At 41.6% G+C, this 243,793-nt stretch overlaps 6 protein-coding genes and 1 non-coding gene across 14 annotated transcripts; 5 read left to right on the top strand and 2 right to left on the bottom strand.

The window, feature by feature from the left end:
* Positions 1-255: 255 nt before the first annotated feature.
* Positions 256-25,764, top strand: PPWD1 (peptidylprolyl isomerase domain and WD repeat containing 1). 3 transcript variants are annotated; one of them, XM_056112637.1, is made up of 12 exons: positions 346-451; positions 6,149-6,218; positions 6,944-7,046; positions 9,101-9,201; positions 9,775-9,895; positions 11,402-11,849; positions 14,612-14,802; positions 15,617-15,806; positions 18,405-18,586; positions 19,846-19,927; positions 21,061-21,243; positions 25,454-25,758. In XM_056112637.1, the coding sequence occupies exons 3-12, from the start codon at positions 6,991-6,993 to the stop codon at positions 25,595-25,597; spliced, it is 1,698 nt and encodes a 565-aa protein (XP_055968612.1). In that variant the 5' UTR covers positions 346-451; positions 6,149-6,218; positions 6,944-6,990; the 3' UTR covers positions 25,598-25,758. The 3 variants fall into 3 exon arrangements, with proteins under 3 accessions (XP_055968611.1, XP_055968612.1, XP_055968613.1); XM_056112636.1 differs by lacking the exon at positions 6,149-6,218 and having other exon boundaries at positions 256-451; positions 25,454-25,764; XM_056112638.1 differs by lacking the exons at positions 346-451; positions 6,149-6,218 and having other exon boundaries at positions 6,995-7,046; positions 9,101-9,126; positions 9,873-9,895; positions 25,454-25,764.
* A 3,334-nt stretch (positions 25,765-29,098) lies between these two features.
* On the bottom strand, positions 29,099-51,442 carry TRIM23 (tripartite motif containing 23). Its single transcript, XM_056112639.1, has 11 exons — positions 51,335-51,442; positions 48,005-48,167; positions 43,926-44,047; positions 41,777-42,055; positions 41,059-41,241; positions 39,822-40,037; positions 38,071-38,205; positions 35,055-35,184; positions 34,426-34,536; positions 32,871-32,995; positions 29,099-31,201 (listed from the first exon to the last, which is right to left on the bottom strand). Exons 1-11 carry the CDS (start codon positions 51,413-51,415, stop codon positions 31,022-31,024), a joined length of 1,725 nt encoding a protein of 574 aa, XP_055968614.1. The 5' UTR covers positions 51,416-51,442; the 3' UTR covers positions 29,099-31,021.
* A 484-nt stretch (positions 51,443-51,926) lies between these two features.
* On the top strand, positions 51,927-96,447 carry TRAPPC13 (trafficking protein particle complex subunit 13). Of its 5 annotated transcripts, none has more exons than XM_056112645.1 (13): positions 51,927-52,117; positions 63,615-63,683; positions 64,174-64,273; positions 66,384-66,468; positions 71,599-71,726; positions 80,093-80,165; positions 81,574-81,618; positions 85,508-85,525; positions 87,992-88,125; positions 89,984-90,182; positions 92,125-92,225; positions 95,921-96,071; positions 96,189-96,447. In XM_056112645.1, the coding sequence occupies exons 1-13, from the start codon at positions 52,072-52,074 to the stop codon at positions 96,294-96,296; spliced, it is 1,257 nt and encodes a 418-aa protein (XP_055968620.1). In that variant the 5' UTR covers positions 51,927-52,071; the 3' UTR covers positions 96,297-96,447. The 5 variants fall into 5 exon arrangements, with proteins under 5 accessions (XP_055968620.1, XP_055968617.1, XP_055968615.1 ...); XM_056112642.1 differs by lacking the exon at positions 51,927-52,117 and adding an exon at positions 57,064-57,145 and having other exon boundaries at positions 95,924-96,071; XM_056112640.1 differs by lacking the exon at positions 51,927-52,117 and adding an exon at positions 57,064-57,145.
* Positions 55,785-56,835, top strand: SHLD3 (shieldin complex subunit 3). The gene has a single exon (XM_056112646.1). The coding sequence runs from the start codon at positions 55,902-55,904 to the stop codon at positions 56,655-56,657; it is 756 nt and encodes a 251-aa protein (XP_055968621.1). The 5' UTR covers positions 55,785-55,901; the 3' UTR covers positions 56,658-56,835.
* Positions 96,448-100,411: 3,964 nt separating the features above from the next.
* On the bottom strand, positions 100,412-136,607 carry SGTB (small glutamine rich tetratricopeptide repeat co-chaperone beta). Of its 2 annotated transcripts, none has more exons than XM_056112478.1 (11): positions 136,481-136,607; positions 135,193-135,314; positions 123,809-123,912; positions 120,604-120,673; positions 117,541-117,640; positions 108,882-108,986; positions 104,674-104,812; positions 104,531-104,593; positions 102,384-102,421; positions 102,127-102,210; positions 100,412-101,028 (listed from the first exon to the last, which is right to left on the bottom strand). In XM_056112478.1, the coding sequence occupies exons 2-11, from the start codon at positions 135,290-135,292 to the stop codon at positions 100,917-100,919; spliced, it is 915 nt and encodes a 304-aa protein (XP_055968453.1). In that variant the 5' UTR covers positions 135,293-135,314; positions 136,481-136,607; the 3' UTR covers positions 100,412-100,916. The 2 variants fall into 2 exon arrangements, with proteins under 2 accessions (XP_055968453.1, XP_055968454.1); XM_056112479.1 differs by having other exon boundaries at positions 104,686-104,812.
* A 282-nt stretch (positions 136,608-136,889) lies between these two features.
* Positions 136,890-241,412, top strand: NLN (neurolysin). Its single transcript, XM_056112473.1, has 13 exons — positions 136,890-137,087; positions 179,384-179,643; positions 183,572-183,720; positions 190,360-190,467; positions 195,259-195,361; positions 196,703-196,863; positions 200,063-200,198; positions 205,440-205,806; positions 211,315-211,516; positions 225,522-225,708; positions 226,204-226,332; positions 227,544-227,680; positions 239,513-241,412. Exons 1-13 carry the CDS (start codon positions 137,047-137,049, stop codon positions 239,645-239,647), a joined length of 2,115 nt encoding a protein of 704 aa, XP_055968448.1. The 5' UTR covers positions 136,890-137,046; the 3' UTR covers positions 239,648-241,412.
* TRNAS-GCU (transfer RNA serine (anticodon GCU)) lies at positions 207,058-207,139 on the top strand. Its single transcript has one exon. It is a non-coding gene; the product is annotated as a tRNA-Ser (tRNA).
* Positions 241,413-243,793: the final 2,381 nt, after the last annotated feature.

Raw genomic sequence — 243,793 nt, 5'->3', positions numbered from 1 at the left:
TCGGCGCCCCGGACTGGACGCCTGGACAGTGCTCGCCCCCGCCCACCTCTCACCAGCGCGGGCGGCGGGGTCCTCACCCAGAAGCAGGCCGAGCGTTCCCGCCGCCGGGCAGGCGCGCGCTGCGCTGATTGGACCGGCTCCCGCCCGGCCGGCCAATCGCGAAGCCCCCGGAGCGGTGACGCGCAGGCGGCGACGCCGCTTGGCGATTGGCCGCCGAGCCGCGGCCGTCGCGCCGGCTCTGACGTGTGCGGCAACATGGCGGCAGAAGCGGGGACCGATTCCCAGCAGAGGAGGCGGCGGCGGCGGGAGCCGGAGGAGCCGGAGGACGCGGAGCTGGACGGGAGCGACCTGACGGCGGCGGTGGCGATGGGCCGCGGGAACGAAGAGGAGAGTGAAGAGCGCTGGGTTGGGCCGCTGCCTGTGGAGGCCACCTTGGCCAAGAAGAGGAAAGGTAGCGAGCGGCAGAGCGAGGCGCCGGGCGCGCTGCGACGCGGGGTCGTCGGGCGGCCGCGGAGCCAGACCCCACAGCGGAGTGTGCGTCTGTGTCCGGGTCCGTGTGTGTGTTCTGTGCGCCCGGAGGGATGTCGTCTTTCCCCTGGCCGCGCTGTACTTGCACTCCCTCCCGGGAGAGTGGCTCGGGCTTAGGCCGCGTGTGTTCGCGAATGCCGAGTTTGTTGCGATGGACGCGCGGTTCACTGACGCCGAAGCGTTGTGCCTGGCGCCTCTGACTTTGGCCTTTGCAGAATTCAGAGGCGCCCGGGGGGTCTGACTTCGTCTAGGGGGCGTGGCGGGAAGCACTGATCCCTCGGCTCGGGCGCGGAGCGGTTGCGCGGGGGCGCGCGGGCGGGTCTCCGCGCCCGGGTCGCTGCAGCGCGGACGACGGCCTCGGGTCTGACTCCGCAACTGGGGTTCCGACCGGGGGAAAGTCACGTGCGTCGCGGACGTTTCCAGTTAGAGCCTGTGCTCGAGGGTTCTCAGCGTATCCTGACAAAAGTCGACTTGACCTGGAGCTTTTCTGCCGCTGAGCTGGAGTGGTGACAAAAATGCATCAAATTTAAGGGGGTTTATAGATGAAATATTTTTGTGTTTCAGATTTTTCTGTGAAGTGTTTTTCTGAATGTTTAAGGGTCCTAAAATGGGATCGCTCTAAGCTTCTATCTTCCTAGATTTTAGTACCTGTACTTAAAACTTGTAGATTTTTACTTTCAAGAGTTCAGACTCCCCGAAATTGGTATTCAGACCCCTTTTTGAATTTGGTCTCTCCTTGCTTCCCTAGCATACAGTTCCATTACCTCTCGCGCTGTTCGGGTTTTTTGTTCGTTTGTTTTCAAAAGCGGGGAGTTCGAGGTTGGGGGAACGATGGAACAGACCTGGCGGTCCTGGAAGCCTACTGGCTTTGGGGGGAAGTGGAGCAGCACTCCTCTGGTGCTGGGGACCATTGGTGGTGAGATCCGCCCCTGGCCTGGTGAGCTCAGCCCTTCGAGCTACCTCTTGGCGGGCTTACGTAGCTCAGCACCGGACCTCCCGCATTCTGCGGCGCCAGCCTTTGCCATTTGAAAAAGGGTCACGCTCGCGTTCTGCTCCGGGTTCCTTCCCCACGAATCATGGCCCAGGAACAGTTTCCCTCCTTCTGTTCACTTGGCTGATTTTTGTTCGACCATTAGCACTCAGCCATCCTTCCTTTGGAAGTCTGTGACTGTTCCTTCAAAGCTGCTTTCGAGAGAGTATTGCTTACACTCTGAGGTAAATTAACCCACGATTTCATAGGTGACCTGATTTTATGTGCCTGAATAATGAAGGCCAAAAAAAAAGGAGAAGTTTTACTTAGACACTCCTAAAATGCATTTTTTAACCGCCAGATCTTCCTTCTGGAGGAATATATGGGTAGGGGAAGTACCCCAGACAGTTCTTGGGAGCTGTTCCTGGTGAAGCGCCCACAAGGAAAGCTTTCTCCAGTGTTCCAGGATCCAGGACGAATTTAGGGATTGCTTCAGTCTTCTGAGTCATATGCTGGACCCTTCCCACCCCACTTCCTTTTAAATGTTCATATATAGCTTGTTACACTTTGTAACTATATGTGATTGTCTGTTGTTTCTCAACATTACTAAGAAAAAGCATATAAAAGCAAAAATTGGTGAAAAGAGATGTATCAGATAGGATAGAATTTACCTACATATTACACAAAAACACAAGTGACAATACTCTAGAAAAGAGTCATACATAATCATCTGTTATGTAACCAAATCCCCACATAGTTTACCACTATATGCATCAGTGGGATTCACACTCTTCCAGTTTTCTACTTTACATCACTACAGTGTGGTTCTTCATTGTCCTGAATGGTTACTAGAATTACAGCTTTCATATTACATTTTCAGACTTGGATTGAGGGAAGAAGGGCGCACTTTTTAAAGGAAACTTGACTGCACAGAACAATTACACTTTTCTCTCAATGGCACATGATTAGACCTCACTGCAGAAGTTGGGGAAGGTCACGCACAGATCTGGATGTCACTATGCATGTTTTTAAAAGGAAGACACATTTTTAAAATTTTTCCATCACTTAATCAATTAACTTCCCGTTAGTCGTCAATTTGCTCGAGCAGGCGCCAGTAACGTCTCCATTTGTCCCTGTCGTGTGCTAGTGTAGCCCAATGGCATCTGTTCGCTACGGAAACATGAAGAGCCTCAAACCGATCGTTCATGATCTTGACGAAGAAGTCTGACCATCTGGTAGGTGGGCGGCCACCCGGTCTTTTGACACCCCATGGAATCCAGTCGGTAACAGCTCTAGTCCAGCGGTCGTCTTTAAATCTCATTACGTGACCAGCCCATCTGATTTTCGACACCTTGGCAAATGAGACAGCGTCCCTGATTCTTGATCGTCGACGGATGTCAGAACCCCGGATTCTTTCTCTCATTTGAGTGAAACGTGATATTCCAAGCATAGCTCTTTCTATTCTTCTTTGGGAGACCTGAATAGCGTTCTCATCCTGTTTGCGTAGGGCCCGGGTCTCTGAGGCATATGTTAATGCAGGAAGAACAGTGGAATCAAAGAGATATGCCCGGAGCCGGAGGTTCTTCGTCCTCTTAGCTATTTCTTCGACGTTCTTGAAGGCGTTCCAAGCCGCTCTCTTCCTCCTGCGCAGCTCGGGTGCCAGGTCATTTGTCATGTTGACTTCTCGACCTAGGTACACATAGCTGTTGCATTCGGAGATGGTCGTTCCATTGAGAGAGAATGGGGCGTCAGGAACGAGGCTGTTTCTCATAAACATTGTCTTCGTAAGATTCAGCTGTAGTCCGACCTTTCCACACTCACGGTCAAAGTCGGCCAGCATTTGTGCCGCTTGGCTGACGTTTGGTGTTATTAAAACAATGTCATCAGCAAAGCGGAGGTGGTGTAGTTGCCGACCATCTATCTTCACTCCCATTCCTTCCCATTCCAGTCGTCGCATGATGTTCTCGAGGGTGGCACTGAAGAGTTTCGGTGAAATGGTATCACCCTGCCGCACCCCTCTCTTGACATCAACGATCACTTCTTTGTAGAATGGTGAGATCCTGGTAGTGAATCCGCAATACAGCTCATGGAAGATCCTGATGTATTGGGCTTGAATGCCCTGATTGGCTAGGGCTTCAATGACCGCTTCCGTCTCAACAGAATCAAAGGCCTTCTATAAATCAATGAATGTTAAACAGAGAGGCATCTTGAACTCCCGAGAAACCTCAGTGACCTTGGTTATTGTGTGGATATGGTCGATGGTGCTGAATCCTTTGCGGAACCCGGCTTGCTCGCATGCTTGTCCTTCATCTAGTGTTCTGCCAATTCTATTTAGGATGACTCAAGTGAACAACTTGTAGATGACAGACAATAGGCGGATCGGGCGATAGTTGCCAATGTCATGGATGTCTCCCTTCTTGAACAGTAGTACGGTCCTGCTGGTTTTCCATTGGGATGGAACCTTGCATTCAGACAGGTAGCGACATGGCAGCACTGAGAAGGATGAGAAAGAAGAGGCCGACAAAATCTCAAGGCCGACCTGGCTGCCACAACGAAGGAAGTTTAAAATGATCGTCTGTACTTTCAATGCACGTACGCTAGCATCAGATGCATCCATCGAGGACCTGATGGTACAAGCGCAAATGATCAAGTACGACATCATTGGTCTGACCGAGACAAGAAGGCACCAATCTCACCATGCCGTTTTCGACACTGGAGAAGAATTGTTCCTCGGAACATGCGATAAAAGAGGTGTCGGAGGCGTCGGTGTCCTTGTCAACACAAACTTGGCCAAGAGCATGGATTCATTCGAATGCCTAACAACCCGAACGTTTACATTTGAATAGATGTGGCTCACTGCCTGCAGTTTCTATCTTCATTGTCTACGCACCAACATCCAATTATGATGAAGGAGAAATTGAGAAGTTCTACATGGAGCTGGAGAAGTTCTATAAAGAAGACCACACCTTCTACAAGATCATTGTGGGTGATTTTAATGTCAAGATAGGACCGAGAAGATCAGCTGAAGAACTTCACATCGGGACCCATGGCCTAGAATGGAACGAACAGGGTGAGAGACTGTCTGAGTTCATCATGTCGACCAAGACCATTCATGGTAACTCACAGTTCCAGAAGGCAGAATCTAAACGATGGACATGGGAGTCTCCTGGTGGACGATTCCACAACGAAATAGACCACATCATATTCAATCGACGGTTTTGCCTGACCGATGTCGCTGTTGTCACAAAATTTCGAACAGGATCAGACCACCGTCCCCTTGGTGCAAAATTCTACTTCACAGAGCGGGGAGAAAGGGCTGCAAAGTTCAAAAAGAGAACTCCCAGAACGACCACCAACTGGGAACTCTTTGGCACTATTGCGGCAACATGGGAAGATGCCATTGTTGACAACATTGACGAGGAATACGATCGACTGGTTCAGCACCTCCATGATTGTGTGAGGAATGCCAAGAGAGAGATAGCCACAAAAAATCGCCTATCTTCGAAAACTCTTGAGCTAATTCGCCAGCGTGTTTTGGCGCATGCCTCAGGCAACCGCAAGCTAACGTCCGTGCTCGCAAAGCGGTGCAGAGATGCGATCAAGGAAGACCTCAAAGAGAGAAGAGCAGAAGTACTGGTAGATGCGGCAGAAGCCGGGAAAAGTATTCGTAACGCCCGCCTGTCCTTCGCCAACTACAAGACCAAGATGACTGCCCTCCGACGTCCTGATGGATCCATCATATCCTCCAGAACGGCAATGGAGAAGATTATCCATGACTTCTCAAATCTCTTCAATAGCCATGTCCACTTGCCAACATACCAAATTCCACAGGATGGATATGTCGTTCCCAACGTTCTCCCTTCTGAAATCTGACAGTTCATTTCGTTGGTGAGGAAACAAACAGCACCCGGCCCAGACAAGGTCAGACCTGAACACCTGAAGAACCTGCCATCAGTACTCATCAATACACTGGCTCGGCTCTTCACTTGCTACCTGTCTGAATGCGAGGTTCCGTCCCAAATTTTTTCCATACAGTCATTAATAAAGTGTTCAAAGAATTCAAACCTTGCAAGTACAAGGTCTTGTGATTCTCTCCCTGGAACCACGTCTCCCCCTACCAACAGTGACAGTTTGGTCCAGGAGGTCCCTGAGCATTGCCTAGTGATGCCTTCTTAAAAAAAATTGAAAATACTAAATTGGAGAATCTATAGCATTTTTTCCGACAGAGATTTTCTCTAAAAATTCTAAGCATTGGGGCCGGAGTAATGGTACAATGGGAAGCGCCTTTTTTCCTTGCATGCTGCTGACCCGGGTTCAATCCCCAGAAACCATGTGGTCTGAGCACCACCAGGGCCAATTCCTGAGTGTAGAAACAGGAGTAACACCTGAGCATCGCCAGATGTGACCTACAAAGCCTAAAAATAAAATTAAAATCTAAGTATTTTATCTTGTTTGCTAGTTTCAGACCCAGAATTGATGATTTCAGAGGATCAAAGCCTTAAACTGAGCTATACTGTAGTGTCCACCCTCTTACTATTTATCACTAATAACTGGTCTACATGGTTGGCAAGGTGGTTACAGTATTTTTGTGAAATTTTCAGGTCTCCCCAGACCAGATTTACATATGTCTGCATATGTGTGTTGTCCTAGGTCTGACTTTGCTCTGGTGCCAAGGGTCACAGTTGTGCCCTGATCAAACTCAGAACTTCATTCACTGAAGGCAAGTGTTTGCATTCTACTACTGAGTCACATGCAAGGCCCTCCGGTGTTTTAGGTTTTAGTTTTTGTACTACCCCAAGCTACACTCTGGGTTTACTCCAGACTCTGCACTCTGGGATCACTCGGGACCATATACATGAGCCCCCTCCCTTTTTATTATTTTAAGGCCAGTGACTTATCCCCTTTACTATCTTTCTGACCCAGGTGTTTTCTTTCTTTAATGGAATCTTGTTAGGCAACTTCTTAAGTTCTGGGGACAATTAAGCGTTTATATAACTTTCTGAAAACTCCTTAGGACTAAGTAATGGTGTCATTGGTGCCAGAGAAATAGGAGCAGGGTTAGGACACTTGCCTTTAAAAAAAATAAAAGGGCTGGAGTTACAGTACAGTGGGAAGGGCGTTTGCCTTGCATGTGGCCAACCTGGGTTCTTTTCCTGGCATCCCATATGGTCCCCCAAGCAATGCTATGAGCAATTCCTGAGTGCAAAGCCAGGAGTAACCCCACGCATCTCCGAGTGTGACCTAAAAAAGTGAAAAATAAAAAATTTTAAAAAAGAAAGAAATGAAAGAAAAGACTGCACATGGCAAGCCCCAGTTCAATCCCCACATATGATCCCCTCAGCACAGAGCCAGGAGTAGCTCCTAAGCACTACCAGGTGTGGCCCCAAATACCACCCCCCAAATGACAGTATCTAATTTGTTGTTGAAAATAATTATTTCTTCCAGTTTTAGAGTTTGAAAGAGTATATCTTGACAATCTTCCCAGTGCATCCATGTATGAGCGCAGTTACATGCATAGAGATGTTATTACCCATGTGGTATGCACCAAGTAAGTCCACATTATTTCTTTCTGATTTAATTATTTTTTAAAAAATATTGTTAATATCGGCAGAGCCTGGCAAGCTACCCGTGACGTATTGGATATGCCAAACACAGTAACAACAAGTCTCATGATGGAGACGTTACTGGGCCCGCTCGAGCAAATCGATGAACAACGGGAGGACTGTAACTGTGATTGTTAATATAGAGGTGGGATTTATAGAAGTAATTATAATGATATATATATATGTATAGGTTCTATAATAGTAATTCTTTAAGACAGAAATCTGTAGTTGCATTCTGTAATGCATTCTTAAAGACAGAACTCCATAGTCTGTATGTCTTTTTGGAAATAAAAGCCAAAAGAAATTGAAATGGGTATATAAGCTTCAGAAGAAAGCGCCTCAATTAAGATGGATTTAGGGGCCAGAGCAATAGTATCGGAGTTAAGGTGCTAGCCTTGCTTGCATGCACCCAATTCTGGGTTGTGTCCCCAAAACCCAAAAAGAAAAGGTGGTGGGAGTAATTGGTAGCTGCCCTCTTTGTGGCTAATGTGCAAATGAAGAGAACTAAAACATCTCAGAAATGTCACAGGAACTTCTAAATAGATATGTGGGTGAATTGGAGGAGAGGAACGAAAAGAGTTGTAGTAAAATTTTTTGTTTATTGAGTTCATGTTTTTTCCAAGTACTCAAAGGTAGTATAAAGCATGACACTTATAGGTAAGAAAACAGGTTTTTAAAAAATAAATGAAGATCAGACTGGTGGGAGGAAAAAGAAGGACTAAATCCCGAAGAATTTTTTTTCTCTTCTTTTTTCTTCTTCATTTTTTTTTTTTTGGGGGCAGTGTAAGGCAGGTGCTTTTCCACTTGAACCACGTCCTGTGCCCAAAATTTTCTACTGTGTACATGGAGCTTGAGCATGTGATTATGAGAGTAAAATCTTTTTTGTTGTTTGTTTTGAAAACCATTTTGGCTATGGGGAGATGAATGGATTGTTGCCCAAGTGAAAGATAAGACAAATGTAGGGAAAACAGTTTAGAAGCTAGTATAGAAACCTGAGTGAGATAAAATAGAGGCCTGGATGATATTGGTAATGAATATAGTAAAATATATGAATTATCTTGGATCAGGTTATTTTTCTCTTGGAGGCATTATAGACATCTAAATAAAATGCAGTAAATTTCACTTATATAAAAATTCTTGACAAATGTTAGTGCTTTTTGTAGTCAGAATTGTCAGTATATAAAATAGCATATAGCACTAGCATTGTTAATGCTCCTCTCAAATGTTTAGTTTTTGTTTTTAACTCAAAATGACAGAGTGCAATGGAAATACAGGTGGATTTTGTTGTCGTTGTTGTTGTTACTGAAGTTTTTTATGTCACACCTGGCATTGCTCAGGGATTACTCCTGGTATTGCTCAGGTTGAATCCTGGTCAGGCTCATGCAAAGTCTCGCTAGGCCTGGAAATGCAGGTTTTGAGATTAGGTCAAGCTATTAAATGCTGCTCTCCGCCTATAGATTTCAGACATACTTATTTACATAGGGGACTTGGGGATAACACCTCGCAATGCTCAGGGGCTGTTCCTGGTTCTGTGCCCAGGAGTGATGATGCCACTAGGGTGAGGTCACTATCAGTGGTGTTGGGGATCTTACCAGTTGGTCACATTTAAGGCAAGTGCCTTAACTTTCTGTACTGTATCTTTGGTTCCTGGGGAAAATTATTTTGCAACTTCTAGATAATGGAAGTACATTTTCCTCGAAAACAGAGACTGTAATTTTTTAAATAAAGGAACCCTAAAGTTTAGTAATTCCTGGTAAGTTTGTGTTTTTGTTGTTTTCCCGCCCCCCATAATGTTAAGCTCTAGTTCAGTTCAGCAACTGTTACCTCCAGGAGAGAGGTTCAAATTTTGTATATTTTGTTTTCCCTAATAAAATGGCATGCCTATAAGATATTTTTAAAAACTATATGAAAGAAAGATGCTCAGTAAATTATTCTTTTCAGGATGTTAATTCATTAATCTGTTTCAGAAATTAATTTGTATAATTTATTTTATATGCAGAACAGATTTCATTATTACTGCCAGTCATGATGGACATGTTAAGTTCTGGAAAAAAATAGAAGAGGGAATTGAATTTGTTAAACATTTTCGTAGTCATCTGGGTAAGAATTTCCCTTTTTTTTTTTTTTTTGTGGCTCTCTTAAAAAGCTGTACTAGGGGCTGGGGAGATAGCACAGTGGGTAGGGCGTTTGCCTTGCATGCAGCTGACCCGGGTTCGATTCCAAGCATCCCATATGGTCCCCTGAGCACCGCCAGGAGTAACTCCTGAGTGCAGAGCCAGGAGTAACCCCTGTGCATCGCCGGGTGTGACCCAAAAAAGCAAAATAAATAAATACGGTCACAGTCCTCCCGTTGTTCATCGATTTGCTCGAGCGGGCCCAGTAACATTGTGAGACTTGTTACTGTGTCTGGCATATCGAATACGTCATGGGGAGCTTGCCAGGTTCTGCCGTGCCGGCGAGATACTCTCGGTAGCTTGCCGGGCTCTCCGAGAGGGGCGGAGGAATCGAACTCGGGTAGGCCATGTTGGCTTCGTGTAAGGCAAACACCTTACCCACTGTGCTATCGCTCATAAAAAGCTGTATTAGTTGAAATTTAATATTTTTTTCTTTGAATTATGCACATTTATTTCATTGGTATTAACTAGAATGTTTTAATTTGATTGATTTAAATAGGTGTTATTGAGAGTATTGCAGTTAGCTCTGAGGGAGCATTGTTCTGTTCTGTGGGTGATGATAAAGCAATGAAGGTGTTTGATGTCGTGAACTTTGACATGATCAATATGCTGAAACTTGGGTGAGTCCTTTTTTAAAGCATGCATATATTTTTTAACCTAGTGAAATGTTTTTTTAATTAAACTTAACCATTTTATATATATTTTTAAATAGATTGTCATTTATTAAAAAAAAGTCTAATTCTGCTGGGGAAATTAGATATAAATTTTTGTTATCATGTTCATTGGAGACTTCTGTGATTTTTTTTCTCAAACAACATCAGAACAAAGATTTATGATATTTATTTAATACAGCTTAGTAAATTAACAAGGACTTATGATAACGAATTTTCTGGTGTTTATATTGACTTCCTATATGTTCTTTTGTAGAATTGAGGTTATTTGTTGGTGATTTTAAATTTGAAGTAGTTTTACCATGCGTTTAAACTATATAATAATGGAACAAATATTTTGTTTTAATAATGTCTTTTTAAAGATAAACGTACTCAAATTACATACATCTAAGTGTCAGTTTGAAAGTCATAGGCTTATTAGTAAGGTTTTGGTCTTTGTCGTTATCTGATGAGCCTACCAAAACAAAAGATTATAGACTGGGAAGCTTACACAACAGAAGTTCATTTTCTCATAAAATATTTGGAGACCAGAAGTTTAAGATCAAGCTGCCAATAGGGCTTGGTTTCTGATGAGAGTTCTCTTCTAGGTTTCACAGTGTCTGAATTGAGGAGAGGATAGGGGAAGTAGTAACACTCTCTTCTGCTGATTTAAGCCACAAGCCTGCAAGACCAGGGCCCTACCTTTTTGGCTTCATTTAACCTGTTACCTCCCAAAAATCCTGTCTCCAGGTACCATCCCATCAGGGCTGAGGACTTCAGTGTACAAAATGACGGTGTGTTGAGTAATTCACTATATAGCAGGACTTCATTTATTTATTTGCTACACTGAGTGGTGCTCAGGGGCTTCTCCCAGCTCAAAGCCTGGAGGTCACTCCCACAATTCCAGGGATTGATCCTGAGTTTCTGTTTGCAAAGCCAGTTGTCTTGTTTTCTTTGCTGTAGAAATATCTATTGATCACTTGTGCACTTGTTTCTACACTTTGTTTCCTTAGTCTTTTGCTAATTTTTTAAAATTAAAGTCTATTCATTACTCTTGAGTATTTGCCACCCTTAATTATGTTGGAGTATTTTTCAAGTTTTGATAGTTCTAAAAAAAGGAGTTTAAAAGTTTAGACATAAAGACAAATATTCAAAAAATAATGCCCCCAAAACATTTTAAGGTTTAAGTTTGACTAATTTTCTTTATCCACCCAAGAGAAATAAATGATCTGCTATCTAGAATTTTCCTCCTGTGGTTTTATAGATCCTCAAATTATCATTGCATTAATCAAATCAGAGAGAAAAATTAGTGACCATTCTTAGTTGTTTCTCCCCATCCAAATTTGTTTTCTGCTACTTTTCAGAAAGGAATCCATGATTAGCAGAATTACTAGCCAAGACAGTTTTTGATTGTGAGGATGGGTAGGAATGCTTATTTATATTGACTTTTCCTCCTTCAATTCTTCACTATTTTAGCTATTTTCCTGGACAGTGTGAGTGGATTTATTGCCCAGGGGATGCCATCTCATCAGTTGCTGCTTCTGAGAAGAGTACAGGAAAAATTTTCATTTATGATGGTCGAGGAGATAATCAGCCACTTCATATTTTTGACAAACTCCACACATCACCTCTTACTCAGATACGGCTAAATCCAGTTTACAAATCAATAGTATCCTCTGACAAATCTGGAATGATTGAGTATTGGACTGGGCCTCCTCATGAATATAAATTCCCAAGAAATGTGAATTGGGAATATAAAACTGACACAGATTTATATGAATTTGCCAAGTGTAAAGCATATCCAACAAGCATTTGTTTTTCACCTGATGGGAAAAAATTAGCTACTATTGGTTCTGATAGAAAAGTTAGAATTTTCAGGTTTTTAACTGGAAAACTCATGAGAGTCTTTGATGAATCACTAAGTGTAAGTGCAATTTAAATTTAATAATTTTTTAAAATTTATTTTGTTCAATTGTTAAAGTATATCTTTCCTGGACGTAAATATCTAGATTGATTGCTGTTTCTTATCGTGTTCAAATTATAATACTCTGCTGTCTTCTGCTTGCTTTAGTGCTGTTCAGAAACTCTCTTCCCTAGGCTTATGATATCTTTTTTGTTACCTTTTTCCTTTTAGTTTCGGCTTAGTGTTTATTTGCATACTACTTTTAAGATCCTCCAAATTCTTTATTCACTTTATTCACTATTTGTCAGTTTGAGTACATTTCCTTCCTCTCACATTTATGTTAAAGCATGCATACTGTGGCACAGTACAGTTCTAACTAGTTAAGAGTCCTAGTTTAACAGATAAGAAATTTAATTAAATACTTTAAAGTTGTTTTTGTTCTTGGGCCACACCCAGTGGTGCTCAGGACTTACTCCTGGCTCTGTGCTCAGGGATCACTTTGGCATGTTCAGAAAATCATATGTGAATCTGAGGATCTAACTGGATTCTAGCAAAGCACTTGAACCCCTGTCCTTTTTTATCTGGTCCAGATACTATAAAGTTGTTTTAGTATCTTAAGGATCATTGTTGTACAGTGTGTATCAGAGGGGCCCTGCTCTTAAGACTAGAATATGCTAAAAAGATTGTGATATGTGCACATCAGATAGGATTAATATTAATGAAATATTTAATGGGGACAGATGGCTATCTACAGATATTTTTGTGGGGTTTTTTTTTTTTTTTTTTTTTGCTTTTTGGGTCACAGCTGGCAATGCACAGGGGTTACTCCTGGCTCTGCACTCAGGAATTACTCCTGGCAGTGCTCAGGGGACCATATGGGATGCTGGGAATTGAACCCGTGTTGGCCGCTTGCAAGGCAAACGCACTACCTGTTGTGCTACCGCTCCAGCCCTGCTGTCTACAGATGTTAAGTCTTGAAATCAAATCTTCCCTCAAGCAACAATAGCACTACAAAAATGTATTCGTTTCGTTGGCGATTTCTGCACATGAATAAGCAATACATCAGTTTCAGAGACTGGAGATAAGAAATGCTGATGGTCAAGTTTTTTTTTTCTCTAAAACTTTTTTCTCATGCTTGTTTTTTAATTCATACCTCATTGATCTTTGGAGTGTTCATATCTAGAAAAACTGGAGATTTTAGGTTACTAGAAATATGAAAAAAGTATTATGGGGCATAAGCCTGGTTTATTTTTATCTGCAGTAGAGATCTGCTTGTGAATCCTCTAATTGATACCCTAAATCTCTGGAAAACTGAATATAAAGAACATTACAAGGGGCTAGGGGTGCTGGAGAGTTAGTACAGGACTTGCTTTGTATGCAGCCAACCCTTGTTTGATCCATGGCTCAGAAATAACTATGGAGAACCCTGGGTATTACTTCTAACCCCCATCCCCTCCCCCAAAAAAAGATGGTCAGGAAAATATGTAATGTGATATTATATAATAATTGAGAATATGACCCTGTTTTGCAAAGCGTATTAAATATGTCAAGACAAATATGTAACCAAACTTCCAAATTTAAATGGAAATCATAAAATCGTTCATCTGTCAAATCATATTTACCTAATGAGAATCTAACAGTAGTTGTGCCCATTGTCAAAAATAACTTGAATTTCTGAAGTGTCATAAAAGTTATGAGTAAGGGGGGCTGGAGTGATAGCACAGCGGGTAGGGCATTTGCCTTGTACGTGGGCATCCCGGGTTCGATTCCCAGCATCCCATATGGTCCCCTGAGCACCGCCAGGAGTAACTTCTGAGTGCAGGGCCAGGAGTAACCCCTGTGTATCGCCGGGTGTGACCCAAAAAGCCAAAAAAAAAAAAGTTATGAGTAACTAATGAATAATATGAGTTCATTAATTCAAGTGCTTGTTTGTGTCTGGCCAAGTTTCCTTGCACAAGAATCTCATAGAACTACATGTCCAGTGAAGCACTACCAGCCATTGGTATCCATTGAGCACTTGATGTGCTGCAAGCCCAAACTGAGATAGGTTGAAAGTAGAAAATACCCTCAGGATTTCAAAGACGTACTAGAAGAAAAAAATCATAATATATCTTAAAATTATATAAATAAAGGCAGAATCTCCGTCCCTCTCAGAGCCTGGCAAGCTACTGAGAGTATCCCACCCACACAGCAGAGCCTGGCAAACTACCTGTGGTGTATTCGATATGCCAAAACCAGTAACATAATGGGTCTCATTCCCCTGACCCTGAAAGAGCGCCCAATATGCCATTGGGCTACACTAGCACACGACAGGGATTAATGGAGATGTTACTGGCATCTGCTCGAGCAAATCAATAAAAAACAGGACAAGTGAAAAAAATATACATAAGATATTTGTGTACTTAATGTTTTAAGTAATATTTTGGTAATTTGAGTTGAGTAAGTGATTTATTTCAGTGTATTTGTTTAATGGAGCTTTTAGAAAATTTGAAATTACATGTGTGGTTTGCCTTATATTTTTATTCAAAAGTAGTATTTTGTGGTTTATTAAAGACAGCAGATCTATAAAGAAAGTGGTAGTTTCACTGTAATTTTTTAAATTAGAATGACTACTGTAGCATGCTAAATTTTATTATTGCACTCTTCATTTCCTCCTTATAATATTTAGAATCCTTATCTAAGTACACAGACTAATCTTAGTAGCTCTTAATGTATACTGCTTCTGTGTAAATTCTCGTTCCCTTTATTATTGAACTTTTTGTTAATAAATGGTTTGTTTCTAGATGTTTACTGAACTGCAGCAGATGAGGCAACAGCTACCAGACATGGAATTTGGCCGAAGAATGGCTGTAGAACGTGAATTAGAGAAGGTGGATGCAGTAAGATTAATTAATATAGTTTTTGATGAAACTGGACACTTCGTGTTATATGGAACAATGCTGGGCATTAAGGTTATAAATGTAGAAACAAACCGGTAAGCTTTAAAAATATGATGTATGCTTTTTCAAAAATGCTTTTATGGGGGGGACTATTTCCTCCTTTTGAGAAACAATGAGAGTTTTGTTTGTTCCAAGACAAGTGGAATGGTCCCAAATGTCTAAACTTAACCAAATGTTTTGACTGGATTTTTCTGTGGTCTTTTGGTTGTTTATAGTCTTATGTAAAAAGTTTCCACTCATGTTTGTAAAAGAAATAGAAAGAAGATATGCATAGTTTCAAGTTTTTTTTAACGAGTTTCAGTCTGTCTTTTGCTTATTGATTTAAATTAGACTGGTTCAAGTTAAATGTTGCCAAATATTTTAACCACAGAATTCAGCATTACATCCTGCTAGACATAAAATCAGAAGTTAAAATGCATGAAACCACAATAAGCCTTTTGTGCAAACAGTACTTTTGGTCTTAGAACAAAATAGCTACAATCAGATACTATCACTGAATGTAAATGAAAAAAATCTCAAGTATATTTTAGGAAGAAAAACCTTGTGCTATTAAGAATTCCCACATAGAGACAAATTTATATTGTACTTGGAAAAATAAAACCTAGAGGATTGCAGAAATAATAAATTAATCGGGATAGGTAAATTGTATGACTGAGTGATTGCATTTTTTAACCTGAAAATTATAGCTGCTTACCAGTTACAATTTACACTATGGGCGGAGGGGGATAGAGAAACACACTGAAAATCTTTCAGTAGTAATTCTGAAGAAACGTAAAGAAAGAAGGATTCTGCAGTGATGGTATGATTTAATTCTGCGAATTTTATTGTTTCATACATTGTACTTTTTAGGTGTGTGCGAATCTTAGGCAAGCAGGAAAATATTAGAGTGATGCAGCTGGCTTTGTTCCAGGGTATAGCCAAAAAACATCGTGCTGCAACTACTATTGAAATGAAAGCTTCTGAAAATCCTGTTCTTCAGAACATTCAACCTGATCCAACAATAGTCTGTACATCATTCAAAAAGAATAGATTTTATATGGTATGTGGAAGTACTGGGAAGTTGAGTTATAGTTTCAGTTTGGTTAGGCGTTTCGTTTTCTTAGCTTGTGCCTTCAGCAGAAGAAAATGTTGGCAGTAATAGCATACTTTTTAAGCAACTATAATACCATCTAACAACATTAATACTGTAGAATTTTAAGTAGGACATGATTTTCAATATGTACTGTTTCCATCCTCTGTGGAAACTTTTTTCAACCTGGTTTCTACACAACTGTTCATGTCATCTAAGATGATAGAAAATAAATGGTTATGGTCACAAATGCATCCAAAATAACTTTCCTGTAGGATCTTTTAATTTTCCTACTTTTTTGGTTTTGGTGCCACACCCAGCACTCAAGAGTTTTTCCTGGCTCTGTGCTAAGGGATCACTTCTGGCAGCTCAAAGATCACCCCTGGCAGTGCTCAGGGGTGCTGGGTATTGAACCCAGGTCAGCCATTTGCGAGGCAAGTGCCTTACCCACTGTACTATACCTCCTGCCACAGCCTTTCCTATGTTTTATTTTCAGCTTGTATTTTTGGAGCATAATTTAAATCCCACCTAAACTTGTATAATTTTCTTCTCTAAATGTATATTTTTACTTTTGAATCCATTATAATAGTGTTAGCTTGAAATTGTATATTCCTGGGGAAATTTTTTTAAAGTACTTTAATATTGGGTTCAAAATCATTCTACTAATAGTAGTGCCATCCTATTTGTTCAGCCCAGCAAAAAAAAAAAATCTAAAATGGAAATCTTTCTTTGGAATCTGCCTTTCATACTGACATCAGATCCTTTTTGTTTCTTTCTTTGGGCCACACCCCACACCCAGCAGTGCCCAGGGCTTACTCCTAGTTCTACATTCATACATAACTTCCACCGTTGCTCTAAAGACCATACAGTACTGGACATTAAACCCAGCCAACAGCATGCAAAACAAAGTGTCGTATTACTGAACTATCTCCCCAGCCCATCTGTCAGATCATTTTTGAAATTCAAAAGACATTCTTTTTTCTACCTAACATTCTCAGACTCCTCAACTACCTACTTAAGTGGACCTTCATAGTCTTTTATTTTTATTCATTTATTTATCTTTTGTTTCTTGGGTCATACCGGTGATGCTCAAGAGTTATTCCAGGCTGTACTCTGGAGTTACTCTTGGTGGTACTCAGGGAACCATATGGGATGCCAGGGATCGAACCTGGGTCGGCCACGTGCAAGGCAAAAGTCCTCTCTAATGTACTGCCACTCCAGTCCCTGCCTTTATTTTTATTTGCTACATTTTTAGTTAGCACAGCGGGTAGGGCGTTCGCCTTACAAGCGGCCAACATGGCCGACCCGAGTTCGATTCCTCCGCCCCTCTCGGAAAGCCCGGCAAGCTACCGAGAGTATTGAATATGCCAGACACAGTAACAACAAAGTCTCCAATGGAGACGTTACTGGGCCCGCTCGAGCAAATCGACGATCAACGGGAGGGCCTTTACTTTACTTACTTTACATTTTTAGTTTATTTGGTTTGACCATACTGAACAAACTTAATTGACTTGGTAATACTGGAGTGTTTTCTATTTCTAAGCCTTTGCACGGGTTGTTTCTCTCACCAGCTACACACTTCCCTCCCTCTCAATTCCTACTCACACTTCAGGTCTCAGTTCAGAAACTTTCTATAGACAGTTCTGAATTAGGCATACCTACTTGTTATCTGTCACATCTTTTAGGATAATTTGCTGGTTTGGGGAACAGTGCGGACTTTAGACCTTATTGTCTCCTCGAAATGAAATGAAACTTAGAAAGGGTCATCACTGTTAAACTCACAAAGTTTTATAGTTTTATTTTCAGGCCTTCCCCAGTGGTGCTCATGAGCTGCCCTCAGCAGTGCTCAGGGACCATGTAGTGCCAGGTATCCAACCTGTCTCACAGCATGCATAGCATACATGCTCAGCCTATTGAGCTATCTCCCCCACCCAAGAAATCCAAATTATAGCAAGGCAAATTCCCAGCCCACTATACTACTTCTCTGGTCCCAGTAATAAGAGTTTTTCACAAATTTATAGTACCTTATAGGTTCTCTAATTAGTCCTGTTCTCTAAGCACCTTATATCTTTTCATTTAATCAGTGGATAAATAGTACCATTTTGAGGTACTATCATCCCTTTTTATAAATGAGAAAACGGGGAAATTAATGTATTTCCTCAAAGTCTACATAGCCAGTAAATGGTAGAGCTGGAATTCAGACACAGGCAATCCAGTTAAAAGCAAAAGGTGACAGGGTTGACTGCTATAAACAGGCTAAAAGGAACACCACCTCAAAAAAAAGATGCTTGTTGAGTGTGCACTCTAAGATTTCCACTCAAAAGACAACTTTTTTACTTGAAGTCATAAATCTTCATTATATACAGAACAGTTTGCATCTCAAATGTAAAAGCAATTTAACTGCCATACACGGCCTATAACAGGATGTGGCTATTGAAGAATAAATTTGTGAATAAAACATAAATAATGTTGATTCTTACAGTCTTCAGATACCTTGTTAGAAGTGAAATTTCTAGATTTTAATAGCAGAAATGTTTAATTAATCCACTCGTTATTTCCATATTTAAGTTTACCAAAAGAGAACCAGAAGATACAAAAAGTGCAGATTCTGACCGAGATGTTTTTAACGAGAAACCTTCTAAAGAAGAAGTCATGGCAGCAACTCAAGCTGAAGGACCTAAGCGAGTTTCTGACAGTGCCATTATTCATACAAGCATGGGAGACATTCACACCAAGCTTTTCCCTGTTGAGTATGTGCTGGTTTTGCTGTCTAAAACAAACACTAAATGGAAATGTGTGCAACTGAAGAAAATGTGCAGCTTAAAATTTTGTTAATTACCACTTAAGGAATGTTAAGGAACTGAAATGTTTTTATTTATGAAAACTGGTTTGGTTTCTTTCCCCAATACCCGCTTTTTTTGGAGAGGGGTTGGGAAACAGACCGTCAGGCCAGGTTTAAAACCAAGCCCTCATGCATACAAAGTACGTGCTTTACCGCACTTACACATAGTATATAATGGGAAACTATAGACATGTATGCACATACTTCACATTATTATGAGAACTACATACTGGTTATGAAAATGCTAGAAATAAAAAATCTTTATAGAGGTTACAAATGTATTAGCAATTTATGTATTTACCACTAATTGTATATCCCAGCTAGAGGTTTTTTAATTTGAGGCCACACCTGATGGTTTTCAGGGGGGACCTTGGGGAACTCCTGGCAGTCCTTAGGGGACCATGCAGTACTGGAGATTGTGCCAGTTGCAGAAGTAACATCTGTTATAATATCTTAAAAGTAGTGCTGGAGTGATGTACAGCAGGCAAGCACTGGCTCTGTACATGACCAACACCAGTACTATCCCTGATACCACTATGCCCTGCACCCCTGAGCTTTGCCATTTCTGACTGCATTTTCAGAAATTTAGCGTGCTAGTACAATAAACTATAATTTTATTTTTTATTTTTATTTATTTTTGCTTTTTGGATCACACCCAGCAATGCACAGGGGTCACTCCTGTCTCTGCACTCAGGAATTAGCCCTAGTGGTGCTCAGGGCACCATATGGGATGCTGGGAATCAAACCTGGGTCAGCTGTGTGCAAGGCAAACACCGTACCTGCTGTGCTATCACTCCAACCCCTAAAATATTTTTTTAGGGGCTATGGTTCTATTTTTTAACCTGCTAAATGACTCTGAAATCAAAATATTGTCAAGCTCGAAGATACATTTGAATTGTTACATTCAACCATATGCATGTGTGAGCTACTGGTGGTACGTGTCAGTGTCAAACAGTTAAGAACATGCCCTTATTTACATGCACCGTCAGTTTTAGCTTGTCCTGAGACTAGGTCATAAAAATAGGTAGTTCATTTGAAGAATTCTTTAGCATGCTGAGGACACTAGCAGGAAGTAGAATCAAAAATCTTAGGCTCAGTGCTCCTACATTATAAAAAAAACATAGGCTGTTCTGAGTAGGTCCCATATTTTATTGTATGTTCTTCCAGGTGCCCCAAGACAGTGGAAAACTTCTGTGTTCATAGCAGAAATGGTTATTATAATGGACATACATTTCACCGAATAATCAAGGTAAGTTACACAATTTCTATGCAGTTAATATGTTCCTGCATAACAAAAGATTTAAACCTAAGGAATTTTATTCTCTCACGCTTATCAGTTTATTAGAAAGGAATAGGAAAAATGGATTACTGGAAGCCAAAAGAAGAATGGATGCATGAATATCAGATCTAGAATCCAGGACAGAAATAGTAGTGAAACACTGCCGCATTATTTTGTCAGCAGCTAAAGCAAAGGGTAAGATGATGAGTAAAGGGTCCTATGAGGTAAAATCAAGAGCCAAGGAAATATTGTGTCTAGATTTAGGACTAGATATTTTAAGTAATAAAAAGCGATGCTGCCACTTAAATCTGTGAGAACCACCTGAAGCACAGGAATGGCACCAGGATTCTGTTGAGCAGCATTCCGTAAGATGGACTGAGCCGTGATGTAGTTCTTGGTTATTGCAAAATCAAGAAATCAGAAGAAAAGTCAGGATTTTCAAGGTTCTGAAGGGATTAGGAAATTGTGAAGGGATTCTGAAATGACATCAGGAAACTGAGTTATTAGGGAAAGAGAGGAGAATAGCTGTAAGTCATGCAAGATATAACTTCCATATGCTAAGATCTGTACTGTATACACCCTAAACTTACTTTTATCACTGATTAGTTTTAAATTATTAGATACTACATCACTAAATGGGCTGGAGCAATAGCACAGCGGGTAGGGCATTTGCCTTGCACGCAGCCAACCTGGCTGAACAGAGTTCGATTCCTCCGCTCCTCTCGGAGAGCCCAGCAAGCTACCGAGAGTATCTCACCTGTACAGCAAAGCCTGGCAAGCTACCTGTGACATATTCAATATGCCAAACATAGTAACAAGTCTCACAATGTTACCGCTCGATCAAATCGATGAACAACGGGAGGACAGTGACATTGGTGTCACTAAATGAATGAGAAGAAATCTGTATTTTTGTTTCAGTCACAAAGGTGAACCAATGGAAAATACATCATCAAAATGGATGTATCATTAGGGCTTAATAAAATCCGCTTATAAATTGAGAATTAAAGAAGTTGAGATTTTACTAAATTGAGATTTTATACTTGACAGACAAGAATCCATAGGAGATTATGGTATAACATGCTTTTCATTTATTTTTTGTTCAGGGCTTCATGATTCAGACAGGAGATCCAACAGGTACTGGTATGGGAGGAGAAAGCATATGGGGAGGAGAATTCGAAGATGAATTTCACTCAACATTACGACATGACAGACCATATACACTTAGTATGGCCAACGCTGGATCAAATACTAATGGATCCCAGTTTTTTATCACCGTAGTACCGACAGTAAGTAGAGTATCACTGCATTGTTTGTAAGCTAGAGGTTCTTAAGGTTGTGATCTAACAGTGAACACAGTGGAAGAGATAGCTGAATTACCCTCTGTCGTTCTATACCTTCCAAGATATAAAAAAATTGACACAATTTAGAGTAAAATACAGGATTAAATATTTACAGATTTTACTTGGTAAAAATGACAGTTCTATAATTTAGGACACAAGTTTAAAATCAACCTTACCAAGAGCAAATTGTTTTGCTGCTGTTTCTACATCTTTAGAAGGGAGTATATGGATTCTCAGTTTAAGCATAGTTTTCCCTGTATTTTTACATCTAAAATCAAAATGCAGCCCTTGATAGCTTTTTTAAATACAGAATATTTTTGTTTTTAAAAAGGTAAAAGGTAAAGACCCTCCCGTTGATCGTCGATTTGCTCGAGCGGGCCCAGTAACGTCTCCATTGGAGACTTTGTTGTTACTGTGTCTGGCATATCGGATACTCTCGGTAGCTTGCCGGGCTCTCCGAGAGGGGCGGAGGAATCGAACTCGGGTCAGCCATGTTGGCTGCGTGCAAGGCAAACGCCCTACCCGCTGTGCTATCGCTCCACCCCATTTTTGTTTTTAAAATTTATAAAAATTACATTTGTAACTGTTGTCAGGCACAGTGCCATATATCCATAATCTCTAACATCACTATGCCCAGTTTTTTAGATAGATGAAGGAATGACTTCCAACTTCCAAACTGCTTCTTAATTGTGAAGGTAGGATTTCTGCAAAGATTTTTTTTTTAGTTTTCGCTATAATTTTCTAAGTCACGTAAAGATGTTTCTTTACGTTATGTTATTAGTTATTAGTTATGTTTAACTAATGGGGCCAGAGAAATAGTATAGGGGGTAAGGTGCTTGCCTTGCATGTTGTCGACCCAGATTCATTCCCTGGCATCCCGTTTGATTCTCTCAACCAACCAGGAGTAATTTCTGAATGCTGAATCAGGAGTAACCCCTGAGCACCTTTAGGCATGGCCCCAAAAAACAAACCAAAAAAAAAAAAAGGTAAAATAGCAACAAAAGAAACATATCTTAAGTATATACCTTCCCCTTTGGTATGAAGGAATTAGATATCTAACCATTATACTATACTCTTATTTGTTAATATCACAGTCCTCCCAAAATACTATACATCTTTTTTTTTTTAACCGGACCACCATGAGACAAAGTTACAAATTTTCATGATTACGTTTCACTTATACAATGATAGAGCACCCATCCTTCCACCAGTGCACATGTTCCACCACCATTGTCCCCAGTGTCCCTCCCGCCATCCCACCCCAACCCACCCCTGGTCTCTGTGGCAGGTACATTCCTTCTTTCTCTCTAATTTTGGGCATTATGATTTGCAATCCAGATACTAAGAAGTCATCATGTTTGGTCCCTAGTTTACTTTCAGCACACATCTCCCATCCAGAGTGTTCCCTCCAACCATCATTTTAGTGGTTCCCTTCTCCATCCCAACTGCATTTTCCCCCAGCACGTAAGGCCGGCTTGCAAGCCGTGGAATGATCCTCCCAGCCCTTATCTCTACTGTCGGTAGGTGTTAGTCTCATATTATGCTACTTTATATTCCATAAATGAATGTAGTCATTTTATGTCTGTCCCTCTCTAATTTCACTTAGCATGATATTCTTCGTGTCCATCATTTACATGCAAATTTCATGTAACAGCTGCATAGTGTTCCATTGTGTAGATGTACTAAAGTTTCTTTAACCAGTTGTGTTTTTGGACACTTGGGTTTTTTCCAGATTCTGGCTATTGTGAACAGTGATGCAATAGACATACTAGTGCATACGTTATTTCTACTGTTTTTTTTTTTTTTTTTGCCTCTCTGGATATATTCCCAGGAGTGGTATTTCTGAGTCATATTTTAGAAAGCTCAATTTCTAGTTTTTGGAGGAATGTCCATATTGTCCATATTGTTTTCCAAAAATGCTGTACCAGTCAGCATTCCCACCAGCAATCAATGAGTCCCTTTCTCCCTGCATCCACGCCAGCATTGTTTTTTTTGTTCTTGATGTGTGCCAGTTTCTGTAGTGTAAGATGATACTTCATTGTTGTTTTCATTGGCCTCTTCCTGATGATTAGTGATGTAGAGCATTTTTTCATGTGCCTTTTTGACATTTGAATTTTTTTGAGGAAGTTTCTGTTCATTTCTTCTTCCCATTTATTTTTTGATGGGGTTGTAGGTTTTTTTCTTGTAAAGTCTCCCAGTGTCTTCATCACTGTTTCTTTTGAGGTGCAGAAGCTTCTTAGTTTAATGTAGTCCCATTTGTTTATATTTATTTCCACTTGCTTGGTCAGTGGTGTTTCATCTTTGAAGACACCGTTAGCTTCAGTATCATGGAGGGTTCTACCCACATCTTCCTCCAGGTACCTTGTGGATTCAGGTCTGATACTGAGATCTTTAATCCATTTTGATCTGACTTTTGTGCTTGGCATTAGACAGAAGTCTGAGTTCATTCTTTTGCATGTAGCTGTCCAGTTTTTCAAGCATCACTTGTTGAAGAGGCTTTCCTTGTTCCACTTCCTATTTGTTGCTCCTTTATTAAAGATTAAAGTGATCATATACTTGAGAGGCTGTGTCAGAATATTCAACTCTGTTCCATTGGTCTGCAGGTCTGTTTCTATTCCAATACCATGCTGTTTTAATTACTACTGCTTTGTAAGTAGTTTGAGATTGGGAGAGGTGATGCCACCCATCTTCTTTTTCCCAGAATTGCTTTGACTATTTGTGGGGGTTTATTACTCCATCTGAATTTCAGGAGTGTTTTGTCTATTTCTTTGAAAAATGTATGGGTATTCTTATAGGGACTGCACTGAACCTATACAATGCTTTAAGCGGGGAGTATTAACATTTTGACGATATTAATCCTCCTGATCCATGAGCAGGGGATATCTCTCCATTTCCTAGTGTCCTCTTATTTCTTGAAGTAGTGTTTTGTAGTTTTCTTTGTATAGGTCCTTCACCTCTTTAGTTAAGCTGATTCCAAAATGATTTTCTGAGGCACTATTGTGAACGGGATTCTTCTTTTAATGTCTCTTTCTCATTATTTGTATATAGGAAGGCCATGGACTTTTGGGTATTGATTTTGTAACCTGCCACTCTACTATACAAACCTATTGTTTTTCTGTAGAGCCTTTAGGGTTCTCTAAGTATAGTATCATGTCATCTGTGAATAGTGATTAGCTTGACTTTTTCCTTTACATGCCCTTAATATTTTTTAATATTTTTTCTTGCCTAAGTGCAATGGCAAGTACTTCCAGTACTATATTGAATAGAAGTGGTGAGAGTGGGCAAGCTTGTCTTATTCCTGATCTTAGAAAAAGTCTCTTAAATTTTTTTCCCTGCTGAGAATAGTGCTTGCTGTGGGCTTGTGGCAGATGGCTTTGACTATATTGAGGAAAGTTCCTTCGACTCCCATTTTGCTGAATTTTTTTTCTTTTTGGGTCACACCTGGTGATGCTCAGGGGTTACTCCTGGCTCTGTACTCAGGAATTACTCCTGGTGGTGCTCCGGGGACCATATGGGATGCTGGGAATCAAACCCAGGTCGGCCACGTGCAAGGCAAATGCCCTACTTGCTGTGCTATCACTCCAGCCCCTGAGAATTTTTTTTTTAATCATAAATGGGTGCTGGCTCTTGTCAAATGCTTCTCTGCATCTGTTGATCTGACCACATGGTTTTTATCTTTCCTTCTGTTGATTATTATGTATTATGTTGATTGAATTGCGAATGTTAAACCATCCTTGCATCCCCAGGATGAATCCTACTTGGTTGTGGTGGATGATCTTTTTGATGATTTGTTAAATTCTATTTGCTACTACTTTGTTGAGGATCTTTGCGTCTGTATTCATCAGGAATATTGGCCTGGAATATTGGCCTGTAATTGTTTTTTTTTTTGTGGTATCTCTCTGATGTACATAATTTTAGCTATATAAAAAGGGAAGTATAAGGGTTGGACAGATAGTACAGAGTTTGCCATACATGTGGTGGACCACCAGTTTGCTCCCCAAACCCCTCAAGACAGAGCCATGAGTATCCCCCAGTACTGTTTGTTGTGACCCCAAACCTGAAGCATAAGCTTAAATTGTCTTTAATTTATTCACCAAATGAGTATAGTTTTAAGAAACCCAGACTTACTAAGATTTTCTGTTTATCCTTAAAACAGCCTTGGCTTGATAATAAGCATACAGTATTTGGGCGTGTAACTAAAGGAATGGAAGTTGTCCAGAGGATCTCCAATGTCAAAGTCAATCCCAAAACAGATAAGCCCTATGAGGATGTCAGCATCATAAATATTACTGTCAAGTAAAATGTTTCATTGTATGTGTAAATAAAAATACTTGTATTGAACATACTATTTACACTCATAAGTTTTACAACTTGAACATACAATTTGCAGAATATTTTGTATTTTTTTAATTTTTCATTAAAGTTCATTTTTAAAAACTGTCTTTGATTTTTCTTACCATGTTTTTATTCTAGCAGGTAATAAATCGAAAGACTAAACTTGGGTAAACTGCACTTATATAGAATTTCTCAAGACTAAAAGCCATTATTCCTTGATTAAAAAAAATAACTGCCAGATAATCTTGTTTTAGAACCATCAAAAATGCCAGGATCTGCTCATACATGCCATGTCCTTTGTTTTACTTTTTTCCCCTTTCTTTTGTATTTCTTGCCAAGTAAGTGTCTTGTGATCAGTTTAGTAAGTACACAATATATAGGAGGCCAAAAGTATAAAATAACAATAATAATGAAATGGTTTTTTTTAAATATAAGAATGTGAATTATAGGGCTAGGAAGAGAACTCTAGTTCTAAAAGGGCTAGTTTGCATGCTTTGCGGTGGAAGACGTAGTTTTGATCCCAGGGACTACGTGGTTTGCCAAGCACCAGCTGGGAATAGATCCTGAGCATTGCCACTGTGCCCCCAAAATGAAAACTTTCAATTAAGAAATGTTTAAATAAATAACCTGAGTTCTTGGTTATATATTCAAGTTCATTGGCTTTTTCCACATTTTTTCCTAACATAGCTAAACAGTTTTTCTGTCTTCGAGTAAAAAGTATGTTTTCTTAACTGTACCAAGAAAGCATGTACTGAGTATACTGAGTATTCTAGTGTTAGAATCAGGGCAATAATGATTCCAACACCTAGGGGCTTTTTTTTTTTTGGTTCTGGGGCCATAACCAGTGGAGCTCATAATCACTCCTGGCAGGCCTCAGGGGGACCATGTGGTGACAGGGATCAAAGTGGATTAGCTATATGCAAGGCAAGCTCCCTCCCTACCTGCTGCACTATCACTCCGGCCTCATGAGTCCAAATTTTTTTAGTGATTTCACTTCACTTTCCATCATGAGTGTGTAACTGTTGAAAGTTTACTGCTTCTAACTTCCATACTCAAGAATCTACAGATAATTATCTTGCACACATGAGACATACAATGTCAGTTATATCGCAACTTTTATAAAACTTAGAGAAAAATATTTGACTTGTTTGGGGAATTCATATTCTTTTAAACTTTTTTATTGATCATTTAATTTTGCATTACAAACTCTTATGAGGCAGAAAAATATGCCAAACGGTGCTATTTTAACATTGTATTCTTTTTAAAATCTGAACTTAAAGTTGGACATAAAGTGACTTTTCATGTGGCACATTCCTTTCCTTACTAATTTCAGGTATTTAGAATTAGCAATCTTTCTTTCCTAAAGTCCCAAGCTTAAATTTTTGGTAATACTGCCACCAAGTGGCCATAATGACACCTTCTCCCTTTTCCTCAAAAAAATTACTTTGAAAATCATTTTTTTCCATTGTTTCACAAATTTAATATATTGGTAGACTTAAAAACACATTGTAGGTGCCGTGGATAAATGTACAATGGGTAGTGTGTTAATCTGTGATAATCCGTGTAAGGATGTACACATGTGTGTATCAAATGTATAAATCAAACGTGTATGCTCTTAATGTACATACAATGAGTAAAGAACTTGCCTTGAACGCGGCTGACCCAGGGTTGATCCCCCACAAACAAAAAACAAAATCCATTCACGCACGTGTTCTTGGGGTTAGAGAGCACAACAACCCAGGGTGGTTCCCTAGCAACACATATGATCCTCAAAGTCTTAACCAGGAATGATCCCTGAGTTCAGAGCCAGGAGTAATCCTGAGCACTGCGAAGTGTGACCTTAAACAAATCAATAAAACACTGATTTCTTCTGCTAGTAAGTGGTCCAGCGGTAGAGCATCCATCCTACACTTGCTCTGGATTCAATCCCCAACACTTTAAAGAGCTAATTTTTGAGTTAAAAAAGCAAAGATTTCCTCAACATAAAATTTTAGCTCTCCTTTCAAAGTTATTTAAAATGGGATCGGCTGGATATGTAGCGTAGGTGGTAGAATACATGTCTTGCATATGTGAGGTCCTGGCTGCAGGCAATCCTCAATTGTGCATGACTCTTGAGTACCCCAGGGTGGGGGCTTACCCCTAAGCACTGCTGTATCACAACAGAAAGAACTGTGACATATTACATGTACAGAATAAGTTGTTTCTGGGGGCCATCAATAGAACAGATAAGGTGCTTGTGTTGCGGCCAACTGCAGCTCAATCCCCTGCACCCGTTTTGTCCCCAGAGCCCTGTGAAGTATGATCCCTGAGAACAGAGCCAGCAGTAAGCAATGACATCACTGGGTGTGGCCCAAAACAAAAACAAAACCTATAGTAAGTTTTTTCTAAATCTGTCAGTTCCGACTCCATCTTGGTTTAGTCTTTATCTTTGCCACCACAGAGATGACTTAACCTAGAATAAGTGATTTCTAAATCTAATGTCAATTCTGATCCCATCTGGCTTACTATTTATCTTAGCCACCACAAAGATGACTTAAAATCAAGAAACAATTTTTAGAAAGCTATTGTTTATGGGTTTTATACAACATATAAAACATTGTATGTTTTATACAATGTTCCAACTCCAATCCCACCACCAATATCAACTTCCCTCCACTATGTATGTCCTGAGGCTGACTCCTAACAGGCACATTTTTAAATTTGGTTGTTGTAGTTTGGATCTCAGGCTTTCCGTGCTGTTGGTTCTGTGGTTAAGATACATAGAAACGCCACACCTCTAGCCTTCCCATGTGTCTGGGGCTCTTGACCCTGCTACTCCCAAATGCCCTCGATTTCTTTTGTTCCCTGTCCGCTTGATACTCTGGAGTCAAGGGTGATCTAGATACCCCCTTTAATACTTTGCATTCCCTCTTCCCATTATTCAGTATACTAAAAGGTAACTGGGCTGGAGCGATAGCACAGCAGTTAGGGCGTCCGCCTTGCACAAGGCCAACCCGGGTTCGATTCTTCTGCCCCTCTCGGAGAGCCTGGCAAGCTACTGAGAGTATCTCACCCGCACGGCAAAGCTTTGGGTATTTGATATGCCAAAAGCAGTAACAAGTCTCACAATGGAGACGTTACTGGCGTCCGCTCAAGCAAATCGATGAACAACAGGACAGTGCTAACAGTGCTAACTAAAGATGAGGGAGATCATCCTGTGTTTGTCCTTCTCTCATCCTCCAGTTATTACATCCTCCAGTTCTGACCAAGTTGCAGAGAAGTTCATGATTTCATCATTCCATGCAGCTTTACTGTTTTCTATTATGTAGACCACACCTTCATAATCCACTCATTCATCACTGGATGCCTGAGTTAAAGTGCTTCATTCTTAAATCTGATACTTCTCAGGCAGATTAATACAATTTAAACTTATTAGTGAAAAAATACCACATATAGTATTAAGAACCTGAGTAAAACATTTCTTTAAAAAAAAAATCACACAGAAACACTATAATTATGTACATTATAATTAGGTTTAAGTAATAGTTTAATATTTAAATTGTGTTCAGTAATATGCTAAGGAATATAAAGTTTAGCAAAACTGATGAAACAATTTACAAGGAAAGCAAGTTTACATGTTAGTGTTAAAACTTTTTTCCCCAATTACCTAGTAAAGAAAACCGTTCAAGGGTTCACAGGCAAATGCAACACCTTTTTATTTTTCACAGTTATTGTCAAATACTAAATAATTTAGAAGTATTAATATACACACAAAGTACACTTGCAATAGCATGACCTTTTACTTGAAAAGTAAAGGATGAAATATATTTACTTATTTACACATTGTCTGTAACATTGGACTTTTTAAAAAATTCATTTCTAAAACTTAGTGTTTTTAAATTAAAAACAGTAAGTTTAAAGAGACTGAAACAAAACAGTGCCACCTAAAAGTCACATCATGTCACAAGATACCAATTTCTTCATAGCAGTTCAACTAGTAAGACTTAGGACTCAAAGTTCATCCTAAATTATAGAGTATTAGAAAAAAATCTAGCAATGTTTAAATATAATGAATCATACTGCCATAAGGGAGTACCCTTCAAAAATGAAACACATGACTGTAGAGGGCTCAAAGGGCTGAGTGCATGCATGCCTTGCATATGGGAGGCCCAGGTTCAAGCCTAACACTGCATGGTCCCTGACCACTGCCTGCAGCGACCCCATGACTCCAGAATGTGGGCTGTGCCAGGCTGAAACACAAACTTACCCCCACATATAAAAAATGAAACACAGTAAAGCGCACATTTTTTTAAACTAGCAAACTCCTGAACTGCTGTACAATAAACTTTGTTTCTTCTTTCCTTAGACACAGTCTTTTAACTTTTCAAGGCGCTTTCACTACATGCCTTGAATACATGTATCAAGATTAATACACTAATCTGGGAAAAGTTTTAAAGGAATTCATGTAACAAGTATCCCCCACTATTTAAATGACTTAAGAGTTTTCTTGGATCTGTATCTTTTATGTAAAGCCAACCTTGGTTTTATGTGTCACTTACTACACATTTTACCTAGTCATTCCCACTAAAGATAAAACACTATTATCTTTAAATATATTGAAAAATAGAAGGACCACTTTAGGGAACATAGCACTTCCATCACTGAAGCAGGTCTTTCAGAAGGGAAGGTAAACTAGAATAAAACTTGACTTTCACAGTTTTATTATTGTTTTTCAGTTTCATACTAATCTGACGATCAGGACTACTTAAATAACATTCCATTCTGACTCACGGGGTTTTTTACAAAATATTTTTGAGAAAGTTAATAAAACACTGTAAAAAATATAACCTATAGCTTATATCTTACCATTAAAGGATCTGTTACACTCCATGTAAAGTGACCCTGTGACTCAAAGATGCAGTTTGGGTTCCAACCCATTAAGTGACCACAATTTTTGCAATGTCTTGCAACTATTTAAATACTGCCAAACTTCAGTGAGGAGGCAAGTGGAAGCAGCAGCGATGGCTTACTTGCTAACACAGGTTCCATCGGGCACTCAAATGGCTGTTCTTTTGTTCACTGAAAGAATCAACCTTCACTTGTCCCTTCTCTGTGACTGCTGTTCCAATCTATAGTCACATATAATTTAAAAAAAAAGACTTAAGTAACAAATGTACATTTAAAAAAAAAGCATATTCAAGAATTCCCTACTTAATCCGACTTTTATCTACTTGAGGTACTTACATTTCACTACAGAATTACTTTTAAACAGGGTATCGTACTAAATCTCCAATCCAAAATGCCTTTCATACACACATTCTCAACCAACCGTTTTTTAGATGCAGAATTCCTTATAGCGTATGTGCAAAATGACTCTTAGCCATAAGACTTGAACAGTGCTACTTTAGAATCAAGCCACGTCCAGCACTCCAGCAGCCACAAGGTGCCGGGAGAGCCAGTCCAGCCCCTCATACAATCCCATGCCGCTCCGAGCATCACAGCCCTGAATGTACCAGCTACGGCCACAACACAGTTTGTGGAGACTAAGGAGTTCAGTGATTTCTTCTACTGAGAGAGCTCCAGCAACATCCTGAAACATAGTTAAAAACCAGGTTTTTATTACTGCCCATAAAAATGACCATTTATACAACAGTTGCTATTTATGTATAAACCTGCTTTATACATAAGACAGGAGCCTGAAGTTAAAACCTAGACTCGCTTTTCAGTAATCTCTGATTAATGACAATTTTTAAAAATGGAGACTTGATTAAAATCATTTATAAATGTAATTTGTAAGAAATCCATATAATGAAAGCTATGCAGCCTAAATGAAAGACAGTAGCTTTCATTCAGCTACATAAAAGAAAAATAAATTAACAGATATGTATTATAGGAAATGGCTTATTTATATACAGGACATAAGTAAGAAAGCAGTAAACTCCCTCCAACAAACCCAGTTCTCAGAAGCAACCACAAGTGACAATTTACTGTTTCTTCTAGAACATTCTACAAAGTGCATGTGCATGCAGTCACATCAAGAAACAGTCCAGTATTTTTGTTGTTTTTCTTTAATATATACCCTGACGATAGATATTATTACCAAGACAAGCATATTTTTCACATTTTTAATACCTGAACTGCATTTCTATGTGTATGCAATACTTATTTTTGGGTTTTGGGCACCTAGTAGAGGTTCTCAAGGCTTAGGTACTCCTGGCTCTTCACGCAGGGATCACTTGTGGTGTGGTTTAGGGGACAATATGGGATGCAGGGTTGCATCTATGTCAGTAACATGCAAAGCAAACACCTTATCTGCTGTACTACGACTCCAGTCCCTGCCACAGTTTCTTTGTTTGCTTTGTCTGGGGACTAAACCCAGTCATGCTCAGGGCTTACTCCTGGTGAGCTCAGTTGCCCATCTAGGATGCCAGGGATTGAAACCAGTTTGCACACAAAGTAAAAGCCCTACCAGCTACACAACCACTCCAGCTCCACAACAATTTCTTAAAAACAGTCCTACACTGACGTTGTATGCCTATCCAAATAGCACATATACAACCGTATTTTTACAAAAATACATTTACAAAATTATGTGTAGGCTAACCTTGGAATATCTGTCTACAGGACCTATCAGAAACAGACTAAAGGGTGAAAGAATATATGCGACTAAAACTCTGACATGTATTGCCAAATTGCCTTTGACGATAATATCTTTGCTAACCACACCAACATGTGAGTCTGAGGACTAGCAAATATTTTCAAAGTCTTCAACAAGTATGATAGGTGAAAAACAGTATTAAATTTATGGCACTTGCATGTCTACAACCAGAAGCAAAGCAAAATGTAGGAGAATTTTTAAGTTTGCTTTTTGGGGGGCCAGAGAGATAGAACACGGGGTGCTTGCCTTGCATGCATTCAACCCAGGTTCTATCCCTGGTATTCATTTGGTCCTATAAGCACCACCAGGAGTGATCCCTGAGTGCCTAGAGCCAAGAATATCCCCTGAGCATCTCCAGGTGTGATGCCCCCAAAACAAAACACTCTCTCTATTTATGTGTACACACACACACACACACACAAATATCCCCTTAGCATCTCCAGGTGTGACCCCCCAAAAAACAAAACACTCTATTTATGTGTACACACACACACACAGGGTTCAAAAATATCTACTGAATACTCCTTAAATCTTTCATGTGACCTTATGATATGGAATACAAAAAACAATTAACATAAGACTCTGATATACAATTATGTACCTGTTTGTTAGCAAAAATCAGGAGCAAAGCATCTCGAAGTTCTTTTTCTGTTAACAATTTTGCAAGTTCACTGTGTGCCTCACCAACTCTGTCTCTATGACTGCTGTCAACAACGAATACAACAGCTACGAAAACCAGAAAAGATTAAAATAAACACTCACTTGTGAAGTTTCAGAAAGAAGATATTTTAATGTCCTCATTATTACAGTTTGGTTATGATTTCTTTATAGTTTGGCTAGAATATCAACTCTTTTAGTTTTTCTTTTATTTTTCCCCTTAAATTTTTGGACCACATCCAGCAGTGTTCAGGGGTTACTCCTAGTTGTTCTTGGGGAACTGTGCAATGTCAGAAATCAAAGCCAGGGCCCCACATCTGCAAGGCAAATGCTCTATTACTGAGTCACATAGCCATCCAACCATCACTACTTCCATAAAGGCTACCTATTAATGGCTGAAGCATGCAGCAAGGACTAGTGGTACAGTAAAAATAACTAGTATCTTTTTAAAGCTTTCATTAATAGCTATATAATTGGGAGTTACAACACTTGTTCTACCAAACATAAACTGTTATATATTAATTAATAGTTTTCTCTTTATCTCATCATTTTCTACCTACTATACTACTTTCTTTACCAAAGATAATACTTTAAATGAATCCATTGCCTTTATTTCTTCCAAGTACTTTATCTATATAGTCCCATGTAGACTGTATGAAAACACAGACTCCACTTAGACTGGACTCAAAACACAGAGCAGAAACTTCTTATCTATTGAATTGATTCTCCTTTGTCATCTTCCTATCGAGTTACATATTTCCAAAGCTTCAGCCATTCTTATGTTCAAAGTTTCATTTTCTCCCCCAAAAATCATTTGCTTGTATTTTTAATATCAAAAATCCCAAAGCAAAATAATTAAGTCTCTCATCTACATGAAAACATCATAACATGCAGAACAACTGACATGAACATACACTTCATCTTTGTTAAAAAACAAAACTGTAAAATGAGGCCAGATGTGAAAAGGTAATTGGTGGAATACATATGACATTAATAGGCTGGTTAACAGCAAATTACTAAGAATCTTTTGCAGATAATTGTGGATGACATTAAAGATGTGAAGCTATTTAAGGTATTTAAGCTATTTTTTTTTTCTGCTTTTGTTTTGTGGCACTAAAGATCAAACGCACTGCAAGGTGATTATAATGGAATAAGTTTTATTATATGTAGCTGCACGTCCATCTGCCACAGATTCTGCTGTATGCTATATAGGCAGCATGCATCTATGATCACTCTTTTATATGTTAACTTTCTAGAGCAGCAGGAGGGTAAATATCCTTAAGTGACTATGTATCTAAGTATGATTTTATGTCCTAATTATGATTTTCCAGGAAATAAAATATACATATCCCATTCTTTCTACATTCTGTTTGAATTCTGTGGCGCTAACTAACAATATTTAAAGGTGCAGCCCAGACTAGGTTAAATAGTTAAAATAACATGCTGAAAACTGGTGACCTAAAGACCTGAAAAATTAAGATAGCATTTCTCACACTTACCTTGGGTATTAAGGTAATAATGTTTCCACAATGGCCTTAATTTGTGTTTTCCACCAACATCCCAAATAGTGAACTTTAGATTTTTATATTCTACAGTTTCCACATTAAAACCTGTTTTCAAAAACAGTTACTTCAATACTGAATTTATGCTTACAGTGAGCAATACATAAAACACTTTGTTCAGACCTGTGTCATGCAAGTCGCCTTTGTAACAGGCACTTCTGCTGCTGCACAGTCAGCTCTGCTGCTAATACACTTACACGGGTCTGTGTCTTTAACTGCTGTTGGCCTCCAAGCCTCTCTCAGAATCCCAAAGACCTCAAATACCCATCAGTGCTGCACAATACCACCCCAGATCCCTACGCCCGGCCTGGTTGAACAGACCTCTTGATTCCTTGCAAATGCCCTGCATTTGTGAGAAAAGCATTATTTCATTTTAATATCCCACCACCCACATTTCAATCCCATGACTACTGAATCTCGCAATTTTTTCTAAAAGGCTGATGTCTTAAAGCCAGGAACGTGTGCATATTCATACCTGACTGGCATGAAGACCATGAGAATTTGGAAGAAAGCTGGGTCTGCCAACAAAAATGTCCATTAAAGAAAAAAGCAATATTCCTACTTACCGATTGTTGGAATAGGCTGCATGAACTCATCCTGTTTTAACTTAAATAAAATTGTAGTTTTTCCAGCACCATCTAATCCTAATGTAACAACTCGAATTTCCATTTTTGGTCCAATATGAACTCTATTGTCCTGTAATTAAGGTATTTTTTTAAATTTCAATTTTAACATGGAATTAAAAGATATGACCACACTTTTGTTAAAAAAACAAAATACCTATTATTTCCTTGTCAACTCCACACCAGGCTGTTTTCACTTGGGGTACCCCAGAGGGGGGCGGGCAAGAGCCCTCCCCACCCCAAGGGACCCAGCCCCGGCAGCTGACTTCCACTACCCAACCATCACCACACTCCAGGCTGCTTTCCGGTCACATCATAAGACACTTCCTACCCATTTTCTATAATTACCACACATGTTTGATGGAGTTCAGACAATAGGCCACAAATCATAGACTATATATATATATATGCCTCTTGGAGACCCCGTCAAGCTACCAAGAGTATCCCGCCCACATAGGCAGAACCTGGCAAGCTCCCCGTGGCGTATGCCAAAACCAGTAGCGATAACAGGTCTCATTTCCCTGAGCCTGAAAGAGCCTCCAATTGTTGTTAAAGACGAGTAAAGAGAGGCTGCTAAAATCTCAGGGCTAGGACGAATGGAGATGTTACTGGCGCCCACTCGAGTAAATCAACAAACAACAGGATGACAGTGATACAGTAGTCTATTCATCCCTGAGCCCACTGAAATTTGAGTTGTATTCCCTAATATACTTGAATCTGATCTTGTCAGACATCAATCATTCCTCTCTAATAAATCTGTTTGTGGGGACAGAACAGTAATACAAGTGGGTAGGTCACTTGTCTTGCATGCGGCCAATCCAGATTCAATACCCAGCATCCTATATGGTCCTCCAAGCACTCCTAGGCGTAAGCCCTATGTATCACCCCTCCCCCCCCAAAAAAAAGCCTCTTAGTAAAACTTCTTATGTGTTTGGTGGTTGGAGCAATAGCACAGCTGGTAGGGCATTTGTCCTACATGCAGCCAACCTGGGTTTGATTCCCAGCATCCCATATGGTCCCCTGGAGCACTGCCAGGAGTAAGTCCTGAGTGCAGAGCCAGGAGTAACCCCTGAGCATCGCCAGGTGTGACCCAAAAAAGCCAAAAAAAAAAAAAGAAAAAAAAAACTTACCTTTTTATGTGTTTTCTGCTTACTTTGTTTTGAGGGACACACCCAATGGTGTTGATAGTTTATTCCTGGCTCTGAGCTCAGGGATCACTTCTGGTGGGGCTCAAAAGGCCATACTGTGTGCCAGGGATAGAATGTGCCTATCAATTAATTATTTTATCTGTCTGGCCCGAATGTGCACTGGTGGAAGGAGGGGCGTTTGATCATTGTGTGATTGTAACCCAAACATGAAAGCTTGTAGCTTTCTCACGCTGATTTAATAAAATTTAAAGAAAAAAGAAAAATTATAAAAATTCTTTTAAAAAGTATATCCACTTACTTTTCAGATTTTCTAGTTTAAACTGAGTCTTTAAATAAGACTTTTTGTAGGCGAGAGAGAGAACAAAAGGGAATGTCCTGCCACAGAGGCAGGGTGGGATGGGGGGTATGGGGGGTGGGAGGGATACTGGGACCCGTGGTGGTGGGAAATGGGCTCTAGTGGAGGGATGGGTACTTGATCATTATAACTGAAACCCAAGCACAAAAATTTGTAAGTCTATAACTGTACCTCATGGTGTTTCACTAATTAAAAAAAAATAAGACTTTTTGTGTTGTTTTAAAATAAGATACAAATTAAAAGGGAGGCCCAGGTTTGATTCCTGACACTGTATGGTTTCTGAGCAGAGCCAGGAATAGCCCCTGAAGGCCAGGTGAAGCCACCATCCCCTAAAAAAAATTGTAAGAAATAAAATTGCTATTAACTTGCCAGAAATATTCTGTTAAAAAATTCATATATATATGCTCTAGAAATTTAGCCCTGTAATGCATCAGTAGACATAAAAAAGTTTTTTTTTAAATAGAGTTGGATAGTACAGTACAAGGATACAGTACAGTATAAGGATAGGGCACTTTCCTTGCACACAGCTGACCCTAATTTGATCCCTGGCACCCCACATGGTCCCTGTAATACCGTCAGGGGTAATTCCTGAGTGCAGAGCCCGGAGTAACCACTGAGCTCTGCTGGGTTGGCCCAAAAACAAAACAAATGTAAATAAAAATAAAACGTAAACGATACATACTGCAACCAATTTCTGCACTCAACAGAATATTGTGGAACCCTCTAACTTTCAAAATTATACAGATCTACTTCTTCATTCCAATTGCTTCATTAGATTCAGTGAGTCACGATTTAACCAAACCTCAATTGATGTTTGGTCACCTCTAATTTTGCATGTTTCAAAAATACTGCAATAAATATCCACACCTAAAGGTGTAGCCCAAAAAACCAAATAAATAAATATATGAATTAAAAAATTCTTAAACACTGGAAAATTGAAAACTGGGAAAATGTTAGAGATTTATTTACGTAACTTGGGGACGACACCTAGCTGTCCTCAGAGCTTACTCCTGGCTCTACACTCAGGGATCACTCCTCAAAGGGCTCAGGGAACATACAAGATGCCGGAATCAAAACTGGTTGGCCATGTACAAGGCAAGCATCCTATTCACTGTACCATTGCTTCAGCCCCTTACTAAGTTTTTAAGTGTGACAGCAATATTTTGTTATACATTTTAAGAGTCCTTACCCTTTTTATACAACAGGAGTACATTCATAACTAAGTCATATGATGCTAGAATGAAACAAAATGTTGGATTTTTTTTCAAAATAACCAGGAGAAACTGAAGGTAGGAAAGGAAGTAGGGAAGGTAATATTGAAAAAATTTAACTACTAAAAGAGGGGAATGGGTATAAGGAGATTCATTATATAGCCTTTTCAAGCTAATTTATCACAGCATGTAAAACAAGTGAGATTTGTCAAAGACATAACCCAAAATTAAGTATGATGCATTACCTTTGTGAAAGTAACAGGTATGCTAGCATCTAATTGAATATGATCTGCAACCTCTGTGAACTGCTGCTGCTGTTTCTGCAGTGTTTCTAGTAACCTTGTAATTTCTTGTTTTGCCAAGACAACTCTGCAGTCATCCTAGGAAAGAGAAGGCAGCATTTCTGAAAACTTGTTAAGAAAGATTCATCACTAAAACTCAAGTTCCTTAAACGGTACAATATTCAAAGATAACTTAATACATTTGACTAGCATAAGAAAGCTGGGCATTAGTAAATGATTTAGCAAATAAGATGAATAAATCAGAGTCTATCAACAGGAGCTGGAGAGAGAGTGCAGGAAGGAGCTAAAGAGCTTGTTTTGCATGCAACCAACCCCAGTTTGAATCACCAGCACCAAATATATCCTCAGCTCAGGAGTGACCACTGGTATAGACCAAAATCAAATAAAATATTATACAGGTATAAAAAAGACTGGTGGGGGATGTGGGGGGATGCAGGGGGTGTCGCCAGCGAATCTGTTTAAATCTCACCTTTTCTCAAGGATTATTAACCTATTTAATAATTGAATCCTTTGTATCCATCCATTTTTCCTTAGCTCTGATCACTTCTTAATCTATTCATAATATAATTATTTAGATATGATTATGGGCAGTTTTCTTTCTAGAATGCTAATTTGAGACTATGGATTTTTTGTTTTGTTTACAGATATATACTATATACACAGAAGGTTCACGGTACATAGTAGGCCTTCAATACACATCTGCTAAAAAGCCTCATCCTTCCCTACTATTCCTTGAAACTTAAAAAATGTTTTCTTCTCATAACTAGTAAAATTGTATGGTGTTCAATTACCTTTGCGGTAATTGAGCATTTAAAAGTATAATTAGGTCTAAAATGTTAAGATCATAAATCAGAACAAACCTAATAGGTCCACATTAAGAATTCAAAATCCCAATTTCATCTGCATTACCACAGAGGCAGTACCATAACATTAACAACTACCAGTAACTTTAACACAATGCTTTAGAAATTTTAAAAGACTTCTAAGTATCTTAGCAACTATAACCATATTTTTGGCTTTTTTTTTTTCTCATCATACCCAACAGGGCTCAGGGATTACTCCTGGCTATGCACTCAGGAATTGCTTCTGGAAATGCTCAGGGGACCATACAGAGTGCTGGGGATCTAACCCAGTCAACCACATACAAGTCAAGAACCCTACCCACTGTACTGTCACACCAGCCCTATTTTTGTACAATATAAAAATACTTTCAAATACTAAGTAAATGTGATCTAGGGCAAAATAATTTCTAGTATTTCTGTTATAGTTTTATTACTATCATGAGCAAAAACAATATCTGATAAGTTCTAAACTACAAATAACTTAGAATTAGAAAAATGAACAAGATATATTATTCACTCACATGCAGGTAAAAAAGTACAATATATGCACATGTGGTAACATTTTCTTTATACTTGAAACATCAAAATCATAACTGTCATGATACTGACATCAAAGTTAAGATTCACTAAATTAGAGCAGAGGTTAAGCAGTACGTGCTGGAGAGACAAAGGCCACAAAACATACCTGGCCATGTAGCAGAAACCATTAACTAAGCATAAAGGTACTATATGCAGTAGACACAAAGCGTTTATTAAATTAACAAAAGCCTAGTATGTACATCAGCTCTTACCTACTAAGCCTCAGAAATCTTCCTGCAGAGGCTATGTGATGGCCATTTTTAAATTGCCTACCTGCTGCAGAGTCTTTTCACAATGGAGACACGCTGTTGAAACCTGGGACAACAGAATAGTCATATCTTCCTGTTGCTGCCTAAGCCAGATCAGTTTTTCTCGAACATGAGCATCCACAACACTTAGAGCCATTTCTTCTTGACGACAGAGTGTTTCATGCAGATCAGAAAAATAAGCTCGGACACATGACCTGGCATTCTCTGCAGTACCTGGTACCTAAGAAAATAAGTTTAAACATTTTAACCATAAATGTTTTTCCATGAAACAATTAAAATTTATCATCTATATATGTACATCCTTATGAGTTCCCCCAAAAAAAATTTTTTTTTGGGGGGGGGGGTCACACCTGGCAGTTCTCAGGACTTAATCCTTGACTCTGCACTCAGGGATCCCTCCTGGTGATGCTCAAGGGACCATATAGGGTGCCAGAGATCGAACCCAGGCTGGCCATGTACAAAGTGCCTGCCACTTATTTTATTCACTGGAGTGTATTCTCAATTTTAATACACAGAAATTCAACATCCAGATTAAACTTATCTTTTGTTTGTTTGGTGGCCACATCTAGGAGTTCTCAGTGCACCCCCCTGGTTCTGTACTCAAGGATCATTCCTGGCAGTGCAGGGGATCAAACTCAGGTTGCCTACATGCATGGCAAGCACCTTACCCACAGAAAAGAGACACAGGGGAGAGATAGATTTTATAGAAAGGGAGGGGGTGAAACAGAGAGAAAGAGAGAGAGAGAGAGAGGGGAGAGAGACGAGAGAGAGAGAGAGAGAGAGAGAGAGAGAGAGAGAGAGAGAGAGAGAGAGAGAGAAAATACATATAGGTCCAGAACATGTGCGATGGGAGCAACTCTGCCATGTTGAGATCCTTGGCACTGAATGTGATTTCTAACTACATCACATCTAGGAGTGTGTGAGTATAACAAAAAGGGCTGTAAACCATGTGAGGCCCATAACTAAAGAGTCGTAGTCAGGAAGTATGATCTCTAGTGAGCATATGAGCACCACAGTAACCTCTGATGAGCAAAACTGTAACTTGTGCACCTCAACTCAAGTGCAAACCCCAAAGACCACACATGTAAGTACTGCTGGCAACTAAAGGAGTGCAAATCTCTGTGAGCACCACCACTGAAAATGTGTGAGCACTACAACCAGGTGTGTGTGCAACCCCTACTCATCACATCAGCAGCAACCAAGGGAAGGTGGAAAGGAAATAAGTTTTAAAAAATCCATACATGTTCTGTGTGAGCCATTCCAATTCCATCTTCCACTATCTGTTCACCTCCTTCAATGTGCTGAACGATTCCAACTAATTTTCTAGAATAATCGGAGATTTCCTCAGTGAAGGTTCGTATGCAGTGAGCCATATCTAAAATTGATGCTCGGATCTGGTTAGCTTCCGGTTCCAGTACCGAATGCTATAAAATGAAAGATTACATAGAAATAACTCAGTACTAGTCCATGACATAAAGAACTACTTGAATCTCTCCTATAATTTTTAAACAGAAGTAATCATAAGTGACTTTTATAATACATTTACAAAGAGTATTGACTAAAATGGCAAAAAAATTAATTCCAGTCTTTAAAAAAAAAACCTATCTTGCAAAAAAATAATCTGAAATTTGAAAGTCCATTATCACTAACACCCCCAGAGACACCTCTAAAATAAACATAAGCAGTCTGTCAATGGACATAAATAGTCAAACCAACCTGTGCACTATGAAAAAGGGTACAAACAAAAAAGTTTTACTTCCTATCACTTTATTTTTAATTAAAGAATCTAAAAACCACTTGAAATTTTTATTATGACATTCAGAAATTAAATCTTTTGTCTTTTCTTGCTACAAGATTCATTCATTACTTAACTCTTCCTCAATTGTCATAAAAAGCCAGTCCAATAAAAACAAAAAGTAAAATAATAAGCCTGGGAGAATTATTCACTTATATTCATACCTTGTGACCTTGGTGTTTTCCATATTCTTTGCATACACAGCACATAAGTGGGCCAGACTGACAGCCTTCTTCCAAGCAAACAAACTCAATGGCATGCACCTGATGCTGAGAGCACATGGTCTTCTCATGAGGCTTATCGGCTAGTGGCACTCGCCTGTGCTTTGCTAATGTCTTTGTAGAGTGAGTAACCTGAGAACACTCTGAGCACAGGTGAGTGGCACACACAGTGCAATATACAGATGCAACATGAGATTCATCTTCATCACAACGGATGATGCTCTAAAGAACGAAAAATTCGGGTCTTATGTAAAATCAACTGTGACATAATTTATTTTTTCAACAGGAAAGTTCATAATGTTTTTTCTTTCTTTTTTTTTCTTTAACTGACCAGCCTTTACGTCTGAAAACACTGTCAATTAAGTACAAAATTTAAGTTTATTTCATAACTCATCTTAAAAAGCATTCACTTTTACCAGCTATTTCCAATGCTGCATCCCAGTATCTGACATGAACTTGAGAATAAATCTATACTCATAGGTTTCATCAAAGATAACACAAAAGAAGTTGTCTTTTAGTAAAACCGAATATATACATTAAATACACCCCTACCTCTCTAAATTACTGTCATGATGATGTACAGAAGCCTCACAAATACAGATGAAGCACAAAACTTGCATAACCAGGATAACATGAACATCAGAATAAACTATCAAGTTTATCGGTGAAATGAACACTGTATGACTGAAGCCCAATGATGAACAACTTTGTCACTCTGCATCTCATAGTAATTCAATAAAACAAAAAACTACTTTAAAAAAAAAAAAAAAGCAAACACAGATGCCCTGTAACAGTGATGTGGCTCAATCTGATTAAAGGTCCTGGCTGGATTCTATCACTAGCACAATCAAAAGAAATAAAGGGGGAAAAAAACCCCAAACACACACAAAACACAAAATTCTCAAATTACATCAGATTACAACCTGGGAAGTACTTTTATTTAATTAGATCCCAGGTGAAGCCCAGGGTTGTTTGTTTTTTTCCCTTAAGCTTCACAAGTGAGTTTGGTAGAAAGCCACTGATTTTATAAAAATTTTAAGAAAGGTTTCTATGTTCCATTAAGCTTCTAAATATTATTTCTAATTCTTAATTATTGTGTGGTTCTGTTTTCTGAGTCATGCACCTAGTAGTGCGGGGTCTCAGGGAACCATATAGTGCTTGGAGACTGAACTCAGGCCAGTCATGAAAAGTATGTGTTGAACCTAATTTTTTCTTTTCTTGTTTTTGGGCTGCACCTAGTGGTAATCAGGGCTTTCCCTCGGCTCGGTGCTCATGCACCTACCTTATGTACTCTCTCTTCATCCACCCTAATTTTTATTATTTATTGAAAGTAGGAAAAGTTTACATTTCATAGAATCAAGAATGTTTGCAGAGGCTGGAGCTAGTACACTGGGCAAGGCACTTCCCTTGCACACAGTACACTCAGAGGTCCTCGGGGGACCATCTGCAGTGTCAGGATTCAAACCACTGTGCAGCCAAAGCCTCATGCAAGGCAGTGCCTTACACAACCTCTGAACCATCCGTCCAGCTTTATTCCTGCTCTCTTTAGAAGGCAATTTGCTTCTGCACTCATTGGTCTCTTTTACAAAGCTCCTCTTTGTGCTGTAAGTTAACTGATTCAATTTTGCATCCTCTGCCTTAATAGTTTATACAATCTTCTTATTTGGGGGGAAAGGGTGTTTTGGGCTCGAAGTGTTAGTGGGCTATTGTTGGCTTTGAGCTCACAAGACCATAAGGGATCAATTTAAGGTTGGCTATGTATAAGACAAATATCTTAAATCCTGTATTCTCTCTCTACCCCTATAGTCTTCTTAATCTTCCTTCATTTAATGCCATGATAAAATTGAATTCTAATAAGAAAAAACATTTACACATAAAACAAAGTCTTGACCAACATTTTTCAGAAAATTCAAGTTTCAATTAATTTCTGTTCTCTTGAGAATAATTTGTCTTCAGAACTGCAGGCAGTGAAAAAATCTTTCTGGGTTCATAGTTAATGTAGCAAGTGAGGTAATTCTGTGCTTTTAATAGCAAGCAATTTTAAAGAAGAACTTATGTTCATAGCCATTTTATTTCAGCAAACTATCAATACCTCTCCAGATATTCCAATGGCTTCCTCTGCAGGCCCATACTGACCAATATGTCCATTCTGCAGTCGTTCTAAAAGCTCCAGTAAAGCAAAATTCTTTTTCAATCCCCAGACACCCGAATCTCCTAGAATATAAAAATTAAAGGTCTAGTAAAAAATACTGATTTTACCATAGTTTAATCACTAATAATGTCTAGAGTTAAAAATTCAACCCTTCAATTTTCTTTTTTATGCCTAAACAACTATCTTATTAACAGTATTTATAAAAAGCCATCATTCTACATAACACATACTTTAAACTTCTTACTTTCTGTCATTTATCCTAATGTTATTTTACTGCTTTTATCACATTTACTAAAACAAGTGTTTTCAAATATTCATATAGTATATGAATGCAAATATTTTATAGCACCCTATTTTAGATTGCAACCCAAGACAACATACATGTATACAAAATTTATACTCAGCATTACAGCACACTACTCTGCTGCATTCTACTTTTATAAAAAAGTTGTTCATAACCAGTTAATTTATTTTATAACCACAAATAAGTAATGACCCATTGAACTGAAAAAAAAAAAAAAACACAACAAAAACTCCCTAAGTAAACAGAACTAGAACAGGTAAAGCTCTAACCCTTTTCTAATCCAGAATTCTGCAGCAGTCAATAAATACATAAATTTCATCACACAAATAGTCTCTCCTAATGAAAGTGAGAAAAGGATATGGCTCAGTAGTTCAGCACATGCTCGCATACTAAGGTCTAGATTCCAACACTAACACTGTAAATGATAAAAATATTTTTTATAAAGGGAAATTTGGATCCAGAGAGATACTGTAAGGGTTAAGGCACTTACCTTGCAATGCAACCGGCAACAGTTTTAGCCCTGAGCATTGCCAGGTACAACCTAACTCTACTCTCACTTTCCCCCCCACCCCCCCATCCCCCATGAACCAAAAAGGGGGAAACTCCCTATGAGCCAGCAATGCTACCCCCCTGGATCTTTATCTGAATATCAAACACTTATCTGAAAGAATATTTGCATTTCTATGTCCATAAGAGCATGATTAACTCTACCTACACTAAAAATAGAATCAATCTGAACGAATTAAACGGCCCCTCAAGCATGACCAAGTGCAATGCTGTAGCCCCCAAACATCACCGGGGTTTGCCCTGGTGGTCCTCAGCACCACTAAGTGGAGGACTTCAAACCATCAACTCCACTTGGCAAGTATCTGAAATACACACTTCTCCAAAAATCAAGTACAGCTGACCAACTGGCGTATGAGGGATGCCCATCATCTATTAGGAAATGCAAATCAAAACAACTGAGACATTACCTCACATCTTTGAGAAAGGGTTGATACCCAAAAAACAAGGGGAAAAAAACATACTAAAGAGGACATGGGGCTTAGAAACCCCTGTAACACTGCTGATAGGAACGGAAATTGGCGGATCCATCAAAGAAAGTACTATGAAGAGTCCTAAAATAACTAAAACTATAAATTCTATACCACAGACTCATGTTCCTGCTGAGCATTATACCCAAAATATAAAAACATTAATCTTAAGAGATATATGCACATCCATGTTTACTGCAGCATTATTATAACAGCCAAAAAAACAATAGACAAGAATGAGAAACAATCTAAGAATCAGGATAAAGAAGTGGTATATAGATACACTGAAATACTATATAGCTATTTTTAAAAAAGATAAATTCCAGTCATCCAGAGCATCCTCCACCCAGATCCTCCAAATTCCAGTAGGCAGGGGTCACACCCACCAACTGGTCCCCCCCAAGTGCCGTGTAATCCCATCAATGGCCAAGACTCAGAGACTATAAAACCCAGCTCCCAGAAGCAACATCTTATCATCTCATTCCTACTTTGGACAAACTGGCAGGCTACCGAAGGTAACCTGCCCACACGGCAGAGTCTGGCAAACTCCCCGTGGCGTACCCAATATGCCAAATACCAGTAACAATGAAGGGCCTCATTCTCCTAACTCTGAGAGAGTCTTGAATATGGCACTTTTGTAAAAAATCTCAGGGCTAGGACGAAGGAGACGTTACTGGGGCCTGCTCGAGGCAATCGACGAATATAACAGGATGGTTGTGATTATGATTGTGATTGCAAAAATTAAATGACCAAGAGGCTAAAGAGAAATACAGTGAATAGAATGTTTTCCATGCATGCGCTAACCTGGGTTTGATTGCAATGGTCCCCTGAGCACATCCAGGAGTGATTCCTAAGTAAAGAGCTTGGAGTAAGCCCTTAGCATCAGTGTGTGCTCAAAACCAAAAACATTTAAAAGTTAATAAATAAACTACATAAAACAAAAACAAACTTTTAGACTACAAGACCAATTAGAGTTGCCGGAAGGTAAGGGTAGACATGTAGGTAACAGAGGAGACAACCGTAATATTAACTGCACTTTTATTGGTTAATTTAATGTACATATACATATAATGCACAGCTAAAGCTTATAATGTATTTCAACAATTTTAAAATGGCAGATTAAAACAAAGACTCTTCCACTGGCAAACATTATCTATTTTTGGCTTTTTGGGTCACACCTGATGATGCACAGGGGTTACTCCTGGCTCTGCACTCAAGAATAACTCCTGGTGGTGCTTGGGGACCATATGGGATGCTGAGGATCGGACCCAGATTAGCCATGAGCAAGGCAAATGCCCTACCCATTGTCCTATAGCTCCAGCCCCTAACATTAACATTTCTATATAAATGCTTATAAAGAACATAGTATACATTATGTACACTTTACAGAATAAAAAGCTAAATAAAAGATTATTAGAATAGAGATATCTCAACCTTACTTTTATTATTTGTTAGCTATGATTAAAATAATGCTATTTAGAATGCTAATAACACTGTGCTGTATCCGTTCTCTGTCATATGGGCATACCAGTTTTTCAATTAAGGATCACCAAAATCTTAAGAAACCAGTATTTCCCCTGTAAGGAAATATTCTGAGACAAGGTTTCTTAGCATTTTGAAGTTTTCAATCTAAAATGTGTTTTGTTTTTCTTGGGGGTGGAGGGCTAATCTGAACATGTTCTACTTGACATATAATATGAATAAATTAAAGTCTTAATTCAGTAACTATAGGAGGTGAAGGAACAACTTTTTAAAAACTTATATTACAGAAATATCTATTATCAGAAGGAGTATAAACTAGAGAGCCTAAGTTAGTCAAACAGCTATTCAAATATTTTAAAAATGTAATTATTTTCAAATCTGAAACTCCCCGTGGCGTATTCAATATGCCAAAACCCAGTAACAATGATGGTTTTCATTCTCCTGACCCTGATAGAGCCTTGAATGTGGCACTTTTTAAATCTCAGGGTTAGGACGAAGGAGACGTTACTGGGGCCTGCTTGAGGCAATCGATGAACAACAGGATGACAGTGATACAGTGAGTGATCCCAAGGTGATAATTCTTTTGAAAATTTTAAAGGTAGTCAGGAAACTAAAAAACCCACATGTCCTTTAAATTTATTTTAACAGAAAATAAGTAGCAGTTAGGAGAAACTACAAGCAATTACCTCTGATATCAAAAAAAAAGAAATAAAGCTAAGACAAGCTTTTTGTATCTATTTGTATTATCTATTTGTATTATTATTATTATTATTATTGGTATTTATAAAGAAACATAAAGAAAACACTTCATTGCATTAATGACTTCAGGCAAATGAATCTTCTTTATTCTCTGAATCAAATTAGCAATGTTACTCAGATGTCTTAAAGCTCTTCATACTGTATTAAATCTTAGAAAACCCCCAACCTAAACTTCTGAGCTGTAGCCTTGGAGGGCCCCAAGCATCACTGGGTACCCCTGGTAGCTTGTAAGCACTACAAACCAAATACACCATTAGCCCACACCACCACAAGTCCTAACAATGACTGGAGTAGCCCCAGAACTATGACGCTTTGCACCAGTACTACAGTGTGTGGCCTTAAGTACATATAAAAACAAAGCAGACATGTTTTCCACTGATACAACATTGCTAAGCCTTAAACACATACATATACATATATATATATATTTTTCCCCCTACCTAAATCTGTTACTTGTCGGTCAAAAGGGCAACGAATTGCTCTTCCATGAAGAGGCAGACGAGTGAGACAATCATGACAAACTGTGTGGCCACAAAGCAGAAGGCGAGGGACTTTGTCTCCTTGTAAAGAAAAGACGTCTTCACAAACTCCACACTCCAGCACCTACATTTTGGAAACGGAACACAGGCTCTTTAAATTACTTAAAAGTATAAACATATTTAGTTTTAAAAAGTGATCTAACATACTGAATCAATCTTGTTAAGCTCCTTTATTCCCCCACAAGGGAAAAAAAAAGTGGACTATAAAGACTTAAATCATCCTCTATCATTTCATCTAATAGATCTACCAAAATTATCACAGTAGAACAGTGCAATGTCCCTGAAATGCTGTGATGTTTAATTAACATCGTCATGCTCTTTTGGAGAAAAAAAAATCCATATAACTGGGGGCCTTAATTCCCGTGCAATAATCAAATACCCAATAACTTAATAGGACAGTTTTCCAAACTGGGCTACACTTTCTTCAGAGGGGCACTGGAACAATCAATTGGAAGGGAAGCTTCCAATTGATATTTGTTATTTTTCACTTACAGAGGGAAATCACTAGTGCCAACGATAATTTACCCCTATAAATGAAAAAGAACAAAGATACTGTATTTCTCAAGTACTGTTCAGTAGTCACTTTTTTCATTTAAGACAGAGCAAAAAAGCCATCACTTAGATTTAAATATCAACTTCTGGTTCTCAATTAATATGCCCCTAGGATAGAAAATATTTTGTAGATCTAATTCTAATTGCAATGTATGGCTTAGTCAAGGCCATATATTTGATCAAAAGAGAGAGAATAATATTAATTGGCAAGTCTGATATTTGAGCCCATGAACTTCTATGTGAAAAAAGTGTCCACATATGTCACTGAAGCACTTTTCAGCACTCCCTAATACAATTATGTGTTATACAGTTTTAATTTTAAAATACCCAACTATTTATTCTACCTTCAGTCTTTGTCATTAAAACAAAATACAGGGCTGGAGAGATAGCACAGGGCTAACGAACTTGCCTTGCCTCCTGGCTCAACCCCCAACACAGTTCATCCCCTGAGCACCACCAGGAGTGAGTCCTGAGCACAGAGCCAGGTCCAGTCCCTGAGTCGAATCTTGTCAAATCAGGTCCAAAAACCCAAAAATAAATTTAAAAATAAAACAAAGCACAGAAATCATCTCAATATACCACATTCCCTGTGAATAGCATTGTTAATCAAATCTGGAATAGCAAATGTATTAAATGTCTTTAAACGACAAATGGTATTCACTCAAAATTTGCACAAAGGTGCTTAAAGTAACAAATTGCTATTTTCATGTTACTTAAAAGCATGAAATAACAGGGTTATAATGAACGATATAGTTATGTAACAGAAGAACCATTTAATGTATTAGCTATCCTACCTTGTCACTAAGACGCCATTTTATATATTAGCATATGTATTTCAACTTTTACCTTTCATCTATAAAAATTACAGATTTTAAAAATTTCAATTTGTACCTCTTATACGTTATACTTCTTAGAAATTAGGGCATGACTATATTGCTAAAAGGACTATCTTAATGCACAACCCAGGCACATTTACACATAAGATAAAAATTTAAAAGAAAAAAAAAATTTTAAAGAGCCCCTAGTATATCAAATGGTGCTTTAACAAACAGGCATACTTTTGAAATTTTTAAGGCAAACATACTAACAAAGTAGAAAAGCAGTAATACCCACTCCAATGACAATTTTTTAAATTTCAATTTAGTCTTAAGTCTCTACTTAGAAAATCACAATTCAATAAATAAAAGATCATAGAGCGACTCTAATCATTAAAAAAGGCTCCCTCACGTCATATATGCTGTGTTTTTAGAGAATAACCTTATTAATATGTAATATGAATCAATACCAAATACAGCTGTGTAAGCAGAAATGTATTATTAGTTATCATAAAAACTAAACATTGAGTGAAAAATCACACGGGTCTAATATTCAAGATCTTAAAAGGACTCAGGCATTATTTGGTACAGGGATTTTTTTCATCCTTGATGCTCATGAAATTCTCTTGTGCATTGTTCACCTGCACAAACCCTATCACAAACAGTATTGCAAATCACGTTGCCCAGAACAATTTTTTTTTACTATTTTTTAAAAAGTCACCATATAATCCCAGCAATCAAATTCCTAGGAATATGCACACAAAAAAATAAAATACATGTGCACACAAACTCAGCTGTACACAAATGCTCATAGCAGCATCGTCAAAAACAGCCCAAATATCCATCCCAAACTAAATAAAAAATCACTTGTGGAAATGTAGAACACAGACTGATGCCAACTTCATGAGAACCAGTGGGAGGAAGAATTCACCAGTAGCTTTTGTTCCCTTTTGTTTTTGCTTTTTTTTTTTTTGCAACTCAGACACTCTATTATGTAGTCAGGAATGAGAATGACCAACATTCTGGAATGCAGTTTCTTCTGCAAATCACTGAGATCAGTTCCCTCTTCCAAATCCTTCCATACATAAATGACTTTAGGAAAAGGAAAAGGAAAACGAATTTAACCTATTTCAATGACGTTATTTTGTCCTTAGTAAATACGTATTGGAGAACTTAACACGTGGCGCCGCGCAAACTCCACGCACAGGACACGAGAGACAGACCAGCCTTTGTGCCTGCCCCGTCTACGGTGCAGACTTGTTCACGAAAGCGTGGGCGGATTCCAGGAACCGTCCCATCCAGCCGCTATCGCTGTCCGGTTCCCGAAGTCGAGCATCCGCGAAACGCCGACCTTCCGGCGCTCACCTACCCCTCGGCTTCTTCCCCGGTAAAACAGGCGGCAACAACCCCCTCCCGCAGCGGTACCAACGAGCCGAAAGACCTGACAACGCCTGCAAGGAAGAGCGGCCCATTTGATCTTATCATGTTTTCTTTTTTTTTGGGGGGGGGGGGGTCGTGCACGCCTGCTGAGCGTTTGGCTGCAAGCGAAGGGCCCGGGGACCGGCCAGCCCAGGCCGCCGTCACAGGCCCACTCTCTCCTCCGCACCGCGACCCGCGCGCGCGGCCAAGCAGGGGGGGCTGCCGGGAGCGGCCGGCCACGCCACCAGGAGCCCGCGGGCACAAACGTCGCCGAAAGGGGCGGCCAAGGCGGGCGGAGCGGCACGCGGCCGGGCCGAAGCCGCCGGGCCCGCAGCACGGCCGCCCCCCTCCGCGCCGGAAACGCGGGCGGCCGCGCCGGAGAACGGAACGCGCAGACGGCCCGATGCAGGCGTCCCTCTCTACCTGCCTGCGCCAGGTCCCTCACCTTCACCACCGCCGTAGCCCGGCTGCCCTGCCGGGCGCAGTCCAGGCCCGCTCCGGGCTTGTTTACCACCAGGGCCGCCATCCCCGGAGGACCGCGCCGCCCCCGGGCCGTCACGGCCGTCTCCGAGGGGGCGGGGCAGCGGCGCCGGCCCAGAAGCCTCCGCGCTCCGGCCGCCGCGCCGGCGCAGTGCGACCCTGCGCGCCCTGGGGGCGGGCCCCCCGCTCTGTCGCGCCGCACGGCCTCGTACGCGCAAGCGCTTTGCCTGAGCCGCTCTGGAAATTCATGGAGGACGTGGAGGCCTAGTCCCGGAGGGCCGGGAGAGGAATAAAACAGTTTCGGAGACGGGACTCCCGCCGAGTTACCCCGAGTGCGTGGGCGGCCGGACGAGAGGGGGACCACGTGTCCCGGCACCAAACCGGGCCCTGCCTGGGGACTACGACTCCCAGGGTGCGCCTCGCCCGCGCCGCGGTCCCGGCCGGGAAGCCTCGCGCGCTCAACGTCCGGGGGCGGCTTCCGCTGCGCGACGGGGCGTCTAGGAGGCCCGGACGTTCGGTCTCGGGACGGCGAGAGATGGCCTTGGCGGGAGGAGGCCGCTGGGTCCGCGAGGGACGAGAGAGGAGAAGCTGAGGCGCTGACGGGCAGAACTGCTGAGGGAGGTCGAGCGCCTGATCTTCCCGCAGAGCGCGTTTCTGTTTCCCTTCGGACGGGGTCAGGCCGCGCCGGCCTCCGTGGGCGACATGGAGGTGAACCCCCCTAAACAGGAGCACCTGCTGGCCCTGAAAGGTAAGTCGTAGCGGTCGGCTTGTTCCGTGGTTTGGGGTTTCTCCTGCCGGCGCTAGTTCTTGAGCCCGTCGCCACACACCCCTGTCCCTGGAACGTCCCTCTGGAGCACTGTCGCCTGGCCCGCTCCTTCCCGGTCCGGGCGCCGAGGGGGCGGAGTCCTGCGGCTTCTCCTCTGCTCTGCAGATCTGAGGAGAAGAGCTCGCCGGCAGATCTCTTGACTCGGACGACTCCTGCTCCTGCGACCACCAGATCGCTTTTTGGCGGCAGCGGCCGGCGTCGCCGTACTCTGTTCTCAGGGGGCACTGTGCGCCGAGATGATTGACCGAGGGCGTCTCGGAGGGTTTCTTGTGGCAGTTTCCCCTCGGCCGTCGTTTCAGGCAGCACTGGTGAGGTCGCCAGGCTTCGGCTTCAGCTGTGCAAGCGGCTTGTCGTTGCACACCGGTGCCAGGGACCTCGAAACCCGTAGTGCCATAATACTGAGCTGGGTTTGCTGAATTGACTCGCTTGCCTCAACGGTATTGAAACATGGCCAGGACGTCTTCAGGCGAGAATTGTCGAGCCGCAGCAATTCTTGTGTCGGGCTGATGATTCTGTTAAATTATTGCCTGGGGAAAAAGCAGCAGGGTAGAATTTTTCTGGAGCTCCTCTTTTTTAAAAACTTCTGTTTGAGGTGTTTTCAGTTTCATTTCATCTGTTTTCTGCGGCTGCAGATGCTTCTTTTGTATCTCTCGGACGCTCCGCTCGGGTCCCCAGGTCCTTCTTAGATGGAGCTGAGAAAGTGTGTAGCAGTCTTTAGAGTTCCATTTAATCGCGCCTACCTTGTGACGTCCATCGTGAGGGACCTTTATCCCCTACGCCTGATGTCGGCATCTCGCGTTCCATGTAGCGTAGCACCATCCCATCATATCCTGACACCCAGGGTTAACAGGATTGTCTCTGATAAACAGCATCAAGTAATGCAGTCACAGGCCCAGGATGCTCCCCCAGCCTGAGCAAGTGGGCTTGGCGGAAATGAGTTATCGAAGGAGGAAAAGAAGAAAAGGGGGCCTGGAGCGATAGCACAGCGGGTAGGGCGTTTGCCTTGCAGCGGCTGACCAAGGTTCGATTCCCAGCTCCCATATGGTCCCCTGAGTGCAGAGCCAGGAGTAACTCCTGAGTGCAGAGCCAGGAGTGACCCCTGTGCATTGCCGGCTGTGACCCAAAAAGGAAAAAAGAAAAACAAGCAAAAAAAAGAGAAAAGTGACTGTGTATCTCTCAATCTCATATGTACAAAGGATTTAAGAACTTCCAAGAACATAAAGCTAGGACCAGGCAGGCAGTATTTCCCTTCCTGCCTTTGTCTTTCCAAGACTGTTGCCTCCTAGTGAACAAAACAGTCATTTCAGGGATGGTTCTATTACTGGAAGCTTTAATGGGGATTTGGAAGAGTCCCCTTCCTTTGGGATAGCTGCTTCTTGTGATTTCATATAAATTAAAAACAATTAGACACAGTTAAATTCCAGTGATGTGGAAGCTAGTAGCTATTGGAGATTTCAAAACATTTCAAAATACCTAGGAGAGTGTTTTTAGGATAAAAGGACGATGCTTTGAAAATGCTGGGAATTTCAGCTACTTAAAGCTCTGATACTACAGCAAGGGGAATGTTTGCCTTGCATTAGCCATCCCAGGTTTGATTCCTGGCATCCCATATGGTTCCCTGAACACCACCAGGAGTAACTCTTGAGTGCAGAGCCAGGAATAACCCCTGAGCATCGACAGATATGATTAAAGAGAAAAAGAAAAGAAAAAAAAGGCCCTATTCTCCATTATCCAAGCTGATTGTGAACTTTCACAAATTTTCATTTTCATGATGTTGGGTGAATATATGACTTCCTTTTTCTATGTATAAACCCGTAAAGAACCCTGAGTACATAAGTGTCCTTGGAGTAAAACCATGAATGATTTCAGACAGTAATAGACAATAATGAAGGAATATTAAGGGCCCCATCTCATAGTATCAAGTACTAGAAGAAGCAAGGAAAAAAATACAAACACATTATTAATCTTGAAAGAATATGCTTTTCTTTATATCCACACTAAAATTACAGATTTTAAGGGGCCATTAATTTAAGAGTAGGAAAATCTCTTAGTTGACATTAGCAATAGGTGAAAAGAGATTGATGGTGCAGGAGCAATAGTACAAAGGGTAGGGCACTTGCCTTGCATGCAGCTGACATGGGGTTCAGTCCCCTGAAACCCATATGATTCGTCAAGAACTGCCAGGAGTAATCCCTGAGGGCAGAGCCAGGAGTCAGCCCTGAGCACTGCTGAACGTGGCTCTCCCTCTCACCACCCTGCCAAAATAATAATAATAATGAGATTATTTATTTGTTCTTACTCTTCGGAATCCTTGGTCAGATTAATACAGTGATAGCATTACAGAATTTCCCACTCACTATTTTAGCCTACAAAAGGAAGATCATTCATGGAATAATTCTGCAATGACTTTTGGGGAGAAGGGAGTCGATCTCATTTTTGCCCCCAACAGTAGATGAGCTTACAAAAGAACCTGCACTGATTGTTCTTTGGAGCTGTAGGCTTGTGAGGAAAATAAAGTTAAAGATCTTGGAAAGCTCTTTTCTTGAGTCCTGTGTATTAAAACTGAATATCAGTGATTTAATTTGGAGCATCTTGGTGACTTGTCATTTAAGAGAAAGAAAAGGTTGGAACCCTGTTACTAAGTTCCTGTTACTCCTTTAAGCAGTTACCCCCAGTTGTTCAGATGTCATTAGTCATAAAACCACTTTCAAGGCTTATTAAAATGTGAAGAAACTATATTTATGACTTTAGTGCTTACTACCGGAATAGAATTGTTATTCTGCCTACCAATTTGATAGAATTGTCATTTTAAAATTTTATTTAATTTTGCATTTTGAGTCATACCCAGGTATGCTCAGGGCTTACTCCTGGCTCTATGCTCAGGGATCAGTACTGGCAGACTTGAGGAACCATATGTGGTGCTGGGAATCAAAACATGGGTGGACTACATGCAAGGAAAGTACCCTTTTCATTGTACTATCTCTCTGGCCCAAAATTTTTGTGAGTTTACATTCCAAAATGTAAAGTGATCTATTTTCTTTCAGATTAAAAATTGCAGTAATTTTCAATTTTTAAGTGTAAATATATTTCTGTTATTATGAATTTAGTATTTTAAGAATGCTAGCTTACTGTTGTCCATGTTAAGATTATTGCTTAGTATGTTAATATCAATACTTTTAAATCCTTTACATCTGTTGGGTTAAACATGAAAACTGCTAACATTTTTATATTAAACATAATAGCTTTTTCCTGTCAGAGGCCATGTGAATATTTATACTGGTTGGTGTTAGGCTGTACCGTATTGACAGATGGGCTGTGGGCAGCCACTGACAACAGAGCCCCATAATTTCATGGGTCTTATGCAGTTGGTGAGCTGGACCTTCCCCACCTTTGTTTAAAGGCATCTAATTTAGATAACTTATTTTGATACGAGAAAGGATTTCCAATTTTGTGGATCACATTCACATTTATCATTAGTGCTTTGGTAAAATACCTACTGGAACTGTGTTTTGTTTTTCCTTACCTACCTGCCTGTTTGTATGTAGGCTTTGCCTTCCATATCTTATTTTTTGCAATACTTCTACTTCAGGTCCTGGTCCCCTCTGCTTTGGAGAGACAGTCTGTAATTATAAATTACATTCTAGCTATGAGGAAGAGACAGCTAAGAAATTTTTCTCTTCATAAAAACTAACTGGATCACTGCAAAATGACTGCAGAAGTAATATTACATTATCGGCCATATGAGAGTGATCCCACACAACTGCCCAAAATTATAGAGAAAGCAATTCAGGACTTTCCTACTCGTCAACCATCAAGATTTATTCCTTGGTTTCCGCATGATGGGTCCAAACTTCCACTCAAACCTGAAAGATCACCACCTGTGATTTCTGAAGAGTCAGTTGAAGATGTGAAACACTACTTAACCATGTCAGAGCATGGTATTAAGCCACATAGTTATGACTGTACTATAGATCTATTGGAGTTTCAGCCTGTTTTGAAAAAAAGGAAGCACTTAATTCGGTCACACACACTGAATGAGCAGACTAATTCCGGAAATCTGGAAAAACAATCAGAAAAAGGAATACGACTGAAGGCAAGATCTTGGAGTGTTTCACTTCCCCGAAGCACTGGTACAGAAAATGCATTTCCTTTGTCTAAAAAATTGCAAGACAGTTTAAGGACACTGAATTTGCACTCCCTTCATAGAGCAAGATGGACAATAGAGCACACTGTATGTGATAACCAGACTCTGGAAGAAGTTTGGGCAAAACTTAATCGAATTATCAGGCATAATGAACTTCCATCTTGTAATGCTACAATTCAGAGACATGTAGACCAAATATGGGTGTTCTGTGATGTTATGTACTGTGAATATGTGGGAAATCTTCTTAAAGAAAGATTAGCTCTTAATGGGAAAATACATTTATTTGTGCACAGATATGGTGCCATTTTTAGTATGTGATGAATTCCACTGACTGAAAAAATTTTGGATGAATGATGAATTGAAATAGTAGAGGAATAAATTTTTTAATGACAATGCTTTATCTCTGCCTTCACTAATAAACCTATTTGTTCTTAACATGATGAAAAATAATTACGATAGCATATGTGCACTTTAAATCCCAGAAATAAAGGTGAATTCCTGGACTTATTGATTAAAATAGGAGCTCTTTGGTTCTGTTTTTAGCAGCTTTCTTTTAAAATAATAATGAGCAATTATTGGAGGTAAAATGTTCTTTTTTTTTTTTAATAATAATCAGATAGTCCTGTGAGTTACAGTGAATAGTATGAATTTTGGAAAATTTTCACAATTTAATTTTATTTGTAAACCTAATATATTTTTTCTCTGCTCACCTAGAGTGTAATGACTTTAAATAAAATTTATGGACCAAATAAATGTAGTTAAATTGGGAGACCAGCCCAGAATTCTGCTTATGTTTCAAAAATTTGGTAAGAGAAAATATTTTTGGGTTGTAGAATGTGTTGTTTTGAAAAGGAGGTTTAAAAAAACCTGTAATTTGGTTAAGACTACAGTGTATCTTGAAGGGAATATATGGAATATAGATGAGAAATCAAGTGACTTGTTAGGCCATTCAGTGTTAAAGATGTTAATTCAGGATATTAGATGACTGACTTTCTTTTTTTTTTTGTATTTAAAAAATCTTTTTTTTTTTTATTGAATCACTGTGAGATACAGTTAGAAAGCTTTCATGTTTGAGTTTCAGTTCTGCAATGATCGAACACCCATTCCTCCACCAGTGCACATTTTCTACCACCAATGTCCCCAGTATCCTTACCTACCTCCCCCATCCCATCCCTCCCCTTGCCTTTGTGGCAGACAGTTTACCCCATATTCTCTACTTTTGGACATTATGATTTGCAATGCAGATACTGAGAGGCTATCGTGTTTGGTTCTTTATCTACTTTCAGCACTCACCTCCCATGCTTAGTTATCCCTCCAACCATCATTGATTTAGTGATCCCTTCTCTATTCCAGCTGCCTTCTCCCCCTGCTCATGAGGCAGGCTACCAACCATGTCACAATATTCTTGGCCCTGTCTCTACTGTCCTTGGGTGTCAGTCTCATATTATGTTATTTTATAGTCCACAAATGAGTGCAGAGATGACTGACTCTTGAAGTCATTTTGGGTTTCTCACGAGCAAAGTGTTTTCGATTTAGCATATATATCACCTCATGAAAATACTCGGTGATTTTAGAAAAATAATTAAAAGTATGTTAACTTATATTTATTTGACAAATGTGAGTGGCTCCTATGAACTAGATGTTAGGGTATATTAGAGGAGTGTACATGAAGTTACTGCCATTTCATAGTTCTTACCAGTCCTCAGAAAAACTGCTAAGACTGCACTTAATGGGAAGGCTGAGACATGGCGGCTTTTTGGCACAGTGCTTTGCTTTGGGTTCTTTATAGCCGAATGTGGCTGAGGAGTCTACTGATTCATGACTAAAAAAATCATCTTTTCCAGTTAGATTTAGACTATCCCAACATTACGTTATTAATGACTTCCATTACTTTTTTTTTTCAACTGTTTCATGCAACTTTTGTCTAGAAAGTCATCGTAATTTGCATGAATGCTTCTAAAAGACTTCAAATGAAAAGTTACTGTGGGTAGAGGGAGTTTCCAAGGTAGCTATTTTAGTAATTTCTTCCTCTTTGCATCATTAGGCGTCTTTCTCTTTATTCAAAACTGCTTAAGAAATTTCAAGAATTTCAGTGTTGCCAGTAAGCTCGCAAATCATAAATGGTAGATTTGGTTTTATGCAAACTTACTTACCAGAAGGTTGCTAATCAAGATTAGGGGCTGTATCTGAGGCACGGTGGTTAAGTATAATCCTCAGTGTATGAGACCCTGGGTCTAAGTGATTGTACATGAGACTGAAAATCAAAGGTAAGTCAGGGATCATGGAATCCATATGAGCAGCTTTTAAATCCAAGAATGAAATTTAAAATTAGAACTTCATTGATTATATGTGCTAGATTTAAATTTTTCTAATTTAATTTTATATAAATTTCTACTCCTTAAGAAATAATGAAGGGACTGGGACAATAGCACAGCAGGTAGGGTGTTTCCTTGCACAAGGCAGACACGGATTCGATTCCCAGCATCCCATATGGTCCCCTGAGCACCGCCAGGGGTAATTCCTGAGTGCAGAGCCAGGAGTAACCCCTGTGCCTCGTCAGGTGTGACCCAAAAAGCAAAAAATAAATAAGTAAAAAATAATAAAAGAAATAATGAAAAGGTAATTCAGAACTGGGAAACATTGAATTTTACTGAAAAATGGTGTTATAATCATAAAAGGATTAATTTTTCTTTTATGTAGGCAGTACTTAGGTAATCAAGGTCCAAGAATTTAGAATGCTCCAACAACCATTTTGAGACCTTGTTAAGGTATTTAGAGCCTCAGGAATGATGGTTCTGCCACAAACAAATAAATAGTAGGATTCAGCTGTATTTCTGTGTTTTAGTATTAAGTCTTAGATGTGAAAATAAATTACGGAAAGTGAACCTGTAAAGCCCTATAATAAAACTCATTCAGCATTATATCAGCTTTTAGAGGCAGCAGTACCATATCTTTATTTTTCCCTAACATGCTCTCTGCCTTTAAATGTTTAGTCATATTCCATGTAAAAAGATTTCAAAAGGTACCAGGGATAGATAGTGCTGCAGGTAAAGCATTTGCCTCGCACATGGTTAACCCAGGTTTGATCGTGGGCACCCCATATAGTCCCCTGAGCATCACCAGAAGTGATTGTTGATCACAGAGCCAGGAGTAAGCCCTGAGCACAGCCAGTTGTGACCCCCAAATCAAAAATAAATTAAAATATGCAGCTGTAAAAAAAAAAAATGCAGCTGTTAGAAAAGATGAAGTCATGAAATTTACATATAAGTGGTACTACGTAGAAAGTATCATGATAAGTGAAATGAGTCAGAAAGAGAGGGACAGACATAGATTGCATTCAGCTGGGGAATATAAAGTAACAAAATGGGAGACTAACACCCAAGAATGGCTGAGATAAGTACCAGAAGGTTCACTCCATGGCTTAGAGGCCAGCCGCACATGCTGGGGGAGAAGGCAGCTCAGATAGAGAGGGGAGCACCAAGTAAAGGGTGTTGGGAGGATCCTCCCAGGATGAGAGATGCATTCTGAAAGTAGACGATAGGTCAAACATGATTGCCACTCAATGCCTCTTTTGCAAACCACAGCACCCAAAAGGAGAGAGTGAACAAAAGAGTATGCCCTGCCACAGGGGTGGGGGTGGGGGGGTGGGAGAGATGCTGGGAACATCGGAGGTAGGAAATGAGCACTGGTGGAGGGATTGGTACTCAATCATTGTATAACTGAAACCCAAGCACAAAACTTTGTAAGTCTACAACTGTACCTCATGGTGTTTCACTAATAAAAATTTTAAAAAAATTTAAAAGACCTGAAGATATCACATGCTTTTATTTTAGTTTGTCATATTTTCAAATAATTTAGATGTTTTAAAATTTTCCAAGATGGGTCACTGCGTAGTTACTTACTTTAAATATTTTTTGTATTTAGTTTTGGGGCCATAGCCAGCTTACCCCTGACTCAGGGATCTCTTCTGATGGGGCTGGGGGGACCACGTGGGGTACCAGAGATCAAATCCAGGTCAACTGCGTGCAAGGCAAATACCTTGCCCATTACATTTCAGTCCAGCTCCCATAATTACTCATTTTAAGTTAATCTGCTCAAAATGCCAGAATTCAGCCATGGTTCACAACTTGGATGACTTCAGGGACCAAGCAGCATGTAAAATTTGGTAAGGACTTTGAACCTGAGATACAATCTACTGAACATTGCGGCCGTGGATGGAGGGGGGTGGGGGTGGGGGCCAAGGCTTGGGACACACTCAGCAAGAGCTCAGAGCTTACTCCTGGCTCTGTGTTCAGGAACCATATGGGTGCTGGGATTGAATCTTACATGTAAGGCAAGTAAGTGACTTACCGTTATATTATCTCTCAAGGCCTCTTTTTTTTTTTTTAACATTTTGGAAAGTAAAATATATATGCAAATTGGACTTCAACCAGTTGATTAGTTTGTAACTCTGACTTTTTTTCTTCAATTGGAAATAAAAATATGAAGAAGCAGATTTGTAAGATTCAAATTTTTATTGAATAAATTTGACACGTAACATTGTATAACTTGAATGCATACTCCATGTTACACTGAGAGAGTGGGTGTATAATTTTTGGGTTTGAACCACACTGGGCTGTGTTGCTCCCAGCTTGGTGCTATTCGGTTTCTCCAGGCAATTCTCAGGGAAATATGCAGTGATAGGGATAAAACCCAGACCTCCCCTATCTAAAGCATGCACTATAGGGGCCAGAGAAATAGTAGAGCAGGTAGGGTGCTTGCCTTGCGTGTGTTTAATTCCCAGCACCACATATGGATGTTGTCCCCAGAATCACACTAGGAGTAAGCCCTGAGCACCACTGGGTGTGGCCCAAAACAAAAACAAAGCAGTCACTCCAGCCCCAACCCACAGAGCTGTCTTGGTACTTGACAACCAATCTGAACTTTTTTAAAAATCTATTTGATGGTGGTGGTGGTGTGTGTGTAAGGGGGGTGGGGGGGATGCGGTGAGGCTATACCTGGTGGTGGTCAGGGGTTACTATTGGCTCTGCACTTAGGGTTGATTGGCTCAGGGAACTATATGGGATCCAGGGATCAAACCCTGGTCACCTGTGTGCAAGACAAGTGCTCTACGCATTGTACTATTGCTCTGTCCCTGAGATCTTTCTGCTTTTAATGAAGGACTTATCTTTATCTACCCCCTCCCATATGACCTCTAGAAAAACCATAGAACTTGTGAGTATCGTAATTTATAAGACTGGTAGATAGTGGAGAGTTTGAGTCTATAATAAATAAGTTGGTTGCATATTTGGGTGAACTTATGGTAACTTTTAAAACACTGTTTCAGGATTCCCTGAATGGAATCTTTTTGAGAGTGGAGAGTGCTGGCGCTTGAACCCAGGGCCTTACATATTCAGAGCATGCACCATGCACTCTATCTCTGACTAACAGCCACAGTCTCTTTTTTTTTTTATAATTTTTTTTTTTATTAGTGAAACACCATGAGGTACAGTTGTAGATTTACAATTTTTTGTGCTTGGGTTTGATTATACAATGATCAGATACCCATCCCTCCACCAGTGCCCATTTTCCACCACCATGGATAATATCCCCCCCACCCCCATCCCCCCATCCCCCCCTGCCTCTGTGGCAGGGCAATCCCCTGTGTTCTCTCTCTCCTTTTGGGTGTTGTGCAGCCACAGTCTCTTAATGATACACAAACACACACTCTGTGTGTGTGTGTGTGTGTGTGTGTGTGTGTGTGTGTGTGTGTGTACATATAGATGGCTGTGCGCAAAGCAGTGCTCTGTGTCCTTACTGGTGGAGTTCAAGGGACCAAATGCAATGCCTGGGATCAAACCCAGGTCAGCTGCATGGAAAGCAAGTACCTTATTCTCTGTACTATCTCTCTGATTCCAGTGATACAGTTTTTAAGTATCATAGGTAGTATGTGAGTTGGGTTTTCATTGACATGCCACCTAGTTTACTATGGACTTAAATGTTAATATATGCTATGTCCAGTTCTTCCTGGGTTTTATTTCCCCATTAATTTTCTCAGCTTCCTTTCTAGAAAATGCCTAGACATGTTTCATCATTTTCCAATAACAATTAGCAATTTGGGTTGGAGTTATATAAACTTACAGATTAACTCATATTTTCACTGTCTGCACTGTCCTCCCGTTGTTCATCAGTTTTGCTTGAGCGGGCACCAGTAACGCCTCCATTGTGAGACTTGCTGTTCCTGTTCATGGCATATCGAATATGCCACGGGGAGCTTGCAGGCTCTGCCGTGTGGGCGGGATACTCTTGCTAGCTTCCCGGGCTCTCCGAGAGGGATGGAGAAATCAAACCCGGGTCGGCTGCATGCAAGAAAAACACCCTACCCGCTGTACTATCGCTCCAGCCCAACTGATTTAATTTATTTAATTTTAGTGTTTGGACCACACCTGCTAGTGCCCAGAGCTTATTCCCGGCTCTGCATTCAGGGCTTTACTTCAGGCAGGGCTCAGGGGATCAGATGGGTTGCTGGGGATCAAACCCAAGCCAGCTCCATGCAAGGCAAGGACCCTACCCACTGTACTGTGCCTGTGGCCCTGTATATTTTTTATAATTTTGACACAAAGTTAATATTAAAGAACCACTTGGTATTAACCAGATGTTATAACTGGAGATAGAATTTAGTAAACTCCTTTGGCATGAAATGATTGTTTTCTTTTCAAAATAGCCTATTTAACCTTTTCTCCTTCTAAGGCTAGTATTTGTCAATAATCTCGGGTAACTTTTGGCTCTGTATTTATAATATTTATGTATGTTACTCAGGAGTTTGCTGCTATTTTGAGGGACCCAGGGGTCACATACTCGGTTGCAGGATGAGACACTTAGTTCTGCTGCTTCAGGAGTAGCACCAGGGACCACAAGTGTAGTGCCAGGAATCACGCATGAGACCTCATGCAGGCAAGACAGATGCTCTACCACTAAGCCACACCTTGGGGCCCACTCAGGAGTTCTTATGCCTTGTCTTCCTAACATAAGATTTAAAATTTCTTTGTTTTTCAAGATAGGTAGATTATTGAATTTGCATGTAAATTTTACAGTTCACTAGGTTAAAGATAAAAGTGTGTTCTTTTTCCCATAAAGATCTTTATACTGATTGACATGTGTAATAAGTCATCGGTATATAACTATTAAGAAATTAGAAATTAGAATATATTTATAGTAGTATAAGATTGATGAATACATATACTTGGAATGTTGTCTAATATTGATATTTTTCCTTTTTTGCTTTCTAATTCACAGTGATGCGGTTGACTAAGCCTACTCTATTTACCAATATCCCAGTAACATGTGAAGAGAAAGACTTGCCAGGTATGGCACATATTTCACTCTGTTTGCATCTAAGGAATAGTTGGAATGTGGACTTAACATATTAGAATGAAATAATCCTAGCTGAAGTAAAATTTGTTTTAACTCCTTGCTTCATTCTTTGTTTTTGTACCTGCTTATATAATATGTAAATGATGGATAATTGAGAAAGAGGCCTTCCTCAGAGTAATGATTTAATCTCATACATCCCTTTAATGTACCCTTTAATGTATGTTTTAGTACTCCTTTTACTAAAAATTACTGGGGCTGCTACAATAAATTTTACATATCATATTATATGTTTTCCTTTCTTTTTGAAATTCCTGTGACATGTGAACTTTTTATCTTGCAGTTGTCATATTTAAGATTAGGGGGAAATGTAATGTAATTTTTGTTCTCCCAGATACTTTTTGTGATAAAGCAGAATATACAAGGTATATGCTATCTAATATACAAGGCAGGTATTAGATTATTATATTTTTCTCTTGTATAGGCGATCTCTTTAACCAACTCATGAGAGATGATCCTTCAACTGTAACTGGTGCAGAAATTTTAATGTTGGGAGAAATGTTGACCTTACCACAGAATTTTGGGTAAGACGGATATATTCGTGCTTAGAAATGCAACAATATTTCAAAGCCATTAAAAATCATGTTTTAAAAAAATAACTATGGGATGAAAGAATGCTCACTATAGATGTAAATGATAAGGAAATGTTTCCCCAAAGTTATTTGATTCTGTTTTTATGTTTTATTTAAGAAAATTATCCTTGTACATTGAGTCTTTGAATAACATTTTTTTTTTTGCTTTGTTTTGGGGCCACATTCAGTGGTGCTCAGGAGCCTTACTTGGTTGCTCTCCAGGGACTTTATGCAGTGCAAGCGATTCAAACTAGGGTTGTGACAGCATGCTAAACAAGCAGCCTTTTTTACTGTTTCTCTTGCCCACCGTGTTTTTTTTCCCTTCCTTTCCTTCCCTTTTCCTTTTCTGAAGCTCTGTGATTTACTGTCATGTAGGTGTCATACATACATCATTCCAACACCATACGCTCCCCCAGAGTATATTCCCTAACATCCACCATTGTCTCAGGATCCCCTCTCATCTACCCTTCTCTGCCCTCTCCTTTTAGTAAGCACAGTTCTGTAGACCAGTTCATAGGCCACATTGGTTTGTTTATTTCTCCTTTTATTTATTTTGTTTTTGTTCTTTGACCCACACCTGACTGTGCTCACGCCTTATTCCTGGCTCTGTGCTCAAGGATCATTCCTGGCAGTTCTCTGGGAACCATATGTGTTGTCAGCTATTGAACTGGCAATGCAAGGCAAATGCAGGGCAAGCACCCTTGCTTCGCCCTATGTCTTTGGCCTGTGGTGTTTCTCTTAATGTCATTTTGTTGTAAAGTTGATGAGGGAAAAAAAATTATTTGTTGACATTGACCACATGACCTATTGAAGCCCTGCTTTCTATTAGTTAAATGTTGCCATTTCATGTCTATTTCAACACTATTGAGGATTTACTGTATTTTTAATGCATTGTATTCCTTTTATTGTCATTGGTTTACTCTGTTAGCTTTATTGTCTTTCCATAGCAGCTCTTTTATTCAACTTCATAGTCTGTTCCCAACAGAGATTATTTGTCGGCAAATTAGGACAACCCTAAAACATTTTAGACATTCTTTTGCTCTTAGTTATTCTCTTAATCTATATTATTTAGGTAGAACCCCCCATGATTTGTTGCCTACTGTCTGAACTCCATCAAACATGGTGTGGTAATTATGAAAAATGGGTAGGAAGTGTCTTATGATGTGTTTGAAAAGTGGCCTGGAGCATGACGGCGGTTAGGTAGTGGAGGTTGGCTGCCAGGGCTGGGTCCCTTGGGGCAGGAAGGGCTCTCGTCCGCCCCCTTCTGGGGCTCTCTGAGTGAAAACAGCCTGGCGCAGAGTCAAGGCATTCCCTAATATATGATAAAAAATACTCAGGAGCCAAAGAAATAGTACAATAAGTCAGTCAACTTGCCTTATATGTAGCCAACCTGGTTCACCTTCCTAGCATTGCATATAGTTTCCTGAGCACCCTGAGGAGTGAAGCACCATGAGTACAGCACAAAAAAAAAAAAGAAGAAGAAGAAGAAAGAAAATTACTCTGAGGTCAATAAGTTTTGATTTTCTTCTTAAGATTCAGGACGTAGTTATTTCAAACTGGAAAAGTGTCTCTAACCTCTTTCGATAAAAATTGTAAGATTCTTAGTGTGGCTCTGACTAAGTAACAACTATTGCATTTGGTGCAGTAGTTGAGAAACAAGACATATATTTCATGGTTCATGGTATTTTTGTTTTTCATTTCAGCTTTGGTTTGGGGGCTACCCCTGCTGGTGCTCAGGCAATATTCAGGCAATATTCCCAGGAGTAGTTCTGTTCTGACATATCACTTTCAGCAGTGCTTAGGAGACCACACAGTGTTGGGAATCAAATGGCCTTCTGCTTGCAAAGCATCACTCAATCCATTGCATTAGCTCTCTGGCCCCGAATCGATATTTTGAATTGTGATGAATGGGTAGGCTTGTATGAATGAAGATACTAAAGCAATAGCTTTCCTGGTATCTTTTTAGTAAATTTTTCTCCACAAAGCTTCTCCACAGTGCTCAAATAGATTTGGAATAAGACCTGCATGAATTACTATCTAAAATTCTCTTTTTTCTCCACAGAAACATATTTTTGGGAGAAACTTTTTCCAGTTATATCAGTGTACATAATGATAGCAATCAAGTTGTAAAAGACATACTGGTAAAAGTAAGTGATATGCCTACATAGAATGTATGTTCTTTCAAGTTTTATATTTCTTATGTTTTGAAAATTAAAATGCTCGCTTTATGTCAGTTGGAATTTTTATGTTTGTTTTTGTACCACACTCGGCAGTGCTCAGGTCTTATTTCTGGTTTTGTGCACAGTGGTCACTCCTGGTGGGCTTAGAGGACCATATGGGATGCTGGGGGTTGAACTCAGGTTAGTTGCAAGTAAGGCAAGAACCTCACATGCTGAACTATCGCTCCGGCTCTCAACTGGAATTTTGAATAATCATTAGTAACTAGCATCCACGGCAGAGCCTGGCAAGCTCCCCGTGACGTATTCGATATGCCAGACACAGTAACAACAAAGTCTCCAATGGAGACGTTACTGGGCCCGCTCGAGCAAATCGATGATCAACGGGAGGGCCTTTACCTTTACCTCGAGCAAACTAGCATCAGTTGAACTCCTACTAAAGATTTAAGATATTTTACTAAGAAATATTTTTCATGTCCTTAAAGTTTATAATAAGTTGTTTGAAAAAATGTCCTAACTGGACAAAGGTAAATAGTATTTTTATTTATCTGTATGATTGTCACTGTCACTGTCCTCCCGTTGTTCATCGATTTTTGTTTGAGCGGGCCCAGTAACGTCTCCATTTTTTTGAGACCTGTTGTTACTGTGTTTGGCATATTGAATACGGCACGGGGAGCTTGCCAGGCTTTGCCATACGGGTGAGATACTCTCAGTAGCTTGCCGGGCTCTCCAAGAAGGGCAGAGGACTCGAACCCAGCTCAGCCGGGCTGGCTGCACACGAGGCAAACGCCCTACCACTGTGCTATCGCTCTAGCCCATCTGTATGATTAATGTAATAAAATTTAAGAGAAAAGATCTTGGGATTTTCATTGGTAAGGACTTCTTATAGGAGTAGGAGCACTTTCACTTTCAAAGAGATAGTATGACACCTTACGTAAGGATTGTAGGCATTCCGAGAACAGATGACTGGTCAAAGAAACTTTGGTACGTCTACACAATGGAATACTCTGCAGCAGTTAGAAAGGATGAAGTCATGCAATTTGCAAACAAGTGATTCTACTTGGAAAGTATCATGCTAAGTAAAATGAGTAAGAAAGAGAGGGACAAACATAGAAAGACTGTGCTCGTCTGGGGAATATAAAGTAACAGAATGGGAGATGAACACCGAAGAATAGTTGAGGTAAGTGCCAGGAGGTCTGCTCCATGGCTTGGAAGCCAGCAGCACATGCTGGGAGGAAATGCAGCTCAAATAGAGAAGGGAACACCAAGTAAATGGTGTTTGGAGGACTCACTTGAGATGCAAGATGTGCGCTGAAAGTAGACTATAGACCGAACACAATGGCCACTCAATACCTCTATTGCAAACCACAACACCCTAAAAGAAAGAGAGAGCAAAAGGGAATGCCCTGCCATAGAGGTGGGGCGGGGGGCGGTGAGCGGACTACCAGGTTCATTGGTGGTGGAGAATGGGCACTGATGGGGGGGATGGGATGGGTACTTGATCATTGTATAACTGAAACCCAAACACAAAAATATTTAAGTCTACAACTGTACATCATGGTGTTTCACTAATTAAAAAAACAAAGGATTGTGGGCATTGAATAAAGCTTAGAACACGTCCTTGTTATAATTACATGCCAACATATATGACCAATTTTGTTAATGATTATGATAAAATAATTGGTACTAAGAAGTTTCCCACTTCAGAGTACTTAGCATTAAAAATATTAGATTAAATTTAACTGAATAGTTTCCAAAAAATTCTGTTACATAAGTTTTCTTTAATCCCTATGACTCAGTGTTCTCTCCACCTTGTCTGAATTTTTCTTGACCTTTGTCTTGAATTTCTGTCCTACCTTTATTCAGAAAGTGCTCAACAAATATTTGTTAATTGCCTGCTATGTGCCAGGCACAATGATAGAGTAGTGAGAGTACCGATGAGGTACCTGCCTTCCTGCACCTTACATTTCTGGTTGGGAGAAAGAAACAGGTAAACAAAACCATAAATCAAGTAATTATCAATTGTGGTAAATATTACAGAGGAAGTTATAGTTGATTATAATAGGAAAGACATTATGGAGAAACACCCTTTAAGACAATGATAGGTGTTTAAGGGCAATAAAAAGAGGAATACTTGGCAGGAGGAGGGCACTCCTTTAAACAACATAGTTGGGTTTTAGTCACTAACTTTAGGGTCAATAGTTCTCTGACACATCTCTCTGTAAGTGTGATATACTAACACATACATTTCTCTTTTTTTAAATTTTTTAAATTTTTATTGCACAGCGGTAGGGCATTCGCCTTACAAGCGGCCAACATGGCCAACCCGAGTTCGATTCCTCCGCCCCTCTCGGAGAGCCCGGCAAGCTACTGAGAGTATTCGATATGCCAGACACAGTAACAACAAAGTCTCCAATGGAGACGTTACTGGGCCCGCTCGAGCAAATTGACGATCAACGGGAGGGCCTTTACCTTTTACCTTTATTTATTTATTTATTTATTTATTTATTTATTTTGCTTTTTGGGTCACACTCGGCGATGCTCAGGGGTTACTCCTGGCTCATGCACTCAGGAATTGCTCCTGGCGGTGCTCAGGGGACCATATGGGCTGCTGGGAATCGAACCTGTGTTGGCCATGATGGCTGCGTGCAAGGCAAACGCCCTACCCACCGTGCTATTGCTCCAGCCCCAAATTTTTTAAATTTTTTAAAAAAAATTTTTATTAGTGAAACACCATGAGGTACAGTTACAGACTTACAAATTTTTGTGCTTGGGTTTCAGTTATACAATGATCAAGTACCCCTCCCTCCACCAGTGCCCATCCTCCACCACCACGGGTCCCAGCATCCCCCCCAACCCCCCATCCACCCCGTCCCACCCTGCCTCTGTGGCAGGGCATGCCCCCTTGTTCTCTCTCTCTTCTTTTGGGTACTGTGTTTTGCAAGAGAGGCATTGAGTGGCAATCATGTTTGGTCTATAGTCTACTTTCAGCATGCTTCTGCCACCTTGGGAGGATCCTCACAACACCCTTTATTTGGTGCTCTCTTCTCTATCTGAGCTTCCTTTTCCCCTAGCACGTGTGGCTGGTGTCCAAGTCATGGAGCAAAATACCTGGTACTAATCTCAGCCATTCCTGGGTGTTAGTCTTCCATTTTGTTGCTTTATGTTCCCCAGACGAATGCAATCTTTCAGTGTCTATCCCGCTCTTTCTGACTCATTTCGCTTAACATGATACTTTCCATGTAATGCCACTTGTATGTAAATTTCATGACTTCATCTTTTCTAAGAGCTACATAGTACTCCATTGTGTAAATGTACCAGAGTTTCTTTAACCAGTCCTCTGTTCTCGGGCACTCAGGTTTTTTCCAGATTCTGGATATTGTAAAGAATGCTGCAGTGAACAAACAAGTGCAGGTGTCACTTCGACTATACTTTTTTGCCCTTTTTTTTTAAATTTTTTTACATTAAAAAAATTTCTTTTTTTTAATTTTTTAATGAAACAGCGTGAGATACAGTTACAAACTTACACACTTTCGTGACTACCTTTCAGTCATACAATGGTCAAGTACCCCTCCCTCCACCAGTGCCCATTCTCCACCACCAATGTTCCCAGTTTCCCTCCTGCCATCCCCACTCCATCCTCCACCGCCTGTCTTTGCGGCAGGCACATTCCCTTTTACTCTCTCTCTCCTTTTGGGTATTATGGTTTGCAATACAGGTATTAAGAGGCCATCATGTTCTGTCTATAGTCTACTTTCAGCACCCATCTCCCATCCCGAGCAAGCCCTCCACGCATCCTTTGCTTGGTGGTCCCTCCTCTATCTCAGTTGCCCTTTCCCCCAGCATGTGAGGCTGGCTTTCAAGCCATGGAGGAATCCTGATCCTTACCTCTACTATCCTTGGGTGTTAGTCTCCCATTATGTTGCTTTATATGCTACAAATGAGTAGTCTGTTCCATTCTATGTCTGTTCCTCTCTTTCTGTCTCATTTCACTTAACTTATATGCATATTTCATGACTTCATCTTTTCTAACAGCTGCATAGTATTCCATTGTGTAGATGTACAAGAGTTTCTTTAACCAGTCATCTGTTCTCGGGCACTTGGGTTTTTTCCAGATTCTGGCTGTTGTAAATAGTGCTGCAATAAACATACAAGTGCAGTTATCATTTCTATTATACTTTTTTGCATCTCCGGGATATATTTCCAGAAGTGATATTGCTGGGTCAAATGGGAGCTCCGTAGCACAATCTTCCCATTGTTTATCAATTTGCTCGAGCGGGTACCAGTAACGTCTCACAACAAATTGTGAGACTTGTTATTGTTTTTGGCATATCGAACATGTCACGGGTAGCTTGCCAGGCTTTGCCGTGCGGGCGAGATACTGTTGGTAGCTTGCCAGGCTCTCCAAGAGGGGCGGAGGAATTGAACCCAGGTTGGCCTCGTACAAGGAAAACACCCTACTTGCTGTGCTATCGCTCTGCCCAAATGGGAGCTCAATTTCTGAGTTTTTGAAAAACATCTATACTGTTTTCCCAAGGGCCTTGAGCAGGCCCCAGTAACGTCTCCTTCATCCTAGCCCTGAGATTATATTCAAGGCTCTTTAGGAGAATGAGACCCATCATTGTTACTGGTATTTGGCATATTGGGTACGCCGCAGGGAGTTTGCCAGACTCTGCCGTGTGGGCAGGCTACATTCGGTAGCCGGCCAGTTTGTCCAAAGTAGGAATCTCCCTGATGATTAGTGATAAAGAGCATTTTTTCATGTGCCTTTTGGTTTCTGATTTCTGATTTCTTCTTTGAGAACATTTCTGTTCATTACATTGCCCCATTTTCTAATGGGATTGGGCTAACACATATATTTCTATTTCTACTTCATAGCTGAATTTTACTTTGAGCTGTCTATGGTGTGTTTGTAATGTGTTGCCATTGCCGTGTTTGTGAGCCTCAGTGCTATACAGAAAGATTTAGAGTTACTCCCCTTTTGTTTCTACTGTATTTTACCTTATGCTGTTCCTTTCACCCTGTGCTTTCCAGTCAAATATATTCACACGTTGTAGGCAAACAATTTCATTTGGATTTTCTTTTTCACTCTTTTTCAAGGCTGATCTTCAGACAAGCTCACAGCGTTTAAATCTTTCGGCCTCCAATGCTGCAGTAGCTGAACTAAAACCCGATTGCTGTATTGATGATGTCATACATCATGAAGTAAAGGAAATAGGAACACACATGTAAGGATTAATTTTCCTAATTCTTACAGGCTTTTTACATATATATGCTTTTATTTGTTGCCACTTACTAAGCCTCGAATCTACTTCAGATGCAATTTTATATTCCATGTTTATATGGTTGCCAGACAGAACTGTATCACTGTCATCCCACTGTTCATCAGTTTACTTAAGCGGGCGCCAGTGGCTTCTCCGTTCATCCCAGCCCTGGGATTTTAGCAGCCTCTCCCTAACTCGTCTTTCCCAACACTGCTGTATTGGAGGCTCTTTCAGGGTCAGGGCCAAGGAAATGAGACTCGTTTTTGTTACTGATTTTGGCAGATCAAATACATCACGGTAGCTTGCCAGGCTCTGCCATGCAAAACAGAAAGAACATTAAACAAAATGTTTGTTTTTTAATTATGAAAACATCTTACTTTGGTTCCAGGGAAGTAGCTTAGTGGTAGAGCACTTATCTTACATGTGTAACTTTTTAGGTTAGATTTTTGGCATCACACGGTCTTCCAGCACTGCCAGGGGTGGCACAAAAACAAAGGAAAAATGTTGGGGGGGGTCTCCTCCTGGCCTGAGCCGATCTATACTTCCTGTAAAGAGAGGGGTCTGGGGAAAAGAGCATATCTCTCTGTCACCGCCTCCACCGAGGAATGAGCACATGAGCATGGCGGGGGTCCTGTCAAGCAGTTCCAATTTATTTAGCAAACAGCAAAGCTTTATAAAGGATTGAGTAAACAGGGGAGATATTCAGATGGTCACGTCCTCAAGGAGGTCAGAACAGACATGTTTCCTATAGGTAGGGTTACACCTCTCCTATGTGATTACAATGGTTAAACTGTCATCACACATCTGCCAGAAACGCCCTGTCCCATGGTCGCAGTGACCCATGATAACAGGCTTCACTTCAAAGGAGACCAAAAGGGGCTTTTCTTCGAACAGAAAAAAACTTATTTATCTTGTTTTATTTTTGCATCTGTATGCAATCTTACCTAAAAAAAAATAGAAAACCGCGCAAACCTTGAAAATTGAGGCTGCAAGTGTAGTAATAGTACTATGCTTGCCTTGCACACAGCCAAGTTTGATTCCATCTCTGACATCCCAGATGGTTCCCCGGGAATGACACCCAAGTGCAGAGCTATGAGTAACCTCTGAGCACTGGCAGATGTGGCCCACAAACCAAAAATAAAATTAAATAAAACTGAGATTACATACTATCTAAAAGTGTGTTTATATACATTACACACATACACACACACATGTGCATATGTACACACGCACATATATCCATACATTAGACTAGTCACTGTCACGGACTGTCCTCCCATTGTTCATGGATTTGCTCGAGCGGGCCCAGTAACGTCTCCATCGTGAGACTTGTTACTGTGTTTGGCATATCGAATACATCACGGGTGGCTTGCCAGGCTTTGCCGTGCAGGTGAGATACTCTAACTAGCTTGCTGGGCTCTCCAAGAGGGGCGGAAGAATCGAATTCGGGTCAGCCATGTTGGCTGCGTGCAAGGCAGATGCCCTACCCGCTGTGCAATTGCTCCAGCCTTCATTATGCTAGTAATTAAACTTAAAATTTTTCAGTTCTGTGTTCTTTGTGAGTATACGTTCTATCCACAGAACCAAGAAAGGGATAGGTAAATATAGAGGGAGAGAGATAGGTTTTTAGATCACCTTCCGCTGTGCTCAGGGCTAACTCCTGGCTCTGTCCTCAAGGATCACTCCTGGCAGGACTCAGAGGACCATATTTCATGCTGGTGATCAAACCCAGGTCAGCTGCATGCTAACCTCTGTACTGTCACGCTAGCCCCAGAACCCAGAAATATAAAAACTGTATAAGACAAGCTTATAGGAAAAAAACTCTAATTATATATATTCCAAGTTTCTGAATGTATATATGAATACTACTTTTCTTTCAGTGTGAAAGGCAAATAGGAAATTTTCAACCATCTAAATAATTTAAAACTTTTCCATCTGCTTTAATATCCTCATGTCCACTCAATTACTGAGTTCTATTAGTTCTTATTAAATATCTCTCACCCTTTTTTCTTCTCCACTTATATTACCATCTTTTTTTTTTCCTGAGTCAGCGGCTTTGCTGAGCAATTATGTGCTTTGATTGGGTTTTTATTAAGTTGTTCATGGTGGTTTGTTATAGACATTCAGTATTGCAACACCAATCCCACCACCGTTACACCTTCCCTCCATCACTATCTCCAGTTTTCCCAACCAGGACCCCTTAAGCCTGCCCCCATAGCAGGCCCTCAGTGATTTGTTTTATATTGCCTGTTATCGATAATTTGCTAAAAGAATGATCAAAACATGTTTCCGTAGAAGAAAGTGAAACTTGTTCTGTCTCACCATGGAGCCATTGAGTACATGTATAAGAGATCACTAAGATGTTACAGGTGAAGCCTTCTGTGTTTATGTTTTTGTTAATGAGTTTGGTTGCCTTCTACATTACATTCCTTCTGATCTGGTGTGCTACTGCTGATTTATCAGTGTTGTAGAGTTTGAGGTGTTGCTTCAGGAAATCTGGAATTTTTAAAGGTGTGATAAAGCTGGAGATAAAATTTTAACTGGGTGGCAGCTTTGGCGTATATGCATGACTGCCAGGAACATCTGGAAGTACTGGGAGGTGGTGGTAGGTAACCCATCCCGACTCCATTAAAGCCTGAAAATTTCAGTCACAAAATCCGCAGAATTTTTCAGCACATTAATTTCTGGGTGAGGCTTGACCCTAAGTAGTGGAGTCCAGCCAGAGGCTTGGTGGCAATGGTGGAATGTGGAGGCTTTTTGCTGCCAGGACTCTGAACAGACCTGACCTGGGCTGACCTGTCCCGCGCCAGGGTGCCCCAAATGACTCAGTCATGCACGGGAGTTCGGAAGAATCTCTACAACTGTTAATCTCTTTTGAGATTTTTTTTTTTTTTTTTGCTTTTTGGTCACACCTGACGATGCACAGGGGTTACTCCTGGCTCTGCACTCAGGAGTTACTCCTGGCGGTGCTCAGGGGACCATATGGGATGCTGGGAATCGAACCCTGGTCAGCCGCATGCAAGGCAAACACCCTACCCGCTGTGCTATTTCTCCAGCCCCTTTTTGAGATTTATTGATGATTCTCTGGATCATGGCCAGTAAATGAGCTTAGTTAGCGCTGAAGGTGGTTCCTGGGCATCCAGTAGTACAGGGAGATGAGGGGAGCAACCCATCCCCACACCATGAGAGCCTGGAGATTTCAGTCACAAAACCCACGTGCCTAAATTTTTCAGAAGAGTCACATCTTTACCTCTAATCTTGAAGTATTTGTTATTAAAGTATGTAATATCTATTATTTAATCAGTTTATTTTGGTGACAAACCTTTTTTTAAAATTTGAATTGCAAAGTCATTCATAGCTGTATTTTTGACACACAGTGAGTGTTTCATCACCAAGCCCATCACCAGTGTCCACATACCTCTTTCTGATGAGCTCTTATAGGCATTTTTTTGTTTGGGAGGGGATGACCATTGGCACATCTGGTGTATCAGGGACTACTCTTAGCTCTGTGCTCAGGGGTCACTCCTGGTAGTGTTCTAACACCATATAGAGCACTGGGATAAAACTAGGCTCAGATGCATGGAAGCCCAGCACCTTAGTCCCGGTGCTCTCTCTTTCTAGCCCTTGCTGGCATTTAAAAGTAGCTGTTTTCCTGGTTGATAAGAACTTTGAATTTAGGCGTCAGATGTTTTTGAGTTTATACTTGAGCTTGTACTTGAGTTTATAATTTACTGCATGATCCTGGATTAACCCCTTAATTCCTCAAAGGCCTCCACTTTTCTTAGGGAATTCTGACTTTGTATATAAGACTTTCCTTATTAATCGCTCTAGTTCTCACTTTCAGTCGTCCTTTCATGTTTCCCTCACTACACCTTAGTGCACAGCATTAGGCTGTTTTCTTCCCTGATAAAGGAATGCTGTGTCATTTTGTTTCTCTTGCTTCTCCCTCTGCATTTTATATTCAACATGACTTGCTCCCAGCAGCTTTCTTGACATCCTAGACTAGAATAAATCTCCCTTTTTGAGTATTCTGTAGCACCCACATCTTATCACTTTTAATGTCTTTCGCACTTATTACTCCACGAATGCCTCCTCCCCCCTTCCAAGTCTGAATTGCATGAAGTCTCCTCTGTCTCCAGGACTGAGCAAACAGCAATAGTCAGTATTTCTTTAAATTGGGTTTTTAAAATAGGGTCAGGGCTATGACAGTGGGGCATGGAGCCTGGCATGGCATGCCCCCATATTTGATCTTCACACCACTTGACCCTTGAGGGTTTAGCCCTGTAGCTTCCAGCACTGACCCACTAGGCTGAGTATTACCTGGAGAGGTCCCCAACCTCACTCCCCAGTACTGCTAGATTATGGCCCCTATAAAAATGTAAGATTTAATAAAACTTAAGCAGAATTTGTAAAATCCCTATTTTGCAGAAAATGAGAGCACTGTACTGTAGCACCGCCCTCCCATTATTCATCGATTAGCTCGAGCGGGCCCAGTAACGTCTCCATTGTGAAACTTGTTACTGTGTTTGGGATATCGAATATGTCATGGGTAGCTTGCCAGGCTTTGCCTTGCGGGCGAGACACTCTCGGTAGCTTGCCGGGCTCTCCGAGAGGGGCAGAGGAATCAAACCCGGGTCGGCTGGGCCGGCCGTGTGCAAGGCAAATGCCCTACTGCTGTGCTGTCGATAGCTAGTAAATAATGGTAGATATTAGCAAAATGATGAAATGATTTTCAGATGGAAATCTAGCTTCAAAACTTAGACTCGTAGGGATGGAGTGATAGCACAGCGGGTAGGACTTTTGCCTTGCACGCTGCCAACGCAAGTTTGATTCCCAGCATCCCATATGGTCCCCTGAGTACTGTCAGGAGTAATTCCTGCGTGCATGAGCCAGGAATAACCCCTGTGTATCACCGGGTGTGACCCAAAGAAAAAAAAAACTTGGACCGCTTCCTACTGATAGCACTTAAAGAGTAGATGTTTTATTTTGATCTTCTTTATCTTTAGTATTTGACTTAAATGTAAAGAAGAAATTAAGTTACCTATAATAGTACTAACAAATTTTTAGATATATTTCTTTGAAAGATATATTTCTTTACAAGTTTTTATATGCTTTCAGATTACATAAATAATTGCATATTTCACAAAATTTTTGTCTTTTTTTTTAATTTTATTTTATTTATATTTGCTTTTTGCTTTTGTGCCACAGCCAGTGTTGCTTCGGGGCTGCTCTCCCCTTTGTGCTTGGAATTCACTCCTGGCAATGCTCAGGGAAATATTTGGTACCAGGTCTGAACCCAGCAAAGCAGGCACTGGGGCTATTGAGCAGTCTCTCTGGCTCTCTTCTTTCCTATTTTTAAAGATCACTGAGAACATTTTCTCACTTGAATTCTTTCTCTCCCCCTCTCATTGCCACCGTCATCCCACCCCCACCGCAGGCCCTAAGTCTTAGGCCAGTGCATGATGCAAGGCATATGTTTTCTCTCTGAGCCACATTTTCAGCCCTAAATGATTTATCTTACAAACCACTGAATCATATACCATTATCTTTTTTCTTTTTAATTAAAAAATATTTCCTATTCCTTCCCTTTGTTCCCTTTGTTGCAGTGACCAGGGGAATCGAATACATTTGGTTCTGTTGTTTGCTGGGAGTCATACACCGCAGTTGCAGTGCTTCTACACATCTGCTTGCAGTGCACCCAGATGTTATGTCCCGAGATCACAGGCAGCAGTGTGGCAGAGAAGGCACCTGGCATGTGGCGTGGACGATAGTTTTAGATTCAAGAGCTGCCTGCAGGGTAGTGCTCTGCCACTGAGCTACATCCTTGGACCCCAGACCATGGATTTTATTAATTTTGTTGCTTGACTTTAGGTTATTTCTATTTTTTTACTGTTACAAATAAGCGAAGAGCTTAATATTTCCTTAAAGTGTGTTTACTGAAGAATCATGAAACACTTAGGTTTTTTCAGTGTTGGATATCACACCCACAGTCTCACATACCTGAGGCATGCACTGTACCACTAAGCCACATCCCCAGATAAACACTTTTCTGGGTTTGAAGCATCATGGTTCATGAAAAGGTTTTATGCATACAACACTCCAATAACATACCCTTGACCAGAGCTTCTACTGCTCTCCATGGGGTCTTCAGGGGCACCTTTTCACCCATTACTCGTAAGCTTAGTTTTCTAGACAAATTTACGTGTTCTGTTGCCTTTGACCATTTGTTACACCCATGCTATGTATATTGCACATAGGAGAGATCATTCTGTATCTTCGCCTCTTCTGACTAACTTCACTCAGCCTAATATCTTCTAGTTGCATGCACATAACAGCAAACTGCGTGGTTTTTATCCTTTTTTATAGCCAAGTAGTACTCCATTGTATATGTCTACCAGTTTTTTTATCCACTTACCTCTTCTTGGATACTCACACTATTTCCGGATTTTAGCTATTAGAACTACTTCTTCAAATATTTTTAAGATATTTATTATTATATATATTATATAAAATATGCTGGTTATATATAATTATATAATATTTAAATTTTTAAATCATTAAAAAAATTAATGAAAAAATTTTTTTAATTTCTGTTAACTGCTAGAAATGTAAAAAGTATCAGTTTCTCTGTACTCTAACCCATCCTGGTTAACACTTAACAAAAAAAATATTTGCTAATGGGAGGCTTGAGATAGCTAAGTGATGGAGTGCCTGGCTTGCAGATGTGAGACCACAAATCCAGTCCTCAGCACCTGTCCCACAGACCAACTACTACTAGGGTGGCACTGGCTCTCCCAAGATATTTTGTGATCTCTGGCATACCATAGCCAAGTGTTGAGCCTCAGCAATCTATCTCTCTACCAGAAGTGTGACCGCCTTTTGTCACAGCAGCAAGTAAACGAAAAGGGGAAGAGGAAAACATAGAAATAAATCAATGAGTGTTTATAAGGAAATAAGCTTTTGACAAAATTCATAAGACAGAGAAATCTTTTCTCACCTTAATTAAATTGCCTGTAAGACTGAACTTTTTCATATTTTTGTTAGCCAGTTATGATACTATGATTTGTCTGTATAGTCCTTTCAATTTTGAATCAGGTGCTAGTGTTATATATATTGAACTTACAAGTATCTTTAAGAATCTAATCAGTTTTTCTTTATATTTTACAAGTATTTTATCCCAGTTTGTCATCAACATTTTAATTTAGCTTTACTGTTTTTGATGTATCGAGTTTATAACTTACTATTTTTTTTATTTTTGCACTATTATTTTTAATAATATGTCTTATTATGACATCTTATTATCCCATTCCTACTTTGGACAAACTGGCAGGCTACCGAATGTAACCTGCCCACACGGCAGAGTCTGGCAAACTCCCCGTGGGCGTACCCAATATGCCAAATACCAGTAACAATGATGGGTCTCATTCTCCTAACTCTGAAAGAGCCTTGAATATGGCACTTTTTTAAAAATCTCAGGGCTAGGATGAAGATGTTACTTGGGCCTGCTCGAGGCAATCGACGAATAACAGGATGGTCGTGATCGTGATCGTCGTGATTATTTTTAAAAGCCTTCTCCCAGAGCTTAAGAGATTGTCTAGAGGGCTGGAACATCTGCCTTTGTGCACTCTGGGTACAGTGCATGGCCTCTAAGAAGCCATGAAAATAGACAAACAAAAAAGAACCCACTTCCTTTCTGGACTGGAGAGATACTACAGGGTTTAAGGCACTTGCATCTCACTAACGTTGCTTTGGTCTTTTTGGCAGCATATATGGTCTCTGAGTTCCTCTCCCCAACAAGTCAACATTCTGAATTTTCTTCCCTCTAATTTATATGAACCTGTTTCTTTTTTTTTATTAAAAAAATTTTTAATAGTGAGACATCGTGAGGTACAGTTGCAGACTTACACATTTTGAACCTGTTTCTTACATGAAATTATGTATCAAGGGCATTATTTATTAATATATTTTGCTTGTTGAAAGAAAAGTTTCCTGGTTTCCTGCTCTCAAATATTTATCTCACTTTACTAGTTCGAGTTTTTGACTATTTGGGAGAGAGCAGTGCTTGGAAGGTGCTCCCAGCTATGTGTTGGGGTTCAGCCAAATGCGAGGCAAGCTCCTTAAACCCTGCATTATCTCTTTGACTCTTATTTTTGTAATTATATTGTGTATATACTGGAACTTTCTTCTCTGATTCAGGTTCATTCGGCCACATTTTCACATCAGTGGCATAAATATTTTCCAGATTTGTTTGTAGGATTGAGATGTATTGGATTACTATTAAGAAACAATTTTAAATGATCCAAAATCATTAAGACATCTTTCTATTTCAGCTTGGTGTGTGCAGTGAGTTATACAACTCAGGGTGGAGAAAAAATGTACTTTAGAAAATTCTTCAAATTTCAGGTAATGAATATGATAGGGATTTTGTTTTTGGATGTCTCCTGTGCCACACCCCGCCGAAAACTGTACAGCTTTTGTGGTTTATCTGCATGGAAATCAGGCTACAGATAAAGCAAATATAGTGTTATTTTTGTTTTGTCATGTAATTAACAACAAATTATCATTGCCAACATAATGTTTCTGTATTGAAATTTGATGCTTTTTAGCAGAAAATGTTTCATGTTTCTTTTTTATTGTTGACAAATAACCTAAAAGAAATGAATATAAAGTTTAGATTAAAATAAGGTTAATTACTATTATCAGATTTCTAAACAAATGTTTATAAATTATTTGTTTGGTCCAGACTTCCTGAGTCACAGGGATTGTAGTGAGAATTATGTTTAGGTCACGGTTTTCAAAGTACATTGTCTAAAATAGCTAAAAAGTTACTGGTTTAACATGTATGTATGCAGGTGGGGAGATGAGACGATCACATATTTAAATATAGTTCTGTATATGATGATATATTGGTGGGAGTGGGGTGGCACCTGTGTATGATGGTATATTGGCTGGGAGGTGGCACACCCCACTGTGCCCACAGTTTATCCTGGCTCTGTGCTCAGGGATCACTTCTGGCAGTATTCAGGGGATTGTAGGGGATGCCAGGGATTAAAGCCAAGTTGGCCACATACTCAAAGCAAAGCCCTCTACTCACTGTATTATTGCTTCACATATATATGTATATAATATAATATATATATATATATAGTGTGTGTGTATGTGTTTGTATTCTTTTTTTATTCCTCTTTAAGTGGAAGATATAGCACTATCAACAGGGAAAGAAAAAAAATTATTTTTGCTTTGCTACATCTCTTGTTTAAGATTTTGCAAACCTTTTGTTTTGTTTTGGAGCCACCCCCAGTGGTGGTCAGGGCTTACTGGCTTACTCAGGACTTAATCCTGGCTCTGTGTTCAGGGGTCATTCCTGGTAAGATTGTGGAGACCATATGGAGGGCTGGAGAGCAAACCCAGGTCAGCGGTGTGCAAGATAAGCACCCTGTCATCTGCTGTACTGTCTCTCCAGCCTCTACCAACCCTTTAAAAGAAAAAGTAAAAGATTATTCAATTACATTGATAAGCCATTTTTTGTGAAATGCAGATATTGAAAAATACAGAAAACTTGTATATTCAGTTTAGCCATATTCACTTAATCCATTCACTTAATCCATCAAGACATTAAGGTTGCCTTTTTTTAATTAATACATTTTTCTCTCTCTGATTTTGCAATAGTAACAAACACACAATGGGAAAGTCTTTCATAATTAAAATTGTGGAAATGCCATTGGCAAGTTTAAGCTTATGAGTTGAAAGAATAAAAATAATTGGTCAAATGATAAGACTCTTCTCTGATCGATAAACTTTATTCAACTAGGTTCTCAAACCACTGGATGTGAAAACCAAATTTTACAATGCAGAGGTAAGTCTTGAACACTTAATGGGATTTCAGATAAGATCTTATTTGACTAAAATTCTGGTGCACTATATTTCTTTTCCATACTGAAATAAGTTGCTGATAGAGCTTTGAATTGCATTTTTAAAAATGAACGTAAAGTCTAATCAAAGTGAATAGTTTCATTGTAGCTCTCTTTTAATCAGCTGTTCTCAATTTATGTGGAGTCAGTATACTTTAATTTTTTATTCTGTGTTAATTTTGTGAGTCATTCACTCCCTTTCATTAAATGATTGTCCTGTAAACACATGTAATTGTTTTACTATCTAAAAAAATCTGGTGAATATTTAGTGTGGTCTTATCACAAAAATGCCGAATTGCTAACCCAACCCCACAAATATATTCGATATTCACATAGGAAAATATTGACAAATAAAGCTCAGCACATGAAACTCTTTTTTGTCAGAAATCAGTGTACTGGCTGGAATTTGGATCACTGAGTTTAGTGAATAACTTGAAATGTTTCTTGGAACAAACAAGTTTGGCAAGAATTTGCAGAAAAATAATTTTTTAGAATACTGGACTAACTGTTTTCTTTGCTAACAAGAGATAAAATAAATTTTTTTGTATGAGGAATATTCTATTTCTGTAATTTTTGTTTTACAAAATTTTACTTTATCCTAACTTCTGCATTTTAAATATAACAGATTTCATGCTGAGTTTGATAACCCCCTAAGTCTTTTGTTTTATAGTGATATTTAAATACAAAAATACTCAAATGTATCTTTCATAATGAAAATTACATCTTTATTATTCTAATACCAAACAGTATTCAGAAATTATCAATCACGTGTTAAATTTGACGTATTTTACTGTCAGGATCTGAGTTCTTTTACTTTGTACAACAAACTTTGTACTACATCTGGAATTAGTATGATGTTTAAAATGAGGCACATGAAGAAGCCAAAGGTCTATTGGAAGAAAAGGAAAAAGTTTTTAAAAATAACAAAATTACATACTATATGGTGAGTCTAAAAAGAATGCTATGAAAAGATGTGTTATAGATACCTTGAGGATGAGATTTTAGTGTGAAAAAAGTTCTTGTAAGAGAAGAACTGGAGCTGCATCTCCAAGGAGTGGATATTGAAAATAGGCAAATGTCGGAGAATAAAAGTATTCCAAGCAGAGTTGCAGGGCACATGGAATACTGAGTGCATGTGAGAAGCATATGTCTTTGTTGGAAGGCTATAATCTCAGCAAGATAATTTCTGGATGTTTAAAGAACTGATGTTTATTTGAGGAGTAGTAAGGGTCTTGGAATACCACATTGACCACTCTTCTTGTACTTGTCGGGCTGGAGCCATAGCACAGCGGGTAGGGCGACTGCCTTGCCCGAGGCCAACCCAGCTTCGATTCCTTTGCCCTTCTGGGAGAGCCCAGCAGCTACCAAGAGCATCTCGCCTGCACAGCAAAGACTGGCAAGCTCCCCGTGACGTATTCGATATGCCAAAAACAGTAACAAGTCTCACAATTGTTGTGAGACGTTACTGGTGCCCGCTCAAGCAAATTGATGAACTATGAGAGGACAGTGCTATAGTGCTTGTATTTGTTACTGCATATGTTACAGTTATTCAGCTTGGTAAATTTCAAATTGTTTTAATTTAGTGTTTGATTAGAAAAGACTTTGTTCACAGTATGAGGGGAGACTGTAACTTAGTCTGTGAAATAAGTCACAAAATTAAAAATAAACGGGGCTGTAAGTAGATCTTTTTCTCCCCTATAATTGGCTTCTAAGAAGACATATGTTAATGTGGTAGTTCAAGTAGATACTTTTCAAGTTTTATGACACTAATATCTATAAATACTTGCAAATAGTTTTTTTAATTGCTAGCAATTTTATGACATACTCCCCCAAAGGGGGGAAAATCCCACAATTCTACCTCACCAAAAAGTAATTAATTTTTCATTAATCCACATTCATTCTCAAGCTTTACTTTTGTATATAAATTCTGTTTTTAAGAATAACATTTTTGTTTACTTAAGCCTTTGAGGCATAATTTTTAATCTGAACTTTGCCAACAAACCTCAGCTTAAAAAAAACTCAATAAAATTCTGAACTCTTAAAAAATATAGCTTTCAAAGCAGGAGAGAAAAAATAGAGTTTAGAGTCTTTAAGATATTTATATTAATCTGTTGGGTAAATAAATACTGTTCAGTCTGTAGAATGAGACAGTCTACTGTTGTTCTCAACCAGGAAACTCAAGGAGATTGTAGGTGTTAGTAAACCATTCTAATAGTAGGTCTGCTCTGTGCCTTAGTCCTTACCCAGAGGCTATTATTGGTCTCACTTTGCCTCAAACATGTATTATTGTACTGTTTCTAATAGTTAGAGCAATGTATAAATGACAGAATACAAATTTAACAAAGAATTTAGTATAGTCTTCTTAAATAAGAAATCCTTACCTGAAGATTGGTCACATTAGAAGTTAGGGTTTAAACATTTTTCCTTTTCTTTTGGGGCCATACCTGGTGGTACTTGGAAGTTTCTCTCAGCTCTGTATTGAGGATGGGGAGGAAGACATTGCTCCTTCCTGTGCTCAGGGGTCTATGTGCTGGGATTGAACCCAGACCTTGAACCTGAGCTCCTACATGCAAGGCGTGCACTCAGCCCGCTAAACTATCTCACCAACCCAGAATTCAAAAGTTTAGTCAGCTGGGTAGAGTTCCATGCCAGATACTGAAGAATAAGAACTGGTGGAGGAGACTGTTACCACATATTTAAGCATCTCCCCCACTGGTATACTTACATTCTAGGGATGTACACTGAGTACTTCTCTGGAAACGTTTGTGGAAAATTACTTCCACCCATGTTTCATAAAATAGGTAGCTTGGCTAGGAGAGAGTTTAAGGGGTAGGGCACATGCTAGTTTGTGCAAGCCCTGAAGTTTGCACTGTGTAACTCCAAGACACCACTATGTATAGTCCTGGTAACGTCCAACCACTGCTGGATGTGACTAGTGGCCCCCAAGTACCACCAGCCATGCAAGTTGGGTTGTGTCAGGAGTGACCCCAGGTGCAGACACTACCTTAATACGGTCCCTGTTTAAAAAAGAAAAAAAAAAAAGACGGAATGAGTGAAGTGGCCCGTGATGAGTAGTTTTAGAAATATAGACAGGAAAAGACTATAAAATCTATTAACAAGAAGAGCAAATTCTCAGTTGTTTCAAATATTTTTTTATCTAGCCTAGAATTCCAGTCTACTGTTGATCTCAACTAGAAAACTCAAGGAGATTTTAGGTGTGGGGTGCGGAACTTATTTTCTGTTAAGGGCCATTTGGGTACTTGTTACATTTGCAGCCATACAACACAGGCAGGCAGGCTGCGGGCAGCCAGGAAACCTATGTGCTTGTTCCTTTATGTTCCAGGGCCAGACTACATTGAAGGTCCTATATGGTCCACAGGCTGGACATTCAACACCCCTGTCCTAGAGAATGATCCAACTCTGATCACCATTGAAAAAGGGGCTCCATTCAGTAAATTTAAGAGAAGTCTATTCCGAAGCCATAGTATAAAGAATCTGTATGGAATGACAGTGTAGGTAGAAAGCTTACAGAGCTAGAAAGGCATGAGCTAGACCTCTCTCCCTTCAGATGTAACCTTTGAATATTTGCTCCTGTTTAAGTATCTATAATGTTCTTCTCTGTTCATTTAACCTTAGCAGTTTCACCTTCTTAGAAAAAATTATTTATCATATTTTTCATGTTGCTTTCTGTTTACCTTCTTGTTTTACTAAAAATGCTGTCTTGTTTAGTTAATTAAAAATGCAGAAATGCATTTTATTTTAAAGTTAGTTGTTCTTTTTCTTTAACATTTAATTCTGATTTTTCTAATTTTTCTTTTTTTATTTTTCCATTAGAGTGACCTCAGTTCTGTGGTAATTTGATTTTTTATTATAAATTTATATGCTTTCCTTACCACTTTTTTACTGTCTGCCTAATTAAACTCTCTATTAAACATAGTGGAAAAAAAAGTTAGTTGTGAATACCAGCTATTTGGCTTTAAAAGGAGGTATATAATTTGTACATTTTATATTCTCTGGTTTTTGTGAGAAAAATCAATGGCTAAAGTGTCAAATTGAAATTATTTATTTTAGTGTTCTTTTCACATTATCATTCTTTAGATTTTTCTAGAGAGATCTGTTAGAATTTCAACATTGTGCAATAAAGTGTCCAACTGGACTTCAGTTCTTTGAATAAACTAACTCATTGAAATTTATCAGCAGTTTTAGTTTCAAGTCCAGGTCAAGTGTAAAGATTGCACTTCGGGGGCTGGAGAGAGAGCACAGCGGGTAGGGCATTTGCCTTGCACGCGGCCCACCTGGGTTCGATTCCCAGCATCCCATATGGTCCCCTGAGCACCGCCAGGAGTAACTCCTGAGTGCAGAGCCAGGAGTAATCCCTTGTATCGCCAGGTGTGACCGCACTGAAAAAGATAAGCAAAAAAAAAAAAAAAAAAAAGGATTTTCAGAAGAAAATCAATTTTTCCCAAGTTGGGTCAAATCATATTTTCAAATATCTCTTAGCACTTATTATAGTCGCATTGCCTTAGCACTGAACCCCTTAATATTTCAGATGTCAAATTACTTCGTACTAACTGTTCCAACTAACTTAATTTTCCATTATGTTGCTTGTTTTTCTTCCATTTTATCTGTCTAAGCTCTTTCTGAATTTATGCAGAAAATTAATTTTTTTAATTGCAATGTGGGTGTATTTTTTTTTTTATTTTTATAGCAATGGATTGATGGGATATACTTCTTTTGAGAAAAAAAGGAACAAAGTAATGCCCTTATGTTGTTATAAACTGATAAATAATTGCATTTCTATTTTCATTTGAGCACATGCTTAGGGCTATCTATTTTAGCTTATTCTATGTTAAATTATATTTTTACAAAGTATGTCCTTTTACTTGGATTTGGCATTTATTTAAAAAGCTTATCAATGCCAGTATTTGGTCAGTTTATTTTGTTTGATTTTGTATATTACTTTGAAACTTTTGAACAGACTAAATCTTGCATACCCTCAGCATATAATGTTTCATATAGATTTGTATTAAAATCAAAGTGCCCCTTTATATGAGATACGTTACCCTCAGTGCATGCCTGCAACTTTAGGTGGTAGTGAACCCCAAATACTATTTTTCCCACACATACATGACAAAGCTTATTTTTAAATTTGGTACAGTAAGAGAATAACAATCATAGCTAATAATATGGAGAAAAATTAGGGCTAAGTAAAGCTCCAGTGATAGAACACATGCCTGTCAATCATGCTGATTGATCATGATCTCCGGCACTACATGGTACCCATTAGCACTACTAGGTATGATCCCAATGGATCCCGAGCACAGAACGGCCCATGTTTGATCAATAGAACAGTTTTGAGAATAAAGGTTATGTAAATGTGCTTTGTTTCTCTCAAAATGCCTCGATGTACATAATACTTCTGGACTGCAGTACACTGCAGGTAACTTGAACAAAGTAAAACTGGGTAAAGGGGGACTGCTATTCTCACACAAAAATCATGAAAAATTCTATCAAAAGGATGTTTAGCATAGTCAAGAAATAAACTTGTCGGTAAAAGTACAGATGTACAGACACCACAGTGATAGTACAGCTTGCTTGTATGTGGCTGACTCGGATTTGGTCTGCAGCACATACGGACCTTCAAGCCCACCGGGAGTGGTCCTTTAGTGCAGATCCAGGAGCAAGCTGGGCATCGGCACGTGTGGCCCCAAAAGCAGACGAACCCCAAAAAGCTAAATCCTGGGGCCAGAGTCAGAGCACTTGACTTGCAAGCAGCCAACTCCGCTTCAGTTTGCCAGAAGTGACAAGTGATCCTTGAACACTGTGAGGTGTGGCCCAACTTTCTCCCCCTCAAAAAATTAAGTTACTCATAATAATAGCAGCCCCAAAATATTTAAATTGAAATAATGTGACAGTGTGGAATAATGTAATGTTGATAACGAAGGCAAATAACAGGGAACTGATTGGTGCATAGATATCGTCATCACACAGGATCCCATTTTAACATTTTTATGACTTACTAGAAGATTTGGGGTATTTCTGAGTGGATTACAGTTAGAAAATATTCTTGTGTATTCATACAAAAACTATTATCATTATTCCCCCATCCATTGTTTGACAAGTTGACTAACACTTGACTTTGCCCCATTAAATTATGTTAGGGTGAAGATTTCTTATATTAATTATGGTAACTTTGATTTGCAGGCATGAACTAATCACATTTGTGGTTAATAATATTTTTTCATGTAGCTATTTTTCTTAAGGTAAATATTGGTAAATACCACCACTCTTTGGTGGATATTTTCTTCATATCTTTAGACTGATGAAGTGTTTCTGGAAGCCCAGATTCAGAATATTACAACCTCGCCGATGTTCATGGAGAAAGTTTCGTTGGAACCATCAATAATGTACAATGTGGCAGAATTAAATTCAGTCAACCAAGCTGGAAAATGGTAAATATGAATTATAAAGTGTTTGTTCATATTTTGAAAGGTACAATACATTCAATTCTAGAGTTGTATTATCAGAAAACATTTTATCTTTGGGGCCAGAGAGAGAGGTTAATGGGCTAGAGCACAGAGCTTTGCATGTAGGTGGTCCCCTGGGTACTGCTAGGAGTAACCCTGAGCACCTCCAAGTGTGACCTTCAAATCAAAAAGCAAACCAGTTTTCTCAGCATGAGTTCCCATGCACACTGTCCTTTATTATTTACATCTTGTTTTTAATGTTTCATTTGTACAACTGATGAATCAACATTTATACTTTTTAAGTAAAATCAATAGTTTACATGAAGGCTTGTTCTGTATTGTGCATATATCTGTCTGACATGCATCTATCTCGCATTACTGAATTACACAAAATCATTTAATTGCCCTGAATGACTCTTGTGCTGACCTCTTTATATGGTCCTCCACATAAAAATAAAAGTACTAGCCATTTACATTTTGTTCAGTTGCTTGAAGCATTTGTTCTTTTAATTTTCAAAATGCTTCAGCAAGGTAAATATGGACTCTTTCACCCCTGTCCTGCAAATGGTAACACTAAAGTATCAAAGGAATGACCAAGATGTTAGAATGAGGATGAGTTTTAAAAGAAATAATTCTCTCATGCAGTAGTCTCTCATCTGGACATAGAAATACACACACACACACACATACACATGTATATACATATATATATATATGTGTATGTATATATATATATGTAGTGAAAACCATCTCTTTCTGTAGGTAAAAGAGGAAGAATAAGGAAATCCAAGGTTGAATTAATGTGAATGTCACATTAATGTGAAAAAAGAATCTAATTTACTTTTTATCTTATTATGATGGTTAGATACCAAAAAGTTCATGACCTCCCATACACTCCATGACTGAGGGAAACATTGAGGAAAATATGTCATTCATTTTCATTCTTAGTTCATTTTAAAAATGACTTTAGATAGATATTTCTTTTTATTTTAAACTTTTGGAGGAGGAGGTAATTTTAGACAAATGGGACAGGGTTATTGGGGCCCTAGTTATTTTTCAGAGTTTAACATAGATTTAAAATCAGTATATAGGTGTCAGATGCATTTTATAGCATTACAGTTTGACATTTGTATAATGAAAGCACCACTAAAAACTTCAAGGGCTAAGAATCTGAGTCCGGGATGGAGTGTATGGCTTGTATATTTGATTTTGTTCGTTTGTTTTGTTTTGGGCCACACTTTAGCGATGCCCAGTGTTTACTCCTGCCTCTAAGCTCAGGGATTACTCCTGCTGGGCTCAGTAATGTGGTGGCACCGTGTGTGGTGCCAGGAATTGAACCCTAGTCAGCTGTACATAAGGCAGGTGCCCCACACACTCCAGCCCCTACCTTGTATATTTGAGACCCTGGGTTTGATTTCTAGTACTGCAGATTGAAAGCTTACTTTCCAATCACCATCATGCAATTGATTCCCTTTATCAACTCACCCTCCACTTTAAGGTTCTAATCTTTTCTGATGATTGGATACCAAAAGGTTCATAACCTCCCATATACTCCATGACTTAGGAAAACATTGAAGAAAATATGTCATTTCTCAGGTGATTGATGGATATACAGTTTATTGTTTTTTGTCATAAAGAACCTAAAGATTTTTCTTAGCAACTGAAAAAAAATTTTTTGAAGTATGCTTAGTTCTTTTCCTTTATTTTGGAACCACCAACATGTTCTGAACTAGATTTTAGATAATATAGCATTCAGTTTCCATCCAGATAAACCATTTATAGCCATGGTGTTTCCTTTACAAGATGCTAGAGGACTTTCCCTTTTTCTCTCCACCCCTCTCAGCATAACTACATTTGGATCCAGAACATATCTGCAGCCAATGGATACACGCCAGTACTTGTACTGCCTAAAGCCCAAGAAGGAGTTTGCAGAAAAAGCAGGCATCATTAAGGGAGTGACAGTAATTGGAAAATTGGACATCGTATGGAAAACAAATTTAGGTGAAAGGGGGAGATTACAGACCAGCCAACTTCAAAGAATGGTAAGTCTGGAGAAAACTTCATCTGCAGTTTTAGCATGAAAGAGTATGATAGAATAACTTGAATTTACCAGTTTAATCACTGAAAATCAGAGCATGTAAAATGAATTAGTGTTACTGGAGGATAAGAGATAAAAGAGTAATAATCAAACTGACCTGTAGGTATAAAAATTGATATTTCTACCTAGAAGTAAATGAAAACTGTTTAACTCTTAACTTATCCTTAATACACAGGTTTTTTTTTTACTATACAGAGATATTAAAACAAGTTTATCCTTTGTTTCCTCGTATATAATTCATGCTCACTGCTCCTTCCAGTTTTCAGTGTATTAAAGTTTGCTTTCTGCAGTGTTGTAAAACCCCAACTTTCTCATTCTTCATTCAAGTTTTTCCCTTTTAAGGATGTTTAAAGTTTGAGTTATCTGAAACTCAGAAAGTGAATCCCACTAAACTTTTCAGGTAATAATTGGTTGTATAGATTTTAAAATACAGCAGTTAGCTATCATTCTACCATGACTTATTCTAAAACTTGATGTTTCTATGGCCCATCCCTGTCCATATTTCTTTTATTTTATTTTTTTATTTTTTATTTTTTGGTGGTGAGCTGGGCTGGAGTGATAGCAGAGCAGCTAAGACATTTGCTTTGCACATGGCTGGCCTAGCTAACCCAAGTTCAATTCCTCCACCCCTCTCGGAAAGCCTGGCAAGCTGCCAAGAGTATCTCGCCTGCATGGCAAAATCTGGCAAGCTATCTGTTACGTAGTCGATATGCCAAACATCGTAACAAGTCTCACAATAGAGACGTTACTGGGCCACTTGAATAAATCGATGAACAACAGGAGGACAGTGCTACAGTGCTTTTTGGTGGTGGGGGAAAGATAAGAGAGAACCTTACATGGTAATGCTCAGGGGTTACTCCTGGGTCTGCATTTAGGAATCACTCCTGGTGGGTGCCTTACCTGCTATAGTATCTCTTTAGCCCCTATCCATATTTCTTGTGAACAAACAAAATTTTCTTTTTTTTTTTTCAAACTTTTTTGGAACCACATCCAGCAGTGCTCAAGGGCTAGTCCTGGTTCTGTGTCCAGGAGTTGCTCCCAGTGATGCTTGGGGTATCAAACACGTGATGTCAGGGATTGAACCCTGGCCTCCTGCATGCAAACCATATGCTCATGCAGCTGTTAGCTTTCTGTCTTATTTAAGACAGAACTATCACTCCTGGTGGGGCACTGGGTACCAAATGTGTGCAACATAAACACCTTACCTGCTGGACTGTCACTCCAGCTCCTGAAATCTGTTTCTTACTTACCTATAAGATTCATCTTAACTTCACTGAACATGGAGACATGGAGTTAAAAAAAAGTAAAAATAAAAATAAAGCAGCATCTGTAGTATTATTCTGAAGGCAGTAGCATTAACAGAAGTTAGCATCAAGAATGGCAGAAGGTGGAGCCAGAAAGAATACAGCAGGTAAGGTGCCTGCCTTGCATGTAGCTGAGCCAGGTTCAGTCCCTAGTATTACATGTACCCCAGTGCCCCAAGTCCCTCCAGGAGTGATTCCTGAGCACCAAAGGGTATGGCCCTAAAAGCCAAATAAGAAAGAATGACAGGGACCAGAGGGATAGTACAGGAGTTAAAGTATTGACCTTGCATGTCCCTACCCAGGTTCAGTCCCCAACACTACATATGACCCAACACTACATATGATCTTCTGAGAACTGCCAGTAGTGACCCCTGAGCACAAAGCTGTGTGTGGCCCAAAACACAAACAAACAAGAAACACACAGAACAAAAAAGAGAAAGAATGGCACAAAAATAAGCATCTTCTCAGAACATTAGCTTGGATACTTAACAGTTGTTGAGAGGATGTATTGGTATGGTACCTTCACTAAAATGGAAAAATTTTGTAAGAGATGCATGTTAATTGTGTTGCTTTTTCTCATAGGCTCCAGGTTATGGCGATGTCAGACTGTCTCTGGAGGCAATTCCAGATACCGTAAACCTAGAAGAACCTTTTCATATAACCTGTAAGATAACAAACTGCAGGTAATGTCAGTGTTATGGATTTTCTCCTCACCTGCCTACAAGAGAATTTTCAATTCTTTTAAAGATGCTGTCTCCTTTTAAGTTTCCCTATGACATACAGCCCTTCCTGATGTTGAAGTTGACTGCTATAAAGATCCTCATCTTGTTGATGTGTATTACATTATACTATATGTCCTGGTTTTATTTCATGCAGCATGCCCTATGAGGCTGTTAATAATTGCCTATGTTCTGTGAGAAAAAAAAAAGAAAAAGTCAACTCAGGGACCTTTTCAGGCTCAGAAAACTAGAAAGATAGGGCCAGAATTTGAAACCATGTGTATTTGACTTCAGAGTTCATGTTCTTTTCCTTGTTTACATTTCCTCTACATTTCAGATAGTGAAGAATGTTCTCAGGTGAAGAACAAAATTTAGATCCCATGGAATAACACATTTAATATGCTAAGATTTTTCTGAGACATACCTGAACATACCTAAAAGCCAAATGAAAAAGAATGACAGGGACCAGAGTGAGAGTACAGGAGTTAAAGTTTTAAGAGATCGCAATTGGCTAGAGATAGGATGGTGGGAAAGTCTTGCATGTGGCCAAATCAGGCTTGATCCCCAGCACTGCATTTGGTCACTTGAGCACTGCCAGAAGAAAGCCCAGTTGTGCCTCACAAACAAACAAAAGGTTAAGTTGACTATTAATATGCAGAACAATATAGATTGGAAAACAATGCTTTGAGAATAGAGTATAATCTAGCTAGTGGAGATTAAAGAGCACGAGGCTTTCAAGGCTTAAACGAACTATAAAGCCATTCCTGTTACTTTATTTCTACTTGTATTACCCCTGAATATTTATGATCTAGGCCATTTTGATACTGTTGTAGTGACGAATCCCAGCCCTCATACTCTGAATGTAAAATATTTTAAAACTGCATACCCAGTCTAACTTTATCATTAGGAAAACACAGGAAATACATTCATCATTAAAAAACTTTTTTAAACTTCCCTAAAAAGCTACCTAAACTGTCCCATGTACATTTATTCGCTATCACAAATACATTTGTGATAACAAATAAATGTATTGTATTTTAGTTATTAAATAAAAATTTATCACACATCACTTATTTGTGATAACAAATTTCAGTATAGTTTCTTTTTCTTTGGGTGGTGGAAGGAGGTTGGGATTAATAACTGGCTGTGTTCAGGAGTTATGCTGGTGGTTTTCAGCTCAGGGATCAAACCAAGTTCAGCCATATCCAAACCAAGTGCCTTACCTCACTGACCCCACCTTCTCCATACTATCTCTCTGGCCCCAAATAATATAAATGTCGTCTGCAACATCATAGGCACCAGGGAAATAATATGCCCAGGGAAGAAATATTGAGCATGGAGAGTGTGCATTTAGACTTTTTGATTGTAATTTAGGTCACATAATTACTGCTGTAACATGTTATACATGCATTAATGTATATGTTTTGATGTACCAAGTTACTGCACTGTCACCACCACTGTCTTTGAGTCTAGTCCACTCCTCCATCCCACCTCCAGACTTAGTAATCTTGATTTTGCAAAGGCCAAGGGTTTTATCTTCCACTCCCTTGATTTGTTTTTCTATATACCACAGAGGAGTGAGATCATCCAGTATTTGTCCTTCTCCCTCTAACTTATTTCACTTAAAATGATGCCCTCCATTTCCATCTCACACTGAACTGCGAGGTTTCACCTTTTCTTATGGTGCACGTAGTCCATTGTGTACGCGTACTACAGCTTCTTGATCCGTTCATGTGCTGTGGACCTTTGGGTTGGTGCAATAGTGTGCACAGGTGCATGTATCTCTCTGAAGTAATTTTTGTGTTCTTGGGATAGAGACTAAGAAGTGGGATCACTGGTTATATGGAAACTTTATTTTAGTTTGGGTTTGTTGTTTTTTGTTTATTTGTTTAAATTTAGTCTCCTGGGGGCCAGAGTGATAGTACAATTGTTTATCAGTACAGTGCCAGAAGTAACCTGTGAGCATCGCTGAGTGTGACCCAAAAAGCAAATAAATAAAAATAAATAAGTCTCCTTACTGTTTTCTTAATTTTTTGTTTTTTGTTTTGTTTTACGCCAAAGCAGTGCTCAAGGCTTATTCCTGGCCCTGCACTCATGGATCACTCCTGGTGGGCTCAGGGACACCAGGGATCAAACCTGGGTCAGCCACATGCCGCTTTTCTATCACTCTGGCCCCCATTTTCTTGATTTTTAAAGAAGTTTCCTTACAGTCTGAACCACATGACATTCCCACCAAGTGAAGGAATGTTCCTTACATTTTTAAATTTTTGAGATATGGATTTATTCCTTTTTTCTGATTCCTCTAGCAGTATGTAGTTAATGTCCATATACTGAAGTGCTATCTTAAAAAGAAAAAACTTTCTTTTGTTTTTTAATTTGGTTGATTAAGAAAGATTTTCTATAAAGAACTTACTTCTTAGATTTTTAAGCTTACTCAGTTATGGAATTCCCTTTCCACACATACTCAGACATATAAACATGTAAAATTAACTTACTGTGTTTATTCCTAATGTAGGCACAATATTCCAGCTAGCTTCAAATATATTAAAGTTTTCTTGTTTGCAAGTCCTGAATGCTAGGACTACTACATTAAAATCAGAACTGTGCCAAGTGCATCTGAAGGGTCAAAAGTAATCATTAATAGTGGTAAAGCAGGAAACTTTCATTATGAGTCTTTGGGGTAATTTTTATTTTTAATGTTCACACTGTCACTAAAAATTTTACTAACATGTTTAAGTGAAGGTGGTAATAATTAGTTACCTTCTAATAATAATTAGAAGGTGGTAATAATTAGTTAAAAAAAAAAAAAGCAGAAGTGGCTCCATATTATCACTGAACAAACCTGCACAGTGTTTCCTCTTTTTTTTTTCCATTTTGGATCACACCTGGTGATGCTCAGGGGTGACTCCCAGCTTTGCACTTAGGAATTACCTCTGTTGGTGCTCGGGGGACCAGATGGGATGCCAATCTGGGTTAGCAGCATGCAAGGCAAACACCCTACCCACTGTACTATCGCTTTAGCCCCCACTGTTTACATTTTAGAAATTGTGTCAGTCATTTTCTACATTTTTCTGCATTACAGAATGATAGTTTAAATAGTGAAAGAACTGAGCCAGATTTAGTTTATCTCTCCTGAGGACAACCTAACTGGAGTAGGAAGAATTCACCATAACAAGATAGACATCCTGGTTACAAATCAACACGAGAGTGCAAGTGTTTGAACCGAGAGGCCTGTATCCAGAAGGACAAATTAGGCACCTCTACATTTTATTTTTCTGTTTTCGGGGGGCATACCCAGTGATATTTAGGGGTTACTCCTGGCTCTGCACCCGGGAATTAATCCTAGCAGTTCACTGGGGATCATATGGGATATCAGGGATTGAACCCAGGTTGGCCTTATGCAAGGCACGTTCCCTTCTCACTATACAATTACTCCGGCCCAGGAGTCTCTACATTTTAAACCCTAGAATATGCCCTTTCCTTCTATTTCCCCAATTTCTCTCTTCACTAAAAAATTTTTTTTAATTCCTTTGCCTTGCATTTGTTCCTGTTTTTTAATTTTTGGATTCCTAGAGAAAAAGTCACTGGTAATCTCAGAAGAAGTTCATAGCATGTCTATGAAAGGAACAAGATTTATTCCTTTTTTCTGATTCCTCTAGCAGTGAACGGACCATGGATCTGGTTTTGGAAATGTGCAATACCAACTCTATCCACTGGTGTGGCATTTCGGGAAGACAACTCGGAAAGCTACATCCAAGTTCCTCTCTCTGCCTTGCCCTTACTCTGCTATCTTCAGTGCAAGGACTGCAAGTATGCTTTCTTTTTTCAATAATTCCAGTATTCATTAATCCATAGTATATTATACCATATTCTCTGTGGTAATAAGCAGTGAGTGAAAATTTGGACCTATTTTCTTTCTCACAATAGAGTGTTTCCGGCTTAAGACTAACAGACACGTTCTTAAAGAGAACATACGAATACGACGACATTGCGCAAGTCTGTGTGGTCTCTTCAGCTGTGAAAGTGGAAAACTGAAGAAAAATTCCCAATGTTACTCTTTTCCTTGAGCTTCACAGGACTTTTGGTATTCTGTCACCTTTGTAAAAAAGACCAAGTCAATAGCAAAAATATATATTATGTAAGTTTCTTTTCTGTAAAACAGGATATTAAAATTTTTTTTTGAAAAGACAAATCTGTGGATTTTACCTCATGTAAAGGTAAAGGTAAAGGCCCTCCCGTTGATCGTCGATTTGCTTGAGCGGGCCCAGTAACGTCTCCATTGGAGACTTTGTTGTTACTGTGTCTGGCATATCCAATACTCTCGGTAGCTTGCCGGGCTCTCCGAGAGGGGCGGAGGAATCAAACTCGGGTCGGCCATGTTGGCCGCTTGTAAGGCGAACGCCCTACCCGCTGTGCTATCGCTCCTTACCTCATGTGTTCTATGTAAAAGACGTTTGTACAATTTCTGCATATATTATTTTGGTAAGGCCCCTGCAAGGATTTAGAACATCGGGATCAGCAAACTCCATGAAAAGGACCAAATAGGAAGCATTTTAGATTTTGCACATCACATGGTTTCTGTCAAAAACACTCAACTCTGCTATTGTAAGGAGGAAGAAGCCAGTAGTAAAAGGCATAATAGTGTTTATAGAAATGGGGATTTGACCTGCACACTGGTTTGCTGACCTCAGTCTGAGCGAGCTGTTTCCTAGATTTTTATGTTCTTGTAACATTTTATTTAAAACTATTTCAGTTAAACACCAGTTTTTTTCTAGCTCCTTAGTCAACAACAACAAAACTTGGTTAGTCCTTGTATGACTAACAGTATAAATTTTTATAATTTTCACAATTACTACATATTTGTGTACACATGTCTTAAACTTCAATTACTGAGCAACATAACAGAATTGAATTTATTTCTTAGGTTATTTATTTCTCTGTTGACAACAAACTCTTACAGTTTACCAATTCTCAGCCAAAATATCTTGTTTTTTTCATTGGAAAGTAGACTTTTAGACATATTGAAAGGATTTCTATCTCCTAATGATTAATTTGAACTCTAAACCATTCATTAATATCATAAAATTTTCTCTGTGTGTAATCACTTATTTACTTAAGTCAGGAACCAAGTTAAAATGAGAAAATTAAGTTTGTAAGCACTTTGCAAGACGAATGTAATAAAAACTTCAATATTTTGTCAAGAAAACTAAAACTCAATCTGTTAAACTTACTTTGATTATTTGAAATTTAAAAAAATACATATGTATAGATATATACATAATCCTATAAGTATATGAGTGCATTAAGTCAAATACAAAAAGTTTTTTTCTCAAATACATGATTATTTATTGCCATGACAAATTATTTGACCCAGAATAAAAGCTATAACCCAAATGAGATTTGCCCCTTAATTTGGAGTAATAATGAAACGCCTATGAAAAATAAAGTGCAAACTCTAAAACTGAAATCTGCCTTTCTTCCCATAGTTATTAAGATCGATTGGTGAAGATATTGTCACTGCACTATATTGTGATTATTTTTCAAGTATATTCTCATGACTGAACCTTCTGTTTCACTGTTTGAAATTTGTTTGTTTTTGGGCCACACACTGCCAGGTTCTTTGTACTCAGGGACACTCTGGATAAGACTTGGGGGACCATATGTGGTGCTCGGGATTTAATCTGGGTCAGCCACCTGCAAGGCAAGCGCCCTGTCCATGTACTATCTCTTTGGCCCAAATTTAAACATAACTTATATATAATAATCACTTAGAATCTGCTAATTACATGTTATCTAAGTTATAACCTAGACACATATTCATACTTTCAAAAGTAAGGTTAGATATGCCATCTTAGAAATGATATTAGAAATAAACCATATTATATAAATCATATGAACAATCTGGTACATTAAATGAATGTCATTAGCATAAAGAGGGCATTTTAAATTTTACAAGCACAACAGCTATAGCTATACAATGAAATGTTCTTGGAAGTCAGTCATTGCTAAATGGAATATATATGTATTTACTTTGATGCCTTCTTATTTCTCTACTTAGACTGAGACTTTTTCAGACAATGTTTCATGTCAGTGTTTGGAGCATACCTTATAATTTTATAATGTTACTAGCAAAATCCAACCAAACAAATCTTTAAGAAAATATTTTACAAAGCAGTGATTCCAAGTGGCAGAGATTCTTAAAAGGATTTGACAAGAATGGAAATTCAGCTAAGTGAACAGAAATCACATAAATTGGTTATGGATGGCATATTAGCAGAGAAACAAAGGTGAAACAGAAGAAATTTTCAACTGTAAAATCAAGACATTGTAATTCACACATCATTTCTCATAACTCTTGGATTTTGGCTACATAGAAAGGGCTAACGGAGTTGGGAAGTGCTTCCTCTTCTGTTTCCTAGAAGAGATTGTATTGAGTTGCTAGTATTTCTCACATTTAAGAGTATGCTCAAATTCAGCATTAAAAGTTCTCTAAACCTAGTTCTCTGGAGGATATCTAGTTCTTCCTGAGCCTTGGTAATTTTGTATCTGAAGGAATGTGTCTCTTTTTGTTTGGAGGCCTCACCCAGTGATGCTCAGGCCCTAACTCCTGGCTCTGTGCTCAGGATTCACTCCTGGTGGGGCCCCTCCAGGACGGATTCCAGGCTGGTTGTATGAAAGGCAAGCGCCCTACTCACTGTACTATCTCTATGGTCCCAAGGAATGTGTCTCTTCTAAGATGTTAAATATACAGATCTGGAGTTGGTCTTAATGCTTAATTATTATTCCCTTAATGTCTATAAGGGATACCGTGATCATCCCCGGGGCATTTCTGTTTGCCTAGTCAGTGTACTAGAGTGCTTTGTTGTTGTTGATCCAAAGTGGTGTTAATGCTCTCAGGATAATTAGCCTAGAAACTTACTCTGATTCAACCATGGGTAAGAGTGACTATTTTTAATTAAGGATCAACTTCGCTATTTTTTTTTCCTTTTCTTCACAGCCATCATTCTCTACAACACTTATATACTAGCAACTAACTTAACTTAATGAAAACGTTGGTGAGTTTAAAGATAATGTAGGAAATTTAATGAAGAGGGCCTAAGATTTAAGTCTCATGTATCTCTGACCATAACTACTGCAGGTTCATATATATCTAACAGGCTGAGCCTAGGTTGTTTTTCAGATCTGAGGACAAATGTAACTAGTATTCTAAATTAGTCACTGAACCTACATCAAATTCACCTTTAGTGCTCTATAAAATGGTGATTTCTAGGCCTAGTTATAAGTCCTACTAAATAAAAATTGTAGGTCTTTGTATTTTGTAACAAATTCCCCAAAGAACTGCTATTATAATCTCATAAAGGAGAAACTGGTCTTTAAACTTGAAGATACCAAGTAATTCATCTTTTGAGAACAGTTATAGCAAGACCCTGATCATCAGTATTACTAATTTAACTTTATGTAACCTTTTTTCCGTTTTCCCACAGAGTAGTTGTAAAATCTGATTGTCCAACTTAACCAATTTCATAATTAAGAAAGAAATTGAATTTGGAATTAAAATGGTCTCATCTACACTATAGTTAGAACCATCTATTATTATCTAATGCCACCTCTCTCCACATTCAAATTTCAAAATATTTTAAATTCCATGTTATAAATTGCATCAAATTAAGAGTTAAGCATAAAAGTGACAAGCCAAGCCAAGTAGTGCAGTTTACATGAACAAGCAATGTTAGTGATAGAGGCTTTATGTAATTCACCAAATAAGGACTGCAGTTTAAAAAAATCAGAATTTATGGGAGCATAATTAAATGCCACTTAGGAAATCCTTAATTAGGGCCTCGCACTGGTTTATTTAAATGTAGGCATATTTGCAAGTCTCCATAGTAAGATCACCACTGGGAAAATTGTATTCGCTAAATTGAACAGTTACTCAACTGACTAACCAATACCATTAAGGATTTCTAAATGTATTTTATTATGTACTTAGCATAATTAGCCATGCTAATGTTATCAATAACCAAACTGCAGGCAAGATTAGTAAAGAACTATGCAAAAAGCCTGAGCATACTACCTACTTCATTTCTATACATTCACAGCATCTATTTCTTCTTTTCGAAACATCCCTTGCACCAAATCCTGCTCTCCATCGGCTCTGAGATTCCCAAAACCATCATAACAAGTATCACTAAAGATGGTATTAGCCCCTCATAGATACTCCTGACTGATAATCCTATCACAGCTAACCAAAACCTAAATGACATTTCTTCTCTCTGAACTTGCTGCTCAAGGCAAGTAAATTTGTCCTATGCCTGTATCTTTCTTCCTAGCCATATCCACATTTCAAAGAAGTTTGCTTATGGAAATCTGGAGCTAAGAACACTCACTTTACCTTTCAATAAATATACTCTGCTATTAGTCTAATGTACAAATATGATGACCAAAGTTTGGAAATGGAAGCCTGTTTGGTGCTATCTGGGCACTTAATAAGGCTACTGGTCATTTACAAAGGAATCATGTTATGTTGAGTCTGTTTGTGATAAACCTATTATCTAAACAGATTTTCTCTTTAGTTTTTGTTTGTTTTGGCCACTATCTACAGCAAATACTTCAGTGCCATAAACCATCTGTATTGTGTGTAGGGTGCCCAGACCCGAATCAGGAATGTTCTTCAGTGCTGCTGCTGAAGGTTCTGCTTCGGATATGATTTCTTAGTTGCTCAATAAGTTCTGGATTCTGCTGTTGTATCTGCTGAGCAAACTGCTGTCCCCTGTGATTAAGAGCCAATGATATGAATTAAGGAATTTTCATTAACACAGTACCCTGCCAAAAATAAGAATAACTACAAAGTATATGAATACTTCCTTTAGGAAGTTGGAATCTTATTCATGATAAACATTTTAGAATGACTTTAGTTTCTGCAAGTTTACTAATGTATCCATATAGCATTACTAGAATACACTAGTCTTTATACAAAAATGAAACACCGAACTAGAGAGTGAAATTCTATTGAAATTCCCTTGATGAAATTGTTTGGTTTAACTCCCCTCTCCCCACAATGCTTAACTACCAATAACAATAACCAAAAAAAAAAAAAAGTGCATGCCTTTCATTTTTTTATTTGCTTTTACAATCAATTTTTAATAGTTTCATATGACATGGATCACCTTCATTTCAGGTATTTGTAGAAGCTGACTCTTGGTTGTTTTTATTTTTGTTTTGTTTTATTTAGATGGTACACCTTGCAGTGCTCAGGGATTACTCCTGGCTCTGTACTTAGGGACCACTCCTAGAAGTGCTCAGGGGACCACATGTGGTGTCCAGGGGGTCAGGCCCAAGTAGACAGCATGCAAGGCTTTACCTTCTATACTATCTCTGGCCCTGGAACTTTTTTTTTTCAAGTGAAAGAAATTTAATTCAAATTTCTAAGTGTGTTGCCAGGATTGATGTGACTATAATCATGTCACTGACTGATCACTCTAAAAATCATATATTGCCACTGGGATTACACAATCATGACCACAAACAAACCAAAGAGATAGTACACCAAGCTGGCTTGGGTTTGATTCCTAGCACCACTTATGTCCCCGAATCCCTCTAGGGGTAATTTCTGACTGCAGAGCTAGGACTGAGCCCTGAGCACTGCCGGACGTGACACAAAATATTAAAAAGAAAATGAAAAAAAAATTATCTTAAGCAAATAAAGATGGGAAGTAAAATTGATGTGCTCAGGTAGTGAGATATAATCATTTACTCCCAGAAAAAAAAATATTTGAGTAAATGTCTCACCTTGAAGATTCTGTGTGTGTGTGTGTGTGTGTATCTGTGTGTGTGTTTTCCATTATCTACAGGTTAAATGAATACTCACGCTTGGATAAGACTGGACAGGTCAGTTAGACCCCCGACTCCAGCCGCAGGCCCCCCAATGGCATTTGTCATCATTCCAGACATTCTAGAGGAAGCAAGAGATGGGTCACAGGGATTGGCATAAACTGTTACAAGTAAAGTAGCAGCCAAGGAAAAGTCAGTTAATTATGCCCACATTATGTAGGATAATTGTTTGAATGTGTCTGACTTTTAAGTGCAATTTGAGTGACACTCAACGACCTCTTACTGTTTACTTACAGTTGCTGAACTTGAGGATTCTGCATTAAACTTGCTGCCTGGAATTAAAAAAAAATGGCAACTATCATTAGAAGAGAGTTGATATTTAGACATTTTTAACAAAGTTACTTTTTTTTCCATAGAAGAGGAATGATCTATACAAAGTAAACTGGAATGTGAAAAAGAAGAGATACTAGAAAAGTTGCATTAAAATTACATTGTAAGTATAGAGATATTGCAGACCATATAAGGACCACTAACAGCAATAGCTTATACCACACAAAATGTCAGATCAATAAAGCCGTAAGGAAAAACAAAAACTCAGTTGGGTGTTCAGTTCGACAATCTTCATTTGTGAGGATCCAGTTTGAGAGTACTCCAACACAGTGGTCTGCAATCTTCTTCCCCCTGCAGAATGGCACTGGTCTGTGGGCCAGTACTGCTTACAAGACCCAGTGGTCCTGGAGATAAACCCAGACCTCCTGCATGCAAAGTTTGTGCTATCTAACTGAGCTTTCTCCCCATACAACAATTTTTTCAAAGGTCATAAAGATATATGTTTGGTTGGTTTGTATCTAGAGAACCACGTAAAATTTGATTAGCCCAGTGGTACAAATCCTGAGATGCAAAGAGATTATTTGATTAAATTTACAAATAATCATCTTTCTGGTAATAAAAAGCAAATGGAGGCTTTTTCCGGTACTCATTTTTGACCAGGGATTCAAAAATTAACTGTTTTCTACAAAATTAATTGTAGAAAACATTGTTTCTGGACCTTTCTCTGATCCTGGTTCCCTTCATTCCTTGTTTCCTTTCTGTGGCCCCCTTCTCCAACTGTTTGGCTCCATGTTCTCATTCCAAGGTCCCCCATTTACAAGATTTTCAACTGAAACACTTCCCCAATACTTTCCAGTAGCCTAAGATAAGAAATGCTGATTTGGACTACCAAATTGAAACTGCCAATTGCTACACACCTGCCAATGGTTCAAACACTTCTTTCTTTCACTGGGAACAAGTTGTCTCTGTATTTCAAGTAAATTGGAGATTTTTCTTCTCTTTTTTTTGTTTTTGTTTTTGGGTTACACCAGTGATGCTTAGGGACCACACCTGGCAGGCTCAGGTGACTGTATGGGGTGCCAGGGATAGAGCCTGAGTCAGCCCACATGCAAAGCAAGTGTGCACTTCCATTGTACTATCCTCCAGTGCCCTAAGGGCATGGCATGCTTTTTACGTGGGAAACCTGAGTTTGATTCCAGTCCCATATACAGTGCCTAAATAAACCAAGGAGAAATTCCTGATTACAGAGCCAGGAATAGCCCCTGAACACCATCGGGTATGGCCCCAAAAAACAAAAAGCAGCTCAGAATTCCAAGAGAGTAGCCATTGGTGTAATGGTTCTCAGCCAGAAGTATAAAGTCACCCAAGCACCCAAGGGATCTTTATAAGCCCGGGAGACTTCCTGACCTACAACACTAGAGTTTCAGCATATGGGAGCAAGGCATGAGTGTTTTCAAAAAGGTCCAAAGAGTTTTCTATAGGTCTGAAAGGATGGAATACATGTATTTAAGGAGGATTATAAAAGGTCAAATAAGAGAAAGGAAGCAGATAGTGTGAAGAGGTGAGCTTGGGGAACCACAGATAACCAAAATCCTCACACCTCAGTTATTAGGTATCTTCCTAGGATCTCATGGATGGAAGAGAGTAGTTTTTAATCATTTGTAAATTTTCTGATCCTTTTGCCAGTTCTGATGAAAAAGACAGTTCTCTCCTAGAAAAAGACACGTGCATACAAAATTTTATATAGAATTTTGGGTTCATGGGCTTCCTGATGTCCCATCAATGGCCTTTCACAAAATTAGGAACCTCAGCCTTAGGTGGCAGAGAGAGAGACAGAGAGTACAGGGTTTAAGGCGCATGCCTTGTAGTCACTGACCCCAGCAATGCCCTTGCTAGGAGGAAACCCAGGTCTCCTGAGCACAGCTTGAGAGACTCTCTCCCCAATAAGAAATGCCTTAGCTCTGAGCTAATGCCTTAGCTCTAATAATAATATAATTATTCCTATGCTATTCGTACCACCACCAGACAAGCTCCTGTATCATCTCTAAAGTTCTGCTGTGATATAGTTCTGTAGAAAAAGATCTGTAGAAGAGAAAAGGAAATATACTCACCATACTAATGAAAGCTGGATTATTTATTAAACTAGCCATGTCAAAGCTTAATCCAGTTCCTGTCTGCAAAAAAAAAAAAATTAACTATTAACAGTTCCATTACCATGGATTGCGGCTTAACTTAAATGGCACTAATAACTTACAGGACTGGATACCTCTCTTAACTTTTGTTCTGCTATTTTCAAATTCGATTTATAGGAATCATTTTCAGGATCAAGATCTAATGCTTTCTGATAACTTGTAACTGCTTCTTCGAATTTATTCATGGCTGTGAGGGCCAACCTGCAGAGAATTAAGAGTGAAAAAGAGACATGATTAAAGAACAAGAGATCATGGACAAGAGATCACAAGCACAGTAAAACATCAATGCTGGCATTCCGTTCTAATTCACATTGCATACAACTGCTTTGTCGTATCACAGCTTCAGACTCCAAATTGCTTTAAATCCAGACACCCGCCTTGGCATGATGACAGCCGCTGTTCAATACGCATCCTGGGGAGCTGAAGCCTGTACAGAGGGCACTTGCCTTGCATGCAGTCCCAGGGCTGGGTCCTGGCACCCCATAGAGTCCTCTGAGCCCTTCAGAAGTGATCCCTGAGCACAAAGCCAGGAAAAAGCCCTGAACACAGCTGGGTGTAGCCTAAAAACTATAATAATACAAATATAATATAAATATTATAATAATATAAATATATGGTATTTATATTTACCACGTGTAGGACAAATGCCCTCCCCAACAATCTGCCTGTTGTTCAACTTAATTTTAATGCTTTGGTTTTTGGGCCATACCTGGGTGTGCTCAGGGATTATTCCTGACTCTACACTCAGAAATCTTTCCTGGTGGGCTTGGAGGACCATGTGGGATAGTAGGAATCCACCCAGGTTGCTGCATGTCAGGCAAGCACCGCCCTAACATGTGATTAGTCAATAATCACTATTTACTGCTGCCATACTGTGTACTCAGCACTATTTTATATTCCATGGTGAAAAGGTAAAAGTATTCAGTTTGTAAGAGAAGACAATAAACATGCAAATAACAAAAAGAGGAATGCATATGATCAACCCAGGTTGAATCCTTTGCACCCCATATAGACTCCCAGGCACCATCAGGAATGATCCTTAAGCACAGAGCCAAGAGTAAACTTTGAACACCACCAGGTGTGGCTAAAAATAGAAATAAATTAAGAAAAAAAAAAGACGCCTCCTAAACTTTTGACCTAGGCACTTAGAAAGTAAATAATGATATCATTCAAGGAGATAAGAAAGATTTAGCACTGTAACACTGTCCTCCTGTTCATCGATTTGCTTGAGCAGACACCAGTAATGTCTCCATTGTGAGACTTGTTATTACTATTTTTGGCATATCGAATATGCCACGGGGAGCTTGCCAGGCTCTGCCGTGAGGGTGGGATACTCTCGGTAGCTTGCCAGGCTCTCTGAGAGGGACGGAGGAATCGAACCCGGGTCAGCCACGTGCAAGGCAAACACCCTACCCGCTCTGCTTTCACTCCATTTAAGGGTCAGAACAATAGTACAGTGGGGAGAGCATTTGTCCTACACGTGGTAAATCCAGGTTCAATTCCGCCATCACATATGGTCCACCTTACACTGCCAGGAGCGATCCCTGAGCACTGAGTCAGGAGTAATCCCTGAGTACTGCTGGGTGTGACCCAAAACCATAAAAAAAAGTCATCCTGTCCCCTGAATGCAGAGCCAAGAGCTAGATGCATACCCAAGCTGGATATGATACTAAAACCAAAAATAAAGTCATTCAGCGTAAACAAATGCAGGTAGACTGACAGATTTGCAAAGTCAGATGGTATGTTACTTTTCTGCAAAATGCATTTTTTTCTCGCCCCCACCCCCAACTTTTATTTTATTAAAGCACCAAGAGTTACAAAATTATTCATAGTTGGTCTTTCAACTATGAATACAACGTTCCATCACTGATCCTGCCACAGTGTAAGCTCAAAAAAAGACAACAGCGGCTGCGGTCTATCTCTCCCGCCACCAGCACCAGCGTTCGGTGTCTCACGCCGGTTCCCCCACACCAGGGAGGTCGATGGCGATGGGCAGGCAAAGGAAGGAACGAGGGCCAGGCTGGTTGGTCTTAGTTGCAGTTTATTCCATTCTCATCTCCATTCTCTGATTCTCCTCCTGCTTCTTCCTCCCCCATGCCACTTCATTCTCTTTCTCTATCCCCCTTCATCCTCCTCTGGAGTCTCAATTCTGATCCCCCAGCCCACTCTTGCAGTACAGTTAAATCCCAAAGCATGAGGGGTTGGGGTAACAATTACACGTAGGTGTGGTCACAATCAATAGGAGCAGAATTCTTTCCCTCAGGGAAAGCTGCTCCTAGGACAGATCCTCTCTCAGCAGGATGACCCACACTAGAATGGAATCCCATGGGTGTGTTCTCCTCTCCTTGTCCAACAAACATATAAGCATACATAATATAAATCATTTTGTATGGATACAGTAAGAAATACCTTAAACTTGTAGGATTGCTCTCCTAGGGCCATCTCTATCTCAGACTACGGTGCTCAGGCCAGATAGTCTTTCCTATCTCTAGCAGGGTCCTAGTCTCGTTGTTACCTTTGGACCATGACAGCATTTGTCTATGATCAAACTCTTAACTTACAGTTAAGAATCGTGGAACTCTGGCCTGGCCCATTTTGATGCCAGGGTAGCTCACCGCTTGCCCTGGGTCCATTCAGTCCCTCATTGGGACCCTGCTTTTGGGATGTTAGGAACCAAGGACAACTGAGGCTTAAGTCGAGAAAGCAGATGCCCAGGAGTGAATAATATTCAGAGCCAATTAAATCCTAAGTTACAAAGCATTATGTTAACAGTCTTCCTGTATCTATACAAAAAGGGCATTGCTTTAAACTATTCAGAAGACATAAGGAGAGGAGAAAGGCAATATTAACTTACAATACAATTTCAGTGTCCTAGAAGGATCTGACCTTACAAAGGAATAGATACTGATTAGGGGGGAAAAGCTGATTAACTGGTTAGGGAAGAGAGCACAGAGAAGTGGTTACAGATAAAGGAAGGAATGGGAGTGATTTGGGAGCACTGTGATGTGTGTAACCTGATAAACCTAAGCTCCTTGTGGAGAAAGGGAGAAAGTACAAAGCAATGTCATCCTACATGCCACCTTGTCAACTTCCCTCCAACAGTGCTCTCAGGTTCTCTCTCCACCCACCCACCGCAACCCCAGCTTGCCATCTTGACAGGTACCTTTTAAGTTTGGTTATTAAAATTTGGGTCTTGTTATCTCAGTGTTGTTGAGTCTATGTGGTATTTTGAGTAACTGAACGAGGAAATGCAGTGGTTTAAAGGGAGGAGCCTAGATTATCCTTGGCCACAAAAGTAGAGGGAGGAGGAGGAAAGAAGTAAGAATGAATGGGGGGGGGGGGACTGGAGTGATAGCACAGCGGAAAAGGCATTTGCCTTGCATGCAACCAACCTGGGTTCGATTCCCAGCATCCCATATGGTCCCCTGAGCACCGACAGGAGTAATTCCTGAGTGCAGAGCCAAGAGTAACCCCTGAGCATCGCCAGGTGTGACCCAAAAAGAAATAAAATAAAAAAAGAAAAAAGAAGAGTGAAGGGGAAAGGGAGAGAAGATGGATGAGAAGCAACAGGAACAGGGGTCAAGAGGATTCATGAATGTACATCAGTAGTGTTAAGGAATCCCTGTCACTGTCCTTTTGTTGTTCATCGATTTGCTCGAGCGGGCTCAGTAACATTGTGAGACTCGTTACTGTGTTTGGCATAACGAATATATCATGGGTAGCTTGCCAGGCTTTGCCGTGCAGGTGAGATACTCTAACTAGCTTGCTGGGCTCTCCGAGAGGGGCGGAGGATTCAAATTCGGGTCAGCCCAGTTGGTCACATGCAAGGCAAACGCCGTACCCACTGTAAATGATAGAGCTAAATATTAGAACTGTATCTTCTCAACAAAGACTGAGAATCTCTATGGGGGCTGTTGTAGAAATCGAAGAAGAGTGTGTGTGTGTGAGACAGTCACCACAGAGAATGGTGGGATGAACTTAGAAAAAGTACAGTAAGATCATCTGCCAGAGTACTGAGTGTTCACTGGCCAATAATGGCCCGGGACATGGAGTCTCCTCAGTATGGCTGTGTAATATTCGCTAAGAACCACCCATACAACTAATCGTCTCTCTCCCGAGTCAAAAACTAGACCTTTCTTCCCGAAATATTACATTTGTCTCCCGATTACTCCAGAGAGCGCGATATCATGCAGTCGATTCAAAGCCAAGACATAAGAGCAGTGTACTTGATGCTGCTTGGTACAGTGCTGAATGTTCTTCGAGAACTTACCCCATTCGCCCATAGGCCTTGCTGTATTTTGAATCAATCGCTATTGCTTTTTCACAGTCCTTTATTGCATCTGTGTAGTGACCTAATTTACTCTGAGCAGCAGCCCTACGAGAAAGAGAAAACCTTTTTCATTATGAGCAGTCTTCAAGGCAAACTGATTCAGATCTTCAGGTACTCAAAAGACTATATTTTCCTGGTCCTAATTTGCTCATCACTGTCACTGTCACTGTCCTGTTGTTCATAGATTTGCTCGAGTGAGCCCCAGTAATGTCTCACAACAAACTGTGAGACTTGTTGTTACTGTTTTTGGCAATTGAATATGTGACGGGTAGCTTGCCAGGCTTTGCCGTGTGGGCAAGACACTCTCAGTAGCTTGCCGGGCTCTCCGAGAAGGGTGGAGGAATCGAACCCGAGTCGACCGCGTGCAAGGCAGACACCCTACCTGCTGTGCTATCGCTCCATCCCAATTTGCTTATCCTTCCTATTCAATACCCAAATCAGACTAAAACAATAAATTTTACAATCAAATATATTGAGCTTGGTGGGCTTCCATGCTACTTTCCCATCTAATTTGCTGTACTCGTATTGGGAAGTCAGTGCTGTGTAATTTGGAAGCGTTGTATGGCTGTATATGTGGCTAGAGCTGGGACACTTTAGAGCCCACCCTCTCCCAATCCATGGAATCCCATATGGCCCCCAAGCCTACCAGGAGTGATCCCTGTGCAAAGAGGCAGGAGTAAACCCTAAGCATGACCATGTATGGCCCCCAAATAAAAACAAAAACTGAAAGAGACGAGAACAAAAAAAGCAGAAAAATTGGAGGGAAGGGCAACATTAGGTGAGAAGTCAAAAAGCAAACAATTAAAATATCTGAGTAATCACAAAACTGCTTAAGACAAAAATGAGAGCCTTGAATGAGTTACATCAGATTTCATTTAAAATATAATCACACAAGGAACACTAGCACAGCAGGTAGGGCGTTTGACTTGCACAAAGACAACCCAGATTTGATTCCCTGCATCACATATGGGCCCCCCCTGCCTCACCAGGTGTGAACGCCAAACACAGAGCCAGAAGTAAGCCCTGAGCACCACTGGGTGTGGTTCCCAAAACAAAAATTAATTGATTGATTAAAAACGACAACTGAAAACCAGTCAAAAGGAAGTTGGAGAGAAACCTTGATGTCAGGTGCAAAGCAATGCATTCAGGACAAGGTCACTATTTATTTATTAATTGTCTTTCTCTGAGGGGTTGTCACACCTGGTGGTGTTCAGGGGCTGCTCCCAGCCTGGTGCTCCAGGGCTGCACCTGGCAATGCTCGGGGAACCATATAGGGAATCAAACTCAGGCAAAGCATGCTCTCCAGCCTGTTTTGTGGAAGACATTTACCTGGCTCAGAAATTAAATCCATAGTGAACGTCTTATAGGCCCAGAGTAGAAATGGAATATGTGAGATAGGAATGGGAACCAAAATTTGAAAAGGATGAAAACACAAACCTCAAACTGAATAAAACAGAAAACAAGTGATCCTGTGCATACTAAAAAATAAGGAAGGAAGGAAAGAAGTATGAGAAACAAAGTAAATGTTTTGCCAGGCTTTAGAGCAAAATGTTCACTGCTTTTGACACTAGGGACAGCCTATACATGTTTATTGTATTATTATTTCAGTAAGTTCCTGATAAGTAAGTAAATGGGTTTTAAGTTGGCTTAGAAGGGCTGGAGCGATAGCACAGCGGTAGGGCGTTCGCCTTGCACGCAGCCGACATGGCCGACCCGAGTTCGATTCCTCCGCCCCTCTCGGAGAGCCCGGCAAGCTACCGAGAGTATTCGATAAGCCAGACACAGTAACAACAAAGTCTCCAATGGAGACGTTGCTGGGCCCGCTCGAGCAAATCGACGATCAACGGGAGGGCCTTTACCTTTACCTTAAATTTTTTTTTAATTTATAAACACATGTACATGCATGCAAATAAGAACATGCTCCCATGTGCATGCATTACTGTAAGTCTTCAAATAGAGATTTTCTCATCTGAAATTCACTGAACCAACTCAACTCCAATTTCTGTTTAGTATTTGTTAAACATGCTAAACTCAAACCCAAGTATACAGAGATGAAGAGAATAATATCTCTACCCTCCAAACTTTCACAGTTCAAAAGGGAAACAGTGGTGTTTGCAAATGATAACAAAAGTACAACAGTCAAGTGTAATTGAGAACAAAAGAAGAGGCAACACAGAGACATGTCTGATTAAGCTCGCGAGAGCTGTTCAACAGAAAACTGTATGACAGGAAAGTTCCTAGCTGTGCTCTCTAACATAGAAGTCCTAAGCCAAAAGTGACTGACGATTTAAAATAGACCAGAGAGATAGTACAGTGGGGATCAGACCCAGGTCAGCCCTGCATATGGCTGACCTGGGTGTGATCCCCGGCATTGCATATGGTCCCCAGCACCGCCAGGAGTAGTCCTGAATGCAGAGCCACGAGTAACCCATGAGTATTTCCAGGTGTGGCCCAAACACCGAAAAGAAAAGAGAAAAATAAAAAGAGACTTGAAATACAATAGGCAACTGAATTTTTTAGATGTGATTAATCCTAATCGATTTACATCTCACCAGCCACATGTGGCTAACAGCTCCCATGTTGAGCATCATCATCCCAAGGGATACTGCAGAGTCGTGCTGGAGAGTGGGTAAGAAGTTGGGTGCAAAAGAAACGAAGAAAAATTGTTCTCAAAGGAGGGGCTCCTGGATCCAAAGACAAGGCCGGGTGGGAGAGCACACTGCAGCCTCGGGCTGACAGCGGAAGCAGAGAGGCCTGGGCAGGACAAGTCAGGCTCTGCTAGAATCTTCTGTGAGATGAAGCAAAAACAAGCCTGTGTCTGAGTTAGCAGCGTGGTTGGCTTTCTCTGCCCTGCTGTCTGGTCATCAGGGCATAACTAATGCAATTTCAGCAGAGCACACTGCCAGTCGCCATGCTTTCTAGACACCCTGGCTTCATTCACCTTCCTGAAACAGGAGCATGAATATAACCTGTGTTTTGTTTGGATGGGAAATAAGGCGGGACGAAAAAACCATCTCACCATCCCATACTATATACTAAACATAAATAAACTAGAGCAAAAAACCTATTCTTACAACTAAAGATATCTTACACTTCACTGGGAAAGAAACAAAATTTCAGGGGCCAGAGAGGTAGTGTAGAAGTTACAGCACTGGCCTTGCATCCGGACAGACCAGATAAAATCCTTGGCAATACATATGGTTCCCCAAGAAATACCAGGGGGTCTCTCCTGAGCACAAAGTCAAGAATAGCCTGTGAGAACTAGCCAGTGGGCCTGAACTGGGAGAGAAGAAGGAAGGGAAAGAGAGAGGGAGGGAGGGAGGGAGGGAGGGAGGGAGGGAGGATGAAAGGAAGGGAGGAAGGAGGAAAAGAAGGAAGGAGGAAAAGAAGGAAGGAGGAAAAGAAGGAAGGGAGGGAGGGAGGGAGGGAGGGAAGGAGGATGAAAGGAAGGGAGGAAGGGAGGGAGGGAGGGAGGGAAGGAGGATGAAAGGAAGGGAGGGAGGGAGGGAGGGAGGGAAGGAGGATGAAAGGAAGGGAGGGAGGGAGGGAGGGAGGGAGGGAAGGAGGATGAAAGGAAGGGAGGAAGGAGGAAAAGAAGGAAGGGAGGGAGGGAGGGAGGGAGGGAGGGAGGGAGGGAGGATGAAAGGAAGGGAGGGAGGGAGGGAGGGAAGGAGGATGAAAGGAAGGGAGGGAGGGAGGGAGGGAGGGAAGGAGGATGAAAGGAAGGGAGGGAGGGAGGGAAGGAGGGAGGAGGGAGGGAGGGGGGAGGGAGGGAGGAAGGGAAGGAGGGGGGAAAGAGAAAAAGAAAGGGAAAGAAAAGAAAGAACAAAAAGGGAAGGAAGGAAGGAAGGAAGGAAGGAAGGAAGGAAGGGAAAAGAAAGAAAGAAAGAAAGAAAGAAAGAAAGAAAGAAAGAAAGAAAGGAAGAAAGAAAGAAGGAAGGAGAGAGAAGAAAGAAAGAAAGAAAGAAAGAAAGAAAGAAAGAAAGAAAGAAAGAAAGAAAGAAAGAAAGAAAAGAAAGGGAAATAAAGAGAGAGAGAGAAAGAAAGAAAGATGTTAAAAGCCTAGAACTGTGATGGGCTCTGCTCTCGCTTCTCTCATCTGCCCTGTGAAGTGCCTAGTGTAAGTCTGTTTTACATTTGCAACCATTGTAGCCAAGTGTCCATGGTCACAGAGCTTGTAAGAGCTGAAGCTAGACTCAACCCCAGGACACCCCAGCTGAAACTGCGGTGAACGTAGTGACCACATACTGCTTACAGAGGTAACAAAAAAGAAATGTAAAACAGTCAGGCCTCTGTTCTCCTATTTCTCGGGTCACAGGCTATCACTAGTCTTCCTGGGTACAATGAATGATGTCCCACTTCTGCCTTTCAAACTCCATCCTCCAATCTCAACACTCCCCTTTGTTGTCTCTCCAAGGTCTGACTGTCCTTCTCATCTGGCTCCAGTAAAAATTCTCCATCATCTGAGAAGTATCCAGATAAATTCTCTCCATCACCCTCTCTTTCTTGTACATCTTTCTTTCATTACCCCTGTCAATCAAACCATCCACTGCAAAACTATGAAAACAGAAATGTACTTGGGTAAAGAAATGCATTCTGGGCCAAGAAATAAATTAGTAGGGGCTGGACAGATAGTCCAGCAGGTAAGATGCTTATCCTGCATGCAACCCACATTACTTCAGTCACAGCACCCCAGATGGTCTCCTGAGCCCACCAGGAGTCATCTCTGAGCTCAGAGCCATGAGTAAGCCTTGAGCATCTCTGGGCGTTGCCTCCAAACCAAAAAGTATTTAAAAAATTAAAAGAAAAGAGAGTGGGGCAGAGGGCTAGGATAGAGGTCAAGGCGTGTGCACGTGGCACCAAAAAGTTCCTCCAGCACAGAGCTATGAGTAGCCCCTACGTACCGCCAGTGTGACCTAAAACTTAAACAAGAAAAAAGGAAAGAAATTAAAAGGGCCAGAAAGATGCTACAAGGAAAAAAGCGCATACAGCCAATCCTGCTTTGATGCCCAGTACTGTTTAGTGCCTTGAGAATCTCCGGAAGCAATCCTGGAGTCCACCCTGACCAGAGCACAGCTTCCTTGGACCCTCACATTATCTACTGGGCCAAGAATCCCTGAGCAAACCACACAGGGTGGGAGAAGAGGGGAGAGAAGAGTAGAGGGAGGAAGGAAGGAAGGAAAGAAGGAAAGAAGGGAGGAAGGGGAGAAAATGGAAGGGAGGGAGGGCAAGACGGAGGGGAAAGGAGGGAAGGATGGAGGGAGGATTCAAAGTTTAATTAACTATTTCTATTTAATCTACAAAGAAAGTTTTCTCATCTAATATTAAGTTACATGCTCTATTACTTAATGTATCAGGGAAAAGGGATACTTATTTACATGCAAATGAGCATAACTGATTTCAATTAGATAAAAATTTCAATTAAATAAAAAGCATAGCAGTGCCAAGAATTTCTTCTAACAGAGTAGTAGTGGACATTAGGCAATACATGTACCCAAATCTCATTAAAAATAAAGCACATTTTAAGTCTCAGATCATAGTGAAAAGAAATGGCTTACTGCACTATATATACATATGCAATTTTCTGATAACATTTTGTAATAGCATTTAATGTGTTATTTCAGAATTTCATATGCTAAGTTAAAACATATTCATCTTCTTATACATAATAATCATATTACAGTTTGTTCTGATACATTATCCATCCATTATTTGAATTTTTTGTTTTACTGAATTAACTAGAACAGATAATAAAGGAAAAGGATCGTTTTTAATTTTAGGAAAACAAAACGTCCAGTAATGCCAAATAAGTTTCAATGAACCCAAACCTTCTACAGTAACAAATCTAAGCTCTGAAACTCTCAAAACACAAAAGAAAACGCCAAATAAAAAAGCAGATCGAAACTAAAGCAGCCCAGGTTACCCTGAGCAGAAAAATCGGCGAGCAAACTGTGATACATTTTTCCAACAGTGGGACGGAGAGCTGGGGGGTAGAACAGGAGGCAAGGTGGTGGCCGCACATGAGGCTGATGGTGACATAAACAGAGAGAGAGACACACCCTGAATTCCCCCTTCTTTCTGCACTGTAACCTCTGGCTAGCTGGTGCAGCCATAGCTGAACCCACACACACAAAACAAAGAATCTGAAAATGTAGTTTCGACGGGGGTCAAACCCCTGTGAAAAGGGAGGGAGCGAAAATAGAAAGAGAATTGAGTGTGGGCCAAAGAGACAGTTCAAAGAGTTGAGTTCGTGCTTTGCAAGTAGGGGATTCATACTCCATCCATCACTGTATGGCCCAGTAGGTACTGGGGGCAACCACTGCGCAAAAAGTCGACAGTAAGTCCAAAAAATGGTTGTGGCCCCAAAACCAAAATATAATTTTCTTTAATTAAAAAAAAAATGAAGGACTGGCGAGATAGCACAAGGGTTAGAATGTTTGTCTTATATACAGTCAACTTTGGTTCAATCCCTGGTACCACGTAAGAGTCCCAGAGCGCCAACTAGAGTGATGCCTGCGCACAGAACCTGGAGTAAGTCCTGAGCATAATTGGGTGTGGTCCAAAACAGTTTTCCATACCCCAACCCCATGCCTCAGAAAAAGAGAATAAAGTGTGAGATCAAACAGGCTAAATCCTGGCATTGGTAGACATGTAGATAATCTGGGACTAAAAAAAGAAAACAGACACACACACATACACACACACACACACACACACACACACATACACACACACACAAAGAGCTATTTCAGCAGTAATTATAAATTAGATCAACTGATTTCAAAATGACAATACTAAATCAACAATAATAAAAAAATTTAAGTACTTAAGGCTGATAATAATGTGGTTAAGAATGATACACTCATATACTCCTAGGAGAGATTTATTAACTTTACTATGTTTAAATTTATTAAATTTATTAAATCTTTCAAAAAATTTAACAATTTGCATCAACTGCTTTGGTACTCAGGGGCGACTCCTAGTTTTGTGCTTAAGGGTCAACCCTGACAATGCTTAGGGGACCAACTCTATGTGGTACCAGGGACTGAACTAGGGTGCCACATACAAGGTAAGAGCCTTAAACACCTGTACTACGTCTCTGACAATGTATTTGGCAATGTATTCTTACTTTTGAAAGAATCATCATTTATTATGAAATGATGATTTTATTATAAAATGATGATTTATTATCTTAAAATTATAAAATCAGAGGGGCAGCAGGCGCCATGTCCGGCCACGAAGGTGGCAAGAAGCCCCTGAAGCAGCCCAAGAAACAGGCTCAGGAAACGGATGAGGACGATAAGGCATCCAAGCAAAAACAGAAGGAGCAGAAGAAACTCGAGGAACAAAAAGCCAAGGCGCAGGGAAGGGCCCCCTGGCCACTGGTGGAATTAAGAAATCTGGCAAAAAGTAAGCTGTTCTTTGTGCTGGAGAGAATGGTGATCTTTAATGCTATTACTGGTTAAACATCTGGATTCCCTGCGTAACCTCTGTTGCCAGCAGCACCTAGAATGAAGTGTTTTGGGACCTATTGTACACTTAAGAATAAACTTCTATAAAAAACAAAAATTTAAGAAGAAGAAAAAGGATTCATAAGGTTGCTCATTCTCTGGTTCTCAGCTATTTTTATGGTAGCTGTGAAGTCAGTAAACCTAGCCCAGAACCCTGAAAAAGTGTACTTTTCTCAAGTGTCTGGTCTATCCCTTATTCTGCACCATCTTAACTTAAACCAACTCATTTGAAAAAAAATTATAAAATCATAATTTTTAAAATATGGTTACAATAGTGTTTAGTTCTACAGTATAGTCACTGTGCCTCCACTTTCTGCAAGGGTCTTTCCATGACCCTGCACCTTGTCCTGCCATCACCTCTAATCCTTGTTGATTGACAAATACAGTTTGGGTCCATAACGTGACCTCACTTTGCTACCACCACTATGTCCCAGATCCTCTGTCCACGCTTACGTTACCTCCGGCCCACCTCGTCATTCCCCCTACCTCCTCCCAATTGAATGTTACACTGAGACCTCCTCGATGCATTCCCAAGAATCAAATCCAGGGGCTGGAAAGAGAGTACAATGGCTAATGTGCATGCCTTGCACGCAGCTGACTTGGGTTCAATCCCCAACACCCCACAGCCAGGCATGGCACGACCCCTTTACCCCCAAAATGTCAAAAAAGAAAACTAGAACTCAATTACAGCATGGCTAGTGAATGAAAAGAAAACTAAAAGGGTTACACTCACATCAAAACAAACATATAACTGCTGTTAATCAAAGGGCTTGTGTCTAAGCAATACGTTTTCCTTTTTGTTTATTTCATTTTTGCTTTTTGGGTCACACCTGGCGATGCTCAGGGGTTACTCCTGGCTCTGCACTCAGGAATACTCCTGGCAGTGCTCAGGGGCCATATGGGATGCTGGGAATCGAATCCAGGTCGGCCACATGCAAGGCAAACACCCTATCCGCTGTACTATCACTCCAGCCCCACATTTTACTTTTTAAACTTGTCTGAACTTTCACATTTTTCTACATAGATAAATGTTTAGAGTTCCTCTGAGCTCTGCAAATGTTTTAAGACCTGTAAAGCCTGCCAGTTACCTGTTACAGAAGTAAACCGCATTATTGGGATCCAGTTCTATGGCCTGTGTGTAACAATCCACTGCGGCCGAGTAATTTTCTTCTTTCATGTGGTTGTTGCCTAAAGCAAAGGAACAAGTAGGTACAATAAGCACAAATACACATAAAAATAAAAATTATAAAGGAATATTTTTCTATTTTAAATTTTGTTTTATTTTTATAAAGTTGTTCACAATGATTTGTTACATTTAATTTTCCAACACCAATTCCACCATCATTGCTCCTACCTACCACCATATCTCGGAATGTTTCCACACCAACCCCCAAACCCTGGCCTCAAAGCAGGACCTAAATAATTCCTTTTGTACTGGTTGTTATGAATAATCCACTAAAAACAACCAAAAAAAATTCCTTAGAGGAAAGTGTGTGAAGATTGTTGTACTTCACCCTGGAGCCATTAAGCTCTTGTATAAGAGATTACTAACATGCTGTTAGAGGTTGAGCCTTGTTTGTATACAGCCGCGTGCAAGGTGAGTGCCCTACCCGCAGCTCTCTCTCTAGCACCCCCCTTTGCCCTCTTTTGACAGCAGAGTAGTACTCCCTTGATTCTCGCAGTACTCTCTGCAGCACCCCTTCTGCCCTCTTTATGATGGCAGACTAATACTCCCTTGATTCTCGCAGTACTCTGCAGCACCCCTTCTGCCCTCTTTATGACGGCAGAGTAATACTCCCTTGATTCTCACAGTACTCTCTGCAGCACCCCTTCTGCCCTCTTTATGATGGCAGAGTAATACTCCCTTGACTCTGCTTGCAGCTTCCCATCTCTTCTCCTGTCTGCGCGTTTAGGTTTGTTCCCTTCTTGGCTGTTGTGAAGATGCTGTGAACTAGAATCAGGGCTGTACAGAGCCTCTGGGATATGTGTTTCTGAGTCAGATCACTACCTCAGAGCGGAGTCTGCGCGGCCAGACGCATCGTCAGGATCCGCCCCTGTTCTCCACAGAGAAGGTGGCGCTTGCCTCCCCGCTCAGTCTCTCTTCCCACCCAGTGCTCAGCTCCTGACATCCGTGGCCTCTTCCACTCGTGGCCGTGCCTGGCCATCTCCCTGTGCACATCCCTGCCCAAAACCGTCCTGAATTTTTACTCACAATGGAAATAAACTTCATATTGTGATATGGAGTTCTTCCTCTTTAGCTGTCAGTGTGTCTGAATGAAAGGAATGGATCTGTCCAAGTGGTCCTCAGGAGGCTGGGCTCTCCTGGCTACTTTTGTTGGCTTTTTTGTTTGGGGAGGGGGGCACATCCCCCTGTACTCAGGGTCCTCTCAGAAATTCCTGACCAACTGGGCCCAAGGTTCAATGAGGGTCCAAGGTGCTACCTGGGCTCTGGGGAGCCAGGAATTGATCAGGCCAACCCGCAGTGTTCATCTGGGTGCAGGGTCTCCATCACTGCACCCAGAGACACTCAAGGACCAAGCAGTGCCAGGAACCAAATCAGAATCAGCAGTGTGTAAGGCACGTGCCTTAACTCCTGTACTAGCTCTGAGGCTTTGTTGAAATGATTTCAGCAGTACAGACACATTCATGTTAAAAAGAAATTAATGTTTAGGAGCTGGAGAGATAAAACAGTGGGTAGGACACTTGCCTTGCATGTGGCCTACCAGGGTTCAATCCCTAACATGCCATGTGGTCCCTGAAATATTGCCAGGAGTAATTCCTGAGCACAGAGCCAGGAGTAACCTCTGAGCATCACCAATATGACTCTGACCCCACCCCCAAATTAATGTTTGTACACCTTATAAAATGGAGGCTTTAATAAGTGAGAAAATGCAATAATTTTCTTGTGACAAAATCTAATTTCTTCTCACCTATCTTATCTTCGCTTCTTTTCTTCCTTGGAAAGCCAACCCTCCCCATTCCCCGTACAGCCTCCCCTCAACCCTTGTCTCCTTCTCCACCTACCCTTGCATTCCTCCCTTGCACAGATCTATTAAATAAACACGCTTTCAGTGTGCTGCCGTGGGGGTAAGCTGGTAAAACATATATAAAAAGCATACATGCTCATATGCTACAAGAAAATAATATTTATCTGTGCTATCCCTGCCAAACATAACTTCCTTTGTAAAAGGGATTACTGGAGATTCATTTTCAAAAATGAAATCATTTTAGATACCACACCTATACCAAAGGATACTGTAAGGTATCTGCAACTACATCTGGCACTAATTTAGCGAAACAATGGTCAGGAAAACAGAGGTTTCCTCCAGCTGTCTTTCGTGTTTCATTACAGCAGGGCGAGGGGAGAGTCCTGCTCACTTACTAAAAACTAGATTTGAAATTGAAACAAATTTTTGTTGTTGTTGTCTTGGCAGTCACACCTGGTGATGAACACAGATTTTCCATAGAGACTTGTTGCTTAAAACTAACAATCTTCCTATAGCCACTCCTAGAAATTTTAATATATAATCATCAAATGTGCTAATTGTGCTTCACACATAAACTCACTCTTAGAGAACTCGAAAGCATAAACATATGGAAGCTGGAAATTCAATAAAATTAGCTTCATCTCTCTAGGTAACATACGCAAGAATCTATGATCTTAGGAGATACCCAGTAAATACAGTTCAAGGTAGTAAATAAACCAGTACCTGTAAATAGTTTGTTTTACAAGCTCTGCTCACCACAGACTGTCTCTCTAGTAGCAAGCTGGACCTTACTTTGTTGCTCACAAGTCATTTTGCACTACCAGCTTCTTCACTACTACAGTCATTTCTATTTTACAAATGCCCTGTGGTCTCAGTCCAGTTTGGTTCTAGCCGTATAAACAAAATCTTACTGCCTGTCATTCACTTTCTCCAGAGTTTCAGAAAGTCATTTTTCTATAAAATGTTCACCTTTAGGGCCAGAGCAATGTGGGTAGGGCAACTGCCTAGCACGTGGCTGACTAGGGTTGAATCCCTTGGCATCCCCTAAGGTCCATCCCTAGCCACGCCAGGAGTGATTCCTGAGTGAAGAGCCAGGAGTAACCCCTGAGTATTACTGGGTGTAGCCCCAAAACCAATAAATAAATAAATAAATAAAATATTCACCTTCATCTTTTAATTGGTCAGCTTTCCCCACATCATCAGGCACTGAGTTTGAGAGTGGTAGAATATCATTCTGAAATTAAATAAAATCCATGTATTTCCATTTAACAAGTAATTCCAGAGACCCACAAATAAAGAAATAATGATGTTCCACATATAAGTCACCCATAATCCTATACCATGAAATCAAACATCGAAATAATAGTGTTAGAAACAGGGTGATATCCTCTCACATACTTTTATTAGAAAATGAATATCAGAATGTTTTATTTGTCATTCTTTATCTATTACTATCATTATTAGTCTGTATGGTATTTGAGATCAAACCCAGTGCCTCATACATACTAGGATACAATATGTATCTATGTCACACTGTATGTGGAATATTTCTAGAGAATAACAGGCATTTGTGAATCAATTTTTACAGAGGTCATATCATAGTTTAGGTAGAAATAGGACTATGTGGGGGAAGGGGAACAAACCAGGGCCTTAAACATACTATTCTTGACACGTGCTTTGCCATTTGAGCTGTCTCCCTGTCCTTAATCATTTTGTATACTTGCTCTCCCTATACCAAAAAACCTCACTTAACAGGTATACAAAAAGTATCAATTGGCAAAGAAAATGAATAGAAAAAAGTTAAAAGAATTGTTTGCATTAGTGGAAATTTGAAACAAAATGTTCAATATTTTAAGGTTTGGTAAATCCATTTACCAAAAACAGCATTCATAATATCTTATAAATATGTACACATACAACTACTTACACATGCACAAATGATAAACAGCAAAGACTGGAAAAGCATACACAAAACTGCACAAAACAGCAATATTTGGAGGTTAAAATTTTTGTCTCCTGAGCAGACTTTGAAGTCCTCCTTTTTTTTCCTTTTCCAATATTCCAATAAGCCTAGTCAGTTTATAGATGGGGGGGGGGGGGGGGGGAAATCATGATTTGGGTGGGGGGATGTCATTTAAAAAAAAAGGTTGAAATTTAGGTTATAAGCATCTGTCTTCTAAATCTTGCCCATGAAAGTACCATCAAATCAAATCTTCCCATAAAAGTACTATCAGAGAGAAACAGCAGCCACAAACAGAAAGAAAAAGAAAAAAAAAGAACTCTATTTATATTTATACATAGAGTTGATCTGTACTTCCTTAGGGATTAAAAAAAAAAAAGTTCTGTCTTTTTATTGTTTGGTCAAAGGTGAGAAGGCCAAAGTGAACACATCCAAGAGCGGCCTAGAGCCCGGCCCGCTGGGGCTTCCAAGAAAGAGGACACACGTCAGCCACAGCTGCACCGAGCCACTGAAATGGGGCTCCCTGAGGAGACCACAAGCCCAAACAATGAAAAGAACCACAGCAACCAAAGAGAAGGAAAGGGGAATTCCCTGACGAGAAAAACAAATGAGGAGTGCCATCTCCTCATATCCTACCATGTAATTAGAACTCATGTGTTTAATGAATGAGAGTACAACTGTAATCTTATTTTTGCCAAGTATAGAAAGCAGTTCACCACCACAGTCCCACTGTCACTGTAACTCTAAGAACCTCTTTCCAACAAGATCTAGGCACAGGCAATATGATCTCAGCAATATTCATGTTAGCAGGTCAGAGAGAGAGGACAGAGTAATTAAGGTGTTGCACGGGGCAGAACCTTGCTCAATCGCACCACATCTGTTCTCAGTTCACAATCAGGAATGATCCTGAGCACAGAGTCAGAAGTAAGCTCCGACCCTCGTAGGGTGTGGCATTCTCCCTCACATCCCATAAGAGAACAAGAAAAATTACACACACACACAAGCACATACACACATCTGTTGTTGTTCTGGCTGTCTCTATGACATACTGAAGCCTGTACTGCATGTTTCGGCTTCTCTCGTGAGTCCCTCACTCAGTACTAAAGCTTAAATACAGAACTAGAGTAAGAAAAGGAGCTGATGAGGCATTAAACATGATTTTTAAAAAACTCATGGGGAAGCACTCTGGGGGCCTGAACTAATTATTCTTTTTTTGTTTTTCCAATATTATGGCCCATGTTTCCTTTAAAATCCAGAAACCATGTTCAGTCTGAGTTTTCACAATGAACCTGAATTCTAAGAATCCTGGTTCATAGAATCCCACCAATGGCCACCATGATGACATTTACTTCAAAATGATGGCTCAATTCCTGATAAATCTATTTCTGCATGGCTTCTTTCTAAATGTGACATTAGTGGCTTTTACCACTCTGGAGACACTCACAATCTCTCTTGAACACATATTTCTCTCCCCTCACAATTCTCTAAGTAAATTTCTTTTAATAAAACTATTTTGCTTCACCAAAAAAAAGAAAAAGAGAAAGAAGCTTTGTCTTTAACTTGTATTCCAAGCAGAATGTCAATTCAAATGTCAAAATTAAAAATATTAAGACACTATAAAAGATTAGCAAAGTTGTCGAAGTCATATCATTCAAATATCATTCAAATATTAGAAGATGAGAATAGTGCTAATATGAAGAGCTAAGGCACATTGAAAAGAACCATATTTTATGATCCAGATGGTATCCAGGTAGACCAGAGGCTCCCAAACATATTTGGTCTAGCATTTCCTTTTCAGAAAAAACATTACTCAGCACTCACCCCAGGAAATCTCAGTTTTAAACTACCAAACAGAAAGAGACTCCAAATTTACCTGGGACTTTTACTAACATCACTACAAGGTGCGAGAAGGTTCTAGCCATCTTGAAAGCAGTATCACCCACTATGGGATCTACTAACGTACATAATCAATTTATTTTTTAAAATTTTTATTAAGACACCCTGAGTTACGAAGTTATCCGTAGTTAAGTTTCAGGCACATAATGTTCCAACACCAATCCTGTCGCCCGTGTCAATTTCCCTCTCGCACCCTAGCCTGCCTCCTCAACAGGCACATTTTAAAATGTGGCTGTTGTGGTCGGGATCTCATGCTCTCAATGCCGTGGGCTCTGTGGTTCGCATATACACGTCCCACACCCCTGCACCACCAATGCCTCCAGGGCCCCTGCTCTTTGCCCCTATTAATCCCGGCTGCCTATTCGTAACTTCCCTCCCTGGAGATAATATTTTACCGGGGGGGTTGGGGGGAGGTAAGGAGAGTGAGTTACTTATAGGCATGATCCTTCAATTGTTAAAAATACAATTCTATAGTCATTTAACTGATATGCAAATAGGAAACAAACAGCTTACCTTACAGAAAGAATTGGTGAACATTTCTGTCAAAGGCTGTGAAACTGCTAGGTGTGTATCTTCTGAGCTGATTTTAAATACTGTCTCCAAGCACTGAATTGCAACTTGAAATAAATTTTAATGGTGAAAAAGAAATTAGCAACCTATAAATGGAAATAACCTTTTTTGTCCGTGTAGGATTGCAATCTGTGGTAATTCAGCATTTAGAATCACAGAACATAAGGAAAATTAAATGGCTCAGCTGCATAGAGATTTCTGTTTATAGACCAGCTTTTGAAGGAAGACAACTTGATTTCTCATTCTTCACTTACAGAAAAATGTTACCTAGAATAAAACTTCCCAATAGACATATTCTATCAGATTGTTATTGAAACAAGTCACAAATATCAATTTCTACCATACTACTAGCATTTGATGAGTCACCAATGACCTTATAATTTCTTGAATAGAACTTAGAAGTATTTTGATGTGAGAAATGGAATTTAATATAATTAAAACAGTCTATGGCACATAGTAAGTACTAAATATTAACTCTACTGTGCTTATAAAAAGAGGCTGACTTTAAAAAAAAGTTATTCATGCATGCATGCAAATTTGCCACGTGCTTACTATGTGTAAAGGTCTGTTCTAAGAAATGCAACACTTAATCTAACACAAAAATCACCATCTTGATGAAGTTGACATAATAGAAGGAGGCAGACAAAACAAAACAAAAATACCGAACATGCTGAGTGGTGGTAAATATCTCATCTAAAGTTTTATGTCAAAATAATGGACATGGTTAAGATAGGAACTAAGTTGAAAGACACGGTGGGAGATTCTGCTAGAAAGGTGTGGACTTTTTGGGTAAAAAAAAGAGAGAGAGAGAGAGACATCAGAGAATTTAACAGAGGAGAAATATATAACTAAATTTGTGTTTGGAAAAAAAGCCTAGGAGGGCAGTCCAAAGGGCAAGGCACTTGCTTGCATGCATCTGACTCTGGGTGAATCCCAAGTTCTACCAGGAGTGATCCCTGAGCATAAAGCCAAGAAAGGCACAATCCACTTGATGCAGCCCAAAAGCCCGCCCCTCCCCCCAAAAAGTCACCTGGCAAGGGATAAGGGAGATGACAAGTGACTGGAGCTCATGCTTTTCATATGGTCACCCCAGGTTAGATCCTCAGCACAGCACTCCCCCTCAAACACTGCCACGAGAAACTCCCCCCCACTCCTCCAAGTACTGAGCATAGTGCCTGAGGACTCCTGAGCATCACCAGGTTTTGTCCCCAAATGAACATGGAAGTAAATTATTAATATATCAAAGAGTTTGAACAGCATCGGAGAAGGAAACACAGCCAGCGTCCGCTACAAGAGCCTACTAAGAGCAGAGGTAGTTTATCACCCTAAAAGCACTGTCCTTAGCAAAGAAGCCTGGCTGAACAAGATGACGGGATAGCCAAAACACCCACTGGACTTCCAGACAATGTAGAACAGGCTCATGTATGTTAATAACACTTATGTGTAAATTGCTGTCCTGAGAAAATTACTTCTACCATAAAAAAGACACTATTACTTTATTCAAGAATAATTTATACCCGCATACCATCATTTCTTTTACTGTGCCAGATAGCTGGTCCTGTTGTAACCTTACTTAGTGTAATCTTACTATATTACATGCATATTAGATTGTCTCCTGGAGGATTGGGTCTGCAACTTCTGCCTCTTTGACTCTAACAGATTCTGACAAAGAGAAGATGTTCAACAAATTCAGTCTACTTTTTAAAAAAATTTCAAAATGTCATTTTGTTCTTTATTTTTGAACATGAAGCCTGTTTTCAGAAACCAGTTTTACTTGTGTTATTTTCTAAACATTGAAATACATACAACATATTTTTCATAAATTCTTCATCACTGCAAGTTCACTTTCAGATAAATTAAGTAGCGGAAAAGAATATGTTTTTCATATATTGACCAGTACAACACTGACAGTTACAATTAAGGTATCCAGAAAGCCTGAAAATTAAGTTTTACTAGAACAAGCAAATTTACTTTCATCTGTCAAAAGAGGAACTAGGAAAATAAATTTGAAAATCACTTAGTTTACCTTCAAGAGCAACACTTAATTCCATGACCAGATGTAGACACAATTAAACAATTAAATAAAAATTTTGGGGGAAAAAGGCTAACAAATAAAAAGTAGTATGCTTTTAAAAATAAGTTGAAAAAATAAAACTAAATGTTTATTTCTTGCTTAATCATACATATTGGCACTGCTTATTTAATATTTATATGTCTGTTTCAATGCATAAGAACTTCAATAAGGTTTAATGATCTGGGGTGTTTCATTTTTCTTCCACTAATAAAATAAGAAGTTTTTGCATTTAGTTTATAAAAAAAGGCACATATAAGAGTACAGTTTTTAAAATCTAGATGTTAGGGATTCTTTTGTTAATCTACTTCTTGGTTTACATAAACATAAAAATGCAATTTCAAAAAAAATAAAATCTATGAAAGAAAGTAAAACTTCCCTGCTCCTGGAAGAGAACAGCACACACGAGTCTCCTGCTTCCACGCCTGGCTGTCCTCGCCAGGGCACCTCGGAGGAGGGGGGTTTGAGTTTCTCTCCCCATCCTGATCAGAGCCCCGGCAGCTGAAGACCTCCATTTCCAGCCACAGTCATGCTTAAGACCACTCTCCACACGTTTGGACAAGCCTCACGCATGAAGGATCTGGCAGAGGAACCCAGGTGTGCGAGACCCGGGGCATAGATCTCCAAGCCTGCTCGGATTGGGACTGGGGACTCCTCCACCCAGATCCTCCATCTTCCAGCATGCAGGCATTACACCCACCAACTGCCCCCTGTGCCATATAATCCCATCAACAGCCAAGACCTACAAACTATAAAACCCTGCTCCCAGAAGCATGCGGCCGCATTTGTGGCCATGCAACACCTTATTATCTAGTTCTTACTCTGGAGAACCAGGCAGGCTACCAAAAGCACACGGCAGAGTCTGGCAAACTCCCCATGGTGTATTCAATATGCCAAAAACCAGTAACAATGATGGGTCTCATTCTCCTGACCTTGAAAGAGCCTCGAATGTGGCACTTTTTAAAATCTCAGGGCTAGGATGAAAGAGACGTTACTGGGGTCTGCTTGAGGCAATCGATGAACAACAGAATGACAGTGACACAGTGATACAGTGGTCCCTCCCATTAACAGTTATGTAAAAAATAGATAGAAACCAACCCAGTTCTGAACCATCCCAGTTCTAAACCACCCCAGAACCATCCCAGAACACAGTAAGAGCCAAACACTGATGGTGAAAAGCCCATGTCGGGATCCCAAGGGGTACTGCTGTGTGTGTGTGGTGCTGGGGGTCAAACCCAAGGTCTTGCCTATGCAAGGCAAGTGCTCTACCAAAAACTATATTCTCAGTCCCTATAAAAGCTTTTATGCTCTATGTTGTCGATGCCACCACCTTTCAATTCTTTGCTTCTGGGAATTTGGCTATTTTAGACTTCACATATAGGTGAACAATTGTTTTAATGATCAAAACCAGATGTCAAAATGTGTAGTGTTCAACACAAACACAGAGACATATGGGATATATGGCTTAGTGAACAAAGCCACTAAAACTCAGAATTACCATTACTAATCCAGTCAAATAACCTGAGTGAAATAACTTATGTTTCAAAAGATTCGCTCCCCTTCATTCACAATGAGAATGAAATCTAGGTCCCCCTACTTGCACTACCACTGAACTGCATTCACTAGCCTACTTCATGATTCCCTTTAAGGAAATAGAAATCATTACAGGGAAGATGTTTGATGTGTCATGATCCACCATGATCCACATGACCTCTCTCTCTCCTCTCTCTCTCTCTCTCTCAGACACACACACACATACACACACATTATTTTAAAAATCTAGAAATACTGTTAGGCACTGATAAGGAGAAGAGTGAAAAATTCTATTCAACAACACAATATCACATCTGCATAAGACTTTATTTGAAAGCTTTTATGTGCTATGTGCTTGACATTTATTAATTCTGATTCTCTCAACAAATCTACTAGAATTAGCTCTGGAGCTTTAACGATAGAATAGTAGGTAGGGCATTTGCCTTGCATGTAGCCAACCTGGATTCAATCCTGGGCATCCCATATAATCCCCTGAGCATTGCCAAGAGTATTTCCTGAGTGTAGAGCCACCAGTAACCCCTAAGCATTGCTGGGTATGACCCCAAAAAGCCAAAATGCCAAAAAAAAGGCATCAGTTCTACCTAATACTTATAATTTAAGATACAGACCATCATATTCATGCATACATATGAATCCTTTATTTAATTCATCAGTTCTATTCACAAATATTTACTGAATGCCCACCATATATAATAGCAGCTTACTCTTTCTGGAATATTGCAAGAATTATGAGCCCTGGAAAAGTCCAAAGCATCTAAAGTTGCTTCTAACTTTGTTTTCAATCTTAGGCAACATTCCTAATCTCTTTAAGAACTAAAATTTGAGTACAAGGATTAATTGTGCTTGCCTTGCATGTGGCCAACCCCAGTATGGTCCTCTGAACACAGCTAGCAATGACCCCTAAGCACAGAGCTAGGAATAAGCCCTAAGCTTCACCAGGTGTGGCCCAAACCATCCCCTGCTTACCAAATATAATAAAATGCTTGGGCTAGAGGGGTACAGGAGTTAACACACTTGCCTTGCATGTGGCTGTCCTGGGATTAACTCCCGCACAACATATGGTCTCCCGAGCATTATCAAGAGTGATCCCTGAGCACATAACCAAGAGTAAGTCTTGAGCACTTTAGTGTGTGGCCCCAACCCAAACTAAAATAAAATTAAAAATAAATAAAAGAAAAATTCTTGTTAAAGGGGTCAGAGAGATAGTACAAGAGTTAAGGCATTTGCTTTACATGGGGCTGACCCTGGTTCAATCTCCAATACCCCAGATGGACCCCAAGCACCATCAGGAGTGACTTGCATAGAAAGGCAGGAGTAAACCCTCAGCACTGCCCGGCTACTTTTCGTAACAAATTCAAAGAAAGTACCCAGGAATTGGAAGCTTATAATACAAATAGGCAAATGAAGGAATTAATGAGCAACCCAAGTGAAAAAGAAAACGAAAATCTGGGATCTAAGAGACAGAATAGGAGGTAAAGAATTTGCCTGGAATGTTGCAGACCCATTTAATTCCTCAACACCACGCATGGTCCCAAAGCACTGGTGAAGGTCATTTCTGAGTGCAGTGCCAGGAGTAGCCCCTGAGCACCAAACCCTCCAACTCCCTCTCAACCTCCCTCCCCCACACATACACAATGGGAATCCTTTAATATAAAGTTAGAATAAAATGCTGTCTGTTTAGAAAAGTTGTGGTGATAATTTTTTGATTAAGTTAATTTTTTAAGGTTTTCTTTTCGTAACAAATTCAAAGAAAGTACCCAGGAATTGGAAGCTTATAATACAAATAGGCAAATGAAGGAATTAATGAGCAAGACTACAAGGCACTGCAGTCCAAGCCAAGCCAGGCTTAGCTTTGTGATCATGGGCAGTTCATTCTATTGCTCTTCTACTCAGCTAACTCATTCAATTAAATGTTTAATTATTCAGAAGATGTCACGAGAGATCTCACACATCATAACCTTCCGGTCCTCACAACAATAAGTTCCAACTTGCTAGTTTTAAACATCTTTTTCAACTCTTACTTTCTATGAGCTCATTTCTTTGAGATGTTGTCCTAAACATCTGTGATCTCAGATTTCTATACATTCTGCACCTAATTATCCATGCTTCAGGCCATCAGAAAATGACTGTGCTCCACTCTCAGATGTAGCATAATGACCACATTGCTAAAATAGTCAGACATAAGCACGCACGTACACATTTCACTCTTCTGTGATTGTTCCATTATTACCATTTGACTTGGTATCACTGAAGCCATTTCAGGCACTGTAAATGAGCCCTAAATAGACTTTAGGATGACCCCTAAATTTTGAGTCTTAGAGAAAAGGATACTATCCTTACATATAATTTAAGGTGGGACAGATTTAGTCATTATATGTCCTTTCTTGGATTAGAAGGAAAATATATGGAACAAAGCTTTGATGCCAGAGAGATGTGACTTTGAACAACGGCTACTTTTCTTTAAAAATAATATTTTTTATAAAATTGTTCACAGTGATTTATTACATTCAATATTCCAACACCAACCCGACCACCATTACACCTTCCCACTACCATTATTTCCTATTTTCCTAACAACCACCCAAGCTACCCCAATAGCAGGCCCAAGGAGATTTATTTTGTATTGCTTGTTATGATTAATTTGCTAAAATGATCAAAAAGATTTCCTTAGAATTAAGTGTGTAAAGATTGCTGTATCTCACCGTGGAGCCATCACGCCCTTGTATAAAAGATTACTAAGCTGTTGTTACAGGTTAAGCTTTGTCTTTTAATATTTCGTTCATCGAGATTGGCTGCCTTCCGCTTTCCATCGATCCAATGTGGTGTGTTACTCCTGGATACCAGCGATGCAGCATAGGAGATGTTGCTCTAGGAATTCTAAAATTTGGGTGGGGTTGTGCCGCTAGGCTTAAATTTCTAACTGGATGATGACTTTAGAGTCTGGAAGCAACTCTGGCCCCCACTGATCTCTTTCGAGATTTATTTCTGAGTCTCTGGATCACGGCCAGTTTATGGGCAAATAAGGTACTGGAGGCAGTTCATGGGCATGACTGCCAGGCTCCTGGAAGACTAAGGGGATTTGGGGGAGGTCACCCATCTCCAATTCAATGGCCGCCTGGAGATTTTGGTCACAAAACCCAAATACCTCAGTTTTCCAGCAGATGCATTCATGGATGAGGCTCCCCCGTGCCTGTGGAGTCTGGCCGTGAGTATGATGGCAATTGGGTTCTGGAAGTTTTCAGCTGCCAAGGCTCTGCTTGGGCAGATGGAGGTACTCACCTACCCCTTTCTGGGGTGTCTGGGCTACTTTTTACATTTCTCTAACACTTTGTTTAATTCCACTGTCTGGATGATGGGTCTAATAGATAGTCCAGCATACTTTAAAAAAATTAATGAGATAAAGTGCTTACTTGATACATTTGATAGGTTCTTCATTTAGAGTGTAACCTGCCTACTGTCCTATGTCTCTGGTCGCACATTTTATTAAGTTTTACACTGTAATATAGGTAACATGTTTCCAATAGTTATTACTAAATGTAATGAAACAAATTTTACCACAGGTTAATTGATATTTATAAATAAGAGTTAGGCTCCTAAGTTATATTTCTGCCTTATACAGATCCAAAACACTTCTACTATTAAACAATAACTCATTCTTTCATTCATTCTTTCATTTTCCAGTGCTTTTATTCCAACTCGGGGATGAAGGAGTCTTGAGCCTGATACAGCACTGCAGAGGCCAGGGCAGCACCCAATGAGACAGGACGTGCCCTTCTACGGAAGGTGCGGACAGACCCTCCAGCCCACACTCTCACACTAGGACAATTTAGACATGCCAATGTACTTCATGAGCACATGCTGGAGATGTGGGAGGAAACCAGAAAACCCAGAGGAAACCCACACAGACATAAGGAGAATGTGCAAACTCCACAAACAAACAGTTGCCCTGACTGGGAATTTATTTTCCTTCTCATCAACATTGTAATACAATAGCATTAATTTGAGTAACTGCTGTATTTTGATGGGAAAAGAATCCTAGTAGAGTGAAAATTAGCTGATACGCGATATGAAGGGAAGAGTAACCAGAGTGACACTCCAGAGTAAGGGAGACAGAATGGAAAGCGAGGGCGGGGGGGTCCTAGTTCCATTCAGAAAGGACAAAAGATCTTTCCATTCTGGTATTAAGGCTGCTGTAATAGAATATCCTACATGGGGTGGCTTACATACAACAGAAACATATTTCTCGTATTCTGGAAGATGAGAAATTCATGATCCGGCAGCATCAAATTCAAAGCTTGTTAAGGATTTACTGAAAGAAAGTAAATTCTTTTGAAAAAAGAATTTAATGGCAGAGAATGAACCCAGTGCTACACATATGCAAGCCATACACTCAACCACTGAGTCACATCCCAGGTGGCAAGAACCTACTTCTGAAAGTTTGTAGACAGTCCCTTCTAAATGAATCCTCACATGGGAAAAGGAGTGAATGATGGAGCAATCTGGGGCTTTTTTTTTAAGGGGAGAGGTAACACCTACTCCTCATTCTGTGCTCAGGGATCACCCTGGTGGGCCTCAGGGACACCATGTGGTATCAGGGATCAAACCTGCATTCTGCCATGTTCACAGCAAGTACCTTACCCACTATACTATCCTTAGGTAACCTGAGATGTCTTATTTATAAGGCCACTCATCTCAATCGCGAGAGCTCTATCTCCTAATCCTATCATTTAGGGCACTATGTTTCAATATATGAATTCCAGAAAGATACAAATATCCAATCCATAGCCTATGACTGGATCAGGCAGGCAATGATGTGGGTATAGATGTTGGTGGGAAAGTAGGCAGAGCTGAGGAAGTCTGTGGAAAATGCTTGCTTATTATTTCAATTTTCTTGCTGAAGTAGAAAACAGAGTCCTCAATGCTAAGAGGAGTTCAGTGGTTTGAGAAGTCATGGGAAAGTATCAAAGTGGCTGTCCAGAATAGCAAAAACATGAATAAACTTGGAGAAAATAATGTGATTGCCAGCTAGCTCCAGATTCACTGGAGGTTTATGGACATGAACATAAAACAGAGTTAACCAGCAAACTGTGTGCACTATTCCAACTCTACAGTCTTGTGAAATGGATAAAGAGTAAGTGGACAGGTGGACTTTTTAAAAAGTTGAGATTTAGAACAAATAGAAATATACAAAAGAGTGAACTATAATAACCATGGAATGTCAGCTGGATAAAAAGAGGGGTTTGAAAAAGTAAGGGATTGATTACTAGAGGTATTAGTAGCACTGTCCTCCCGTTGTTCATCGATTTGCTCGAGCAGGCCCAGTAACATCTCCATTTTGAGACTTGTTGTTACTGTGTTTGGCACATCGAATACATCACGGGTAGCTTGCCAGACTTTGCCGTGCGGGCGAGATAGTCTCGGTAGGTTGCCGGGCTCTCTGAGAGGCGCGGAGGAATCGAACCCGGCTCGGTCAGGCTGGCTGCACGCAAGGTAAATGCCCTACCGCTGTGCTACAGGGTCAAATAATTGGTGGGACAGAGATTCTAGACAGAATAAGATGCGGTAAAATGTCATGGTCATGAAGCGAAATATTTATAAGAGAAATGGGGAGGTGGGAGGTGTTCAGGGGCTATTTCAGGCTCTGTGCTCGGAACTGACCATAGGCTGTGCTCGGATGACCATTGTGGTGGCTGAGATTCCAACCTGAGTGATCAAGATGCAAGGAAAGTGACTTGATCCCTGTACTATCTCTCTGTGATAGAGATTTTGGAGAGAATGATATTGGGTAATGGCAGGATCTAGGAAACATTTCTCAACCTCAGTTCCACTGACATTTAGGACTAGAAAAATTATTTGTGTTAAGGGCTGTCCTATGTATGCTTAGTAGCATCTACACAGGTATGCCTACTAAATGCCAACAGTTCGGCACCCCCACCTCATCATCACAACAAAAATTATCCCTAGATGTTGCAAAAGCACTCTTAGGTAAGAACCATTGGTGTAGAGTCTGACCAAAGGAGTTAGTGAGTGGAATTACTGGAGGAGAGAAGGCCAAGGAACCAAGAGCCAAGAGAACTAAAAGAATCATCTATGAATATGTTGTCACGGACAAGAATGAAAACAATAAGTCATGTGAAAGAGAGTGACAATGAGCAGGAATCTGAAAAGTCAAAACATGAAGCAGATGTCAGTAGATAATGACAATTAGGAGGACTAGGTGAAATAATTTGATGACAACGATCAAAGCTGGTAATACACCAACTTCACCACAGTGGAAAAGCTGGTACTAGAATTCAGGCTCCTTTCCTGGGGCTTTTTAAATGTCTAGAAGGTGGACAGACATCTCCACATGATTTCATATTCAATTTAATTAGACTGACAGAATCAAAAATAGGGGTCGGTCAAAGACAATTGGCACCATTTCTGACTACCATATATATAACAAACAGCTGAAGGCACATATTTTTGGCTGAGTACCATCCTAAAAATAGGACATGTAACATCTTGGTTAAAAAAAAAAAAACTCCATCTTCTTTCTGGCTCTTTAAAGCCTTATATTGCTTTTTATTAGGAAACACATTTTTATTAAATGATTGCATTTATGTGCTTGTTACAGAAAAACCATTGCAAATATGATTCTTAGATAACTGGTCTCCTTTATCTTCACAGTTCAGTCAAAGAGGACAAAAAGGGCTGGATATTAAATGAACTGATTGCAACATTCTCCAACTGCGTATCACCTGCTCCTCTCACTGCCACCTGGAAGGACACCATCTTACCACACTGCAAGCAGACTTAGAGCAAATGCCCAGTTTTCGCCCCTACCTCCTGAAAGGAGATTCCCAAGGAAAGTGCTGGTAGGAATTAACAGACATCCCTCCTATATAGGAAAAACAACTTGAAAATGGAACATTTTAAATGTGCTGTTAGTACATTCTCCCATTCTCTTTTTAATAATCAAAGCTTTATGTCACAATGCCCATCGGCAGAATTGATTACAGCCACCCTGATTTAAATTTTATAATGCATAAACACAAGGCACAAAAGATGGTGTCAAGGAAACACGTGATGCTATCATCCAGGTCCTGCTCAACTTAACAAACTACTGAATCCAGGACTTAAAGCTGACGTAAAACAAAGGTAAAATTCTCTCATTTCAAGCCCCCCTAATGAAAGTTGTCAGAACTTACTAGTGGTATAAATAATTATTAGCCTTTCACACAATGCTTTTATGATGACTAAGATATTTTCAAGTATTGATTCTAATCTGGATGCTTTCCATAATAGGAATAGCATGATTCGTATTATGCCCTCCTCGGAGGAAGAGACCACAAGATTATCAGAGTGAGAGCCAGAAGTTAAATCTCAGCACTGGCCCATTGTTAACTGTGTTACTTATTTAAATGGGATTTTATGTGGAATAAGATTAAGTTGACAGTCACTGTAAAAAAAAAAACTCTATTATATGAATAACATAGTTCTTACAAACTCAATACATGAACCATGGTTCTCTTATCTTCTTATTAATTTAAACAAAATAACTTTCACAAAGTAGAAATGTGATAACCTAACAAGCTGTTCTCTCCCTAGAAAAAAATCAACAAAATATTCTGATTTTTTATTATAGATCATCAAGTGAGGCCACAGTTATTTTAGCTTTCATAAAATAAACATGAATGGATATAATAAAACAGGAGCCTACCTTCCAAACTTTCTTGTTCATCCGAACTATAAGAATCCATCTGACTTTGATCCCGTAAGAAACGAATAACTGCATAAACTAGGTGCTTGACAGATGACATCTTAAGAGCTTAAACAATTTTCCTTAGTAAGACAAATGAAAACACCTTGTTACTTTAAAGAATGAGCTGGGAAGGCTATACTTACAGAGATTATAAATAACGAAGCAATAAATTAGCCTGAAAGATAAAAAAAAAAATAGCAAAACCAGAAACCTCTATTGCCTTTACACCTTTCTCTTCTAAAAGAAACAGACCGCACCAAGTACTGTTATGGTGATTTATTACATCTTTTCATTGGTATCCAGTGGTATTAGATTATGCTAAATCTTCCAGAAGTAAAAAATTTCCCCAGACATGTATCGTATAAGCTTAGACTACCACTGCATATCTCACTGTATCTACATAGTATATAAAGGAAAGAGAAATAGATAATATAGATGCACAAATCCCCCAGAGGCCTCGGCATTAAGTTGAGAGAGATTTCATACTGCTGACTCAGAAGCTGACCCACGGTGAGCACTTTCTCTCATGAGATTTAAAAATATGTAGATGCATAATTTACATTCCGCCAAATTTTGGTGGGCTGAGACGGTATTTTGTGCCGAGGAAATACGCTCACCAAGGGCTATTCAACCATCGAGTGTCATGCCTAATAGAAAGAATGGCATTTGTATTTCATCAACAGACATGTCAGGAAATCCTTGCCCAAATCGATGGCTACTACAAACCGACAGTGCTCTGTCTCTGCAGCAGCTGGACTCTCTCGTGGACAGGCTGGAAGCTCCCGGTCGTGTCCATTCACATGCAGCACTATCGCATCCAAACAGTGGCGCAGGGCCAGCCGGCATTAAGGGCTAATTTCCACTAAATCGCGTCATCCATCAGCTCCCCAGGTTCCCTCGTTCAAAGCCAGGGTGTGGTACCCACTGCTCGGATGTTTATCACTGGAGTTAAAGGCGAGCCCAGCCTTTCGGCAACCGGGTTGTGAGTACCGAAGAAGGGACCCCCACCTCCACCGGCCCCCTACCCAGGCCCGTCCGCCCCCGGGCAGAGGGTACAAAAAGAACCGGCACGAGAAGGAAGGGGGTGCGCAGAAGACGGAGATGCCCGGCCTCCGGGTTCCTCTCGCTCCCGCCCCCGCGAAGCACACCGACCTCCTTCTCGTCCCTTGGGGAACCCGGGCCTTTGCAGCGGGCGCGCCACCAGGCCCCGTCGGCGGCGATTGCAGGCAGAACCGAAGCCCCTTACCAGGCGAGAGGACGCGAGAAGGTGGCCGCGGGCCCGCGGGCGTCCCTAAGTCGGGCCGCCCAGCCCCTCTGGTGGTCAAGATCTGGATCGAGCTCCCGACCGCAGCACGGCCACTCAAACTTCACGGCGCCAGCGCCGCCGCCGCCGCCGCCCCCTCGACCCACCCGGCGCGGAACGGGGCTCGGGGCCGCAGGGTCTCGCCGGCACCGCCCCCGGGGCGGCGCACCGCGGAGGGACCGGGCCGTGGGGGCGTGGCCATGCGCGGGGCGTGGCCAGGCGTGGAGGCGGAGCGGTGTAGGGACGGGCTGCGGGGGCTCGGTCATGCGTGGTGGGCGTGGCCATCTGTGGGCGGGCCCGGCCCGGGGCGGGGCCACGGGGGGCGGGGCCGTAGTGGCGGCCGCTCGGGGCTGTCGCACGTGGGAGGGCGCGGGCAGCGCCGGCCGCCGCTGTCGTGTCGCTGTCGCCTCCGCTCGTAGGCCTCGTGCCGGCTCCCGGGCGCCCCGGATCCTCCTCCAGCCTGCGTCGGAGCACAGCGCACTCGCCGCCGCCGGTCTTCCTACGCTCCCATGGTCACCCGGTGCCTTTGGGCGGTGCGAGGCCTCCACAGGTACCTCCGGCGCGTGGGTTCACCTTGACCATGGCCAGGGCGGGGTCTTCTGCCCGGGTGGGGGGTGGGGAGGTTGCGGGTGCCCCGCCGGGGCTTCCCCGCTCGCACCCCCGCGCCGCCCCGGCTCCTCTCCCTCCCCGCGGCCTGCCTTCTCTCTCCCGAGGGACCCACCTGGCTAGGCGACTGGGGGCCCCTGTCCCTGCTCGGCTCCCCCAGGAGGGCTGCGGTCCCCCTTTGTTTGGGGACAGCCTTCAGCTGCAGTCCGCGAGCCTGTCACAGACCCGGCCCAAAATGAATGCGGAGAAAATGTCCGGAGAAGAAAATCACTTGACTTTTTTTTCGTTTCTCCCGCAACCCCCGCCACTCCCCAGTCGGGAACTGCAGATCTGTCATTACGGCAGGGCAGCTGTGGATTCAGGAAGAACAATTCCGTTTTGTCCCCCGACCCAGCACATCCATTATAGCATGCCAGTCATTGGGTATCCTCCCCAAATGAAACCGCTATGGTCGTGCTTATTCTTTGAGTCCACGCTTTCTAATTTTCTTTTTGATTTTTAACTCACCCCCCCAAATATTCCGCCTCTTGCTGGGGCAAATCGACTTGGACCCCCAAAATAGAGGAAGTGATTGCTGGGACACGGTCCTGGGCAGCCTCAGCTGCTATTTTGGCCTGCTTCCTGGCTCCCTCGCCACACCCCTCTGCAACAAACCAGTGGCAAGATGGTGAGAGAATTAAATTCTTTGCACCCATACCCATGCGCAGGATGGACGGAGGGGATCTGACGATGCGCCTACCACTCTCATTCTCAAATCTAGTTTTGTGCTGTAAATCCGAGACAAGGTGTAACGGAAAACAAGGGAATGTGTGTTTCATGCTAGATACTCGTGAAATTACTCCAGAACATATCAGCACTTAATGTTTTTAATCAGTAGTCTCTTGGACATTGCAACCATGTTCTATGTAGAGTTTTGTGATGGTCATTCCTTCTAGTAAAGTTTTTAAAGTATATAAGTGTATATATATACAAACATATACATATGCACACATATATAATGGTTAGTGTTACTATGTATATGTATATATAAAGTCTTCAGATTCACATAATGCAGGATGAGGGGAGAATATATTTCATGGTCCTCAAACTTTTTTATTTCAGAATCTCTTTACCTCTCAAAACTTACTGAGAACCTAAGAATTTTCTGTTTTGGGGGGTTATGTATTTCCATCCTAGAAATTAAAGCTATGACAGTTTAAAAAATTTATTTGTTTTTAAAAATCAGTAAATTCGTTGTATAGACCAATAAAAATTTGAATGAAAAGTTAACTCTCCCAAAACTATCAGTGATACCAGAATTATGTTTTTCCTATTTGATTGTGAAAAGTATATGTAACATACAATTTCTTATTTTAACCATTTCAAGTGCTCGATTTAGTAACTTGAATACCACCACATTCTTTCTTTTCTGTTTTTCTTTTTTGATCACACCCGGCAGCGCTCAAGGATTACTCCTGATTCTGCACTCAGGAATTACTCCTGGCAGGGCTCAGGGGACCATATGGGATGCCGGAGATTGAACCCTGGTCAAAGGCCTTACAACCGCTCTGGCCTTGAACTACATCCATATTCTTGTGCAGTTATTACCACTCTCCATCACCAGAATTATTTCTCCATCCCAAATCCAACTCTGCTGACTAAATAATTCCTTGCTACCTTCTTCCTCAGTTCTTGGAACCACTGTTCTTTCTATGTCTATGAATTGAACTATTCTAGATACCTCATGGAGTATTTGCACTTTTATAACTGTCTTATTCTTCTTCGGTTTTAGCATGCTGTAGCAAGTGTCAAAATTTCTTTCCTTTTTAAAGCTAAATGATATCCTATTGAATGGGTGTACCACATTTTTTTTTTGACCATTTACACATTGGTGAACATTTGGGTTATTTCCGCCTTTTGATTGGTTTGGAGGCTGTATCCCACAGTACTCACAAACTAGTCCCAGTTCAGGGGTTGCACAAAATACCAGGAGGTGCTCAAATGAAATTGGGGTTGGCTGCACATATGACAAGTGCCTTACCCCCTATACTAGCTCTCCAACCTCTTTGAATGGGTCTTCACCATACATAATTTTGTAATGTCAAACATTGGTCATTCAAAAGATAATGGCTTGCTGCATTGTGCATCTCTTCCTCATGTCAATATATTTCTTTATTTAATATCAAGTAATCTATTCTTTCATGTCATCCATGTGATCAGAAAAGTATTATAAGCATTATGAAGCAGGCAAGTTCATAGTAGCAGATACAGTATTTCTGAATTATGACTTTCATTTAAAAGCTCTAATTTTATCATGGGTAGGAAATACTATTAGCTGTTTTCTGTGAAGTGGCAAGTTCACTTTATTAGATTAACAAAAAAATTTTTTTTACTTTATTACATTTTTGAGAGAATTTCTATCAAATAGTTAATTCTTGCCCTTTATTTTTTCTTTTTGGGTCACACCTGGCGATGCTCAGGGGTTACTCCTGGCTCCTTACTTAGGAATTACTCCTGGTGGTGCTTGGTCCGAGACTCGTCTGTGTGTCTCTGGATCGCAGCCATGTGGGAGCTTAAGTAGACGGTGGGCAGATTTGGCATCATCTTGAGTCCCATCAGGGTGGGGTGGGGGGAGAGGGGAGGTTAAGGAGAAGGGCCCAACGACCCACTCCTCCCCAGTCCTGTGAGACTTGGGATTTGCCATCACTGCCACTCCTACCTGGAGCTTCTTGCTGACTTCTAGAAAATGGCAGCCTCTGGAGGTCCTAGAGGGCAGGCAGAGAACAACACCTGCCCCATCTGGAGCAGCCCAGTGGAAAAGGCCTATTGCAAAGTCCCGGGCCATATCTGCAGCAGGTTGCCAGGTCTGAGATTCGTTTGGAACACCTAGAATTTTAGAGCTAGTTTTTGTTTCTATGAAAATTACTTTGACTCAAGTCTGTAAAATCTTAAATGTCTTAAAGAATTTTACTCTGCTATACTTAGTTCTTTGATATTCATTAGATAGCACAGTGGTTGGGCATTTGCCTTGCACGTGGCCAACTTGGCCAACCCAGGTTCGATTCCTCTGCCCCTCTTGGAGAGCCTGGCAAACTACCGAGACTATCTCGCTTGCACGGCAAAGCCTGACAAGCTACCCATGACATATTCAATATGCCAAAAACAGTAACGACAAGTTTCACAATGGAGACGTTACTGGGCCCACTTGAGCAAATCAATGAACAACGGGGGGGACAGTGCTACGGACAGTGCTACAGATATTTGTCAATGAAATGGCCATATTTATTTTAGAATGTGTTGTAGTTGGACCTGATGAATTCAGACTAACATGCACTGAGTAAGGATTAATTTTTAGAGACTGAAAGCATATGATTGAAGGGACGTCTATAAAGACATCACCTGAACTTGATTCTGAATTCTGTCATGTAATAACTGTGTGATCTTAACTGTCACTGTCACTGTCCTCCCATTGTTCATCGATTTGCTCTATCGGGCCCAGTAATATTGTGAGACTTGTTACTGTGTTTGGCATATCAAATACATCACGGGGAGCTTGCCAGGCTTTGCCATGCGGACGGATACTCTCGGTAGCTTGCTGGGCTTTCTGAGAGGGGCGGAGGAATCAAACCTAGGTGGGTCATGTAGGCCGCATGCAAAGCAAATGCCCTACCCACTGTGCTATCGCTCTAGCCGGCCAGTCCGAAAGTAGTGAGTGGTCACAAGGTCAACCTAAAGTCAACCTGTATGATCTTAAGAGAAAAAAAGAGAAAAAGACCAGTTATAGTGACCTCACACTATAACAAGGTTCTGATGAATGACTTACAAAATACCTAGCACATTGCCCTGCTCCTTTGGTTGTTGTGAACAACTTTTGTACTCAGATATGCAATAGAGTACTACTCTGCATATTTTGCTGCTCATAGATATTCAATGATTGAGAGTTAGCAGAATTGATAGTTTTTAATGTTTCATGAAGGACATTCTGAAGTGAATGTGATTTAATTTTTAGCACGAGGAAGTGGCAGTGAAAAACATAATGACTACTACAACAGTTTGGTGCCATTGCCTTAATTTGTTCTAACATATCAGCAGTTTGTCCACCATTGTTTAGTTGTGTGCGTTTTTTTGTTTTTTGTTTTAGCTCTTTCCACCTCCTGGACACAGATTTCTTTATGGTCAAGTCACTCTCGAGTGTCTAGTTTAACTTTTTTTTTTTAGATGAAAAGACTTTCAATTTAATGCCAATATTATACATTTTCTTTTTTTTTTCACCAGGGGTTACTTCTTTTTTTTTTTTAATTTTTATTAGTGAAACACTGTGAGGTACAGTTGTAGACTTACAAATTTTTGTGCTTGGGTTTCAGTTATACAATGATCCAGTACCCATCCCTCCACCAGTGCCCATTCGCCATCATTTACATTTTTTTTAATTTTTGTTAGTGAAACACCATGAGGTACAGTTGTAGATTTACAAATTTTTGTGCTTGGGTTTCAATTGTACAATGATCAAACACCCATCCCTCCACCAGTGCCCATTTTCCACCACCACGGATCCCAGTATCCCTCCCACCCCCATTCCCCCATCTCACCCTGCCTCTGTGGCAGGGCATTCCCTTTTGTTCTCTCTCTCTCCTTTTGGGTGTTGTGGTTTGCAAAAGAGGCATTGAGTGGCGATCATGTTTGGCCTATAGTCTACTTTCAGCATGCTTCTCCCATCTTGGTGCTCCTTTCTCTAGGCTAGATTAACTTTTATCACCACCACTTGTACTAGTATAGATGTTGATTAACTGTAAAATATATGTAGCACTGTAGCACTGTCTTCCCGTTGTTCATCGATTTGCTCGAGTGGGCACCAGTAACATCTTCATTGTCAGACTTGTTGTTACTGTTTTTGGCATATCAAATATGCCACGGGGAGCTTGCCAGGCTCTGCTGTGTGAGTGGGATTCCGCTCACAAAATATATGTATAAGTTAATTAACTTCTGTAAGAAATGGTTGACATAGCTATGGTATGTTGCCATATTAAAATGATATGCTTTTTAATATGTTAATTTTCCTCATATATAAACAAAGCATCAAAAAGTCCTATTATTCTTCCACTGTGGGCTGCAATCTTGGAGATGGAAGCATGGCAATGATTCCTATAAGACCATTTCAGAGTCCACTCGGTTGAAAATGAGCAATAATACTAATACATTGTTTACATATCTCAGTTGAGATGTGTTAATTAGTAGTGAGGCTGGGGCGAAAATGCAAATGACTGGAGCTGGAAAGGAGAGTTTAATTTAATCCCTGGCACTGCCACTAATCAGGAGGAACCCCAGAGCATGGAGTTGGGTAACCCTCAAGCACCCTTTACCTCACCCCTCAAATCTGTGTCCTCTAAAGAGTCACTGTGAAACAATAGCAACAAAAAGGGTTCTCTATTGTTATGGCCTTTCTCTTTTCTCTGACACTTAAGAATTCATTTTGGTGTATTAAGAATAACTAGGTCTTTGTTAAACAGTTTCTCTTGGGTTTTCCTATTGGCAATACTGCTGTCTCTCCTTCCCAAAGCCAAGGTTGGTGCCAGGATCACTAACCAGAGTGCCAGGCATATTCCTTGGGAATAAGTGGATCTAAGATCTGGGGGTTGGATTGTAGCTGCTGTTCAACTAACCTTGTGACTTAAAGAAAATCATTTAATCTCTTGGATCTCTCTTAAATTCCTTATTTTGTAAAATGGAAGGATTAGATGAAATGATATCTTAGATTTCTTTCAACTCCAGTTGCCATAGCAATTGAACCAGGAGAATCTCCTTTCCTACTGCAGCCAGATTGTAGAGCATGCAAGCCAAGCAAATCCGATGTTTATTATAGAATAGAAGATGGCAGGGTCAAACAAATGAGAAAGATCTCATTTCTCATGGTGCTTACTCCTGGCTCTATGCTCAGGGATCACTCCTGGTGGTGCTCAAGAGAAAATATGTGGTGCCAGAAATCACATATAGGTCAGCCACATGCAAGGCAATGTCTTTACCCACTGTACTATTTCTCCAGTCCAAAACAAAAAGCTTGGGTTTTGAAATGATAATATCAGTGCATATTTATTATAGAAAACTCAGAAAATACTGACAAGTAAAGAGACAAGAATGACTCCCCGAATAAATTTAATATACAGGCATCTTATTACAAATATGTTACACTATGAATTATGCATTATAATTCATATGTAGTATGAATCTATTTTCATAATATAATTAATATAAATATTAAAATTTTGAATCTTTAGTAGTTAAAATTGGGGGATGTGTGGCTAGTCCATTAGTCCAGGTTTTGGACATGTCAACTATTTCCAACTTCAAGTGCTTAATTAAATAGTTTTGCTATTAAATCTTTCTCAAAATCTTTAATACTTCAATATAAGTTCTTAGCAGTGAAATTTGTACATCAGAAGATGTGCACATATTCTTTCAGGCCTTTGGTGCTTACTGTCATTTTTTTCCTCCATAAAATTTCTACTTATTTATTTTCCTGCCAAAAAATTATGTAAATGCTAGTCTCCTACATCTTTACTAACACTTAACAATTAAATTGGTTTTGCTTATCATTTTAATAAGTGTAAATGTCTCTCTTTTTTTTTCTTTTTTTTGCTTTTTGGGTCATACCGGTGATGCACAGGGGTTACTCCTGGCTCTGCACTCAGGAATTACTCGTGGCGGTGCTCAGGGGACCATATGGGATGCTGGGAATCGAACCCAGGTCGACCGCGTGCAAGGCAAACGCCCTGCCCCCTGTGCTATCGCTCTAGCCTCTCTCTCTCTCTCTCTCTCTTGGTTTTGGGGCTCAGGGCTCATCTGGTGGTGCTCAGGGCTTATTCTTGTCTCTGTGCTCAGGGATCACTCCTGGAAGGTCTTGGGGGATCATATGGGTGGCAGGGATAGAACCAGGGTCAGCCACAAGCTAGGCAAACACTTTTGTAATTAGCATTATTTTATTTTAAGATATTTTTATTGAAATGACATTGCATTACAACATTCTAAAAGTTTTTCGTGCTGCATCACCATAAATCAACAAGTGTATATACTAACAAAAAAGAATAAGTACTTTTTTAGTCTCAGAATATAAATTCTAGGAAAATAAATCTTTTTTTCTCCCTATTTGTATTGAGTTAACATGTTTTACGACAATTACCATATCATTGCTCTATTCCTCGAAACTGCTTCATCATCCCTGGCCCCTAAGAGAGTCAGCAACCCCTACCAGGGCGCCCTTGTCTCTTCTCTCCCCATGTGAACTTTCTTTCTTTCTTATTGGGAAGCAATGAATCTTCTGTACTTGAGGTGAAAAGGAAAATCACATTATATGCTAGAGGACACTATTGGTTATTTAGAGTTCCAGGGACAGTGTTAGGGAAAAGTCAAATAATTTGACATCAGATCTAACCTAAAAAAAAAAAAATTACGTTCATAGTAAAAACCTGGGCAGGAACCCGTGACATATTCGATATGCCAAACACAGTAACAAGTATCACAATGAAGACATTACTGGGCTCGCTCAGGCAAATTGATGAACAACGGGAAGCCAGTGACAGTGACAGTGAAAGTAAAAACCTGGAGGAAGCAACTTTCCTCACTGCACAGGGACACACAATAGCACTGGAAGCAGGCGATGATCACTCTTACTTCTGCTTCATCTTTCACCAAGATTCTCACCTGCTTGTACAATTTACTATTGTATAATTTAATATCTTACATAATTTAATATCTTCAGTTGTTTGTTGCACAGAAGTTTTGTAAGTTTGTTCTAAGTTACAACAGCCTGGTTTTCATCATGCAAAGCTTTTCTTAATACCATCTATATGCTTCCTACTAATTCATATATTTTGCTTGGAAAGTCAAGCAATATATTTTCACAACAGAAAGAAAACCGAGATGCTTCTATCCAAAACCAAACTTTTCCTTGAATATATTCAAATATATTCAATTGAATTTTATTCTAGAGCTATATCTAAAGCAAAAGTATTTATAAAAGCAAGTAAAATATAATCCGGTCAAACAAGCATGGCAACAGAATTATCACGCAGAAAGTGTCACTGTTCTGGTAGGGTTGCTATTTAAAATGTTATTCATGCTCCTCATAAATATTCTAGCATTATATTTAGCATGTGTTTATATGCATGTATATACCCATATGTCACATTTATACATATATAACTATTTGTGTATATAGAAAATACTTCTTTTAGCTCACATAAGACAGAATATTTATCACAGAGGGTTGATACCCTGATGGTGAAACAGGTTATGTACACATTCAGTTTCCATCACCAGATGATTAAATGGCAACCATCAATTGAGAAAATTCTGCTGTTTTCTCAGATGTCAGATTACAGGAGGGTGAAGCTGAAGAAGCACTTGGAACACAGATCTGGGAACGGCAGTTTTTTGCTGCTTTTGGATCATTCTTGGCGATGCTTAGAAGCTACTCCTGTTGTAGTGCCACGGGGTCTGCCAGTGATGCTGGGGGTCCATGTGGTGCAAGGGAGTGAGCACAGGCCTCTTACATGCAAATTAATCCATTTCGCTTATTCTGTTCTAAAACATAGCTTTTTGGGGGGGGGGTATGCCACTCAGTAATCCTCCCGGCGTTGTTTTTGGTATAGCAAATGTCTTTAGTTCTTGTTTGTCTGAGATTTTTTTTTATCCCTCCTTCAAATTTGTATAACAGCCTAGTGGGAAAAAGGACACTTGGTTGAAGGGTTTCTTCATTTAGTACTTGGAATATGTTGTTCCATTTCCTTCTGGCTGATTGGGTTTTTTTTATAGCACAGAGGTAGGGCGTTTGCCTTGCAGGCGGCCAACACGGCCGACCCGAGTTCGATTCCTCCGCCCCTCTCGGAGAGCCTGGTAAGCTACTGAGAGTATCTCGCCCGCACAGCAGAGCCTGGCAAGCTCCCCGTGACGTATTCGATATGCCAGACACAGTAACAAGTCTCACGATGGAGACGTTTCTGGGCCCGCTCGAGCAAGTCGATGAACAACGGGAGGCCCGTGCCCGTGACCAACATAAGAATACTGCTATTTATTCAGCCAGCCGATTGGGTTTTATGTGAAAGATCTGTTGTGAATTTTATGCTGTGTCCTGCATTTAAGTGTTTATTTGGTTTTAATTTTATTTATGTTTTTTTTAATGATCACAGTGAGATACACAGTTACAAAGTTCTTCATGATTGGGTCTCAGTCAGACAGTGTTCCACACCAACCCTTTACTAATGTACATTTCCCACCACCAATGTCCCCTCCCTCTCCCCCCCCCCCCCATTTGTTTTTTAAATTTTTTGGCCACATCAGCTGTGTTCAGCTTTACTCCTGGCTCTGCATTCAGGAATTATTCCTGGCAGTGCCCAGAAGACTGTATGGGGAGCCAGGGATTGAACCCAGTTTGGCCCTGTGCAAGACAAGCACCCTACCTACCAAGCACCCTATCGCTCCAGCCCCCGAGTTTTTGATTCTTTCTTCCAACTTTAAGTACTCTGCCTCCCCGTGGTTCTTACCATTTTGATTACACTGTGTCTTGGTGGTGCTGTGTTGACTTTATTTTGTTTGGCACCCTTTGAGTCTCCTGGATCTGTGTACAGGTCTTCGCTCCTCAGACAGGGGACTTCTCAGTTTCCACGAGCCATTCTTCCCCTTTCCTTGTTCCTTTTTTTCTGGTATTCCTATGTTTGGGGAGTCAGTCCTCTTGCTGTTGTCTGCTAAATATTTTGTTTTCTTTTTTTTTAAGCATCATGCTTTCCAATGCTGTTTATGATAGTTCTGTGCATATAACATTCGAATACCACACACTCCACCAGAATGTCCCAGTTCCCTCCACCATTGTCTAGGGGCTCCTCCCACGCTCCCGGATCTGCATCTTTGAGAAGTTAAATTCTATAGACTAGTACTTAAGTTCTGTTGTTTTTGACCATTTCTTATTCCCATACTATGTTTCTTTATATCCTACACGTGAGACAGGTCGTTATGTATCTGTCCCTCTCCTTCTGGACTACACCCAGCATGATAGCCTCCAATTCCATCCAGGTAGCAACAAATTGAATGACTCCATCTTTTCCTGTAGCTGAGTAGTGTTGCACTGAGTATATGTGCGACAGTTTCTTTATCCAGGCATCTGTTCTTGGACACTCTGGTTTCCCGGATCTTAACTGTTGCAAATAGTGCTGCAATGAACATAAAATACAAATATCTTCTCTTTTTTCGTTTGTTTTCGTTTGGGGGGTCACAACTGGTGGTTCTCAGGGTTTATCCCTGGCTCTGTTCAGGGAACCATATGGGGTGCTGGTGATTGAACCCCCCTTGGCCACATGCAAGGCAAGTGCCCTATTACTCTACTATCTCTCCAGCCCCATAAATGTGTTTTTGAAATGGTATTTTGGGACCCTTGGGGTAAATGCCGAGAGGAGGCATTTCTGGGTCATATAGACGTTCAATTTTAGTGTTTTGAGAAGTGCGCATATTGCTCTCCAAAGAGGTTGAGCCAGGGGCTGGAGAGATAGTACAGTAGGTAAGGTGCTTGCCTTGTGTACAGCTGGACTCAGGTTTGAACCCCAGCACCAAATATGAACCTCTAACCTGTGAGGAGGGTTCCCAGAACCAGAAGGAAGCCCTGAGAACTTCAGGGTGTGGTCCAACACCCAAAAGCAAGCAAACAAAACAACAAAAAGCTTGAGCCATTGACCCCAATAGTGACTGAGGTTCCCTTTACCCTGATCCACATCAGCACTGATGACCTTTATTCTTTTGAATGTGTGCCAGTCTCGCTGGTAGGAGGTGATATCTGATTGTTACATTGATATAGGATGGAGAGCACTTTTTCATATACTTATTAGTCATCTGTCTGTCTTTCTTAAGGAAATATTTGTTCATTTCTTTTCCCCGTTTTTTGATGCGGTTGTGCTTTTTGTTGCTGTTACCGTTGAATAGATAGGTAAGTCCTGGATATTAACCCTATGTCAAATGGACAAATAGTTCTCCATTTTTAACATTCCCAGCTTCTCCTGTTTTTTTTTTAATTGGGGTCACTCTTTTTTTTTTTAATGAATTGAATCACCATGAGATACACAATTGTTCATGATTGGCTTCACCCATCACTTCAGCAGTGTGCATTTCCTACCACCAATGTCCTCAGTTTCAGTTGGGATCATTCTTGGCAGTATTCAGGCTCTGTGATGCTTGGGGACCACCAAGGCCATACCTGATGGTACTGGGATTGGGGTGGGGAGCGCTCATGCAGGCTCAGCACCTTGTACTTCCTAGGCATGTGCTCTACCACTCAAACCAAACTCTGCTCCCACTCCCCAGCTTCTCCTCTAAATCGATAAATAATTCAGTGTCACAGTCAGAGAGGGCACTCATGTCCTCATCTCTTGATCCTAACATATTCCTTATTTATAATGCTCTTCTTTCCTCACCTTTCCACAGCCTGGCTAATGCTTATCATTCTTCTTTAATGTGATTATGAAATATATATAACAAGCCACAATATTTTTAGTTCAGAGAATGGAGGAGGGGTATTTTGAGGCTGGGATGATATCTCAAGGGACTGGGGCACATGCTTTACATGCATAAGGCCCTGGGGTTGACCCAAAGCATTTGTTTCCACCCCCCTAACCCTTCCCACACACATACACACAAAGTGTCCCTGGGTATAACTGGTCATTCAAGCCCTGGTGGATGGAGTAGGGTTCAACCACTGAACTGTCAGGTCACACAGCCAGACCAAGTTTCACCAGCCCAGCAATGACCTCCAGGCCTCCCACCATTGTTAGGGAGCTCCTTGCCCCTACTCCTTGCAGCATATTTCTATTTTCTTTCTTTTTTAAAATTTTGGTGCAATAGATGAAACCCAAGGCCTCACAAATGCAAACCACGACCCATCCCGTCTCTGCTGAGTCACATCACTGGCTGTGAAAAGTGGATTTTCAAAGGGATACTTCTAACACCTTTGGTGTCTGTGTGCCTTTCTCCAAACAGATCCCTTCTCCTTATCTCAGAGATAACCACCATCTATAATTTACATGTATTGATTTCTTGCTTTTCTTTATAATGTTACCACAAATATATGTTTGCCTAGACAACACAAGATTTAGTTTCACTTGGCACAACTAGTTTTAAGTGGCTGTGGTTTTTCTTTCTTTCTTTTTTTAACCCTTGTGAGATAACTCCATGTGTAATCATTCTTCAATATATTATTAGTTTTATTGTCTGTGCGTACTTAGGTTGTTCCTAGTTTTTGTTAAAAGCAGTATTGATGTGAATATGATAGTATTGTCTCTTACTGTACATGTTCAAAGGTAGATGGAAAAAATATGGGATTGCAGAATCTGCACATTCTGATTTACCAAGTTATATTCAACCCTTTTCCATAGTAGCAATTCTAATTTACTTCCTCTCCCTGAACAGTGTCTGTGAGTAGCCGTTGCGCCACCTTTCTCACAAACCCTCGTGTTGCCAATGATTATAACAATGGAAGCCTTTGGCTTTTGCATGAGTCGATGCATTTGATAAATGTGAAGCATCTTTTCATATTTATTTGCCATTTGCATTTGTGCATTTGTGTCTCTTTTCCATTTTCCTCTTGGTTTTTTTTAATTGAATTAAACACTTTTTTTATATTGTAAATACCTTTCATTTGCTTCCATTAAACAACAACTTACAGTGTATTTTATCTGTACTTCTTGCTGAGCTGATATAATTAGGAGAATACAGCTGTGAATAAGATGAAAACTCTCCATCCTACAGTGGTCTGTGCAGGGAGTCAGAAAGTAAATGTATCTCTAAAATGCAGTGGCATCAGTGCTGTGATTACTAAGATCTTCCTCAGGGTGAACTGACCTGACTAAATTTTTCTCTCTGAACAATTTAAGTACTTCCACTGCACAGATATTATTTTTAATAGTTTCTGTCATCCCCACTTTTGCCAAGTTTTCTTGGCAATCAGGAACGAATATTTTTTGTTATTGTTAGTTTTTAAAACATTAGCCATTGGCAAAATTTCCATAGTAAATGTAGAACTAGTATATTTTTGAGTGGATGCATGCAGAGATAGCATCAGTAATAATCGAAAATTCAGGGTTCACTGCTGATATCTAAGGGCGGTAGGCTTATATTTGGCATATTGACAGTATTGGTAACTGTTAAAACTATCAGGAGAAAATATATATTTTATTTTATGTTGTGTTTGGGGCCACTTTCCGTGGTACTCAGGGCTACTCCAGCTCTATGTTCAGGGGTCACTCGTGGTGTTACTGGATTTTGAACATGGGCCTCCCACGTGCAAAGACTGCATTTAGACTTTAGACCTATTGTCTCTGTATCTTAGCCCTTTGAGCTATCTCTTCAACCCGAAGTGTATATTGCAAACCCTATGTGGAATGCTTTGTGGTTAATGTCCTTATGGAGAAAAGAAAAAGCCAGTGTCTCTATATCAAGACTCGTAGTCGCGGGAGGGGGGCGCAGGAGGGCGAGGAACAATCACAAAATAGAATCGTATGTGATAGGAAGCTAACTTAACCAAAACATGCACAGTTTTCAGGAATATTGCAGTGGATAGGAAGAGAAGTTGCATGTCGAAAGATATGACCTTTGGGGTGAGAGTGATGTTATGACTGGTAAGGCATTTGCCTTGCATGAAGCCGATCCGAGTTCAATCCCCGGCATCCCCGATGGTCCCCAAAGCACTGCCAGAAGTAATTCCTGAGTGTAGAGCCAGAAGTAACCCCATGAGCGTTGTCAGATGTGACCCCCCAGAAAGAAAAGGCAAGATATGATCTTTGTCATATTTTCTCATCATCACTTGGTGCATCAGACAGTGACTTGGTGTTCTAGAGATGCAGTTGCTGTATCTGTAGTGTGATGTCTAATTCATGAGTACCTGGGGAGCAAAGCTCATTTAACTGTCAACTTGGATGTGGGAGAAAGTGGTCGAGTGGCACCAACTGAGACAGGAGACCAGAAGCAGCCAAGCAGAGCGAGATCAAAAGGCAAGCTTCATGGATGGCCCAATGGTCAGCTCAGGGCAGGGAAGCCAGCCAGACTCTCCAGACCTGTGAAACAGGAGTTTAACTGGGATTGGAGAAGAGCAAAGCACACTGAGTAGAGCCTGATCCAGAGGAAAATGAAAATACTTCTTGTTTAGATCCAAAAAGAAATGACATTGTGGAATATAAAATAACATGAGACTGACACCCAAGGATAGTAGACACAGGGGCCAGGAATATTATTGGAAGCCCGTCTCATGAGCTTAGGGAGAAGGCAGCTGGAATAGAGAAGGGATCACTAAGTCAATGAACATTGGAGGCATTGTTTGGGATAGGAGATGTGTGCTGAAAGAAGGCAAAGGACCAAACATGATAGCTTCTCAGTACCTATACTGCAAACCATAATGCCCAAAAGTAGAGAGAGAGTATGGGGAAAATTGTCTGCCACAGAGGCAGGGAGGGGGTTGTGTTGAAAGGGGGGAGGGTGGAATACTAAGGACATTGGTGGGGAAAGGTCTGCACTAGTGGAGGGATGAGTGTTCAATCATTGTATGATTGAAACTCAAACATGAAAGCTTTGTAACTATATCTCATGGCGATCCAATAAAAAAAAAAATGACAAACATTTTTTTTTTTTTAATTTTTATTAGTGAAACACCATGAGGTACAATTGTGGTCTTACAAGTTTTTGTGCATGGGTTTCAGTTGTACAATGATTGAGTACCCATCCCTCCACCAGTGCCCATTCTCTACCACCAATGATCCCAATATCCCTCCCACCCCCCCAGCCCTCCATCCCATCCCACCTCTGTGGCAGGGCATTCCCTTTTGTTCTCTCTCTCCTTTTGTGTGCTGAGGTTTGCAAAAGAAGCATTGAGTGGAAATCACGTTCAGTCTATAGTCTACTTTCAGCATGTATCTCCCATCCTGGGAAGATCCTCCCAACACTCTTTACTTGGTGTTCTCTTTTCTATGGGCTGGATAGCACAGCGGGGAGGGCGTTTGCCTTGCACGCAGCCAACATGGCTGACCCGAGTTCGATTCCTTCGCCCCTCTCGGAGAGCCTGGCAAGCTACCGAGAGTATCTTGCCCGAATGGCAAAGCCTGGGAAGCTACCTGTGACATATTCAATATGCCAAACACAGTAACAATAAAGTCTCACCTGATGGAGACATTACTAGGCCCACTCAAGAAAATCGATGAACAACAGGAGGACAGTGATACAGTGATCCCATTTCTATCCGAGCTTTTTCTCCTAGCATGTGCGGCTGGCCTTCAAGCCATGGAGTGAACCTCCTGTTACTTATCTCGACTGTTCTTGGATGTTAGTCTCCTATTTTGTTACTTTATATTCCCCAGATGAATGCAATCTTTCTATGTCTGTCCCTCTTTCTGACTCATTTCACTTAGTATGATACTTTCCATGTAGTAGCACTTGTATGTAAATTTCATGACTTCATCTTCTCTAACAGCTGCGTAGTACTCCATTGTGTAGATTTACCAAAGTTTCTTTAACCAGCCATCTGTTCTCGGGCACTCAGGTTTTTTCCAGATTTTGGCTATTGTGGACAGTGCAGCAATGAACATATAACTGCAGATGTCATTTCGACTATACTTTTTTGCCTCTCTGGGATATGTTCCCAGGAGTGGTATTGCTGGTCAAATGAGAACTCAGTTTCTAATTTTGAGAATTGTTCATACTGTTTTCCAAAAGAGCTGAACCAGTCAGCATTCCCACCAGCAGTGAAGGAGAGTCCCTTTCTCTCCACATTCGTGCCAACACCAGTTGCTTTTGTTCTTTTGGATGTGGGCCAGTCTCTGTGGTATGAGATGATACCTCATTGTGGTTTTGATCTGCATCTCCCTGATGATTAATGATGTAGAGCATTTTGTCATGTGCCTTTTTGCCATTCTGATTTCTTCTTTGAGAAAGTTTCTGTTCATTTTGTCGCCCCATTTTTTGATGGGGTCGGATGTTTTCTTCTTATGGAGTTCAACCAGTACTTTGTATATCCTTGATATCAACCCCTTGTTGGATGTGTATTCAGCGAATATCGTTTCCCATTCTGCAGACTATCTTTGTATTTTGGTCACTGTTTCTTTGGAGGTGCAGAAGCTTCTTAGTTTAAGATAGTCCCATTTATCTATCTCTGTTTTCACTTGCTCGGCCAGTGGCGTGTCATCTTTGAAGTTACCATTAGCTTCAGTGTCGTGAAGGGTTTTGCCAACCTTGTCTTCAATGTACCTTATGGATTCCAGTCTGATGTTGAGGTCTTTAATCCATTTTGGTCTTACTTTTGTACATGATGTTAGGTAAATATCTGAGCCCATTTTTTTTTTGCATGTAACTGTTCAGTTTTGCCAGCACAATTTGTTAAGGAGGTTTTCCTTACTCTACTTCATGTTTTTTGCTCCCTTATCAAAGATTAGATGATCATACGTTTGGGGGGAGATGTCAGTATATTCAACCCTGTTCCATTGGTCTACAGCTCTGCCTTTGTGCCAGTACCATGCTGTTTTAATTATTACTGCTTTGTAGTAGAGTTTGACATTAGGGAGATTGATTCCTCCCATTTTCTTTTTCCCAAGAATTGCTGTAGCTGTTCGTGGTTGCTTATTGTTCCATATGAATTTCAGGAGTGTTTGCTCCATTTCTTTGAAGAATGTCATGGGTATTGTTATAGGAATTGCATTGAATTTGTACAATGCTTTGGAGAGTATTGCCATTTTGACAATGTTAATTCTCCTGATCTATGAGCAGGGGATATCTTTCCATTTTCTTGTGTCTTCTTTTATTTCCTGAAGTAGCGTTTTGTAGATTTCTTTGTACAGGTCTTTTACATCCTTAATTAAGCTGATTCCTAGGGACTTGATTTTCTGGGGCACAATTGTGAATGGGATTGTTTTTTTCATGTCACTTTCTTCTCTCATTATTTGCATATAGGAAAGCCATGGACTTTTGGGTATTGATTTTATAGCCTGCAACTTTACTACACAAGTCTGTTGTTTCTAGGAGTTTCTTGGTAGAGGTTTTAGGGTTCTCTAAGAATAGTCTCACATCATCTGCGAATAGTGAGCGCTTGATTTCTTCCTTTCCTACCTGAATGCCCTTAATATCTTTTTCTTGCCTAATCACTATTGCAAGTACTTCCAGTACTATATTGAACAACAGTGGAGAGAGTGGGCATCCCTGTCTCATCTCTGATCTTAGAGGGAACGCTCTCAGTTTTTCCCCATTGAGCATGATGCTTGCCGTAGGTTTGTGGTAGATGGCTTTAACTGTATTGAGGAAAGCCCCTTCTATACCCATTTTGGCGAGGGTTTTCATCATAAACGGGTACTGGATCTTGTTAAATGCTTTCTCTGCATCTATTGATATGATCAGATGGTTTTTTATCTTTTCTTTTGTTGGTATGATGGACTATGTTGATTGATTTCCGAATGTTAAACTATCCTTGCATCCCCGGGATGAGTCCCACTTGGTCATGGTGTATGATCTTTTTGATGAGTTAACAAATGAGAAACATTTTGACTTAACTGCATGCCTTACCTAAGGAGAAGGACGCAGGAGAACCCAAAAGAGATGCTGATGTTTTCATCTCATGGAACACTTTTCTTTCCACTCAGAGATCTAGGTCCTGTGCTGTAAGTACCATCTTTCCATAATTATAGTTGGAGTCCATGGCAAGTGGAAACATACATTTAATTTTCAAGCCTGCACTTACCTCTGCCACAAACACGAACTAAGTGAAGTTAATTCTATGCCAGGGATGATGCTAAATTTCATGAGGGTAGTTGTATAAAACAAACTTAGATCCTGTTGCAAGACACCTATGTTCACATAGTATATCAATTATTTATTTTATAATCCACCCTTTACTAATATTAGTTTTATTGCCTTAACTGAAGAAATATACATTCAGATTTATGTAACAAAGGGAAAATATTAAACCCCAAATTTAAAGGTACATCAGAGTCAGCCTTGTTTTTTATTACAATATTTTTTAAGTTTTGGGGCCATGTCCAGTCATGCTTAGGACTTACTTCTGACTCTGCACTTAGAGTCACTCCTTGAGATGCTTGGGGGACCTTTGTGACCCCAGGAATAAAACCCAGGTCAGTCACATGTGTGGCAAGGCCTTACCTGTTACCCTATCTTTCAGGTCCGTGCCTTATTGTTTTTACTGGGTGAGTCCAGAATTTTACTGTGAACGTTTTGACAATAAGGGAAAAAGGAAAATATATTGTTAATAATTATTAGGAGAGTGTTTTTTCTGTTTCTGTTTATGATATGGAAAAACTGAGTATATGTGATGCAAAAACATCAAGAAAACTTATGTCACGGTTACGGTCCTCCCGTTGTTCATCGATTTGCTCCAGCGGGCCCAGTAACGTCTCCATTGGAGACTTTGTTGTTACTGTGTCTGGCATATCGAATACATCACGGGTAGCTTGCCAGGCTCTGCCGTGCGGGCGAGATACTCTCGGTAGCTTGCTGGGCTCTCCGAGAGGGGCGGAGGAATCGAACTCGGGTTGGCCATGTTGGCTGCTTCTATGGCAAACGCCCTACCGCTGTGCTATCACTCCAGCCCATACTATAAGTACAGTAGGTAATCAGGTAAGCACAGGGCCATTTCTTATTTTGATTTTTTTTAAAGTCCACAACAGGGCCAGAGATAGACAGGGATTTAGGTGCTTGCCTTGCACAAAACTGACCCTGCAATGCATACAGTCCCCCAAGCACCACCAGGAGTAATCCCTGTGACCCAAACTGCTCTCCCTCAAAGGCCAGAGCAGTATCGCCTAGTAATGGTGATAGGGCACATACATAAATAATCAGATTACAAGATAGACCTGGTAGGTACCAGAGGTAGTAGGAGAAATTGATATAAGAGTACAGGCAGGATAGATTACTTTTAAGATAAAAAGGAAGGCTAGGCATAATTTATATGTTCCAGCTGAGCTTTGAAGGATGATAGGATTTGGGACATAAGAAGATCAGGAAAGAGTATCAAAAGACTGATACCCAGAATTTAGAAATAAACATACTCAGGAAATTGAATGTCTAAAACAAATATAATAAAATCTAAAGCTATGACTCTAAGGAAAGGAATGAGCTACTTTAGACTTCAGCATGTTATATGTGAATTACATCTCAAGCTGGGGAGGGGGCGGAGGGGGGGAGGAACCTGTCCCAGCATCTTAAGATGTACGGGGGGGGGGGGGGAAGGGGATAAAGGGAATGACTGTGCAAACATATGGCTCTGGTGGCAGACCTGGTTGCAGATACTTGTATAAACACACTGAGCCTCATTTTCTTCAACCCTCAAAATAATATTAACTACCTCCCACCAGTTTTGGTAAAGAGTGCAAGCAGCAATGTATGTGAAAACAACAGTGCTTGATACCAAGTCCGTGCATAGAAAATTCTAACTTCCTCTCTGCCTTTTAAGGTAGAAAAAGTAGCCTTTAGGACTTGGATAATTAATTGGCTGTAGAGCTGGAGATATAGTTCATACACTTGTCTTCGTACATCCGACACTGACTCCATCTCTCAAACCCCATATGTTCCCCTGAGCCGCCTGGGAGTGATCCCTAATCCAGGAGTCCAGGAGTAAACCCTGAGCACAGCCAGACTGTGGCCTAAAAAGAAAACAACAACAAAAAAGAATCAGCTGCAGGGTGCTTGCAGATGCAAGAGCAGGTAGAGCATCTGCCTTGCTTGTGGCCGACCTGGGTTCAATGCCTCGCATCCCATATAGTCTCCCGAGCACCACCAGGAGTAATTCCTGAATGCAGAGCCAGGAGTAACCCCTGAGCATCGCCGAGTGTGACCCAAAAAGCCAAATAAATAAATAAATAAAGATTCAGCTCTTATGTGGATATTGAAAGTCACAAATTCCTTGTTAATGACCTTTATTTAGAGTCACCTGAAAAATTTGTCAGCAAATGATCATTGACTGATAAAATTTTCAGGTGACTCTAACAGTGAAAAATGGAAGATTCAGAAGCATCTTTTTTTATTTTTGCTTTTTGGGTCAAACCCAGCCATGCACAGGGGTTACTCCTGGCTCATGAACTCAGGAATTACTCCTGGTGGTGCTCGGGATACCATATGGGATGCCGGGAATTGAACCCGAGTCGGCCGCATGCAAGGCAAACGCCCTACCCGCTGTGCTATCACTCTCGTCCCTCAGAAGCATCTTAATTCACCCTAATGAGGATATGCTTAATAACAGTATTAAATCTGAAGTCTTGGGTTTTGGTCTGTCCGAGAGCAGGATGGCGTGGAGTTGACGACTAGTTCAGTAGAAAGGAGCAGGTGCAGGGGGCTGCTGGGGCCCAATAGAGGAAAGCATTGCTTCTCAGGCGACACGCCGTGGCTAGGCTGGGAGCTGCCAAGTCCAGTGGCGACTTGCCAGTCTCGCTTTCACTCAGCCCCTTGCCACTCTCACATTGTTGGGTGCAGATTCTCCCTCAACTCCCAGAGAAAGGAAACCCTAATTTTCCTCTTGTTCCAGAATCCCTCACACTTCTACTCTGCCCTCTCTTTCTGACACTTGTCTCCCTGGGTGTTGATTTTTCAACCATGTCTACTCTCAGTTTCTTCTGCAAACCTCTTTTCTTCTTTTCTTCTTTTCTTCCATCTGCATCCATGTGGAAATCTCTTCTACACTGTTTTGTCTGGAATCTTCCTTCCACCCCACTGGTGTGTAGGATTTTCCCTCATCTGCCTTTCCAGACTCTCCTCCCCACCCCCCACCGTGTTATGCATCCACTCCCCTTCAATACCTTGGTGCATTCTACAAGTTGCACCCTTAAAGACAGTATCTCACCATCTCACCCCAGACTCCTAATCTTCAGTTGACAATCACTGAGCTTTTTTGCCCTGCACATATCACAAGCACTGAAAAATTAGCCTGCGTGAACCTAGCCTAGTGCTTCCCTGCACCCTTACACACACACACACACACACACACACACACACACACACACTCATCTTTGCCTTGTGTTTTCTATCTGCATTGTTAAATTTGCTGTGTTTCATTAGTTGTAGTACCATCTACATGGAGACTATCACATTCAGTCTGTTTTACTTCTTGCAAGTTTTACCTCTTGAACATTTCTGAATCCATTGTTTTCAGAATCCATTGTTCCCTTCCCCATCAGCCCCCCCATCCCACCTACTTTTTTTTTCTTTTTGGGTCACACCGGGCAATGCACAGGGTTTACTCCTGGCTCTCTACTCAGGAATTACTCCTGGTGGTGCTTGGGGGACCATATGGGATGCTGGGAATCGAACCCAGGTCAGCCTCGTGCAAGGTAAACGCCCTATCCTCTGTGCTATTGCTCCAGCACCCTCCCACCTACTATTTTAATTTAATTTTCATCTGGGATTATTGAAATCCCCTAGAATCATCTTTCCACACACCCTACCCCCGCCCCCGCCAGCTACCAGAGTGACTAATTAAAATAGAGATTTCACTCTATCACTTGGACTTTCCCTTGTCTACAATATAAAGTGTAAGCTTCCTAATGACATAAACTCAAACTCTCTCTCTCTCTCTCTCTCTCTCTCTCTTGCTTGTCATGTCAACTTCTCCAGCCTCGTGTCCATCTAGTTTCCACTTCGCAATTCCAAATAAGTTCATGCTGTTCATGCCTCTCACCAAGAAACTTGCCCTGACTTTCCAGAGTGAGAGGAGTATTGTTCCCCTCGACCACTGCAACATCTTGTCTATGATGCTGCAAGGGCAGTTACAACATTTAGACAGTTATTATCTGTGTTTTATACACAAAAGCAATTAATAAATATCTGCCGAATAAATTCTGTTGTGTTTCGCTGATATTCTAACTAGAAAATTCTTTGAAGCCTCATTTCTCTTTTATTGTTTGCAACTAGATTTCTGCTCGCTGCTTTCTCCTAAGCTCCAGTACCCACCGCGTATCTTCACTTGGATATTAGTTTCCGGGGGGGGGGGGGGGGCTAGTTTTTTGAGCCATACCTTGTGGTACTTGTGCTGCTGCAGGAGCCTCACACGATGCCAGGGATCCAGTCGAATTCAGTCACACATGCAAGGCAAGTGCCTTGACCCCTGTACTTTCTCTGCCGCCTCAAATGCTTTATTGATTTTTTTAAAATAAGCTTTCTGGCTTTAAAGAGTAGCCTTTCGAGGGGTTCATGATTGAAAACCTGCTTCAAGTGCTGGGGGAGAAGACAGTTGGGATAGAGAAGGGACCACTATGACAATGATAGTTGAGAAGGATCACTCCGGATAGGAACTGTGTGCTGAAAGTCGAAGATGATAATCTTTCAGTACCTGGATTGAAAACTATACTGCCCGAAAGCAGGGGTGGGGGTGGAGGAGAGGTGGGGGGGGGGGGGGGAGAGAGAGAGAGTGAGAGAGAGGAAAGCCTGCTATAGAGATAGAGTAAGTGGGAGGAGGGAAAGTGGCAGGAGGGAAACTGGGGACATTGGTGATGGGAAATGTCACTGGTGGAGGGATGGGTGTTGGAACATTGTGTGACTGAAATCTAATCATGAACAGCTTTGTAACTGTGTATCTCACGGTGATTCAATTAAAAAAATGAAAACAGCCTTTTGGTAACTAGACAGTCAAGTGGTTAAACATCTTTTTTTTTTCCTTCCTTCCTTCCTACCCTCAGTCAGTCCTTCCTTCCTTCCTTCCTTCCTTCCTTCCTTTCTTCCTTTTTTCCCTTCTTTTGTTTTTGGGCCACACCCAGCAGTGCTCAGTGCTTACTCTTGTCTCTGCTCTCAGGAATCACTCCTAGCAGACTCGTAGACCATATGTGATACCCAGGATCTAACCTAGATTGTCTACATGCAAGTCAAGTGTCCGACCTCTAGTCTTGCTCCCACCCCTAAAACACTTTTCTATCATCTGGAGGTAACATTTGCTGATTAGGTGCATGTACTATTGAAATGCAAGGAGTCATTGTTTTGCTTTCTCACTCAGGCTGGTGGTAGCACTCTCACACAAGTCTGGCTTCTGGACCAGACTAGCAGAAGATCAGAACATGACAGGGGTCAACACCAAGGCCATGCCCACTGGTTATGTCTCTGTCTATTCTCCACAAAGACACAAGAGAACGAAGGGAAGTAGCAGGTACTGGTGATGCATTAAGATAATAACTACAGTCAACTGAAGAGAAAGGTAGAATTGACAAAGTGATCGTGAGAATAGAGATAACAGTTCAATGGCAGTAGCCCTGGCATTAGGCTCTTGGGCTGCTCACGGTTTCAAGCTGTATGACTTTGGAAATGTTATTCGACCTGTCTGCCTCCATTTCCTCATCTCTAGAAACGGAGCTTAAGAACAGAGCCTTGTGACACTGTTGCTAGAAGGATGGAAAGAATTGGCATATGCAAAGTATTTAGACTGGTGCTTGCTACATAAAGGATAGTTGGTGTTTTCACTATTGCTGATGGGGGGTAGCGGGGGTTGGCAGTGGCGAGGCAGTAGCCTGAGACTTCCTTGTAACTAAATGAAGTAGCACATTAGCCAGGTGAAAGCAGGCTGTGGTCAAAGTTGTCACATCAACTCTGAGATACACTAGAAAGCATGGTTCCCGAGGCACCACTGACAGCAAATCCCAGGCACTACAGGGCATAGCTCAAAAACCAAAAAGAAGAAATAAAAGGAGAAAATCAAACTGCTTATTAACCTGGCTTCTGATGAGAATTTAGACTTCATCATTTACACATGTGTTGATGAAAAATAAAAACTATTAAATATTAAGTAATCTTTGGAGAAATTTTACTGAGAATTTAATTATAAAAAGCATGCCCTAAATACCAGTTGAATAAGCCAACAGCAATTTTCTCGCCTTCATAGAGAAAATAAAATGGAGTGTCTTTTTGGAGTTGTGGTATTTTCATGTATGCTAATGACTTACTAAAGAACTCTTGATTTCACTGTGAGGCAGCTCTTAGTTTTAAATTCTTTCTGGTGTCAGGGCACTTCTGCCAGTTAAAGGATTTTGGAATATAAATCTTCTTATGTTCATTTATAATAAATACATTTAAGACCTGTGGTTATTAAACTACTCGTCCTGTGCATAAAATCAAGAGAAAAATCAATTCAACTGTTTATTCTTTATATTTTGGAGCCTGGGACCTTTCTATTTTATACTTTATAACTCTATAATACGAACCTTCCCTAAAAGTTCTGTTTGTCAGGAATACAAATAATTCTAGTGTCACATAATTCCTCACAGGACTATAAGCAGTTATTTGTCCAAGGGGAGGGGGAGGGAAGGATGGGATTTGAGGCCACACCTGGCAGAGCTCTGGGACTAGCCTGACTCTATGCCCTGGGACCACTCCCAGCACCACTTGGGGAAACATATGCAGCGCTGGGGATCAAGCTGAGGATGACCTAACGCAAGGCAAGTGCCTCATCCACTCCACTATTTCCCTGGCTCCTCGGTTTCTTTCTAGCTTTTTAAGAAATAAATAAATAAATAAATAAAGTTTTATTCCATTTGGGAAAGGTCACTTTGAAGAGTTCCTTCTCACTTTATTTGCAACAAAATTTGGAAACAAGAAACTTTTTCTAAAATCCTTTACATTGCATTCTAAAACCTAAAGTAAAGTTGCTTTTTTCTCTTTAAAAAAAATGAATTACTGTTGTGGTGGTGGGATGCAGGATGTTACCAAAACCATAAAAGGTAACACTGTTGTAACCATGTTACCAAAGGTATAATAAAAATAAACAATTTAAATGGATGGCGACACTTTAAAAGATTGGGGTAAATCATTATTTGTTCCTGGGGAGCTTTTGTGAAACTATTTTTAAGCCTTAACTGACAGAGGAAGTTGTGTGTGAAGTTACAGGTTGTGGGGTTGTACTGTTTGTAACACAGAGTATACATTTTCACTATATTAGACCATATAGAACTATTATAGTTGCACTGGAAATGTATTCATCACGTTCATGGATGCTGCTTCTCAGACACTGGAGGCTACTCCTTGGAAGGGTCACAGAAATATTTTCATATTTTGAGTAGTTCTGCTGTGAATTCAAAGTATGTGTAGTGAGTTTATGGTGGACATAAACCATTTTCAAAACTAGAGCTACTCAGTAATTTCCGCCCAAACTGAAAAATTCCTTCCTCATGCCAGCAGGTGGAGGCAAGAGCAGCGGAATCGGAGGACTCACATTTCCCAGTGTGCCGGCAGCTTCTGTGGCTTACGTATCCGTGACTCAGTCTTTCTGATCGATCCCGCTCCTGACTGCTTTCTTTTAGCAGCCCTGTTACTTAAGCTCCTTCCCTTGACTGACCTCTGTAGTCATGCTAAGAGAGTTGTGTTTTTTTAATCGCCTTGCTATACTTACAGATTCAGCCATTACAACATGCTATGCTGTGTACTGACATTTCCTTCCGTACTTCTCATGAAAAACAAAGACCACCAACGCAGTGAACCCGGGTCATTCCAGGAGACTTAGGAGACTGTCTTCTTCATTCCTCTCCTGACCGGGGGGTGCAGTCCGGTCAGCCCCCTTAGCATACCTCCCACTATCGGTGACTAGTATTCAGCAATCACACAGATGTTAACTTGTCCAATAAATATATGCTGAGAACCAGGAACTGCATAGAGGCATAGTTTTCAGAGTCATGTTCTATTCCTCACAGATTTTTGTTTTCATTTGGTTTGGTTTTGGGGGCTACTCCCGGCGATACCCAATGGTTACTCCTGACTCTGCACTCAGAAATTACTCCTGGTGGTTCTAGGGGTACTATGTGGGGTGCCAGGGACCGAATCCAGGTCAGCTGCATGCAAGGCAAGCACCCTACTCACTGCCCTATCTCTCCAGTCCCTTTACAGGTCTTTTGGGGAAGGAAGTCTCCTAAGAAGTACTCAGGGGATCCTGGACTGATTATTGGTCTGGTGTTACTTGTGCCCAGAACGCTTCAGGAAATATATAGTACCAGGCATCAAACTTAGGGTCACTCCTTTAACATGTGCTCCAGCCCAACCCTTGCCTTTCCCCCTACATTTAAAAAAAAAAAATCAGGCCATCTTTAGGAAAAGTATTTATGTGATTTGGAGGGCGACACCTATCTCTGTGCTCAGGAGTCACTCTTGGCAGTGCTCTTTGGGGGTCCATACAGTACCAGAGATTGATCCCAGGCCTCCTGCCTGGAGAGTCTGCGCTCAACCTGCTGAGCTCTGTCCCTGGCTTCATGAATTTGTTCAATTTTGCAATATAAATTACAAAAGCAAATTAATAACTGACATAGAGACCCTCAAGCTTTGAATTGAAGGAATTTTTCAGTTGGAAATACCTAAAAGGAGCAACATTTCCCAGAATAAAATGCCCAGATAATAAAGTTCCACGTTGCAATGAATTGAAAATTGAAACTATAGATCAGTTCTATTGAGCAATTACTGACAGATGATGATGGTAATAATAATAATCATAAAGTTATACAAAGATATAAAAGAAAGATGGAAACCAACTTATCTAGGGGTGTGGTTGTGTGTGTGTGTGTGTGTTTGGTGTGTACAGAAGAGCCTCCGAAAGGTAGGCTTACTTGCTTTGTCCTCCAAATTCCTGTTGCTTTATTTATATAGAATGTTCTGCCCGTTATTTTCATCTTTTTATGCCTCTTCCTCACAAGTCTACAAGCTCCTTCAGGGCAATAACTATGCCTCATTCACCGTTGTGATCTCAGTAAATCTCTAAATGATAAAACTTTTGGGAAGTAATATAATCTGCAAAGTAGGTATAATTACAGATGGGAGTAACAAGCAGGTCAGAATCCCTTATCGGAGAAAGCACGAGCATGTAAATAACTAGGTATTTATTACAGAGAAATTTTTCTTAGAATGCATCCCACAACCTTATCTATATAAGAAACATAGATTATTTGTTTTCCTGAGAACTTTACTTCTTCCTAGGAATACACTTACTTTTTCAAGTGGTTTACTGATTACCTAAGAACATTAATCAAGGGCCCCAGAGGTAATGAACCCTGGGCATAGAGGGTTGTCCCAGTTTGAGGTATTATGCTTTGTTGGAAACAGGTGACTGAAAGCTGCCTTTATAATGACCTGTTTTTCAGAGATGGATGAGAGCTCAAGCGGGGCATCCAGGGGCTGGAGCGATAGCACAGCGGGTAGGGCGTTTGCCTTGCACGCGGCCGACCCGGGTTCAATTCCCAGCATCCCATATGGTCCCCTGAGCACCACCAGGAGTAACTCCTGAGTGCAGAGCCAGGAGTAACCCCTGAGCATCGCCAGGTGTGACCCAAAAAGCAAAAAAAAAGGGGGGGCATCCACAGTGCTGGCAGTGACAACTTAAGGGCTGGACCCAGACGCTCTCAGACAGGCATGTCAGGGGTCGTGCTTTAGCTGCTGCAGCAGGCTCTCCATGACAGACAGCTCGGAAGCTCGGGGAGCTAGGGTAAATGGTGAAACAGTTGGTGAAACTTCTTTAAATAATGTTTTATATACTTATATCGTCACGGTGGAGACGTTGCTGCGCCCACTCGAGCAAATCGGTGAACAACGGGAGGACAGTGACAGATACTTCTATTCACAAAGTTGTTGACAACAGGCATACAATGTTCCCAACTCCAGACCCACCTCCAGGGACCACATCCCTTCATCAGTGACCCCAGTTTCCCTCCCACCTGCCAACCTGTCTCCTTACCAGATGCAATTGTAAGGTTAATTTTAAGGTAGTCTGGGGGCTAGCACAGTAGTAGAGTGGGTAAGCATTCGCCTTGCATGCAACTCACCAACGTTCAACCCCCAGAATTCCATATGGTCCCCAAAGCACCACCAGAGGTGATTCCTCAGTGCAGAACCAGGAGCAACTCTGGAACATTGCACTGTATAGCCCTCCCAAAAAGTAATAATAATAATAGACTGTAGTTTGGGACCCATGCTTCCAGTAGTGTTGGGCCTAGTGGTTCAGCTATACGCCAGTACCTCCCCACTACTCCAAAGATGAACCCAAGGCCCCTGACCTTTGTTACTTGTGTCATACTTCCAGCCCCCATATTCTTGCTTCCCGCCCTCCATTTCTGTCCTTCCTTAACGTTTTTGTTTCTGCAATCTACAGCTAGTGTCATGTTCGTCTTTGATACCCTACACTCCCTAGACATGTTTTTCTGTACACTACAGATTAGTGAGAATACCCAGTATTTGTCCTTGTCTTTCTGAATCACTTCACTTGAAATGAGATCCTCCAGTTCCATCCAAGTTGTGGTGAATTGAATTATTTCATCATTCCTTGTGTCTGCATAGTGTCACATCATGCATATATATATATATCACAACTTCATTATCGACTCTTGTGTCGTTGGGCACCTGGGCTCTTGCCATCTCCTGGCCATCATACCAAGTGCTGCAATGAATATAGCTGAACATGTATAATTTCTAATGAATGGGAGTAGACCCAGGTACATTGGTGTAAATACCAGCAGTGGGATCACTGATTATATGAACACTCTATTTTTTTGTTTCGTTTGGAGGCTGGGGGTGCACACAGGTGATACTCAGGGGTTACTCCTGGCGCTGCACTCAAGATGACTCCTGACAGTGCTTAAGGGACCATATGGGACACCAGGGATCAAACCCAGGTCACCCACATGCAAGGCAATCACCCAACCCACTGTACTATTGCTCCAGTCTCTAGGCATCAGTTTTTGAGGAATCTCCTGTTATTTTCTAAAGAGGCTGAACCAGAAACATAATTGGCAGCAATGGATGAGAATTCCTTTTTCTTTTTTCTATTTCAAAATTTTATTTTATCAAAATATCGTGAATTACAAAGTTATTCCTAGTTGGGTTTTTGACATGCAATGTTCCATCAAAGATCCCGTCACCAATGACAACTCCCTTTCACCAGTGTTCCCAGTTCCCCCTCCTACCCTCATCCCCGCCCCCACCTCACCCCAGCCCTAGTCTGCCATCTCGGCAGGCACCTTTAAAATTTGGTTATTAAAGTTTAGGTCTCACAGTTTCAATATTGTTGACTCTTTAGTTTGGATATTTAGCTCTGTCATTACTTAACTCCACCAATGTACCTGGGTCTACTTGACCCCTACCCCCATCGCTTCTCATATATCTTCTATCCTCTTCCCCTTCACTCTCTTTCTTTCCTCCTTCTCCCTACACCAAGGGCCAAGGGTGCCCTATGCCCCCCTCACTTTTCATTTCCTCATCCTGTTAGAGTTTCTTTTTCACCACATCCCTGCCAACCCAGTGCGTTCCTAATCTTTTTGATATGAACCATTCTCGCTGTTGTGAGGTGATATTTTATTGATGTCATAAATTGTATTTCCCTGATAATAAGTGACAATGAACACCTTGTCATCTGCCTACTGGCCATAGTCTTTCTTCTTCAGACAAGTGTCTGTTCATTTCCTCTCCCCTGCCCCTGCCTTTTTAGTGTGATTATTGGATTTATTGATGTTGACCTTTGGGAGTGCTTTTATATCTTGGATATTAACTCTTTATATGATGTATAGTGTGCAATTATGTCTCCTAATCAGTGGGCTCACTTTTAATTTTAGTACATTATTCTTTTTGCCATGCATAAATTTTTATATTTAATATAGTCCTGTTTGTATGTCCTTGGTTCTTCTGTCTTTTTATTTCTGCTTTTTGGGTCACACCTGGCAATGCACAGGGGTTACTCTTGGCTCTGTGCTCAGGAATTACCCCTGGTGGTGCTCAGGGGACCAGATGGGATACTGGGAATCGAACCCGGGTCAGCCGTGTGCAAGGCAAACGCCTTACCCGCTGTGCTATTGCTCCAGCCCCATTTCTTCTGTCTTTGCCAATGAAATCATATCGTTAAAATTACCTTGAAGGAGCCAGAGTGATAGTACAGTGGGGGTGAGGGGGGCATTTGCTTTGCACACAGCTGACCTAGGTTCAATCCCTGGAACCCCATATGTTCCCCTGAGCACTGCCAGGAGTAATTCCTGAGTGCAGAGCCAGGAGTAACCCCTGAACACAGTCAAGTGTGACCCCAAAAAGCAAAATAAAAATGAAAAATAAAATCACTTTTAAAGTCCAAATCCTAGAGTGTTCTGCCTATATTTTCCTCAATGTATTTTGTGTAATTTGGATTTACCTCTAAGTCCTGGGATCACTTGATCACTTGACTTCCCGTTAATCGTCAATTTGCTCGAGTGGGCGCCAGTAACGTCTCCATTTGTCCCTGTCGCGTGCTAGTGTAGCCCAATGGCGTCTGTTCACTCGAGGAACACGAAGAGCCTCAAACCGATCGTTCATGATCTTGATGAAGAAGTCTGACTATCTGGTAGGTGGGCAGCCACGCGGTCTTTTGACATCCCATGGAATCCAGTCAGTAACAGCTCTAGTCCAACGGTCGTCTTTAAATCTCATTACGTGACCAGCCCATCTGATTTTTGACACCTTGGCAAACGAGACAGCGTCCCTGATTCTTGATCGTCGACGGATGTCGGAACTCCGGATTCTTTCTCTCAAGTACAACATCATTGGTCTGACCGAGACAAGAAGGCACCAATCTCATCATGCCGTTTTCGACACTGGCGGAAATTGATCCTCGTAACATGCGATAAAAGAGGTGTAGGAGGCGTCGGTGTCCTTGTCAACACAAACTTGGCCACGAGCATTGATTCATTCGAATGCCTAACAACCTGAATCGGACGTTTACATTTGAATAGATGTGGCTCACTGCCTGCAGTTTCTATCTTCGTTGTCTATGCACCAATATCCAATTATGATGAAGGAGAAATTGAGAAGTTCTACATGGAGCTGGAGAAGTTCTATAAAGAAGACCACACCTTCTACAAGATCATTGTGGGTGATTTTAATGCCAAGATAGGACCGAGAAGATCAGCTGAAGAACTTCACATCGGGACCCATGGCCTAGAATGGAACGAACAGGGTGAGAGACTGTCTGAGTTCATCATGTCGACCAAGACCATCCATGGTAACTCACAGTTCCGGAAGGCAGAATCTAAACGATGGACATGGGAGTCTCCCGGTGGACGATTCCACAACGAAATAGACCACATCATATTCAATCGACAGTTTTGCCTGACCGATGTCGCTGTTATCCCCTAAGTCCTGGGATGTCTTGCAAATGATCATGTTCCATATCCATTAGAACTCTGGGCTATAGGGGCAAAAGAGACTGCTCAAGTAATAGACCACTTGAGTTTTATGTGCAAGGTCCTGAATCTGATCACTAGCAGCACATGACCTATGAGCATCTCATGGAATAGTCTGTGTGTCCCTAAACATGGCCAGAGTAGAATATTGACAGAGGTGACCCTGAGTCCTTGAGCTCCACTGAGGATAAACTAAAAAAGGAAAAAGGAAAGTATATGGGCCCCAGAGTCAGTCACAGATTTGGTTTGGTTTTTTTAGGGGTCTTTTGTCACTGTCACTGTCCTCCCATTGTTCATCGATTTGCTCAAGCGGGCCCAGTAACGTCTCCATTGGAGACTTTGTTGTTACTGTGTTTGGCATATCAAATACATCACGGGGAGCTTGCCAGGCTCTGCCGTGGGAGCGAGATACTCTCGGTAGCTTGCTGGGCGCTCCGAGAGGGGCAGAGGAATCAAACTCGTGTCGGCCATGTTGGCTGCGTGCAAGGCAAACGCCCTACCACTGTGCTATCGCTCCAGCCCTAGGGGTCTTTTAAATTTTGTTTTTGGATTGCACCCTGTAGTACTCAGGCGTTCTTCCTTTCTATGCATTCAGGAATTACTCCTGGAGCGGTTTGGGTATCAGATGGGATACCAGGGATCGAACCCAGATTGGCTGTGTGCAAGGCTTTACTGTCGCCCCTGCTCCAATCACAGATTTCAATCCCATCTTAACACTTTCTGTGAGCCCTTGAGCAAGCAACTTTATGCCTCGGTACCTAGTCAATTGGCTAACAGTGGTTAATAAAGTTGGGTTAATAATCTGTGACTTCCTTGTTGGCAGGATTAAATAAGTAGGTGTAGATTAGGGGCAATAGTTTCATGGACTAGAGCATGAGCTTTGCATGCAGGAGCCCCCCAGTTTGATCCCTGATACTTCATTTTTCCCCAAGCAGCACCAAGATCAATCCCTGTGCACTACGAGGCAAGAGCCCAAGCTCTGCACTGTGGTACCAGCTCCACAGTACTGAGTGTGGCCAAAAAACAAACAAGAATGTGCTTTTAAATTACTGGTAGAGAGCCTGACATCCTAACGTTCAAGACTAATAGGGGGAAAGTTGATGACTCCCCAGTCCCATCTGTGATAGGGTTCTCTGTTTTAGGAGCCTAGGTGAAGAGATGTAAATGGAGACTGGGAATTCTTAAGAAAGAGCAGATTTTTCTTGAGATGTCTGGGACTGGACCTCCAGCCTGAGCCTGGAAAGAATTTTGGAAAGGGTACAAGAAGAGAAGCCAACAAAGGAATCTGAGAAGAAGTTAGGAAAGTAGAAGAGGGACTAGAAGTGAGGAAGGCATTGAGTACTTTCAGTTCAATGAGGGGGAGGAATCAGTGGCGTGCCAGAAAGTAAGATTAGAAGTGAGAAATTTGCTGGATACATAAAACTGAAGACCAGAGGCTGGAGGACACTGTTTCTTGAAGCTAAGAAAAGATGGGAATGGATGCAGTCACAACTGTGTGCATAACAGCTGCATGCATTTTCTGTGTACCTTTCTGGACATTCATTCTATCAAAGAACATCAAAACTATAACCATTTTGATTCAGAACATGAGTCTTTCCATGGTGGTAAAAGCTGATTTCTCTATCTAAATTCTGTTTATAAAACAATTCTATCCAAGAACTGAAGAGATAGTACAGTGGGTAAGGTACTTACCTTACATGAGACCCACCCTGTACCCCGCTGGGTTCCGTGAACCCTGCCAGGAGTGACTCTGAGTAAAGAGCTACGAGTAAGACCTGAGAACTCCTGGGTGTGGCTCAAAACTATTTTTTTAATTCTGTCTAAGTCAAATCAGAAGGTCCTCAAATAACCTTGCATGGGGAAGGTTCTGGATTTGATCCCCAGTAGCAATTAAAGACAAACATTAAAAAGAGATCAGAAATTAAATTGCTAATAATGCTTGGAATACTGGTAACTCAAACTCAAGTGCTTATTTTCGTTAAGGGGCTAGAGTACCCCCAAACTGAAAGACTCAATGTTGAGCTCTATTCCTGAATCTGATTCCCCAAAGGCACAATCTCTAACAGAAGAAAAAGTACTGGCAACATTCAGGATGCTCAAGTATCTAATGCAGGAAATTTTATCCATTCAGTACCATTTTTACTGATTGCAGTTTAGGGGTTTTACATAATGCTCCCTGGAAGCTAAGTACTCTCCAGTGGAACTGCTTGCATATTGAATTAGTATACTATTCAATGAGAGAAAAGTAGCAAACAAGTGAGCTTATGTAGAAAGTTGGAGAAAACTTGTTACCACTAAAATATACATGTACCATGTCACGTCGGGGTCACCAAACCAAAAAAAAAATAATATCTATATATATATGTATATATATATATATATATATATATATATATACATGTACCATAAGTTATGTCACAGGCAGAGTCCACAAATACAGTAAAACACATCTCTGGTCAAAGTCCATCAGAGACGCAGCTGAGTAAATAACAGGTGGATCAAATCCAGGGCCCCTCCATGCAAAACATATACTCCAGCCCTTTGAGCTCTCTCCAGTCCTAAAATGAAGTCATTTTGTCTTGTTTTGTTTGAGGGGAGAACAGGGGCTTGAACCCGGGAGCCTCATACACGCAAACACATACTCTGCTGTTGAGTCGTAACTCCAGCCTCTGAATCCTGTTTTGCACAATGAGCGCTTTGGTCACTGTCTTCATGGGCTATCATAGAGGCACAGAGGAAAAAGTCCTCTGTCGAAGGATCCCCAGAGAAGGAGAAATCTGAGCTAAACTCTGAAAGATAAGGAAGAAATGAAAGATATGTTGTTTTTTTCTCAGATAAGGGAAGGAAAGGTTTTCCAGACCAAGGCAAAAACACTGCAAAGGCCAGAGAGAGTTTTAACTTTTTTATTTTTCCTTTTCAACAGTGCCAACATGACTGAGCCAGGGTCTCACAAACGATACGTCAGGGCCCTGCCACTGAGCTGTGTCTCTCCGTTCCAAGAGTTTGACAGTTTAGGGGAGATGATAAAGTAGATCATTATGCCTAGAACATAGATTTGCAGACCAAAGTGTGGCAATGAGAATGCCAGAGAAACAGAAGTACATCCAGAAGTGCCCAGTGTGAAGTAGCTAGAACTTGTCACTGAAGTCAGCCTAGGTCAGCCACATCGGGTTTACACCATAGGAAAGCTGCTCACGGGCAAGGTGTAGAATAGATCCGCCGGTATCCAGAAAGCCCTCTGGGTATTAGTGTTACGCAACGGAATGCATTCTGGTGAAGATCGTTGAGGTATGGAGAATACGAAGAGGACGCCTTTGGTTCTTGGTGGGGTAAGGAAAGGGACCTTTACATTTTAGACCCTGGACTTGAGATGCCCACTGACAACCAAGTGGAGGTCGTTAAGTATGTGTTAGTGGAGTGGTTTTCAACCACTGGTCCACAGACCAGTGCTGATCTGTCATGATTAAAAAAAAAAAAGGTTGAAAAGCACAGTGATATGGCTTGGAAGCCGGCCTCACATGCTGGGGGAAAGGCAGCTGAGATAGAGAAGGGACCACTAAGTGAATGATGCTTGGAGGACTCACTCGAAATGGGAAATGTGTGCTGAAAGTAGACTATAGACCAAACATGAGGGCTGCTTGCTACCTGTATTGCAAACCATAAAACCCAAAAGGAGAGAGAGGGTAAAAGAGAATGTGCCAGCCAAAGAGGTGGGGGGAGGGGGGTCAGGGGAGGGGTGGGGGGGATACTGGGATCATTGATGGTGGAGAATGGGCACTGGTGGAGGGATGGGTACTCGATTATTGTTTGACTGAAATGTAATCATGAAAGTTTGTAAGTCTGTAACTGTATCTAATGGTGATTTATTAATTTTTTTTTAAAGCACTGTGATAGATTTATGGGTCTCAAACTCAGGGTCATTGAACAATTTGAAAGTCTTAGAGAGGTGAAGGCAGGGAGTGAATCGTACCCTGTGGTGCTCAGGGCCTACTCATAGTTCTTTACTCAGGGGTCACTCCTGATCTTATTTAATTTAACTCTGGAGATTGGATCACATTTATAGGTGCTAGCTTTAAAACTTTAATAATTATTTAACCCAGAAATTAATTTGAGAGAAGCTCTGGATGAATAATCTTTTCATAGGAGATGCAAAATCATGTGTTCTTGCCCCTGGTGGAAAAGAAAAGCTGATGGGGTTGTCTTCTGAGGTTCCTCTGGTGCCAGACATGACATGTAGTCACTGTGTCACTCTGGATACCACTGGAATGTTTTCCATCTGAGATATAAAGCTTTCGAGTTGCTAGTTGCTTTTCCAAATTCTTGGTTGTGAGAAGAGGCTTTTTCAGCCATGCAGAAATAAAAACCAAACATGGAGCGGAAGGTAAGACTAAGGTCCTCACTGATAGGACAGGAAACCACAGGGAGGAAACAGTGGTGGAAGGGGACCTTGGTCAGAGAAAGGTTAAGAAACTGGTAATGCAGCTCTGTCTGTCTGCCTCAAAAGAAAATGTTTCCTTTCTGTGCTCTCCATGATGGTATCATTGCATCAGTGGACGTGGTACATTTGAACCGTGTCTCATGTGCAGCTGATGAGCTGAGTTTTCAGTCTTCCATGCCATTTATTTCTGTGGCTCACGTGAATCTTATATCAGACAAAACAGATCTGGATCTAGGGGATTAAATGCTGCTTTGCTACAGGCTTCCTGAGAGGAATAGGCCGAGTGCCTCAGGAACAGGTAAACCCTGGCAAATTCCATGGCCAGACCTTGGCAGTGGTAAAATCGGAAATCATGGAGCCTTATGTTCTCTGATGAAAGGAGGTTGGACAAGGCTCAAGAGTGGTGAGGTGGGGGGTTCCTTGCTAAGTCAACAAAAGCTCTCTTATAGCCAATTTTAATAGGGTTCTCTACATTGTTTCTTGGTTAGAAATTTCAGAGTTCTGTTTGCTTCAAAGACAAGGAGACAAAGACAATAAAAAAGTTGAACTTGGGATGTAAATAATAAAAAGCTTGGAGTTTGCAGGGGGAAGAGCCTCGTAGTTAATGGTAGTCTCCGATTTCCATGGGAGTTTCATTTTCAAATAATTGCTCATAATAGCTGCTACGAAGAAAGACAGAATTGGATCACACAATATTGCCAGCTTCCAAATGGGTGTAGCTCCCAGTTGCAAGAAGTCGATGATGTCTCCTCATTTGATTCCCTCCAGTACAATGGCAGTTACTAGAATTCCTGCAGCCATGCTGATTTTCCTACAGGTGCAATTCTCACAGGCTGCAGAGGTGCAAAAGGGGAAGCGGAGATCAATGTGCCAATATTGGAAACATCAAATATGATGTTATGATATCAAACGTGATATCATAACCAGGGGAAGAGGAGGGATACTCAACCAAATGAAAATGAGAAAGGAGAAGTAGGCAATGCTGCTGGAAAATTTTTCTATAGAGCAGGCATATTTTTGTTAGAACTACAGTGGAATCTTCTGCCTTCATGCTGTTTTCTTTGGTAGTGAGAATTTTTAAAAATCTGCAAGGAATTTGGCGGGGGGGGGGGGGGGAATCCCTAGGGGATAAGAAAAGGAGTTTTGAATTTTTACTGTGTTCTCTTCATGCATGAAATCATGATTGCTCACTTCTGTTCCTGTTTTGTTGGTGGTGATGTTTTGTTTTATTTTGGGGTCACACTCAGCTGTGCTCAGGGCTTACCCCTGGCTCTGCACTTAGGAACCATTCCTGGTGGGCGTGGGGTCCATCAAGGGTTGTGGGCATTGAACCTGAGTTAGCTGCTTGCAAGCCAATTGTCCTACCCACTGTACTATCATTCCGGCCCTTGTTCTTTTCTTTTTACTCCTTCTACTTTCAGGAATAATATTATATTAAGGAGGGGGTAGCTTTTCGCAGAAGAATATGCGTAAGAATTATTCTGTATATGTCTGCTTTGCCAGGGTTGTTGCAACTTCTTTACCAAGTTAACTGTTAAGAAACTGGTAATGCAGCTCTGTCTGTCTGCCTCAAAATCATATATGCTATGACCAAACACTCGACCTTTTGATCCATGTTAGGAAATAAATGAAAACCAGTGCAGATTTTTTTTTAATTCATTTTGGAACCACACCAGGCAGTCCTCTGGGCTCACTCCTAGCTCTGTGCTCAGAGATCATGCCTGCTTTGTTCAGGGGGACATATGCATTGCCAGAGTTCGAACCAGGGTTGGCAAAGTACAAGGCAAAAACATCTTGACCCCTGAAATACATCTTCGGTCCTATGGCCTTATCAGTGAAATGTTTGAAGTAATTTTCCTGCAGAGCTGTTCAATAATAATGAAAATTGGTCCATGATTATTGGCTTGTACAAAGAGAAGTGTTTAAAATAAGAAAAGGCAGGATATTAAGACATAGAAATCTTGTGCCTTATTCATCAATCTTACACTTGCTATTCATTACTTCAGTAATGCCAAGGCCAGCCCCTTCGCTGGTACTAGGACTTCCTTAGAAGCCCAATCAATCATGGTCATGGCTGACTCCTTTGAGGCCTGAGTTCTCTGTATCCCTGAGGGAGACTGGGAATAATCATTCTGGATATTTTCAGCCAACTCCACACACTGAACTTCTCTTCCTATTATTTTAGGCTGCCACCAAGCATGTCCGAGCCTCCAGTCATCCATCATCTCTCGTGCTGTGACCTTCACACTTTCTTCCTCTGTGCTCATTCCTTTCTCAGTTCTTATTCCTCTCTGAGTTAGGATCCTGTGTGAAGCAATTAACATAAAACCACAAATTCAAACTGACGTGAACAATAGACTCACATAACTGGAAAGTCTAGCTCTAGGTCAGACTCAGAATGAGTTGAGCTCGGCGTTCAGCGATGTCAGTAAATATTTGGTTTCCTTTCTTTATTTTTCCATTCACCGTGTTTACTTAGTCTCTAGCCTTGTTCCACTCCTTCTCCTAAGGTGGATGAAGGCTCCAGCCAGACACAGGCTGGCTCACTCACACTCAGTCCACATGAAACCCCTTCTCTTCGGGGATATCTGAGGGTAGGCAGCACCTGGAAATTGTGAGGGATTTGTGGGTTCTGGAGAGAAAATGCACGTAATTTGATAGGGAAAAGGGCTGATTGTCTGAATAGTCATCTGCTGTTAGTTCCAACTTCTCCCTTGTTTTTTCTGAGACTCTGGTCCCAGAGTAAACAAAGCCCTCCACTTTTGTTTTGTTTTGTTTTTCTTTGGGACCACGCCCAGCGATGCTCTGGGGTTACTCCTGCCTCTGCACTCAGGGATAATTGCTGGCAGTGTTCAGGGAACCAGATGGGATGCTGGGATCAAACCTGGGTCTGCCCACATACGATACAAATGCCCTACTTGTAGTACTATCCTTCTATCCCAGCCTTCCACTTCTGCTTCCTCCACATCATCTCTCCTCCTTGGAATGTTTGCTGAAATCCAGTAAGTCCTTGGGATCTCATTTCCATAGGTCCCTCTTTCTTCTATCCCTGCATCCCACAAAGGGAAGAGCCCCATCATCTCTGTTCCAGCCAGACTGTACACCGCTGTGAAACCTCTTCTGGGCTCACATCCTGGATCCTGCTGTTCCATTTACTGCTTTTATGTTTCTACCTGGGGAGCTGGAGTGATAGTACGGCCGGTAGCGTGCCTGCGTGCAGCTGACTTGGGTTTGATTCCCCAGCACCTCAGATGCTCCCGAATTCCAGAAGGGGGGATCTCTGAGCAGAGCCAAGACTAAGCCCTGAGCACTGCTAGATGTGACCCAAAAACAAACAGAAAAAGAGCCTTTGGGCCAGAGAGGAAGCACAGCAGCAGGTAAGGCGCTTACTTGCCTTGCACATGATCAACACTCCCTCCTTTCCTTGGTGTTTCTTTCTTTTTTCTCCCAGATCTCTGGGGTTGGTTCCCCGGTCATATGAGCACCCCCTGGAAGGCCCCTAAAAAACAATGATGCGATCTGGGTTCCTTGGTTGCTCAGAAGAACCTGTGTCATTTGAATTTTGTTTCCTATACCTTCTGTATTAAAGTCACTAGAAAAACATTCTCTTTTACAGTCTCATTATCCTTGATCCTTCTTTTTTACAACTCCTTAAAAAAAAACAGTATGGTTTGGTCTTCCTTCCACCTCAATTATTAAACTAGAGTTAGTGCTCAGTTCTTGTGCTCAGTTCTCACTCTGCGAACTCCCTTGGGCCAGTTCAACCACCCCTACAACTGCAATTACCATTTAATATTAATGAATTCCTTATCGTGCCACTTCAAACTTGGCTTGCCCAATATTGACTCTCCCTTTTTACCCTGTGGGCCTCTTCCTCGTCTAAGTTCCCAAGTTCCCAGTTGTGATGGCTGCATTCACATTCATCTATCCCGTCCTGGCCTGAAACTTCACCATCCACAATTCTCTCTCACACACACCCTCATCCATTTAGAAGTTAGGCATCATTATTGATTGATTCCTGCGTCTCTTTAAATCTCTCTAGCTCTCCCCATTTCCTAGTTCACTGTATAATAAATCATATGCCTCAATTATAGTTTCCCTCTAGATTGACTCTCTTTTTCAAACCTTTGGACACACTGTAATCTGATTCCTCTAAGATGCCTATCTTATCTCTCACCTAATTAAAACCATCTCATTGGCTTCAGAATAACACTGAATTCTTTAATGAGTCCCAGGGGCTCCTATTTTCTAATCCCTACTTGCCTATTCAGAGGTCTCTCTCTTTATAGCCATTGGCCTTTGGATAATTTCTGCGTCTTATCTATGATTTGGCTTGCCTGTTGCTCTTTCTACAAAGTCTCCCTAAAATAGCTCCTCCCTCTCTCAGAGAGAGACTTATACCCACAGAATCATTTCAATAGAGTAGACTTGCCTGTTGATCATTGTGTTCCTTCTACTATATCACAATCACAGGTTTCCTCCCAGTTGGCCTTATCATTCTTATTGTCTTTCACAGTGACTACACACAATGCACACCTATTTAATATTTGTTGAGTAATTACATTGAATAAACCCCTTAACCTCTTTGAGCTTCAATTGTACCATCTGTTGAAAGTGGTTAATTCCTTGCTTTCCATATGGGGTTTTGGGGAGTCTTATAAGATCAATGAAATTTTAGGATAGTAGGTGAGAATGTGGGTTCATAACTTCTCTGTTTTTGTTTTTTCTTTGGTCAAATGAGAATTGTCACAATATTTCACTCATAGGATGTTATAAGTACCAAACTGATAAATAGAAGGTATACTGCCTAGTACATTTAACTATTAATTATATTGTTTTACTTATAAGCTCTAAAATTAGAGCTTTAGTGTGTATTTAAACACAAGAGTGAAGGATTGGTATCATTTGTTTTCTGATCTCAGGAATGAACCCAGGGCTTTCCCCATGTGTGGCGTGACACTACCATAGAGTTACATTCACAGCCGAGGATTGATGTCATCCTTGCTTTCAGTTTTCTTTTAAGATAATGCTATAGCGATACCAGAACTTGTTTTCCAAGTCTCAAATTCAAATGATCGTTCTTGATTTGCATACAATTTTAGTAAGACATTTTTATTGGTGTTAGGCATTACAAGAGAATTGATTAAATGTTTTCTTGCTGAATTTCAAAAAAATTTTTTTTCAGCCAAGGGAAAAACAAGAAAGATGACTGCTTTCATTTATGAAGAATAATGATCTCTTCCCCCACTCCTAATGTTATTTTTGTATGTTAAGTGAACAATTTGGTATTTGAAAAGTGCAAACTCCATTAAGTCTATAACTTGTGTTTCTAATTTCCCTCCATCTCACTTCCTTCTGTGATGAAGGCAGTGAAGAAGATTAGGTTGGTGCTGTCATGTTTGGGGGTTGCACACAGGTCTATTTGTGGTGCTCACAGTTCTTTGGGTGTTTTTTTAGCTGCAGTACTCAGCAGAGGTCGCATGAGACTGTGGTGCTCGCGCTCTGATTCCGGCACTCTGCTCACAAGACCTGCATGCTTTCGTTGTGGTCCGTGCACACTTGTATCCATGGGCGGCCACACTTGGTTAAGTAAGGCACATGAGTCATAGTGGTGTTGCCACCTGGAGATCTCTGGTGATCACACACAGGCACGCCAGAGGCCACACGACCTGACCAGGGCACTCACCCATCCCCATTTTGTGATGCTCACACACACGCATCTTATGCAGCCAGAGATCATTTGTAGCCCCAGAGATCACAGACAGAAAAGTGGCCCTGGATCATGCTTGGCATGGATGGAGGAGAGGGATTTGAACTTGTATCCATAAGCTTTCAAAGAAAACACCCTAGGTAGTCACAGGTAGACCTGGTCTCTGGACTGAGATCTCTGGAGTCTTCTCCGGGTGGGGGCAGGTTGAGTCCCCCACCCCACCTCCTCCAGCATGCAGATGACCCAGCTCCAAGACTGCTCTCAGAGAAGCGCCAAGCTGCTGAATCATCCCAGTTCCCCAGCGCCTGGACATTTCCAAATTTTACAGTACTGATAGCCCAGTAAGAGCACAGCAAATTAGGTGGTAAAGCTGCATAGAAGCCAACTAAGTTCAGTGAGCAAAAATAGTAATACAGAAGGCACGACTAGCACTTAACAGCTCAGTTAATCCTCAGATAATGACTTCACTAACACCATTGTGAGTTCTATGTTGTAACGTGCAATGTAAATTAAGTTATTTTGTGCCTGTTAAGGGGACAGGCTTGCAGGGTGGGTGGGAAACTGGGAACAGCCATGGCAGAGAGGCCACACTGGTGGGAGGATTGGCGTTGAAACATTGAACACCTGAAACCACTGCATTGTGAACAACTTTGTAAACCACGGTGTTTGTATAGTTTCAAACATTAAGGGGAAAATACAAGGAATGACACTCTAGACCCTGCACTATCTTCACGGCCCAGGTCCACAATTCTTTCAGAAAAATACAAAACACATTTCATTTTGTGCAGATGTGTTCACCTAAAAAAAAGCGTTTCATTTTATTTCAAAGGGTGCTTTTATTCATTGTTTAAAATTTAAATAGAAAATTCATGTTGACTTTGGACTGATGGAGATGCCTAATTTTTACTCCTTTAAAAGTTTTTTTTTGTTTGTTTCTTTGTTTGTTTTAGAGTTGGTGGTTCCAGGTTCTTACTCAGAATGACTTTAGGAAGACAAGTGATGTCTCCTCTTCAGGCAATGTCTTCTGATACTGCGGCTGGCAGAAACGTTCTGAGATGGGATCTTTCACCAGAGCAAATTAAAACAAGAACTGAAGAGCTCATTGCACAGACCAAACAAGTGTACGATGCTATTGGAATGCTTGACATTGCGGAAGTAACTTACGAGAACTGTTTGCAGGCACTGGCAGATGTAGAAGTGAAATATATAGGTGAGCAGGATTCAGTCAGGTCAATATTTCCTTTTGCGGGCATTGTAAGCCATTTTATGCTTTCTGGACTCGGAAGTCCATTATTTAGTTTTACTAGGCATTAATTTCTACTGAATGATTGCTGACTTACAATAAAATTACCTGACTTTCAAAATTTTAATTATGTTGACAGAAGTGTTATAAAGTGTACAATCCCACTGCATTGCCTTCTAGAGAGCATTTTGACAACATTATCAAAACTTCTAGTGAATTCATACCTTAGCCTAGTTGTTCTACATCTAAGCACTTAATCTGAAGTAATAATCAGATATAGGAAAAACTGTATAAATAGGTGCTGTATGTGTGATAGCAGAAGTTTGGAAACAGTTCCTTTATTATCAGCTAATAGTATGGCTTGATAAATTTTTGTACATTCACCTTCTGTAATTCTGTAACGAAAGTAAGTAGGGTGGCTGGAGCTATAATACAGCGGGTAGGGCATTTGTCTTGCATACAGCTGACCCAGGATTAGTCCCTGGCATCCCATATGGTCCCCCAAGCACCGCCAGGAGTAATTCCTGGGTGCAGAGTAACCTCTAAGCGTCGCTGGGTATGACCCAAAAAGCAAATAAAACAGCAACAACAAAAAATGAAAGTAAGTTTGGGAACAGTGTTTCAGAAGAGGGCAAAAGGACAAAAACGGAAAAGCAGCGGAATCACATATAATAATGTCTACTATCTTGGGTGTTAGAGTTGTAGCTGATTGTGACTTTCTTCTCTCCACCTCTATTCACAGAGGCCACTCCTGGCCAGGCTTGTCCTGGCTGGACGGCAGATGATTCAGTGCTGGGAACCTACAGCATTGCTCAGCATTGCTCAGACCCAGCAAGGCCAGGGACCACCAGGCCCACACCCGTGGTGCTCAGGGCTCTTCCCAGAAATGCTGGGGCTCATGAGATAATGGGGATGAAACACTTCGCTCTAGATGCAAAGTGTGGGGCTGGAGCAGTAGCACAGCGGGTGGGGCGTTTGCCTTGCACGCGGCCAACCGGATTCGCTTCTCAGCATCTCATGTGGTCCCCTGAGCACCGCCAGGAGTAATTCCTGAGTGCATGAGCCAGGAGTAACCTCTGCGCATCACCGAATGTGACCCAGAAAGAAAAAAAAAGTTATCTGTAGAACTTGAACATTTGTTTGTATTCTGGAATTAAGAAGGTTTTCTAGAATCCCATGCAGTCATAGTAACTTGTTACCTCTCTCTGTCTCTCTGTCTCTCTATCTCTCTGTCTCTCTGTCTCTCTCTTTCTGTTTCTGTCTGTCTGTCTCTTCTGTCTGTTTGTTGGTTTTTTTTTTTTTTGGTTTTGGGGCCATACCTGGTGTTGCTTAAGGGCTTCTCCTGGCTCTGTGCTTAGGTGTTGCTGCCAGCCATGCACAGGGGACCATGCAATGCTGCATGCAAAGCCAGAGAACTCAATTTGTTGCATTATCTAGCCACCTAATTGTTCGTCTCTATACCTCCCCAATTTCAAATCTTTCACAGCATGTTCTCTGCTCTGTGTTCTACTATATTAGATGCATGATGCTTTGTCTTACCACTGTATTTCAGTTTCTGCCTCTAAGTGCTTCATTCTCATTAGAAGTCACTAAATCTCGTCTTAAGTTTAAACTCTTGAATATGAACTGAAATGATAGCTCCGTGAGCTGAGGCGCACACAGTCATTCTGGATTTCATCACTAGAGGACCACTAGGCAGTGACCTCCAGGCACCAAGCTTAAGCACCTAAGCACTTACCTAAGTACCACTGATTGTGGCTTAGAAGCAAACAAACAAATCTAATCTGTCAAAGTTAGGGGAGGGAGTTGGTCCCTGTTGAGCTGAGCTGACCTAGCGAAATATCTCCCATCCGGTGTTTTGTTCTTGAGTCAGATACTTACTTCTTCAGTCACTTATGGTCAAGGTGTCGTGCCAGTGTGAAAATGTATTTCAGAAATGTAAAAATCTACAGGGAAAGGGGAATTGTTTTTAGCATTCTTAAATTGTTTCTCTCCCATTAGCAAGTCTTCTAAATATACTTTTCTTAAAATTCTTTCTCTCACATAGGTTTCTCTTTGGGCATTAATCAAGGAATTATTGAATGTAGGAGTAAATGGTTCAAGAATAGCCTCTGTGTATATTCTAGTCTCCGTGTATGTTCTCAGAATTTATTCAGCCTCTCACAAGAGCCACTCTGTGTTATGTCAGGCTCTGGGCAGCCGCATTGTTTATAGCTTGGCAGAGCGAGCCAAAGGCTGGTTCCAGGTCTTGTGCAAAGGAAGGAAGGAAACGGTTTTCCGAATTATTGTTTGTTTAAGACTATTCTCCCAATTTTAAGCTCCTGAATTTCAGTCTGTGTGTAGAAGTTTTTAAGTAATTTTGATTCTTCTCAATGTCATTTGGAGGGGGCATAAGGGTTGGGGGGGCAGGACACACCCAGCTGTGCTCAGGGCTAACTTCTGGCTCTGCACTCAGGCAGTACTTGAGAAACTACATGGGGTGTGGAGGACTGATCCTGGGTCAGCCACATGCAAGGCAGGCTCCCTGCATGCTGTACTATTGCTCTGGCCCTTCGCAGTATCTTTTTGAGCTCATTTTAAAACGCAAATTGTGACTCTGGGATGTTTGGCTCGAATACTTGAAGCACTGTGTGTTAAATCAGAAATCTCTTTTATTGAAGGACATAAAATTTCATATGAAATCAAATTCTGAAGGAATCATTAGCTAGTCTGTTTAAAATACATATTATTCATTTATTCACGTTTTTATGGCCATGTTCATAGCTTTATTCATTGCAGTTTCTGAAGAAAACTGAGCTGAATGAGGTCGTTCAGAGCGGTGTGTCAGATGTAAAACCTGCCACTCCTGGTCTGCCTTTGCAAGCCTGGCCGTGCCCGGCACCTGCAGAGTACCAGTGTCAGGCCAGAAGTCAGCTCGGTGGAAGGATGAGTGCATGCTCTGTGTGTGTGAGTCCCTGGGTTCAGGTCCTGGCACAGCCGCACAAAAAAAGTACCAAAGAGAGAAAATTAAAACTAGATTCATTGCCACGGCCTAGCCACACGCATAAATCACACTCTTCACTCCCCCTCCCTCGGTTTGAGTTGCTTTGCTGACATCGGATTATTGCCCAGTTAAAGTCAAATGCCAGTGTGTGAAAGGCCCAGGAACTAACTTTTTAACATGCAAGAAAGAGAGCTGGCTACGTTCTTGCCCTTACTTCACAGGAACCGCTTCCCTGTGCAGCCATTCACTGCACCAAGGGCTCTATGGACAAGGTTCAGAACTTCTACTCTAAACAAGCCCCATCCCACTAAATTGTTCCGCATGTTTCTTAAACATCTTTTGTCTCTGCCAGTGTCCCTGCTTGCTATCGCTACTTCTCTCCCTTCCCCTTGGCTTGAAATGCAGTTTGGTTTTGCGTCCCTTCTTGTCGTGCCAGTCTTTGCTTCTCTAATCCCCAACTAAGCCCTTGCCCTCCCCCGTTCTCTGGAGTCCAGCCTTCTCCGTAAGTGACCCCGCCCTTCATTGGCTGCCTTACTCTTACCCTGTCATTCATTGGAGAACAAATCTACCCTGTCCTGTGTTGTTTATCATTTTTATGTGCGGTTTCCTACACCCACTTCCTAGATTCTAAAATGCCTCCGTCTGAGAACTGTCTTTATCTTTCTACATTCCTAGTTAATAAATTAAACGCTGAGTATACTTTGATAAGTGTTCACTGCACACTAGTATTGTTCCTAATCAGGCCACTGGAACAGCCAAGTCCTCTATCAGATGCTAAAAAAAAAAATTGGCTATCCAAAAACCTTTGTAAAATGTTGGAAATGAAAATGCTTTCAAGAGCATTCATCTAGGTCGCAGTGACTTTCCTACGTGCTGGTTTGATGAGTCCTTCCAATTCTTCCCTCTTAACAGTGGAACGAACCATGCTCGACTTCCCCCAGCATGTGTCCTCAGACCGAGAAGTACGGGCCGCCAGCACAGAGGCAGACAAAAAGCTTTCTCGGTTTGATATCGAGATGAGCATGAGAGAAGACATATTCCGGAGAATCGTTCACTTACAGGTAAGCAATGTTGTAAGGAAAACAAGCATTAATATAATTAGAAAGAGCCAAAAGCTTTGAGCACTCGTAAAAAGCATTTGAGAGCCAGGATACTGTTTGGTGGGTAGAGCACCTCCCTAGTACATAGGACGCCTTGGGTTTGATTCCTGTCACCACCTGACACTCAGACTCTCATGCCCCACCCAGGGCACAGCTAGAGAGGCCCTGGTGGCCCCACGACAACAGTAACAACTAAGAAAAGCATCTTTGTGACCCTAGATATTATTTCCAATTATTTAGGTGATTCAGCACAGTGTTACATAATGTTGCATTCTACCACTGAGGTTTATGCTAACTTGTCAGTTGCATTCACTTAAAATTCAAGACTAAGGAGTCAGATGGTCTGGGGTCTGGGCACTCGCCTCGCATGCAGCTGGCTGGGTTTAGTTCCCAGCACCCCATATGGTTCTATAAATACTGCCTAGAGTGATCCCTGAGCACCATCCGGTATGACCCCATAACAAAAAGAAATTAAAGACAGACTGTATAAGTGTATATCATTAAATCTAAGGTTTTTCAATCAGCATGAACTTAATGGGTCAATGTTAAAGCCTCTGTGAAATTTTTAAATGTTTCAAAGTCAATATTAGATCACATCAAAAGGAACTGAATTGTTTTATCTGTGGGTTCATGTGGTTTTGCCCATCAGCGACAAAGTGTTAATTACTATACTCTGGAATCATTTGTCTTCCTAGATTTTTCAGGACTGAGAAATTATGGGGCTCAGGGAGAGTCTGTCTTGAGTGTTTTGATTTGCTTTCTAGCATTTTCACTACGGTTTTGTTGTTGTCGTTGTTGTTTGGTTGGTTTTTGGTTTGGGAGTCACACATAGTGGTGTTCAGGGCTTACTCTTGACTCGTGCTCGGGGATTGTTCCTGGTGGTGGTTGGGGAACCATATGTGGTGCTGGACCTAACCCGGGGCAGCTGCGTGCGAGGCAAGCACCACACCCATTTTACTTTCTCTCCAGTCCTATTAACTATGTTTTTACTTTGAATTTTTATTTTACGGAACTCAGCTATTTGTAAAGCAACTTGCATTTTACAATGCTAGTCATTTTTGTTTAATTTAAATGTTTCTTTAGACAGAATCTCAAAAGTTTTTATTTCATTTAACAAATTATGTTGAGTTAAAAACAGGTCTACTCTAAATGTCTTATTTGCAACTCACTATAGAATATAGAATCAAAACTTTATTTAGATATGTGAAATGTCAATGCTATCTGTTCTCTTATGTCTAACAAGCATTTTTTACCCTATGATTTATAATCATCTGTGTGGTTGATCTGGTTAACTTTGGCACTCTAAAAAATAACAAATTAAAATAATTTTGTGATTACACTTTATTAGTTATATTGGTTTCTTTCTTCTTTTGACCTCAGTCATTACTGTATGTCAGAGATTCCGAAACTTACTTGATTTACCACCCTCTTTTCAGAAAAAAAAATATATCACTTAGACATTCCCTGAAAATCTGCCTTCTTTAAGCAAACAAACCAAATGAGTCCTCCCAGTTGCACCCAAAGCTATTACCACCCCCTGGGTCATTTCAGCCCTCCCAAAAGCACTTTATGTGATTCAAATCCTAAGAGTAAACTCACCAACCGAGGCACACTACTACATTCACCAGGTTTGTTCTTTTGTTTGGGTCTGTTTCCTTTGACTTTTGATCTAATAATAGTTTCAGATTCAGTTTCAGGATTTTTCTGCTTTTCAGTGGAGTAATTACTCTAGTACATGCATATAGATTACTGTATGAACTTTCCAGAACTTTTAAAGGTCTATTAAAGCTATATCCAAAAAATTATTAGTGATTATTGGTGTTTATGCATTGGAGCATATTTGGTAAATTTAATTACCTCTTAGTCATCTTCTTTGACACTTACATTTATTTAGGTAGTATTTTTAAAAATCTAGAATTATCAATTATCAGTATTAGTTTTCTCCTGGAGTATGGAACTAGTAAATGTTAATTTTTATTCCTTTTCATAGTTAAAGAGCAAAGTTAAGTATATCTAAGTATTTTATTTTATTCTATAGCAATGTAAGTTAGGGTAACCAATATAAAACATAATGCCTTCATTAAACTGGATAGTAGGATCATAAATTTTTTGTGAAATAAACTTTTTGGCATGCTTTACTAAAATGACAGTGCTCCACATAACATTGAGATCTCAAGCTGCCACCAACTATCAATAATCAGTATAATCAATGATCCCAGATGATCATCAATCTAATATTATTTTAATTTTCAAAGTCCTTAGCTTTAATGTCAATTTTCACTTAGCAGTGATGAATGAAAATGTGAATTGATTTTTTACAGTTCTCTGTGCCAAAACAGTGTTCCATGGGGTTTTAGCATCCTCTCTTCTCTCAATTTCTATGAACCAGGGGCTTGGGGAGAAACCAGCTAGATGGTTCTGGCCAGCATCTGTGCTCTGTGTGGAGTCCTGGCATCAGTGGCTAGAGATGGGGCAGCTGGAGGCTAACCAGGCATCTCTCCCTTTGTTTTGTCTCCGAGCCTCTTGGTGGGCTACCTCTGTAAACTCACTTGGGTATCCTCATAGCCTGACAGCTTCAAGGTGGTAGGACCTCCTTGATGGTCACGCAGGGCTCCTCCCAGGCAGGTGTCCAGCAGACCCCCTGGAAGCTGCACTGCATGATGGTACTTCAGAAGCCCCGGGGCATCACCGCCTGGACTAGACACTGCTCTCTGCTCAGAATCAAGGGACACCTGATCTCAGCCGAGAGCGTCTCCAGGCTAATTTGCAGGCATGTTTCAAACCTCCAGAGTATTTTGGTTGACCAAGTGGGCAGATGAAATTATAGTAGGGCCTGAGACTAGCCAGTGTGCTGTCAGCTTCCCAACGCCTTCCCGGCATGTGGCTGGCAACACCGCTCAACTTTTGTAGAGCGCTGCAGTCACCCAGTTTAACCTTCGCACCAATCTGATGAGAGAGTGTTTTCTATTTATTTTTTTAAGGTGGAGAAGCTGAAGCTCATTAACAGTAACTTTCCAAGAGCCACTGGGGTGCCAGAAGTCATGTAGACTTTTCCTGAAACGCCACTAGAGAGGGAGGGATGGGTTGAATTCTGTTTTTCACCCCCTGGCACACAGGCCAGGTACAAACTAAAGTGAGAAACAGCAAAAGAACCAAAATGAAATATAGACTCAAAAAATATATATATATATTTTAAACCTTTGGTAATTGACCCCTAGATGTTGCCTCGTCAGATTTTGAGAATGATCATTAAGCTGGGGCTGCAGTAATACAAGGTGTATCGGGAAAGCACTAAGCTACAAATCTGAAGAATGTATTCCTGTCCTCCCTTTTCTGTTCGGGGTCTTCCCGTGACAGTGCTTAGAGCCAACGTGTGCTGCAGTACTTAAAGCCATCTCCCCTTACCGCTGTCACCTTTTCTAAACCATTAAGCGATCTTGGGAAAAATCATTAAACCTCAATTATCTGATCTGTGAAATGAGTATATTTCACAAGCATAGCTGTGAAAGAGAGTAAGTGTGTGTGTGTGTGTGTGTGTGTGTGTGTGTGTGTTCATACTATTATATAAAATACCTTTGTTTATAGGATGCCGTTAGAGAGACACTAAATCTTGTCAAGCTGGAGATTAAAATAAAATTCTGCTGTCAGATTATGTAAGTTTGAAAATTTATATCTCAGCCTTTATCCCTACCTCTCAAGAGAAGTTTCACCCCAAAGGCCTGAGGTTGGCTTCACATTCAAGGGGATTAAGTTCTTGTTCCCGAAAAAAGGTCCAGGGGCTGAAGTGATACTACAGAAGCTCAGGCGCTTGCCTTGCATAAAGCCAGCCTGGGTTTGACCCCCGAACCCCATATAGTCCTGCAATCCCTGCCAGGAGTGATACCTGAGCACAGAGCCAAGAGTAAGCCCTGAGCATATAGCCCAAAACAAACAGAAAGGTGCAGCTTCAACTAGACAGTTGGAAAGGATAGGCTGATTCTTTCTTGGAAAATCCTTCGGCAATCATTCTGACCTTGCCTGGAGATGCTGGGCAGATTGCTGCTGTGCCCACTCAGGATAGGAGTGTGCTAGTGTCTTTCTTCCTCCTACCAGGCCAGAAACTTCCCCAGACCTCAGAGGGTCACTGGCCAAAGGAGATCTGTGTGGAATTGAGTCTGGATTTCGTTTTGTTCAGTCTGGGGTCCATTCCTGTCTGTCCTGGCTCTGTGTTCAGGGGTCACTTCCGGCCGTGCTCAGCACACCGAACCTGGGTCTGCCACTTGCAAGGCAAGCACCCGACCTCCTGCATTATCTCTCCAGACCTGATTATTTTTTTCACGTGTCCCTTTTGTGGTAAGTCAAATATTTTGTGTAAATAGTAATAATTTAACTCAGCACTGGTTTTCCTAAGGCCCAATTGTTCTACCTGTTCTCTGCCTTTGGCGGGGGTAGGGGTGGGGGTGGGGGATGGCCATCCTTTCACCTGGTCTAGACTATGAGTTTTGAGTTCTCTGTGCTGAACATACTTTTAGGCTTTGGGAAACCTGGCATGTGAGTCTGCCCCCATGAACACAGTGTAGAATCAGATTCTGCTCACATCCGTTCCTGGTGAGGTTCGTGATGAGCATGGTTCTGAGCTCTAGGCCCAGTGTGCCCAGCCAGAGCCCGGGAGCCCAGGTGCCCTTGCTGCTCCATGCCGCTCTGCAGGGCTGGGCCCGGCTCCTCGTCTCACCGCCCTGCCCGGTGGACCTTCCACTCCAGATCTAAACCTGCTCTCTGGCCCTAACAGATTGAGCCAGTGCTTACCGCACTTTCTTGCCAGGGTTATTTTTCTACTGCACCGCACAGAGCTTCTTCCTCACTTCCCAACCCGGCAGTACCGCTTCTGGTGCCGCACCATCCAGAGGCAGTGAATGCCACATGCTGGGCAGACTTGCAGGCACTGGTACAGCCAGCCTCGATCCACGCCCAGGTGTATGAGTGCCCTGGTTTGAGCTGCTTGTCATCCCTGAGGTCACCGGCCCACAGGCCCTGCGTCTCCCTGGCCCTTCTGGGGTTCTTCCCACTGCAGGCACCTGCTGCTAGGATCCTAGTGTTGCCGATAGCAACTAGGGAGGGTTACAACTCCAGCCACACGAGCATGCCCAGAAACTCTCTAAAGACCCAAAAGGAAGTTGGGGGGGAGGGGAGGAGGAGGGGAGGAAATCTAACTGTTCTCTGCCTCCACTGAGAATACATTTAAAGGAAACTGAGAAAGGTACTTTGGAGCTGATGGAAGCCTTTTGCTAGGGTCTTATCCAGCCGTAGTTGATACCCCAAAGCTCTAGTGCCGTTACATAAAACAACTTGGGCAAAGGGAGAAATAGGGGTCATGTTCAGTAGTACCCCCAGGTAAAGTCAATTCTACCTTACTGCAACAAATTAAAGATTATTGCAAGATTGTTGCAGCAAGATGCTTGCATTGATTAATATGCAAGCTTTAGCAGTACGGGAGATAGTACAGGGAACCGAGTTCAATCTCCAGCACTGCATGTGGACCTCTGAACACAGCCAGGGGTCACTGCTGAGCACAGAGCCAGAAATGGCCCCTGAGCACTATCAGCTGTCGCCCAACACCCCCCTCCCCCATCCAATAAAATACAACAAAATGCAAACACTAAAGCTTAATTCTTTTGAAGAGCTAATGAGCTGGGAAGCTCCCGGTGGTGTGGCAGCCCAGGGCTTACACAGCCAGTGGCAACTCCAGCTAAGGAGCTGGAGACAGAAGCTCCCGTTGACTGGTAACCAGGCCGAGTTCATTACCCTGCTGCATCAGGCTGGGATGTGCATCCTCCCAGGCACTGATCAGTCACTCAGATGTGCCATGTATGTTCTGCCACCTGTGTTAAAGAAACATGTGGTCCTTTCGTTACCTCGTCCCGACTGAGAGGGATTTTCCGTTCTCTTCCAGGGCTCTGTGTGACTGTGAGTGAGCACTATTTGTGCTGCCCACGTGGGAGCCCAAAGGAAAGGCCCCGCTTGCCTTTTTTTGTGCAGTGCTGACTCATTTTCCCCAGGTGCTTGTTCTGACGCAGCTGGTTGTGGTCCCTGGGTCTCTCTGGCCAAATGGCAGGAAGGTCCTGTGGGGGTGTCGGGAGCCTTTCGCTGAGCTTTCACCCTGCTGTTCTCTTTTGGTGTGTTGGCAAAAGGAGTCCACTCGCCGTTTGTGTGGGCGTGCCGGCCTCTCAAGTGGAACCAGGTTAGCAAACAGGAGAAAATGAAATGCAGATGATTGGCGCTAAGGGTGTGTTTCATAGAGAAAGACCACTCAGTCGCAGAAAATGCCCAGAATGAGATTATGCAAATACTTCTACTATCACACTTTCAAGTGGTACAGGCATGCTCAGTTTCGATGCCCAGCAAGGAAATTCTGGGTAGCTTTTATTTATTTAATTTTCTTGTTTTAAATAAGCAGAAGTTCACTAAAGCATAAAAGAAATTAGGTCTTCAAAGGGGCCTCATAATCATCTATGTGCTTCAGAGCCCGGCAGAGAGGACGAATAAATTTGCGTTGGCCTCACAGTTTATCATTTATCCAGGCACAGTGAGAGTGGAAATGGTTGACACGCTCTTTAATTTCAGGAAACCTGTGATTTGAGCAAGATAAAGCCTGAAGCCAGACGATACTTGGAAAAGTCCGTTAAAATGGGGAAAAGGAATGGACTCCATCTACCAGAACAAGTACAGAATGTGAGTTCACGTTTCCTTTTCTTATCGGGGTGGAGATTAAAACTACTGAGAATAGGAAACAAAAATGACACGTTTGTGATATGGGAGCCAATCCAGAGTGCAAATCCATTTACAGTGTATTTGGTGGCAAATTATTTTTTTTTTAATTTTTATTAGTGAAACACCATGAGGTACAGTTGTAGACTTACAAATTTTTGTGCTTGGGTTTCAATTATACAGTATTTGAGTACCCATCCCTCCACCAGTGCCCATTTTCCACCACCACTGATCCCAGTATCCCTCCCACCCCTCTTCCCGCCCCCCATCCCACCCTGCCTCTGTGGCAGGGCATTCCCTTTTGTTCTCTCTCCTTTTGGGTGCTTTGGTTTGCAAAAGAGGCATTGAGTGAAAATCATGTTCGGTCTATAGTCTACTTTCAGCATGCATCTCCCATCCTGGGAGGATCCTCCCAATACCCTTTATTTGGTGCTCCCTTCTCTGTCTGAGCTGCCTTTTCCCCTCATGTGTGGCTGGCCTCCAAGCCATGCATGGAGTGAACCTCCTGGTACTTATCTTGGCTATTCTCGGGAGTTAGTCTCCTATTTTGTTACTTTATGTTCCCCAGCGATAGCACAGCGGGTAGGGCGTTCGCCTTACACGCGGCCAACATGGCCGACCCGAGTTCGATTCCTCCGCCCCTCTCGGAGAGCCCGGCAAGCTACCGAGAGTATTCGATATGCCAAACACAGTAACAACAAAGTCTCCAATGGAGACGTTACTGGGCCCGCTCGAGCAAATCGACAATCAACGGGAGGGCCTTTACCTTTTTACCTTTATGTTCCCCAGATGAATGCAATCTTTCTATGTCTGTCCCTCTCTTTCTGACTCATTTCTCTTAGCATGATACTTTCCATGTAGTACCACTTGCATGTAAATTTCATGACTTCATCTTTTCTAACAGCTACATAGTACTCCATTGTGTAGATGTACCAAAGTTTCTTTAACCAGTCATCTGTCCTTGGGCAATCAGGTTTTTTCCAGATTCTGGCTATTGTGAAGAGTGCTGCAATGAACAAACAAGTGCAGATGTCACTTTGACTATACTTCTTTGCCTCTCTGGGATATATTCCCAGGAGTGGTATTGGTGTCAAATTATTTTAAACCCTACAACTTCTGTTGTCCTAGAGCGATAGCACAGCAGGTAGGGCATTTGCCTTGTACGCAGCTGACCCAAGTTTGATTCCTCTGCCCCTCTCAGAGAGCCCGGCAAGCTAGCAAGAGCATCCCACCCACATGGCAGAGCCTGGCAAATTCCCCATAGAGTATTCGATATGCCAAAAACAGTAACTGGAAAACAGTTGACAATATAATTGTTCTCTAATCATGTCCAAATTTTGTTTGTTTCTTCTGTGTTGGGCTCATTGTCCCTGCTTCTTCAATAGCTGAGTTCCAGGTAGAAACAGTCGATTTGGAGTCTCACTCCCTGGGCCATACAGAGAAAAGGCACTGGAAATAAAAGCTATATGAGAATGGAGAGATATAAAAATAGTACATCTTGGGGCTGGAGCAATAGTACAACAGGTAGGCCATTTGCCTTGTATGCAGCCAACCTGGATTCAATCCTCAACATCTCCCATGCACCACCAGGAATAATTCCTGAATGCAGAGCCAGGAGTAATGCCTAAGCATTGTCCAAAAATCTAGATAATAAAAGCAGTGCCTTAATTGTTGAGGTGGGGGTGGGTTTCCTTTTCATGAATTGTACTTTGGAAAATTCCTTTTTCTCTTCAGATTGTATACAAACCTGTTACCGTTCTGTAAAAACCAGCACACTGAAACGGAAAGCCTTATGATTAATATATTTCCCTTTAGCAGTAGAGAGATTAACTTTAGAAGGTGCTTCTCAAACTTTTTCTTCTTTTTTTGATCTCCTGGGTGAAGGGTTCCCGGGGCTGAGGGGCCTCTCCTAGCAATTCTTGACCTAATAGGTCTGAATTTCAGTATGATAATCCATCCGAGGGATGGGAGCTGCTGGGGATTACCCAGACCACCCTGTGGGGCCTTGTGGCCTCAGGTCAACACCTGACAACACTCCAGAGGCCAGGTAGTGGTGGGGATAGAACCCGGGTTAGCCACATTCAAGGCCTGCACCACAACCGCAGCACTATTTCTCTGGCCCCTCATTCATACCTTTTCTTTTGTCTAATGCCAGTCAAATTTCTGGTTGTAAAAGCAAAACTTGATGGCAAAAATCTGTTTTCTTTTGTACAGAAAGTATAGCTCCAAATCTGTTTCCAGGCCATTTGTCTATTCAGTAAAAATGGAAACAAGTTTGGAAGAATCCAAACCAAGTGACATGAGCTCAGTAGATAAATCTGAAGGCATCAATGAGATCAAGGCACCATTAGCCTACCCCATGTCCCCTCTGAGCACCTCAGAGCCTTTTCATCATAGTTCCATCACATGTGGAGCGTCTAGACCTCCCTTTTCTGCCTCTCTGCCTTTCTGTTTAATTAGCACTTCTGTTGGAGACAAAAAAAAAAAAATATATTAGCTAAAGTGCTGTTTGATTGTAGCAGAAAACTTTACTGAATCATTTTAAACTATACAAGGGCCAGAGAGATAGTACAGGGGTGGAGGCACTTGCCTGGCATGCAGCTGACACCAGTTTGATCCCTGGTACCACATGGCTTCCTGAGCACCAGCCATTTGCTCCGGCAGAACAGGGATTAGCTGCTCTCCAGGTACTGCCAGGTGTGGCTGAAACCACAACCCCCCTCTCTACCCCCCTCAAAAAAAAGAAGTAGTCTGAGGTTTATTTGCTTGTATAACTGGAAGTTCTAGAGATAGTTGGGCTACATAGGTTAATTTGATCTAGTGCTCAGTGGAAGTACTGGATAAGTGCTTTTTCTGAGCAATAGCACAGCAGTAGGGCGTTTGCCTTGCACGCAGCCAACATGGCCGACCCGAGTTCGATTCCTCCGCCCCTCTCGGAGAGCCTGGCAAGCTACCGAGAGTATTCGATATGCCAGACACAGTAACAACAAAGTCTCCAATGGAGACGTTACTGGGCCCGCTCGAGCAAATCGATGATCAACGGGAGGGCCTTTACCTTTACCTTTTACTGAGTCATCTTCAATATTCAAAGGCTAACGTCCTTTTATTACCAAAATGACTACAAAGAGAAAAGCCCCCACCATCCAGAAAGCCTTAATCAGCTCTCCTCTCTGGACTGTGTTAGATGGACCTGGGGCCTAATTCTGAGGGCCCCTCCCATTGGGGCAGTGTTGGATAACACTGGGTTATCTTTGCTGCTCCCGCCGGGAGCTTAAGGTTTATTGAGCCACTCCTAAAACAGAGCAACTGAGGCACAACTGTCACTGTTACTGTCACTGTCCTCCCATTGGGCATCGATTTGCTCAAGCAGGCCCAGTAACGTTTCTATTGTGAGACTTGTTGTCACTGTGTTTGGCATATCGAATACGTCATGGGGAGCTTGCCAGGTTTTGCCGTGCGGGCGGGATACTCTCTCGGTAGTTTCCCACACTAATAATCCTATATTGGTTTTCTCTTTCCTTTATGTCATTTGTATGGTTTATTTAGCAATGTCCTTTTTGTGCAGACACAGGAAGGCAATTGATGCTATGCTATGTAACATCCAAAATAATATTTACTCTTGGGCCTCCATATTTACTTACGCCTCAATTGACCTTAGTTTCTAGCACTCCAAAAGCAGGGTCCTGACAAGGGACTAATGGACCCAGGGCAAGCTGTGAGCTACCCTGGTATCGAAATGGGCCGCGCCAAAGCGCCACAATACTTAACTAGAACTTAAGAGCATGGTCATGGACAAATTCTGTCTCAGAGGTCAGGATTATATGCATTACAAGGGGTGTATGTGGTGCAGAGCTAGAACAGAGACTGTCGCGTGCACAGCAGGTGCTTTAGCCCCTGTATAAGCTCTGAGGCCCAACCTGAAGGCTCGATAACACTCGGATGACAGGGCTCTGCCTTTCAGAGCTGGTCTTTCCATCAAGTTGGTGCAGCCTCTAGAAGGTGGGGATCAGGCTCTTGCGTTGTTCCTGCTCAACTCTGGTTCAGTCCCTTGCTGTAATGCGGTGCCTTGAGAGCCTTTGAATGTGCCCCCAGGCTATCAGTGTTGATCCTCCTGGTCAGGCCACACTCCAGAGCCAGTGCTGTTTGCATAAATCTTATCTCGCATTTTTAGAAGAACAAGACAGATAAAGTTATTGCATCTTCTCCTTGCGTTTTCCTTTTTGCTCTTTTAGACCCCATCCCTGTAACATTTTACGCAAATAAATCACCGTTGTTTACAAAAGTTTTAAAAACTAAGACATAACTTTTTTCCCCCAAGGCAGTGATAGGACTGATTGCTTCATCCTTCTCTCTTCATTTCCTCCCCACCAAATACTGATTTGCTAAACTAATATTTTGAACTGGGAAACATTAGAAATATGCTAATTGGTAATTAGCTGTTAGACTTAGTCACGCAGGAGCTCTCTATTGCTGGTATACTTGTATCAGACTCTGCCTTTTTTTTTTTAACCCTCTAGTCCTTGAAATTTACCCTTGTTTCTAACAGGTCACAAGGACTGCCTTCTTGTGACATACAGGTACTCTTGGAAACTGTGAAGACTGCAAGAAACTTCTATCAAGCACACTATGCAAATGTGTTTCCTGGGTTTTGGGTGCCAAACCCAATCCTCATGTGAAACTGAAACTTACTTGACTGGTGGTGCTAGTAGCAAGTTTCATCGTAGCTTTAATGTCCCACCTTTGTCTCTGTTTCAGGAAATCAAAGCAACGAAGAAGAGAATGAGTGAGCTCTGCATTGACTTTAACAAGAACCTCAATGAGGATGAGACCTTCCTTGTCTTTTCCAAGGCTGAACTTGGTAAAATGTTGGGGTTTTGACCAATAGAATTAACGCATTTTAGGCAAACAATACTGCCTCTGGCTGTGCCAAATGAAACTTAAGGGAATTCTTTTTGAAACTCGGTTGGAGGGCCAGGGAGGGGGAGCAGAGAGATAATACAGAGGGTAGGGCATTGTAAGTGATCCCTGAGTACAGAGCCAGGAGTAAGTCCTGAGCGTAGCTAAATGTGGTCCCAAAGCAAACAAACAAACAAAAAAACCAACAAAAATTGATCAAGGCAGAACAGACTTAGTGCAGGGGTTAAGCCTGCCTTGTAAGCAGCTGACCCCAGTTCAATCCATGGCACGAGATCTGATCCCTCAAGCAATACCAGGAGAACACCCAAGCACAGAGCTAGGAGTAAGCCCTAAGCACCTCAGGATGTGGCCCAAACTGCACTCTCCCCCCACCCCTCCAAATTTTTTTGATCCTGGCACTTGTGAGATCTTGGATTTTATCTCTGGCACCACGTGGTGAAAAAAACATTAATGGTCCTCATACTACCATTCCTTTTACAGAAAAAGGCAAGCAAACTAACACCTAAATCTTAAACTTATAAGAATGCATGCTATGGGCAAAGAGATAGTAGGTTAAAATGGTTGCCTTGCACACAACCTACCCAGGTTTGATCCTCAGCACTACGTCTGGTCTCCAGGTACCACCAGGAATGATCCTTGAACCCCAAACCAGGAGTGGGCCCTGAGCACTGTTGTGTGATGCTCCCCAAAAAAAGCTGTTTCTATGGGGCTGGAGCGATAGCACACCGGGTAGGGCGTTTGCCTTGCACGCAGCCAACATGGCCGACCCAGGTTCGATTCCCAGTATCCCATATTGTCCCCCGAGCACCGCCAGGAGCAATTCCTAGGGCATGAGCCAGGAATAACCCCTGAGCATGCCCAAGAAGCAAAAAAAAAAAAAAAAGCTGTTTCTAGAGACTGATTTTGTTGTTGTTGTTCTTATCTTATATTTGGTTTAAGTTAATAGCCTTGAAATTTTTTTTTCACTCCCTACAATATACACGCCTTTTCTGTTCTAAAATCTTCTTGGCTTAATTTTGTCTGTTTTCTGTCAAAACATCATCTACAGGTGCACTGAAATACATTCATATTTTCATATTTTGTACTACCTTTTCCATTGCCACCTGGCCTCTAACTACTACTCCCATTCCAATAATACCAGGTTTATATGGATTGCCACTATTTTTCTTGAATTCCATTTGTTCCACATGATTCCTTGAGTTTCTTAAAGGCTCTATGCCAACGCTAAATAAACCAATAATGAGTGGAAAAATTGATGTATGAGAAAATGATCTTTTTGCAGGTGCTCTTCCTGATGACTTCATTGACACTTTAGAAAAGACAGGTGATGACAAGTATAAAGTCACCTTAAAATACCCACACTACTTTCCTGTCATGAAGAAATGTTGTATCCCTGAAACCAGAAGGAAGATGGAAATGGCTTTTCATACAAGGTGTAAAGAGGTACTAGATACTGTTTGTCTTTCTTTGGTTTCTATGGAAGATTTTCTGAAAGGCTTTGTATAGCAGTGTTGAAGTCAGCCCAGAAGGTTTTGTTTTGTTTAGTTTTGTTTTGTTTTTGCAGGGTTGCGGGGGATGCTTTTTTTGTTTTCTGATTTGTCTATTTGTGGTGCCTGAGATCAAACCCAGGGCCTCATGCAAGAGGTATGTGCTTTACCAGGAAGCCACTGCTCCAGTGCCTGAACTCTTTTTATATAAGCACTATATGTATCCTGGTTCTTCAGACCGTCAAGACTTTCTTTTCTTTTCTTTCTTTTTTTCTCTCTTTTTTCTCTCCCCCTTTTTGTGGTGATAGCCCCAGGCTAAACTATTGTGAAAAAGATAGAATGGACTAAATGAACTTGATGCTTTCTTCGCCTCCCAAGCTACCAATCCAGGGCTGATAAGACACCTCTCTCTCCTCAGCATGTGACATCAAGGTTCATTCCAGTCTCACCATCTCCCTGTCTGTTAAAAGAGGAGGCAAAGAAAAGTATAGAGTAAGAATCTTCAAAAAGTAAAAGACCTGGAGATTGTCCATATCAACTCTACCCGCTTCCCGTGGACCAGAATTCCATTGTGCATTTGTTATCTGGCTCCAAAAGGCTGTGAAGTACAGTTGACAGCTGCTGGCTTCAGCTGACAGCAGATTTGCACTGCTGAGTGAACTACACTGCTGTAAAAAAGAATCCACAGTGGACTCACTGAGTTGCTTCGCACGCTCCCGACAATGTGCGGCTCCGATTGTGCAGATAACCATGGACACTGCTTTTCACAGATGCACTCCAGCCATCATCAGTCAGATCCTAACCAGTTAATGTCTCAAGCCCAAAGACATGCATCACCAGACCATATGTAGTCCTTACCACCGACAGCATCTCACAATTTCATACTTGAGGAGGAAAATAAAAAAGGACACATTTTACCTGCCCTTATGCCCCCCAACACACGTATTCAGTGGTCAAAGAGACACAAAACCACCACACTAAAAAGTCTCACTTGAAACGGAAAGAATAGGAAGCACAGAATGGGAAGAATGAATGGGAAGCCCTAGCCCAATTTTCCTAAGCTATCGTGCTGAAATCCTGGCAATTCCCTCCTTTGGAGAAGCTCCATGGAGGGTACATTAGGGTTGTCTGGGCCCCCTCCCTGGCGGGGACTTCCTTTAGCAGTTGTACATCAGGGCCCCGGTTTGGCTGAAGAAAATATTCGTTACTCTCCACAGCTACATCTGCAGCTGCTGCTGGTGTAGATTCCTACTAATGCCAGTCTGAAATCTGAGGACTGCTTTCGGGATTAGATATCACAAGCTTCGGTGGAACGGGTTTTCCAAGTGTTTAGGAATAAAAGTCCTCCAGAACCTTAGCAAGTTTCTTGTCTGCTTGTGTTCAGTCAGACAAAGGTTAAAGTAACTACACCCAACTCCCATTTTAGATCCAGTCTACCGAGTCTTTTGGTATCCTGGCTTCTCCTCTTATGTAATGGACTCTGCAACAGACCTTCCAAGGCCTTGAGGAGGAAGATAGCATTTTCAGACCTGTCTGTGCAACTCCATAGTGCGAGTGATATGTCTTTTCTTCTGACACTCAGAGTGCCACATCGCTTATGTTTTCAACCTCCCAAAGCTCCGACTGTGGGCCGTAGGTAGAAACTTGTAGCAAGACATTTCTTCCATCTTTGTAGACCATTGAGTCCATGCCTGAAATCTTTTCTCTCATATAATCTTTCTGAAAGCCACAAATCCCAACAAACAGGCACCAACACTAATTGTCCTGCACAGTTGTCCTAGAGCTCAGATGTCGTCCATCATTGGCCAACCTTCCCGGTGGCATGCAACCCTTGTGGCCATTGTTGTCCAGAGTAGAGTGAAGGTGACCGGCTTCCCAGCCCACGGTGTCTGTCCTCCTTCTCCACTCCTGTATATTTTGCATTTTTGTTTTAGCAGCACCTTGATCCCGTGTCAGTCTCTTTAGGTATTAGAACACAGATCAAGTAGCTTTATAAAAGTCAGCCAAAAGGCACAGTGACTCGAAGAAGAGAGAAGTTCATTTTCATCTTGAAGAATTCACAGTGACCTGGGGAGACTGGGGAATAATTTTGTTGTGATTGTTGTTGATAGTGATGGGGTAGGGGTGGGGGGGGGGCGGGACGCATGCAGCTTCAGAGAGGGACCCAGGACCTCACACAGGCAAGGCCTGTGCTCTCCCACTTGAGCCACTCTCCAGCCCTGGGGAATTGCTGCCTCGTGATTATTACCAAGTTTCTTTGGGTGGGGGGGGTGTTGGAAAAGTTTCAGAAACCAGTGGTGATAATTTAGACAACATTATGAATACAATTAGTATACTTTAACCTGGTTAAAATGACTTATTTTATATTCTGTATGTTTCACCACAAGAAAATTAGGTTTTTCTTTTGTGGAGAGGGGCTTCCAAGTGGGTAATACGGGGTCCCAGCATCACTCCTGGCGATACTCTACCAACTGGACCCATGGTTCAATGCCAGGGCCTGGTGTGGTGCTGCTTGGGCCCTGCCATGCCGGGCATAACCCAGGCCATTCTGATAGTGCTCAGGCACATCCAGGGCCGCATCCGTGATGATCAGGAGATCACACAGTAGGTTCCAAGGATTGAACCATGGTCAGCCACAGACAAAGAAGGCACCCTGACTATATACTATCTCTCCGGTCCTCCGTAGAGCTTTTCATTCTAATTGTATAGTAATTACAGTTTTATTAAAACGTCACAGCTCTCAAAACCTCAGGTTGAAGAATTTCGTTATTTCAGGAGCCAGGGGTATAGCACAGAGGGGAGCACTTTGCCTCGCATACTCAGCCTCAAGTTCAGTTCCCGGCGTCATCTGGTCCCCAACCACTCCTGGAGGTAGACCTGGTGGCTCCCACATACTAGTCGAGCCAAGCAGCAATGCAGTCGCTGCACTTTGCCTGGAGCCATTGGACCCACCTTGCACCCCGAGGCTGAGTGGCACCAGGAGTTTCCCCTCAACTCTGTAATAGTGAAATGAAATGATGTAGTAGAGAAATTGGAATGACCTAAAAACACCTGAGAGTTTTACCAGCCCAAACATGCATGTAGTAACTCTTCCTTTTAATGTTTTGGATCCCACTGGATGTTAACCTTCGTTGTTGTTGTGACTGTCGTTATAGGAAAACACCGCGATTCTGCAGCAGCTGCTCCCGCTGCGGGCCAAAGTGGCCAGACTCCTCGGCTACAGCACACATGCTGACTTTGTCCTCGAAATGAACACAGCGAAGAGTACGAGCCACGTAGCCGCCTTTCTAGGTTCGCTCCTTCGTGCGGAATCAGTTGTGTATTCCCCTTCCTTGGCCTCGATGACTGTCTTTGAGGCATGGTACAATTTGACACAGGATCTCAGAGTCTACCTGATGTGCCTTTATGGCGTCCTATTTCTCACTAAAGAGACATTACCCATCACCTACTGCGCGTTAGGTGCTAGGTTTAACTCTACAGCTGGGGTGAAGAATGGCCAAGGGCCATTTGGGAATTCATAACATCAGTTTCAGACCACATGATATAGGCAGAAAGGCCCCAGGCAGCCTCCAAGAAGTACACATGCCAGCCCTATCATGGCCCAGGGCCAAGGGTACAGCACATGTTTTCGCAGGCTGTGCATAGCCTGTGGGCCAGACATTCCTGACCCCACACTCCCCACCCTAGCTCCAAGGTATAGTCATCATGTCAGTCAGTCACTGTCCTCCCATTGTTCATCAATTTGCTCGAGCGGGGCCATGTTGGCTGCGTGCAAGGCAAACGCCCTACCGCTGTGCTATCGCTCCAGTCATCATCTATGTTACTGTTACGGTCTTTATTTCATTTTATCTTGTATCTTGACTGGGCTTTCTTTGGTTTAAATTTTGAGTCAGTATGATTTGCAATGTTGTCACGACGGGCAACATTCTAACACCACACACACCCCCGCACCATTGTCTTCTCCACCTGTCTTTTTCCCCCACAGCTCCATTCTCTAGATCACTTTCAGGTTCTTTGTCTTTGGCCATTTGTTTCCCCTGTGTTTCTTGACTGCATGCAGGAGAGAGATCGTTCTGTATCTGTCCCTCTCCGTCTGACTTGCCTTCACTCAGCATAATGCTGATTAAGTTTTATATTTCCTAACAAGACACTTAGGGTTCCAACAGAGAGTGTTCACTACCCCAAGGTGCTTGACAGTTATGGCATGGCTAGGTATGAGTGTGTGTGTGTGTGTGTGTGTGTGTGTGTGTGTGTAGAGAAATAGAGATACTGAGAAAGATACTAAGTAAACTGAGAAATATGACTTCAATTAAAATAAAACATAAAAAAATAAACATCATAAACATCAATTGGTGGTAGGAAAAGTACACTGGAGAAGGGATGGGTGTTGGAACATTCACTGTCATGTCACTGTCCTCCTGTTGTTCATTGATTTGCTCGAGCGGGCCCAGTAACGTCTCCATTGGAGACTTTGTTGTTACTGTGTCTGGCATATCGAATACGTCACGGGGAGCTTGCCAGGCTCTGCCGTGCAGGCGAGATACTCTCGGTAGCTTGCCAGGCTCTCTGAGAGGGGCGGAGGAGTCGAACTCAGGTCAGCCATGTTGGCTGCGCGCAAGGCAAACGCCCTACCGCTGTGCTATCGCTCCAGCCCGTTGGAACATTATATGACTGAAATCGAATCATGAACAACTTTATAACTGTTTATCACTGTGATTCAATTAAGAAGTTTAAAATGATATAGCAACTAATAATCACACATACAAAAATAAACAGCTTATATTGTAGAAGCTACTTGTTAATATGTAAGACAATATGCACCAAAACTGCTCTCGAAAAACAGGTCCCAGAGCAATACTACAGCGGTGGAAGATTTGTCTTGCACACGGCTGACCCAGGCTCGATCCCCAGCATCCCAGATGGTTCCCCCCAGCATCATCAGAAGTTACTTCTGCGCGTAAGGACTTACCCTTGAGCCTTGCAGAGTGTGGTCCAAAAACCAAATAAAGTTTTAAAACATAAATAAGAGCTATATTTTCATTTAAAATCGCTTTTTGAGGTATGGCTTTTGTGTCTGTGACCTTGACTCACTAATATTCTGTCCTCTTTCCCATTCCCATCCTCACCTGGCTGTGACTATTCCTCCACACACTCCATTTTTCTCTTTCATCTTACTGAAAAAATTTAAATAGCAGCAATGGTGTGATATTAATTCTTGTTATAATCTTCTTCAATCAATTTACCAAAGTCTGGTTTTACAATATGTATTTCTGTACTTTTAATTAAGACACCATGATTTACAAAATTGTTGGGAGTAGAATTGTTTCAGACATACAGTGTCACAACACCATTCCCACCACCAGTATTCCCAGGGTCCCTGCCATCCTCCTCCTGCCCCCTTGCCCCCTTGGCAGGCATATAACAAATTTATTTCATATTGCTTGGTCCAGAAACCTTAAAAGAGTGCCAAATAGAATTATTAAAAATAAATCAACGAGTCAATCTGTGATGGTTAATTACTGTATGTTGTTGCCTTTCTTAATGTAGGAGAGGACAACCATGTACACCATTAGTGAGTGCCATATTTAGTACCACATGATGGGAAGTCTCTCCTGTCCTTTAAAAGAGTTCTTTTAGTGCTTCTTGCAAAACTGGTTTCAAGGCTATGAGTTACCTGAGCTGTTTCCTATCATGAAAATCTTTCAAATCTGTAGTTCCTTCAAATCTGAGAGATTATCTAGCTGGATAGAGTTGTTGGAGGGGGTCCAGTTGGTTAAGTTTTTGTACCATATCCTTCCACATTCTTCTCATTTGAGACTGTACATCCTATGGGCTTTCCTTTGTATGTAACTACCTTTTTTGATTTTGCTGATTTTAGTATTTTCTCTTTAGATTTTTTTTCACTTTGAAAAATATGTCTTGGAGTTTTCCTACTTGAATCTATTTTCACTGGGGCCCTTTGGGGCTCTTGGATCTTCGTGCCTGTAATTCTCAACTCTGGGAAGTTATTGTCAATGATTCCTTTAACTAGTGTTTTTTATATTTGCCTTCCTCTTCTTCAGGGACCCCGTGATTCTTTTTTGTTCCTCTTGAATCAGCCCAGAGTTCTCTGGTGTGCTGTTCGTTTCTTTTCAGACCATTTTCTACTTTCTGCTGTTTCCTAGTGGTTTTCTGATTCTCATCTTGGAACTTCTCAGCATTTTGCTCAGCTTCTGTTATTCTGCTGTTCTGAGCTTCTATTGGCTTTTTAATGTCACCTACCATGTTCTTTATTTCCATCATTCCTTACTGAAAGAGCCTTTCATTTTGAGTCTCATACGTTCTTGTGCTTCATTGATTACCTGTGTTTCTTTTAACTCATTGAATATCATTGAACATCCTCATCATAGTGTCATTAAAGACAGTGGCTGAGGATTTACTGGTATTGTTTATGTCTTCGGTGATGTTTTCGCTGATTGAGCTCGGCAGGTTTCTATGTTTTTCCCCCCATTCGTTTTCTCGTATTTTTCTTGGGGGAGGTCACACCCAGTGATGTAAAAGGGTCACTCCTGGCTTTGCACTCAGGATTTACTCCTAGCGGTGCTTGGGGACCATATGAGATGCTGGGAATTGAACTGGGGTCGGCCGCATGCAAGGCAAACACCCTACCCGCTGTGCTTTCCCCCCAGCCCCTCTAGTATTCTTCTTGTGCTGGGGGTGAGGGTCCCCTAGGAAGGTAGTGAAGAATTAGCTAGAGGTTGTTCTTTCTCTTCTCTCCCTGTCCTCACAGAATGACTGGAGAAAAAACTGTAAGCAGCATGCAATTTGTTGACCAGATCTATCATACTGCCACGCAAAATGTGATTTTTAAAAAAACTTTCCTCATTCACCCCTTTTAGAATTATTTCACCTTTAACTTTTATTCAGTCTCTTATTTCGACGTCCTTTTAGTGAGTTTACATTGCAAGCCGACTTATAATGTGTTGAAAACCAGCCTTTAACCGAGAGTTTATCGCATTACGTCTTCAAAATTTGTGCCTCGTATTACCAATGTATACCCTGGTATCAGATATAACATGTTGCTATTACTGTTAATAATAGTTATTTATGATCATGTAATTCATTCATCATGGAACATTTATGAAATAACTACCTTGTATTAGGTAGTGTGTTAGACAGAGAGGTATCAGACTGGTCCTTCCTCAATGAATTTTCCACTGAGTGGAAACAACAAAGATGTGAACAGGTAATTGCCCTGTATTCAGTGGCATGTTTTACAAGATAATGGCTCGGGGAATTAACTGGTTTGGTGAGACTGTTTCTTTTAGTGGCGACTACATATACTGAAACGTTTCCTTAATAACTACCTGATTAACTGAATTCCTTTAAAGTAGTTCTCCCTCTAATTTAAAATGAATTTGTTCCCATCTGAGTTGTCTTCTCGATGCCTGTATTCCCAGATTCTCTCACAGACCCAATCAGAAGGGCCTCCCTTTTTTTCTTACTCGAGTTTCCTCCTTTCTCTGCGCCACACTCTGAGGCTGCCACTTTCACCTGTGCCCGCTCCAGAGTTGCTTCCCAAACTGTCTTATCCCACAGAGGTAAACACGTGTTTATCTGACATCCAAAACTCATGATAACAGATACTTAAATGGGGCTGGGGAAATCACACAGAGGATGAGGCACTGCCTTACATGAGGCTAACCTGGGTTCGATCCCCATCCCCACAGTGTGCAGTGTGGTCCATAAGCGCAGAGCCAGGATTAAATCCTGGGTATGGAAAGAAGAAAGGGAGGGAGGGAGGGAGGGAGGGAGGAAGGAAGGAAGGAAGGAAGGAAGGAAGGAAGGAAGGAAGGAAGGAAGGAAGGAAGGAAGGAAATGCATTTAGCAAAGTACAGTGAAATGTCATCAGCTGAGTACAGTAGAAATTGCCGTATCCCACTGAAACATGAGACTGCTTGTGTCCAATAAACTCTTCACAGGTATGAAGCAATGATAAGCTAAACCCAGTATCACCACAGCACTGAGAGACTTTTAGTAATACTGACCATAGGTCATCTCTGATTTATTTTCCCTGTTTTTCTGATAAACCAAATTTCACGGAAGAATAATTTTGTTTTGTCTTAGTATTGCTTTTTCTCTCAGAATCATAATATCCTCGAGTCAGAATTCTGTGAAATAAACTTAGTTTTATCAGTGCTCTGAGAAAGTTGTGACCTGATTTTGGATATTGCCCCAAACACGGGTGCGTGTGTGTCTGTGTGTGTGTGTGTCTGTGTATGTGTGTGTGTGTGTAGCCATAAATCACCCGGAGAGACTAGCAGTCCTGTTTTTAAAAAAAGCCTGCTTTCCTCCAGCCTCCTTTGTTTCCTCTTCCCTTTTCTAGTGCCTTCCTTCTCTTTACCCCCCTCTCCCTTCCTTCTTCCTCTCCTGATTTAGCTGTATCAGATACAACAAAGAAGAAAGCTCTTTTACTCAAAAACTGCTGGTAAAGATGAATGTGATTTGTGCCTAAGAACCATCAATCACTGACTCTCCCTGCTTTTCTCACAGATGATTTAAGCCAGAAATTAAAGCCCTTGGGTGAGGCCGAACGTGAGTTTATTCTGAATTTGAAGAAAAAAGAATGCAAAGAGAGAGGTTTCGAATATGATGGGAACATCAATGCGTGGGATCTCCATTATTACATGACTCTCACAGAAGAACTCAAGTACTCTGTTGACCAGGAGGTCCTCAAGGAGTACTTCCCAATCGAAGTGGTCACTGAAGGCTTGCTGGACATCTACCAAGAGCTGTTGGGACTTTCATTCGAGCAAGTGACCGATGCACATGTGTGGAATAAAAGTGTAACACTTTACACTGTCAAGGATAAAGCTACAGGAGAAGTATTGGGACAGTTCTACTTGGACCTTTATCCAAGGTAATAAGGATCACGTTGTTGGAAGCAGATTTAGGGACTCAACTCATATCCAAACTAACACTCCGTAGTTCTCATGTGTGGTTATTAGTCAAGGATTAAAGAAGTGGGCTCTGAAGCCAGAATGTCTGGCTCCACTTACTGGGAAACTTACTTTATTTTTCTGTGCTTCTGTTTCCTTACCTATATGACAGGGCTTATAAAATGAAAATACTAATCAGACCTGCTTTGTAGGGTTGTTATAGGGATTAAAATGGTTAATTATATGCAAAGCATTAATTAGAAGACTACACAGCATAGAGCAAAGTGCTGAATAAATGTTAGCTTCTATTATCATCATCATCTAATGTGTGTACTGTACTTAATTTAAGTTGACCCCCAAGATAACTGGGCCTGGAAAGATAGTATGGAGGTCACTGTCATGTCCTCCCATTGTTCATCGATTTTCTCGAGCGGGCCCAGTAACGGCTCCATCGTGAGACTCGTTGTTACTGTGTTTGGCACATTGAATACGTCATGGGGAGCTTGCCAGGCTTTGCCATTGAGGCAAGATATTCTCGGTAGCTTGCTGGGCTCTCTGAGAGGGGCGGAAGAATCGAACTCGGGTGGGCCATGTTGGCCGCTTGCAAGGCAAACGCCTTACCCACTGTGCTATTGCTCCAGCCCAGTATGGAGGTAAGGCACTTTATATACCCAGCATCCCATATGGTCCCCCAAACCCACAAAGAGCAATCCCTGAGTGTAAAGGCAGTAGTAAGCCTTGGGTACCACTAGGTGTGACCCACAGTAATAATAATAATAATAATAAAGGCCCTCCCGTTGATCGTCGATTTGCTCGAGCGGGCCCAGTAACGTCTCCATTGGAGACTTTGTTGTTACTGTGTCTGGCATATCCAATACTCTCGGTAGCTTGCCGGCTCTCCGAGAGGGGCGGAGGAATCGAACTCGGGTCGGCCATGTTGGCCGCGTGTAAGGCGAACGCCCTACCCGCTGTGCTATCGCTCCAGCCCTAAAGGCCCTCCCGTTGATCATCGATTTGCTCGAGCGGGCCCAGTAACGTCTCCATTGGAGACTTTGTTGTTCCGTGTTTGGCATACTGAATACGTCATGGGGAGCTTGCCAGGCTCTGCCGTGCGGGCGAGATACTCTCGGTAGCTTGCCGGGCTCTCCGAGAGGGGCGGAGGAATCGAACTCGGGTCGGCCATGTTGGCTGCGCGCAAGGCAAACGCCCTACCGCTGTGCTATCGCTCCATAGACGAGGTGGCCGAGTGGTTAAGGCGATGGACTGCTAATCCATTGTGCTATGCACGCGTGGGTTCGAATCCCATCCTCGTCGGTTTCTAGCCACTCTGTGTTGTGACCCACAGTAAAGTAAAGTAAAGGCCTCCCGTTGATCGTCGATTTGCTAGAGCGGGCCCAGTAACGTCTCCATTGGAGACTTTGTTGTTACTGTGTCTGGCATATCGAATACGTCACGGGGAGCTTGCCAGGCTCTGCCGTGCGGGCGAGATACTCTCGGTAGCTTGCCGGGCTCTCCGAGAGGGGCGGAGGAATCGAACTCGGGTCGGCCATGTTGGCTGCGTGCAAGGCAAACGCCCTACCCGCTGTGCTATCACTCCAGCCCATAAACACAAAACCAAAAAAAGTTTATAATCTTGCATTTTACAGGTAGATCTGTGAATCTGTGATCTATATTTTGTATAAAATTTTGTTAAATCTGGCTAAATTAAAAGTACCTAAAATTAAATTTCAGTTAAATTTTGTGAAAGGCAAAAGGGCTGTTTACCATTTTTTTTACATGCAACTGTCCAGTTGTCATTTGTAATATCATTTATTGAAGAAAACAAAATTGTCCCTTTGTATTGCCTATACTCCTCTATTAAAAAAAGAGCAGTTGACTAATATGGGTCTATTTTTAGACTCTCTATTGTACTTCAGAATCTTGTCTTTTGCTAATACCACACTGTCTTAATTACTGGAGCTTTTCAGTAAATCTTCATGCCAGGTAGTAACTCTCCTCTGTCTTTGTTATACTTACCTATTCTGCATCTTTTGGTTTTTCATATAAACTTTAGAATCAGCTTGTCAATATCTATAAAATATTTTGCTGGAATATTGATTAGAATTGCACTGAACCTGTAGGTGAAGTCCAGAATAGTGATTGAGTTTTCTGAATGTGGGCTTTATTTCTGCTTATTGAATTCTGTCTTCATTTATTTAGCTGTTTGATTTTTTTAATTTGTTTTGTTTGGGGGGGTGCTCCCCAGTAGTGCTCAGGGCTTACTCCTGACTGCTTAGGGATCATTTTGGGTAGTGCTCAGGAGACAATATGCAATATACCTGGGACAGAACCCAGGTTGGCCACATGCAAAGCAAGTACCTTAACCTCTGTGTCATCACTTGTTATTTAGTTCTTTGATTTTATTGTTCAGGGTCTTATATGTTTCCTCACATAGATCTTGTACATATTTTGTTATTTTACAGCCAAGTATTTCATTTTAATTTTTTAAAAGCTTTTTTAAATTAAACTTTTTACTTATTTATTGTTTTATCGGCCAGGCCGACCCAGGTTTGATTCTTCTGTCCCTCTTGGAGAGCCCGGCAAGCTACCAAGAGTATCTCGCCTGCACGGCAAAGCCTGGCAAGCTACCCATGAGGTATTCGATATGCCAAACACAGTGACAAGTCTCACAATCGAGCTGTTACTGGGCCCGCTCAGGCATATCGATGAACAACGGGAGAACAGTGACAGTGATATTGTTTTATATAGGGATATGATTGACTTTTGTAAGTTAGTTTTATATTCTGCAATCCTCCCATAACCACATATTAGTTGCAGGAGGGCGTTTTGTTGATTCTTTTAGATTTTCTACGTAGACAATCATGTCGCCTGCAAACAAAACAGTTTTACTGAATTCTTTTCAATTCTTTTATTTATTCTTATTTGTATTACTGCGTTAGCTACAACTCCCAGTAGGATTTGAACAAGGAATGCTGAGAGAACCGATCTGGCTTTGTTCCTGCGCTTTCATTTTCATTCATTCAAATGGAATCTGTTCCTCCTCTCCCAGCAACGGACCACTGTTTGTTCCCGGATGCTGATTAGCCTGGTTAGGAGAGCGAATTCTCTATTGTTCTGACCAAGCATCAGTCTTGGCCTTCACGTCCCTGGGTCCTCACAAAAGGGCCCTCGGGTGACCCTGCCCTCCTGAAAGGGCCCTGGGGTGGCCTTGCCCTCCCCTCCACTGCCCTGTTGCCCGGCTGGACTCTGGGGCTTTCCTGCCCTTCTATCAGAGTCTAGAGGGTCTTCTCTGTGCCTAATCCCCTGCAGCAGTAAGTTTTTACTGGTGCTATTTGGATTTCTTGCTCTTTCCCCAAGAAGTTTAAGGCTGTTGTGTAAGAGAGCGCTCAGATGGATCTTGGCAGGGGTGTGTGCTTTAGCAAGCCATGGGGGAGCGTGTGTGTCCACCATTGCCATGTTGTACTCCATTGTGTAAAGTGTGTGTGTGTGTGTATGTGTGTGTAAAATTCCCCTTATCCTCCAGTTGTCAAGGGTTTCTTATTTTAGCAGATCAACCATCAACCTTTAGCAATTCAGAAATTTTCTCTTCAGTGATAACCAAAAAAGTGCTTGTTCTCCCTCCTTGGAAACGCCTGTCTCAAGTTATAGGTCAGTCTATTGCCTTTCCACCTTCCGTTCTTATGCAGTCAGGAAAAGTTGTGATTTGCAGATTTTTTTGCATGTTCTTATTATAAGGACAAGAGCAATGCTTTCATGCATCTTTAATAAAAGTTAGAAAAAGAGCAGTTGAATTTGAGGGGATTTTTTGTTTTGATTTTTTTATAATAATGGAGCCAGAGCGATAGTACAGCAGGTAAGGCATTTGCCTTGCACATGGCTGGCCCAGGTTCACTCCCTGACTTCCCACATGGTCCCTCCAGCACTTCCAGGAGTGATTCCTGAGTGCAGAACCAGGAGTAACCCATGAACATTTCCAAGTGTGACCCAAAAAGCAAAAAGCCATCCCCCCTCCCAATAAAAAGCCAAATAAATAGTATCAGTGGGAAGGACAGCATAAGGGAAGCAAAAGCAGAATATGGGCCAGGGAAATGCTCGTAGCTCAAGGGATGGGGCCATGCTAGATGCAGGCCAAGTTTGACCCATGGCATCATTGAAAAAGGAACAACAACAACAAAAAGAATGATAAAACCACTATAAAAGGTTATATATCTATATCTGCCTACATATATATATTCATACACACATATACCAAAATATTTAAATCTACAAAAATATAATAATTTAAAAAAAGAAGAGAACTTATTTTAGGGGTCACAGCTGGCAGTGCTCAGGGACTGCTCCTGTTTCAGTACTGGAGTGTGTGGGCATGATGCCCAGCGGTGGTCAGGGCACCGCTTGGGCCAGGGTCAAACCTGGGCCTCCTGCCTGCAGAGCTCAAACCCATGAATTATCTCTCTGGCCAGAAGGAAATGTATTTGAGAATAAAGTCTAATGACCAATAGCTTTGGGAAACACCATTCCTGATGCTACACTGATCTTAGAATTAGACAACTTCTTAGTTGGAAAAGCATCATTTATGCTTTCCCCTGGACTATCTAAAAATGATCTGTTTCCTAATTTATGCCCGGAACTCATTTAATTGTGCAGACTATAAAAATTCTAAACTAAAATCGGAAAGAATAGCCTTCTTATTTGATGCTTAGTATTTATCAAATCTTATTTTAAGGATAACCTACCTGGGGCTGGGACAATGGTACAGTGGGTAGGGGTTTTGCCTTGCATACAGTGGACCCAGCTTTGATCCCTGGCATCCCATATGGCCCCCTAAGCACCACCAGGAGTAATTTCTAAGTGCAGAGCCAGAAGTAACCTTTGAGCATCTCCAGGTATGATCCAAAAAGCCAAAAATAAATCAATAAATAAGAAGGATGACCTATAGAATCAAGCTGTGTATCTTCTACCTCAAATTTGCTTCCACGCCTGTTGCCTTTACATTCAATTGAATATTTAGCAATATTCTAAGTGTGGAAAACATTCTTAACCCTTAGATGAAAGCATTTTATTTTTCTTTTCTTCCCTTCTTTTGTTTTTGGGTCACACCCAGCAGTATTCAAGGCTTATTCCTGGTTCTGCTCAGGGATCACTCCTTGTAGGGTTTGGGACCATATAGGTTGCCGGGAATCGAGCCTGGGTCAGCTACATGCAAAACAAGTACCTTACCCCCTGTACTGTCTCTTTCTGGCCCAAAAGGAAGTTCAACAGAAGGAACCTTGGAGCCAGAATTCCTGAGAGTTAGTGAGTGATTGGTTTAGCTTCAGTTTCTCTACCTTACCAAAGGGTCAGCCATTTTCTAAAGGATGAATTACCCACCTCAAAGTGTCCTCCAGAATTATCCAACATGGCTTGGGGTCCGAGAGACATCACCGCTCCACCCTCAAGAGCTGCTCGAGCAGCTGGCAGGCCTCACCAACCCTGCTCTTGCTTCCCAGGGAAGGAAAATACAACCACGCCGCCTGTTTCGGTCTCCAGCCCGGCTGCCTGCTTCCGGACGGGAGCCGGATGATGTCTGTGGCCGCCCTGGTGGTCAACTTCTCCCAGCCCCTCACACACCGGCCCTCCCTGCTGCGGCACGATGAAGTGAGGACATACTTCCACGAATTTGGCCATGTCATGCATCAGATCTGTGCGCAGGTGAGTGCCTCCTGATGGTAAGCCTGCCCGTTGCTTCTCCAGACTTTCCGCCCATGTTTCCGCTGTCATGTTTCTGCCTGTAGCATATTTGGGGGAGTGGGAGGAGTCCAGGGGGGTTTGAGCCACAGCTGGAGGTACTCAGGCCTTGATTGTGCTCAGGGATCACTCCTGTGCTTGGTGTCCCGTATCTGGTGTTGGGACTCGTCCAGGGTCAGCCACATGCAAGGCAGACACCTGAACCCCTGTAGTATCTCTCTGGCCCACCTTAACTATTTTTTAGAGAGCTGCACATGTTCAAGAATGTCATAGCCCTTCTGCCAAAACAGCATTTTGATGGCCTCATCCTCTTTCACAGCATATTTTTGCTTAGAAGACAATCCAGGGAGGAAAGGGCTTCATTGCGCACTGCCCTATGGCCAAAGAAAGCAAGCTGTCATTAAGGAACAGCTACCAATCCTGTTCTGTCCCGGAAATAATTTCCTTCTCCATAACAATTCGGTGTAAGCATCACAGATGATATGTTAAAATCTGCCTTTTCTGCTCATAAATATTTTGTTTGGTTCAGTGATTTTCAAGCATCTCTTTACTACCTTTTTCACTACTCCCATTTTTTGTTTTGTTTTTGTCTGATTTTGTTTGTTTTGTTGGGCCGCCAGCAATGCTCAGTGGTCACTCCAGGTTCTGCACTCAGAGTTATACCTGACGATGCTCAGGGGACCACATGGGTGCTGGGGATCAAATTCAGATGGGCTGCATACTAGCAAGCACCCTTCCTGCTGTGTCATCTCTCTGGTTTTATTTACTCCTTTTTAATAATAAGTGCTTTATAATACCTTTACTATCTTCAAATTAAGTGAAGTAAGTAAAGGCCCTCCCGTTGATCATCGATTTGCTCGAGCGGGCCCAGTAACGTCTCCATTGGAGACTTTGTTGTTACTGTGTCTGGCATATTGAATACTCTCGGTAGCTTGCCGGGACTCCGAATCTTCAAATTAAGATCATAGATAATATGTTTGTAGATGTGAAGTTCTCTGTATGGAGAGCTTGACAGGGAAATGTTTATAATGTTTGCAGCTGACACTTCTCTTTAATTGTGAAAAAGCACACTTTTTTTTCTGTTTCTTTTCAACCAAAGTTCTCACTCCTTTAGCTCTGGTGCTTGCACACACGGCTGACAGAGTTGACTCTTTGCTGAGGCACGCACATGACGCTCACCGGGCTTCTCACCACAGTGCTCATACACATGGCCACCGGGTGTCATGTGTATAGACCACATCACTTGCACTTTTTGGGGGGGGGGGGGGTCATACCCGGAGATGCACAGGGGTTACTCTCCTGGCTCTGCACTCAGGAATCACTCCTGGCAGTGCCTGGGGGGACCCTATGGGATGCTGGGAATCCAACCTGGGTGGGCTGTGTGCAAGGCAAACGCCCTACCAGCACCGACTTGCATTTCTTTTTCGTTGCATTTCTCTCTGGGTGGTATCCCCCTTGGGGTGCTTGAACGTACCTGGTTGTCACACAGCCCAAATCTCTGGCAGAAACAAGGATTGCACGTAGCTGACGTGCCAGGATTGTGCCTGGCACACGTGGACCCAGGGATTGGACTCCGGGTTGTGTACTGACAGAGCAGAGACTTAGAAGCCTCCGAACTGTTTTTCTTCTGGGCCTGCTTCCAGCTTTAAAACATCCTGCAGTAAACTAGGCCCAGACAATTCTAGGATAAACTAACATGAGTTTGCTGCTATTTAGCTGTTTCTGACATCAGAAAACAGCTAAGTTCAATAGTTGACTAACAGTTTATAGAAACATGTAAATCAAAATTAACTGAGATAGAGAGTTTTTCAAATTTGAACTCTCTTTGCATCTCTCAAGGTTACCTTTTTAGAAAAAAAAACTTTTTATAATAGTTGCATATTTACAGAAAAGTTTCCATGATAAAAACTGTTTATGTGATTTACCCTGCTGTTAACTTCTTGTTATATTTTGGGGAGGGTACGGGGAAGGACCCACACTTGGTGCTACTTGGTGGATACGTATCTTCCAACTCGTACTCAGGGGCTGCTCCTTGAAGTGCTCAGGGGCCCATGTGGTGCTGGGGCTCGAACCTGGGCCTCTGTGCACACAGCATGCACTCAGCCCATCAAGCTATTTCTCCGGCCCAGTTTCTCACTATGTAAAAGGTAAAAGGTAAAGGCCCTCCCGTTGATCGTCGATTTGCTCGAGCGGGCCCAGTAACGTCTCCATTGGAGACTTTGTTGTTACTGTGTCTGGCATATCGAATACTCTCGGTAGCTTGCCGGGCTCTCCGAGAGGGGCGGAGGAATCGAACTCGGGTCGGCCATGTTGGCCGCTTGTAAGGCGAACGCCCTACCCGCTGTGCTATCGCTCCAGCCCTATGTAATAGTACATTTATCATAGTTAAGAAGCCAGCTGTTCATTCAGTATTCCTAAGTAAACTTTATGATTTTATTTGAGTTTTATTAATTTTCCCCTAAGTATCCTTAAAGAAAAAATTTCAGGAGCGCCAGAGAGATAGTACAGAGATTAAGGTACTTGTACTGCACACCACCAGCCCCAGTTCAATCCCTGCTACCACATATGGTCTCCTAAGCACCACCAGGAGTATAAGCCCTGAACACTGCCAGGCATGGCCCCAAAACAACACACACACACACACACACACACACACACACCCCTTTTTGTCTGTGTTTTTTCTTATTAAAGCATTGTGATTTACAAAGTTATCGATAGTTGAGTGTTAGACATAAAATATTGCAGCAAAAATGTTTTTAAAGCAGTATCATGTCCTCACTGAACATAGAAGAAAGAAAAATTTTGTTTTTCAAATAATGCTGCTTGGGGGTATGGATGTGTAACATGGCACAATGGTGTCAGTGTTTAGCGATTTGCACCATATATGAGTCGGCCAAATCCCTCAGCCACAGCAGGCTGCTGTGAGCAGTCTGTGTTGTCAGCTCAGCATTTGTCAATTGCCTTAGTCATTTTGAGTTGCCGTGATCAGATACCACAGACTGGGGGGCCTATAAACAATAGAAATATGTTCCTTATGCCTCTAGAGGCTGGAAGCCCAACATCCAGGGGCCTGGAGTTCGTGCATGGGGTGGCCCTGCTGTCCCATTCACAAGGGTCTTCTCAGCATCCTGTGCGGGACAGGCCAGAGGACACACTAGTTGGAACAGGAATCCCATTCAGGAAGACCCCACCCTCAGGACCCAGTGACCTCCCAAGGGCTCCATCTCCTTCCATCACATTAGGGTCAGGTCTCAACATGTAAACTCCGGTGGTGGCAGGGTGCAGGTAAAGGAGGACATGTAGTCCTACGCGTTAATGATGAGATAATTTCCAACATGGTAGAGATTTCCTGGGAAACTTCTCCTAATAAAAGTAAATCTTTGATTTACACCATTGATCCCAAGAAATTATAATCTGGGTAATTAAGATATGCAAAATACTTTGCAGAAATGTGTGCAATGGAGTTAGTTTTTAGACTCAATTAAAAAAGTAGATTGTGAGCACCAGACCATTAGTACAGCAGGTGGGGCCTTTGCTTTGCATACAGCCAGCCTGGTTCAGTCCTGACATTCCGTATGATCCTCCAAGCACTGCCGGGAGTAATGCTGCCAGGAGCAATCTCTGAGCATCACTAGGTATGACCCAAAAAGATGAAAAAAAAAAAAAGATTTTTCAGGCCAGACACTGAAAGTATTAAGGCATTCACCTTGCGTGTAGCGAGTTCCAGTTTGATCCCTGGCACCACATGGTCCCCTGAACAATGCAGGACTGACCCCTAATCACAGAACCAGCGATAGCCCAAGAACCTAAAAAGTAAAATTAAAAGTAAATTTTTCATGTCTTCAGTGTCCAATAGAACATATGAATGAGCTGCAGATGGTGGGACAAATCTTTCTTGCCCTAACACATGTGGGTCAATCTCCAGCATCCCTAACCCCAGAGAAGGACTTGTAATAACCCAAGAATACCTACTTGTTTCCAAAATACTCTGTCTCCTTTGTTGAAAACTGTTTCGTTCTTTCCACCTTTTGTCTTTACATCTTAGTACTTCCATGTTTTATTCACAACGAGGGAAAAGAAAACCCAGAGGGCGTAGAGAGGGTTATAAATCTCTCCTGATAGGTATCCCTGATATGTTGATAGAGTCTTGTTTTCTATTCTCTGTTTACTCAAAGAGAAAAATTCTTTCATAATAACCTGCATGTTTGTTTCTTAAATAAACTTGAAGTCTGTTTTCAGAGTACTGAGAGTCCTAAAATATTTTTATCCATTAGTATCTATAATGTGGCTAACATTTCCTTAATTTGGAAAAGACTAGTTTCTGTTTTTCTAAAATATTGCAAGAATGATTCTTTAAAATCAAATACTTGGCTGGAGCAATAGCACAGCAGGTAGGGCGTTTGCCTTGCACAAGGTCGACCTGGCCAACCCCGGTTCTATTCCTCCGCCCCTCTTGGAGAGCCCGGCAAGCTACCTCACCTGCACGGCAAAGCCTGGCAAGCTACCCGTGATGAATTCGATACGCCAAACACAGTAACTACAAGTCTCGCAATGGAGACATTACTGTGCCCGCTCGAGCAAATCAATGAACAGTGGGCGGACAGCGCTACAGTACTACTGGGCTGGGAAAATGACCCAAAGGTTGGAGCTCTTGCCTTGCGTACTGGAGTCCTGGGCTTGATCCCTAGTCCGACAAGGTCTCCCAAACACCCCTCAGTGCGGCTCAAAAGCAAACTAGCAAAAAAAGTCAAAGACTTATTAAACTTCAGATATTGGTTGGATCCAAGATTCAGTTATGTGTTTCATTCACAGTAGTCTGCTTAACTTTTGTCACTAAGGATCTTTTGAAAATATGATGTAAGCTATAAGCGGTAAATACTTCTTCTATGTGAAAAGCACAGATATATTTAAACACTCAGATATTTATGTGAAATTTCAAGGTGTTCACAGACCTCTTAAAGTCCAAATTGTAATGACTCCCCAGTTAAGAACACCTGATTCGGGACCAGGGAGATGATTCAAGTGGAAGAGCATATACCTAGCTTGTGTGAGACCCTGAATTTGATCCCTGGCACCCACTCAGAAAATACCTAAATAAATTTATGTAAATATTTATATATTCAACATATATTTATCGCACACAAATATAATTTTATTTATTTATTTATTTATTTTTTTTTTTTTGCTTTTTGGGTCACACCCGGCGATGCTCAGGGGTTACTCCTGGCTCATGCACTCAGGAATTGCCCCTGGCGGTGCTCAGGGGACCATATGGGGTGCTGGGAATTGAACCTGTGTTGGTCATGTTGGCTGCGTGCAAGGCAAACGCCCTACCCGCTGTGCTATTGCTCCAGCCCCAATTTTATATATTTATATACATCGATATATATTTATAATCTCCTGGGTTTTGTCTTTTGGTTATCCACTGATGATTTCCAAGGAAGTCATTTGGTGTCTCTGTCACATTGACTAGGATCATAGAGATCTTTAAAATTTTTGGTGCTCTTAATGCATGTTCCTGTTTTCAGACTTAGCCCTGAGTGATACAGCATCGTGTGCTTACCATGTATTCAGAGTGCTATTCCCTACAACCCAGTTTTTCTTACTGTTTTATTTTTGTTCTTTAATGCAGCCATTTTTCAGCTGAAAAATGTTTTCTTGATCCTCAGAGCCTTGATTCTTGTTATTTCAGAGCAGTTTGACTAGAGTCGAAACAATCTCTGTCTATACTATTACATTAATCTGGTGTGTCTTAAAACAGTGGACTATATTCAGGTCTTGGGGCTTGCCTAACCCCATCCATGAATGCTAAATGTGTCAGAAACGTGAGTCACGTCTTAGTACAATCCCTTGCCTAGTTTAGTCATCACCTCAAGAGATTATCCTTGAAAAATTCATTATTTGCCTATTAATCCCTTCAAATGTTCTGTAACACATTGAGAACTTTTAAGATAATTGTATGTGGCACCAGGAAATGCTACTTTTTTCTTAAAACTGGTAGTCACAAATCCATGCATTTGCACCTTTCCAGCAATTCAAGATCTTTGTAAATGACCGAAATGGGTGAGTAAATGAATAAGGAGTTTAGTAGCTTCTCCTGTTCAGTAAGACTTCTGGCTTACCTGAGAAACACAGGGAATGGAAAGTGTGCCACACAGATTAGAAAGATCGGCCTTAAGATACGGCACCTCAGCGTTTGCGCTCTCCACCGCTGCCACCTGCCAGGTATGCTGACCAGTAGAGCTGGTCGGAGCTTGTCAGAGTCAGATTGGCGTTTGTCGGCAGGAACAGCCAGTTCTCAGACATGCAGACACACGAGTTCCATGTGCCTGCTATTCATTCCGTCACTCGGGAGCTGAGTTTCAGCCCTGTTCCTTGTGTTTACACTGCAGAGCGGGTCATTTTTCAGATAGCAATCGAGGGGCGCTGTCTCTTGTTCCTGTTTCAGCGCTTTCTTGTGGTTAGAACTCAGGGTAATCACTGGCCTTTTGAACTTTTAAACAAGAAGAAAAATGCCTTGGGTTATCTCTGGTTTGTACATTCAGAGCAGTAATGAGTGTGACACCTGTTAGTGATCTAAGAAAGAAAGAAAGAAAGAAAGAAAGAAAGAAAGAAAGAAAGAAAGAAAGAAAGAAAGAGAGAGAGAGAGAGAGGGAGGGAGGGAGGGAGAAAATGGGAGGGAGGGAGGAAGGGAGGGAAGGAAGGAAGGAAGGAAGGAAGGAAGGAAGGAAGGAAGGAAGAAGAAAGGAAGAGAGAGAGAAACAGGCCTCCTCATCAGACTGAGTGGGCCTGCCGCCCCCAGCATCACTGTTGAGGAAGGATACCTTATGCCAGTATCAGGATCGAACTGGGAGCCTTGGGCACGAAGATCCTGTGCTCCACTCCTTTGAGTTAGCTCCTTGACTTTAGGGGGCGGGGGGGGGGGAGGTCTTTTTTTTTTCTTTTTGGGTCACACCCGGCGATGCACAGGGGTTACTCCTGGCTCATGCACTCAGGAATTGCTCCTGGCGGTGCTCGGGGGACCATATGGGATGCTGGGAATCGAACCTGTGTCAGCCATGTTGGCTGCATGCAAGGCAAACGCCCTACCCGCTGTGCTATAGCTCCAGCCCCAAAAGGTCTTTTTTTGTAAGTAATATATGTATATAGTCATATCATGATAAAGTCTTCTTAATTCAAAGTGAAAGTAACACCACCACAGAAAACCTTCAGAATATGCGATTTCAGCTTGTTCATTTGGCCACAAGAGTGATAGCATCTTACCTGCTTGCTGTGTGTGGGCATGGGGCCTTCTTCACCCCCTTTTCTTCCCTTTGCTGCCATTGTTCTAGCAGTGACCAGGGTCCACACACTTGCTGGGTGACAGTGCCCGAGATGCTCGTCACAGCTCTCGGAGTTGTAGTGCGTGAGCACAGTCTAGGTGGTAGTCCTTATGGGCTCCCATACTCCTGCCCACAGTGCTTACACATCTGTTACACATCTGTTACACAGTGTTACACATCAGTGCTTACACAGTGCTTGCACAGCTTCCTGCAGAGGAGAGTGCCTTCTGTTGGGGTGCAAGGATACCAGTCAGCAGAGGCTCTGGGATTTGCTTTGGTGTCTGTGGGCAGCATCAGGAACAGACCTTACAACCTCACACTTTAAAAAGTGGGTGTTTGGGGCTGGAGCGATAGCACAGCGGGTAGGGCGTTTGCCTTGCACATGGCTGACCCGGGTTCGATTCCCAGCATCCCATATGGACCTCTGGGCATCACCAGGAGTAATTCCTGAGTGCAGAGCCAGGAGTAACCCCTGTGCATCCCTGGGAGTAACCCAGAAAGCAAAAAAAAAAGTGGGTGTTTTTAGCCACTGAGCTTCTTCCCAGGCCTGCGCTTTGTGTTTCTCCAGTGAGAGACCAAGACCATGTTGCAAGTGAGCGTGTTCTGTGTCTGGGAGCCGCCCTGGTGGTACAACGCGGTATCCAGGTTAAAAGGCATCCTGGCTTTTGTCAAGTTACTGGACCTCTTTGAGCGATCTCCGGTTTTCACAAAACGGGGCATCAGTAATTCTCATACCTCTTCCCCTTGGGGTGCTGGCAAGATCAAATAAAATAATGTGTGATAAATCAAACAACCTGAAAGAGCAGGAGTGGCATCCATACATGCAGTATTCTTGTAGCAGCTCTGCTTGTGTATATAATTCAGCCCCTTTGAAATCAATAATTAGCACAGGGGTCATAATTTAACGTTGGGGGCGGGCAGGGAATGTTGCTTGCAGCAAAGGGAAAAAAACACTCTCTTCAGGTTCAAGAGAATTCTTGAGGACTTGCCTTCAGCGGCTTTAGGGTCAAGATCTGTGGGAGGTGATTAAGTAGCATTGGGTTTGAGTTTGTGTTTGGTTTGCATGATTACTGCCTGCTTAGAAGTTTGATTCCGAAAACTGGAACCAAATGAGCAATTTCGAGTATTGAAGTCGTGGGAGATAAGCCAAAGAGAAGTGCAGGTCTGTTTATCTTCAGCATTAAGCCAACGAATAGACCCCAGGAGGGCCAGCAGAGACTCAGAGCGGCCAGGTTTTTTGCTGTGCTCTGATATTGCACATGCTGAGGTCTCCAGGCCTATGTTAATGTCATCCTGGCAGTGCTCTTTGAAATAGTCCAAAGTACTTCGAATTCGTTTTCAGGTCTAGATGGGGGATAAATGAGATTTTGAGGGCCAGAGCCATTGTGCAGTGAGTAGGGCCCTTGCCTTGCAGGCAGCAGCAGACCCAGGTTCAATCCCCAGCACCCGATATGATCCCACCGAATCCGCTAGGAGTGATTCCCTGAGCACAGAGTCAGAGTAAGACCTGAGCACAGCCAGATTGGGGGAGGGGGGGGGGCGGGGAACAGAAAGCAAAAACCTCTTTTTCAAAAGAGTAAATAAAGAAAAACCTCCTCATAGTTAGACAAATCTTATTTCTCTCAAGAATTTTTAATGAGGTCCGGGAGGTGGTTCAAAGAGCTGGTGCACATGCCTTGCATACAGAAGCCCTGGGTTTTGTCCCTGGCACTGCATGCCCCACCCGACCCCATTCTCCACACCCCCCCCCCCAAAAAAAACACAGAGACAAAAAGAATTTCAATTGAATAGGAGATCTAAGTTTGTATTGCATCTAGGCTTTTATTGTCAAAACATTTTCGGTAACAGTAATGCCTTAAGTTTTTGAAGTATCTGAAAGTAGTTAAAGGGAGATACATTATAACCTTTCAGTACCAATATTGCAAACCATAATGCCCAAAAGGTGAAAGAGAGAGAGAGCAAGAGAGCAAGAGCAAGAGAGAAGAAAAGTGCCTGCGTAGGCAGACTGGGGGTAGGGAGCGGAAGGAGAGAAAATAGGGACTTTGGTGGTAGGAAACTTGTACACTGGTGAAGGAACAGGTGTTGAAACACTGTGTGACTGAAACCCAATCATGAGTGTCCGTATAACTGTGTATCTCACACTGATTTAATAAAAAAGATTTTTTGAAGTGTCACCTACACGAATATGTGCCAACTGGAGTTTAATGTTCATTTTATAATACTCTGATTTATCTGACTTATATTAGCTTTAATAGTGACTGCAGCTCATAAGGTGCTATATGTAACACCTTCAAGTAGCTCATATTGAAAACTGCCACCTAGAAGAGCATTTCGGAACTGTTTGCTGGCTGGTCAACACTAAGTCCTAATTCATTGCCTTGATGTTTTGCAAGCCAGACCCCATCAGGCCGTTAGATCACTGGACTTGTCCGTGGTTCTGTGTGAACAGACACAGCGATGAACTATTTGCTGGAAATTGAGCTTTTGAATTTTGTAGGTTCTTTGTCCTCGTTTGAGAAATATTTAAATGACACAGGAGAAACAGTGTGTCTGACTTTCGGGAATTGAGTAAGCAGTAGAATTATTTTTAGCTTTTACTCCTTGTAAACATTTCCTTTTGTTCTTTGGAAGGCATGGGTGATGTGTTCATTCATTTGCTCTGCTCTTTCCTGCCTCCAAGATGGTTTTGGACAAAATAAGCCCTCTCTTCTGCATGACTACATAACTGGGCTAACTAATTATTCAGTTGTAATTCATGAGTTATTCATTTGTTCATGTTTTCCTAGGTTCTGAAACACCAAAACATCATCATCATTATCACCAACCATCGCAAACATTTTTTTGTCCATCAGAGTTGATTCTACCCCATTTCTGCAAAACTGACTGAAAAATGAAAACTTGAGCAGGCTATTTGAAATATCTATTTTGTCAAAATATTGTATAGCGGTCACCCACAATGTGATTTTGCATTTGTTTTCTCTGTTATGACTTATTATCAGCCAATCACTTTTTTAGATGATGATGCAGTTAGAATATGGAATCCCAAGGTCAGGCTTCATGGTTACAAAAGCTGGTCTTTACCCGGCAGTTTTATGCTTGAAATTTGAAGTTTTTCCAATAGTTAGAGGATTTCTATGGAAGCACAGTAAAAATCTCACTTTTATTCTTTCTGAGAAGATGAGTTTGAGAAGACTGTTTCCACTTTAGATCCCTTTTAAGAGGATTTAGACATTTTGTCCCATTGTGATTTAACCATTCATTGTTTTCACTTTTTGGTAAAATGGAGAGGGATTACAGCATTTGTGGTTCACTTTGTGAATTCTGGAGTCAAATCACCTGATTTCAGATCCAAGTTCTGCTGTTAATCTGGCTATACCTCAGATTTTCTTATCTAAAAAAAAAGACAATTTCAGTATGGAATTTAAATCAGCTAATCCATGTAGAGAGACTACCACAAGTCTGGGCAGTAGAGTTTCTGTAGAAATAAGCTTTTGTAATTATTGAATAAGATGATTTTTTATATTACATAGAGTGCAAGTAATTTGGAAGATTTCTTAACATACGAAGGCAAAATACTGTTTCCTGGATGACCCCCACTCCTATCCCAATCTCTGTAAATTTTCTATTGGGCTATCCTCAAAAGTAGCCTGAAACCAGTGCTTAGTGAATTTCATTTCCTTTGACCCTTTGCATTTGCAGTTTTTCCCATGTAGAATTAGCAGAATTATAATGGGACGTCAAGCAAAACATTTTTTCCCCTTTTTGCATAAAAACAGGAAGGCAGACTGCGAGATGGCGTTGACATCTGTGCCTCTGCCCTGGGCCAGAAGCAGAATGGTTATTGCTGCTGATTCGGCATCCCATCTGCTACCTTCTCTGCGGGTTAAATCCCTCTTCCTTCCCCTCCTTCCCTTTAGAGCCCCAGAGGTGCTGAAGGCAGAGAGAGAGAGAGAGAGAGAGAGAGAGAGAGAGACAAGGGTGTAAAATATCAGAAGAGGGAAACAGGACAGAGGCTCAGCGAAAGACAAGAGAAAGATTATCCCATTCAACAGATGACCCACTTGGGTAAATGCTCAATCCCCTCTGGTGGCAGTTTATGTGAGTTCTGTGGACCATGCAAAAGGTCAAAACAGAAAAACACCAGCATGGTCGAGTGAGTCCACACCGTTTAGGTGCAGCTCTTCAGACACCTGATTAAATAACCTACTAAATAACCTTTTTGTATTTTAAATAACCTTTTTGTGATCTCTTCTTTCAGGTTTTTATTTTATTTTTTCTCCCCAGATTTTATTTTATTAAAGCGCTGTGCGTTACAAACTTATTCGTGGTTGGGTTTTAGACATACAATGTTCCATCACTGATTCCTCCACCAGTGTCAGCTTCCCTCCCCAGTGTTCCCAGGTTCCCTCTCCGACCCCACCGCCACAGCTCCAGCCTGCCATCGTGACAGGCACCTTTTGAATTTGGTTATTGGGGGCTGGAGCGATAGCACAGCGGGTAGGGCATGTGCCTTGCACACAGCCAACCTGGGTTCGATTCCCAGCATCCCATATGGTCCCCCGAGCACCGCCAGGAGTGATTCCTGAGTGCAGAGCCGGGAGTAACCCCTGAGCATCGCCAGGTATGACCCCCCCAAAAAAGGCAAAAATAAATAAATGAATAAATAAATTTGGTTATTAAAGTTTGGGTCTTGTGAATTCAGTGTTGTTGATTCTATGGTGTGGTTATTTAGCTCCATCATTCCTTAACATGAATCCCCTGAGCGATAGCACAGCGTTAGGGCGTTCGCCTTGCACGCAGCCAACAGGGTCGACCCGAGTTCGATTCCTCCGCCCCTCTCGGAGAGCCTGGCAAGCTACCGAGAGGATCTCGCCCGCACGGCAGAGCCTGGCAAGCTCCCCGTGACGTATTCGATATGCCAGACACAGTAACAACAGAGTCTCCAATGGAGATGTTACTGGGCCCGCTTGAACAACGGGAGGACCGTGACCGAATATTTTTATTAGTTAGTTATTTATTGCAACTAGAGATCATGTTTTGCCTCCAGGAGGTCTGGATTTGATCCCTAGCACCACTTGGTCCCCTGACCACAGAGGCAGGAGTAGCCCTCCAAGTACCTCCTGGTGTGACCCCAAAATCAAAAAAAGCAGAAGCAGTTTTGCAACTTTGTATGATGACAGATGGTAGATGTCTGTGTTGTGATAATCATCTCCAGGAATAGGTGTGGGATCATTATGCTGTACACCTGAAACTAATATAATGTTACGTGTCAACTGTAGCTCAATAAAGGGAGCACACGGATGCTATAATTTTAAAAAGCACATTTTTTTCTTTTAACCCAGACTCTCGGAATAAGATTTTTATGTTTACAAAGGGTGCTTTAGCTTTTGAGTATTTTCTCTTTTCCTATAATGGTTCTTAGCTCATCCCACTAGCCATTGAAGTCACTTGTTATTAAGAGATCACTTCTTAGGCCAGAGAGATTGTACCAGGGTTAAGGCACTTGTGCCTTGCACATAGCCAACCTGTATCCAATCCCGGGCACTACATATAGTCCCCTGAGTACAGCTAGGGGTGGCCCAAAAACAAAACAAAAATAAATAACTAAAATATCACATCTTCCACCCAATCGAGATAACCCAGACTTTCTACAGTCATCTTAGAATCACTTATTTAAAGTTTAGAATTGAAAACATCACGTACATGCACCCCCAAAGGCTGTCAGTAGTGTTATCATTTAACTCTTCGATTTTGACTGAAACTGAACAAGTTAATGAGGAATGAGTGCCCCCCTAATTTACCTTTCTTTCTAAATCTCCTATAAAATGAAAACATTTACATGGCGCATGTCAAAACTAGCAGCTGTAAGTCTCAAATGCATAAACAAAGCGGGGGGCTACACGCACAAGATCCCACGGTGCCCACTCGTCTTTCTGAATTGCCCCCAGGGTTGCGCATTGTCTCCCCACACTAGGCTGCCGTATCCCCACTAGGGTCAAACTCCTTGAGTTCTGGCGCCCACATGAAAGCTGGGTGTAGGAGTCCAGTTGGCGAGCAGTAGGGAGGGCAGGCTGGGGGGTAGGGGGCTGGGGGGTGGGGGTGATGCAGTGCTCACCACAGCTCACATGTCATCATCCCTTTGGGTCGCAGTGCCCTTCAGGGTGCCGACACAGCCGGCTGTGTGCTGACCAGAATTGCGCGCAGCACCTGGAACCACCCGGCAGAGCTGCCGGCCTGGACCGGACGTTCGGCCTGACGCCGGCCATGCGCGCCCTATTCACCAGGGAGCTAGCCCCCAGGCCCTCTTCTTGGTTTGAATGGAAAAATTCTTGCAATGTATTTTTACCTCCAAAGTCGAAGCTTGTTTTAACTTTGCCTCTTATTTTTATGATTTCCTGACGACTGAAGTTTGTTTATGATTCAAAAGGATCGAATAATACTTTAATAGAGGGTCTTCAAGGGTCAGTTTTCATGCTCCTTGACTGCTCTGTGTGCTTTTCCTTTGAATTTGAGGTTAGTCCTAAACCTTCATCAAAGGACTGTTGACTGATTTTGATTGAAGTCCTGGAGAGCCTTAATTATAATTGATCATATAAACAGTTCTCATTCATTGCTTTGAAAAAAAGACCACTATGCTTGCTTTCTAGACTGATTTTGCACGATTTAGTGGAACAAATGTGGAAACTGACTTTGTAGAGGTGCCCTCACAAATGCTTGAAAATTGGGTCTGGGACATTGATTCCCTCCGAAGGCTGTCGAAGCATTATAAAGATGGAAGCCCTATTACAGACGATTTGCTGGAGAAACTCGTGGCTTCTAGGTTGGTTAATACAGGTATGACATGTACTTTTTAAAAGGAAAATTATTAAAGTTGCCTGCTGAAGAGGCATCTTTTCCTAGGGATCTTTTCCCCCACTTAATGCTAGTACAATGAGGGTACTGATATGGGGGTGGGGTGGTGCAGAGAAATGTTGAATATCAAACCCCGAGATTGTGTCCAAGGAAAAAAATACGTTTTTCTTGGGATTTTGCATTTTCCTTTCTATTTCTTTGGCATTAGTTTACAATCTGATATTTTTGATGTTATAGTTTAGTGCCTCCCTAGGTTCTCCCACTCTCACTACCAAAGTTCCAGTGCCGTCGTGCAACCAAGAGGATCCCTCTGTCAGTCCTCGCGCCTCTCCTCTCGTCACTGGAATGCGCTGTCTTGCTCCCATCTTACAATGGCTGCTGTGGGAATCCACTTTTGAGACCTGTGCTCTGGGCACACTGGAATGCATGGTTCTTTCTTTTTTCAAAACATGCCCCAACACTCTTGTGCTATTATAGGTCTCCTAACCTTGCGCCAGATTGTCTTGAGCAAAGTTGACCAATCCCTCCATACCAACACGTCGCTGGATGCAGCAAGTGAATACGCCAAATATTGCAAAGAAATCTTAGGCGTTGCAGCCACTCCAGGTAGGCCTCGGTTCGCTCTTCCTGCTTAAGCACAGGGTGTACTCCTAACACTGCCAGGGGAGGCGGTTAGTCAGGCAGATTGCCCAATTCCATTTGTGTCTGATTTCGGCACTCAAGCCGGGACTTTCAGATAAGGATCCTGCGTCCACCGGCTCCTGCCCGAAGCACTTGGAGGAAAGACCTCCGGCTCTGCAGCTTTGCAAGGAGCCCTGGGCCACTTCCTCCTCTCCTCCCGCCCCCCCCACAAAGGCACTCACGTTTGGCCACACCTGCCTCAGCTCCACGCACTGTGGCCTCCCTGAGATTCCCTGACAGAAGGGGCAGTTCCAAAGAGAAGTCACAACTCCCTCCCTTGCCTCCAGTTCTGACTGTAAGAGCAGCCTGGCAGCTTCTCACCTTCGTTTTTTGAGATATATATGGGTGGGCGTGTACACGTGTGTTTGAATTTTATTATCTTTATATTTCAAACCAATATGAAGTTGTACACATTTGTATAACTGGTAAGGTGACTTTTTTTTTTAACCCAGGAAATTGTTAGTGAGCTGAATCAGTAACATTTACAGAGCGTATAAAGGTACAGCTAGTTAGTGAAGTGTGGAAGAACTAGACGCATTTCTCTGTGATTTGTTTATGGTAGACCTCAGTGCCTCTGGGCCTCAGGCCACTTGCACAAAATCCTTTTTCAAGTGGCCCTAGAGACAGACTGAATTGGTCAAAAGCATTTTTAGCCTTTCAGGGAAAGAATTCTTTTCAATAGTGATGAACCAAAACTGAAATCCAATCATGAACAGCTTTGTAATGTAATCATGGCGATTCAATAAAATTAAATTAATGTTGAATAAATGAATAAATAAAAGTCAGGTCGAACCAAATTAGCTATAAAGAAATGTTTGCAAGACACATGGGTATTTAAGGGTTAAGAAAGGATGGAAGATTTCTGAAGCACTGGGCTAACTGATGGGTGTGGACAAAGCCTCTGAAACTACCTTCAGGCATTCCAGAGCAGAGGGCCGAAACTAGCTCCAAGGTTGAGCCATCCTCCAGAGAGAAATTTGTAAACATCTTGGCCAAGGACACTCGTATGCCCTGGGAGTAGGAGAGGTGAGATCGTATCTCTCCTCCCACAGCTAAACTCCCCCCAGGAAAACCTGAGCTACCCGCAGCCTGATTGTTAACAGTGCCAGCAAGTTGAAATATCTCTTTCTTTGTAGGTACTAATATGCCGGCTACATTTGGACATTTGGCAGGGGGATACGATGGCCAGTATTACGGCTACCTTTGGAGTGAGGTCTTTTCCATGGACATGTTTTACAGCTGTTTTAAAAAAGAAGGGATAATGAATCCAGAGGTATTGTACTTTTTCTCCTTTGATTACCTTTGTACTTGTTCCCCTCTCTTTAATTTTTTTGTGTAAAATATATTTATTTTACCTAAATATTACTGTAAGAGATTTAGTAACAACCTTTAACTTTCAAGTCTTGCAATTATTCACATAATCGTACATCACTAAATTGCACTATCCAAGTGACTCATTCCATAAGGTTTATTTTTAAGAAAAGAAAAACTTACTGCATTTTCTTGTTTATTAACATTCCAATATATTGCATAATTAAAAAGCAAAGCTTTGTTTATGCATTTGAGACTTATAGCTGCTAGTTTTGACATGCGCCATGTAAATGTTTTCATTTTATAGGAGATTTAGAAAGAAAGGTAAATTCCTTCCTTGATATAAATGTTTTGTTCCAATGTGCTCTTCACACTTTCTGCAGTTTCTATGGGAGACACCTTTTCTGCGACTAACAGCGACTCCACCTAACTGCATGCTTTGTAGCCTAAATGCCTTTGAGTAAGTTAAATGCCTCATTAACCTGAGCCATTCCTTCCCCTGTACAGAACTGACCTCCTGGTGGCTGCCAGCCAGACCTTCCTGAGTCCCCAACCCCCGTCTCCACTTTTACTAAACATTCAGCTGTCAGATTATTTGTAGAGCTGATGCATTTTTAAGTGTGATTCTCATTCTGAGTCAGAAATTAGAAGAACAAATGGCCAAAGCCAGGCTCCCTATGCTTATTTCAACTGTCTGATTTGTTTCTGGACAGCAGGGCATTTTACACACAGGCACTAAAATGTATCCCTATAATTCTGTTTGTTTGTGGGGCCACATCTTGGTGGTGCTCAAGTGTTAACTTCTAGCTCTACACTCATTAATTACTCCTGGCCACCCTTAGGAAACCATATGGGATTCCAGGGATCAAACCCAGGTTGACTACATGCAAAGCAAGCACCCTACCCACTGTATTATCTCTTCGGCTCCATCATCCCTAACATTTAAACTGTCATCCCTTCCCCCTAAGAAAAATACCAAAACCCACCTCCAGGTACCTGCATTCTTGCACTAGTTTTGCTGTTAGGATCCTCTAAATTTCCTTCTGTTCCAACTCATCTGTAGAAGTCAGCCACTGACTGTTTTCTTAAATACCCTGACTTCTGGATGACCTGTGGCCAGTGCCCAGCCCAGATTCCTCCACCACCTCATCTTGAGATGCTGCCCTTGGGATTACAGTGTTCAGGGGAAGGCGGTAGATCAGGTGACTCCATTAAAATGCCCCACTACAGAGTCATGCTGAACCAGACACCCAGTGTTAACCTGCGGCTCAGCTCTGCTTCCCTGATTGGGTTTCACCTAGTCCCCGCTGCCTCACCTCTCAGCAGTTTCTCCCGTTCTTGCTAAGTATATCAGCCTTGGGGCTAGAGTTATAGTACAGCGTGTTGGGCATTTGCCTTGCACATGTGCAACCTGGATTCGATCTCCCATACCCCACATGGTGCCCCTGAACGCAACCAGGAATAAACTCTGAGCATGGCCAGATGCGACCCAAAAACCAAAAAAATAATAGGAAACGAGAAAGAAAATTAGCCTCGTTGGGAATGAGTCCTTTCATCTTGTGTTCTCTTCCTGCACTCATCCTCTTTCTGGTCCCGTAGGGACTGCCTCCAATACCAAGCCTTACTGGTCTGCCATCTTAGAAAAAAAACGTGAGTCTTTTGCATTTCACTCAAATAACGCCAGTGCTTCCTGTCCTGTGTCAGTGAGGTTCCCCCCCCACCTTGTATCCACAGTGTAATTTCCTAGTGTGAGAAATAGTTTTTGAAAAAGCTCTACTTCTTAGCTTTCACCCCCGGAAACTGAACTTCGAAGGCAGAGACTCCCACCGAAGTCGCCACTGATGGCACAACTTCCAAAGGTCCTCACCGGCCTTGGTTTTCACTTCTTGTTCTTTGTTTCCCAGCCCCCAGAAACCAAGTCCCTTTGCTCCTTCCCAGAACTCCTGTGTCTCAGCCAAATTGACGTTTTCCCATAGGTATTGCCACTTTCAAATGCATTTATCCCGTTTCTTCCACTTACAATGCCTGCCTGCCTCGTCCCTGCCTCTCACAACCAACCATTTTTCATGGCCCTATTCCAATGACCACTCAGTTATAAGATCTTCCAGACAGTCCAGAATAAGAAGCACCTTTTCCTCTGCAGAAAAGAAAAGTCTGGGGGGAGCATATCAGTACATTTTCCCCCCTTGTATCTGAACTATTTACTAAAACCAGGGTACAGAATGATGAAATACCAGGTTTCAAAATATTCTTTTTTATGATAGAATACAAAGTTTTACTTTTAAATGTTTAGGGGTGGGGGAAATTATACTAAAAAGTTCACCGTTGTTTTGGGGTAGTTAAGTTTATAAGAGGCTCTTAATTGTTTTCTGTGCTTTTTTGTTTTTTGGGTTTTTGTTTGCGTTGTTTGTTTGTTTGCTTTTGAGGTCACACCCAGCAATACACAGGGGTTACTCCTGGCTTTGCACTCAGAAATAACTCCTGGTAGTGCTCGGGGACCACATGGGATACTGGGACCCAAACCCAGGTCAATCGCGTGCAAGGCAAACACCCTACCCGCTGTACTATCGCTCCAGCCCCCTCTGTACGTCTTTTGGATCTGTTTCTTATTTTAACATAAAGCATAAACTCCCTATTTGATAACTATGAAGTTACAGTTCATAAATATAAGGCATATAGCATGTTACTCTGATACATCGAGATACTACAATGTGCCTGCCAGTCGAGGGAATAGTTAGCGCTTCGGCACACGCTGTTGCCTGTCTCTGTCAAGCTAAGCATTAGCTGCATGACATGGGTTATTGTAGCAACCAGAAAACCGTGTTTAGGGACACACATCCGTCCGTGAAAGGCTCCAGCGTCTGACTCACTTGTTGGTGGCTTCCTGGCGTGCGTAGCCCGTCCTTCGTTCGGGGAAGCCTCCTGGTCACCTCTCCGGTGCTTCCGCTCACATGGTCACAGCCCTTGCCTCCAGCTCTGTTACCCCTTCTCCTCCCCGTCAAGGTGACAGCCAACATCCTCCTCTCAGGGGATGCCAAGAAGTTTGCAAGTGCAGCCGCAGCAGTCCCTGCTGCTGCATGGCTGTGGCGGGCAGCCAAGCTCCTTTCCCTTGAGAGAGGGGCGGGGTGAACCCAGCGATGAGACTCCCCGCGACGCAGGTTTGTTTCCTTGGGATGTTGGGAGCCGTTTTCAGTTCTGCTAAAATTCTCGGTTCAGCAGAACTATGTGTTCTTATGTGCTCTTATTCATCCTGTGCGGGGAAGCTGGCTTTCACAACCTTTGTATCTTTTTTATAAGACATTCTGTAATATAGTATCTTTACTTTCACAATGCCAAATCTTTCTTTAATGGGAAAAACCCCAACATTTTTCGCTTCCCATTCACACCTCCTACCACCTTATCTTTGCTACAGTGGCAAATACTGGTCACCACTTTGAAATGTATTTCGTTGTTGTTGGGGAGGGGGCACACTCCGTGAAGCTCAGGGATTACTCCTGGATCTTCACTCCAGAATTACTTCTGAAAGTGCTCAGAGGACCATATGAGATGCAAAGATCAAACTGAGTTGGCTGCAAGGCCCTACCTGCTGTACTATCACTCTGGCCCAGAAATAGGAAATAACTTCTAAAATCACAGTTTATTTACAAAATTCAGATACCCACTTATTAAAAAATTTAAATACTTTAGAACAACTATCCTGTTACACACAAAACTTGCCCTATTATTATAACCACTCTGAGATAAAGAGAACGAATATTTATTTGTTTGAGTGCCACACCCAACCTTGCTCAGGGGATACTCCTGGCTCGGTGCTTGGTGCTAGCTCCTGGCAGTACTCAGAGGACTATGCAGGTACCAGGAATCAAACCTGAGCGTCCCACATGGAAAACAGGCACTCATCCTGTTGATCCACCTCTCTGGCCCAAAAGGAGTTTGTTCGGAGCCGTACCTTGGCCTTACTTGTGCTTCTGTACTCAGGTATTGCCTGCTGTACTATCCCTCCAATTCCAAGAGATACAACTTTTGGTGGACTGGAGCAATAGCACAGCAGGTAGGGCGTTTGCCTTGCACGTAGCCAACCCAGGTTCAAGTCCTCCACCCCTCTCAGAAAGCCTGGCAAGCTACCAAGAGTATCTCGCCCGCACAGCAAAGCCTGGCAAGCTCCCTGTGACATATTCATTATGCCAAAAACAGTAATAACAAGTCTCACAATTTGTTGTAGGATGTTACTGGTGCCTGCTCGAGCAAATCGATGAACAACGGGAAGACAGTGCTACAGTGCAGTGCTACAACTTTTGATATAAATAAAAGTATAAATTGGTACAACTTTTGGTATAAATAAAAGAGTTGGAGAGATAGCTCAGCAGGCCAGAGTGCAGAGTTTGCAACCAAGAGGCCCAGGTTGGATTTCTGCACCATATGGTCCCTAAGCTACCAGTGACGTATTCAATATGCCAAAAACAGTAACAACAAGTCTTACAATGGAGATGTTACTGGTGCCTGCTCGAGCAAATCGTTGAACAACGGGAGGACAGTGCTACAGTGATCGTCCCCAAGCACAGCCTGGAGCTCTCAGCTCCCAAGCACTGAGCCAAGAGTAGACCTGGATTTAATTGAAGTCCGGACAGTTAGAGCAACCACAATATCAAGCACTTTATAGTCCATGCCCTTATCCTCCCTGACCCATATTCAAATCATTCTGAGAAGAAAGAAAGAAAGATGACTGCATCAGGGCCTGTTAATTACTCAGAGTCCCCAGGAACTAGAAAGCCTAGGGGTTGAAAATGCCCATAGAGTTGACATTGGCATCATTGGTGGTGGTCATTGGTATCAAAAAATATACCTCAGACCTTCCTCTGCCAGGCTGGAGCGATAGCACAGCCGGTAGGGCGTTCGCCTTACACGCGGCCAACATGGCCGACCCGAGTTCGATTCCTCCGCCCCTCTCGGAGAGCCGGCAAGCTACCGAGAGTATTGGATATGCCAGACACAGTAACAACAAAGTCTCCAATGGAGACGCTACTGGGCCCGCTCGAGCAAATCGACGATCAACGGGAGGGCCTTTACCTTTACCTTTTACCTTTACCTTCCTCTAACTTCGTCATCCTGCAGAGCCTAGGGTCATCTCTGAGAACCAGCTCAAATCTTAGCAGAACTATGGAAAATGTGCTACTCATTGGGCAAACAGAAGTAGGAAGCATCAAATATAAACCTATAATTTTCTAAATATCAAATGGTAGCTATAGAATGTTTTATGGTACAATTGCTTTGGCTTTGTTTGAGATCATTTTGTGTTGGAGGCCTGAAGTAATTGATTCATTTCTTAAAATATTATTTGAAGTATTTTTTTCCAGTGGAAACTGAAGAAGCTTTTTCATTGTCTGATAGCTGTGAACATTGGAACTTAACTTGGGACGAATACTTTTCCAGCAACCTCTAGAAGCTCCTTAAGGATATCTTTAAGGTCACCAAAGATAATTTCAAAATCTAGCAGCTAATCATAGGGTTGAAAGAATGGGGCCATTTTAACTAGGACCATTTCTTTTTATAAGGCAACTTCATTATGGGAAAATTTCCTGAGAGGTAATAGACATTGTAGATTCAAGGGCAATTATATTGTTAAGCTAGAATTATCTCCCTCCTCTTTTGCATTTAGAGAAATTGCTAAGCTTTGTTTTTTCCATCAATGAAGAAATACCACCAAGAATCACTGTTGAAAATAATACCAAGATAGTAGATATAGTTAAGTATAGTACAGTGTATCTTTATCTGTTATACCTCAGGAAGTAGCTAGATCTAACATGCGGTAATAGTCTCAGAACCAAGAAGAATCTTTCCATTGGGGTGGGAGGGAGCAGTAGTATAGTGGGTAAGTCATTTGCCTTGCTTGCATGTGGTCGATCTGGATTCAATCCCGAGATTCCCAGATGGTCCCTTGAGCATTGCCAGGAATGATTCCTCAGTTCAGAGCCAGTAGTAACCCCTGTGCATCACCAGATTTGGCCAAATAAATAAATAAAACAAAACAGAAAGATGCATTTTTTTCTTTAAAAAAAAAGAATCTTGGTTAAACATGAGAAAGAATTACTTTTTAAAGAAGTACAGCCTCTTCAAACAGAATCCCAGGCATTATTGCTGCTTGGAATTAATTTGAGATGTCTTCTTTTGAATGGATTCACTGTCACTTTAATTCTCCCTGTATACCACTCCAAACATTCGATAACCTTAGTGAGCTTCGCCCTTAGAATTTGTAGATTTGGCAGGATTAAGAGACAAAATAAAGAAGTAGGATTGATTTCCAACCTGTTACAATTACTGCGTATTTACAAGGCCAGTCATTTTGAGTCTTGAACCCCAACCAGCTCTCTGCCCTTTTCTCTTCCTTGATGTTCCCCCCGTTCTCCTCTGCTTTCCTCAGAGCCCTAATCATCTGCCTTTAATGGCCTCACCTCTCCTGAACATTGATCTCATCTCCTGGAACAGAAAGCCTTGGTCATAGGAACAGTTTCCTTTATCTCTGTAGTCATCCTCTGCTTCAGAACAGTTGCGTTGGATTATCATTGTTCTGAGATGCTTACATCTGTGGACCTTTCTGCTAGTGTTCCCCTCGGCTGCTTCCACTCCAGCCTCGACTCCATGCTGCACAGGGCACTTTTTCCTCCTGATCTCTTTCTTCCTCGCCACCAAATCATGACCCTTTCGTCCTCACAACTGGAATTGTAGCTTGGTGTTTCCAGGGACCTCTTCCAATCAAGCAAAGAGTCACAGAGTCACTCATTCTTGCCTCTGTCTCCCCAGCCACCAACACCAATCTTTCTATCGCCCTCTTTGTTGTTGTCAGTGATTCCACCCACAGTCTCCCCACCCTCATAGAAAACAAAGGTGGTGTGTTGTTGGGAGAGAGTTGACAGATGGACTGTGGAAGGAAAGGTTTCAAAGTCCACTTTTTTTTTCAATTTTATTTTTATAAAGTTGTTCACAATATTTGACTACATTTAATATTCGAACCCCAGTCCCACCACCATTACGCCTTCCCACCACCATAAAAACAACATGTTGCTGTTCTCTAATAGAAGGGTTTAATGTCTCCTGGGTGAAATACAACAATCTGGGGCCGGAGCGATAGTAAAATGGGTAGAGCATCTGCTTTGCATGCAGCTGACCCGGGTTCAATCCCTGACATCCCATTCGGTCCCCCAAGCACCACCAGGAGTAATTCCTGAGCGCAGAGCCAGGAGTAACCCCTGAGCATCACTGGGTGTGACCCAAAAAGCAAAAAAAAAAAAAAAATACAATCTTCTCACACTTCCCTCTAAGAAACCTTTTTTTTTGTCTCATTTTTAGCAGATAATTTGGGATCAAAGTCCACTTTTAACACAGGCTGATGAGCAGGCCAGGGGCCTGTGCCTTCCGTCCTTGGGTGGATGCTTCTGGCTCTGCTGCCTGTTACTTTGTGCCGGAAGGAGAGGATTCTGGTTCCGCTCCACAGAGTGCGTCACCACAGGAAAGGGTTGGAAGGCAGTGGGCACTTAACTGTGCTGCTTCAGAGATGCCAGAGATAGCAGGAGACCCCATCTGTTCCCCATTTCTATAAGTTTCTTCATATTCGCACTGGTTATGATGGGCATCCATCATCCCGATAATGATGATTGCTCTCAATGCATTACCTCAAGTAAAGGCTACACAGACGTAGATAAAATGAGCAGCTTCTTTCTCCTGCTTTCCTACTGAAATATATATTCTATTTCATGTTTTCATGTTTTCATAGGGCTGGAGCGATAGCACAGTGGTAGGGCGTTCGCCTTACACGCGGCCAACATGGCCGACCCGAGTTCGATTCCTCCGCCCCTCTCGGAGAGCCCGGCAAGCTACCGAGAGTATTCGATATGCCAGACACAGTAACAACAAAGTCTCCAATGGAGACATTACTGGGCCCGCTTGAGCAAATCGATGATCAACGGGAGGGCCTTTACTTTACTTACTTTACTTTTATTATATGGGCTGGAGTGTTACTACAGTGGGTAGAGCGCTTGCCTTGCACGCAGCCAACCTGTGTTCGATTCCTCCGTCCCTCGCAGAGAACCCGGCAAGCTACCGAGAGTATCTCGCCCGCACGGCAGAGCCTGGCAAGCCACCCGTGATGTATTTGATATGCCAAACACAGTAACAACAAAGTCTCACAATCGAGTCGTTACTGGGCCCGCTTGAGCAAATTGATGAACAATGGGAGGCCAGTGCCAGTGCCAGTGCCATACATTTTAAAAGGTATAAAATGTATAGACAGCAGCCTTACATCCAGCAGATTGATCCATGTTGCATGTGTCAATAGTTTGCTTCCTAAGTAAGCATTACTTTCCTAAGATGGTTCAAAATTTCTTTTGATATTTAAAAAATTCAAATGTATTTCTAAGGATAACGCCTGTTGCCATACAAAAATAACCAAAACATGTCACAGGCAGGGAAAGAAATTCTAAAAATGTTTTAGTGATGGCACTATCACTGGAGAAACAAGGAGAGACAAATCACCTGTATCAATCATCATACACACACAAAAAGAAAATAAATTTTAATGTTTTCCAAGGGCTGGAGTGATAGCACAGTGGTAGGGCGTTCGCCTTACAAGCGGCCAACATGGCCGACCCGAGTTCGATTCCTCCGCCCCTCTCGGAGAGCCCGGCAAGCTACCGAGAGTATTCGATATGCCAGACACAGTAACAACAAAGTCTCCAATGGAGACGTTACTGGGCCCGCTCGAGCAAATCGACGATCAACGGGAGGGCCTTTACCTTTACCTTTTCATGTTTTCATAGAGTTGAGCTTTTTTTTGTGCTTTTTGTTTTTGTTTTGGGACTACATCCAGCAGTGCTCAGGGCTTTCTCCTGGCTCGGCACTCATGGGGCTTGGGGAGACCATATGGATCAAACTCAGATCAGCAGTGTGGGAGGCAAGCATCCTACCCATTGTACTATCACTTTGGCCCCTTCTTGCCTTACCTTACCTTTATTAAGCAACAGAGTTTATTGTCTGTGTGTGCTGAAGACCAAACTCAGGATCTCAATTTCAGGAATATGTGCTCCACCACTGAGCCACTTACTTGGCCCTAATTATGAGGAGATGCCAAGCTAGGAATGTATTCGTTTCCCTGCAGTGTATAGGAGTAACTGAATTTCAGAGCCATATAAGGAGCGAGAATGTCAAGGAGGAAATAGATGCCTACTCAAGTTTATTGAATACAGTCCTCGTGGGAGGTCTTAAGCTAGAGAGGGAGAGTGAGAAACCATCTCTCACTCTCCACAAACTGAGTGAGGTAGTCAGATTCCTGTTCTACAGCTGAGTAAACCAAGGCCCAAGGTCACACAGCTAAGGGTGAAGCCACGATGAAGCCTGAGCCCGCCTCCGCAGTGCCTCATGGGCTCCAGAAAGCATTAGCTATTAGAGAGGAATGGCACAATCTCTGAAATTGCATGATGGTCTTCACCCCAAACCGCAGGGGTGACTGTGACTGATTTTCCTTCACAGAAAATTCATGGAAAGACTTTTTCTGCATGGAAAAAAAATTAGTGTCTGCCTTAGAACTTCTCTTTCTGCTTTCCTAAGAGTTCTTTACTATGTAAACAACGTAGAGCTGTTTGCGGCCAAGATTCCTTCCACCTGTGACATGTCTCTCAGGCTAATCTTTTACCCAGAAAGACCAGTATCTTCCTAAAACACAAAACAATTCACTTGACTTCTTTTTCCCCCCAAAGAAAAGCTAGGTTCTTTTACCAAATGACTCTTAAAACTCTTCTCCAAACTTCATTGCAAAGGAAATGAAACTATTAAAAGGCTGTTGCTCTGTAATTCAGGAAATTCAATCAACTTGTTTGGAGCTCTGTCAGGGGAGGGCTTGAGCAGCACCGAGCCCCATCTTGTAAGACTGAGCTGGGCCTGCTCTCCTTCCCAGCCAGCTGCAGTTCCCTGAGTGCCTGCTTTTGCTTTCCACCTGAAAGTACAGTTCTCTTTGGTTCTTGTTTTCCAGGAGAGTGGGAGGGCTGGAGCCATAGCACATCGGGTAGGGCGTTTGCCTTGCACACAGCCAACCCAGGTTTGATTCCTCCATCCCTCTCAGAGAGCCCGGCAAGCCGAGAGTATCCCGCCTGCATGGCAGAGCCTGACAAGCTCCCTGTGGCATATTGGATACGCCAAAAATAGTAACAAGTCTCACAATGGAGACGTTACTGGTACCCGCTCGAACAAACTGATGAACAACGGGAGGACAGTGCTACAGGAGAGTGGAGAGGGTCCATCCAGCTATGCCCAGTGTTTACTTCAGTTCAATGCTCCTGGGGCCATATGTGGTGGTGCCAGGGATTGCACCTGGGTGAGGCACGAGCGCCTTACCCACTGTCCTGTCATTCCAACCCAAAGTGTCTCTTCGTACACCATGAAAATACTTCTGTCAGGGTTCAGCACTTTGGGTGATGATTTTTTTACTTCAGATTTCCATTCATGTTCCTGTAATTGTGGACTAAAAATTTTTTTTAAATAACAAAAGATTGTCCAATCTTGAATGTCAATAATTTTTGCCTCTGTGTATTTGTTATTGGAGGTTGACAGTATGGTGCAAGAAAATGGAGCACATGCCTTGGCATGCACAAGGCCCATTCTTGCTGTCCTGTGGTCTCCCAAGAACTACCTGGTGGTTGTACCAAACAGAATCATTGTTAGAAGTGAGAAAGCTTAATTACTCTTAACTCTGAAATAATCTGGCTGTTCTTATACTCAAAAAGAGCTGATAGTTTTAGTAAATGGACCCAGCAATCAAGTAACACATGTAAGAGTATTCTCTGTGAACTATTTGCTTTATGTATAAAATATAATAAAACTGATATTGAATTGCACAGCGGTAGGGCATTTGCCTTGCATGCAGCCAGCCCGGCCGAGCCGGGTTCGATTCCTCCACCCCTCTCAGACAGCCCGGCAAGCTACTGAGAGTATCTCACCCACACGGCAAAGCCTGGCAAGCTCCCCGTGACGTATTCGATATGCCAAACACAGTAACAACAAGTCTCAAAATGGAGACGTTACTGGGCCCGCTCGAGCAAATCGATGAACAACGGGAGGAGAGATATTGAATTACAATCATGGTCACGGTCACAGTCCTCCCGTTGTTCATCGATTTGCTCGAGCAGGCCCAGTAACGTCTCCATTGGAGACTTTGTTGTTACTGTGTCTGGCATATCGTATACTCTCGGTAGCTTGCCGGGCTCTCCGAGAGGGGCGGAGGAATCGAACTCGGGTTGGCTATGTTGGCTGCGTGCAAGGCAAACGCCCTACCGCTGTGCTATCGCTCCAGTCCATTGAATTACAATATTATGTAAAAACACAGCAGAAACCCTTCATGCAGGAGCCGAGGCAAGTCTTCCAGGTACACGGAACCTCAGAAGAGCCCTCTGGAACATTTGCTCTGAGAAATCGTATGAAATCACAGTCGTGCTGGGGTCACAAACAGGAAACTGTTCTGTGTTCCACTGGGTTAATTTTTTTTGATTTGTCTCTTGGCTGCCGTCGTTTTCTCACTGCTGAGACTAAAACGACAAGAGGTAGCAACAGGGAGTATGAAGACGAGCGGTCTAGACTCCCACCGCTTAGTGACCAGGTAAATAACACGCAGAGCTGTGGTCTGAACCCCGGAGTGCCCGTCCAGAGAGCATGATGCTCTGCTTGCCACTCCCTCCCCTTCCTCTTCTGCATCTAGATCTTTGGAAAACCTCCATCGCCATGAATTATGAGGCGTGATGTTTTGTTTCATTAGGTTGGAATGAAATACAGAAACCTAATCCTGAAACCTGGAGGATCTCTGGACGGCATGGACATGCTCCAGAGTTTCTTGCAGCGTGAGCCAAACCAAAAAGCGTTCCTGATGAGCAGAGGCCTGCATGCTCCTTGAGCCGGGGTCGCTGATTGCTGTCCATGTCTGCGGGACAAGTCAACGTCGCCATATGTTACTGACCTGGAAACTGAAGGGAGTTTTGGCAAATGCAAATTTAGATTTCTATTGACTGCCTTTTTTTTAAACTTTGAAAAATTATACAGATGTAAATGGAATTATAAATATTCTGACCTAAGAAAAGACCCATTGGAAAACAATTGTACTATAAAATTTCATAAAAATGGATGTGATTTCTTTTTATAAAAGTTTTCATATGAATGTAATTTGATTTTTTTATTATTGTAACCTAGATAATGTAATGTAAGAGGGCTAAGAATTTTTAAATTGAATCAAATGCATTATTTAATTTGATCCTTCTTCTATCGTGAAGTTTTGTCCATAAGATTTCTGGAATGCTGAATGAATCACTGTGTTCCTCTGGTAAATGTTTCCTTGGAAGCCGGCATCCCTCTGACTGTGTCGAGGCGGGCGGCAGTGCTCTGCCTGCCAATCTCAGGGCCAGCATGCTCAGCTGCACTCACGCATTTATCGTCGTGTTTCAGGCTGCGTGACTCCCAACCTTCTGCTAGACTTAAATTGGCCTCTTCCGTTTGGGTTTGTCTTTTCAGTGTAAAATGTTATCAGAGCTTACCAAAACAGCAAGAGTTTGAACTAAACTGGCCCCAGGGACTATTTTTAATATCTTGTACCAGAGGTTCATTGCCATGTAAGCGGGCAAGATTGTCCATCTTTTGGCGTATTTGCCCACTGAAACACGAAAGTGAGTGCAGGAATATTTTTCCCTTGCCTCCTTTGCCTCCCGCAAACACACCCAGAGTGGCAGATGTGCATGATCACAGATGGCTCTATGTGGCGCCTGAGAAGGGGGCCCAAGTATTCTGAGACTCCGGAAGAGAAGGGGCTCCTGGACAGAACAGTGGGGACAAATTTTGCCTGTAGTTGTGTGAGTGTTCACTCAGCCAGGCGGAGGAGGAGCTCCTGGGTGCCAATACGCATTTTCTGTAACATCGGCATTTCTTTCACTGTCTTTCCATCGGCCTTAATTCCAGTTTGCAGCAGACGAGGATAAACTCACAATCCTCACTTGTCTGTCTTGTTCTCCAGAAATCTTCCCAATAAGAAAATCAGAATGCGACAAATTTTTTTTTGTTGTTTTCAATGGAAACACACACACACACACACACACACACACACACACACACACACACACACAGACTCTGAATGTACTTACACTGTTTAGGTCTTCCTTTTGCTTCCCAAATGAGTTTACCTGGCAGTGACTTGGCTAGCCAGGAATAAGATCAGAATCTCTCTTTCCTCCGCACCAAATGAAGATTGTGTTACATAAAAAGTCACTACGCTGCATAATTAAATAAGCAGCAAAAGGAAAAAATCAAGAGCTATAGACACCAAGAAGAACATTTTAAGATGGTTTTCTCCAAGCAAATTCCTTACACTTCCCTATGCAGCCCTGCCTTCCTTTCTGAGACCACCACCCGGCCTGCCTCTGCTCCCCAAAGCTCTGCTTACCTGGTATCTTCCTGCACCCTCTACCTTTGGTCTGATGCTTAATATCTTCCCGCACCCTGTACCTTCTGTTTTTCAGTTTTAGACTAAAACTCTCTTCAGCTTTTTCTATTGTTCAGTTGCCTCCTTTAACAATAAATTTATCATTTTAAGTATTGAATTATTTCACATGTAAAAACTAATACGTGGTGTGAAAAGGCAGCACAGAATAAAGACACATTGTTGCCCATGAAAACGAGTTCACTTTATCTTTTTCATCCTTTTGTTGTTGTTAAAATTGACACAGAGAAGGGGAAAAAGCACTGTGGTGTTTATTTTATTTAGGATTCTAAAATCATCTACTATTCAAAATCATCAAAGAACAGCAGCATAATCAAATAATCTTTAAAATTCTGTAGCATGATTCAGAACTGAGAACTTGTTTATTTAAAAGCCTTTCCAACTCTCACTGTTCGTTTATTCACTTGTTTTACTTCTCTGAGTAGGCCCAGGAAAGTGATGAGGCACCTTGATGAGTGGGTGACTAAAAACCTTCACTGGACAACAAACATTGCAGAATCGTTTTTACAGGACTACATCCAGGACACTGAGGTGGGGGGCGGGGGTGTAGCCACTTATAGCAGCGTGAGCCTGGCTCAGTCCACTGCAGTCTGTTGCTAGCTGTGCCCAGAGGCCAGCAGAGGTGCACCCAAAGGTGTTGCCCAGAGGGCCACGCAGTGCCAGGAACCAGACTGAGGGCCTTGTACTTGTTAGGCCGGTGCTCTACAAGTTGGGCTATTTACCTGGCCCTGCGATTCAGATTTTAAGTTGAGCCACATATAATAAAGTATCTTCTAATTATTGATCTGGGAAATTGCCATTTTTCACTTTTTTTTGTATGTACAATAACAATTTTCCACGCCAAAAAAAGGAAAGTACTGAAATACAAGTCCAGGCCAGAGTGATTGTATAGTGCGTAAGATGTTTGCCTTGCACGTGGCTGGCCAGGGGTTCAATCCCTGGCATTGTATATGGTCCCCGAGCACTTCGGGAGTAATTTCTGAGCACAGAGCCATAAGTACCTTCTGAGCATCACCAGGTGTGGCCCACCCTCCTCCCCCCAAAAAAGTAAAACTAATCCCCTTAATTGATTTAGGCAAAGTTATATGAACCTAAGCTGAGGGTGGAGCTTAGGGGTAGAGCACATGTTTTGTGTGTAAAACCATCCTCAGCACCATATTAAAAAGAAATTACTGTGCCTGACATCAGAAATCGGATAGGCTTTCAGAATGAAATGTCTTTCTAATTTTCTGATGAGAATAAAAGCACAAAAGACATATTAGACTTTCATTTTTATTTGAAAAATAATGTCCAAAGTTTATTTTTCCCATATTTACTGAAGAAATGTGTCCTGGGAATATCTAACTCATCCTGAAACAAGTGAAAGAAGACAAAAGGTAAAGTTTACAAAAGTCTTAGCAGAGCAAAGTAGGCTTTTATAATATGTCCACAATAATGTCATAGAAACTTCTACAGAAATTTGAGGGGCCACGGTGGGCACAACCAGTGTTGTTCAGGGGGATATGCAGTTGTAAATTCCAATGCCTCAGATGTCTGAAGCCCCTGGGTTCAATCCCCAGTACTAACAAAAGAAATAATAGAAAAACTGGAGCAATGAGCACCACCTCTTACATGCCCCTTTCCAAGGTGTCTTGTGTTTTTATTTTGTTTTGTTTGGGGGGAACACCCAGCAGTGCTCAGGTGTTACTTCTAACTCTGTGCTCAGGAATTACTCCTGGCTGTGCTTGAGGGGACCATATGGGATGTTGGGGATCAAATCTAGGTTGACACCTATAAGGCAAGCATCCGACCTGCTGTACTATCGCTCTGGTCCAGTCTTGAGTTTTTATTTGGTTGAATTTACCTTGTAGTTATCTTTTCCTATAATAAATTCTGTAATAAATTTGAGCCTTTCTTGTGTTTGCTTATTTGAGAACCTGGAGGCTCACCAAAAATTTTATTGCCATATAATAAAGAGGAAATTTCTAGCATTTGCCTTCAGAGAAACTATAGCAAAGAAAGGAACAATGTCCACTAAGTCCAACAAAACAATATCTGAAGAAGCATAAGTCAGAGGGAGAAGGACAAATACTGGGTGATATCATTTGTGGGCTAGAGAGTGTCAAAACAAGGGAACAGACAGTATCAGATGATGACAAACCCTTGGCCTTGGACCACAATTGATTTCCAAACAATGCGGGAGGGACTGCAGTGGGAGGGATGAAGAGGCAGAACAGAGGTGACGTGAGGACAGGTGGAGGAGAGATTCTTGGGCACTTTGGTGGCGGTAAGGTACAATGACTGTACATAAAAACCAGGAATGTTAACACTGTTGTAAACATGTCAACATTTGCTTTGACATTGCGGCCAAGATGGGAGGAGGGTGGTTGAATAATTAAACAAATCTCAGTTAGTGAGACTGAGCACGCAGAAATCATAGGAGGCCTGAGTCGTTCCCAGCACTGCAGAGTCCCCCAAGCAACACCAGGAGCAACTTTTGAGAAATAAGCAGGAGTACCCCCAAGCACGGAGGGGAACTAACCCCTGAGCACCATTGGGTGTTGCCCCCCAAAAATT

The sequence above is a fragment of the Sorex fumeus genome, unplaced genomic scaffold (assembly GCF_029834395.1).
Source record: "Sorex fumeus unplaced genomic scaffold, SorFum_2.1 ptg000018l, whole genome shotgun sequence".
Taxonomy (NCBI): Eukaryota; Metazoa; Chordata; class Mammalia; order Eulipotyphla; family Soricidae; genus Sorex; species Sorex fumeus.
The sequence above is the reverse complement of the archived record's forward strand: the minus strand, read 5'-3'. Positions and strand labels throughout refer to the sequence as shown.

What these genes read in the sequence shown, in the direction of transcription:
- SGTB (XM_056112478.1), bottom strand. Translation starts at nt 135,292, where the DNA reads ATGTCATCTGTCAAGCACCTAGTTTATGCAGTTATTCGTTTCTTACGG. An exon ending in TGACCAATTAAAAGATGAAG is followed by an intron (nt 117,641 to 120,603) that starts GTGAATATTTTA and finishes CCTTTGCTTTAG; the next exon opens with GCAACAACCACATGAAAGAA. An exon ending in ATCCAGCTTTCATTAGTATG is followed by an intron (nt 102,422 to 104,530) that starts GTGAGTATATTT and finishes TTTTAATTCCAG; the next exon opens with GCAGCAAGTTTAATGCAGAA.
- PPWD1 (XM_056112636.1), top strand. Translation starts at nt 256, where the DNA reads ATGGCGGCAGAAGCGGGGACCGATTCCCAGCAGAGGAGGCGGCGGCGG. An exon ending in ACCAAGCTTTTCCCTGTTGA is followed by an intron (nt 18,587 to 19,845) that starts GTATGTGCTGGT and finishes ATGTTCTTCCAG; the next exon opens with GTGCCCCAAGACAGTGGAAA. An exon ending in CATTTCACCGAATAATCAAG is followed by an intron (nt 19,928 to 21,060) that starts GTAAGTTACACA and finishes TTTTTTGTTCAG; the next exon opens with GGCTTCATGATTCAGACAGG.
- TRAPPC13 (XM_056112640.1), top strand. Translation starts at nt 57,079, where the DNA reads ATGGACCAAATAAATGTAGTTAAATTGGGAGACCAGCCCAGAATTCTG. An exon ending in AAGGAAATAGGAACACACAT is followed by an intron (nt 71,727 to 80,092) that starts GTAAGGATTAAT and finishes TTTCTATTTCAG; the next exon opens with CTTGGTGTGTGCAGTGAGTT. An exon ending in GTCAACCAAGCTGGAAAATG is followed by an intron (nt 88,126 to 89,983) that starts GTAAATATGAAT and finishes CACCCCTCTCAG; the next exon opens with CATAACTACATTTGGATCCA.
- TRIM23 (XM_056112639.1), bottom strand. Translation starts at nt 51,415, where the DNA reads ATGGCGGCCCTGGTGGTAAACAAGCCCGGAGCGGGCCTGGACTGCGCC. An exon ending in GAAAACACCAAGGTCACAAG is followed by an intron (nt 41,242 to 41,776) that starts GTATGAATATAA and finishes TTCATTTTATAG; the next exon opens with CATTCGGTACTGGAACCGGA. An exon ending in GAATGGCTCACACAGAACAT is followed by an intron (nt 40,038 to 41,058) that starts GTATGGATTTTT and finishes TTATTTTCTTAG; the next exon opens with GTACCAGGTACTGCAGAGAA.
- SHLD3 (XM_056112646.1), top strand. Translation starts at nt 55,902, where the DNA reads ATGACTGCAGAAGTAATATTACATTATCGGCCATATGAGAGTGATCCC.
- NLN (XM_056112473.1), top strand. Translation starts at nt 137,047, where the DNA reads ATGGTCACCCGGTGCCTTTGGGCGGTGCGAGGCCTCCACAG. An exon ending in GCGGTGCGAGGCCTCCACAG is followed by an intron (nt 137,088 to 179,383) that starts GTACCTCCGGCG and finishes TGTTTGTTTTAG; the next exon opens with AGTTGGTGGTTCCAGGTTCT. An exon ending in CCACGTAGCCGCCTTTCTAG is followed by an intron (nt 200,199 to 205,439) that starts GTTCGCTCCTTC and finishes CTTTTCTCACAG; the next exon opens with ATGATTTAAGCCAGAAATTA.